General features: G+C 52.4%; 9 protein-coding genes across 14 annotated transcripts; 2 read left to right on the forward strand and 7 right to left on the reverse strand.

Moving 5' to 3' along the window:
* Positions 1-406: 406 nt before the first annotated feature.
* NUP214 (nucleoporin 214) lies at positions 407-43749 on the reverse strand. Of its 2 annotated transcripts, none has more exons than XM_084298962.1 (36): positions 43660-43749; positions 42335-42530; positions 41385-41536; positions 40770-40974; positions 39878-39948; positions 39487-39550; positions 38680-38783; positions 37557-37663; positions 37070-37136; positions 36372-36495; positions 34304-34465; positions 32766-33216; positions 31131-31306; positions 30373-30464; positions 29677-29766; positions 29158-29307; positions 28754-28912; positions 26478-26581; positions 25770-25952; positions 25211-25296; positions 25033-25116; positions 24464-24709; positions 23622-23783; positions 22559-22667; positions 19176-19251; positions 18383-18491; positions 17024-17126; positions 15797-15870; positions 12258-14027; positions 10711-10781; positions 10047-10200; positions 8179-8328; positions 5764-5935; positions 2133-2275; positions 1261-1285; positions 407-621 (listed from the first exon to the last, which is right to left on the reverse strand). In XM_084298962.1, the coding sequence occupies exons 1-36, from the start codon at positions 43699-43701 to the stop codon at positions 588-590; spliced, it is 6267 nt and encodes a 2088-aa protein (XP_084155088.1). In that variant the 5' UTR covers positions 43702-43749; the 3' UTR covers positions 407-587. The 2 variants fall into 2 exon arrangements, with proteins under 2 accessions (XP_084155088.1, XP_084155089.1); XM_084298963.1 differs by having other exon boundaries at positions 10047-10203.
* A 1727-nt stretch (positions 43750-45476) lies between these two features.
* On the reverse strand, positions 45477-57264 carry AIF1L (allograft inflammatory factor 1 like; the record flags this gene model as incomplete). Its single annotated transcript, XM_084298988.1, has 5 exons — positions 45477-47709; positions 49200-49362; positions 50503-50544; positions 53511-53577; positions 57187-57264. 5 exons carry the CDS (start codon positions 57262-57264, stop codon positions 47622-47624), a joined length of 438 nt encoding a protein of 145 aa, XP_084155114.1. The 3' UTR covers positions 45477-47621.
* Positions 57265-59386: 2122 nt separating this feature from the next.
* Positions 59387-75638, reverse strand: LAMC3 (laminin subunit gamma 3; the record flags this gene model as incomplete). The annotated part of the gene is made up of 28 exons (XM_084299006.1): positions 59387-59637; positions 60122-60221; positions 60397-60543; positions 60627-60826; positions 60935-61037; positions 61316-61477; positions 61599-61743; positions 61913-62047; positions 62194-62270; positions 62411-62616; positions 62800-62938; positions 63018-63196; positions 63279-63421; positions 63510-63663; positions 63993-64238; positions 64339-64527; positions 65784-65998; positions 66194-66304; positions 66511-66709; positions 66973-67086; positions 68318-68454; positions 68728-68826; positions 68908-69025; positions 69436-69624; positions 69972-70138; positions 70682-70812; positions 70982-71286; positions 75266-75638. 28 exons carry the CDS (start codon positions 75636-75638, stop codon positions 59387-59389), a joined length of 4734 nt encoding a protein of 1577 aa, XP_084155132.1.
* A 10452-nt stretch (positions 75639-86090) lies between these two features.
* On the forward strand, positions 86091-98175 carry FIBCD1 (fibrinogen C domain containing 1; the record flags this gene model as incomplete). The annotated part of the gene is made up of 7 exons (XM_084298951.1): positions 86091-86162; positions 90736-91212; positions 92022-92181; positions 92803-92939; positions 97153-97249; positions 97512-97691; positions 97916-98175. 7 exons carry the CDS (start codon positions 86091-86093, stop codon positions 98173-98175), a joined length of 1383 nt encoding a protein of 460 aa, XP_084155077.1.
* Positions 98176-102027: 3852 nt separating this feature from the next.
* On the forward strand, positions 102028-102423 carry QRFP (pyroglutamylated RFamide peptide; the record flags this gene model as incomplete). Its single annotated transcript, XM_084299331.1, has 1 exon — positions 102028-102423. One exon carries the CDS (start codon positions 102028-102030, stop codon positions 102421-102423), a length of 396 nt encoding a protein of 131 aa, XP_084155457.1.
* A 3864-nt stretch (positions 102424-106287) lies between these two features.
* On the reverse strand, positions 106288-176066 carry ABL1 (ABL proto-oncogene 1, non-receptor tyrosine kinase). Of its 2 annotated transcripts, none has more exons than XM_084299096.1 (11): positions 175046-176066; positions 128982-129155; positions 127948-128243; positions 122473-122745; positions 118551-118635; positions 118036-118213; positions 115533-115717; positions 113296-113448; positions 112608-112697; positions 112144-112308; positions 106288-109792 (listed from the first exon to the last, which is right to left on the reverse strand). In XM_084299096.1, exons 1-11 carry the CDS (start codon positions 175179-175181, stop codon positions 108093-108095), a joined length of 3435 nt encoding a protein of 1144 aa, XP_084155222.1. In that variant the 5' UTR covers positions 175182-176066; the 3' UTR covers positions 106288-108092. The 2 variants fall into 2 exon arrangements, with proteins under 2 accessions (XP_084155222.1, XP_084155223.1); XM_084299097.1 differs by lacking the exon at positions 175046-176066 and adding an exon at positions 136774-137110.
* A 5201-nt stretch (positions 176067-181267) lies between these two features.
* EXOSC2 (exosome component 2) lies at positions 181268-186081 on the reverse strand. Its single transcript, XM_084299296.1, has 9 exons — positions 185951-186081; positions 185770-185871; positions 185609-185654; positions 185118-185207; positions 184711-184776; positions 184476-184544; positions 183174-183350; positions 182843-182971; positions 181268-182042 (listed from the first exon to the last, which is right to left on the reverse strand). Exons 1-9 carry the CDS (start codon positions 186073-186075, stop codon positions 181962-181964), a joined length of 885 nt encoding a protein of 294 aa, XP_084155422.1. The 5' UTR covers positions 186076-186081; the 3' UTR covers positions 181268-181961.
* Positions 186082-188299: 2218 nt separating this feature from the next.
* PRDM12 (PR/SET domain 12) lies at positions 188300-195123 on the reverse strand (the record flags this gene model as incomplete). The annotated part of the gene is made up of 5 exons (XM_084299103.1): positions 188300-188682; positions 189700-189811; positions 192935-193090; positions 193895-194085; positions 194910-195123. 5 exons carry the CDS (start codon positions 195121-195123, stop codon positions 188300-188302), a joined length of 1056 nt encoding a protein of 351 aa, XP_084155229.1.
* Positions 195124-205627: 10504 nt separating this feature from the next.
* Positions 205628-244234, reverse strand: FUBP3 (far upstream element binding protein 3). 4 transcript variants are annotated; one of them, XM_084299183.1, is made up of 19 exons: positions 244128-244234; positions 237800-237905; positions 231682-231732; positions 231142-231172; positions 229196-229245; positions 227687-227758; positions 226812-226869; positions 224023-224185; positions 223060-223158; positions 221045-221149; positions 220563-220665; positions 219795-219895; positions 218572-218713; positions 213867-214027; positions 212956-213029; positions 212394-212470; positions 208393-208464; positions 207548-207675; positions 205628-206447 (listed from the first exon to the last, which is right to left on the reverse strand). In XM_084299183.1, the coding sequence occupies exons 1-19, from the start codon at positions 244212-244214 to the stop codon at positions 206439-206441; spliced, it is 1689 nt and encodes a 562-aa protein (XP_084155309.1). In that variant the 5' UTR covers positions 244215-244234; the 3' UTR covers positions 205628-206438. The 4 variants fall into 4 exon arrangements, with proteins under 4 accessions (XP_084155309.1, XP_084155308.1, XP_084155311.1 ...); XM_084299182.1 differs by having other exon boundaries at positions 231142-231175; XM_084299185.1 differs by lacking the exon at positions 231682-231732.
* Positions 244235-254787: the final 10553 nt, after the last annotated feature.

Raw genomic sequence — 254787 nt, forward strand, 5'->3', positions numbered from 1 at the left:
GCTTTTACTTCCCACCTCTTTGCTGAATGTTACTGCCATGGGAACGTGTTCTGCACGCTGCCAGTTTCTTCTCAGATAATTTCCTATTTCTCCACTAAGCCTCTGGCTCACACATGACTCAGTTTTAGCACTTCAGTGAGATAAGCATGTGCCCCATCCTATACTTAAAATTAGCAGGGCAAACTTTAGCTCCTTCTTAAGAGCTTAGGATAAGTGGTCATTTGCTTCAAAGAAACGTGTGCTGGTTTGTATCAGAAACCAACTTGAGATACTCCCTTGTCTGGGCATAAGGAAGAACAACAAAAAGCAAAGCTACCAGCAAGCTACCAGTACACAACTGGTTATCATATCGTACATGTATTTCTTCAAGATCCAGGGAGATAAACCCCTTTCAACACAAATAATATCAAGGCAGATAAAATAGTTTAATATAGAGAACAAGTTTTGCATAAAAAATAAGCATAATCTTTTTTTTTTTTTTTATGTCAGAATTTGTATTTAAAACAAAAGCTGTTTGGATATTGATCACAGGTGACTCATGAACGTAGGAGCTACAGCACAGTTCTATGGGAGAGTTCAGGATGTTCTTAGCTTCTCCAGCCACTAAATCCAGAGGAAGATCTGTGGAGCAGAAAAAAAAAAAGCAAAAACACAGCAATGAGTGTTAGAGTCTCCCTCAGGCTGTATTCTAGTGTCCTGAGTATCAGAAGCTTAGTCTGAGATGGTGTTGATTTTTCCAGCATCTTTTACCTGACACTGCATCAACACATGCTAGCTAGATATAATTATGCTTATTGTGGAGCCAACCATCTGGAGAGATGTATGTTCTCTACTTGACAGGGAAACAAACTTTAAGAATCTTGCTAAAATAATCCAGCAAGCCAGTGGTAGAGTGGATCACAAAGCTAACTTCATTCAGCCCTTAGTCCAGTGCTTAACTGCAAATCACCATCTCAACTCAGCCAGAAAGGTAGTGATTCATTTCACACCTTGTTTCAACCTGACAAATGGAGTAGATACTGGATTCACACAAACAGCTTGAACAAACACATCACGTCTCTCTTATATGAGAGATTAACCTCACTGGGAAGCACACATTCAGAGCATGAACTTTGGGCTCTATGCAGTGACACTAAGAAAGAAGTTAGAACTAGTGTTAGAACTGTTACTTTCAAAACTTTCTCTTGTACACCATTCAACTATTCTATTCTGGTTCTGTTTGTGTTTTTAATGAAGAATTAGACACAAAATGTTACTTACGTGTTAGTTGATCCAAAACCAAACCCTGAAAGAAATGCAAGATTAAAAAAAATCAATGTTAAAAGGTAAAATGAATGCTTAAGATGTGTAGTAAACGTCCCCTCCCACACACTGATTGAAAAACATTTCTTTCCTGCCTTAGGCCAGGGAAAGAGTGATGGGCAAACAATGGAAGTCAAATCTCCATCTAGAAGAAAACTGACTTGCCTCTGTTCTTGAGTGCTTTGCTTTCACTGGTAATCGGCTATGTTCATTTATTAGTAGCAACTGCATACAATGAGCCTGGTTTATTTGCCTCTCCATGAAAACAGAGGGCTGCTTTCTGAAGATGGAGTTTGTGCTTAATGCAAGCCAGTGGTGACAGACCACCAATGAATGCATCTTCTTTCAAAGGCCCTGTTCTCAGCCCTGCATAAATCAAAGCTGCTTCACTGAACTTGATCAGATTAAAAAAAAAAAAAAAAAAAGGCTATTGATGTTCTAGCTCAATCTTGCAGTGCATGTTCTTTTGACACTAAGTACTTGCATACAGCTACCCATGCATATGCTACTGAAGAGGTATTATTTCTCGACATTTTCCTTTGAGAAGAAAGAACAGCTCCACAAAAAGGGGTGAAAAGCAGTAATCAGATGCAGTATGCAGAAGAAGAGTGATTTATTCACATGCCACACAGCTTATTTTCTGCGAGGGAATCATGAGATTATGCCTGAGGAGACACTAGACTCCAACCTGAAGCTGACTTCTGCCGCAATGACTTCTCTATAGCAGGACCAGGCTCAAACAGATCAGAGAGCTAAGCAATCACACCCGAGTTCCAGGAAAACCTGGAGACCTACGACATGTTAGGTTCTTTTCCTGTATCTTTTCCTACCTCCTCCAACTGTCCCAAAAGCTGAGAATCCACTGTTTTGCGTGCCGAAACCGGTACCCTGTTGTGACAGCGATCCAAACGTCGGGGTATTTTGATTTGCTAGCGTGCCAAATGATGCTGTATTGGTACTGGTACCACCAAACCTGCAGTTTAAAGAGAAAAATTGTGTTTACAAGCACATTTCACATATAGTGGAAGTTTGTCCCCACACCCACAATGAAAACAGTGCATTCCTTAAACCAAGGATACATCAAAAGAGCAAGACCCCTTGATATGAAGAATTATAATTGTTCATTCTGGAAACGGATTTCCTGGTTTGGGAAGGACTGTTGGAATGTCTGTTCAGTTCCCTTTCTTAATGGACAGCTGGGAGATGGGCAGATGTGTTCATGCTTACACAGGGTACGTTTTCAAGCGCTTGGCGAAACCAACCCCAGCCATCAAACGCGTTATCTTAATTCACCCCGAGTTATTTTTCACCCTTCAAGCTCAGAAGTACAGCACCATTTCATTTCACAAACACGACAGCAAGCAGCCATTTGCTACGAGTTGCTCACGGTCAGAGCATAAAGCAGAGCCCAGCTGCAGAACTCAGAATTACAACTTTCGGATAGTGCCTTACTCACTGCCCATGGAGATTGTCTGCAGATTTCTCAATTCCTTTCTCTCCCCAGCCCCTTTGGAAGTACACAGAGCTCCACTGCTTTCCTGAAGATCTGCACCTACCTAGCACTTTTCCCCACCACTTCTGGATTATTTCCCTAATTGCTTTTGGGGACTGAAAAAAGAAATACATTTTTATATATGGAAATTGGTCTTTTCTCCACCCACTTATCCAACCAAGCATTATAGAGCTATCAGCATGACACGCTAATGAGGCCATGATATGCATTATAGTTCTCTGCCCCCCACATACACTTCCAATTCTGAATGTAAGAGGTGCACTCAAATAGAAGCTTCAAGTGTTTCTCTCTTAAACCAGGCGAAATGCAGACACAAACTATTCAAATGACAAGCTCCTCTAAGAGACCTGCAAGCGCACAACGCTACGAACACTAATCCAGTACGAGTCCTGCTCTGCACAGACTGGGGGCCAAGTTAAATGGTGTTCCAGCTTTGCAAGGCTGTGCTTCACACACGCCCTGTCATCCCTGAGAGAAAATATGAACCGACAGCACATTAACCCACCTCTCCATCCATCCAAATCTAGAAGAGAGATACAAAAAAATGCAACGAAAACATCAAAACATATCTCTCCAGATACAGGACAACCCTTGTAGCAGTGTGACAAGCAATTCACCTGGTAAAGGATGTCATCCCTCCTATCCTAGATGCAGCTGACTGTACACACTACTTCCATACACAGCATTAGCTATTCTGGGTGGTTTAGTGATTTTATACCTCCGGCCCTGTTAACCAACCCCTGGACCTCTGGTCTGGCTTCTGACCCATGCAGCATGCAGACAGCTTCATCTCCAAGCCTCAAACGTGATTTTCTCAGCAAGGACAGAACAGCTTTTGTTGTTTTTATTAAAAAAGGAGCCAGGTAGTGGAATGTATTTGAGAACAAGAGGCTTTTACAGTGCTCTGTCTCCTCAGGACTATGCCATGAAATACACAAATCATGTCTACTCGGTGAAAGGAAGCAGTGGTGAAAAGTGACAGGGAAGTGTGGTTCAAACTACTTCTTCCAGTTGCAACTATAAGAAGCTGTCTGTTGAAAAAAAGCTAAGCACAGCAGAGAAGCAGTTTAGGCTATGGACATTTTTTTTAACATATAAAAGACGTGAGATACAGTCATTGCCTAGTAACAATTCATACCTATCTCACCCAGATTTTCAGGTCTTTTGTAATGCTCCTACACAAAACTGAATTGAGATGCACTTGAGGTTAGTTTATGACAGCAAAACCTTTATCATCACAAACAGTCTGAATTTCAGACTTTACAGAAGTGCAGTGGTTTCTATTTTTGGTACCTAAGTTATTTATCAAGTGATGCAGATTCTTCAAAACTGAAGGAGCAATGAACCACATGTTTAAGTTAGCAAGGTGTTTTGAGGAGCTTGGAGCTAATACTGCACAACATACTTGCAAGTAACTTCACTAGATGTGGGATCTTAAAAGTCTTGCACAGATGCTAAATTATATTCCAGGGTTAAACAATTGCTTAAAACTTTACAACAAGATTTGCAAGGTTGTCTGGAGATTTTGCACACACTATTTTGATTTATTTATTTTATTTTTTAAGTGAAAATCAAATTCTTTAGGCAATTCTGAAAGTATCAGACCAAGGCTGCACTTTTTTAATAGAAAAGAAATTCCCCAAACTTCCCACAGTGTAAGCTACTGAGTTTTCTTTCTTGAGTCTGCAGACTCCTTATGCAAGGCCTCCATTTACATCTCAGTGCTCCTTGTTCTTTAAGCTTTAAGTTCCCATCTTTAAACTTCAAACATTTTCACTGAGTGCATCCAATTTCAGCACAAAATCACGCAGCACAGTGGCTGAAAGGGGGAACTGAACAAAAATACCAATTGAATTGAAGTAAAGTCATCTCTACAAGCGCATCCTTCTTTGTGGGGATCTAATAAAGCTGCCTCTGTTTTTACTTTTCCAAAGGGACCCACCAATTTGCTGCACCAGAGTTCAGGACGTTGCTAAAGAACCTAGCTGAAGCCTCCCACAGCTCAAGGATGGCAGATGGGTATCTGCCTGACCTTGCGGGGGATCAATGGGTACACTTCAGGATGTTTAACGTGCCTTACGTAAAAGGTAGTTCCTCCCAAAACCAAAGACAAACACTTGTGAAATATGGAAACACTAAGATTGGGAAGATAACCCATTTCCTTTTTTCACTCCAAGTTTCTCTGTTTTTGTTCAGTCTCAATATAATTATAGGACATGATGGAGAGTTGCTCGCTGGTGGCCGTGTGGAAGAGGTGAGTTTGCTGCCTATTACACAAGTTGCTTTGCAAGGTTTGAAATTCTCTGTTTCTTCTTTATCTCAGTAAATAAAGCGCTGTCTACTTTGGTGCCAAGCACAAGCTTAAGAGGTAAAGAATCAGGTAAAAAACAATCAATGCGAGATAAAAACAAATCACTCTGGGACCACAGGCTGTTACAAGTTCCTCCTCCCACCCTCCAAAGGTGAGAGAACAGGCTGAATTCTCATTAGTATCTCCAGCCCAAATCTCACAAGTGGATAAGGTGGCTAGACAGCATCACAGACGATTTGTTACTTTCCTTGCTTGGCATAATTTGTAGGTCTAGACTTGAACACATCAAGTGTGCACAGAAAATATTCCTGCCTTCACTTACACACACAAGATGACTCACATTCCCCCCCTTTTCCCAGTCAGTAAAGCTAAAGATTCAACATAGTAGTTTCAGCATTAAAATGAGATCATACACATTATTTCCTTTGGGGTTAAGGTTTTTGGTTTATGCCATTTTCTTTTTGGACTTTTTTTCTTTATTTGTGGGGCAGGGTGAAGGGACAGAAACAAGGACACTTAGAGCTTAGCATTCAAGCACAGAATACATTCCTTACCTTACCGGAGGGGAAACTAAGCATAAGAGTAGTTGTCATGCAAGGATGTTACGTTCCCAGACCCTGGACCCTGGTTGGCTTACCCAAATCCTCCAGCGCTGGCTGCTGCTGTACCCTCGCCGAACACTTTGCCTCCCGTCGAGCCCAGAGGGCTTGAAAAGGTTGGGGCTGAACCGAATGCTGGCACCCCTCCAAACCCAGGGGATCCCCCAAAAGTGGGAGGGCTGCCAAACACTGGAGCAGCACCGAAGCCACCTGAGCAAAACAGAGGCAAAAAGGGGACAAGAATATCAAGCAAACAATAGTGCAGAAAGAAAGAAGAAAAATTAGATTTCCAAGTAGACAACCTCTACAATAGGGCTGTTCATCTTGTCACATGGCACAGCATTATTTTTAAAAGTAACTGCCAGAAAGCTTCCAAACTGCAGGATAATTTGTTACATAAGTCAGGGATAAGAAAAGTACCCAATACATGTAAAGAACTGCAACCAAATTAAGAGACTATCCACAGAGCACCACATTCTGGGCCTGCTGAACACTTGAATATCAACTCATTCTCCAGAGCTGTACTACAGGGTGGAATTATATCATCCATGCCTGCACAGTGCAAAGGAATCTCTCTACTTGCTTTACATAAAAAGACCAGTACTTAGCTGTGAGACAGCAAGCGTGCACAATAATCAAGTTATAGTAAACATGTATAGCAGGTAATAATAGACTGATGGTTTTATTGCTATAAAAGACATCCATCCTTCAGCACAAAACTAGCACATACCAAGAAAAAAAATCTTAAGTACGCAGTTTTAAAGCCAAATTAGACAAGTTACTGTGCAAAGGGACTGCATATAAAAATGCAGGATGAAAAAGTTTCTGCAAAGGCCAGCTTCATGAGCATTTGCTGCCGTGTTTTGATGGCAGTGTTTTAGCCTGGCTTCAGGTCTCATCTAAAGCCTTTCAAGGACATACAAGTTGCCTGAGGACAGAAAGTGACGCATAGAAGTGCTTAAACTGGAAGAACTCTCCCGGTGTAATGGAGAAGGCTCCTCTCATCTCTTAAGATCAGAGAGTAAATAGTAAGTTGGTTTTGAGGTGCTCCAGTGATACAAGGAGATTCAGCAGACAGGTTATTATCTAATGCTGACTTAAGTGGTGGAAACTAAGAGGCAATGATTAAATGCCAGGAACTGCGAGATTCATGCAGGACACCAAGAACTGAACTCTGCCCTTGACAACTTTTGTTCAGGGTTTAGCTGCCTTCTGCGGCTCTGAACCAACCTCTACCCAGATGATTTTACTCCATGCTCATCTACTGATATTATTGGCCTGTTTCTAATTGACACCGTGGAATGCGAAGGACACCTGCTCTTTTGTTTGACTAGGGCCGAGGACTGGGATAGCACCGCACATTTTAATACCCTGGGTGAAATTCCAGTCCATGAGACAAGGTAATGGATACTGTTTGGCTGTAAACACAAAAGGTCTGGAAAGAAAAATAAATGCTAGGCCTGAATTATTTAAACATAGATCAGATATCTTGTTACCTCTAGCTCTAGGAAGTTAGAGTATTTATCACAGGGGCTGAAGCTTTGCTTGGGATACACTTTCATTTGCAATACATATTAACAATTAGTGAAGAAAGAAAAGTGAAATATCCAAGTAGTGAATTCAGGAGAAAAGGGGATCCAAATCAAGTAAATCCTTCCGCTGCAGTTGAGAGGGGAAGACGCACAATTTCTTCAAATATTTAGCAAATGTAACCAAAAGTTGGAAGGATATGATGGGCTCTTTTTAGTTGGATGTCTCTTCTACACAAACCTCTCAAAAAAATCCCACCTCAAAAAAAAAAAAACAAAAAAAAACCAAGAAACGAAAATAATCAAAAGCAAGATTACAGTCATTGGGTAAAAGAAAAATAAGAGCATCCTTCAGCAATGCCCTTCTCCTCCTCTGGCAACAGACACAGATGGGAGGTATGCCGGAGACAAAAAACTCAACCAGCTATCAAGTGGAATGCAATACTTAAGAGAAACCTTACAAATGGCTGCTGGATCTGATAGCACCATCATTATGCTCTCAGCCACTTCACTAACACAGAGCACAGCTCCTGTCAAAGAAGAGTGCTTCCTCTCCAAGCACCACTTCTCCAAAGGGAGTTCTTAAGCACCACTGTCTCAAGACAATTTCAGAGATGACCAAGCCTCCCCCTGCTTTCCCTAGGGATGAAGCTTCAAAAGACCCTCCTGGAGCAGAACACCACCTCCCATCATCAGTGTTCACTCTAAGAATGGTCTGAGGACAGAGGAGAGCTTTGCTGTAACTGAACCTCTGTCTCTCCATTTTGCCTGCTAATCAATAGAAATGAACATTTTGCCGTTCAGTTCCAATGAACAACATATTACCACTACCCCTGAGGCAATCTGGGGGGGCAGATGACAGTAAAAAGGAAGGAAGGTTTGTGAGATTTCCTACATTTCATAAAGGGTGGGATGACAAGATACCTGCTTTGGTTGGACTAGAGAACCCAAAGCCTTGAGATGCCACGCTTCCTCCACCAGAGCTGAAAGTGCCTGTAGGCTTCTGCTCCCCAAAAGATGAGCTGCCAAATCCAAAGGTCTTGGCTCCACTGTTTCCAAATAAGCTTGAAGAATCTGGGGAGACAAAAAAATACTTGTGAAGCTCAGAACGCACACCAATTTACCATTTAGCATCAAGACACAATCAACATTTTTCTCTGGTGAACCATGTGTTTTATTTCATTACAAAATCCAATACTACAATAAAGGAAGACTAAGTTAACGAGAATTGGTATTAATGGTTGAGGTCAGTGGATCATTAAAGATGTAATAAAATAAAGAGATTTGCTCTCCCAAGTCTTTAAGTGCTACTTTTAGCCACGTGCGGATGATTTTATAACTTTTCTTTGTTCCCCTACTTTTGCTTTTTAGTCACTGCTTCCCCTCCTTCATGCTTTCTAACCTTCTGCTTTCCCTTACTGCCAGATCTAATTCACAGGTGATGAAATAACAAAATCAGGCAGCCTCAATCAAACAAAAACCACAGCTAAGAAGTCGTTATGAATAGCTGTTATGGCACACAAAGATATGTAACAACGGTAGATCTGCAAAAGCTGCATATGGAAGGCACGAGTGGGTCTCCCAGCATTTCAAACTAATTGCTGCAGCTACAACATCATATACGCAGCTCAGCACAAATTTTAGATTATTACAAAGACCTGTTAATCCAAAAAACTCAAGACTAATGTATTTTTAATCTGAATATGACTATAAAAATTAACATTTACGCTAGTTGGCAGTGATTGATTCTCACATTAAGTTAATCGTTTATAGGTTCTAAGAAAGGATTTCTAACAGGCCCTTTAAAGTCCCTTGTGCAAAGGAACTTGATGGTAACCTTACTGTACACTTAACCACTTTCCATGCCTCCTTTTGCTAGCTTGGTTGGCTGGGCAATACGCAACACGTGGGAGAGCTGGTTTGGCACCTCACATGCAGATTGATTTAGCTAAAACACCCATATGGACTGCTGCCTTTTAGCTGGCAATTGGAGCAAAAGAAAGGGCAAGTGCTGAGCTTCTCCTCCCAAAGAGGACTAATACAATTTCTCTCCTCTACCCCGCTTTCACGATGCTCATACAGTTTGCCTGTGAGAAACCCACCCCATCTACCAAATCTGGATAAAAACTGGTAAAATGAACTCTACAGTTCTGCTTTCTAGTCAAAGCAGACACCCCCCAAAACAATTGCTGAATGTATTTATTTTTCTTTACTACAAACATGTGACTAAAAAAAATTCGCATCTCCTAAACAAGAAAAATTACTGAAGAGCTTTCCATGTATTAAAGCAAGTTTTGATAAAATGTTATACGCACTGCAAACAGACAAACATTTTAAGGACAAAGCTGAAGAAACTGCCCATCCACCATATACATTGACTTGGCTTCACTTGAGCATGGGATTCAACGATTTTTACACTGTTAAGGCAGCTGAGAAATAAAGAAAGCTTTCTAACTTGCAACAAAGTTGGAAACAGAAATTCAATTACAGGAATTTAGAGCATTTGATTTTAAAGAAGCACTTGGCCACAGAATTCCCTAAGGAACATAAATATTCTCCACACTCCTTGCATTTGCTTGTTTGTTGCAACTGCTGCCCTACTTGCTTTCCATGAACGTAGAAGGAGAACTACAGAAGAACACATCATGCATACTGTATGCCTCTGCTAGCCCTACAAGCCTTTCACGTTAACATAGAATTTAGTAAAAGACAAAGAACAGCAGAAAAACAGATGGGATCGCAAAGCAGATGGGAATCAGGGCACATTTTGTATTCTTGTTTTCTTCACTTACTCTGGGAAGCTGCAGATCCAAATCCTCCACTGGAGGAACTGAAAGGATTCTTATTGGCTGCATCCTGACTTGGCTTTCCTCCCAAACCACTGAAGAAACCCCCACTTCTCGCACCATTTCCAGCTCCAAACAGGCCTCCACTGGAAGAAGATGGCTGCTAGAACACAAGGACAGAAAGGGGATTTTAAGAGAAGTCAAAGCAGCACATGTCCCTGGGGTGATTCTCCTGTTTGGCCTATTCCCCTGAACATACGCAGGGGCTGATGAACCAGCATGCAGACTCTTCAAACACACAGTGCCTTCAAATCTGACTTAAGTTACTCTCAAATCTCATTTATATAGGAAAATATGCCTTTGAAAAAATCCTCCACACTGTCCAAGAGCACTCCACTTCCCATTTAGCAGAGAATAAAGGTTTATACTCTACCCCTACCTTAACTTCCCTGTAAGATGCTCTTCTCTCCATACCCCTTGGAAAACATTTATGCAGGTGCTGCTTTGGTGCCTCCTACATTAGCAAATATCTTCAATACAGATGGAGAGAATCTTTACTGACTATGCCATATTTGATTATTTATTTATTTATTATTAGAAACAGGTAGGGTACCCAGACAAGTGCACTCTGTAACAGTCCCTTGTTTCTGCAAACACAATAAATACTTGCCTGGCCAAAGACAGTGCCTCCAGTATTAGCTGCTTGCCCAAACACAGAACCTGTGTTGCTTGAACCAAAGCCTGCCAAGAAAAGAAAAGGAGAATAAGTTACCAGAACTATTACTAGGATATGAGACAATTCAGGAAGGTGACACTAGTCCAGAACAGGGCAACACCACTGGTATCCCATGCCAAAACACATGGAACCAAATGATGTTACCAAATGTACCTAGGCTGGCCAAATTTAAAGTATATGCCAACAAATAATGGATTCCGTTGAAAGTTTGTTTGAAAGTCATTGTCCTTTTCTCTCCAATTTAAAAACAAACAGAAAATAAAAGGCCTTTTCACTTGTGGGATTATTGTTACCAACATAAAAGAATTGTATTTCTGTTAACATTGCTGTAATAATGTTGCAAGTCATGAACAAGCACTGTAGCATTTTGATTTCCCCTGTGTAGAGAGGGATCTGAGCTTTGCTACCTAAAGATTTCTTTTATAGATAATGAAATGTTTTGATTAAAAAAAGAACTCCCCATTCCATTTCCCAGCTCACTTAAATGTGCATTTTGTAATAAAACTTGCAGTTGCTATAATTAGGAACACCTTTCTCAAGCAGAGTTCACTTCCCCCTATTTAACTATTCTCTGTTACTGTAGTTAAAATGAACAAGCAGTTTGCCTGCAGTGCTATCACTTTTAATTAAATGAGCCTAATTAGTTTTTCTTCCTTGAAAATACACGTTCCCTATTATTACTATGTACTTTTCACTTTTCCCTTGAAGGTCTCTAAAGATTTTAGAGACAAAGCTTTGGAAAAACACGACAATATATTGCAGCAATGGGGAGAACAAAAGGACTGACAAAGAAGGTTTGACCTCTGCCAGTATTCTATTTAACCGTGCAGACGGGTAGCGGATGGTTACGTTACTGCTATATTTGAGGTGCTTCCGAATGCAAAAGCAGATTTAACACTGTAGTTCCTCATTATCCCATCATTTTGAAGGCTTAACACATTTTTGCCATCCCAGATCCTGATGTAATAACATACCTGGCTATACATCCACTGTTGCGTGGACTCTGCAGCCCCCTGAAAGCAGCACTGCACCTCCATTCACTCCCTTGATTATGGCCTCGGAACTGCCTCGGGACTTCAGTGTAGCCATTTACAACACACTAGTTTGAGAACTCGTACGCTATGTTGAATAAAACCCAATTCTTATGCCAATATACAGCACAATATGTAATTCAAAATTAAGTCTAGACAGACTTGGAAGTATAAGAGAAAGACAAGATTGAAAAGGCTACATTCAGTGGCCTCCTGATGAATATCAAAGCAGAGCAAAAGCTTCTTTGGTCTCCAACATTAGCTTCCTCCTCACGTGCGCTGCAGCTCCTATTCTTACTAATTGAAAAAAATACATCAAGTGCTATAGGGGAAAAAGGCATTAAAAAAAAAAAAAAAGAGGAGTCCTACTTTTCCCAGTGATATACTGCTTTCTTACTTCAGTCAGACAGCACTGCTGGAATGCTGCATCTCCCTGCGGTTTGCTCTTACCTGAAGCTTGGCAGAAGCTGAACCCAGCAGATGATGTAGTAGTGGTAACGGCGGCGGTGTTACCAAAGACAGAGCCCCCTTGCCCAAAGGTGCTGCTCTGCCCAAACACCGGAGGGCTGGTTTGTCCAAACAACCCACCCCCGGTGCTGGGGGATGGCTGTCCGAAGGAAAAGGAGCTCGCACTGTTGGTGCTAGCCGGTGCTCCGAACACACTGCCACTGCTCGAGGCTGCAGTGGAAGCCGCCGGCTGACCAAAGGCAGGCATTGTCCCAAATCCAGACTGGCTAAAGGTGAAACCACTTGAAGAACTGCTTGCTGGTTGCCCGAAAGTTGGTGCTTGCCCAAAGGCCGGCTGCCCAAAGCCCCCAGTAGTGGTGGTGCCAAAAGCAGAAGTACCAAACCCCGTGCTGGCAGCCTGCGTGGTAGCAGTGGCAGTGGACAAGGTACTGGTGGTGAGCTGCCCGAAGGGAGATGATGCTGTGGTACCTGCTGGTAGCTGTCCAAAAACTGATGGCGTAGAAGGAGTGGCAGTTGTGTCACCGGTAGGCTGGCTAAACGCAGAGCCAGAGGAGCTGGAATTTGGAGGCTGAGCGAACACTGAGGAGCCTGCAGATGTAGGGACAAACACAGAGGCTCCAACAGCTGGACTCTGAACACACGTAGCGACATCAGCAGCAGCAGCCAATGTGCTCGTGGGTTCTGCAGGAGAGGCAACGTTTGTCGCAGCGGTTGTTGCTGGGATGTTCTGATCTGGTGGGATGGATGCAGAGGCAGCAGATGGCACCAGGGCCTTCAAATCACTTGTGGGAGCAGCTGGAGTAGCAACGGCATCAGGTGGAGGTGCTACTGATGCGGTACTGGAATCCACAGTGCTGGTGTCCCCGCCTGCTGCCTGGGGTAAAGTGGGTTCTTTGATGGACTCTGAAAGCTGTACCTGTGGCTGTGGCAACTGTGTACTTGGAGGTGAAGACCCAGCTGCTACAGCTTCGTTTTCAGATGGTTTTTCTGAAGCAGGCAGTAATTTGGCATCCCCTCCACCCTTACTAGAAGCTGCCGCAGGGGCAGCAGTTTGTGATGAACTCAGGAAGTTTCCAAACGAGAGGGACGTTGAAGCAGAGAGAGTGGAAGGGGTAGAGGTGGATGTGCTCATATTGTTTGCTTGCTGAAGACCAAACGAAAATGTGGGTTTGTTTCCACCGGAGCCTCCAAGATTAAATACCCCAGAAGACCCTGTGCTGGTTATCTGGATGTTGCCGAAGAGGCTGCCTGTAGCACTCGTGCTGACGGCCGTGGTTGCTGTGCCTGCTGACGTGACTGACAAAGAAGTGGCTTCTCCAGCCTTTCCTAACGACAGGGGGGCACTGAAGGTAAATCCAGAAGGTACTGTTGATGCTTTAGTTGACTGCGTTCCTGCAACACTGACGGATGGTGCTTTCGTGGTGGTCTTGAGGTTATCATCTGCCTGGCCAACACGTAGTCCTGAGAAGCTCCCAAGAGTCTCCCCAGATAGATTGCTCTGAAACAAGTGATCCCCTGACTTAGATGGGGAGAGATCCAACTTGCCAGAGGCTGTGGAGGGAGCAGAAGACATTGTTGCAGCAGGTTTGGTTGACTGAGTGCCATCTGCTGAAGGGCTACTTGCTGCCACGGCTCCTGAAGCACTTGCTGGCTTGAGGGACCCAAAAGCAAAGGAGCTTTCAGGGACTGCTCCAAATTTGGAACCCCCAGCAAGCGAAAATGAATCAGGCTGGTTGGACTCCTTAGCAGGGGCTGTCAGTGAAAGACAGAAGGTACAAATTGAGTTATGGTATGCAAAGCTGATTCATCATTTTTTCAATAGCAGCAAGGTTTAGTGCTTTACAGACTGCAAAACAACGCTCTTGCCTAAAATCCGTAATGCCTCCTGGCAAACAGCTAACTGTCATTTCCACGTGCATTCAGTATTACAACAGTGGCATTTTCTGAAGCCGTTATGGACAGGGTTACAGTGACAAACACTGTTACTTCTATGCCCCAGCTTCCCACTTAACCATCCTTTTCTCTTGAGTACAGACAATTTCCCTTTTTCAACAGCCAGATAAAGATCATTTACTTACAGACCATTCGTCAATAACACCATTTCTACCCTTTCTTACATGGTTCAGCAAAACAATTCCTGACACTCACCACAGAATTCTATGCGTAAGCCAATGGCTCAGAAGAGAATTTAGGTCATAAAAGTACTTTCAGTACTTGAAAAATCTTTGTCAGAATCAAATCTTTCTGTATGAATTCAACCATTTATAGAGCACTGAACACTGTTTCTATGCAGTCCATTTTCAGCTTTGAAATACTAGAGAAAAACTCACAAATGTAGTTGCCAAAGCACTTTTAAGATATACTGCTATCCAACAGTGTGAAACTGCTGAAGGCTTAAGGGAGACTAAACCAACTTTACTTGATGAATTGTCATTTCATTTCTGAGCACCACTGAAATTCTGGCTTGAAGACATTGCATTGGTGTTTGCACCATCGATCAATCTGGACAAGGTACAGGAAATCTGCATAGAGATCAACTCAGTGATCAAAAAGTTCTTAGCACTGGCACTACCCTTGTCTTTTACCCTATATTATTACAAACACTGAAAAAAAGCATCATTTATTTCCTTCTGGGGCACTGAAATTCCTTCTGTTCTTCTTCCATCAGCAGCTAACAAAAGCGAGGGCACTTCTGCCATGGAGTAGAGTAAGGTAACTGCCCTCACCCAATGCTGTGCTTTACAGGTCTGTTTCCTGCCCCTCCCAATCCTCCTTTAATCTGTGTTATTTACTTAAACTTTCAGGTTAACTCAATCTTCAGATTTTAAGCCATGTTAGTTCTCTCTGCTTAAGGTCAATGGAGTATCAGTAACATTGCTGTGGCCCACCATCTAGGGATATAAGCAAGCCAAGATTTGTTGCCAGAGGTGTTATCTTTTATTAGAGTAACCAACAGCACTGGAGGGGAGGGAGGGTGGGAGGAAGACTTTTGAGCACACAACCTCTTTTTCAAGGCTGAAACTAGAGGCAGTAAACTTCTAAACTATTACAAAAACAGATGTATCAGGCCCCTTTTTCCAGATCAGGTGAACATGATCAACCTATGAAATGGAAAGGCAGCCCACATATTGTTAACTCAATTTTATAAGTAACAAAAAGCTACCCCTAATATTTCCCTCCCATTACTAAATGCTCGCTCCACTTAATGACAGCTTTCTATGTCAGACCACTTTGGCAACTTTAAATCTACAGATTAAAGAGAAGAGGAAATGGCTACAGATATTACCCCTTTTCATAAATGAGTACCTCCTGGATGCTCTTAAGCACTCTTAATTGAAAGGCAGGTGGCCTGAATTCTTGTCCATTACAGGGCATAATCCAACATACGTACACAATGTTACTGCGGCTATTGCAAATTTAATAATAAAAGTGCAACATGAAACAAGAACCAAATGAATTAGGAAGAGTAAGCATTCTCATAGCAGAGAAGAAATTTTGTCTGCACACTCTTCCAAACTAACCTTGTGAGGAAGTGAGGCTGGGCAGTGTCGGTGATGAAGTAGCTGATGTGACAACACCAAAATTAAACCCAGACCTAGCAGGAAAGAGGAGAAAGGGAAAGAATGACTTTGAGATTGACGTGTTGAAACTTCCAACCTTATGATTAACACAATGCTGAGCCTCAGATTTCCTGTACAAGTTTGTACTAAGTCAGACACACAGGCACATGTGTGCAAGAACAGTTTTTCCAACTAGATGGAAAAGCAGGCATGCAGACGGGCTTCCATTTGCTTCCCCTCCAACAAACCTTCTAGAGGGCTGAAGACAGTCAGAATTCAGATTTTTTTTGACCACCTCTCATCCTCCCATATTCTTTAATTTCTGCTGACTCTTTAGTCACCTTCATGAATAGACTACTTTTCAAGACACAACATGGAATTTGTCTTGTTGTTTCAAAATAATAAAAAAAAAAAAGCAATTCAGCAAGTTTGAACATTAGAACATATTTCCAGTCCTAGTTGGGAGTTCCAGCACTTCTGTAGCTCGAAGCTTTTGCCAACACTGGAAACCTGTATAGGTATGCCCAGGTTAGAAAAAATACGGAAATTATTTGGAAACCATCTTCAGAGGTGATGAGTGTTAGCATGATCATATCCAATTTCTTCCCACTCTACTCTGGAAGTAGAAACCTCCAAGGTTCAACCTCTTGTCTTGTCACTGTGAAGCCAAAGTTCATTCTCACACGTCCCTGCACAACTTGCTTGGGATGATTTTCCTGCTACTGCTCTTTGTCACTAAATTAAGAATGGAGTTTTAAACCAGCTGAGGTCTTTTGCCTCTTCCTTAACGCCAAGATACAAGACACACAGTGTATGCTCTCTGACTCTATGAGATGTGGTGACTTGCAAAAACAGGCAGTGAACCCAGTGCATTCAACCATGAGCTAGTGCTTTCACCACAGTCATATTGCTCTAATCTCACATCATCACCTGACAACCTACCAGATAGCTGAGAAATACCACTACACACAGCGTGTGATTTGTTTAACAGCCCACTATAAATAAACCAGTTTCGCCTTATTTGCTCTTCATTTTCTTGATTAGTTACAGATTGAAATGTTCAATGTGACACAATATCATGTCAAATTCCCATAAACTTTCACTATTATGCAGCTTGTAGGTAACACTTGCTGGAACAGCTGACACCCTCATACTCAACTACAAAGAAATATCAAACTTCATACAGACCCCACAGAAGAAAATGAGAATGCCTTGTTGAGCTGTGCAGTTGTTGCTGGTACTGATGTCACTGTAGAAGTCACAGCTGTAACTGTTTTTACTGTCCCTTGTCCTGGAAGTTACAAGAGGAAACATTACAAAAAAGATGACAGCAGCGTATCATCCAACTATAATAAAGGAAGGAATAGTTTCCATACAGTCTGCAATTTTATCAATTTGAAACAAAGGGCTTTGCCACTTTAAGTCATATTTGTGCACAGAAACATTCCTGATGGTGTTACAGCACAGAACATGTGAATTATTTTGAAGATGTAAGGCAATAACATATCTGATTAAAACAAAAAGAGGTCTTACTATCTTGACAATAAAAATTAAGTAATAAAATCAAGAAATCCTTGGTAAAATCTCTCGTCAACATATCAAAACATATTTTGAATAAAAAGGAAATGGAGCAAATTCAAGAGCTGACGTTTTCAATAAACCAAAACTTAAGAAGTGTTTGCTACAGTCAAATACAACTCTTAGCTATTTTTGCTGCTTCTCACCCCTGGCTAAAAGGCAACCTACATCCACAGATTAAAGTCAGAAAAGCAATAGAGATGAATTTCAGACGTTTATGCAAGAGGCTTATAAAACCACGTCCAATGCAAGCGTTATCATCTAATACACATTAAAAATCAATTCCTTTCTTCCTCAAGTTTCCTCTTCCCTCATTTGCACTAGATGAACGTTTCTTTCTTTGTAAGCTTCTAAACAAAACGTGTAAGACTACGGTATCTGAACTGGTTTTAAAGTTAGTCCTACAGCCTAGTACTCAGCAGAACCAGCACCCAACTTAACTTTTTTCAGGCAAGTACATGCAAGCTTAGGTCAGGTATCCCTACAGTGCTGAAACCTATGGTACAGAAATACTCAAGTCAAGCACAGCATAGAGAAAAACTATTCCTATTACTTCAGGATGTAATCACCTTCCTGCAAGAATGCAGGATCTTCTCACATTTAAAAAATAAAATGTGAAAGACAAATGCTTTCCATTTGCTGTCAAAAAACAGTAGCCTTTGGTTTGATGCACTTTCACCATTACTTGTTAAAGGTTACAGATTCTGAGACCACTCTGAAAGAGGAATCTGAATTCTAGGATCACTGAATTCTACATGCAGGCACTCAGACAAAATACAGGGCTGTACACAACACCTCTTCCCTGCCATTCTGTACTTTGTTTTTTCAAGTTCTCCTCCTCAATATTAGCATAGCAGCCTCTCAATGGAGGCAGACCTTTTTTCCCATCTTCATTCTCTGGACTGTACACCCTGACAAGTGGCAAGAGACACTCAGGCCCTACTTGTATCTCCACCACGGAGAACTCACCCGAGATTTTGTTGCCAGATGACGTTGGACCAGGTGTAGATGCCATAGGACAAGGTGCAGACACAGAGGAAGGTATAGTTTGTCCCTTCAGTGAACTTGCTAGAGGTGTCTGAAAACAAAAACACTTCAGGTCAACACAGTCTGAGGATTAACAAAGGCCCTTCTGATCTTGGTCTGATATGATGAGAGTCAGGCAAAGACTTGAGAATGAACTAGAGCAAGTACTTGGCAGAACCTCCCATCTTGGGTCCAGATGTCTTTACAGTTAAATACAGGGTCAATGCTCAACTTTTTCAACAAGTCTCTTCCAGAGGCTGGTAAGCTTCCATGTGCAACAGCTCACTGATTCCAGGAGACAGAGACTGCTGGCATGGTTTTCCAATGTGTGGGAATAAAACCTAGCAGCTTGTCCACCATTAAGAAATGTTTTCAATAAAATATTAATAAAAATAAAACAGGGAAACTGTCTCCCCTGATTACCTGACACTTCTTTTTGGTCAAATTTGGGTATATTTAACACAGTTTCCTTTGTTAGCTGCAACCCTTACTGATGCAAGGCCATGGCCATTGGAAAACTGCAAGATTCTTCCAAAGAGAAAAGGCAAGACATAACAAAGATAAACCTGACCCTACCCTGTCAAGGTCACAGATAAATAAATGCTTTGCCAAGAATGTATGGCAAGCTGTGAAAAGAGGCTGTTAGATTACCTGTTCACCAACAATTACACCCCAAACTTTACCGAACATGCCCAGGTACAGTAATCCAAAGGAAAAGAGCTCTATACCAAGATACCTGTTTAGCTTGATTTGTAGCAACAGTTGCCAAAACCTGGTGGACTGCCTGGGCTGCAGAGTGAGGAACTGATGATCTTAAAAAGAAAAATTAAAACGTTAAATGAATGATTATTCTAAAAGTAATTTGCTTGCCTCTCAAAAAGCTCAGCTTCCAGAAGTCTCAAACAACCACCGTTATTACAGATTCCACACACAACTCCAAACGAACAAATCTGATTAGGGAATAAACCTCTTAAATGAATCAGACACATTTAACAAAGGAAGACTGCAAATGCATTTAAAGCTCTAGACTTAAGTGATCAAGTCTTCTCCACACACTCATCTCTGAAGAGAGTCAAGCCGTTCTATTTTACGAGCATCCGATGAAAAATCAGCAGGTAAGGGGATTACAATTTTATGCCTAGTGGATAACAAATGTAAGAAGCTTCCTTTATAGTGCAGAGCCTAGACAAGTGCACGCAAGTACATTCAACTCTCAGAAATGCTGAGCAAGGTGCGAAAGCTGTGGGAAGAAGAAAAAAAATAGTGCTTCATGTCTTTGAAGTGTAGTATAAGAATTAATGAAGTCATGACAAGAAGTGTGATAAGACTAACCTACCTTCTCCAACTTAAGTTTGGAATTTTGACCATGAAATAAACTGTACAGCAGAGCCCACAATTACTGCAGCATAACAGCTGCTTCTAAGGTGAAGCATCCTACATGCTGTGGGCCATAAATGCAGTTAATCACTATAACAGCCATCTAGTTTTAACATCTCCTCAAGTCTGTGGCTCACCAGCTTAGTGCCAGAAGCCTCCAGAAGCAGAACAAATTCAACACTTGATTGCATTCTCTTGGTCTCTTACCCAAGTAGAGTCCTTCCATCTTGACACAGGCCAGGTGTTCCCTAATGCAATAAGGGATCTCTATTCTATAGGAAGGGCCAATTGGCACAAACCCCAGACAGTAGGTGAATCCAGGCATTAAAAGTTCTATGTCTCAAAGCACGAGAACTCCCAGATTGCATCGACTATTTGGTCAGCTACGGGCTGGTTCACAGAAGATTCCTACTGTATTCCAAAGGAAGAGGACACATGCATGCAACAATGATTTATCTCAGACTGAGTTTCGTGTCTTTAAGATCTTCACATTTCTATTAAGTCCTTCCTTCCAGCAACTAGATCTCTTTGTGTTGCATGGCCTGGATTTGCCTTTTGCCCAGAGGGAACAGTGTAAGAGCACATATTTCAGAAATTTCAGGTTAGCACTGGAAAGAGCCCAGTTTGGGAAGATGCAGCTCTAAATTTCAAGTTCATACAAACCCTGGACACAGAATGACACACGAAGTCTGTGAAATTCATGATAGCGAGGCACCTTTTTTCCAGAAAGGTCTCAAGATCACTTGACCCACAGCTTCTCTGACGATACAAAGGCTGGTTTTGATTTCAGTTTGAAGACTTTATATGAATAATTGGACTGGGACCACCAACACACCTAGTCAAAAGTCACTGCAAAACTGGTAACAACTGAAAAATCATTACTACTCAACAACCTGAAGAGTGTGCTGTGATGGCGAAAGACAGCCAGTATGTCTGAAGTAACAAAAACTAGCGTATTAACTTTGCTAGGTGAATGCTCTTTATTTTAGTGCTCAATCTGACTGCCAGACACAGGTTCATTTGGGTAGAATTTTTAGTTAGTACTTTTTATGAGGTCAGCTGTAAAATAAGACTGTAAAAAGCCGTCAAGATATCTATCTGGTGCTCTGCACATTAGAGAGATCAATCGATACTGTGAGTCTAAAGCTTTTTCAAAGTAAGACAGGTCTTTATCTACAGTTCAAGTGAACACCAATCTCAGATACGTATCTCTCACTCATGTCTTTGTCTATGCACAGCCAGCACTCTTTACTTTTTTCATTGTATATTTGATGGAGACAGGAGACTCTTTAAAACAATTTTACAGATAACCCATTTAAAGCAGGTGGAGAACTCTTTCCTGCCATAACGCTGTTCTTAGCAAAATTTCTCAAGCAGAGCTGTTGGAAAGTTTAATTTTCAAAAGGTATTATTACATCCACACACACGCCCTCAACCAGTTTACTACTTTTAGGAGAAAACACAATAGTAAACATATCCCAAACTGTTTCCTAATTAAAATGCAGAAGAATCCCTGGCTTAACTTTCAAGGTCATCAGTTGAGATCCACCTGTGTAAGACTGCTCCATTTTTGAAAGGCTGCATCACAAGAATTTCACTTCCTTCTTTGACAGTGAAGAGTGTGTTTCTGTTTTTTAAACAAGTGTGTAATGTAATAACAGAAGTCATCCCGAGAGCTGCATGTATAGCCCCCAATTATGTGGACAAAGCATTTGCAGCTCCACATGGACTTTAATCAGATACACATGATGATTTACCCTGGTTTTAATGCCTTTGCACCATGACATAAGTGCAGTAATGCCAAGTTTGCTCAAGGCTTTTCAGTAATGCCCTTGCTGCTCCAGCCCAGAAAAAGTCACGTATTATCTTGGTCTTAAGCAATGGTAGGAACATGGAGCAAAGACAGTTTCAAGGTCAGTACCATGACAGGGAAAGAGACTAGTGCTGTGGCTGATGACAGAGCCTGTTGATAAGACAGACATCTCTGGAATGAGCTGAGCTGGCTGTTGTCTGTAGGAGGCAGAGAGCAGGAAAGCCAAGAGTTACAGCTAACTCATGAAAAATCTTAAATTCAAGGTTAAATTCCAGAAGCCAGCATTCATAATTTCCTCACAAGGATGACGGCTTTGCAGCTCTATATTTTTCCAAATTGATCAGCCTTTATTGACACCTAGCCCTTTGGTAAAGATTCTTATTTCAAGAAATTGAAGACAAGTTTCAAAAGAAGCAAGCGTGCAGTTCTCCTCTCTGTGTGAGAGTCAGGGAACAGAAAGGAGAGGCTTAACCCCAGAGGTTTTCTCTGTAACAGACAAGGAAGTAGAAAGAAATGGACTGCTTAAGCTCACAAACCAAGGACGGTGACAAAGAGGTGCACCTCCCTCACAGAAAGAGGCAGAACAGTATAGGTGACTGGAGAGACACCAGATCCCAAGTGCATGTTAGCAATCAAAGCACTAGATTCCACCAGGAGGGAATGCACTAAAATGTATTTCATAGACCAGTGGAGAAGGATGTTAATACCGGTCTTGTTGTTTGTTCATGCCAAACGTTAGCAAATCCTCGAACGACCTGGAAAGAAAATATTTCTTCCTTTCATTACACAAACTCAAGGCTTAATGTAAAGTGGATACATTTAGAGATAAGTCAGAACACATAAAATACTACTGCTGCTCCCCACTGGTGTGTGCGCTCTACTGCAAATATTAGCAAAGGCTACCAGAAAAAAGGGGAGAACCCACTTACCCTATTACTGCAGAGACGGCTGGAGTCAATGCACCAGTCTTCAGTTCTCGCACATTTACCACCTGAGGAACGTTTTTCAGAGTTGATTCAGTCAAGGAGGTGCTTACAGCTTTAAGGGAAAAAAAAAAGGGGGTAAATATCTTCTCCATATTAAGCATTGCTATCAATACAGTGTCTCAGAGTAATGCCAGAAGAAACCCAGGTAAGTTTCTAGAAGGTATATCTGGCCCAAACTGTTGGCCATCTCAGCCTTCACTAAGGACACTAAAGAAGTGGGCAGCTTCTCACAGAGCTCATACATTTTTCCTTGTTGGCTGTCCAAATCTAATTATACTTACTAACTGTCCCTTACCTACATCATAATATCATGGGTTAACAGAAATGACCTACCTAATTACACCCCGGCATCTGCCAGAATTCACATCATTAGTCCATTTTGTGCACTTATGCTCTCCTTGGGCAAGGAAAATAAACTAAATTAATTCTTCTACCAGTAACTGAATTTTGTTTCTTTTTCTGCACTGATGTTACAATATTGCAGAAGCATCCAGGAATGTCTAAAACCAAACAAAAAAAGCTTAAATTGGGGAACCTTTCTTGTATCAACTCAGAACCTTACAAACATACCCAAAGCTTAACTCAACAGTTTAACTTTTCAATATTAAAACTCTTTTACAGTACACATTGGTAACTGCATAGCTAACAAAAAGAGTTATTAGTATGGGCCAGCAACGTCATTTCTCTGCTTTCCAACAGTGTCTAGAGTTTCTTGCATGCAGATCAATTGGTTCTCCAGCTGTGCAAGAATCTCTTAAGTCATTGACTTCTCCGCCAGAGCACAGATCAGAAGGGGTACAATGAAACCTGAAGTGGGAGTTTTTCAGGTATTTTGTACTAGTAGCTTACAGGAAGAAGGAAGACAAAAAAGACTGGATAGCTCAGAGGCTGCAACATACAGAGATGTGTTGCACTGTGATGGTCTTCTCCTTTTCAAGCACTAAATTCCCATGAAATTCACGTTCAAATGCTCAGAGGTCACTTGGATAATTAGCCATCCTTTTACCTGGGGCCTGGCTAGCCATCTGCCTCCGCAGAGCTGCTGCAGCAGCTGCTTGTGGTGCTGGAACAGTGACGGTGGGAGCAGGGGCCCCATGCTTCACAGTCTTTGTTGCAAGCATTGTGCTGTCTGCCCCTTGTGGTATGATTCTGTTTGAAGACGTAGGCACTATAAATGCAAACAAAAATATTACAGCTCATTGTATCTCTTCAACTCAGAAAGATGTGAAAGCCTTTGATGAACTACAGTTCCTGTGAGTACACAGCTTCCTTTTGACAAGGCTGACCCACATGCTTTTTAAACAATCAACTCTATCTGGCACAGACAGTTTCAGTATTCCAATGAATTCAGCAAGTAAATCGAAGCAGCTGTCATTTCAATGCATTAGATGACTTTCAGTTTGTTGTTACAGTCAATTCTGCTGACAGCTTATTTTTCATTTAGGGAGGTTCATGTTCTCTGGCTACAGAGATAAAAAAAAAACCTCTCAGACAAGGAAGCATATGCGAACAGTTCTTACTGTTTCTGGGCTCACTTAGTCCACTCCCAACAAATGCAGAAGTGCTTCAGTCTCCTGTATTTTGAGGCATTATTTTAAGAAATATTTGCCCTTAAGGCAAATTACTAAAGGAAGACAGTGCCACCTACAGCCAGTACAATCTAAAAGTAACAGGCTGTCAAAAAAGTACAGCCAATGAAGCTCTGCTAACTACTTCTGGAAACTTGGGAACATAAACCTGCATGCTGCAATCTCATTAATCCAGGACTTGAAGCACTGTATCCATTACCAGTGCTTCAAGATACTGATAAGAACATGTACAGAACAAGAGACTGCAAAAACAACTCACACAAAGTACCCAGGGAGGAGTGCTGTTTCCCAAAGGGCAGAGACTGAGCCATCAAACCAGGCTGGACAGATGGAGTACGGACCACAGGGGCATGGCGAGGGACTTGGACTGGAGCAGCCTCTTCTTCCTGGTCTGCCACCTGTGGGTCCTCGTTTTCCAGAGACTGGGAAACTGAGGATGTTGAACTGACTTCATCCAACTCTTCGTAGTATCTTGTGGACAAAAAGGCGGATCGGGACAAATTTGCTGCAATACCAGAAAAAAAAGAACCATGCGTGTGTGTTAAAGTGAGGGAACCATCCAGCCTGACAGACATACATCCCATTTTAGGATGCTATTCTATTGGCCTGTTTTAACCCTACATTGCTAGGATTTGACTTCTTAACTGCCAGGAAAAGCAACTTTCGGTGAGACAGTAAATGAAGGAAGTTCTTATTGAGAGCAGATGAGGGAGCAGGAAGGGAGAAGAGGGCATTGAGGAGCCAGACCCTGCCAAAAACTGGTGCCCACAGCAGATAAGTCACCCTCCTAGAAAGCATTTCAGACTTTTATGGTAGCTAAAGGTTTACCTGGAGCTGTAGACCTAACTGGTGGAGTCTTCCTCTTGGCTAGAAAATTCCTCAACTGTGCCTGTTTCACAGGGGATAATTTAGCTGGAAAATAGAAAAGTTACTAGTCTATACCAAAGCGCAAGTAAATAATAATAAATAAAATCATTTATCCGTGAATATCAGGAAAAGACATTACCAGGTACTTTAGGCAGTGGTTTGGTGTGTGATTCCAAGGTAGTTTTCATCAAGGCATTCCGCAGGCTTTCAAGGTCACTGTCGAAACTGGGACATGGCAGAGCAGTGAAAAAACACAATCAGCAGAAAGAAACCAACCAAAGCAGGAACAAAAGAGAGCCAAAAGGAGTCACTAGAACCACTGGCTTAGAACAGTTGGCTCCTTTAGATACTGTGCTATTTAAACACACATTGCTTGAATTACTTTGAAGAGTCAAAGAGCCATTCATTTCTTCCCCCAAATTCAGACAAAAACAGCAGTGCCTCAACCCAGAGGTTTAGTTGTCCTGTTTACACTATTATAAAAACGTAACTTTCAGGGGAAATTTCTGATAAGCAAACACTGCATCACAGAACAATGAGCTTCTGTATTACCTGGCCATAGCTCAGTACCTGTTTAGGACATCCTGCTCTCCCCTACCACGTCCACAAAACATCATTCTTTGGAGGACACACCCTTGCATGCTGCTGGGGACAAGAGCAGAGTGGCAACACCACTCACAAACTAGTGTTTCACATACCTTTGAGCACTGCTAAGAGAAGACGTATCGCTGGGAACACTCCACTGAGATGTCTGGTTATACAATCGGAGCTGCTGTAGGCTGTTCACCAATTGATTTAGTCTCTTCCTCTGCTGATTGATTATTTCCCGGTTATTAGCCAGGGTGTTAAACAAGGTCTCTCGCTCAGGAACAATCAAACGCCTTCAGACAGCAAATCAAGAGACAGGGATAAAGACCATGCTACATATCTGGCCACAAGCAGACATGTCTATACAAAGCTGTTTGTTGGTTCTAGCTACTTAAACTCCATGAAGTCAAACACAGTTTGGTCTGAGCACCACTGCAGTTCTGTTCTTTTCAAATGCACATTTCTCCTTTGGACATGCTGAAAGTTTATTCATTTACTAGAATATGTTATCTATTAGGAAGGTTTAATTAGCTACCACCAGTGTGCTTGGTCCCTAAGGAGTTTATTTTACAGGTTTTTCCATAAGCACTGTTTACGTCATGCAGGGAGATGCAGCAAGCACGTAACAAACTCATGAAGCCAAGTTGTGTGAACCTACAGCTTGCCAGTTAGGTATCTTAGCTGAGCTTTAATCATAAATCCCTCAAAAAAAGACTGTACTATGAAATGGAAAAAGACTTTTGTCTGTTGATTAGGGACTAACATCTGAATCACTGACAAGTTCCTCACAGTTCTGTATTCCAATTTCAGTTACGTACTTCTGCTTTCTCTTCTGTTCCAGGTGCCGATCCCACTCCAAATCCAGAACATCATTCACATCCTGGACAGCAAACTTCACATACTGGTGCAGGCGTCTAATTTCCTGCCATGTAAAATAAAAACAGACTTTAATTGACTTCAGAAATCTGTTTCAGCTGAAGAAGTTGAAGACCCATTGGCTCATTCAGTCCACGCCATGTGACACTTTCCCATATTTCTGCCTGGAAAGTTTTATCCAGCACAACAGAACTCAACACAATGAAAACTTATTTATTAATTAGCAGAGGAGTATGTAACATCCTCGGCCCAGTCATTTTATCCCAACTCTACACTAGAAATAAGACTTTCCATAGTGTTTGCAAAATACTGCCAGGGCTTTTCAGAAAGGGTGGTACAAACATCAGGCATTGTACAAAACAAACCTTATTTCAAACCTTTCCAACAGATGAGTCACTCGTTCCCACTTTACACTGTTGAAGCATCTAACAATTATAGGTGATCAAAGCCTGGCACGCTATTCACATGGCTCTGGGATACCAGCATTTACAGATTATGATTCATTAAAACATTCAGGAATGCTCATAACTCCCACATTAAGGCAAGGAATTAACTTGATTTTTATAGGTAGAAAAAAAAAATAAGGCACAGAGAGCATAAAGTGACTTATCCATGACCACATGGTTGCACAACTGGCACAACTAAGCCAGAGATCTCTGGCTACAAGACCTGCTCCCTAAATGAAACCAGCCTTCTGTCTCATAATTGTCATCCCTCCAACCTGTCACAGCACGAACATCTCTTTAATTCCAATCTCGTAAAATGGAAACTGCACTTGGTTTCAGCCCATCTCAACAGAATGTTCCCTTAAATGCAATGAGGAACCAGCCAAGTAACATTGTTTGGGAAGGATTCCATGACAACCATTTTCAAGATACAGCATGAAATTTAAATATGGCATACCCAACCTGAAACCAAATCCAGTACTACTGTGGGCTTAGTTTACACATTACGAAGCACAGGTTTCCTCTCCAGCTATTAAACATCATACAGCGGCAGCTCTCTGAGCAGCAAGTCAATATGGCTGGATATCAGAAAAGCCCCAGGGTCTTTATTTTATTTTTTTTTTAAGAAGCTTCATTTAAAGCTAGCATAATAAATTGATCAAGAGAGCACTATTGAGCCAGGAGAAGAGGGGTGATGCAAACTGAATAAAGTTTATGTCAGATCAAGCTGTCTTTCTAACATACTCCCAGAAACTTGACCTGAAAACTCTCCTTACATTCCAGTTCATTTCCACTTCCCTCCTACTCTGTCGTTCTTTCCACGTGATCGTCTGTCTACACAAGTGAAACATGCCTTTCAAGTTTATCAGCCCTCTCAAGTCACAAGCATAAGCTCGAAAAGTCACAGGAAAATGAGACAAAGAAGGCAGAAAATTAAGACTGAATCAATCTGCAGAGTCCAGGTGAAAATTACATATCAGACCTAAAGGAAGTTGCTTCATGTCAGCTGATGCCTAGTAACTGTGTGCACGTTCTTAATTCCTACTGTAACAAAGATGACATTCAATTATGTCTTCAGCCTGCTAGTCAAACTCCTTAAGGAGAACTTATCAATGTACAAAAGACCAAGTATCATTTGGAGAGCACATTCAGCCTATTTTGCCTAGGGTTAAATAGCCCTCTCAGTGCTTCACCCCGGTTTCTTTCATGCCTTTGAAAGCCTCTTCAGGAACTGCTGGTTATCTTCTCCTTTGTGCCCAAGCTTTTAGAGTATCATTTAACTTTAGGCTCAGTCATCCACAAAATTAACCACACAATTTCGGTAAATCATAGTAAGTTATCAAGTTGTTCTAAAAGGCACTTTTAGATACAAGATACAAGTAATTCCAAGAACTCTTCCACAACGTGTTGAAAAGATATTCCTTTAGCTGAAATCCCTGAACAAACATTACAGACTTAGAAGGAACAGGGAGTCAAGAGTCAGGTACTAAGATTAGAACGGACTTGGATCTCAGGTGAGATACTTCCCTTCAGCAGGAATTTTGTCTCATTACAGACAATGTTGGCTAATGTCAACAACTCGGAGAAGCTTTAGCAGAAGATTTTCAGGATATGCTGCAAACTCGGAGAAACAAATTTAATCACATTTTTACCACACTGTGTCAGAACAGCAATTACCTAGGGCAGAACAAAACCACTGGGCACCTGCACACAGAAGTCTCACTTATCTCATTTAAACCTCTAGATTAGAAGCTGGTTAACATGCTTCATACCTGGAGCTGTGCTTCACTCTTGGGATCCAAGGGTTTCTTATAGAGCAAGCGTAAATAGCCCAAGCTACGATTCCGCTCATTCTGCTCTCTAGCCTCTTCTACCCCTGCAAATCCCTCCAGCAAAGTTGTCTTCAGAATACTAATATCTCCATGAAGAGACTGCAAACAGAACAGATGGGATAAGGTTCAAAGTAACATATTTTCATTGCCATCTCTAACACAGGAGCTCCTGCAAATGCTTGTCTGAAAGAACAAATACAAACGTTGCCCCCATGTTAAAGTAGCATATTCAGAGGTTCCATCTACCTTGGTTCAGCACTAGCAGGTTAAATGGAAACACCGGGTGACAAACAGTCATTGCTGAGCAGTTAAGTAGTTTGAAGATGCTCAGACACAATGCTCACCTCTGTTGTCTCTTTAATTTCCAAGAGGAAGGTATGAAGATCATCTGACTCAGTTCGCAACATTTTCATTTCCTCTGGAGTACCCACTTGGAAACAGGCTTTGGAAGTCTGGGCCTTCAGCTCCTCCATCTCCTTTTGGAAATGTGCAATCTGCAAAGTCGAGAAGAAAGTACAGCCACTAAAACACAGCAGGGTCTGGAACAAAAGTCACAGATTATGTTTCTACAACACCATCAAGACCTCTGACTTTACAGGAAAAGCAGGAAACTCTTCTTGCACAGCAACAGGAAGGAATACCCAATTTTTCCAGAGCAGCAATTGAAATTAAAGATGACTGACAGGACACACAAACAGCAAGTACAAAACAGGTTGACTATCTTGTGAAAAATTTCCATTCTGATTCCTAAACTATTGAAAGACCTCATCAAAATACATGTGAACCGAAAAGAAATGGCTGTGCCTCTATACAGTGGTCTTCCAGCTTCTAAAATGAAGAAAACTGCTTGAAAAAGTTCTCACCTCCTCTCTGATTCCTGCTATGACAGGGTCCGAATCCTTCCACTGGTGGACCTGCTTCTCTAAAGCAGCACTGGGGACTGCTGATTTGCCCTGGAGGAAAAAAAACAAACAACCTCACTCCAATATTAAGAATATAGCTCTAGCAACAGGGAGTCTAGAGTATCGAAAAAGGCCTGCTGTTAGAGCTCCATTCAGACACCAGTCACTAGGGAGGCAATTGTCATAAGCATAAATATTTGTTCCACTCTATACTAAAAAAAGTACGTGCACATTCCAGGTAGCACTACAGACTACCTGAAGATACGTGCCTAAAGCTTTGTGAGAGCAAAGGAAATCTTTGTGTGCTGCTCTGTGTTACTGTTTTGATTTTGTTATCCAAAGCCGGTGTCTCTCAAGAAACACCATCCAGACAAATCTTGCCTGCTTATTAGCTAGGAAAGTAGTTAAACCTCATTTCCAAAGCATTGGTAAGAATTAGTTTCTACAACTCTGATCATGGCAACATACATGAAAGTTGGTCAAAGTTATGTGGAGAACATAGTTTTAGTCCCACTCATTAGCTAATTTATGTATTTTACATCAAAAGCTATCTAGTTCTTGGACCTAGGAATATTCATTCAGTCCAAGGAATTCTAAGCAAGTCACGAGCAACAGAAAGCATTCCCACTCTAAAAAATCCACTCAAATTCTCATTACCGGAGTAGAGCTTGGCTTCGCTGCCGAAGAGTTAGTTTTGGCTGTCTTCTGTAGTAAAGAACCTGAAGGCATACTTTGAGCAGGACGTGCCACTAGAATTTAAAAAGAGAAACAGTAATTTATGAACCTACATTAAGCTTGAGAAAACTGGTTGTGATCAGACTGGTTAATTGCCAGCATCAAATCCAGCAGTGATAGAGGTAGAGGCCCTAGTGAAAGAAAACATCTTCCCCAGGTGCACATTTACTCCCATTCAATTTCTCTGCTAATGGCAACACCTGTTACTCCCAAATATCTGGCTGCACATTCCTGAAGGACCCCAAGGTCCCCAATCACACAATCAGGTGAGAGGTGGAATATTATTCTGCTACCAGATGGATGCGATACAATTTAAACTCGCTTCTGAACACTGAACTCTATATGTTCCAGATGCAAGTCAGGGCACCAATTTGCTTGACTGCCCAGAAACATTCTTAACCAGAGCTATATTGCAGGGCACTGAAAATGCCAGAACTTGTGGCAGAACTTAAGAAGTTGAGCATATTATTTCCCACATGGCTCTGTGGGGAACAAACTGCACAAATGGAGAAAATTCTCAGTTTCAGTACTAATCACAGCATTACGGTGTGCAGAACTGCTGCATCAGTAAATGCAGCAGAAAAAAAATAAGAGGATGTGGTGAGGTTGATTTAGTTTCTAAAACTTTCAGAACATTGTTTGTAATATATTGTTCCCAACAGGATGCATCAGGCTCCTACCTGTGGCAGGTGCAGGGGATGAAGCCTTCAGTGGTGTGGTAGGAGAGGCAGAGGGTGGCGTGGACTGACTCAGAGGACCTCCAGAAGCAGTTTTTAAATTGGTTGAAAATGAAAACATCGTGGAACTGGCATGACCACCACTGCTAGTGGGAGATGAGGAATCTACAGCAGAGAACCTGCAGAAGACACAGGGCATATTTCAGATCTGGACCAGTCCTGGCTGCTTCTCTCCATCCAAAATGAACCACTAAGCTCTAACAAATGAACCACCCCAGGGATCAGTAATAACTTACGCTCTAGATACAAAATCACAAGTGCAGCTGCTGGAAATGGTGGGAAGGCCCCTTCAGGGTTATTTCTGAATATCTGGAACCACAAAGTCTGCTACCATAGATCTCCTAGTGAGCAAAAACTAAATGCCATCAAAAACTGCTACCCTGCTTCAAAACGCACCTCATCATTTTGCACAAAAGCACCAAATATAGCAAATCTCAGTCACCCTTCAGTTCCAACCTTGCAGCAAAGTTCAAAGAGAAATTCTGCAAGAGAACATGAACTTCCATTCATCTTCAAACTCAGGCCCTCAAGGAAGCCAAGTTAAATTTTCAGCCAATTCACAAGCGTATTATTTGCTTTATATACAAAATATCAAATTTAAAAAGCCCTAAGAGCCACCATCAGATGCCGGTGTAGCAAAGACTGCCCTAATTAAAAAAAATAATCATTTGAACCATCAGAAATTTCTTAAGATACATTTACATGAAAATTGTTCTCCACAGACAGCAACTCCAATTAACATAGCCCTGCCTTTTGAACCATTCTTTCTGAGAAAGTGAGGTAAGTCTTGGGAGTTGGAGGGAAGAGAGGTGTATGAAACCTGAGAATGTTCATCACTCAAATCTGTTTTGCACAGTTTCTAATCAGTATCAGTTATCCTTCAGCTGGAATGAACTCTCAGCACAAACAAGCTTTGAAGACTTCAGGTCCTGTATTCACTGAGCAAGCATCTATTTAAGAACAACAACAACAAAAAAAAAGTCTGGCATCTCCTCTATTCAATACAGGAGTAGGAAAACAAAAAATTAACTATGGATACAGCTCCTGCCCAGCACTGCAAGCGACTCTTTAGGTTAGAGGTAAGGAACCTTCAACAAAGAGTGAAAGAAAATTGTGCTACCAGCAACATACTAAATCAGTCTCAAAAAAAAATCAAATCCCAGCATCCCTGAAGAGTTCTTCAACCAATTCACCTTGAACCACAGCACTGGATTAATGTCTCATGCCTATGAAGCAGACATGAAAAAAAAAAAGTCTCTGATAATTTGGTAAGTTACCAATATAACTTTTGGCAACTCCCTTGACTAATATTTTGTCCATGAACATCATCTCTAGCATGGGAATCACTGAGGGTTCCCCCCACTGCTTTTTTTTTTTTTTTTTAACAGCCGAAGACACCTATATCTTGGATAAAGAGGGGCTGCTTCAGTGCTTTTTTGGGTAGCAAAGAAAACAGCTGTCAGGGCAAAAAAACCAGAAACTACTGTGTGACCTTCAGAACTACCACACACCGTCCACATCTGGAGGGATTTAACAACTACCCAGCTACCACATTATCTAATTTATCTTTGTATTTACTTCTCATTGAGGTTCACTTTGACTGAAGAAGCTGAAGGGGCGAAAGACAACTTCTGCGCAATGGGTGTTGTGGAGGGTGGCGGCCCAGGTGAGCTGTCTGCAGCTGGTTTCAAGCTCATGGATCCAAAAGAGAAGGTGGTGGCAGTAGCTGCAGTGGTGGCAGACGGAGCAGCTGTTACGGATGACTTGGGAGAAGCAGAGGAGAAAGAGAACGTTCCTGCTCCGGGACTGGGAGCCACAGCTTGCTTGGAGGTGTCAGTGGAAAAGGGGTAAGGAGGAGGATCGCTGGTTGTAGTGCCAGGTGGCTTCACAGCTGAAGGCATAAAGGAAAAAGCAGCTGCTCCACCTCCTGCTGGAGGCAGACTTGAGGCAGGGGCAGTAGGAGCAACAGCTGGAACTGTGTCAGGCTTCAAAGAAGTCGGCGGAGTGGTCGGAGATGCGGCAGTACTTCCTGTGGGAAGATAAACAGGTAAAGAGACTCATTTGGTTGCACTGACTAATGGACGAAGGTACTGCAAGGCCAAACACTACGTGATGGGGCAGCTAGGTACTATCTCACTCGTTAGACACACCACAGAGTGAGAAAGAGAGAAGAGGGAGCAGGGCTTCCAGTCCCCATGTAACAAGTGTTACAGAAATCGCAAAAAAAAAAACAAGCCAGTATCAATACTGCAGTTTCCCCAAGTCTGTCCGGATTACTGTGGCCTGGAGTTTGCTGTGAAAAGCCTTCACCTTTCTCCACTGATTTTGATAAGGTTCGTGCCAGCTCAAATTAAACAGGCTGTCAGCACACTAGCCGGCCAGCACTGCAGAGAGGCAGGCTGCCAGGCAAAAGCATTCTGTTTGGAGGAGACGCAAGTTTGGGCTTATGTAAGAAAATGGTGGGTTTGCAATTGCTGCATGCAGGCAGAGAAGCAGAACGACCAACTGACCTGCACACGCCAGCATAAGAAACTGCTTACTTCATGTTGCATATCACAACCAATACACACTCAGAAAAAGCTACTGCTCTACCTGCTAACGCTGTTTTCACAGCACTGCAGAAAGCTATTGTTTAAATAACATCTTGCTGCAGTCAAACACTTCTGTTTACATCATCGCCTCCCATGGCAAAACACATGGAACAAAACCCTTCTCGTTTTGGGAGTGTGCAGACCCTGCTCTGGATCTTGATCCTTGTCACCAAGCAGAGCCTGCAGTCACTGCTGCAGTTTCACTCACACCACCTCAAAGCTGGGCAAAGGGCCTCCTACATGTAGAAGTGCTTTGGCCCCGTTCCCCAAAGGTTGCACATTAGAAACTAAGTGCAGTCTGCAGTGCTTGAGATCTCCTATGGTAAACAGGACTAAAAAATTTCACTCAGACGTGCAGAAGATGGAGAACTGTCCTGGGAGGAGCAGACACCCAAGAATTGCTTCCATTATTATTATAAAGAAAATTAAAAAACATTTTATGTGACTGCATACGTGTCTGAATATTGAACTTATAGAAAAAGATCCACAAATGCAAGAGTTTCCTTAGCCCACTGGAGCCCTTACCTGTTGATTTTGGCGCTCTCTCCCCTGCTGTCAGCAATGGCTCTGGTGTCACGATAAGCGATCTGACCCCTGGGTTTTGATTGATCATGTAAAACGGGCAGAGTACACCATCCGTGGAGAGCAAGATCAGAACGGGTGCTGGAGGAAGGGTCTTCTCATCACCTGCCACAGACCATACACATAAGCCTTGCAACCAAAGTTTCCTGTCTTGTTCCTGTTGGCATTGACACCATCACGTGTCTTGCTTACCACAACATTTCTTACATTTCTGCCTTCTTGCTTTAACTTATATCTTTGTTCCTGTACTTCCCCCTGAATGCCCTGTATTTTTTTTCCTTCTTTATTCTTCCCTATTCCTGACTTCATATAAATTCACAGATGAAAGACAAAAGGTTATTTTTGACAATTAAATATAATTTCCTGACTGTCAAAGCCTAACCTTCACCCATGAATTTCTGCGCCAAGCATTTTCATATTTTCAGGTAATCCTTTCTTTTCAGCTATATGCTGCTCCCTTCTTCAACCCTCAGTTCCTGTCACCAACTCTCCACATTCCACTGGGTCCTAATAGGTCACTAATACTCATATACATAAGGTAAGAAATAATTGCTTGATTGGAAGCTTTTCAAGTGTAAAGACAGCCAACATAAAAAAAAAAAAGTCCTGTAAACAACAGGCTGGTGGTTTGAACCTCTGATATAAAATACTTCCATTTTATGCAGCTTTGAGTTAGTCTGCTTCAGTTCAAGTGTTCTCAGGACAGTTGAAGGCCCTGACCTACTCTGTATATTTCTAAAACTTTTTGTGTAAATTTAAGCATTCTTAAAAAAAGAGTAAATCTAGGATGCAGGAAGAACTGCTATAATTTCCACTGGTGCTTTTCTTCTGTTGGCCCATGCAGGGTATGCCTACACTCCCTCTATTGGCTCTTGCTGGGGAAGGGCAGTTTCTACATGGAAACATGCTTCAGGACAAATATGGTTTCTTTTCAATCCAAGCTTGTTGTGAACTGCAAAGCCAAATAATGTGCAGCCAAAAAGCAGCTGATTACACTCTGTGAGAACACACAGAACGTGTCAGCAACAAGCTTCTCCAAAAACCTTTCTATAAACTGAGGTAGCACAACCTAGGCTTAAAAAAGCTGTTCTGACAGACTCCTTAATCCAGTAACTGTATAGATTAACAAAGAAAATACTTCAAATTCAATTTTGTGTTAAAGTACACAGTTTGACCTCAATTCCCTGCTGTAGTTTTCATTCAGGTAAAGGCTGCTGCAGTTCACAGTTAATCGGCACCCTCCTGTGCTCTTCAGGAATTCTTGACTGCAGTACCTTCCACTCTGCCTGAAGGCATCTTTATTTCAGCGCCTCTGGGTTTCAAGGGAGAGTTTTCAGAATTCACTAAGGTACAGCACAATAGCTCAGATGTATCTTCAGCTTCAGCCTCTGACAATGTGCTTTGAAGAGCCTTCAGGCAGCACAGAAGGTACAGCAATAATGCAGCTGGCTAGATGCAGAGCACAGCAGGGTTCAGTCAGTACAGGCTCTGTGCTTTAATGTGGAATTAAAACCTACACATTCACCTCAACGATCCTTGCTTTTACTGGTTTTGAAACTAACCCCTTTTTGTCCTTTAGATCACTGCAGATGTACTTAATACAAACAGTTATGCAAAATGACACAAGTTATGAGCATAATGGGGAAAGTCAGACAGGCAGTTTGAAATCCCTGATGTTAGAATATGACCCCTTTAAACTCACTGCTACCCCATTTCTGTAAAAAACAGACATAGCTCAGGTGCTTTCTCTTCCACATCTGTTACTGTAGCATCCCAGTCTGCTGCAGCCTTTCAGGAAGAACCGTATTTAACACCTTGCCATTTAAATCCCTACACAGAGGTAATCACACATGTGCTATGTGCTTGCTATAAAGATGAAGCACAGATTCTGTCAGAACCATCTCCCAGGACCCTAAGCACCGCCAAAAAAAAAAAAAAAAAAAGATTGCCCTGCAAAAATCTCTTATTTCTACCGTTGGACTATTCCACAAGAAAAATTAACAACGCTTACTGATTGGGATGGGCATGTTACTGGTGTAGTCCACAGCAACACCAACAGGCAAAGTATCATCGCTCTTCTCTGTCACAGGAAGTTCTGCTCTGCTGGAGTCCTCCAGAACCCATGACTCCCAGGTCTGCAAGAAGCAAAAATATTATTTCAACTACTGCTTTCCTGTGTTCAGTCTTATTCAGAACATAAGTCTACTACAGTTGAAAGATGCAATTGTAAAAAAGCTGGAGAGGATCTACCTGCCCTGCCAGGTAAACAAATGTCAGAATTATCAGGGCCCTCCACAGATTTGTCTGTGGTTTCTTCCCTAGCAATGTATGGCAGAGTTGAGGTCAGACTCAAGGACAAATAGTCAATGTTTTACCTCAATATGACCTCATATGAATCACTTTTTATTCCAGCAAACTTGACCACATTTTTAGATTACCAACCAAATCACAAAAAATAGACTTGGGGTACTTGGTTCACAGCATACTGTGTTTGTTTATCCCTTCTCCTTTGTGTCACTCATCTTCTGGTCACCTAAGGCTTACATTTACATTAATATTTTGTGCAACTCGGTTGTAAAAAGAAAGGCATTTGATTTTTTTAAGCATACCATTTTGTTATATTTCAGATACTAGAAAGGTTTTACTTGCTTAGATTTTCAAGAAACAGGAGGTACATACACACAAGTGCAACAGGAAGAAAAATATTACCTGATCTCCTTGCCTTGCTAGGATGCTGACTTCTGTGGAAGCTGCTGAAGCTGCCAGAACTAAATCCCTGTAAGCAAAAATACAAATATGACACTCCAGGGCAAGGTCCCCAGCTCCCCTAATCATCACCATATTCATATCTAATAATAAAGTTACAATAGCAACATGAAACTGACTGTTCCTCCCAAAACGTGTGACAGGGGAAACTGTTACAATACATGTAAATTTTAAACAATCTTATGTACCTGTATGAAGATAACACACGTTCTCATCAGACAAATGACTACGTCAGTATGGAGATATAGCATGCGAGAAAAATAGGCTGTACTTTATATATATAAAATAAAGCATTTTCAAAGTTGGAATTTCATTTGGCTCATATTCGGGTGTTACATAATTTACAGAAGGGAGAAACAACACAAGGAGAAGCCTGGATGACTCAGCCATGCACAACAAGGAAAAGACTGTCACAATTCATGCAACTCACCATTCCTCAACATAGTTGAGGAAGTAATGATGCTGTCTCTCTGTGCAGCTCCCATAGCAAGGCTCCATGAAATTCACAAACTTCTCCGGTCTCTTCTCTTCCTTTTTCTGTAAGACCAACATTGATAATTTACCTTCCAGTACAGAAACCAAATAATTTCACAAAAAACATGAGCGCATCATAGTCACAGGGTACAGCAATAATTGCCTATGTACTTCAGAAGAGAACAGGCATCAAAAACAAACCAAAAAACCTCCCCCCTAAAGATAAAGGGACAAGAAAAAGTTTACCAGGGCCTTACCAATATAATCAGGCCCCAAAACATCCTTAACCTAAGCAAATACATACAAAAATCCGTTACATATATTACAACTCTACATCAGGTAAGGTTTTTTCCGGAGTGTTGTTTCACACTGTAAGTCTTCACATCATAATTTGATGTCATCAGACAACAGGTTACTGGTAAGTTTCCACATAGATATTACTTCCTCCTCCTAGTCCCCGTCCAACACCAAAACCAAGATTTACAGTAGGATCTGTGACTGACCACAGCTGTTGCAAAGAAGCTGACTTAGCCCACATGAAACTGGAGAGTGGCCTTTGTTTTAGATACCCAACTGTCACCTTTTGAATGGATCACCTGGTGGTGTAAACCTGGTTTCTCTGGAGTTCATTAAAAGGATGCGAATGTCTCTCAGGTTTAGCCAGAGAAGGTGGAAGTCAACCTGGGGCTCAGCCCAACTTAATAGTATAAAAAGCTAAACAACTAGGATAAGAATTTTAAAGAGAGGAATAGACTTCAGTTGGTTTCAAACCACGTATTCCTCCCTAGCAACTGGGGACACCCAGCGTCATGACAGCGAGCACACAGAGACAGGTAACGGAATCATATTTGTACTGTGATCTAACCATAAACTGCAACTGCTGCGTTGTGCCTGTATCAGTATCTGTATCAGTTTTCTAAATTTGAAGTCCCATGTAACATCAAGTATCTTCCAATAAGAGAATCTGATATTAAACATTTTACCCTCTGTGCATGGAATACCTAAAAGAACCTGGTCAGAGACTCTGACAGTATCAAAAGCAACAAAGAGTTCTGTAGCTGAGACGTGTTTGCACTCACAGGCAATGTGGCTATGACCACGTCTGGAGGTGTTTCCAGTGTCCCATCCTCTGCTGCATACACAATAGTGAAGACGTACGTGCCAATCCACAGCACATCCAGAACTGGAAGAGAAGGAAACAAACACCTCTTGAAACACTTCAGAATACTTCGTCATACAGTGATTTTAACTATGCCCAGCACACAAAAGTAATGACTGCTAGCAAATAAGGAACACGCTATCCTCTAAATTACCAAGATTAAGAATTTCAATGATCTGTCTGCAAAGCATCAGTCATACTAGCAGGAAAACTATTTGATCCCAGGAATTCTAAATACAAACCAAAACCATGCATTTGATTTGCATCAAGAAATCACGGGCCAAACAGCACCACTGTTTCTAAAAACAGGTAATATTTTGACACACGCAGATGAAGTGCTTCTACTTTTCCAAACTTACTGTCTTGACACTTTATTGAAGAGTCAAAATGAAGAAATTAAACTTGCATGAAACAGGAGAATGGATTTATATCCAGAAATCTCCATGCTGAAGGGAGGTTACTTGTGATAGTACTGTTACAACAGTGAGCAAAAATTAATTTTTAAAAATGCGTGTTTAAAACATTTTAGCAATAGACAAGGAGTTTGGGCCACAGTTAGTTTTTCTATACAACCTAGAGATAAAGCTTTTTCCCCTCGAATAATTAAAAAGCATAATGTAATTATGTAACCAGGGTACTATACAGCAGCTATAACTAAAAATAACAAAGGAAGAATGAGTAGAAATATTTTAAAAGAGGAAGCATGTTTGAAAATAAATAGCTGTACCTTTAACAGGATTTTCTGGTTCATAAAAGTGAGGACAAGGGATTACTTTCTTCTCCTGTAGATTCTGTAAATAAAACAATCTTAAATACAAAGACCCCAAACAAATCCAACTGTAAGTTTTGGAGAAAGTCCAGAGAACTGCTTTAGAGCAACTAACACACTGCTTACCACTCGTCACATGCCACTCTGATGTCACTACATTTAAGCACTAGGTGCAAACGTCAAATTAAACCCAGCATTGGTGTAAGACATTTTAATAACAGTGAAATGGATGGGCATCATCACATGGCCCATGCCACCCAACCAAATTCTATAGCCAGAGATGCAAAGGAAATAAAGCCTGTTGCAAACCGGTGAGCAGACATCAGGTCTTACTGGCAACAATACTTACAGGCAGATACTGCACCACAGTGCCGTTTTGCCTCCCTACAGCCAGTTGTTTTCCCTTCGGGCTCCAACACACTAAGCAAAAAAGAGAATTTCATCAGCAGTAAGGAAATTACAGTTACAAGATTCCACAAAAGCAGGACCAGTAAGTCAGAACTGCGTATTTTTCCTCTGCAAAATCCCATAAAGCTGAACAATTAATTTGCCTTTTCAATTACAGACAGCAAGAAGAGCTGAATTTCTTAGCAAGCATACCAGTGAAGCTTCAGACAGGTTTAAACTTCCCTCACACCTGCAGCCATACAGCCTTACACTGCCCTGTGGGGGATGCTCACAGCCACTTAGGAATATAATAGCTTACATCCCAAACATATGCTTCAGTTGGCACAAGCACGTAGGGACAAATTAAACTGAAGAGAGAGGCCTAAAAGTTATATCAGAGCTGCAACAGAGATGCACAGATCGCACTAAATCTGGGAGAGGGGGGCACAGTGCTAATTATTGATGTGATTACATTAGTGCAGTTTAGGTTTACACCACATCTGCTCAGGATCAAAACAGGGCAGCGTGGCAATCATCCAGTCACAGAGAAAGCACGGATGCTCAGATCAAAACCCAATAGGTGATTACCACAGATTTATTTGCACGCTTCCCTGCAAACCACAGGCAGGCACACCTGTGGTTTCCAACTCACTGGCTGCAGCTCCTCCAATCAACTGGGAAAGAGCAGTTACATCACACCCCATTTTCAGAGCCTTAGGGATTTTAAATCCTTCCTGTTTGCAATTTCTTTTATTCTTTAAGAAACCACCTCCCTGAGACAAACTTTCTTAAGCCTACCCACCTCTATTCCTAAGTGTCCAACATTCTGCACCTTGCCCAAGGCTGCCACTCACCAGATGTAACAGCCACAGAGGACGGCAGCGTGGCGTACACTTTGACAGAGTCTGTGACCTGCAGGACGGAGATGCTGCCATCGGACAGGCAGATGGCCACCATGGTGGGGCTAGCAGGGTTCCACTTCAGGTCATTGACCATCGCTGCGCTTCCCGAGTCCTTGGCCAGTTTGTGATAAGCAAAGGGACGTTTCTGCTGTTTCGCCTTTTACAAAAGACAAATATTTGAGACAGTCAGACAGAGCATGAAAACAAGTTCTCACAAAGTCACAGTCCGAAGCAGTTCTGGCCTCCCAATAAATTAACAACTGATGGAAATAAGTTGGGCAACAGTTTTTAAGCTAAAAAGGGTACATTTACATTAGACAGTAGGAAGAAGTTGTTTACTCTGAGGGTGGTGAGGCATTGGACCAGATTGCCCAGAGAAGCTGTGGATGCCCCATCCCAGGAAGAGTTCAAAGCATGTTTTGAGTTTAATAAAAAAACTCTCCTTTACAAGACAGAGAGGCAGAAAATCCCACCCAAGGCATGACACTTCTTGTGTTCTAATCTGGGTCAAAGAAAAAAAACAAAACAAAACAAAAAAAAAAAACAAACTCTTTGCATGTACTTTACCTGATTAAAGAATGTGCGGACATCAAAAAAGCCGATGAAGGAACCGATGTCACTGGACATCATACAGACCGACAGCGTGAGGTTGTCACAGCTTAGAGCCAAGTGCTGCACAGGGAACTTCAAGGGAACTACGGTACTCTGGACATTCTCCACTTGAAACACAAAAGGCAAGTAAGACAGGATGAAGTGTACAAATTTAAAGAGCAAAAACTTTTAAAACAACGCAGAAAGGACAGGTTTATGCAAAAGTCACTTAACAGACAGTCCTACAAACAGCAGCTGTCAGAGCTAATGCAGAAAACGCACTGAGTGAAGGCAAGCCCCTTCTTCTCTATCTATACAGTCTCCAGAGTCATTCAAATTTCTCAGAAAAGAAAATGTCCCTTTCCTTCCTCAGTAATCTGCAAGAACTACTAAGCAGACGTATTTTAGGTTTTCCTTGCAATGCATATGGGAACTTTGGGTAGCACAGTTACTAAGGACAAGATGAGAATGAAAACCAAGTGGTTTTCATTGCCAGCAAATTTTTATGCCACCAAATGCACTTCGGTTTTGAGGTGGCAGAACAGTCACTGCTTCCTCTCTCGCAGGACAGTCCAAAAAGAGAAACTGGTGTGAGATCTGTGTCCCCCTCTCCACTTGCCTACATCCCTGACCCACACACAGGCCCATGGCTCAGAGACTGGCTACCACAAGAGCAGGTACCCAAATGTGACTGGAACCTGAAAAGGCACAGCCAGCGTCCTGGTGGCTTGTTCCTACTGATTCTACTTCATTTCAGTTAGAGGCACAGCAAATACTGGTCCTGCCTTCTTATACAAGAAGGCACAGTAATTTCAAACGCATAAAAGGCCACAACAGGGACTGTGTCAGAAGCCAAGAGCTCCATAGCACGAAAACCCCACACAAAGCTGTCTCCGCAGCGACCACGAGCCACAAACGCGCCTTACCGATTTTATTGGGATCTTCTCCCAGCTGATTTTGCATGAGAAGATTCTTGGTCTGGAAGATCTGCAGGCTGGTTCCTCCACCAGCAAAGACCAGCCCGTACTTGTTGGACACGGCGAGGAGGCTGGAGCGCTCTTTGGGGAGATCATCAGGAGCGTCAAAGATGCGGACCTTCTTCAGTGCTCTGAACTGAAAATCCTGTTGTGGGAGAGAGCAGACGTAGCTGTACGCGTGCAGACGAAGAGGAAGACTTCACTTGGGTTTCTCTAAGACAATAAGCTGAAAGTATCTCCACGAAAGCTGCAGAACACCCACATCCATGCTACCACTGGCCAACCTATCACCTTTTTTGTCTTCCCTAAGTAATACAGAGATCACATACCAGTTTTACCTGGTGTGTCTCTCTTCTACCCAACAGCCTGTTTTCATAAAACTTGTAGGAGCTGAACTTGAGGCATCTAACTCCTCTCAGAAATATGCCTGAAACTAGCCAATTGACACAGAAGAGGAAAAAAGGAAAGAAAAGGGAACATAGCAGAGATAAAATGTGATAGAATAAATCCTGTTGCCTTAAAGTTACAAAGCACACAAGGTGTAGTTAGAGCACTCTATCTAACACCACTAATTCAAATCAAGCCTCTGGTTTTTAGTTCATTTTGCCAAAGCACGGAGTAAATGTATTTCTACAACCTGGGAGGACTGCAGGAGCTCAGAACCCTCTGCAAGACGAGCAGCCCCACTGCTTTGCTGCAGGTGCCTGAGCAGGAAGCAGCTGCATAAATCCATACAGGCTCGAGCAGCCTGCACGAACATCCCCGTCCTGCTCACGCCGCCTGGGACACACACAGGCGGGCTGGGCTGGCAGCACTGCTCAGCTTCGCGCTGCCCAAAGGCAGACAACGACACACACAGCCAGCACTGTTCCCAAAAGCAGATTCCCCACAGAACGCCCACCCAGGAGACCTCAGAACCCCCCAGGAGACCTCAGAACCCCCTCCCTCCTCTCCCCAACAGCCTCCCCCTGCCTCTCCCAGCAACTCTGAAGAAACCCAGCAGAGCCCCCAGCCCCTCCTGCCCCCAGGCTCCCCCAAACCCCCTTTCCACCACGCCCCAAGCCAGCCTCTCCCCCCGGCCCTCCACAAACACCCCCAAACCCCTGAGGATCCCCCCACAAGCCCCTCCCCCACCCCCGGTGCCCCCCCCAGCCTAGGCCGAACCCCCCCCAAACCCCCCACAACCGCTCCCCCCCGGCAGCCTGCCACTCCCTGCGTGCCCAGGGCCGCCCCCCCGCCCTCCACAGGCTGCTGGCTGCCGGCCCTCGCCCTGCCTTCATCTCCCGCTCGGGGATCACGTTCACGTCGTCCCCCATGGCTCCAGCGCCCGGCCCCCGCCGCCTCAGCGCCGCCGCCGGGGAAGCTCCGCTCGCTTCCGCTTCCGGCGGGGCCGCTCTAGCCGCGCCGCTCTATGATCCGGGGGAGAAGTCCTCCAAAGGGGGGGGGGGCGGAGGGGAAAATAAAGGGCGGCTGCTGGGGGTGGGGGGGGGCTGCTGAGGCTGTGGTTAATAAAGGTTAATAAATTTGTGCTGTTTGGGTGTTCCTGAGTCGGGTCTGTGCTGATTATGGGCGGGGGGCTGCTGCAGGGCACACCCCAAAGCCATGAGGGGACCCCAGTGAGGGAACCCCAACGAGGGGACCTCATGGCGCTGAGGGGACCCCACAGCCCTCAGGGACCCACCGGGGCCAGGCGTTGGCACAGATCTGGCTGCCAACGAAGCCAGAGCCTTCCCTCCCAGCCCATCAACCTCTATGGGGTCGTGGTGCTGCTTCTATGGGTCTGACAGTGCTGCAGCCCCAAGGAAACCCCAGTCCCTTCATGGGGGTAAATGTGGTCTGGTGCTCGAGGCTGGTCCTTGTGCACTGCCAGGCACACACTGAGGTGGAAACGATGAAGCACTGTGAAGGGAAGGCACCCTTATGGTGCTTTGAGGCCCCAGAAAAGTAGCCCTTGTTGGTCAGAGCGAGGCCCAGCTGTCCTTCACAAAGTTATCTGGGTTGGAAGAGACCTCCAAGGTCACCCAGCCCAACCTCTGACCTAACGCTAACAGGTCCTTTGTTAAACCATATCACTGAGCTCTACATCTAAACATCTTGTAAAGACCTCCAGGGATGGTGACTCACCCGCTTCCCTAGGCAGCCCATTCCAATGCCTAACCCTAACCCTTTCAGTAAAGAAGTATTTCCTAATATCCACGTGTCTTTCCTCGCTTCCTCCTGGCTGAAGCTCACAGGGTCACCTCCCACCCAGGGAGCACATCACCCCAACACTTAGCCCTGTGGTGACACAGACACAGCAGGAAAGGCTGTTCCCAGCTCCAAGAGCTTGCACTGCATTTTATCTAAGATCAGAAAGACATGGACTTCCACAGAGGTAACAGTAGTGATACGTGCAGGTAGTGACCTGAAGTGTGGCAAACCACATCTAAATTCCCACATGATCCTTCCTTTTCTTCTTCCCCTCTAACACAACAGCAGCTTTCACACACAGCACAGAAATGCAGGTGCATTCCTAGAGGCTAACGGGCAGCAGAAGGCAGACAGGGCTGTGATCTAAGGGCAGTTCTGTCCTTTTGAGGAACACATGGATAAAGCATACCCACTCATTCCCCCAGGAAGCCCGGTTTCCATTTTGATAACTCACGTCTGATAAGAACCTCAGGCAATTGCTTCAAGAGCAGAGAGCATGAAAAAAGTAATCTTACATGAGAAGCATTGCAAGTGCCTGCTCCTGATAAACAAGTCATTCTTTAAAACAAGCACTACCACCTGTTTTCTTTAAAAAAAATCAGAGGCTGGCTTTCAGAAGGTGGCCTCTGCATTTTGTAACTCAAACCCAAAGGCATTCGGTCAGTTATTACACAGATAAAGATCAGATCAAAGCAGTGCAAACCAAGATCTATTTAAGGGTTTATATTAACCAACTTGGAAAACAGCTCAACTAATCTGCAGCCAATCATTTGGACCAAGCCTCAGAAAAGCTAAACTAAACACACTGACACACAGTATAGCTTCAAAAGATTTATTTTCAGTCTTCAAAGTAGACTGGTGCTGCTCTTACAATTTTTCTCTCTCCATTGCAGTTTTGGTTTTCATGCAAACAGTAGTGAGAATGTTTTTTTTAAATAAAAGTGCAGCCTTTGGCAGGAACAATAAGCCTAGTAGAGTTAATCATCTGTATTTTCCTTTAAAATTTATTAAACTGTGATTTTAAAAAGTTAAAAGCTGCCAAGAACATTTAAGAAAAAAATGGGGAAGGGCAAAGAGCAAACATCTGGATTCCAGAAGTTGTGTATAGAGCAAGAATCACTGCAATAACCAGAGCGTGGATAGCACAGTCCCAGCTACTCCTGGTCCCAGCTCTTACTCTGCATTTACAGCCACTCTTTGCAAGCTTGAGGGGTTATATAGCAGGAAAATGTGCCCAATAGTCCCACGGGACCAAGCTGAAACACATGCAGAGAAGTCTGCAAAATCAGAAAGAGCAGCTGCATGAAGAAAGATCCTCATCCTTAGCTGGTCTGGAAAAAACTTGCAGGGCTCAGAGTTTGGTCACCCAGCTTCCTTTCACTTGAAGCTTCTGTTTCCCCCTAAGCCTTCCTGAGGGGCTGCAAAGGCATAACAGCAGGCTTGTTTCTACGCCTGATGGACAAGACAACTACCTGTTCAGAGATTATGCTCCTGGTCAGAGACTTAAGCAGAGATTTATTAGGAAGACGACCCTAGATTAGCTCTAATCATCCTCACGTGCTGGTGTTGGGCTCCCCTCCCCAGGATAGGGTTGCAGTTTGCCCTTTTTCAGATCAGGGATGTGACTTACCTTGCTGTTTGCCTCTCTTGCTATGGCTGATCAACAAGCCTCAGAGGCCAAGGAAAAAGCAGAGCAAACCAGAAAGGGGCAGGCGGAAAGACCTAAGGCTAAACGGGTCAGTGGCTTTTCCTCAGCTGAAAGAGAGACTTGGCAGAACTTATTTCTTTAGCTTCCAAGTACCTCGGTTTTCACGTGGGTTTATCCACCAGGATTGCCAGACTCCTCCAGTCTGTCAGCCTTTGGTTTATAGCATCCTGTGGAGGGTTCTTGCCTTTGCCTTGCACCCAGCAGTCAGACAGCTCCTACCTGAAGACAACTCCTGCCCACTGCTAATCTAATTTCTGGTAGAAGCCAGCAGGATATTGGCTGCAGGGTTATCTGCAGAGCACGTTCCTGCTGACAGCTTAGGTTTGACCCTGTCCTAAGGCAAACTACAGTGGAAGGGCCTGATAAACGGGCCTCCAGAACAGAAGGGCACCTTGGCCCTAGTCTAAGCACCTGTGATATGCATTTGGTTCAAGGTGAAGCCCAAACAAAAGTCCTCACGGAATTTAGCAGCTAAAGAAATGTTCCCTTACAACATCCTAGCCTCAGCAGCAGACAAGGGTCTTCCAGAAGTAGAGGACCCAGGCACATCAAGGACATCACATGCTGGTTGTGCAGAACTTACTCCCAGGGCTGATGGGGACACTGAGATCTGGGACAAGGATCTGAGTATGGGGACACAGGAAAACGATTTTTTTGTTGTTGTTTTAAACAGCTCACTTGGCTCAGCCCCAAGATCTGACTGCAGGATGAACCCAGGGAGCACACAGAAGCCTTTCTGTGCAGTGAGCTGTGCCCACTTCCAAGCTTAAAGCCCCTGCCAGCAGACCTCTGGTGTCAGTGCACCTCCCCACCTTCACCCTGCACACACCTAGGCTACAGAGGAGCTTGACCTGGGCTTGATCAAGCCAGGAGGAAAGAACTAGACCAAAGTCGGGAAGCACACGACAGAGCAGAGAAGGCACTTATTTCTTTGCACCAACAAAGCTGCTGTAGGGGCTCCAGCAGGGAAGCACTCCGTGTCTGGCAGAAAGGCCCTTCAGGAACCTGTTGTGACAAGCACAGCTCTGAATCTGTAAGCTGGGAGGAAAGCAGCTCCTTTTCATGTGAGAAATGCAGGAAGGGCAGAGGAAAGAGTAAGATCAGATTATTTTTTTTTTTTTTTGTCTCACAGTACACTTGGTGCTACAGCTTCTAACAAATCGTTAGCTAAGGGATGCAGCAGAAAGATCCAAGCCGGGGACTCCAGCTTCCCTTGCTGTTCCTCTAAGGCAGGTTAGTTGAAAACTAGGACTGTCCACAGTAAAGAGTACCAAAGCACAGGTAACCTCTGTTACAGGCCAGCAAAGCAAACAGTGCCAATTTCCCAGCCTGCTCTCTTCAAGGGAGGCTGGCTATGTCTCTCTCGGGAGGCGGACCAGAAGGTTTTGGGTTGCTTTCATTGGCTTTTCCTTCAAACATCATAACCCTGCAAAACACAACAGATAATACAGATTAAAAAAAAAAAAAAAAAAAAAAAAAAAAACAGGTGCATCTTCACTCATGACAGGGGGGTGGGATTATCTTATTTGCTGAAAAATAGCATCTGCCTTCTGTACAATGGGCATTTGATAATTAACAGAGGACAGAAAGCCAACAGAGGGCAGTGCTGCCAGCTCAGCAGGCAGCTTTGCCTTTCCAGCAGCTTCCAGGAGTGCGTTCCCAGAGCCTCTGCCCGTTTCCCTCTCAGAGCCCAGAGGATTAGCACATTTTATTTAGACAGCCACTTCCGAAATCCCTTGGGCACACACTGCATGCCAAGTGCTCCTGATGCGTCAAAACAAACACCAGCCCTGGCCCACCTTGTGTATAACCATACAGCACAACACTCGGAAGCCAAACCAAGCAAGCAACGGCAGTTACAGCCAGGAGAGAGGGCAGAGACGAGGAGCAAGGCAGCAGCTAGAAGAATCCCAAGCATTTTGCAACCACCAGCGCCGTCTTCCTCCCTGAGGACTGCAGCTACGCTGGGAATGCCAGCTGCCACGCCGGATCAAAGGACTGCGCTGCTCTCGGGACGAGTTTTACATTTCTGCTCCTGCTCCAAACAGAGTCCAAGAGACAAAGGGGCATCTGTTTGTCAGCAAAAGAAGGGACCCATCTGTGAAAGCTGCCGCAGCTGGGAGGAAGGATGGATGATAAGGGACAGGCTGCAGGCTCAGCCTGCTTCAATGGAGAGAGCGGCAAGGGTGTCAGAAGCGCGTGTGCTTGGAAGTGGAGCATCCCAACACGCAGACAGAGCACTCAGTGGGGAAAAGGAGAGACCACCAGCAAGCACGTACCAGCTCGGAGGGAACAAGCTCCAGTATCCTTCCTCCCAACCTGGGAGAAAGCTGGCTGCCTTTCTAAAGCTGCCTTCAGAAAGGGGCAAGCGGGACGGAGAGGAGCAGCTCCTATTCACGGTGGTAACAAACAAAAGCAGGGCCAGCCCCTGTGGCTGTGAAAGGAAAAGCCAGGCTTCAATGGGGCAGAGATGGAGCCAAGAGAACCCACCCCGCTAGCAGCAGGAGCCAAGCAAGTGTTGGGAAGCCATTTGGTACGGCAGGACTCTCGGAGCCCTGTCAGGAGGGCAGAGGCAGCTGTGGGAGGCGAGTGCTGGCAGCCAGTAACACAAAACCCTTCCCAGCACACGCCAGCTGTTTGAGGCACGTCTCCTCTCCACGTACTGCCCAGCTCTCCAAAACGGGGCAGGAGGGAGCATCCTGTGGGCAGCAGGAACCACCACGGCTGGGGTTTGCAGGATCACCATTCCCTGCTCAAGTCCTGCCTCCCGTGGCGTGAAGGTCCTCCTGTCCCCTCCAGGCCCAGGGGACACGCACAGCTCCACCTCCACCGGGCAGGGCAGCTGCTGCCCTTCCAGCTCCCCCAGCACGCCGCTCACTTCCAGCCTCTCCCCCGTCCCCTCCCAAGGGCACTCACAGCTTCAGTACAGCTGAGCGCTTGCCAAGCATCACGTTGACGAAGTCCTGGTAGGAAATGGTCTCGCTAACCCCGCCGGTCACCTCAGAGATCATCTTCTTCAGCTCCAGGTGGGTCTTCGGAGCCCCCATCTTCTCCATCATCCTTTTGACAGACATCAGATCTGCAAGAGCAAGGCGTTGGTGCTGTGGCAAGGGGACCACACTGAGCCCAGACCAACCCTGGGGGCACAGGCTGGAGTTCCCAACTCAGACCCTCACTTGTGGACCCTCCCAAAACTGATGGCACAAAGCTGCCAGCTGAAAGCAGAGAGAAGCCCCCAGCAGAGCCCACTGCCGTACTGGCAGCAAGGAGCATCGCTTCCTATTTGTGCAGCTCGAGAATAAAAGCCCCACGCGCTGCAGAGAAGGGACAACTCCCAAAGTGATCCAAAGGCACGCAGGGACACTGCTGCCGAGCTCAGAACGGTGCCAAGAATCACAAGGACGAGGAGGGGGGAGGAAAACAACACCGGGGTTAAAGCTGGAGACAAACAGGCTCTGGGAGCAGGCGCCCCTGCCCATCGCCACAGGCCATTTCCTTCCATTGCTCGCACCGTGCCGCCAGGACCTGCGGCCCCTTCCCTCCCGGAAAGGCTTTGCAGCCCGGAGCCAGGCTCCTCCAGCTCCCCACAGGTTCAATTTCAGCTCAAGGACTGGTGGAGGAGGGGAACGAGGCAGGAGCCTCCTGCAAGGGCACAGCATGCAAGCGCCTGCGCTTAGGCGTCTGCTCCAGGCCTGGAGAAACCTGTATCTTTACCTAACTGGTGCTTTCCAGCCCCAAAGCAGGGCCATTCTGCTGGGCCCGACTCACACCCAGTTCCCATTTTTCCCTCTGCTCCCTTCCCACCACAGGGAAGAGCTTCCCTGCACTGGAATTGCTCGTGGCTTTACACAGCTTCTGCCTCAAGCCAGGCAGAACTCAGGGAACTCCAATCCTGCATTTCCTCTGGAAATGCTGAGGATTGGAACGAAGATGAAAGCATTTGGAACAGAAAGAAGCAGAGAGTCAGGAGGAAAACAGGACCGAGAAGAGCTCAGATCCTGAAGCAGGTGAGGAGAGACTGAGAAAGTCGAGGGGCAGGGGCTGGAGAGCCAGGAAGCCCCTGGCTGGGTTTCAGGAGCCCAGCAAGGCCAGACCCAGGAGCAGCCCATGTATTTTTCCTCCTCAGCAATGCAGAGGGGAGCAGCAGACACAGCAGCAGACACCATCCCAGCAGGCAGTCCCTCCTCTAGCCCAGTAACAGCGTCCCTGCGTCACTCACCGATCTCGCCTTGGTTGTTCAGGTCAAACTCCATGTACTTCTCTGGAACAGACACAGAAACAAGTTAGCAGGTCAGAGCTGCTCCAGCAGGGAGACAGAGCAGGGGGCACGCAGGGCTTTGGAGCTCTGCCTGAGCGGAGCAGGGAAACAGAAGGTTTGGGGATATGACTGATACACTGCAGAACGCAAACAGCTCAGGGGGAGACAGTCTCAAGACCTGGTTTTAACACCCCTGTCTCAAGTCCAGGGCTCCACAGTTAAGTGCTCTTTAATTGTGGCCGCTTTTCAATTGAGCTGAAAGAAAACACTGGCATGAGAACAAGTTATCAGCTAGCCATGAGAAGCGTTAAAAGGCTTCCAGCCAGAAAAACAAAGCTCGGGAACAGCCTCCCAGAAGGAGTAGCAAGAAAAGCAAAACCCTGAGCGCTCCCAAGACAAAGCTTGATCGGATTAGGAGGAGGATTAGGTGACGTGGTTGCCTGCAATAGCGAGGGACAAACCCCGCAGCCCTCCCAGGGCCGTGCTGTGCTCCCAGAGCAACACCTGCCAGCGGGGATGCTCGAGGAGCACGTCGAGAGGGTGAGGCCAAGAACACACCAGGGAGCAGTGACACTGGAGCAGGCTGTTTGCCCTTCCAAACCAGGCGGCTCCAGCATCCTCAGAGAAAGGCAGAAGCTGCTCAGACAGCCTGGATAGCATTGCAGGAAGGAAAGCTGGCGTGCCGTAACAGCCAGAGCACTGCTCTGAGCCAGGAAACCAGGATTTTAGTCCTGGGCAGCTTCTGATCTTTCAGAGGCACACCTGTGCTTCCTACCCCCCCGCTAGCTGTTCCCCATTTAGCACATAAGCTCTTCAGGCAAGGATTTGTCTTACCGACCATGCGGCTCCTTGTGCCACAGGGGGGCCCCCACCTTAACCTCAATTCTGCTAAATGCAGAGAGCAAGATGCCTGCTGCCACCAGCCATCCATACACAGCTGGAGAAATCTCCACTTGCCCTGCAGTTAGCACTCAATCCCCAGCAGAGCCTCCGAGGGCTCAAATTAAGTGAGAGCTCCCAGGCTGCAACTTCCCCCAAAGGGAAAGAGCCCTTGGCTCCGGGAACACCAGCAAGCAGACGAGCGTGCACTGAGAAGTGGCAGGCTAATTTAAGGAGCCGAAGGGAAGAAGGGATATTTCACACATCAGAGCGTGCCCCAGGACTCGTGCTTCTGAGCTGGGTAAGCTGAAGTGAAGGGCAGCCACGGACAGGAGGCAGAGGCATGAATTTACCTGGGTCTCAGCTGTGGATTGCTGTCAGGAGCTCAACACGACAGCTCTACGGGAGTACCAGGCACAAGCCAAAGCTGTGCTTGCTCCAGGCAGCAACAAGGATCCCCCTGGAGCATTAAGCGACCCTCCCTAGATGAAATTGGGGCTGTCACGCATCTGTTTAGGGGCTGAAGTGATGCTGGATGCCCACCAGGCTCTGCCCCACTGTAACAACCTTGTGCAAATGAACCGCCACCTCCCCATGCAGGGGTTGGGATCCCCAGCGTGCGCCCAGGGACACACACCCTGCTCCGCAGCGCCTGTGCCCTGCACGTGTTTTCCTTTCTCCTCAGCTGACGCTGAGCCAGGAGCGTGGAGAACAGAGGCAGCTTTACATCACCGTGCGCTCAGCCTCGGCTCACACGCCCGTGCTTCCCTCCCACCCCAGCTGCAGGGATCTGGGGGGGGGCAAAGCCATGCCTCGTCCCTCCCCTCACGGCTGCATTGACACAAGCACGGAGCGTGCAGGGGCTCCCAGGGCTCTCTGTGGGGAGGGCGGCGGAGAAGAAACACTCCCCCCATCACCACACAATGAGCCGATTGTCGGAGGAGCCGGAGGAGGCGTTGGGAGAGTGGGACAGGCCACGGAGGCAAGCTCCCGAGGCAGCAGGAGGAGATGCCAGGGGCTCCTGTTACAGGGAACTCTGCGCCTTGCGACCCTACGGCTGCAGCGTTTGAAGAGCCCCGGTTGGGATGGGAAAATAACTCAGGGTCGCAGCCAGAAGTCAAAGCCACACAAGAAGTCAACAGAAAGAAGGATGGGGGAGCACAGGAGGCTCCTCACAGGGTAAAGGAGCGCTAAGCCCCAGCCAGCTTCCTCCATGCTGCACTGCGAAGCCAAAATTCACAGGGCAATAGCAGGCAATGCCTGAAATGGAAGCGGGGTCAGGCTTTATTTGGCTAGAGCCAGGCTGAGGAGAAACCTTGAGGGCACGGTGACGCAGGAGGCATGCTCTCTGAGAGGCCGTGGGGGAAGCAGCTGACTTCAGCCACTGCTTGGAAAGAAACTGGCTGCACCCAGAGCAGCCCTGCTGAATCCTGACCTGTAACTACTCAGGGACGAGCTCTGAACACTGAAATCAAGCTTTCGAGCTGTTTCTGTCCCCCAGTCACCACGTGGCACAAATTTAAGCTCCCAATCTGCCTACACCTCGGAGCCAGACCTGCTTGGGGCAGGACTACACAGGTCAGTGCTGCTGGCTCTGGTACTGAGGGGCTTGGGAAGGACCAGGGCAGGCTGCAGAAAATTCTGGAGAGAAAAAAGGGCCTCAGCTCCTTCAGGAAGGATTTGAGACCTCTGCTCCGTGGGCAGAAGTCCTCCTACTCACTGGAAAAAAGTCCAGCTACTGCATTGTGCATTATACCAGCCAGCTTGTCTAGGTACTGAGACAGAAACTTCCCTCCTTGGCTGCTCCCGGGGGGCTCTGCCCACGCAGCAGGTTTTGCAGCAATAGCAGCCTCCAGGCAGGATGTCTGCATGCTGACGTCCCTGCCCTGCAAGAGGGGGAAGCACAAAGGCTCAGGTGGGAAAACCACCCCTGGGGAGTTTCATCAAGTTCCACAAGCAAGGGAAAGGTTTCTGTCTCGGCTCAGTCCCGTATGACTTACTCAGCAGAAAACTTCAGGCTGGTAAGAAGTTAAGTGCTGAGGGAAATAACGTGTCCAGAGCGACCAGGCTGCCTGACCACCAGCTCTCACCTTTGAACACCGCCAGCTTCTCCTCCAGGTCTTCTTCATCACTGAACTTGGGGTCACAGAGGAATTCCTAAAACAGTAAAAGTATTCCCAAGGTTAAAGAAAGGAAACGGCGTTACCCACACCACCTACCCAAATCCCAGAGGGCCATAACTGCTCCTCAGTGCCAGGAGACTTCCAATGGGTCAAACCCCACCGGGCCTCAATAACTGCATGACACCCCCTGACACCCCTCCTTGCTCACCCGAGGTTTCAGCCCCCCAGCCTCTGCTCAAGCACACACAGCACAAGGGCCAGGCACAGCAAGGACTCCTATTCCTTGCAAAAAGCACTCATTTCAGAGACTTGAAACTCTCAAGTGAGCTCTGAGGGCTGGCAAATAGAGCAGGCAAAGTTTGCAGGACGTCACGCACCCAGGAGAGGACAGGTATTTTGTATTTTGAGGGAAGGGGCAGGGCTTCCCCTTTCTCAGACTATCTGTCCATTCCTCCCATCGCTCTGCTCAGGCTGGGGAGGAAATCCCAGGTCAGTTTTGGTCACTTGTCCCTAACGTCACCCCAAAACCCATCAGGTACCCACGAGAACAGAGCTTGCAGGGTCAGCCTCGCCACTGTGCCCTGCCAGCAACACCCTTGCAGCCAGCAGCAGGTCTGGGTCCTGCCCCTGCCCTCCCACACCTCCCAGCCCCACGCAGCGCAACGCCTCGGTCTGTGCTCAGCAACAACACCGCATTCTTCAGCGCAGAAATCATTAACATCTGCACAGCTCAGGCACTGCTTGTCCGGCATAAAACCCCTCTGGGGGCTGCGGTGGAGAGGGCTGAGGCTGCTTCCTGCTCGGTGCCTTTGTTTCTCACCAGCTATTTGTGCTCACAAAGGCAGGATGGGGTCCCCACGAGATGAGGATCTGCGGCACTGGTAGTACCGGGGCAGCACCACTTGCTGGTAACGAGACCACCCGCAGCACACCCTTCGCCAAATCCTTTCTGTGCAGCAAAGCCAAGGTAGGAAGCCCACCTGGACAGAAGTGTCAGCCCCTCCTAGACTCCAAACGGGCCACCAGAGACCCCCCCGAGTAAAGTGGCATGACACAGGCTTCCCTCAGCACCTCGGGCACAAACTCAAGCTGAGAGCCATGGGGAAAAGCAACGTTCCCAGTTCCTTCTTTCACTCTCCTCGGTGAACTCACTTTCCTTTATCTCAGCTCTTTCTACCCAGGGGTATCAAGTGCCAGCCCCGCACAAAGGCACAATTGGGCTTTGAGGCCGGGGCTCAGCCAGCAGCAGAAGTCACCGGAGAGCAGAGTCGCGTTACCTACCGCCACTGCAAGGGGAACTTGCCAAATCTCACTGAGAACCAGAGCCAAGCCAGAACATCACCAGGTCATGGCCTCATTCCCACCCCACAGAAGCAGCAGAGAGCTGCAGGACAGGGGACGGGAGAGCAGAAGGGAAGGCTGCACCCATGCAGGATGGCTGGGGACATGTGCCCGGGGTCTGGCAGCACGGTGCAGAGCAGGAGGGGTGACACCGGGCGCGCACCCAGCACCCAGACCCCCTGCACCTCACCCACAGGAGCTGCAGCTGCTCCCAGCTGAAGGAAGCAGCAGGGGGATGTATTTCAAAGGCATTCCACCCTGGCATTGTACGCGAGCTGCCCTGCGATAAGGCCAGCGCTCACAATTAGCACGCAGGAATGCGGTCCCCAGGGCCTGTGACTCAGTCACTGCCCAAGCGGCCGAAGGTCCTCCCAGAGCCCTTTCTTTGCTAATGCTCCCATTTTAAGGGGCTTGTACTATAATAAGAACTGCTTAAAAATAAGCCCCGGCCTCTCCCCTGCTTCTGCTCTTTCTTGGAGAAAGAGACTTTTCCAGGCCAACAAATGCAGCTACACGAATCTCAGCTACCTGTAAAACAACCTGAGCAAAGGAGACCCTTCCTCACCCCCCTAAAGGGCTCTGACAGGGGGGCCAGGCTCTGGTCAGGCTGTTCAGGTGCCCGAGGGCAGCCGCCCAGCCTGCAGAGGCTGTGAAGTGGCTGAGGGATGTCCGTGCCTGCCCTGGGTGCAAGAAACAGGCACCTGCTCTCCCCCAGGCTGAGCTCCCTGCACCCCCATGTGTTAAGAGGGTAAAGCCAGGTTGAAACTAATCTGTGCTGGATTACGCTCACCACCTTGATGCACGAGGCACAGCAATGTGATCGCCGTTCCCCAGGAAGGGGGGAATGGCCAAGAGGGGTTCCCAGAGGAGAGCTTCAGGCTGGAAATGAAAATTCAATCCTGGGCTCAGCTGTCTTGGAGCGGCATGTGTGCACTCTGGACATTTCCTGCCAAACACCCGCATCCCACAGAGCTCAGGGGTAGAAAGCAGCCAGGAAAACAGGGCTGGGAAGGAGCTGGATGTTGGGATGAGACAACGAGATGACACCCGATAGGAATGCGGGCTGTGGGATTAGTTTGCACTCAGAGTATTTTATTAGTTTGCAGTCCTGGGGCTGGTCAGGGCTTAGGAAACCCCCTCCCAGGCTCCAGGCACGCTGTCAGTCTGGGTCCATGCACAGCTCGGTGTCGGAGGGAGGTGGGAGCTGTTTCACCCCATGGCTGCTCCCAGCAGCAGGTACAGCACACCCCTTTCCTCCCAACCCAAGGGGAAGCTGTGCCCTGTAGGGACACTTCGGGCCCACTCGCCCCCCTCTGTGGGGCACCATCCCACCTGCTCCGAGCAGCCTGTTTGAAAGGCCCCTTTTTAGCCAAGTGCTCCCATTCTACGGCAGCACCTCCTGGTTTCTAATCACCTAATTCCCTCCCCAGTGACCTACATAGCCTCCACCTCGGCTGTCTCACCCTGCCGGGCGTGCATACCAACACTTTTTGCTGCCCCGTTAACACAAGGACAAGGAGCCCACCACCTCCTCAGGGCTCCCGTCTTGTGTGGCTCTGATTTCTCCACCTGGAGCACCACGAGGCCACCAGCTGCACCACCAAGGGCTCACCAAACCCACCAAGAAACGACCCTAGAAGCCCCATAATTGATAGTTTTGAGGTTAAAGCCTTTTTTTCACCCCCTGAACAACTCTTAACCAGGAGGGTCGCCAACAGAGCCACCTCCACGAGCCGTGCCAAGCCCCCAGCTGCGGGCTGGACGTGCACTGGGGGCAGCCAGCCCGGAGCCCTTTGCTCTGTGCCAGGAGTCACCGATCCCCTGCCCAAGGCTGGGGGACACCCAAGAGCCCCGTGTTCACCTGCTCCTGCTGTGGCTGAAGAGCAGAGCGAGTCTGGAGAGCTCCTGGCTCCCGGGAAGGGAACTCGAGGCAGTGGACACGGCAAAGAGGAGGGCGAAACCCTTTGGGGGAACAAGGGCACCCATTCTTGCTGGGACGCCTTCCCCTGGGGAATTCCACAGCACCCAGCCCCACAGCACCCACAGGCACACAGAACTACCCAGGCAGTGCTGTGTGGAGCTGGAGGAGCAGGCAGAGGGGCCACAGACCCCCCAAAATCCCCTAAGCACAATGGATGCAGACCCCCCAAACCCCCCATACATCTCCCTCACCCCACACCCAACACCCCCCCGAGCGGGGGTGCGGGACACCTACCCCTTACAGAGCGGGCACCCCACTCACTCCCCCTCACCCCCCTTCACCTTCCTCACCCTCCTCTCCCTCTCCCCGACCCCTCCCCACCTTGTTGATCTCCTCCAGCCGCCCGTCCTGAGGCGCCCTCCTCAGCCCCCCGCCGCACGGCCGGCGCGGAGCCGCCATCTCACGGAGCCGCCCCGCGCCCGCCGCCGCCTTAAGTAGGGCCGGGCCGGGCCCCCGCCCCCGCCCTTAACCCCTTCTATCCCCCCCCCCAGGGTCACCTCAGGCTTTTTTCCCCTTGGGGAAGCCAGCCCTGTACCCGGGGGGGGGGTCTCTGTGGTGTCGGGGAGCCGACGGCTGCGGCCCCGACGGGCGGGACGTGGTCGGGGGGCTGCTCCTCAGCGGTCCTGGGGGGGCCCCTGAAGCCCCTCAGGGCTCCCTACGGGAGTCCTGCAGTGGGGTCGGGGGGTGTCAGTGCTCCCTGGGGGTGGTATTTTGTTTTAGGGGGCCTTATTCTGGCCCTGGGGGTCGTTACTCTGCCAAGGGGGGTCGTTATTCTGGCCCTGGGGGTGTTATTTCTGCCCCAGGGGTGTTATTCCAGCAGAATAATAAAATAAATAAATAAATAAAATAAATAAGAAGCTGTTGTCTGAGAAGCCCAACTGGGGGCAACCCAGTGCTTCACGAGCCCCAGCACCCCAACCAGCTGCATTGAAAGCCAGCACGGGCACAGCCTGCAATCCTCCTGCTGTCTCACACACAGGTGGATGGGCAGCTGCGTGTTATATTCAGGATTTTTAGCGGATACAGCTCTAGGCAGGCGTCACCAGCTAAAAAAAAAAAAAAAATAGAAAAAAAAATAAAAAAAAAATAATAAAAAAAATCAGTTCCAGGAAGAGCAGGAGGGAGGATGCTGCATTTTCAGCAGCAGGCGCGAGGCAGAGGCTTGACATTTCTGTTGTGTGTGATGGTCGGTGGCGTGTAATTGTCTTCCCAGGGAGATGGTGAGAGGCTGCGGCTCCCTGCCCCTCGGCCCAGCCGCCTCATGCTGCTCTCGCTGCCTCCTGGCTTTGCTTTTGCAGAGCTGGCAGCGGGCTGTAGGAGAGGAGCCCCCGCCACTGCCCTCCTGCAGCTCGGGCACCCCAACTCAGCTTTTGTGCAGGTAGGAGGGAGATAGGTTTGCTCGGGTAGGAAAATCCCTTCCGGAGCCCTGGACCCACAGGAGATGGCACAGAGAGAAGGTCTGTGGCAGCGGTTTTACAAATAGCGTTACACAAGACTTTAGCAAGCCTGGTTTCCAGCACCGTGAGTGGAAGAGCACGGGTAAAGCGAGTTAAAAAGTGAACTGCGCTCCAGCCAGGGGACTCGCTTCTGACCTTACAGGCGTGACTTTGCTGTGCCAGCACCACCAGTGCAGAGTGGGGAGCTGAACCCAGCTCCGCTGCCTGCCCAGTCCCATCGAGCAGCCCACGCATGGCAGGGTGAACCACCCAGATGCCTTTCCTTTACAGGCAACACAGCCACTGACCTCCGTGCCATGCAGTGGGAGGGACACCAGCAGGCACTGGCTGCGTCCAGCTGCTCCCCATCCGGCACCGATAACCACCACGGAGCAGAACAGCAGGATGCAACAGGCAGAGGATGCCCCCATCTGCCAGGTTAAGGGCCTGGCTTTGCTTCTGCTCAGCCTCACTTTTGCTCTCCCTGCTGCGAGCTCCCTGCTCTGGGGAAGCTGGCAAGCTGTGTGCCCTCCTGGGAGCTCCTCTCTCAGCCCAGGTTTGTCGTGATTCATCTCCACACCTCCGTGACCACAGCACGTGAGGATCGTGCTGTGGGGTGCTGTGCAGTAGGACCAGCTTCCAACATGTGTGTGAGAGCCTCTTGTCTCCTCTCGGGGGCAGGAGGGACAGCGGGTGTTACAGCTTTGGGACTTTACATACTTGATATGCTGTCCTAGGGGAAGAGAGGGGTGTCTAGCATGGAGGAGATCTGTGACAGTCCTTCACTCACTGCCTGGTCAGAAAATGTGAGCGCTCCATCCCCTCCACATCGGTCCCTGGTAGCTGCTTTGTCCCCCAGCCCAGGGATGGAGCTGGGGGCTAAGGTTGTGCCGCAGAGCAGTCGGGATGCTGAGTCGGAACCAGTGTGGGTGAGGACCCGGGGGTGATATTGTACCGAGGGCAACATGCAGAGCAGCAGGAGGGAGCGATGCTGGTGAGGGCAGGTGTCCTTTGCTCTGCCAGTCCCTATTGCAGGGGGGCACACAGGTGACCGGGGGGGTGTCGGGGCAGCAGCCAGCGCCCTGTCACTGCCACTCGGAGCAGCCCTCGGGGAGGCTCCGCAAAATGTCCTCCAGGTTCTTCTTGTCAGCCCGGATCTCGGCCAAGTCGCTCTCGAAGGCTTGGATCTTCTCCTGCTGCTGCGCCGCCTCCTGCTGCAGCCAGCTCAGCCGCTGGGCCAGGGCTCCTGGCGCGGCCAGGCGCAGCCGCAGCTTCTCCAGCTGCAGCCTCCCTGCTCCCAGCGCCGCCTCCACCTGCGTGCCCTGCTCCAGGTCGCCTGGATGAGGGGAAGGATGTGGGTGAGAGGCAGAGAGCCGGGCAGGAGAGGGGCTGGTCCTGCTCCAAGGGATCTGACCCGTGGCAGGAGGCAGGTGGAAGGGAGTGGGTGCAGCGGGGCATGGAGGCAGGGCGGTTTCCAGTGATCACAGGTTAAAAAAAAATTGGTCTGTGGCTCCAGGCAGGGCCCGAGCACATCTTTCCTTTACGTGTGTGTGATGCTTTCCACTCTTTAAGCCTGCCTGCTCCTCCTGGAGATGCCAAGGGAGATCAGCGTCCCCACACCAGGCATGAGCACTTTGCTCTGATCCCACTTTGCTCAGCAACCCCTGGTTTGTTCTTCACAAGGGCTTTCCCTGACACGACCCCCGAAGAAGCTTTGCCAAAACCCAGAGCTATCTCCAGCGTGGAGCATCCAGCTCAGCCTGGACAGTGCTGACCCCAAGCCCATCAGGGGGCTCAAATCTGCTTGTGCAGGGTCTCACCGAGGCTGCTCAGCAGGTCGTTCAGGGTCTTGATGTCCTTCATCAGCGAGCCCCGGGCTTCCTGGAGGCTTTTGGCCATCTCACTCACCTCTGTCCCCACCTTGCAACACAGACACCAGGATCAGGGGAACAGATAACCTTTAGCCGGATCCCAGAAACAGCCCCAAGGCGTTCCCCACGCTTTGTTGCTCCCGATGCTCTGGGCTGTGGACAAACCCCTCCTGGCTTTGGCTGGAGACAGGAGGACACAGCCAGCCCCAGGGGACCCGGCTCACCTTCTCTGCTTCCTCCAGGCCCCCCCTGAGCTCCTCAGCCATGCGCTCCTGCCGGGCGAGCTCCCGCTGGGTTTCATTGGCACGCATGGCGAGCTGCACGGCGTGCTTGTGAGCCTGCTTGCTGCCCCGCAGCGCAGCCTGTGCCCTCTGCAAAGGGACGGAGATGGGGACAGTCACCTGGGGACACCCAGGGGGTCCTGCTCCCCGCATCCACATCCCTCCGCTCAGACCTTAGCGCTCTCCCCAGCGACTTGCTTGGCCTCCCCAGCTGTCCTCTTGGCTGCGGTGGAGACAGACAAGGAGTTTCCCAGCATTTTCTCTGCCTGTTTGATCTTCTTCTGGGCCTCCCCCATCGTCCTGTCCCGCACATGCGCCATCCTCCTGCTCAGGGCAGCCTGGCCCTTCCGATGCCCCAGCACCTTCCTCATGCCTGCAGGGAACACCCCGACCATCACTGAGCCAGCCCTTTCTCTCCTCGGGCTCCCAGCACAGCAAGAGCCAGGCTGTGACCAGAGATGCTCTGGCAGGAGCCTTTTACCTTCCAAGCTGCCCAGGAGGGACTCCGTGCCGGAGAGCGCAGCTTTCCCTCGTGACACTGCCGAGGTGGCCAGGCTGCGGGCAGAGCCAGCTCGGTCCCGCAGCTGGAGACACAAATGAGGTTGGGGAAGGGACAAAGAGCTGCACCCAGCTCTTCACGGATCCCAGCTTGGTGGGCGAGCTCCTTGGTGATCTGGGTGCCCGAGCGATGCCTCCCAAAACACCCACTGCTGCAGCAGAGGGGCCGGGGCTCCCCAGCCCCGGTTCCCGAGGTGGGGGGCAGCAGAGGGATGCACCCTGCGTGCCCACAGCCTCCCCCTGGCACAGGGGGTCCCCATGGCTTATTTCAGGTGGATATCCCCCATGGGTGAGCAGCGATTACCTGCGTGAAGCCACGAGTCCCCTGCAGGTCCCGGCGCAGCCCAGCTGCCAGGGTGCGGGACGCCGCGATGGCTCGCTGCGCCGACAGCTCCTGCGTGCCCACCGCCTGCTCCAGCACCCCCAGGTCCTGCACCAGGGCTCCAACCTGTGCCAGCAGTGCCTGCTGCGAGGCGACAGGTCCCATCGGCTCCGTGAGGGCATCTCCCAGCCCAGGAGGGAGAATCAGGCAGGGATACAAGCAGGAGCCTTGAGCTGCTCCCCGGTGGGAGCTGGGTGCTGCTCACCTGCCCCGGAGCAGCCGCCTGCAGGAGCTTCTCGGCCATGTCCGCGTTTGCCTGCTGGATGGTGGCAAGAGCCCTCCTGGCCTCTGCTGCCACCTCCACCATGCCAGTGCCCAGCTCCTCCTGCGCCCGCTGGATTTCCTCGTACCTATGGGGACAGGATGGGGCCCTGCAGCATTTCAAAGGCACCGGTGGCAGCTTGGGATCTGGGCGTGGGGGAAAGGGCCTGAAACACCCCCAGCACGGAGTGCCGCCACGACCAAGTCCTCCTGCCTCTGACGGGCAAGGGGCTGCGGTGTCCTGCTGCCAGCCCTCACCCGGCCTCCAGCTCGCGCTGTGCCTCCCACACCGCTCTCCCTTCCAGCAGGCCCTGCAGGAGCTCGTGGCTGGCTTTGGACACATTCAGCGCTCTCCCAGCCATCGCCTCCACCTGTGCCATCGCGTCCCTATGCCTGCGGGGAGAAGGGCACCCAGAGAGGTGTCCTCTGGGGAAGAGAGGCCACCCCACACCCCCCAGCCAGGCAGGCAGCCCTCCTCTGCGTGCCAGCATCAGACAGGGCCCGCCTTGCAGTGCCCGTGGTGCAGGATGCCCCCGTACCTCTCAGCCAGCACCCGCGCCTCCAGCGCCAGGCGGCTCCAGTTGGTGGGCTGCGGGGGGATTTCCTGAGGAATCTCCTTCAAACGCAAGGAGCAGCAGTGAGACCCCGAGGCTACACCCACGGGGACCCCAGGCTTTCCCTCTCACTCCCCCCCCCGTGCTGCTGGCATCCCACCCCAGCCCAGCCACCAGCCCCCGGAGCCTCCCGAGCACGCACCGTGGCAGCCAGGGTGTCGGCAGCGTGCAGCACCTCGCGCTGCGCTGACTGCAGCACGGCCCCGATCTCCGACAGCAGCACGCACGTTTTGGGGTGTCCGTGGTCGGAGCAGCCGCTGGCCTGGCTGGCATTGCTGAGACGGCCCCGTGCGGTGCTCAGCACCCCCGCCAGCCGCCCTACCTGCACGGAGAGCACGGCCCGGGCACCTGTGGGCAGTGCAAGGAGCTTTTGGGTGCCTGCATGGGGCATCTCCACCCTGAGCCTGAGCACCCCCTGTGATAAAAGGGGAAAAGAGCCCCTCCTGGGCACCCCCAGGGGCACAGCGTCCTTGCAGGGGTGACAGGAGGCTTTCTGCTGCCCCCGTGCTGGTGGCAAGTGCTGCCCCGTACCTTGCAGGAGGTGCCTGCCGGGCAGCCCGTCTCCCCGGGGCGCATCACCCAGCACCAGGGACTGCCCCGGGGGGACGTCACAGCCTGGGGTCTGCAGCCGTTCCTCCATCTCCTGCAGCTTCACCTTCAGCCGCTCAGCCTGCGGGCGAGATGGGGGGCACGGTGACACGGCACGGGGACCGGGGCACCTCACCGGCTCGGCAGGGCGCGGGCCGTACCCCGTCCTTCACCAGCCCGTAGCAGGAGGGGCACGGCAGGCAGCGGGAGCTTGGCGGGTCGGGGAAGAAGTTGGCCTGGCACTGCTCGCACTTGTAGCCCACGAAGCCGGGGTGGCAGATGCAGGTGCTGTTCTCGTGGCACTGCGGCGTGACGGAGCCCAGCGGGGAGCAGTTGCAGGCTGCAACGGCAACAGGAAGGCATCAAACTGCAGCTGCCAGCCCCATTTTGGGGACCGAGGCGGTGTCCCCCATCCCGGTTACCTCGGCAGCCCTTGGCAGAGAATCCGAAGAAGCCGTGGTCGCATCTGTCGCAGCGCAGCCCCGCGACGCCCGGCTGGCAGGAGCACTGCCCCGTCAGCGCGTGGCACCCGCTGTCCCGTGACCCCGCCGGGTGGCACTCGCAGCTGGCACCGAGGAGCAGAGGGCGATGAGCAGGCAGCAAGGAGCAGGAGCAGAGCCCCTGCTGCCCCTTTTGTCGTGCCCCACACGCACCTCTTGCAGCCCACGGTGGGCTGAAGCCCGTAGTAGCCGGGCTGGCAGAGTCCGCAGGTCCTGCCCGTCACGTGCGGGAGGCAGCGGCACTGGCCCGTGCTGGGATCGCAGCCCTCCGGCCCCGGGGCTGAGCCATCGGGGTTGCAATCGCAAGCTACAGGAGATAAAACACTGCTTACATCCCAATAAGGGGCTGTCAGGTGAGACAGCAGGAATAGGGGCTGGGGGATGAGCCCCCCGTGCTGTATGGGGCCAAGTCCCTCTGTCAAACGGGGCTTTGGGGCTGAGCCCCTGCAGAGCAGGATATCTGCGGGGAATGAGGATGGCAGTGGAGAGAGGGGACAAAAAGCCATTCCTCAGCTTTTGGGGCCAACCTGGCCCATCCATCAGCCCCTAAGCCCAGCGGGCACCCCCTCTGCCTGCCCTGCTGGGAGGCTTTTGGCTGGGGGTGGGACGGGGGGAGCAGGACCAGGCCATACGTACGCGCACACTTCCCGGCGGGGCTGGGGGCCAGCGCGTCCCCGTAGAAGCCCGGCCGACACTCCTGGCAGTGCTCGCCCGTCGTGTTGTGCAGGCAGCGCAGGCACCGGCCGGACTCGGTGTCGCAGTTCCCCACGGCGTTGAGGTCCACGTTCCCGTGACACTGGCAGGGGGCGCAGGGACGCACGGGGCCCCTCTGCCCCAGGGGGTCCCCGAAAAACCCGTCGTCGCACAGCTCGCAGCGTTTCCCTAGGGAAGATGAAAAAAAATAATTAGTGGGAGGGTCCCGCTAGTAATATGGGGAGGGAGCAGGGCTGCCCGCAGCCCCCCTGGCCCACCCCGGGCTCACCTCTCTGCCCCGGGGGGCAGTGGGTGCACACCACCTCCCCGCTGCCGGGCACCTCGGTGCAGGGCGAGCGGTCAGGGCACGGGCAGGGCTTGCAGTCGTCGGAGCGCCCCACGAAGGGGTTGCCATAAAACCCAGGGCTGCAGCGCTCGCAGGAGGGCCCCTCTGTGTTGTGCAGGCACCGGCACTGCCCTGCGAGGAGGAAAAAGGGAGAGGTGGGTGCTGGAGGGACGCGCAGCAGCTCCAGGCAAAGGGCCACACGGGGATTGTGTGTTCCCAACCAAACTCAGAACGTTTTTCCCTCTCTGCCCAGTCCTTGCTCTGGGGGAGGATGGTTTGTAGGGGATGAGGGAGATGCAGAAAGCCCCGCCACTGTGCACAGAGTCTGCTGGCGCCTGCAATAATCGACACCACATTTCTCAGCGACGAGCAGCCCTGCTTCCAGCCCGCGCGGCCCCTCTCATGGAAAACAGCAGCAGGCGGCTGCGACCCAGCAGGGAGCGAGCGTCTCCTTGCGAGCCGAGCCGGTGAGTCACGGCCATCCCAAGTCAGCTGGGAGGAGGAGGAGGAGGAGGAGGAGGAAGAAGGATGCTCAAGGACTCTCCACCTCCAAGCAGCTGCTTTGCTTGACTGGAGAGGGAGAAGAGGAGCCGGAGGGGTCGGGTCGTACCAGGCGGGTGGTGCGGGAGGGAATGGGCATTTCTCCATTTTCCCCACATTCGGGAGGAGCCAGGCAATGGAAAAGAAAGGAAAAGTGGGTGGCGGAAAGGAGTGGAAAAAAACAGCAAAGGGAAGTGTGGAGGCTGGCTCGGGCTGGCAGCGCGAGGGCTGGGACATCAAAGGTCTGGCCCTGTCCCCAGGCACTGTGCAGCCGGCGGTGCCAGCCCCGGCCCGGCAAGACGAGGGGTGAATTTGCAGCCCCGCTGCTGTGTTTCCACTGGCAGGGCAGAGGCACTTGCTGAAGAAAACGCCTCTTGCAGCCCTTCCCATCCCAGCCATAAACTATTGTTGTTCCTTTCCGCAGCGAGCCTGCCAGCGAGGGCGCCTGGGCCAGGGGCCCTGTCCGGGTACCAAACGTCTCCTTTCCAAGCTCTTCCCAGCACCGATCTCAGTTTCTGCTTCCTGCAGGGATGGACAGGCAGCAGGGCAGCATTTCATGAGCCTCTGATCTGCATTTCCCCAGAGCTGATGGCCAGCAGGGCCACAAGGCCACGTGTGCCATGCAGCAAGGCTGGTGCCGGATTCGTGTGGCCACCACCAGCTCCAGGACGATCCTCCCCTCCCCTGACTAAAGCCATCCACATTGCTGGCAGAAGAACAAATCAGCATACAAGTTTCAGCCATTGTGACCTCCAGGATGGTCTCCGGCATCCCTCAGAATAAGCAGAGACAAGGATTTGTTACCCGTACATCTCACGATATGGGGCGGAGGGGCTGGGGGTGCGCACCTGAGCGGGGCTCGCAGTCCCCGTGCTGGTTGCAGGCGCAGGGCACGCAGGCGACGAAAGGGCCACCGAAGGGGACGTCCCGCTTGAAGCCGGGAGCACAGGACTGGCAGAACTGCCCGCTGTATCCCGGGGGACACGCACACTCCTCCACCCAGCCCGCCTGCACACCCGGCCCGGGGTGAGCCGACGTGAGCCGCACCTCGCTCAGCACCAGCCTGCCTGCGAGAGGGGACAGCAGAGTGAGGCCAGGATGGCACAGCCCCAGCCCCGTCTCTCCATCCTGCATAAAAATACTCCAGACTCCCATGGGAGACCCCAAAATATCCCTGTGGGTGCCTCTTGCCCCTGTTTCAGTGCTGTTCTGCTGTCCCCAGCCCAGCCCAGTCCCCACAGGACACCCGTGGAGCCACCCACCTGGCCCGGCGCTCACGCGGAGGCGGAGGGCGCTCAGGTTGGAGAGCAGGCGCTGGAAGCTGAAGGCCGACAGCGAAGGCTCCGTGCCCTCCTCAGCCTCATGTAGCCTGTTGGAGAGGAGTGTGGGAGGAAGGACAGCCAGAGGGACAGCTTCCCAGCGCAGGACAGCTCAGCTCCCCCACTGATGGGGCACACGGTGAAACCCCCAGGGGGTCTGGGAGCGGAGCTGAACCCCCAGCACAAGGTAGCCCTGGCAAGATCCCCAAGTGTCCCCTAAGTCACCCGAGAATCCCCAAAGCACCACGACAGGTACCTGAAGGTGACAGCCTGCTTTCCATCCCGTGGCTGGCTCTCGCTGCTGGACATGGTGACCTCCATCCCCTCGCCCTCCAGCACCAGCTGGACGCGGAGCTGGGGCACCCTGCTCTCTGTCCCAGTCCCATTCCCTTCTGCTCCCAGCAGCAGGGTCAGGGGCTGCCCGTAGCTGAGGTGCTGGTTCTGCAGAAACTTCTCTGCAAGGGGAAAGAGGAGAAAAGTCTGAAGGACGTGGATGTACCTGTGTGGATGTACCCGCGACGTGCCCACGATGCCAGGTGGGAACAGTTCAGGAGCCCCTGGCACGGTTCTGTTCCCACCAGAATCGACAGGAGGTGAAGCCTGGTCGCCCTCCTGCAGCAGGGCCAGCTCCAACCCACCCAGTTCAGCAGTAGGTTGTCTCCTGAGAGCACCGGGGGGAGCCAGCAGCAGAGCAGGACCCCAGGAGCCCAGCACGTACCTGGTGCAAGAAAATCCAGCGGCTCCTCTCCATCCCACTCGGTGCTCACCTCCCCATCAGCCCAGCGCAGAGGCACGGCCACGGCACCCGCTGCTGCTGCCCAGCCCTCCAGCCCTGCAGGAAGAGCACAGCGGTGGTGCAGGGGCAAAAGGGAGTGGTGAACCCCCCCGTGTGCCCAGCACCCCAGGGTGCTGCTTTTCGGGGCTCCATCCCTGCCCCTGAACCTCCCCAGGGTCTCGTAAGGAGCCAGCGCTTTGCAGCACCCTGCTCCGCTCGGGCTCTGTGCTCTCACGGTGGCCCTCGCTGTCTCCTCCCCATCTGTTTGTTTTCTTAGATTCGGAGGAAATCGTTATCTTTCAACTTTTGCCCCCCTGCCTGTGCTGCAGCCCAGAAGTTACCGTGGGCTGGAGAGCGCAGGAAGCGCAGCGAGGCGGCTGGCATTGCGTTACCTTGGTTCCCTTCAGAAATGGGTTCAACTCTCCCCCACTCCCGGCGGTTATTTATTTCTGGCACCCCCAGGGACAAACACTTGGATGTTTTCCCTCCCCCGGATATCAAGAGGGCTGCCCTGGATTATCAAACCATCCCTGTCTGGGCTGCTGGCCCCTCCACGCAGCACAGGAAACCTCCGGCTGATCCGGCCCAGCTGCAGATTTGGGAGCGTTTGGGGGAGCTACGGGAGCACCGATCGCTCCCACCCGGCAGCACCGAGCCCTGCAGCCTGGCCCCAAGGTTTGGAAAGTCTGTCCCTAAACGAGCAGCCTGGCGAGGCTGCTGCAGGAAGGAAGCGGGGAAGACACGGCACAACGCCTGGCTCCTCTTCAAGGCTGTGCAAGACAGCAGGACGGCAACTGCCAGCGGGGCTTAACTGCAAACGGGATAAAGGCTCGCCAGAGCCCTTCGCCCCCGCCTGCTCGCTGGCCCCACAGCACTGGGGTGCGGGTGAAGCACCCCAGGGCAGGTGCCCATAGGTGCTGGTGGTGGTGCCGAGGCGTGCCCGTGCTGCACGCGCCGTGCTGCGCGGCAGATGGCAGGGTTTCCCCGAGCATCCCGCACGCACGCAGCTCCGGCAGCCACGCACAGCCCTGGCTGGGAAAATCCCCCCCTGCTCCATCCCGGCTGCAGGCAGGGAGAGGAGAGGATACAGGGGAAAAGTTCCCACTGGGTTCTGTCATTTTAATTTTTATCTATCTGACCCATTTTTATTTTTTTTAAGGTGTTCCTGTAGTGTGCCAAAGCAGCTGTGCCCAGCCCCAGGAGCACAACGGGATGGAGAAATGCCCTGAGAAGCCAGGGAGAGCCTGCCCTTGTGGAGCTGGGGCCCCCCGTTTTTTTGCCCTGGTACCTCGGCTGAAGTCGGAGCGCACGTGGGTCACCTCGTAGCCGGTCGCTGCTGTGCAGACAGCCGAGTGGCCATAGCAGAAGCAGCTGGTGCAGCCGGCGGGGTTGTGGGGCTGGAGGTTAAACCAGCCGGGCTGGCACCTGGATATGGGGACAAAACATATGGCAGGGGCAGGGGACCACAGTGGTGGCAGCTCCAAGTCAACCCAGTCCCAGTGATCCAGAGGGATGCAGCCCCAGCCTCCATAAGGAGCGACCCCACAAGATTTCCACTGCAAATCCCCCCGCAAGGGGCTGTGTTTAGGGTCTGGGGAAGAAGCGATGCCCCACAGCAGCAAAGATGCCTACTCTGCACTGACCCCAGCCTGGAAAGGGGCCACGGTCCCATTCCCACCCCGGTGCCACGGTGCTGACCTGTTGCAGAGGTGCCCCTCCACCCTCTCCTTGCAGGCGCAGTGTCCCGTGTTGGGGTCGCAGGTGCCCACGCTGCCAGCGGGGTCGCAGGCGCAGGGTCTGGATGGGGTGAGACGAAGGCGTGAGACGAGCCCCGGTCCCATCCCGTGCCCCCCAAACCACGGCTGGGCTCCCCCTCACCTGCAGCCCCCTTGGCTGAGGCTGTGGTAGCCGTCCCTGCAGCGCTCGCACTTCCAGCCCGTCACATTGGCCTTGCAGGTGCAGGTCCCCGAGCTGTCACACTGGGGGTGCAGGGAGCCTGCGGGGACCCGGCCAGCCTGAGCGATCCCCAGATTGGGGGAGACCCAGGGGGGTGACAGGGGGACCTCGTTCCTGAGGCCAGGCTCGGTCACGCTTGCTGTGGTGAGGAGCCTGCCCTGGGTAGGGTGGATTAACCCTCTTGGGGTGATGAGGGTGTGGGGAATCAGCTTTGTATGATCTGGAAGCTGCACAGATCCCTGCAGGGCAGCGGGCAGATGGGGAACGACGGCCACATTGACTCCTCGGGGCGTAAACCCCTACCTGAGCCTTTCCAGAATCCCACCTCATCCCCGAGCTGAACCTGCCCAAACCCGGTGGTACAACACCGCTGGGACAAGCACAACGGGACATCCCCGACCAAACCCTTCCCTCCCACACCTTCCCCGTGCCCGGCAGGGCCCCACACACCTGCGGGGTGGCAGTGGCAGGGCTGGCAGGCGGCCCGAGGCTCCCAGCGGTAGTGGTTCTGCCGGCAGCGCTCGCAGCGGGGCCCGGCCGTGTTGTCGCGGCAGTGGCGGCAGTGCCCCCCGTGCCCGCTGCGCCGGAACAGCTCCGGGTCGTAGAAGCACTCCTCCGAGCGGCCGCTGCAGTTACAGGCTTGGGGGGGAGGAATGGAAGGGGGTGGTCAGCAAAGGCTGGGACCCCGGGGGCCACGGGGATGAGCCCTGGGGGTGGGTTGGGGCGGAGGGGATGCTCGGCGCAGCAGCACGAGGTATTGGTGGTGCTCAAAGTGTGGCACTGTGGTGTGGCACCGTGCTTGGGGCTGATGGCTGCAATCACGGGGTTAAGAAATGCTGCGGGGTCCTTGGGGTGATGCTGTGAATGGGGGCCCTGGGGTGCAAATCCACCCTCCCTGGTTGGAGCAGCCATGCAAAACGCTGCAGGCGCTTCCTTCCCAGCGCAACCACGCCGCCAGCCCGCGCGCAGCCCCCGGTGCCACTCACGGAGACACTCGTTGGCGGCCTCGGCGGTGCCGCGAGCCCAGGGCCGGTCCTGGTAGAAGGGCTGGCAGCGCTCGCAGTCGGTGCCGGCCGTGTTGTGCTGGCACACGCACGCCAGCCGCCCCGTCTCGTCCGGCGCGCACTCGCTGGCGTGGCCGTTGCATTTACACCTGTGAAAGACCCCAGCGTGGGGACGAGCTGCTCTGAGCACCAGTATGGGATGCAGTGGGGCACTGCCCACGCTGCTGTGGCCGTGGGGCAGTGACAGCTCGGGTTGTGCTCGCACCGAGGCCGCCCGCCTTGTCCCCGAGGCGCTGCCGGCCCGGCCAGCTGGGAGGTCACACGCTGAGGGTGGCCCATGCGGGTCGCTAACCAGCTCCAGATGCTGGAGCCCAGGAGGGGCAGCAAGCAAAGAGGGCTCCCGGCCAGCTGGGAGCATCCCTGGCCTCGCTGCCTGAGGGCAGGTGGCTCTCATGGGGTGGAGCGTGGGGTCTGATGGGCCGTTTCCTAATCCCCTGCCCAGGGAAAGGCACTCGCCAGCACTGCCAGCTCCAGTTTGCAGATGGAGAATCTGTATTCCCATCTAAATAATTTGCCCCAAAAATGCAATGAAACAAGGCTGAGCTGGGGAAAAGCTGCCACAAGCCCCAGGCGCGCACCCGGGACTGTCTCCACCCTACAGCCTTGTCCCGTCCCACCCATCTGCCCCTCACCTGCCGCCAACGGAGAAGTCGGAGATGGCGTAGTAGTACGACTGCAGCACCTTGGGGTCCTTGAAGATGTCGTCCCCAAAAGTATTGAGGCGGTTCAGGGAGATGAGCAGGTCGGTGACTGTCACCCACTCCTGCAGGGGACATGGGGAAGGCGTCTTGGAGACGGGTCAGGGCCACCAGCTCCCCATCCCAACCAGCTCTCACCCAGCACCCCTCCCATCCGGGGGGCGCAGAACAACACAGATTCTCCCCCCCCAAACCCCGGTGACCCTACACCCACCCCTCTCCCACCCCAAGCACCTGCAGCGCGGGGCTCCCGTCAAAATTGTAGGCGCTGGGCCGGCCCTCGAGGGTGGAGAAGGCCACGTTGCCCCCGCTCAGGGGGGAGATGTCGCTGAATTCGTCGGTGCAGAAGGCCACCTGCTCGTCCTCGCCCGGCCTCAGGTAGTGCCTGGGCTGCTTGCCGTAGGTCTTGTGGCAGGACGCGCTGTAGTACTGGAAGGGCACCCAGGGCCCGTCGGCGCGGCCGCGCTTGTAGATGGCGAAGCTCTCGGGGCGGCTGGTGTGGAACTTGAGCCGCACGTAGGTGATCTCGTAAGCCTTGCCTAGGGAAAGACCCCCCCCCGCCCCCCAAAGCACCGTCACTGTCACTGTCTCCTGCCCCGTTGGCACAAAGGTCTCCAGGAACAGGGGCAAAATCGTCCCAGTTCCCTGTCCCGCCTGGCTGTTGGCATCACCCTGCTCTGCTGCCCGTGCCCCTCTCCTCACCGCAGTGATAGGGGAGCACCCAGAGGGGTTGCACGGCCCCATGGTGCTGGTCCCAGCGAGCACATCCCCAGCCCACATCTCCTACAATCACCGTTTCCACCTGAAACCCACCCATTTCCTCCCCGTCTGCATCTCCAGAGGCACAAAGAGCTGCACCATGAAGCAGAAACTGGCTGCTCCGCTGGCAGTGACAGCTCTGTGCCAGGCAGAATTTGCTTTCCTCCTGTCCAGCTGCCCTTCGCCAGCTTCTGCTCGATGCAGCCCCGATCCTGCCCAGCCCCAAATCGCCTCTCGCCCCCTCTGCAGCCTCCTGGTCGCTGCATGGAGGCTTCGGGAGGGTTGCATGGGCCAGGAGATGGTGCAAAGCCGGGGTCTGCCCAGCAGCTGGGTGGGAAGAATCAGGCCCCCGGCACTCGTCAGCATCTCCAGAGCTGCACTGGGGACAGGATGGAGAGGCGGAGAGGGTCAAGGCCGGTCCCTCTCCAGGGAGCTGCACGCCAGGGTCTGGCACTGCTGCTGGCTTTGCTGGGCTGAAGACAAAGAGAGGATGCCAGTCCCTAGAGTGGCCAGCCCAGCTCTGAAATCACTTGAAAGCATTACCAAAAGGGGGGAAAAAATATACCAAAGCGAACATCAGAACCGTTTAATTGCCAGAGATGAAGGAGCGGCTCAAAGACTGGATTGCTCCATAACAGTGCCGCTCCTGACAGCGCAAAACAATTAGCTGCGAGGTTTTGGCTTTATTTGAAAAGATAATGAGTTGGGAATGTTAGAGGGGTTATTCCGGGACTAGGAAAACAAGCCTTTAATTGGGCCCATATGAATACTGTCACATATGTACCGCGATTCGGCTGTGGGGGAGTCAAGCCAGCCCCGGCTACCGGCGCTGGGGAAAGCAGCTGCCTCCCATCAGGGATGCGGGGGGACACGGGATTAAAGGGAGGTGACCACAGCTGGGAAGGGGATGGAACAGCACGACCAGGCTACCCCATTGCCTCTCTGCTCCCCTGCACCTCTCCCCAAACCTGCCAGGCCCTGGTCTCGCTGCTGTTTGTGGGGTGCCCCCTGCCCCAGACCCCGCGGGGAGCCCCAGCGGGCGCCGGTTCCCAGACAGCGCGGCCCCGAGGGACGCCTACCCAAACAGAGGGGTCGGGGCAGTCGCCTCGCCGAGCACTTTCCTCTGGGAGAGGGCCGGAGCTGGGAGCTGTGTCAATAAACAGCCCCTGCCCCAGGCGGCCCCGCTGCGGGGAGGGGGACGGGAGGGCCAGGGGGGCCAGCTCAGGGTCTGGAGCTGGGGCGGAGAAAGCTCGCTGCAGTTGTCCTGACTGAACGCGTGCTTTCTCCAGACAATCCCTTGAATCAGCCAAATTGTGATCGCTTCCTCCCAAGAAATCCCAAACACAGCCCGTGACCGCAGGCTGGATGTCACTTTCCAGCTCGGGAAGGTTGGGCACGGCCCGGAGCTGGGTGCGCCGTGGGATGGGGACACCACGGGATGGGGACACGGGTGGCCGAGGGAGGGGATGGGCACCAGGACTCCCGTGTTCCCCTCTCAGTTACGTTACCTCCAAGCAAAGTGGTTGCTTGCCTCCTCTAAGGATGAAATTATAGCTGGTGAAATGCTGGGGGTGGGAGAGCTTGGAGAGGAGCCCAGGGCACAGCCACGTCCCTGTGTGCGCCCAGCCACCCCCAGCCCCAGCTCCAGGAGCCCACTGCAGGCTCAGATCCCGTAAGAAAATCACCACCAGGGCCACAGACACACCTACATCCAACATCCACACTCGGGGAGCTGCCGAGGAGCCACCCGAGGCGCTCTGATGCCTTTTGCCTTCGCAAGCCTGCAGATATTTTGGGTTCCTCCCTGCTGCCTGCCAGGGGAAACGCAACAGCCACAGGCGCTTGAGGTTATTGATCTGCTCTGAGGCCTGAGCACCGTAACGGCACAGCTGAAGCCTTGCCGAGAAGCGAGATTTAAGGGAGGATAATCTAATTAATGCCAATCAACAGCCTACAGGTAAACACACGTCTCGTCCAATTCATTCCATACCCTGTTTAATAAGCTCCCCAGGTAACCGTGCTGGGGGCCCTACAAGGTGCCTGGCCACGTCGGAGTGGGACAAACGGGCTGCTGGGGACATGCCACGAGGGTCACAAACCCCTCACAGCAGCCATGGGTGCGAGGACGTGTCCAGGGCCATGTCCCAGGGGCTGTGGGGCCGGGCTTGGTACAGCTATTTGGGCTTTTCCTCCATAACCCAAATGAAAGCATTAAAACAACGAGAAAATCGTCTGCAGCTGGGACAAGAATGGGGCCCAGCGGCACTGGGAAAGGTCAGACAGCAATGTGCTGGGCACAAAAATGGCACTTTTTAGCACAGCAAGGTATACGAGGCATACAGGGAGAAGGGGCACCAGGTCTGTTTGCAGAGGGCGCACTGGGTCAGGGAGGGGTGCAGGGGTAGGAGCTGAAGACAAGCTCGGTGCAGCATTAGGGCCTCATATGGGACCACAAAAGGCTCCATGGGGAACACAAGTGGAGGGTGCACCAGGGCTCTGCCAGCCCACAGAGGGGCTGAGAAGAGGCAGAGGGAAGGCAGAGGCTGGAAAACGAGCCTTGAGCTTGGGGTCTGGGGTGCACAACGTGCCAGGAGCCCGCACGCTTTGGGGTGCTGAGCCAGGACCAGTGTCTGCAAGATCACCCAGCCATCCTGGGGATGGCTCCTGGGGGCACCAGGGACTTGCTCAGCCGTACCAGCTGCATTCAGACCACCTATACCCAATTTTGGGGTGACCCCATCCTGGCTGAGGGACTGGCAGGTCCCCTCCTGCGGGGTGCGCAGGAGCAGGGCCGGCTCCTCCAGCTTCACTTCTCACACACGGTGGGGATCCCTGCCCAGCCTGGGACACAGACCAGATGTCTGCCCACACACAGGGGGCTGGGAACGGGGTGACCTCCACCCAGCCAGGCAGCTCTGCGTCCCCGCAGGGCACAGACCGACCCGCCGCCACCACCCGGCCCCACGCAGCGCTCGGCCGGCCCCGTTCCTTGCTTGTGCCGCTCCTGCTGCAGCCCCTCGCTACCCCCCTTCAGCATGCAGATGGCAGGAGACAGCAGAGAATGAAGATTTTACAGCGCTGGCCGGTAGCCAAGATAGTTTAGATGGCAGCAAAATGTAGAGAGGGAAAAAAAAATAATAATAAAAAAAAAAAAAAGAGAAAAACTTTTTAAAATGCCAGGCATGATCCCATAGGCTTTACGCACCCTCTTGCCCAATATTTAAAACGGAGGGGTCAGATCTCAGCTGGGGAAACCTGCCGGGGCTGCGTGGTGTTTGCAGAGCTGTGACCTCCCCAGGATATATGGGGCACCCCCAGCAACGTGCTGGGATGATGGGGAACGGGCTTTGCACCCCCAGCGCTTACCCAAAACGCAGAAGGCTCCCAGGTGAGTGGTGAGGGCACGGGGACCTGCCTGCCCCCCGCTCCACAAAAATACACGGTCTTTACAAAGAGGAACAGGGGAGTGTGTGGCTGGGCACGGCTGGGTGGGCAGCAGCACCCAGGCACAGCCCCTTGTAAGAGACCAGGACTGGGCTGTGGGATGGGGCAAACCCACCCCACATCCCCCCAGCGACCCATCAGCAGCGCTTCAAGGGCATCTCCCTCCTCTCACCCCAAAAAGCGGGGGTGTGGAGCATCCCACCTCCCACCCCAAACCAGCACCGGGCTGTTGGAGCACCACCACCTCCCACCACCCCCTCCCAGCACCCGGGGGCTCAGCACCCCCCATCCCCAAACTCCTCTTCCCTCGCCTACCCAGCCGCAGCGTGATGTTGACGGAGTTGGGGTGCTGGATGCCGAAGGCCATGGACTGGCTCTGCCACCAGGTGCTCTCCTCCTGGCTGTGGAAGTCGGTGAGGAGGGAGGCGTTGTGGTGCAGCCGGGGGTCGGCGGCGTCGCAGCGCTGGCACAGCTGGCTGGCGTGGCGAGCCCCCATCTGCTGGCAGTAGTCCTCGGGGGGCGAGCCGCACGTGTTGGTGGCCCAAGCGGCACGGCCGAAGGCGGCGTTCTCAAAAACGGGCATGCAGCGACGAGGCAGGCCCCGGGGATCGTAGCAGGCTGGGGAGCCCCCCACCCCGAGCCCCAGCACCAGTAGGGCCAGCAGGCAGAGCCCCACAGGTTGTGCCATGCCCCAGGCTCGCCTCGCAGGACGCTGAGCCTCCTCCGGCTGGCACGGTGGGAGCAGGAGGGATGGGACAAAATGGGATGGGAAGGGATGGGACAAGGCTCCCCCCCATGCCCGGCACCTCCTCTCGCTCCGAGGTCCATCTTGTGGAAGCTGCTGGGAATGTCAAAAGCTTTGCATGCGATGCTGGGCTGCAGGGTGGGAGCATCCCACACACCACCCTGGTCCCCAGGCTGTGGGGCTGGGCACTTGAGGACCCCTCTGGCTGGTGCATCCCAGCCCCATTGCTTTGGGGACAGCTGAGTTTGGGTCTTTGGCCGCTAAGATGGAGCTGAGCATCTCCGTTTCTCAGCACCGGGGGTGAGCCCGTGGGGATTCCCTCCCAACATGGGGCTTTTTCCTTAGGTTTGGGGGGGTCACCAGCCTGAAACCCAAGAGGAGGTGTGGGAAAGGCTTTGAAGCAGACCCAGCACCGCCCCTGTGCTCCCCACCCACACCAATCTACCGGGGTCTGTGACCCACCCAGTGCCCCCACGCCAGCACCCAGAGGTGGGGGCCCACCCTGCCTGCTGCCACAGGACCAGGGCGAGGGCACATCCCCACGGGGTGGCCAAACCAGACCCCAGATGGCCACCAAACCCCTTCAGCAAGGAATACCAATTGCACACACACCCTGTGCCAGGAGGGATCCCACTCAGGCCCATGGCACCCTGCACCAGCCCCGTTCCACACTGGGTGCATTAGCAGAAAGGGGGTGCGCAGGGGAACCCCGCCGCTGCCCCCGCTCTGCCCACAGAAACACGGGCAACTTAGCCCTCATCTATAATTTAAGCTCCCTCCCTCTCCCTTCCACTCTTATTTATTTTATTCTCCTTCTCTGTGCGCGCTGCGGGGAGAAAGCACCGGAGGGGAGCTGTGAATCAGAGGTCTCGGGCAGCAGCGCCGCTTCCAAGCCCCATTAACATATATTGACCCGGCCCTGACAGCTCCGCTGGGGGGGGGAAGGCGAATTTCCCAGCGCCGAGCCTTGCCTTGATGCCTGGGAGCCGGTGGCAAAGCCACTGCCGGGCTCTGGGGAAGAAAATGAAGAGGGTTTGCAGCTTGGTGTTCGCCCTGAGCATCTCTGCCACCAGCCTGCATGGGTGAGGCTCGCCAGGTGCGCTCCGGCTGCCAGCTGGGTGCTGGAGAGGTGCTCTCACGGCGTGGGTTTGGCACCCCACAGCCACCACATCCAACTTCAGGCCACAGGAACAGGAGCAGATCTAAATAACCTTTTTTTAATTCTTCTTCTTTTTTTTTTTTTTTTTCCTGAGAGCAAGATGCTGGAGCCAACTTTCCTGCACTATGAAGCCTTCCATGTTTGGACAGTGACTTCTGGCAACAAAACCTGACCACACAGATGTGTCCCCTTCCCACAGGAGAGCTTCACCCCAGCTGGGATGAAGACCTAAAGCAGGCTGTGGGAAACCCCTTGTCATTTGGGACATGGACTACCTCAGACAGGGATGTCCAAAAGAGCAACCAGAGCTGGGAATTTCCCCATTTCCCCCAGTAGAGCAGGGCCTGACCTCAGCTGAAGCCCTCTGCACCCAGAAGGGTTTCTCTTTGGTCCAAGTGAGGTAGAGACGTGGTGACCAAGGCTCCTGTGTCCAGGCACTACCCGAGCTGGCCTCACAGCCCAGGAGCCTCCTGCCCTGGCACGGACCTGGCACCTCGTAAGGGTTAAGAGCTATGGAGGTGGTAGGGAGAAAATGTTCTTCTGATTTGCTTAATGAACGTTAATTAAGAAGACAGAAGATAGCAGATTCCTTCAGGGTAGAGATGAAAGGCCCGTTAATTAAATCTGGAGAGAGCGCGCGGGGCCGACTGATCCTCCTCCTGATCAGACCTGACAAGGCAGGCACCGGGGTGGGAGCGAGGTGTGCGAGACCCCGCAGCTCCATCCCTCCCACGGCCCCAAACAGAACCAGGACAGGGATGGTGTGAGCGTGGCAGGGCTTTGGGGGGCTCCTGGGCACGGGCACAAGCTTCACCTCGACCTGGTGCCACCACCTGGAGGGCAGAGGTGGCTCCTTAACATGGGCACCACAAGGTGGACACCACAGGCACGTGCTTGGCTTCCAGCAGATCCTTCCCCAGAAAGGATGAGCTGCCCTCCCTGTAGCTGAGTACGAGGCTCCCGTGGTGAGCTCCATCCCGAGGAAGAGGACAGAGGGTTTGGTCACCAGGATTTGGATTTGGGTACGGGATGCAAACAGGTGCTGTGAGCAGCTTGGGAAGCTCTGGCACCCCGAGATACCCCGAGGGGAAAGCCCACTCAGCCCGGCAGCCCCTCTCCTCCCCACCCAGCCCTGGGATTTCCACCCTCCTGCCACCAGCAAGTTCCCCAAATTGCCTTTTCTGCCCATAGCAGAGCCCCAGGGCGAGCAGCCCACAACCCACACCCACACCCCCTCACCAGCTTCTAGCCCACGTCTACTTCTAAAAGCAGAGCGGCTCAGCACCCCAAATGGCACCACTGGAGGGGCAGCAGCCCCACCTCCCCGTGCTGCATCCTCCAGGGTGGCATCGGGACCGTGCTCCATCCTCCTGCTCCAAGCACGTCCTTCCCCCTGTGATGGTTGTGGGATTAGAGGCAGGTTTTTCCAGCACAGCTGCAGAGCTCAGCTTCTCCCCGGGCACACCAAGGTGGGCACAGAGCGAGCATCTCCAGCACCAGGGGCTTTGCAGGGGCTGGCACCCAGTCCTTGTCTCCACAGGGAATTGGATGAAGACCCCAGCGAGCAGGAGGTGGTGCGTGGAGAGTAAATAACATCTGGAGCATCCCTTCATTGTGGCGGCTTATTTTGTAAACCTGAACTTTGTGAAATGTCATGAAACGGAGAAATGGGAGGCCTGGGATGAGTAAATCTCCGTTAGAAATTCCCCAGGACGGCGGCAGTCACATTCCTGCTCGGTGATGGCACGTCACACAGCCCAGCCTCGTCTCGGGAAGCAGGGCCGTGCGTGGCGCTGATTGCAGAGCGTATTTAATTAAGGCTGCCATAAATACAGCGCAGGCGATGCCAAGCAGACCGCGCCGTGGCAGGATGCTGCGGCGCTGCAGGAAGTTTTGCCAAGGCAGGAGAGGAGGGAGAAGGGAGGCAAACCCCGGCTGATTTCTTGCCAGGTCCCTGCCTTGCCGTAGCATTTGTGCATCTCAGGGGGCGAGAGGAGGATGGGATGGGGACACGCTCCCTTTCTGGGGCTGACCGTGCCCAGATTTTCTCCACGCCTGCCAGACAGAGAAGAGAAACCTCCCAGCTTCTCTCAGCCTGGCCAGGTCCCCATCTCACACACAAACCGAGGGACCCAGCCCAGGGTCCTGAGGTGACAGCAAGCTGTGGCTGTCCCCAGCACATCCATCACTCATCTCCTGATGGCCCAGGACATCAGGACCATGAGCAGGGGCAGTGCAGGACCAGCTGGTTTTAGGGCACAGCCAAAAATGCCCTCTCCCTGCTCGAGTCCATCCGTAGCTTAACGACCCCCGCAGAAGAGCTTGGGAGTCCCAAATCGCCCATCACATTACGGCTGCTCACCGAGGCCAACCAGCACAAACCTCCCCGCAGCCTCTCTAATTAACGAGCAGGAGCTGAAGCTCTCGCAGCCCAAAAGCAGCATCTGGGCTAAAAGGGGCGGCCTCCCTTGATAAACCCCCTTAATGGGATGTTGGCATCACCTGAGGCCACCTCATCTGCTAAGGAGGCTCAGCTGTCCATCCTGCCCTGCCTCCCCATGCTATCTCACCTGTCCATCCGTCCGTCTGTCTGTCCCCACTGCAGCAGGAGCCACGGACGTGCCTGGCACAGCAGCCCCCTACCCCCGTGCCATGGTCCCGAGCCCCGGGCGCATCCCCGTTGTACCCCAATACCACGGGGTACCCCGTGTGTCCCCGCTGCCAGGAGGGGGGTGACAGCTGAGTGGCACATATGCCACCAGATGGTCACCCCAGACAGATTCCCAGCTAAACCCATAACCCGGGGAAGGAACCGGAGCCCCCTCGTTCACCAAATGACCCCCCCAGCCTGGTGTCACCACCATGAGCTACGAGCGCTTGGCGACAGCCCCCAGCCCTCGCCGTCCACACGAGCTGCTGCAGGATGCTCCGTGACAAATCAGGAGCTGTTGTCGTACCTTAGACTTTAAAGCAGGAGAAATAACCCCCATAACGTGATCCACCGTGTCCTTATCCCACTGTGTGGTGCCCCTCATTCCCCTGGGAAGCGGTGCCCGATCCCATTTCCACAGGGATTTCAGCCGCCAGCAGCCGAGAGCGGGGACAAACCCTGGGGGAAAAGCTGGGGCCACCCTGATGTCACTGGGAGCCCTGCGTGGCTTTGTCTCCCCCCACCAGCAGCTGAACTGGGAGGCTCTGGTGAGGACTGGGAGCCCAGGGGAGGCAGCGCATCGCTCCGGGCTGGACACCCCTGGAGATTTCCACTTGGAGCGGGACTCAAATCCTTCCTTTTCGTACCCAAAACGCCTGCTGCTCCTGATCCCCCCTCCAGCCCCAGAGGCTGGATGCTCGCTGGTAATCCCGCACCATTTATTTTCATTGGCTGACACAAAAAAAGTGCCGTCAGAAAGCCAGTGTTAGCTAAGCTGGCTGGCGTATAAAACGTTGCTTTAATTGTATTTTATTTGGCAATAAGAAAACAGAAGCAGCAGCAAACCCTCCAGATATTCCCCCTTCTCCCCCCCCCCTCCCCCCCCATTTAAAATTTCAATTTGGTAATTTTATGACTGTATTTTAGATAAAGCACGACAAAGCACATTAAAGGAAGAGAAGTGATTTATCCTTTTCAGCGCTCCCTCATCTGTGGACGCGTTTCCCAGCCTGTAAATATTAAGGCATTAAGAAAAAAATCTATTTATTTTTTTTTTTTCCTTTTTCCCCACATCAAATATTAACTTCCAACCAACAAAATGCTATTTTTCCAGCCCTTGTTTCCAGCCTTCTGAACCCGAAATGAAAGGATTGGGAAGCACTGATGATCCCGACTGAAACGGGGACGGCAGGAGATTCACAGCCAGCCTGGCCCTGGGCGTCCCCCTGCGCCCTGCCGCGATTTTACACTTTCAAGGACGTTTTCATTTGCAGAGAGGTTAGGAGCAGAGCCACTTCGCCGCCGCTAATCCACTTCCCCACGAAGGGCTGGAATTCGCCTGGTGTTGAAGCCAGGGGGCTGCCTTCCCCTCCCGGGGCTGGGCAGGAGCTGCGAGGTCTGGCCACGATTTGGGGTCCCCTGATTTATTTATTTTTTTCTCAGCGTCTCCAACGTGCTGCCTGCTGGGAGGACGAAGCTTTCCGATACAGGTTTAGACACCGAATCTCTGCCATCAAAGCATAAACCCGAGGATTTGAGCCTTGTACAGGCAGCCCAGCCATGCAGCACGAGCACCTTTCCCGTATCGCTGAGGGTTTGTGCAGGGGGTGAGATCCCTGCTGGGCCCCACCGATGTCTCTGGAGCCACCGGGTGCTGCGTGCGCCAAGGGGGGGCCGGGGAAGCAGGGCCCGGTGGAGGGAGGCAAAGCAGGGGAGTTGCTAGGAGATTTCGGGCTTTAGGATGCTGGCTGCGATGCTCAGCCAATGGAGGAGTCCTCTGACGAGTAATCTGCTAATTGGGGTTTCATCGAGTGCCGCTTTGGAGCGGGAATGGGGTTGGGGATGGCCGCGGGCACGGCTGGGCCATCCCTTCTCCTGCCAGCCCTGGCCGACCCCTCCCTGCCCTGCTCCCGAAGTTTCAATTAAAACCCCGGAATTAATCTCCCGCAATAAACTCGGTTGCTATCGCAGCTTGCGTCTGGGACTCGTAATCACTTTTTCCTGCGCACGGAACAATTAAGCAGAGAGACCTCGCTGGCTGGGCTGGGAGCCCCCGGCCAGGACTGCGCGGGCACCCGGGGTTGTTCCTCGCCAGCTCCAAGCCCCTTCCCCGGGGAGCTGGGGGAGGCAGCGCCGCCTCCCCGGCACCTGCAGATGCTCCTCCAGATGGCCCGGGCTGCTGCTCTTCATGCAGGAGAAGGTTTTAAATTAAAACCTTGCCTGTGCTGTGCTTTCAGGAGGCTTTTTTGGCTGTTTGGGTGGTGGTGTTTTTTTTTTTTTTTATGTACATACATATTTTCCCTCCTCGCTTTCCGGAGCTGCGGCCCATTTGCTGGCAGTAATTATAGATGGGGAGGCAGCGAGGAGGGGATGAGCTGGGGGAGGACACCCTGGGGGACACAGGAGGGGCAGGAGGGTGCCCCAGAAACCCACCCCATAGGGTCCCCCAGGGCTCTGCCCCAAATCAGAGCCTTTTCACAGCCTGACCCTGCGTGCCAGCCCCACACCCGGCGTTTGGCCCCCAGCTTTGCTTGGAGGGGATGGGGGGGACCCGGGTGCCCCGCTGCACCCCGAGCCTGGCAGAGGAGCGAGACCTGCGTGGGGGCAGGATTGGGCCCCCCCCCCGGGGTCTCCAGGATGCCAACTCTTCACAGAAAGGGCGGATTACAGGGAATCAGCTCCAATCGATAACTCTGCCGCGGCAGAGAGCGGCGAGAGCAAGCAGTGGGAAAAAAAAAGGAACAAAAAGAGACTTCTCACTCGGGGAGGATTTGGGGGTTTTGTTGTGTTTGGAGAGGGAAAAAAAAAAGGAAAAAAACAAAAAAAAAAACCTGAGAAAGGGCTGTGCAGAAAGGCACAAAGGGCTGGCACTGGGTGCACAGCGGGCTCCTGCCGGTGCTGTGCTCCCTGGGGTGCAGGGGCACGGCCCTGCTGCTGCCCATCGGGACCCCCAAAATGTGTGGAGAGCACGTGGGAATGGGTGGGAATGGTTGTCACGGGTCTGCGCCCAGCACAAAGGGGTTGGCTCCTTCCTTCCCAGACCGGGGCAGCCACAGCGAAACCCTCCTGGGGAAACCCCACACAAAGAGCGGCCAAACTGGGGGCTAAAAGAGTTTTATTTTGCAGTCCAAATATCTTGCAGGCAGTGGAGCTGAAGAGATGCTCGGGGGTGCTGGGGCCACCTCAGTCTCCCTCCGAGAGACGCTTTGGTTCCCCCTTTTCCTCGTGGCCCCACCAAAACCTCTGGCACTGCCAGCAGGGGGGTGCCAGAGCATCCCTGCGCCCCAGAAAGACAGGAGATGACCCCCCTGTGGGCCGCTGTGCCTCCAGCCCCAGACACCTCCTTGCAGGTAGCCCGTCTCCTTGCCTGAGCCGTCGATTGCTGATGGCTCTGATGGAAAGAAATCCCCCTGGCACGGCGAGTGGCATCGCTGAATGCTGGGCAGGGCGCAGGACAGGCTCCGGCCACAACCACTGGCAAGGCTTGGCACCGGGGGACAGGAGCTGGGGACCCCCCGCAGCAAAATTCACAGTGGGGAGAGCAGCGGGGGGGGGGCTCCCGGTGGGTTTTGGTGAGCCCAGCTTCGAAGCACGGAGGCGGGCAGGGGGCATCCCGGCGCTCCCCCCGCGGCTGCTTGGGATGAGGCTCACGCAGCTCCTTTGCATTCTGCGCTCTCTCCAGCCGTGCGGCGCAGGGGCGAAGATCTTTGAAGGAGCTGCCCTTTCATTATTAATATTATGATGATGTCTGACGCCGTGTGTGTGCAGCGACGGCTCTCCGGCTCTGATGGCACGCGGCCAAGGAAAGCGCGCGGTTACCCGGGGAGGTGGCGGCCTCCAGGCAGCCCCCCCAACCCCAACCCCAGCACAATCGGTGGGGAAATGGCTGCGAGATGCAGGATTCTGTCCCCAAAACCCACAGGTTTCAAACCCTGCTGGGACCCACCAAAATCCAGCCCCGTCTCCGGCGCCATGTTGTGCCGGGCACGCAGAGAGAGTGCTGGCTGATTGTGGCGAGGGGCAGCACGGCACCGAGCCCTGTCCCATGTGTCCCCTGCTCCCTGGGGGTCTCTGTCCCCACAGGGGACACGGCCACCCTGCACGGAGCCAGCCCCTGCTGGCCACGATGCACAGCAGCTCTGCTCGCCGCCTTCAACAACTGCACGCAAGACAGCATCCAAAAATTTTCCTTAAACACCGTATTTTAGCGCACAGAGCTAATCCCAAGATCCTTTGGTAATTTTTTTTTGCCCCAGGCTGAGCCCAGGACCCTCGGGCAGCAGGGGCAGAGCCTGTTCGGGGCGGGGAAGCTCCAGCAGGAGCCACAGCTCCCAGCAGGACCGGCATCCTCACATCAAACACTTCTCCCGTTTTCACCCTCAGGCCACAGCCTGAGACATGAATCATCCCCTCCTTGCGCGGATCGATCCGGGCCGGGCTGCCGGCAGAAGCCCCCTCCCCACCTCACCAAGCTGCTGCCGTGCCACAGGCATCCCCCCGGAGCTCTCCCAGCCCCACGGTGCCCGGCCACAGCCCTCACCCCAGCCCTGGGGTCCTCCATGGCACCCCGCACAGCTCTGGGGGGCTGGGGCTGGGACCACTTTGTCTGGGCAAGCTTTTAAAAATTAAATGTTGGGGATAAATGCAGTGCCCCCGAGAGGAGCCGGGGTGAAGGAGCTGCAGGCCTGTGAGCCCAGGAGGGGATGGGGATGGAGCCGTGGGGTTCAGCCAGCCAGGGCGCCCCTTCTCACATCCCCAGTGCCACATCTCCAGGCAGAGCCCGTGACGGGTGACACGAGGTGACACGGCTCGGCGTGAGTCAGCGATGAGCATGGCCAGCATCCCCACCGGCCCCTCGCTCGTGCACGGGCAGGGCTCCCCAAAAAAACCACGCGCCTACAAGGACCGGGCAGCCACGCGCCCTGCGCCCGCACCCTCACGGGCACCCAACCCCTGAGCATCCTGCCCCCCGCCAGCACCCGTGCCCACGCTGGGGGTTGTGTCAAGGTGTGTTTGGGCTGCAAATTAAACGCCAGCTCCCTGCACAGCCCCGGCTCCCGCTGCAGAAAATGAGTTGCTGGACTTGGAGAGGGTCCAGTTGTGCAGCTCGCCGTGCCTAACACCGAGAGCTGACAAGCCACTGAATCACTCCTCCCCGCGCTGCCAGGCCACATGAAGCCAAGACACATTTCTTTTTAATGATAAGTTTTTATTGTTCGGAGTTCAGCTCTAACAGCCTCCGGGGACTTCCCTGCTTAATAGGGGGGGGGGGGGACACGAACCCGCCACTGGTGCAGCGAGCTGCCTGGTCTCAGCTGCAGCGAGGAGCCCTTGAGAAGCCACCAGCGGGGAAGGAGCTGGGCTGTGGCCACCGGCAGCACCCGGTAAATCCGCACAGCATCACCAGGACCATGGGCATTTTTTGCTCCTGGCCAGGGGACAGGGGGCACTCAGGCACCCCCGGCTCAAGGTGCCGGCCTGGGGGTGCTTCCCCTTGTGCCCCCCATGCTCAGAGGTCTCCGGGGGCTTCTCGGCAGCGAGGGAGGGAGCAGCCCCCCCTTTCCCCAGCAGGGCTGAGCCCTCTGTGCTCTCAGGATGCTCCTCTGAAGCTCTTAGCAGCGCTCCTGCCCGCAGGTCAGACAAGCGGCGGATGAAAGATTAAAAGGGAGGTGCCGCCAGGGTACGGGAAGGAAAAAAAAAAAAACAAAAACCCACAGCCCTGCTCCGAGAGGTGGTGGGAAGTCAGGCCGGCGCTGCCGCTTTGGGCTGAAAACGCCAGGGTTTGGGCAAAACGCCCTGCTTGCGGTGCTTTGGTGGGCAGCTCCAGGGGGTGGGGGCACTGCTGCTGCCCCCCCAGCCAGCACTGGGGGTTTGTAGCAGGTCCCCTTTGGCTCCCAAGGCTATTTGGGGGGGGATCCAGATGACCCCCACTCTGCCCAGACCCCCTAAGGGACACCCCCCCCCGTGGGGCAGGGTGGCACCGAGCCCCCCGAGCTGCTGCCCCCAGCACCACGGCCTTGGGAATGGGGTGGGGGGGCCACGCACCCAGCACCTGCCCCTCCCCATAGCCCCAAGGGGACAGGGGACACCCCAAAACCCCCCCTCGCCACCCTGCTCCGAGCCCCTGCCTTACCTGCTGCGCCTCCTCCGGCTGCGCCAGCAGCAGCCGGGCTGTCCCCGGGGGGGGGGGGGGCTTCAATCCGGAGTGACTCCGGAGCGGCTGGAGAGGGGTGGGGGGCACACAGAGGAGCCCCCATCATAGCAGTGCCTTGGGGGGGTGAGGGGGGGCAGCGGTGGGACCAGAGGGGGGCACCCCAGGGTGTGTGTGGGGGGGGCACCGCTCGCCCCTTTGCCCCCTACCCACGGCCGGAGAAAGGGGGGGGGGGGGGGAAAGAGGGGCGGGCGGGGCTGCCGGGAGGGAAGACCCACCCCCGCGTCCGTGCCCGTGGCCTCCTCCCTCCTCTTCCTCCCGTCCTCCTCCTCCTCCTCCTCCTCCTCCCGCTCCGGCTGCGCGGCGGCGGCGGCGGCTGCGGGGCTGCTGCGCCCGGGGAGGGGGCTCGGGGACTTGGCCCGAAGTTGCGGCGCGATGGGGAACGAGCGCTGGAAAACCATGGGAGGAGCCTCGCAACTTGAGGACGGGCAGCAGGAGAAAGCGCAGGTACGGGGCGAGCCGGGGGCGGCGGGACGGCACCCGGCAGGGGGAGGCGGAACGGGGTGGGGGGGGGGCCCCCTCCCCAACTTCTCGCCCTGGGCAGCCCCGCTTGTGAGAGGCTCCCCCCCCCGCCTTGAGGCGAGCATCCTCATCCCGAAAAGGACCCAAAGGGAGGCTCTGGGCTCGCTGCCTCCCGTGAAACCCCCCCCCCCGCGGTGCTTTATTTCCAGCCGGGGGCGCATCCCTCCGTGCGCCGTGGCCGCTCCGGGGCTGTCACACACAACGCCGCTGCTCCACCGCTTCGATCACCTCCGAAATCACCTCCTGGAGGGGATTTGGTGGCCGTGCTGCAGCCACAGCCGGCTGCATGCCTTTATTTCCTCGCCCCCCCTCCCTCCCCAACCTGCCCCTCTCCTGGGCAGCAGGCGGCCGGGTTTTGGGGGACAGGCCGGCGGGGTGCGGGGCGGTGGTGGCAGAGCGTGGGTGACACACGGGTGCCCGTGCGTGTGCCAAAGGCTGCTTGCTCCAGCAGCCAGGCGTGTGTCGGTTCCCCCAGCCGAGCCCGAAGCCGTGGGGCAGGCAGGGGGGCACGGCTGGGGCACGTGGCTGCCTCGCACCCTGTGCCAGGCAGGGCTGGGGGCGAAGGCGCACGGTGCGTGGGCAAACAGGGCTGCAAAGGGCTGGGGGAAACGAAGGAGATGGTCCCGACACAGCCCGAGAGGCAGGGATGGAGCTGGGAGCAGGGAGGCAGCAGCAGCAGCCTCTATCATTTGGCTTCTCTCTGCACCCCGCTGCCCGGAGAGGGTCTGCGGGGAGCAGGCACAGCGGTGGCACGCTCGTCCCCACGTCCATCGCTTGCTTTTCGCCCACCCCTTCAATGGCTCTGGCCCCACACGGGGCTGGATGGCACAGCCTGGAGCTGTTTGGGCTTTGCAGAGGAGGCAGAGTTTGCTCCCAGCTCCCCGAGGCTCCAGCAGAGAGCTGTCCCTGCGCGCTCACCCGCAGCCAGGCAGCTCCTCTCCCCGCGCCGTGCCGCGCTGTAGGAGCAGCAGCAGCAGGCTGGGAGCACGGAGGAGAGCAGGTAAAAGGATTCAGCTCCGTGCCGGGTCTGGGAGAAGCCTGGCAGGGTGCTGGGACGGGCAGGGAGCACAACAAGGTGCTGGGACACGTCTCCAGCACAGCCCCGAGCCCCACAGGGAGCAGCTCTGTGCAAAGAAGGGCTGGAGCGAGGCTGCTTCAGCCTGGAGGGGGGCAGGGGAAGAGCAGGACAAGCAGCTGGGATGCATGAGGAGCTGCCTGAGCAGCAAGCCCTGCCTTTGGGTGCAGATGGAACAGCCCTCACTGTCCTGGGGCTCCTCTGGGGCCAGATGGCCCCAGCAGCATGGGGTGGCTGATGGAAACCGAGCTGAGAAGAACCCCTGGGAGCCTGGATCGGACCCAGCTGGGGCACGGCTCACAGGGGAGCCCCCAGCAGTCTCTGCCCCCGTCCCAGAGCTCTCCCCACGGTCCTGCCTGGTGAGCCCCACAGCGAAGAGCATTGGCTGCTGGAGCAAAGGGCGCCTCCTCCTCCAAAAACTGCCCCACGGCAAAGCTCAGCCTCTCCCAGCACTGCTCTCCGTCCTCAGCTCCATCCCCATCCCGGCTGCCCGGGGACAACCAGCAGCTGCCCTTCCCTCCCTGTGGCTCTGCTCCGGCTGCGTGTGCTGGAGCCGGTGCATCCTGCGCCCAGTGTGGCCACTTTTTGGGCACTGGTGCTGCTGGGACCACCCCACGGGCACAGTGGCCACGAGTGGAGACACCAAACCAGGGCTCGGGGTGCAGGAGCTTTTGCTCCCCACCCATGCTGGCTCTCCAGGGTGCTTCAGCCCTTCAGAGGGCCAAAAAGGAGCAGGATCCTCAGTGCCAGCTCCGTGGGGCTGCCTCCTCCGTGCCCCACGTGCATCCAGCATGAGGGGAACCAGCCTTGGCCTTGGCCCAGGAGGGGAGCAGTGGGTTTGCTCCGACTGTTCCCAGCCCCGCTGCCATCAGACATCAGCTCGGAGGCCACCGGCTGCAGGGATCTGTACACGAGGCCACCCTGGGCACCGCCATCCATCTGCCAAACTTCGCTCTCCTCCGTGGCTCGGTGCCCGACTTCCCAGGGGGATTCTGCACCCACGGGGGGCAGAGCAGGGACTGGCACCACCACGGCCTCACAGCCCAGCACCCCGAGCAGGTTTGCAGGTGAAGCAGCTCCACTCGCTCCTTAGGAAGAAGTGATTTGGGGACATCAGGAGCTCCAGCCTGATGGCAAGGGGGACACCACCAAGCAGGGTGTCGTCCAGCAGAGGGATGTCCTACAGCTGCCCAAAAGCTCAGCAAGAAGCTCCACGAGCTCCAAGCCCCTCAGTGGACAGCAGAATCCCTCGGAGCCCTGAGGGACGAGGTGTTTGCAGGGCCCCGTGCTGGGATCTCTCTCTCCACCGTGGTGCTGCCGAGTTTGGGGTGGGGGCTCGGGGGACCCCCACCCAGCCGGGAGCGCTCCTGGTGCTGCTGGCTGAGTTTCCCTTCCTCTCCCCACCGCAGGTTGCCAGGTAACACAACCTGCCAGCGAGATGCTGGGGGCCCTGTAAAGCTGTCACCGCACGGCTGCGAGCAGAGGGGCCGTGTGTCCCCCCCCTGCTGCCCCCCGGTGCCGGGGCTTGAAGGCTGGAGAGGAGCTGGGTGGGTGCAGCTCCTGGGCAGAGCCGCAGGCTCGTGGTGTCGGAGCCCACGCGGGATTTGTGGCCGTGGGAAGCAGCACATCAGCCGGGTGGCTCCGTGGATGGAAGCCCTTCGCTGGCAGCCGGGTCCCTCGGGGGTCCCAGCAGGACATCAGCGAGGGGGGGGGGACACAGGGTTGGGAGCAGCCCCGTGCAGGACAGGAGGGCGCAGAGCTGGGGGTGGGACAGCCGTGGTGGCACTGTCACTGCTCGTCCTGCAGGCCCCCAAATATCCCACCGAGTGCCTGTGCTCAGCCTCCATCCCCATCCATCCCCATCCTTTTGGCTTCTGTGCTCGCAGGGGACGGGTCCCAATCGTCCCCACGGGGCTGCCAGCGATGTCCCCTGCCCCATCCCGTGGGCAGAAGCACTCCGAGGATGAGCCCCTCAGCCCCTGTCCCTGTCCCCACCCCGTGTAGAAGCACACAGCACCCCCCCAGCTTGCTGAAAGCTCCCCTTAATGCCGTGACATTTCCTCCTGATGCACACAGCAGGAGGCTTTGGGGCTGCCTCCTTACGGTGCTCCCTGCGGGGTGGCTCCCTCGCAGCCCAGCGCCGTTCCCATCACCAGGGAACAAACCCAGAGCATCCCCCAGGGCTGGGGGGCAGCCGTGGGCCCCCCCCGAGCCCTCCCCATCCACCGCAGCTGGGGTCACCTTAATGCAAATGGTTGCAGGAGCGTGAGTGAAGGGTGCTTGAAGGAAGGTGTCACTCCAGATAGATGCGCACGGGAGGGGGACAGGGCCTGGGAAATCTTTGCAGATGCAGCAATTTTCCTCTCATTCCCGGAGAAAGTAGTCTTTGTCTCTGCGAATCGGCGGCTTTTCTGGCAGCCCTGCAATTCCTTCTGACAGCTGCGGCCGGGGTCAGGGGAAAATCACAGCCTCTGTCCCGCAGGTGGGATGGGAACCGGGGGGGGGAGGCAGCGTCACGCTCCGTGGGGCTGTGCGAGGAGGAGAGGCTCTCCCCGTGAGCCGAGGGCTTTGGGAGCTGCCCTGCTCCTCTCCGGGGACGGGGATGGTGCAAAGGGGACAGGAACGTGGGGCTCCCTGGAGCAGGGAGCTCCCCGCTGGGAGCAGGTCCCCGCGGTGCTCAGCGTGGCTCCAGCTGGGGACGTCCCGTGCTTACCTCTCCCCTCCTTGCTTTCCCCAGGGCTCACAGGTGGTGTTTTTTCCCCCTATTTCTCCCCAAATTCGTGCACGCCCAGGGCAGCCGGGAGCCCGCACGCACCTCCCTGGAGCTGGGGCTGTTCTGGCTGAGCATCGCCTGTTCAATAAAACATGCGAGCGGCAGCACGCGGCCGCGGCACCATTCGCTCTCGTTATTATTTCATACCCCCCGTCTCCCAGGCGGTTTTAGCAGCTTTGCTCACTGATCTCACCCGTGCCCCTCCAGCCCTGGCAGAGCCTCAGGAGCTCCCCGGGGGGTCCTTGGGGTCCCCGTGTCCCCCCCTCTCCGGTGCACAGCGTCACCTCCCTCACTGCTGGACCCGTCGCGGAGGTGTGGGTCCAACCCATGGGCGCGGATGCGAGCCACATGGAGAATGCCACCCCGCAGGAAAAACCCACAGCCTGGCCTCCCCGCTGTCCCCTAGGTGCCAACCACCCCACTTCTCCCGTGGGGTCTTCTGGGGGGGCTGCCTGCCCAAAAACAGGGCACGAAGGCAGAGCTCCCCCTCCGGGCTTCGCACAGGGCCAAAAGCACCCTGCAGCGGGTGCAAACCCCGGAGCTGAGCCCAGCTCCTGCCCCCTGAGGGCCTGAACCCACCTTGCAGCGGGGTGGGGTGTCCTGAGGTCCACCCGGGTGGGTCCCGATGGCATCTGTCTGTGTCCCCCCAGAGGATGAGCTGCGGGTACGTCCTGTGCACCGTGCTGCTGTCGGTGGCCGTCCTCCTGGCGGTGACGGTGACGGGGGCCATCCTCTTCATCAACCACTACCACGCGCCGGGCACCGAGCCGCCCCCCGTCATCAGCACCAACCCCGAGGAGGCCAACGCCCTGGTCACCATCGAGAAAGCCGACAGCTCCCGCATCAACATCTTCATCGACCCCAACTGCCCCGACCAGGCGGGCGGCTTCGGGCGCCTGGAGGGGCTGCAGAGCTCCCTGCTGCGCGCCCTCTCCGACCACGACGCCGAGGCCAAGGCCGCCAAGGGGCAGCAGAAGGCCCTGCTGGTCACCGTGGCCGACGAGGTGGCCAAGCTGCTGGCGCACGCCGCCCAGCTGCGCGCCGACTGCGACGGCCTGAAGAAGGGGCACAGCGCCATGGGGCAGGAGCTCAGCGCCCTGCAGGGCGAGCAGGGCAGGCTCATCCAGGTGGGTACGGCTCCGCGGTGCTGCTTGGGGACCTGGAGGTCCCCAGGATTGTAGGGCACGGCCCCTGGTCTGTGTAGAGGGAGCAGCTCCAGCGGAGAGGAGCTGGGGGTGATGCAACACCGATGGCTGCAGCCTTTTAGGGTCCCCGTGCACAGCTCCCTGCTCCAGGTCTGGCTCAGCACCCCTGGGCGTACCCAAACGGGCAGCAGGACCGTGCTGGGGATTTCTCCCCTCCCTGCTCACCAACCACCCCCCTGCCCTCCCCAGTTCACCGCCCCAACCCCTCCTGGCACCAAAACCTTACCCGGGTAGGGCAGAGCTGCCGCGATGCTGCGGGTCCCGCTCACGGCTGGCTGCCCGTCCCTCTGTCACCTCCTCAGCTCCGCTGCCCTGCTCCCGCCTGCCCTCACCTCGCCTGCCTCTCCCCGCCGGGTCACCTCGGGGGAAGGCAGAGCCGGTGGCTGGCTCAGGACACGGCTCCTGCTGCCACCCCCAGGTCCCCCAAGGCTGCTCCCTGTGCCCACCCGCGGGGCGGCAGCACCGGCGCACCAAGGGCCGGGGGTTTCTCCAGCCTGGAGAAGACCCCACCAGGCTGCAAAGCACCCAAGGGGGCTGTTTTGGGGTCTGCTGTGGCTTTTGTGTCCCCACCTTGCGCCCTGCCTGGTGGCGTTTGGGGAACCGAGGGAGCGGGCAGAGCATCCGCGCTGCGTGGGGACGGAGGAGCCGCCCTGCTGCGGGTGGAAGGGGCCTAAAAAAAATCACACCTAACCACAACTTGTCACCTTCCCCTGTGTCCCCGTCTCCCGCAGCTGCTCTCGGAGAGCCAGGCCAACATGGCTCGGCTGGTGAGCTCCGTCAGCGACGTGCTGGACACGCTGCAGAAGGAGCGCGGCGGCGCACGGCCCCGGCTCAAGGCCGACCTGCAGCGAGCCCCGGCACGGGGAGCGCGGCCCCGCGGCTGCTCCAACGGTGAGATGGGGTCCTCGTCCCACCCAGGGAGAGGGTGCTGCCATGGGGTGGCCCTCAGCATGTCCCTGCCTGGGGAAAAGGGAGGGGGAAACAAACCCGAGATGGGGAAACCAGCCTGGAGGGCACTGGGTGCGGCGGGGGGACTGGGCAGGAGGGAGATGTGCCCAGGATGGGTTTTCACCACGCAGCCCCAGCTATCCAGTCTGTGAAACCAGCCCCAAAGCGCCTTTACCCCTGCCTGTTCCCCACAGATGTGCAGAAGTGACCTTTCTCCTCCCATGGCATTCAAACCGTGGGTTGGGATGAGGCTGAGATGGCCCCGGGGCCGGCAGCACGTGTCCCTGCCCTGCCTGCGGCTGCCTCTGGCTCCCTCCTCCCCAGCTGGGACCCACCGGCCCTGGGCATCACAGGGGTCCTGGGGACGGTCCCTGCCCCGTGGTGGCTGCGTCCCCCCCCAGCACTGCTTCCCCCGAGCCTCGGAGGAGAAGGGCTGGAAAGAGCGAGGCAACGAGAGCTGGCAGCACGGTCAAGAGCCTGGAAGAAATGGCAAGCCACGAAATTAGCTCATTAATTAACCAGCCTCCCTCTTCCTTCCCACCCCATCCCCGCGCCCCGCTCCAGGCTCCCGGCCCCGGGACTGCTTTGACATCTACGCGAGCGGACAGCAAGAGGATGGGATTTACTCCATCTTCCCCACGCACGACCCCTCGGGCTTCCAGGTCTACTGCGACATGACGACGGACGGGGGCGGCTGGACGGTGAGCGGGGCCATGTCCCCACGTGGGGACGAGGGGGCTGTGGGCTGGAGACGTCGCTCTCGGCACCGGGATGCGTCGTGGGGACGTGGGGATGGGGCTTGGCTGCGCACCGGGACCTGGCACCGGCTCAGGACGCAGTGCTGGGGTTTGGAGCTGGGTGATGGAGCTTGGTGCTGTGATGGAGCCCGTCCTTCCCAGCAGGGCTGGCTCCAGGATGGGATGAAATGGGGCAAAAGGCTCTGCTTGACCCCATCCCCGTGTCCTGCTGGGTGGTGTGAGCTCGTGCCGGGCTCCGTGCTGCCTTTTGTTGGGTGCTGTGCACGGAGCAGGGCAGTGAAGGCAAACCAGGCTGCATGGAGCCACCAGCCCTGAGTGGGGTGCTCGGGCAGCTCCCCAAAACCAGGCTGCCCAAAATGAAACTAGAGGGCAGCAGGAGAAATTAGCTTGTGAGCCACAAACGCCTGCTCTGCCCCCCGTCACAGCCCACATGCCCCTGTCCCTGTCCAAAGGGGGTGACCAGGGCTTTCCAGAGCATTTTTGGAAGCTCAGAGCACAGCCTCGTGCCCTCCCTGCCCCCTCCAGAGCCCGGGACGCCCCCAGCCCCAGCTCGTTTCGCCTCAGCTGACAAAGGGGCACCCCGGGGCGCCTGCAGCACTGATTAGCTTGCCTTGTCCACTTCGCTTTGCTGCAGCGCCGCGACAGCCCCGAAATCGCAGTAATGCGGCACGGAGCGGGCGGGGGGACGCAATCACAGCCCCCCGACCCAGGGACCCTCCTCAGCCAGGCCCCCTTGGGTGCCCCCACCCAGAGGGGCACTGCATGGGGTGTCGGGGTGCCACCCTGCAGGGACCCAAGGGTGCTGACCCTCAGGGGCAGGCAGCCTCCCCCCCAAGGACACGCTGGCTGAGCCGAGCCACCCCTCCAGCCCCTCCAGCTGGGCGCTCTAGGAAATAAATCCCCGCGATCTGCTTCCCCTAAGCAGCTTTGAGCGGTGCCAGGAGGGAGCTTAGCCCCCCTGCCCTCGGGGGGCTGATGAGCCTTCGGCCTCGCTCTGCCCGGAGCCCACCCCAGGCAGCAGCAACTTGTTGTGCACAGCCGGGTCGGTAGCAGCAGCTCCAGCTGGGAAAATCGAGGCACAGCACAGGCACCCTGAGTCCTGGGGGTGCACGGAAGGAAAAGGGGGACCCCCTCCTTTCCCAAGGAGCAGGGGGTCCCGGCCAACCCCACACGCAGCCTCCCCCAGCCACGCACTCAGGAGCTGCCTGAAGAGCAGCCCAAGGTGATTAGCCAGCCACTCAGAGGTTTATTTAAAGCTGCTGCAGCTGGGAGGGCTCCAGCTGGGCCGGGGAGGGTGCAAAGTGAATGATTTTACCCCAGGCAGCACCACGTGCCCTGGCCTCAGCTGGGGACAATGGAGCCGAAGTCCTGGCACTGCAGGGACAGGGACCGAGACGCTCGCCCCGGCTCCTTGCCTCGAGGCACGGCACCAGCCTTGTTTGCCTCCCTTTCTCTGGGTTTTTCTGCAGGGCAGGCTCCCAGGTGTACCCCCAGGGTCTGGGGGGGGGGACACATCCCACCCATCTCCCCTGGGGCTGGGGACATTTTGGGGTCCACAGGCACGCGCCCACGGGGGCTCCAGGTGAGCCCCGGCTGGGTGCTGTGGTGCAGAGCCTGGGAAATTTCCCTCCCCTCCTCCTCCTCCTCCTCCTCCTCCTCTGGAGCGATTACTCCTGACATTTGGGCTTATTTGCATGTGGGTGGGTGGGTGGAAGCAGCTGAATCAATTTTGACTTGGGAGCTGCTGAGCTAAGCCCGAGGCTGCAAGGGAGGCTCGGAGCCTGCGGAGACAGGGCAGGGGCAGGGCCGTGCCGATGCCCCGCTGGGAGAGGAACCCGAACGGGGTCACCCACCAGCATCTCCCCGTCCCCACGGGGTCACCACCACGTCCCCTCGCCCTGAGGGTCCCCGTTTGCTCCCCGTCCCCAGGACAGCTCTGTGCAGCTCCCCGTGCCACGGCTCTGCGCCCCGCGGCACAAGGTGACGGCCACATCCAGCCCGGGGCTGGGCACCCAGGGGACGTGGGATGCTTTTTCCACTCCCTACCTTCCCCAGCTCGCTGTGAGCGACGGCAGCAATTTGGGGCCGTTTCCCGTGTGTTTTGCACAGCTGAAAAGTAGATCCTGCCAGAAAAGGGAGCTGGCAGCACCGGGGGGCACTCGCTGTGGGCAGGGCAGCACGAAGGTGGAGACGTGGGTGGGGAAGGCATTATTTTGGGAGTGCCACCAGCCTTGGGGACACCTCTGCCACCAGCTGTGCTGCGTGGCCAGGTCTCTGTCCCCCGGCGAGCGGGAGCATCCATGCCCTGTGCTTAGAGCTGGGTTTAATTGCAGCGATGCCCACGGGCTGAGCGAACCTCGCAGCAGCAGCAGCGCCGGGGCTGCAGCACGGAGACTTCCCAGCCCGGCTGCAGGCAGAGGCTGGTGCTCCTTTTTTCTTTATTTCACTCACTTTTCTGGGCCCGTGCCTTCCCGGGGTCTGCCTCTCTCCGGTGAGCTCCCAACGACCGGAGGAGGCAGCGAGCCGGGGCGATGAATATTTCAGCCTGGGCTTTAAAGCGGGGAAGGAAATCCTTTTTGCTTAAGAGGGGGTGATGCATATTTCATGGGGAGGAAAGGAGCAGGGAGCCCGCGCTGTGAGCGCAGTGAGGCTGCTCCCCCAGCCCATTTCTCACCTGCAGCCCCCAGCCCAGAGCTGTCCCCACGTCCCCCCGGCAGCATCCCCCTGCGGGAGGCTCACGGCAGCATCCCCCCGAGCTGCTCACCCAAAACCATCGCATCCCTGCCTGGTGGGCGCACGCAGCAGGAGGGACAAGAGGTGAAGAGGAGGGCGCAGGAGACCCAGAAGGATCTGCAGGAGATCTTGCACCCCAGCACGGGCTGCGAGGTGGTTTGGAGCCTCTCAAAGACAATTTTGGGGACCTGTGGGGCACCGAGGGCTGCTCCGGTGCCGGGAGAGCCCCGTGCCAGCCCTTAAGCTGCAGGCGCCTCGGTAATCACCGCAGCGTGCCGAGCCTCAGCTAATGAAGCCGTGTCCCGCACGCCTTCCTGAGCACCCCTCGGGCAATTGGCCTAGTTACAACCTCGGGTCAAAGCCGATTAAACGGGAGCATCGCTGTCGCCTTCCCCACGCGGCAGCGCTCGGAGCCAGCCTTGGCCGGGGAAAATCAGCTCGGGGGGCCCCCAGCCAGCCGCGCCACCCCCTCGCCTGCCAAGCGCCCAGAAAGCCCCTTTAACGGGCTTAGCCGCGGCTTCTCAAGTGCTCAACGCGGGGATAAAAATTAAGGCTCTAATTCTAGAAGGTAAGTACAGCAGGATCAGCGCCGCGCCGCGCCGAGGATGGCGCTGCCCCTGCGCAGGGCGGCTCCGGCAGCGCCCAGCCCCAAAACTGCACGGGGGGCAGGAGCTGGGGGCCACGTCCCCGTGGAGAGCAGCTCCGGGATGTGCAGTGACCAATTTAAGGGGGTAAAAATCCCACATGTGCCACGGCAGCGTGCCACAGAAGGACGGGAGCATCCTGGAGAGGTGGCACTGCTTGTGGGGACAGCCCCGGTGCTTGGGGGCTCAGCCCCCCCCCGAGCCCCCCGGCACCCCGGGGAGCTCAGCGCTGCGGGGCCGTCCCTCCGGCTTCAATTCCCCTGCAGGCAGGCTGGGGCGGCCAAGTTTAATGCAATTAATCTGGAGCTGGAGGCTTAATTACGTTCAAACGGTCGGACACGGAGCAGCGTTTTCTGGCTTGCTGTCAATAAATCAAACTCAAAATAATGATAAAAGGGGAGGAAACGCACGGGGCGTGAAACGCCGATGAGCAGACAGGAGAGGAAAAGGGGTGGCTCCGGACAGAAAAAACAGGCTGAGCCCCGAGCTGGCCCGGGTCTGGGCAGCACGGGGAGCTGAGGTGTCCCCCAGGTGGGACATGGAGTTAAATCCCATTTGAAGCCACCCTCCTGTCCCCGGGGGGGGATAAAAACCCAGCATCGCCTGGACTCCGCTCGCTCCGGCATCCCCATGGAATAACCGAGCCCGAAGGGTTTAATTTGGGAATTTAATTAATTTGTATCTGGGCCTAATGAGGCAGCAGGACGAGGAGCAGCACGGCCGGGAGCAGCTCGGGCTCGGAGCACCCCGTGGCTGACCCCCCCCCGGTGTCTCCCCAGGTGTTCCAGCGGCGGGAGGACGGCTCGGTGAACTTCTTCCGTGGCTGGGAAGCGTACCGGGACGGCTTCGGCAAGCTGACGGGGGAGCACTGGTTAGGTGCGTGGGGTGGCAGCCCCTTTGGGGCCGGATTTCCTCCGCACAGGGCTGAACCCAAACCCCCAAACGCTGCCTGGCTTTGGGGGGGGGACACACGGCACGCAGGGAGGCTGCAAAGGGGCAGCAGCAGGCAGGGAAGCTGCGTGCGCGCCCTTGGCAAGCGGAGCAGGGGCTGGGGGGGAGCTGCTGCATCCCACCCTGTGCCCCTTTCCTGGGGGAACCCCCCCGGGTGCCCCCCGCTCACCCCGTCCCCCCGCCGCAGGGTTGAAGCGGATCCACGTGCTGACCATACAGGGCACCTACGAGCTCCGCATCGACCTGGAGGACTTCGACAACGGCACCGCCTTCGCGCACTACGGCAGCTTCGGCGTGGGGCTCTTCTCCGTCGACCCCGAGGAGGACGGGTACCCCGTGGCCATCGCCGACTACTCGGGGACGGCAGGTAGGGTGTCGGGAACGTGCGTGGCCCCACAGGGCACCAAAACCCTTTGTTGGGGCTGCATCTGCAGAGGGTTGGGAGCGGGAGAGCGGCTGCCGGTTGGGTATCGGCACAGCGGGTGAGCCCGAGCGCCCCGTACGGCACCGGGGAGCCCCACGGGGGGGTGTGTGGGACCCCCAGGGAGAGGGGTGGGAAGAGCCCTACACGGCCCCTTTCCCCTGCGGCAGGAGACTCCTTCCTGAAGCACAACGGGATGAAGTTCACCACCAAGGACCTGGACAACGACCACTCGGAGAACAACTGCGCGTCCTTCTACCACGGCGCCTGGTGGTACCGCAACTGCCACACCTCCAACCTCAACGGGCAGTACCTCAAGGGCCACCACAGCTCCTACGCCGACGGCATCGAGTGGTCCTCCTGGACGGGCTGGCAGTACTCCCTCAAGTTCACCGAGATGAAGATCCGGCCTGTCCGGGAGGAGAACTAGGGGATGGCACGAGCTCCCCCCCAGCCCCTGCCCTTCCCCAGCGCCCCGTGTCCCCGTGTCCCCGTCCTCCCAGCGCACCCCAGGCTGCCGTCCTCCCCCGGGGTCCTTCTGGAGCATCTTCCCCCAGGGCTGGCGGCTGTTTCCCCAGGTGTCTGTGTTGATCCCGTGCCCCCCACTCCCTGCCGAGTTGGGTGCCCCCTCTCCGAGCCGCTTGCGGTGCAGCGGGGATTTGGGGAGCGGTGCTGGGGGGGCTGAGCGGTGAGGTCGTGCCAGGCTGGTCCCCTCTGCTTGTCCCCACGGGGGGCACGGACATCTATGAGCAGCCTGGTGGCCACTTGGGGGGGACCCACAGAGCCCCCGCAGCGCTTCTGGGGATGGGGAGGGCGCTGCTGGGCTGGAGCCTCTGTGCCCACATCACCGCGCCTGCGGCTCCTTCTCTGCCCCGTGGACGCTCCCCTCTCCCCATCCCTGGTCCTGGCAGCAGGGGGGGACACGGCCAAACCTCGCTGTCCCCTCCGGGCTGGGGTGTGCAGCCGGGCTGGCCGCCTGTCCCTGCCCACGGACACCCCAAACCCACGGGCACGGCGCTGCGGGGACGGGCGCCTGCAGCCGAGCACGGCACGGAGCCGTTTTGGAGGCATGGGGGAAGCAGAGAGGAGGAGGAGGAGGAGGGAGCGAGGAAGGCTCGCCTCCCAGCACCTGCCCCACGCACCCCCTCCCTGCCGACAGGACCCGCTGGGTCTCACGTTGGATTTTCACCATCCAAAAGCTGCGACCCTGCCCGAATCCCCCCGCCTCGGCCAGCACACGCCTCCCCCTGCGAGCCCCCAGCCCGGGGCCCCACGTTCATCTCCATCCCGATGAGCCACGGCTCTGCACCTGCAGATATTCAAAGCCTTTCGTTTCTTCAAATCCCATTAAGGTTTTGCGGAAAGCAGCCCTGAGTGGGGCTTAGCGTCTGCAGGGCCCTGATAACGGGGCTGCCGCCGCAGCCAGGCTCAGCCCCGACCCGCCCAGGGGTGCAGCAACCCCGACCCCCCGGGTATGGGTGGTGCTGGGGAGAGGGACAGGCTCTGGCAAGGACTCCAGGGGGGCTTTTGCCCCAAAAAAGCCCCCAACAAAGCCTGTGTGGGAGCAGGGAGCGGAGAGGGAAGCCGGGACCCCTGCCCCCTGTGTGATATTTCCAGCAGCAACGAGTTGAGCAGCCCCTGCACCGGACCCTGCCCTGCAGAGCGCACCCGGAGCACCCCGAGGAGGGGAGGGCTGCCCCCGCTGCCCCCGCTGCCTGGGGACTGCGGGCACCGTGAGATCAAAGCCTCGTCCTCCCGGCAGCTTTGCACTTCCCTACGTGCTCCTTTTTTTAAATCTTCCTCCTCAACGAGCTGGACAAGCCCTCTCAGCCGCCAGGTGATTTTCCATCCCCCTGCCCCGCCAGGGGAGAGGGGACAAGCGATGTGCTCGGCCCCCCCCAGCTCTGCCCCTTGCCAGGGACATTTCCCCGCTCGATGGGGACAAGCTCCGAGCACAAACAGCCACCATCAGCCCAGCTCCATCCCTACCCGGGCAGCCAGCCGGGCTGGGTGCCTGAACCGAGGCGATTTGGGGAGCTCTGCGGTGCTTTTCCCAACCAACACGGGGGGCAGGAGCCCCCCAGCAGCACCCCGGGGGCTGCCAACATCCCTGGAAAGGGGCTGCAGGGAGGGCAGCAAGGCGGCCGTGCCCCACCTTTGCTTTCAGCTCGTTTATTTCCGTGGATTAGACGTAGCCAGTTTTATAGCGTTTGCCTCCGGGGAGAAGGATCCGGAGCCCACGCTCGGTGTCCCCATCGTGGGGAGCTCCTGGGGGCTGGGGAGGGGCCATGGTGTGCGCAGCGTGTCGGTAGCACTTCCCCGTGTAACCGCCCGTCTCAGCCAGGACTCCCGACGAGTTTGGTTTGGATGGCACCACCCGAGGTGCCGGATTCCCCAGGATTACCACGGGGTGGCCGGGGGGCGGCGGGGACGCAGTGGGGGGACGGCACGGCCACGGCCTCGTGCTGGGGACGGGAAGGGGCAGCGCGGGTGGCTCGCGGGGCCGGCGCCTCGCCACCTCCCTCCCCGTGGGGTCGTGTTGTTTTGCCGTGCCGTGAAGTCTCCATCGTGTGTGCGTGGTGTCCAGCGCCGTCCGTGTGGACTTTGGGAACTCCTTAATAAAAGGAACTCATCGTTACCCCGCGTCTCCGCCTCCGTGCCCACCTCGCGCTGCGGGGCCACCTCCCTGCGGTGCCATCGGGGTGGGTCCCAGCCCCACAGAGGGACTGGTGGCACCGTCCTGGCAGCCCTTTGAAACCCCACAGGGCCCCCGAGCCCGCTGCTGAGCCCGGGGGGAGATGGTGCTGAGCTGCTGTGGTTCATCGGGGGAGGAGGAACCCAGCCCTGCTGGGACCACGTCCTGGCACCGGGGCTGAGGAGGACGCTTGGTGCGTTTCCACCTGGGGGCTTTGGGGGCCTCCACCGGTGCCCACGCACCCCGTGGGGTCTGCGCACACCTCCAGGACCTCCAACAGCCCCAGGTGAGCACGCACAGCCCCAGGGGTGGGGGACACTCGTGTCCCCAACCAGCCCCTGCTGCCCACCAGCATCGCCGCTGCATCAAAGCCAAGGGAGAGCCCTGCTCCCGCTCAGCCTCCCCCCCAAACGAGGCAGCGCACAAAGGCGGCGCGTTCATCAGCGTCCCCCCCGTGCCCCCAATCACCTCTGCAGCCACCTCCCCGCCAGCCTCCCGGCCTCTGGTATGCGCTGCCAGCAATTAGCACCCGCGGGTATTTAATGGGGAGAGGAGCGGGGCCGGACGGCTCAGTCCGGGCAGGTGCTGGGGTGGCGCAGAGCGGGGCCAGGCGCTGGGCATCGCCCGAGGCAGAAGGTGAGTGGCAGGCAGCCCCCAGGAGGGTCTGGGGATGGGGATGGGGTTGGGGTTGGGGTTGGTGCACCTCATGGTGGCTTCCCGGAGTGGTTTGGCTTCATTCTAGGAGAGCCCAAAGCAATGGCAAGGTGTGGGTGAGGCCACGGAGCACCCCAAAGCAAAGCAGGGTGGGTCGGGGAGCCGGGTTTGGGTTCAGTGGGGCCCGCGGCAGGAGAGCCGAGCACCCACGGCCGCCCCGTGCTGCACAGAAGGGGCAGGGATCCCAGCCCCCATCGCCAGCGGTGACTTTTAAGGCAACATCTCCTGCGAGAAAAACAAAAAAAGGAAAGAAAACGTAGAAAACAAAAACGCCACTTCCCCTCTCTGAGCTTTTACAGCAGGAGGAAGGGGGCGGCGGAGGAGCCCTGCCGGTGCTGAAGGTCACCCCTGCGCTGCTCAGCCCACCCTGCTGCCTGCGGGGCGCCCCCGGCCCCATAAAGCAGGGGGTGGCGAGCACCTTCCCCTGCATTATCGGGGCGCCGCGGGTGGGAGCGGCGCATTTGGAGCCGAGCGGTGCTGAGGTGAAGGCACTTAAAGCCCTCCCCGCGGTGCCTCGAAGAGCAGCAGGAGGCTGCGGCTGCCACCGGCCCCGCTCACGGCCCGAGCCCGGGGCAGGAGCTGCGGGGCTGCGATTTGGGGGCACGGGGCCGCTGCCACCAAGGGGAGCGGGGTCGGGAGGAGACGGGGGTGCAGAGCGGCCCCCCCAGCAGGCTTGGAGGAGCCGGAGGGGTTTTCTGGCAGGTGCTGCGGCAGATTTTGGGGAGGGGTGCTCTGTATCAGGACGAGGGCAGGCGATACTCACCCGGAGCGGGGCGGGGAGCGTGTGCCACCCGTCCACAGCCCTTCTGCGGCCACGGGACCCGAGGATGCCGTGTTATTGACTGCATCCCTCCCTCGCTGTGCTTCCCCCAGATGAGAGCACCCTCCTCGCTGTCCTGCCTCTTCCTGCTGACCCTGGGGGCCTGCTTCCCCCCCGGCGAGCCGCGGCAGCCCCGGCACCCCGCCGAGGGACCCGCGCTCCAGCCCGGCTGCCGAGAAGAGTTGGTCGAGGCCCCCGGTCCCTGCTGGTGGCCAAATCCGAAGCGGAGGCGAAGCGAGGAGCTGAGCACCCTGCTCGGCATCGCCCGGGAGCTGCGGGGCTCCGGCACGTGGAGTGGGGGTCCCCGGGGGAGGCCGGGCAGGCAGGAGGGTCCCGCACCGCTGGCGGCCGGGGGAGAGAAGCGAGGGGGCACCCTGGGGAACCTGGCCGAGGAGCTCAGCGGCTACAGCAGGAAGAAAGGCGGCTTCACCTTCCGATTCGGGAGGTGAGGGTGAGGGTTTGACCCCCCCCGCGCACCTCCTGGAGGGAGCCCCGGGAGGTGTGCCGCGTCCCCTCCTCTCCTGCCACCTCGCCTGGGTTTGCTCGGACCGAAGGACGCCGCGGAGGAGCTGCTGTTGGGATTCCAGTGGGGAAATATGGGGGGGGCACCACGGCGGCTCCCCCAGCCCCAGGGGAGGAAGAGGAGGGTGCCCCACGTCCCCTCCCCGGGGACACGGCCCGTGCCAGGCTGGGGAGCAGCAGGGCTGGAGGATGGCAGGGGGGTGAGGGTGTGGGGACAGTCCCGGGGGGCTGCCAGGAGCGGGGGTGTCCCCAGCACTGGCCGGCCAGCAGTCCCTCCAGCAGCAAATTCTGCTTCGTGTCAAGATGCCACTTAGGAGAGCTCCTGCCTGCAAACCAGGACAAAGCAGCGGGGTTCAGGAAAATCTTTCTTAGCCTCAAAAACCCCCACGGGAGCAGGCAAATCCGCCCCTGCATCGCCAGCCCCGAGCCGACGCAGAGACCCGTCCCCAGCGGGTGCCATGGCGATGACCGAGCTCCAGCATCCCCATCCCGGCACCCCGAGGCCTCCCCCAAAATCGGGCTCCTTCCTTCCCCGGTCCCCACAGCCACCCCTGCCCAAAACTCCCCCCTGCCAAAGGTACGGCTGGGGACAGAGCTCCCCAAAAAGCTCGCACACCCACGGCCGTGAAGAACAAGCTCCTCAGCGCCTGCCTTCTCCTCCTTTTTTATTTTTTTTTTCCTTTTTGGCAGATTTAGCTCTGCCAACGCCAACAGCGCCGTTTGCTCTTGTGCCTGCCGCCGCAGGCAGAGACATTCGCAATCAGCAGCCCGGCTCCCTGGCTCGCAGGCACCGAGGGCAAGTTAGGCGCCTAACGACCGCGAGTATTTCAGCGCAGGCACGGAAAACGCAGCAGGGCGATTATTTGCGAGCGCTAAATTGCGCCCTCAAAAAATCAAAGACGGTGTCAGGGCTTGGTTGGAGGAGGAGAAAAAAAAAAAAAAAAAAAAAGGGGGGGAAAAAATAAAAAAATCAGTCTCCGAGAGGCGCATTGTGATATCCAGCAGGCAGACAGCATTAACACCGCGCCGCGGGGCCGGCACGAGCTGCCAGCGGCAGGAGGAGGCTGTCCGTGGGTCAGGCAGGCGCTGGAGGATGGATGGACGGACGGATGGATGGACAGACAGAGGGACAGGCTGCCCTGGGGGCTGCAGAGGACTCCAGGCTTGCGGGGACGCGGAGGACACCGCGGTTCGGTGCTGGTGTTTGGCACTGGGGGGTGCTGAGCCCGGCCTGGCCCCCAATCCCAAAATTTCCGGGCTCTCCTCGGCTCCTCCGGACCCCCTGCAGGAGGTGGGGAGCTGGACCAGGAGGGGGGGAGCTCCATCAGTGTTTCTATGGCAACGTTTCTTTTTTTCTTTTTTTTTTTTCCCTCCCCACCCCTTTCTTTGGAGTGTACAAATGGTCAATAAAGGCGCACTGATCAATTTTACCCGGTGCTGTTGAAGGGGGGGGGGGCCGGGGGAGGTTTTGGGAGCCCGGCTGGGGCCAGCAGAGCCCCGGCCGTGCAGTGCTGGGTGTCGCGGGGAAGGGGCTGGGAGCAGCAGGATGAAAGCTCTCCATGCACGGCCCGGCTCTGAGCGAGGTACAAACCCCTTCCTGCAACTTACCCAAAAGTCAAAGCCGGTGCTTTGACCGGGGAGGGGTAAAAAGGAATGGAAATGAATGGGAGAAGGGCTCAGCCCCCTGTGAAGCTCCCCGTTACCCTCCCCTGGGCCGGGTACAGCCCTGAGGACACCCCAGCCCCATTTCCACCCGTGGGCTCCACCCCGGAGGCTGCCCTGGGTCTCCCCTCGCCTCTCCCCCACCCGGAGCAGCCCTGCAGAGGGGCCAGAGAGCGCAACGCAAACCACAGGAACCCAACAGAGGCTGTGTAGAGACAGAACCCGATTTAATTGTGTGCAGGGGACCCATAACAGGCGCTGCTGCTTCGTAACTGGGTCACCCAGCACCGCGGCGGAGCACCCCGAGCCTCCTCTTGGGGCACCAGGGCTGTGCCGGGGGCGCCTCGCTCCCCCAGCCCACCAGCAGCCCGCTCACACCCGATCCTCTCTGCAGTTCTGACACAGCTCAGGCACATTTTCCTCTCCTTTCATCGTGGAGGGATTATTGCCCGGCAAGGAGAGGCTCTCAGCTGGCCCCAGAGCATCCCCGGGCGGGCAGAGCTCCGTGCACCTGAGTGCCACTTGTCCTGCAGCATCCCTGCCCTGCCAGCCTTCCTTCAGCTGTTGAGATAAAAGACCTGAGCGCAGAGCACTGACCATGTTTCCCATCTTATGACGAGCAGCTCGTCGGAAAAAAAAAAAAAAAAAAAAAGCAGGATGACATTAAAGGCAAACTTAAAAGAGCGAACATTGTAATTTCAAAGACACAAAAAGCAAAACAAAAACACAAACACAGCTATTTTTCCTCCGGAGCACTCTCACTTTCAAGCTCAATAGCCTTGAAAATTGGAGCAATCAAACTGTTAAATGCATCGATCTGTTAAATCAACTCCTACTGTACGTGGCTAAATTTAGCCCTGAATCCTGCTCCTCCATCCCCAACCCTGCGTGTCCCAGGGCTTTCCCCAGCCAGGACTCCCGACCTCTGCCATCCCACACCATTCCCCCGCGAGCAGGGTCGGGATCCCCAGGACGGTTGCGTTCAGGGACAGGTCTCCTCATCGTCTTCCCCCAGCCCCAAATTTGCCACCTACCAGTCTTTATGGCAGAGACGCAGACGAAGAGCAGCCTGGGCACTGCTTTTTGCCATGGGTCACGGCCACAAACCAGCCAGGAGCCCCTTGCAGCTTTGAGCACGCATTTATCAGCCACCACCACCTGGCTGAAGAAGTTTTGAGCCTTGCCAAGTGCAGGCCGTTGAGTAATTTACGCTTGCCAACTGCAGCCTCCTGCTTCTTGTCATCTTTTCCAGGCTGACCTGGGAGCAGCCCGACACAGATGAGCCTCCCGGGGAGCCCCCAAGTTCCTGTCTGTCAGATTTCACCTGGGAGGTTTTTTTTGGGGGTTAGAAATGGGGCAAGAGGGGTTGTAACCAACCCCAAAACATCACTCTGCATCTCCGCAGGACCTCAGGCACACCACTCACTGCCCTCGTTTCCTTCTCATCCCCTTTTGTTCGTGAGCATCTCCACGTAGCCAGCCGGAGGGCCCGGTTTGAAGCACAGCTCGGTACCCAGAGCCGATCCCTCCTTCGACGGGTGTTTGGAAACAAGACGGCCCCCAGATTTCAGACAGACACCTGCCCACCAACAGCAGCAGGATCACAGACCACAAGCAATTAACAGAATGTATAAAACCAAATCTGCGATTTACATCCAACCCAAGACAACAGCAGAGCGTTTGCCTCAAAGCAGGTGATGGCAGTGTTTATTCCCTGTGTCTTTTTTTTCCTCTCCTGACTTTTCAGAGCTGGATCAGAGCGTGGAAACCTGCTGCTGCCTGCTCTGAGGGGCCCCGGCGAGCCGCTTCCACCAGGATCGACTCTTTTGGGATGGGGGCTCCCAGCAGAGGTAGCTGGGTTTGAAAATATTTGTTAACAGACAGACACGGGTTTTCCTCAACATTGATTTATTTTTAAATATACTACGCGAGAGAGAACTGGAATAAAAAATAAATCAAAAAAAAAAAAAATGAAAAAGAGAGGAAAGAGAGGAGGCAGGACTGGAAGTCGCGTACAGAAACCATCTGCACCGGACCGAGTTAAGGGGGAAACGACCCCCCGAAGTGTCACAGAGATGAAGGACAGAGCTATTTACACACTGTAAAAAAGACAAGTCTACAAAAGTGTGTAATAACGAGATACAAATGTATAATATAGTGGCACAATATGTTATCAAAGTAAAAACAGTACCTCCAGGAAAGAGACAGTCCAAGTTGTTTTTTTTTTTTTTTTTTTTTCTCTTTTCCTTACATTTTAAAGGCAGCCTGTGGCAGAAGTGTGTAGTTTCTTTTAAACATTTGTCACGTGTTAAGTCATGGCTGGCTGTGAGGGCGAGAAGTGGCGTGAACACACAAGAGTGAACTACTGGAAATCATATACAAAACAAACAGTCCCAAAGAGAACAGAATAAAATACAATGGAAGGCAATTAGTGTTTCAGATACACAAGAGGGGCCACAAGAGTTACAGGGGGGCAGGACATAGAAAATGCCTTTTTTTTTTTTTTTTTCTTTTTCTTTCTCTTGTTTGGAACTGTTAAAGAGTTAAATTGCACTGTTAATAGCCCTAAACCTTGTTCTTTCACTATTGTCACGAGTCACAGTTAGTTCCCAGTCGTGCTGCGTTAGTCGGGAAGGTTTCAGGACCTTGGGAAGGAAGCCCAGGAGCCCTGCCGGCAGCTTCCTCGGGAGACCTACCCAAAGAGAGGTGCCTGCAGTCTTCACAGCTCCTTGTACGACGCTGGGTGGAACGAAGCACGAAGGCAGCGATGGTTTCAACCCCTAAGCACTGGCAGCTGAGCTCTTGGAGGGGACCCGGCGCTGGGCTGGCAAGGGCAGCACCGCGGCCCCGCAAAGCACCGGGCTGTACAGGAGCACAGAAACCAGGTCCCATCTCTGCTCACAGCATACAAAAAAGGCTGGAAATTCACCTAGAGGAACAGCAGTTCTTGCCCATCCGCGATGCGCAAGCTCAACTGAAGCAACTGCTGGAGGCACAGTGGTATCTTTGAACTCACCCTAAGCTATCCCCTCCCGTCACTGACGGAGCGATGCCTTGCTCAGCACCAGCCCACTGCTCCCAGGCCTGCTCTGCAGCCCTCCACCCCAATTAACGCTGGGTGTAACGAGAGGGCAGCAGCAACGTCCTTCTTTGGACCTTTCCAGTCCGATATCGCTGCCGGGGAGACCTGCAGGCAGGCTCCCGTGCCACTAGGTGAGCGGGTGCTGGCTGCAACGCTTGGAGCCCCAGCAACTCACCCGGGCTCCACAACGTTCAGAAAATGCTGAAAACACAGATACAGAGGGCAGCAGGTGGAATCGGAGGAAGGATTTGGGTAAACATCACTTGTAGCATTCTAGCCTTTTTAAAAGTTACATTAAGGACTCCCCCCCCTCCTCTCCCCAAGCTCCAGGTGTGTTGCATTGCTGCCAGGTAAATGTTGGATTCGGGGACACGCTGCAACTCTCCCGAGACACGCCATGGTTATATTGCTAGTCAAACACCAGTCCTGGGAGCGGGGCAGAGGGAGGGCATGGAAATGCAGTAGGAAGTCCTCCTGAGGAGGCTGGCATCTCAGTGTCCATCAGTCTGGCGTCAGTCTTAGCAGTCCGTCCAGAGCAATAAAATATTAATAAAAAGGCATGATGTGACATCAGCATTCAGACTTGTAGTCCACAAGGCAGGAACTCCACAGATAAGACGATTACGAGTAAATGAAACGCAGGGAATCTGGGCCAAGAGGGTGGAAAGTGCCTCTTGAGCACAGCCCTGCTCTTTGGAGCTGGGGCACCCGCAAACAGCCTGTGGCTTTTGCACAGCCCTGTCCTGAACGCCCCAGTCCTTTGTCAGTCCACACACGCTGTTACTCTCTCAACAGTTGACTTTGGCCCACTGTGATTTGTTTGTTTGTTTTTTTTTTTAAACCTGGCTTCTGCTACCTCTGAACAATGTCGCTGATTTCTTTCACCGAACTGAGAAGTTTGCTAAAGTCCTGGGTGGCTGCAGGACCACTGCCAGCCGTGGCTGGGCAGATCTGAAGCTCCCGTAGGTTGTTCTCCAGCTTATTGATGGCCTCCCGAAAGGCAAATTTGTTCCGCATCTGCTGAATGGAGTCCACGTAGCTCACGCAGAAGGTGTAGAGGTTCTTGCCGGCCTCCAAGACAGTGCTGTGGCTCGCCATTTGTTCCGAGTTCTTGCTGATGGCGAGCCGGAGAGCCTCCGTGCTTTCCAGCACCACCCCTTTGGTGATGGTGCCGCTGGCGATCCTCTCCGGGGGCTGCCGGGTCTTCCGCAGGGACACCCTGGTGGATATGAGAGGGATGAAGGCTGTAGACGACGGCTGCTCCCCGCCTGGGGCGGAGGGCACAGAGGAGGAGGAGGCAGCTGGGGTGGCCGTGCTCAGCAGCAGCTTGGTGGAGGACTGTGGCTTTGGTACGGAGGGGATCCCCAGCTTCTTCACGCCTTCCCCGGGCTGGTTTGGCTTGAGGGCGTCGCCGCTGGCAGCATCTGCAACCTGAGTCAACTGTTTGGATTTCGGACCCGACACCGCATCTGCTGCTGCTGCTTCGTGGCTGGGGCTGTGAGCCACTTTTCCAGCCTTGCCGACGGAGGACGAAGAGAGGGGAAGCGGAGGGGCTGGCTTCAGCTTCGCTAACTTCCCTTTGTCCTTCCCTGCCGACTCCGAGGTCTGCTTGAGCCTCCTCAGCCGGGGCTCCTCAGAAGCCTTGTTGGCACCTGCAAACCCAGCGGAGTTGGGTTTGGCAGCAGAACCTTGGTCCGTTGTCACAGTGGTACCTAAGGCACTGGATTTGACCCCATCGTCCTTGTGCAGCACGCTGGAGGAGGGAGGGGCGGCAGGCTGCCTACGGCCGAGTTTCGGCGTCAGAGTCGGAGGGCTGGAGCCAGGACTCGACTCCGCGTCTTTGAAGACGTCGTCGCCGGTCTCTTCGTTTTTCTTAAGCAGCCGTGGAGGAGGGGTCACCGTCCCCCTGACAGCAACGTCAGTCTTGGCCTCGTTTGCCCGCTTCCGAGGCAGCGCTGGCTTTTCGCTCTTGTGTCCCCCGAAAGTGGAGGAATCAAACTGGCGTCCCGTGGACTGCAGATCCCGAGGCAGAGTCACGGATTTCCACTCGGTGTCCTTGGCTCCGTGGGGCACGCAGGAGGCTGAGCAGGACCTTAGGAAACGCTTGCTGGAGTTGGAACTGCTCTCCTCCTCGCCAGCCACCCCCCGACTGATGCTCATCGTGCTGGACTTCTTCCGTAAGTGGGGAGATAAAAATCCGGAGTTCCCGGCCACGACCCCGTTGGTGACACCGGCCCCGTTGCTCGGGCCCTGAAATTTGGAGGGGTCACCTGCATCTGCGGGAGGCGCGGTGAAAGCCCCGTTGCCAGCATCCCTGCCCTCCTCCTCCCCGCCCGCCCTGCGGTCCGAGTGGCCGTCCATCTCTCTGAAGGAGCTGCTCCGCTTCGGAGGGGTAGGGGCAGTCTTCTTCTTCTTCTTGATAAGGGCACTGAAGAGGTTGGGCTTCTTGTCTTTCGGAAGCAGCCTCTCGTCTTCGTTCAAGCTGCTCTCCAGAGCCACCCTCTCCTTCCGCGGGAGCAAGGGGGAAATGGCAGGCTCGTGGTCCAGAGGGTCTGCAAGGGAAAGAAGAGAGGCTGCTGAGCTGCGCCTCAACAGGCAGGACGAGCTGGTTGCTTCCAGGATCAAACCACCGCAGCACCTCCAAAAAGGTGCAGGTTCCACAAGGAAAGCCAGCTTCAGATCAGGAATAAAGCAAGCACAGCTACGCTGAAGCCCAGGCTGAATGAATGCGGTGCCTAATCCTACATACACTCCTTCCTGAGGTGGCCAATGTAGGGCTTGGCTGCCAAACAACTTTCCCTGTAGGCTTCTGATTTAAACAGCAACATCCAAACACCAACTGCTTATGTTCAGATTCCCACCCTAGCATCCGGAGAGTTGTCTAAGCTTCATCCTGAGGAGAAGATAAATATAAAGAGGCCTTTTCTTTGGTCCCCGAGCTGTTGCTGCCTTCGGAACAGCTGACCCTCTGAATTAATAGGACATCTCCACAAACCCACCTCAATCCCCAGGCTCCTCGTTCATTTAGATTCTGATACTCCTAACCTCCTTCCCCGATACCAGCCTTCACGGGGAATGGAAATAACTTTTTCACAAGCAGAAATCAAGACATCCCTTGACAGCTGAATGCTTCAGGTCACCGCGCCGCAAAGACGGTCAGTTCTGTACAATAAGGGAGGATAACAGCCTCCTTCAGCAGGACCGCGCCAGGAGGAAATGCTGGGGTGACCCTTTCTCCAGTTACAAGAGGTATTTAAAAATGAATTGTGGTTCATAATAAATTTTTACAGAGTCCTGAAGGGCTCTGCATTTGACTGACTGGGGGTCTCATTCTAGGTCAGGCACTCCGACGGCGTGCTAATTCGAGAGAGGAATGCCTTTAGGGCGGCAGGTACGTGTACAGCCCGAGCAGGTAGCAGAGGGAGATGAAGCAGAGACAGGGAGGAAGAGGATGCTTCTTAGCAGAGCAAAGCAGCAGCTTTCACTAAGTTTTGGCTTCCAGACTCTGGCGTGCTATGAAAACACTGACAGCTGAAGAGGAATCAGCAATAAAGCTTCAGTGTGAAATACATATTTTTTTCACAAGAAAGAATGAAATAATTCCCAGCATAGTGTTAAATTCATATTATTCCTGCTGCACTCGAAGCTTTCAAAGCCCTTAAGTATTTAAATGAAGTTATTTTACTTCAGAGCTCGTAATAGCAGGCAATTATATTTCCTATATATGGCAGGCTGGATTTACCACTGGTCTTCAACACTGTGTTGTATTAATTGAGTTACAACAAAAAATATGGGCATACTGTGCTCATTATTCTTACCTTTTTACAAAAGAAGCAGAAGAGTCCTTTCATTTTCATTAGAAAACTAAGTTGCTTTATAAATCTGTGTTTCCAAGCCCTCCTGTAAATAACCTTCCTTTCTGTTTAAGTCACTGACACTTTCTTTTTCCCAGATTTTACATTCCTTCTTGTATTTTTTTTTATTTTTTTCCTTTGTCTAGACGTACATTTGCTACTGATACACGAGCTACTAGGTGAGTTTGTCATTACAGAAAAAAGGCCAGTTACATAAATGGTCATGTAAGGCGTGCTTACCAGAAGCTGGAAAAAAGAATGTATTTTGTTTTATCTTGTTATTTTTCAAACGATCTGGATACAAACCTTCTGTATAAATTCAGTGTTTTACCACTGCTTTTATTACCCCAAAATGGAAGGTAAGTGCTTAAAGACACTGATTGAATAGAGTTTAATTTCATAGAAGATTCTGTAAATATCTCCTTGTCCCTTGCTGAAATTCTGTTTGGTAGATGCCAAGAGTAATACTCTTCAGCACTACGAGCACAAACCTGCTACGATGAAACACTGAAGAAACCTCTCTTACGGGGCTTGCTAAACCTGAGCAATAGTCCTGCTTTAAATTATGCAGAGCCGTAGTGTAAAGAGCCTTGAACACAGCACATTTCCAGCACTCGGATGCAGTGGGAGATCCCACTGATAGCTCCTACCAGGGAATGGGAAGAGAATATGATCAGAGAGCTCTGTGCTCAGGCTCTGGTCTATGGGGAGCTGTAGGAGACAGCCATTAAGTTAAAACGACTCCTAGGGCTTCTCTAAGCAACGGCAGGTATAGCGCCAGTCCCTCAGCCAGCTAAGCATTCACACTCCCAGATGCTGTGTGTTTGTATCTGGTCCCAGGATTAACAGCCCTCCTTTCTGTGAAAAAAAATGAGAAAAGGAGCTCTGAACCTGAAGCGATCTCGGCAGCGTGTCACCCAGAAGCACAATACTGATCCACAAAGGTGGCGCCTGCTTTTAGACACTGCTTTTCCTAGGTGAAGACCTGGACGTGCATTTTGTTTTCCCCTGTATTTCCTGCAGGAATAATGACTTTAATTAAAACCTACCACATTCCCCCTGGCCTCGAGCATGTGCAGTCTCCAAACCCTCGTTGGCATCTTTGCTTTCAGCAGCTCTCCTTGACGTTCGTGTTTTGGTTGGTAACTCTGGGGCCTGGAGGAAATTGCTCACGACGCTCCTCATGCCCTTCTTTCCCAATTCCTTCTCCACCTCTGCAATACACAGACGACAAAAAAATCACTATAATAGACAGAATATCATACTGCTCAGAGTTAATTACACAAAAGAAAAGCCAACACCACCAAGCAGAAGTTCCCTAAGGTTGTTCAGCCATTTGGCCCTTTAAAATCAGACCCAGAAGAAGCCCCACAGTGTGTGGCTGCTTTCTACACTGTTTACACCAGGCACTGGAACCCATGGCTGAATGTCACCGCAAAGCAGCCTGTAAGCTACATGTAAAGGACACGAGTGTCCCCGTCCCATCCCTGGAGCTGCCTGCCCCAAGACCTACCGTCCGATATGCTGGATTCCTGAAACATCGTCTCAAATGCCTGATGGATCTCAGCAAAGGAAGGCCTGTCGGAGGGGCTCCACTGCCAGCCTGCAAAAACACCACGGCTCAGAAGTGCCCACCAGCGCTGGACATTCGTCACACTACGCCAGGAGGTGCCAGCTACCACCGATCCCTTTTTATAAAATGGCCAAGAGAAAATACCAACGTGGAAATCTGATTTGAAGGGTGCTGGGTGTCGACAAGCACCACTGAGCCAGAGTAACAGTAGGTGCTGAGCACCCCTGGAAGAAAAAAAACTATCGCACTACAGAAGTCCTGTACCAAAAGGCCACAGTGGAAGAGCAACGCCAGTCCCTTAAGAAGCCTAACAAACTCCTGCTTCACCCTTGGAGCACAAGCCTTTTGTTAAGCTGTCAGGAAAAAGGAGACAGAAAACACTGAGCTGCACAACAACCCCCTCCCGAAGGCCCACGTACTCCCAGCAGAGGATGGCTGGCTTCGCACTGCTTTCATCCTCTGGGGAAAGCGGTCTGAAGCAAGCATTTCTGCACAGCTCTGCATCTCCACTACAACTGGCAGAGGGCTTCTTGTGTCTGGCTGCGTGTGGCCAGATCCTGGCTCTCCTACTGCGTCTCTGCAGAGCTAAACAGCAGCATTTCCATCTGCAGGGCTGGAGGAAACTTACACGCTCTCATGAGCTCATAGACTTTCTCAGGACAGCCTTCAGGGCGCTCCATGCGGTAGTCTTTCTCCAACAGCTCATAGACTTGAGACAGGTCAATCCCGGGGTACGGGGACATGCCGTAGGTCGCGATTTCCCACAGCAGAACACCAAAAGCTGCAGTGGGGGAAAGAAAAAAAAAAAATCGATAGGCTTTGTTTTCATTTTCAATTCGAGAGGATGTTTAGTGGGAGTAGTCACTAAACAGTGCTGCACTTAAACCAGCTCTGGGTGGCTCAGATCCCATGCTCGGCAGCAGCTTAAATGTTAAAGCAGCGTAACGAGCCTCGTCACCAGCACAGACGAGTTTCCTGAGATATGACAGGGTAGAATTAGACTAATTTTCAATGTATCAGTTGTCTCAAACCTGAACGCCTTGAGATCCTTCAAGCCCTATTAAAGGCACAATTAAGAGACTTCACAGTGGATTAGCTGAAACTGTTTCGCTGCTGCACTGCAGTCTCTCTCTCAATTTGACAGCTCCTCTCATCTGCAGCCTCTCCCTAGAGGACTCGCACGTTTTAATAGCTCAGTGGTTTTTGGGGCACCCCTGTTTAGCTGCAGACTGGAGGGGAAACCAGGGACCCAGCAGTGAGAGGAGATTTTCAGCAGTTGCTACGAAGGAGACAATGGAGGGGGTGAGATATTTTGGTCACGGGGAAAGCTGAAGAGTCAAAAGGGAGAGCACAAAAAGGTTTGAAGCCAGGCGAGGCGTTCAAGTCCCAGAACCCGGTGCAGGTCAGCGCCAGGGTCAGGCAGCTAACCCAGGAGTCAGGCATGCAGAATAGACTCAACACCAGTTCAGCAACCTGCATGTAATTAGTTCAGTCACCCTATTCTGGCCTCAAACTGAAGAGAAAGCGATTACAATTCTGCATAAGTAAGGAAATCACATCACATTACATGGTAACACCACCAAGGGCAATTTACATTAGACATTTCTATGCACAATTTTCTTTGATTTCTGTCTCGAGGCAGCGAGGTGAAAAGCATCCAAACCCTGGCATGGCCAGCAGCAGCCGTGGCCTCTGGGGATGGCTGGCGTGCTCCAGTCAGATCCCCTAATCCACCGCTCTGCAAGGTTACACTAACCTTAATTAAAGACACCCAATATCCTTTCGGAAATTCCCCGAGTACTCCGCTGTTTAAATATGACAGGGATCCCTACAGCCCCACCAGCAATTCAGCAGCATCCTGAGGACTGTGGCAGCTACCCAGCAACGGCCAGCGCCATCCCATGCCAGCCCAGAGCAGGAGAAACACCTTGCTCAGCACACAGACCTCAGCAGGGTTGTCCTCTGCCATCTCTGGAACGTTTTCTATCAGTCGTCCCCTAAAAGTTCCTTCAAAATGAAGCCTTTCTCCGCACCGTTTCCTCCAATCTGCAGAAAACTTCACTGCTGCTTTCCTACTGCCTGCTCTTTTTATATATATATATATAAAAGATGCTCAGGATAACAGTTCTCAAGTGCCCTTGGGACCAAGTCCCACCAACTTCTATCTTATGTCACTGGGCACTTTTGAGAATTTGACCAACAGCTATGGCAGAGATATAAAATCCAAAGAAAGGCTGATAAAAAGTACAATGAAATTTTCTACAGTCAGATTTGATAGAATTTAGCTCCATTTAGCTAAGCCTAGTCTTATCACCAGCACCTCAGGGCTCTTCAATAACCATTTGTCATCAAATTTTCTCTCTGTTTCTGCTCATCTCATTCCAAAGATTATTCTTTTAAAATGCAGAAAGACGAGCTCGGAGCTATCACCAGACAGATATACACATAATTTTTTAACATAAAAATGAACCAGATTCTCCCTTTCCTCCATAAAGTAGTTTGAAACTTCCTGGCTATATCACAATATATTGCTTCATAGCTCTGTGCCAGAACTCTATCAAGTCAGCAGCACTGGTGCCCTCCAGCCCCATTCCAGACATTTCTCTAAACACTACAGCATCCTTTATTTTCATACTTGCCAACGACTCAAACACACAAAGCCAGGTCTGCATCCTCAGTTTTCCACTCAAGGACTGAATTTGCACAGATTCATCCCTGAACTCTGACAAGCTCACAGAACAGCACGGCTCACGCCAGGGAACGCGCTCTCTCCTGCAACGTTTCACGGTGTACTCATTGCACAGCCCTGCAACAGAAGGCTACACAAGGCTATAATCCCAATTTGTTTGTACATAAAATTCTTACCCCAGACATCAGATTTAATGGAGAACTTGTTGTAGGCCAGGCTTTCTGGTGCAGTCCACTTGATTGGGAATTTTGCTCCAGCGTGGGCAGTGTACGTGTCGCCTGTCATCAGCCTGCTCAGGCCAAAGTCTGCCACCTTCACCAAGTGGTTCTCCCCTACAAGGCAGTTTCTGGCAGCGAGGTCCCTAAAAACGAGAACAAAACCAGGCAATGAGTGGTCTGTCATCTCCCTTTTGGCAATAGCAAGGAAACTTGCTGTTCCCGAAGAAGCCTGGGCCTGCATGTGATTATTTAGATCAGAGTATTACACAGAAATTATGGAGTTCTGCATACATGCAAGAGGTAAAGTGATTTTCCATTCCGGCTTTGTAAGACTGTCATCCAAACTTTTTTTTTTTTCTTAATGTGAAGTGAAAGCTTCAAGAAGCCCCCTCACTTTCAATAAAAGCTGCCACCCTCAGGATAAAAATAATTTTAAGAAATGTCAGTGCTCAAGTTATCAATAGCCGAGGATGAGCGCTGAATTAAAGTAGTTGCGATGCCTCGCTTCTTGCCCACCTCTCCAACACTTCCATCACCCCAGACAACACCAGTCCCTCTCTGGAATTCTTCTTCCAGTCCCTGTTCGACTACCAGGTTTAATCCCCAGCTATGCTCTCCTTCCTCCTAAGAACACCACATCTTACAACGCAATGTTTTCACAGCCAACACAAAAATGTCATCGGTGACCATATGGACAGCTCGGTGAAAAAGCAGCAACCCCAGCTGCCTTGCCAAGGAGGCAGAAGAAAGCCTGCGTGGGCAGCTGCAAGACAACAGTTTCTTCTCACCCTTTCAGTTCAAAGCCCTAATCTTCTAACAGGAGAGATTTTGGCCTTTTCAAACCTATTGTGGTCTCTGCTATCAGCACTTACATTTTTAAAAGACTGAGCAATAAGCAAATCGAGCTTTTCCTCCACATTTTTTCACCTGCCTTCACCCTGGCAGGTGAGAGATGCACACGCCGCGTTTGCCACCTCCCTGCCACAGACGTGCTGTTAGCACCCTCAGAAATGCTTGATGAGGATAAAAATGTAAAGAGCAGAATTACATTTCTCCTAATACTGGGTTTTACTAAAAACGCTTCTTCAGATTATGTTACATTGAACTAAAAATTGATTCTACCAGAAAGCGTGAGATGTTCTTCAAATATGAGGCAGCCTCTGCTGTTTCTTTTGTTTGTTTCTTCTGCTCAGCCAGAGTAGATTTTAAAAAGTACATCTTAGTAGATGTCCATTAAATTTCCACTATGTTTTTGAATGTATCTTCTTATCAATGCTGATTACTACAATGTGTGTCTAAATAAAAGCTCCTCTTCATAATCAAATTCCTCCTCCTTCCTGATTCATTAAATGAGGTCACAGCCCAGCGTTTGAATTCATGGATGCGAATTGTGGCAACACTCTTAAAATAATTGGGTAGGTGGGTGTGGGGGTGGCTGATAAGGAAAAAATGCTACTATTTATTTTAGATAAATGGGTCATCAGAAATAAGGGGAAATGAAATGAACAGGAGAGCAGACAAATGGGATTCACACAAAGCAGTTTTTAAAGTTCACTTCCTACAGGCTGAAGGGATGAAATACTTTCAACAGAGCAAATCAAAGGGTGGAAAAAATTTAATTTGCAGCATCACCGTTCACTTTATTGACTGACAGAAGCATTTAAACAAGCCTTTCAGGCAGCAAAGGCAACGCATGTCTTAGAGGAAGACCTAGAACTTTACACACGATCTTCATATTTGTCTCTATAAAAAAACACGTGCTAATTTCATATTCCAGCTAATTGGGTAGGAAAGGTCACGCTGTGGCACAGAGAACATCTTGTATTAAACTCGGTGACTCTCAAACCTTCGCACAGGATGTGTCATTATATTGCTAGGAGGCCATTTCTACAGACGAAGAATGCGAAGCTCTAGCCATAATTGCAGCACGCTTAAAGGTCAGAGTCTTTGGGACTTTAAGACTGCAAAGATGCTTATTAAAGTCAAATATGCAATCTGGTCAATAATGGAAAACAGTCCCCATAGGGGATGAAAAAAGCAAGATAAAGGAGAACGGACACACGGTGAGGTGGCAGTAAGAGGGAGGCTTTGCTCTGAACACCTGTCCACATGCAGCAGCACCAACTGCCTGCAGCAGTTCTTAAGGGCCGTTGGAATCAAGGGAGAGCAGAGGCTTATCTGGTCCATTAAGAGCCTGCTACCTGAGGAAGCATTTAGAGCTAAGGCATTTGTCCACACTATAAAAGTACTGATATGTCTTTAACCTGGTTCAAAAAAAGAAAAAAAAAAAAAAGCACAGAGAAAACCAATTAGAAGGTCATCCTACAGACAGGTCAATGCAGAGGATGAGAACGCAGCACAGCAGCGTGTTAAATGTGGGACATGGACTGCGTCTGAAGGCAGCACTGGGATAATCTGAAAATAAACCTTGAGATTCAGGGGTGCTCAGTGCCCTTCCTACCTGTGAATGAAGTTTTTCTTCTCCAGGTACTCCATGGCTGAGGAGATCTGAGTGGCCATGTACAGCAGCACCACCGCGTTCACCTCCTGCCGGTTGCACTCGCGCAGATAATCCAGCAGGTTCCCGTACGTCATGAACTCCGTGATGATGTAGAAAGGAGGTTCCCGTGTGCACACCCCTAAGGGCCACGACAAAGTTTGGCTTGAATATTTTGTCTTCTAAGGCAATTTACACCTCTAACGGGGAAATACAGGGCTCGCACAGGGAATGGGCTGTGCGTGGAACTGGTTAACAGAGGGGTTTAATTTCCTGCTTCAGGCTCTGGCAAATTAAAACGTTAGGGAGACGAGATCATTAAAAACCATGTATTACTGGTACAAATTGTGAATTTTGCCAGACAATAAGTGTCTGTATTTAAAGCCTTGGTATGGTAAGCAGCTTATCTGCTCCTTAACATCCATATCACTGCACAAGGGTTTAAGTTCAAATCCCCCTGCTTGGTATTTATCACTTACCTAATAATTGCACCAAGTTCGGATGCTTGATCTCCTTCATTACTGCGGCTTCTTTCAAGAACTCTTCCACCTCCATGGTATCCTCCTGCAGAACAATAGCAAAGCTTTGGCAAGGACAGCGCGCACAAAGGAGGAACAGTTTTTTTGTATGGGGGCACAAAACGAACAGCAAAGTGACAACAGAAGCCACAGCTTTTTTCAAGGTAATTTTTCCCCATAGCCACATCACAATGCCAGGGAGTTGGGAACTTTTTAAACAATCCTAACAAGCAAACAAAAAATGTATTTTTATCATTCATATTGTAGTTTTGGAAGAGAGCTTTTTAGAACAAGAAAATCCATATCTCTTTTGTGAAGGGGCTCTCGCAGGACCGTTCAGGAGCTGAAAAGGAAAAAGCTAAAAACATTTGTTCCTAACAGAAAATAAAATCACATGAAACAAACAGTCCAGAAAGAAAAAGAAACAAAACACGAATGAAAAGAAAAGGAAGGCTACGCCACAATTGAAGGCTCGAGCAACTGCTGAAATGCAAGGCCCCGAATTCACGGGGTCTGAGCAAGAGATGCCCACCCTCAGACAGGGCAGCGTGGCCCATGGCAGCGACTCCTTAACCGAAAGCCCGAGGTTTCACAGATTTCATTCGTGGTATTTAGAATCTGAGCCGTGACGTAACTGTTCCGGGCAGATGTGTCACTACCTATTTGTTGAGCGCCGTGAAGTTGCTTGGCACAACAGAAAGCCAGGGAAGATCCAATCTTGCTCAAAAGACCCATCTTCTGCAGCAAACGGGCCCCAAACGGCCGGAAGGTCATTTCAAAGTGGTGCAAAAACACAGATCTATTCCTAAAGCAATGTTTCTTTCTATATCCATATTTTTTTTTCCCGTTGGCGGATTAATGTTGACAGCCTACATGGACGAAGTGTTTTAAGGAAGGATTGGAGAGGATTTACTGCTGCTGGTGAGAATGATAACAGTGGGCTGCTGCTCTAAGACCCAGGCAGCGCTCTGCTCTGCAGTTAGCCACGAGAACCTTTTTCGAGCGGTTTCATTCCATCATTCGCTATTCGTCGCCAATTAACTTGATTGGCAGCTGTGTTTTTGTGAGCACGCTCCGTCAAAACGAACAGCCCAAAGGGCCTTGTGAACAGAACTTTAAACCGTTTTCTTTGGCGAAGGAAACGGGGTTAACAATCCAGGTTGCCAAACAAACCTCGACGCGCACTTATCTTTTGTGTGCTGCTGGAAAGGTGGCTCCTCTGCACGGCTGCTCTGTGGTTTGCGGTCCTTTACCTCTCAGTGACCAAACTAATCAGGAGGATGCACAGAGGGAATTACCCTAACAGCGATCTCTCTGTAAATCTGAGGGAATTACCCATCTCTCTGTAAATCTGATCTCATGCAAAGAGCAGAATTGTGCCAGTTTCAGTCCTCCTCTGCACAAAACCACGGAATAAATACAAGGGTTTCAGCAACACGGTGTGTTCTTAGCAAAATACAGGACTGTGCCTCAGCCCTGACTTACACAAACCTCATTAAGGGACACCTGGCCTGCACGTTGCTTGATTTAAATCACAGGCTTCTCTGCTGGGGAAAACAAAGGAAAAAAAAAGGCAGTCTTTGAAGGCAACCTTAATTGATGCAGGGTAGATGTGTGCAGGAAGAAATGTGCTGAGGTGGCCGGCTCACAACAGTTCAGGCATTTAATGGCCCTCACGGGGCAGTAAGTTTGGGTCACGGCCCCAGCAGGCTGCATCCAGCCCCGAGATGCTGCTGGAGCGGGTCACGAAGCTCCATCCCCAGTCACCGCGGCCCATTTCTGCCGAGTCCCTGCTGAAATGTTTAAATGGGAAACATCCGAGCACCGCCTCGCTGCATCGCACCTCCCGCTTACACACAACCAAAACCCAGGGTGCTGCTTTTGTCAGCTCTGCTCAGACCTGACAGAAAAACGAACAACAAATCGGGCTTCCTGAGCCCTGCTAGTCAAAAGGAAGCTGGGAGGGATTTTTCTTCCTTTTAGCTTTCCCTCCCCTTTATCTTTCTTACGCAGATACGCAGGGTAGATGGGGAAGGAACAAGAGCCACGTCAAGTTTTGAAAAATATTCTCTCACATGAAGGTAAAGCGAGTTGTTTGAGTGTTTGTGAAGAAGCTGCTGAAGGCTTGTTTCCCCGTGCTGAACCGGAATATAAATGCGATTTAAAAATATTTCCCCAAACTTTGAAGAGAGCTATAATCCCACCTGTCAGGTAGCAGACTGATGGATTTAAGGACAGTGGATTATAAATTTGCTTTTAAGGATGGTTTTAGTGTGCGTAATTGCAGACTGAAGTGTTTCTCAACTCTCTTTTTGGTTATTCTTACATTCCCCAGTGGAACACGCTGCTCCATATTACATTATGAACCACTTTCAGTCGTGTTTCATTAAATATTTATTTGATCTATTTGAAACAGCCATGGTCTGTATTAAGGTCTCTCGTTAGGCACAGAGATTCGATGGCATCGCACAAAATGTGCCTCTCTTGATGGGTTTTAGCGAGAAGATGAAGGAACGCAACAATCAGGATTGGGCACAAACGAGAGACCCGAAGGCATCCGGCACCCTCGCACCACGGCAGGAGATGTTGCAGCAAACTTAGCATTTCGGGACATGATTTCCCTCTCCTTTTCACGATATGGATGTTTTGTTCAAGCTGGTCACATCGCAGCTCCAGCTGCACCATGGTGCTCCCGAGCAAGCCCTGCGGTCGGTCCCAATGTGCTGGCCCGAGCACGGGTAACACTAGGTGTCACTCGCTGCCTGTGCAAGCAGGCACTGAACTCTTCTCCACTGGGGAGCAGCAAAAGGAATCTCCAGAGTACAAAAAAGGCCAAAACGAAAATCCTTTCTGCAGCCATAGCAACCCAGAAATACCGAGGTAGCCCCCGTTCAGACAGTCAGGGAGAAATGTTTTCCCCGAATCAAGGAAACTTCCTTCCCCTGACACTGCCGCATCAATGCGGGGCTCTCCACTTCAAAAATGTCCGTTGCAAAAACAAAAAACAAGAAGAAACAAACAAAAAGCCTTCTTCTGTTTGTTTCTGCAAGCCCAAGCCACATCCCAATGCGAGGAGAGAGAACATGGTGTCAAGTTAACATAAACTCTTATTAAGCAATCGAATGCAATGTGTGTAGATGGTGCCAGGAGATCTCAAGACACATTTATAAACATAAATGAATTAAGCAATGACCTTATGAACCCGGAGCATTATTTGCATTTCAAGAGGCAAGGAAACCAAGACTCAGAAATCAGGGAGCAGAGCCAGAAACAGAACTGATTACCCAGTTCCCCGCTAAAGCCTCTTACGAATTTTAATATACTTGAGCTTGGATACACTTCCCCCCCCCCCCCCCTCGTCTCTTTTGATAATAAACAGCTGTGAACAATTGCTTAAGACTGCTAGGTACACAGGGAGCTTGTCTTTGGGAAAGACGCCACATGAGACAAACAATCAAAACATTAAGATCCTCCTTGAAATGCAGCCCTTGAATTTTCTGTTGCCTGAGTCACGATCCGCAATTTTCCTTAATGCCCCAGCTTGTCTCCGTGCGTTCACCTGCGAGCAGCACACCTTTGCCACCCCCTGAATGCAAGAGGTATCACAGCAGCTATTTACTTTTCTGAGGTTTCATCTGCTCTGAAGCAAAAATTGCGCTGTTAACAGCCTGTTTAGTTATGTGTGTTTCAAGTGTCACATAAAACCATCATCGGTTCAAGTTCTCTGTTATTCCAGGCCTACGCACAGAAATTAAGGGCTAGCACCAACCCAAACTGTCAAGCGGGGCTGAGGGAAGGCAGCCAGCCTGCACTCAGCTCAGCTGAAAGGACAGGAATGTAGGAAAAGAAGAGAAGTAGGAATGTTGAGAGATGCAAATCCTACCTTTAGGGTCTTCACGGCCACTGTGAGGCTGTACTTCTTCCAGACTCCTTCGTACACCTCTCCGTACTGCCCGCCCCCAAGCTTGTGCTTCATGGTGATGTCAGTTCTCTCGATCTCCCACTTGTCGTAGTTCGGGGACACCCCGTAAATAGTGGGCTTATTGCGTTTGGGCGCCGGGTAGTGTAAAGTGGTGATGAGCCCATCTGCTACCGTCGAATGATGATGGACCAGCTCCGCCAACGTGTTGAAGCGGCTCTCAGAAGAGACATACAGCTAGGGACCGAAGAAAAAGAGAAAGCTCATTAACTTCATGCATATTTTAGCATTCGTATGTAGAAACTACATTTAAAATGGTGAAAGCCAAGTGTTGCATGGCTTGGCTTCAGGTCACACTGCCGTGCCACGAGCTCCATGTGCTCTTTAGCTCGCAGAAGCTGAGAGCTGAGAAAGATCAACACTTGCAGAAGTGCATGGATTCACCAGCAAATACATGCACTTTGCTCAAACAATATGGAAGGAATGACCGCAAAGAGCATTCAGTTGGCATGCTGCTGCTTGAAACGTCAGCACAGATTGTGGGATAGTTTCTGAACCATCGGGTTCTCTACCTCAGCGTCTGGATCACACTGCTACTGTCTGAGTGATGACGTTTCACCTTCCTGGATTCTCCCTGAAGTTTCGTTAACAAACTGGGAGCTTCGGGCTAAGGTCTGCATAGTGCTCTGCATTGAGCTGGACAGCTGGCCTGTTCATCCTTGTGATGGGCACAGATCAATAATGCAGAAGTAAAATCATTACCACTGAGCACAGACCTACTGCGAGGCATGGCAGCCTGCATTTGTTACCACTTCAACGTTTATAGAGAAGAGCCATTTGAGCCTAAAAGCCTGCTAAAGGTAGAGAAGTGACACCTACAAACACAGCTCTGTATTTCTTATTTCACATCCAAGTCCAAACTTCTGGTGACAAAAGCTACAAGAATAGTAATAACCATAATAATAAAGTGATGCTGTAACGCCTGAAGGACAGGGAGAAACCTTCTGCCTCACTGGATGTGCACCGAAAAGCTCAGGCTGTGCACGTGTGGTGGCCATCTGCCTGGGATTTTGGGAAGCTGACAGGGCTGTCAGTCAGCCCCAAATCCCAGACTTGGGGCCAAACTCTGCTTCTTCCACCTAGACAGAATTCTTGGACGGAAAAAAAAGAAATTTTTGGAGCTTCACAGATGTGTTAAGTGAACGTGTCCAACAGAAAAAGATGATGTATTTACAGAGAAAAAAAATGTTTGCAGAGAGGAGGAAAAGAGCCTTTGATCTGGAGACCGGCAATTTCTGTACGGATGTTCCTCCTTCACAGGCATCTGTTTACTATGGAAAACCCAAAATGAGAACGAGAGGCACTGGAGAAGACCAAATATTCCGAAAGAAACAAGAGCACTGGCCCTATGAATACGAAAAGGTGAGTGAAAAGAGCAGCTGTATCATCCAAGGACATCGGAGTGCCACGGAAGAGGCCCTCTGCCCCTCAGCATCCTGCTGGCCCAAATTCCTGCTTCAGTTTCTGAGAACGAGGCAAAGGCTCCGGTGCAGATGGTGACCATCCTGTGAGAGCTGGCAGGAACGCTCAGCTGTGTGTGTCATGGACTTTCACGATCAGAGGTGAAATCACCTTAAAAATGGATGCTCTGGGAACAGAAGAATGGCACTTTGAGAGAAGCTTTCACAGTTGCAAGGCAAGAAGCAAACGGTTCTTCAGGCCACCACGGAACAGCCAGTGTAACCACAGCTGGGAACAAACCACGGCTGTTTGGGAACAACTTGCAGTACTAGCAGTGGTACCAGCAGTTCATGTTACACCGAGGACTAAAATATAAAAGTATGGATGTGTGAAACTATGCTGAACTCTCGGACTGCTTGGAAGCCCAGGGAAGTGGGGAGAAGGAAGCTGTCCCTGGTTTTATGATGACTTGCATCCCACGATCACAAAATCTCCTGGAATTTACAAATATCCCTATTTTGTGTGACAGGTATGAACTTGCTACAGATTGAGAAGGGTGGTAAATGAACGGCCAAAGGTTTGACAAGAAACCCACAGCAGGCTGGGGAACAGAACTCAGGATGCCATGACAAGGCTCCATGCTGTGACACACACCAAGGTTTCTACCTGCATGAAAAAACACACCCAGCCACCCACCGAGCGTGTTCATTCTGCAGGCACAGCTTTTCTACCCTCTCAGCGATTAAACCTTAGCTCTGACACCTCAAGTCCTCTCTTCCTGCCAGCACTACTGGAGATCAGAGTTAGGCAGTGTTCAAATCTTCATCTGGAACGTGAGGCACCTATCCCAAGACGAGGCAACAAGGAGCAGCTCTGGAGGGCGTGCTGCCGGTGCCGCGCAGCGAGTTTTGCTGTGCCCTCCCTCCTCCAGTGACCCTGCTCACCAAACCTGAGCTCATGATGCCTGCTGGATCATTTCCCCCATGTAAATGGTCTGGTGCTGCTCACTGTACTCACACAGCGTGGCCAGACTCAGCAGTTCTGCAGTGCAGGAGGTTACACCGGGGCTCGTGCAATTTGCATCCTGGCTACGCTGCCCACTTATTTGGGCAGTTTTCGTGCATCTTCAGTCAAACTAACAGCTGTGCTGTTCCAAAGTGCTCCAGGCTGCTCAGATTTGTAGAAATTAGTTGTTTATGCACAGCCTGTACCATCAGACCGTGTCTCCTGACTGGTGGTAAGGGGTGTTGTTAAACTGACCCGTGCAACGCATCCTTAACCTGAAGGGATTTCTCACCCTGCCATCAGCAGGCAATACTAAAAGCCCCCACAAAAAAAATCCACGAAGAAGGGAACGAATCTGCATCCTGCTGAGCCACTGGAAGCTCCAAGAGACTCCATCAAGACACGTCCTGTGTCCCTAATGCTGACCACAGCAGGATTTGAAGAAGTGGCTGGACAGTGCTGTTTATTCACTCTGGTTACTCAATAGGAGGCTTTGCCTCAAGTACCATCAAGGCAGGAAAACCCAAGGCCTCAGTTCCACGGAAGTGGTTTACCAGATTACTGGCTGCGCTGTGCCAGCCAAATCCAGAAAGGTCATTTTGAATGTCTTCCTAAAAAAACATTAAAAGGTGGTCCGGAAGAATATGACCCATTAAAATGGGAAACGACAAAAATCCCCTGATGAGTTACTTATTTCAAGCTACTGAACCCCAGAGCATTAACATGAACGGTGCTAAAATTAAGACAGATGCATCTCCCATCTCTTCCTGCTTCTTTCACTTCTCCTGCAGGCTGGGGGAGGCTGTGTGATGCACGGTCCCCCTCCAGGCCAAGCAGCAGCTGCTCCACTCGGTTCTGTAAAACCTCTTGCGCCGTTCTCACAGGCACAGGATATGACCCACCGAAGCCATTCATCCTCGAGGTCTCCAAGTGCTGCAGTGAATTCCTCAGAAGGCTGAGTAAGGAACTGGCAGGCCGTGGAAGCCCCAGGTGCCCGGGGAGCTGGAGGTAAGAGCTTCCCTTCGGCAGAAGGATGTGAAATGGGTAACGGAGCAAGGCCCCAGCAGCTCAGAGCAGGGATGCTGTGCAGCAGTCTCCGTTTCCCAAGGGGAAAGCAGGGATGTTAGCTGCCTCTCTTACTTGCTTTTAAGCTTCAGCAGCTTGGGACAGGGCACTGGAAGCGTGGCGTGCCCTGGTCCAGCTCCAGGCGGAGGTGGGTGGCAGAGGCAGGCATCTGGCAGCACGCTCCTGATGAGCTGTCGCACTTCGCTTCGTTAACACAAATGGAAATCGATGCGATTTAACAAGATGAATTGCAGTGCTGAGGCTTGGGGATGGTGAACGGCCCCTTCTGTGGGGATGGCAAGCAGCCCTCTTCCTTGGCAGGGCCAGAGGGAGCACTGTGGCCTCCTCTTCGCTCAGCCCCACAGGCACAGCTCTCGTGCTGACCTGCACCTTTTGTCAAAAACACCAATTCAAGCAACTCTCTGGAAAATGAACAGTTAACCCGGCTACTACAGACCTGAGCAGATTACTGTAGCTCTGCGGAACTGTTTTGGGGGATAAAAACAGCTCTGCGGGGATGAAAGCCTTCATATGCCAAACCCTTTTACAGCGAAAAAGGAGAACGTGCTACAGCACCAGGGACACGTGGTTATTTACACCAAAAGGAGGAGGCCTCGGTTCAAAGTGTTTGCTTGCGAACACTGCTCAGCTGCCAGCATCGATGGGAATCAAAGGGATATCAAGCACAGAGACAGGAGGAGGAAAAATATTCCAGTCTGCCGTGTATTCCTCGGAGTACGCAGCCTGTCAGCATTTCTCAGGGCTGATGTGACCACAGAGTGTGTCTGCACAGAGCGAAAAAAGAGCTGAAGCACTGTAACGAAGAAATCTATCACCTGAAATAATCATGAATATCATTGTCTCCATCACAGTCTGTTTGCTAAAGCAGACCAAAAGTGTTCCATTAATTAATAAAGTCTGTTTATCTAATTAAAGGTTTTAGAGTGATGAGTCTGATAAATAGCAGACACGATATACTTGTTCCCTGTGTTTTTATATTACCAATTCTGCTGTTTGAAGAACAGAGCTCTCACAGGACACAGGAAAATTGGCTATGGCAAGACAATATTATACTTGATTATTTTTTTCATTTAAAAGTACTTTAATGGCACAGAATCTGTCATCTACTAGATGCTGGCAAGAAGAGCATCAGCAGCCATGCTCCAGACCCACACTGCAACTTCTGCAGAGGATCTAAAGAGATGCTGCTTAGAATAGATTCATTAAAAACAAAATTTACCGAAATCCAATGCCAGCAGAAACGTTTCCATGAAATTCAAATGAAAATCTGTGGAAAACTAAGCTTATGTTAACATTTCTCTGCAGCATCCATCAAGCAAGGCATTGCAACACTGCTGTAGTACACAAAGATAGAGGGAAAAAAAGAAGACGACACTGGAAAGGGGGCCCAAACAACAATGAAAGTGCCTACCCGTTTTCAATAATCACCTTGAAAAGCTGTGCAGAAATCAAAATAGTAGTTTAAAATAACACAGAATAGTCCAAAAGGTACTCTGTCCCTAATATTTGCAGGAGTATCAGCAACGCTTTTCTGATTTGGCAGTCCAAGAGGTTATCTTTTGAACATATGCAACGAAAATCCTCTGTTAGAATACCTTACTGACAAGATTTGTTGCATCCAGCTCTGATGTAAGCTCTACTGTCTCCTACCTTAGTGTTTCGCTACTGAGCTGCAGCCCACCTCACCAGTCTGCTAAAGGAATGAGCTTGTTCTGTCACAGCCCTGTAGGAATGTCACAGTTTATTGTAACGACGGATGCTGAACATTGCGATCGGGGCTCGGAGCTGCACAGCTCAATCGCTGCTACTTGACCTTGTGCATTCAGCAGGACAGAGAACACCACCAGCACGGTTTTCTTTTACAGCGTGGACAGCCTGCAGCCTTACCTTTCCGTCGGATGCGGTGTTTATTCTGTAGTGGTACACCCTTCCTTCGTACCGCAGGGAGATAGACCTCTGTCCTGGGCTGCTCTCGCTCTCCCGCACGAGGAAGCTGCCGTTGATGCCGCTGCTCAGAAGGTACTCGGCAGCGTTACGGGACACGGGTCCGTGATACCAGGAGTGTTTCTCCAAACTATTCACTGGGGTGATGTAGTTGCTGGGCACCCAGCCTTGTCCGTTCTTCGTTTGAGCCTCACACCATTCGCCATTGTGATTGTAGCCCAGGACGCGGAGCTTTTCACCTGAGCACAAGAGAATATGTTTAGACACAGCAAACCTGGGAGAGGAGCACAGGGATGGGTTCTTTCTGCCCTATGGTCATTAAATAACCTCCCATAAGAACAGGAATCTCACTGAGCAGGGACCACACGCACTGCTTTAAGCCTGAGTGGAGCATAGAAGCCAAATAAAGTGACATGCACGCTTCAGGAGTTTGTTCAATTCCCCTGCAGTTCTGCAGCACTTCTGGCACTGCTTGAGCTGAGAGAAGACTCCAACAAATTTTATTTGAACTGAGTTGACTACAACAGGAGCAGATAAACAGTAAAAAATTGTTTTGATTAGCAAAGAAAATAGATGCAACTTGGAGTTGCATAAGGAACAGAAGGACCGAGTAAGAAAACACTACCTGTATGAGGTCATTTTTCTCAGAAAGCCTGCATTTTGGAGAAAGAACCATGAAAACAACAGAGGCCAGCCCCTAGGGTCAGCTTAGTTTGATTTCTCGGCTCAGAATCTTGCTCCTGCTGGAGACCTTAGCTTTGACAAACAGTCTTGGCCAACGCAAAAACCTCAGCCAGTTTTTAACCTTTTAAAAGGTTATGACTTCAAGAAGTATTTGTATTTGTTTAAAAAGAATTCCCACAGTAATAAAATAATAAATTCCATAGTGTTTAGCGTGTAACTCAATTGTCTCCCAGTGGTTTTTCATCCCGTGTCTTCTCACACGCTCCCGATACCGCTCTGCCCGGTTGCCTTACCTTTGGTGATGCTGAGAGTGTTGTCCCCGCTCGCCACAAAATCGTAGAGTGCAACAAAGAGGTGGGGGTCATTCTCACTGGGGCAGGACAGGAGGTTCTCCTTGGAGTTCCAGCGGGCGGCTTCACTCAGGCCCTGGGGCTCAAAATCTGACACTACCGGCCTCTGAAGGGCTTCTGGAGAGGGGAAGAGAGAGAGAGAGGAACAAGGAGGGTCATTGCTGCTGAGAAAAGCCAGCTGGTTAAGCCCCACACCGTGATTTTTCTCATTTTTTGACATGTGTGCTCCTCATGTGGCAGAGGACGACGGCGGACAGGACAGTGCCACATACACAGAGCACCCTCGCCAGCCAGCTCCAGCTCCCTGCTGGTCGGGGAAAGCCCCTCTCCTCCCTCCAGGAAATGCTGCTCACGTAGGCTGCCTGCTGCTCTGTAAATCCCTTGGCTCCTGCCCAGCTGCTGCAACGGGGAGATTTGAAAACAAAAGCAAAGACCTTTAGAAGGTAAATCCCTTAATTATCCTGTAAATGAAATCACCAGAACTCGAAGCACCAAGCGCCAGGCAGGATGAGATTGTGAAGACGTGGGATGTACCGAGTTGGGTACATACTTCTGTTGTTTATAGTGTTTTAAATCATTTCTCATCTTACTCCAGTAAAGGCTGGGCCTTTTTTAAGCCTCCCTCCTGCACGTTGCTCCCCGAAGCAGCGCACGGTGAGAGCGCACGCTGCGCTTTGTACATTTTTAGGAGGCTCGAGATGTCTCAAGAAAAGCACAGTCCCTCAAAACTGAGTTTCAAAGGTGAGCAAAAGCCAAATCAATGAAGCTTTTTGCACTCTGTGTGGATTACTCAATAAATCTTAACCAAATTCAAGCACACCAGGGAATTACCAGGATGCCACCAGGAGTTTGGGGCAGTGATGGCCCCACGTGCTGCCCCACCAACGCGGTACCTGTGCCGAAACAAGGGTAACAGTATGAAAACCTCATTTATTTTTTTTTAAAGGGGTTGCCCTCCATCTGGAGGATAGCTCTGTCCTCATGCTTTTAATGCTAACTAGCAAGGAGCATCCCAGCAAATCATCCCTGTACCAGCTTGGTTGACCTGCAAACCCGGCACTCACCAGCGAGGATCTGCCCCAAGCAGCACCAGAAAACCCTTGGCAGTCAAGCGTGGGCCGGGACAGGCCCAAATAACAATGGGGAAATGCTGTATAGGAATGCTGTACGTAAAATAATAATAATAAAAAACCCTAACAATAACAAATCTGGTTATTTTCTGAGCTTTGGTGGTAAAAGTGCCAGCGCTCCCCCCCAGACAGCCTGGCGTCCCCACCGTGGTGGTCAGGTCGCTGCTGGTAAAAGGCCCCCGGGTGCTTCCCGACGAGCACGAGGGCCGTGTGTTCTTTGGAAAAGGTGAGACCACATTAAGTGGGCAGTCAGGAAAAACCCAAGCTCGCACACTGCTGGGCCTGTTTTCCCGGCCAAACCATATCAGCAGGGAGATATATTTTTATGGTGAATCAGAGAAGCCAAGTCATACCGCTTCCTAAACGATTCCGGTGGCCATACCACAGTCAGAAAAGGTGGTGGCATGGTCGGGATTTTATTTTTAAAGCACCTCTACGCTCTTCCTCCTCCCGTTTCCTGCAGGAGAGGACACTTCGGCACGCCGGGTTTGCTTCGAGAGGGACAGTGAGAAAAGAAACAGCAAATCTGCTTTGGGAAAAAACGGAGCTATCATCATTTTACCGTGAAAACGCTTCGATCCTGCCAAGCCCATTAAGCCCCCCTACAGAGCACAGGGCTCTACGTGACCGGAGATACTCGGGGGAGAGTCCCACCGGCAGCAGACGGGCAGCAGAGGGGCTGCAAGCGGAGCGGCGACGCTGCCGTGCTCCGGCCCCGCGTCTGTGCAGCGCGGCGGGGCGGCCGTAAACCTCTGGGAGGAAGGAAAACGCCTCCCCCACTGGGGCCTGATTCAACAGGAAGGCAGGAAATCCAAGGCGGGCGCCCCTCCAGCTGCAGCACGATGATCGCAGCCCGGCGAGGCACGGCTCATGCGCGGGAGGGGAGCGGTGCCGGGGTTGGCGCTCCGCGGATCCACGGTGCGCGCGCTGCGGGGCACAGCCTGCAACGAGGCTGAAAACACCCCCAAGAAGCCACACGGAAGTCCAGAAAGGCTGGTTTGGCTCTACGGCGTTCCTAAAAACCACCGATTGCGGTGATAACTGCCTGCAGACCCAACGACTGGCAAGAGCAGGGCTGTGAAATAATAGGGAGGAGAATTTGCTACGCTGGGAAACCAAGCGAGGGGCCCAGCGAGCACGCAGGGCGCTACGCAGCCGGGCTCCGGGACCTGATTGCACGCTCAGGGCTGGCACCCCAAAGGGCAGGAGCCCAAAGCCACAGGAGGAGGCAGGGAAGGTGGTGATGGCATTAAAGGACATGGAGAAAGGAAGGATGGGGCCCTGAGGCAACAGGGAGAAGAGTGTAGGTGAAGGGAGTGGAGCTGTGGGGACACGAGCACAGCAGCAGCTCCATGGACTGTGACAAACACTCCCCAAACACTCTCCAAAACCTCTAGGCCCCAAGAGGAGGCTGTTAACAGGTCCAGGACACAAAGCCATGAGGCAGGAGAAGCAGACAGGACACGTCCATCCGGGTGCTGCGTACAGCCGGCTGTCAGCAGCATTCGTCCCTCTTCGAGAGCTTCCCAAGGAAATCTGCCCAGCCCTTCAGAGCAGGACTCAGCTGTCCCTGTCCAAACACACCGGGGTCATTTCCAACACGCTCCAGCTTCCTCACCTCCTCTCACTGGACTTAATTGTAATTTCACAGCGCTGCCAAGCCCTTCGAAGGGCCGGATTCCTCCCAGTGAGTCAGCCCGGCCGCTGTGCCTGCGGGACGGTGTCCTGGCTCAGGGCCGGGGTGGGGAGCGAGCCTTAACTCCATTGCTTATCACCACGACTCCTTCCCCGCACCCACCTGCCCTTCTGCTGCTCCCTGCGCAGCTCTCGCTTCTTGCTTTGATCACCCCGTGCTCGAGGTGGCACCGGGACGAGCCCCAGAGGCCGCGCTGTAACTCAGCTCCCCGCTAGCACCGCCTGAACGACGCAGATATCAGAGCAGACTGAAATGAGATAACCAGAGCCCTTCCTTTGAGGCACCGGCTGTGTGAATGCCTTCATTTCCCCCTGAATTAAGCCTGCAGCGGGAGGTATTTGAGTTTGCAGGCTGAAAGGTTTCCTAAGCGTAACCATCTCCTGCTCATTGCTGTTTGTGCACAGTTGTGTATCACTGCTAGGGCCCGCGTGACAAGTCCTCGGATGCAAAAAGTTCTGGTGGGCACCGCCGCAAGCAGATTTCCTGAAAATTTTAAGCAAAAGGTTGGAAGAGAGGCAAAAGCCCTGAACTACAAGCAGCTCCCCCACAGCTGACCACGGGGAGGTCCCGAGGGAGGGAAGAGCCCTCCCGTCTCCCTACAGAGCAAACATCCTGTGCGCCTACAAACTGCGCCGGCATTTTTTCCACAAGGTTTCCAGCACGAGGGAGCACAGAGCACGCTCGGCGATCTCTCCGGAGGTACAGCACGTGCTGCCTCGAGCTTCCCCTCTCCCTGTGCTCCCCCTGCCCTCCTCGTGCCCTGGAAGGAAGGAAAAAACCAGAGCTGTGCAGGTTTCATGCACCCGGCGTTCCCGGCCCTGCGCACACGTGGTGGAGGAGCAGCCTCTGTGCCTGCTGGGACAGGGATTGACAAAAAGCTCTGCAAAGCTGATCCCTCCAAAAAAAGAAGGTTTCGTGTTGGATTTCAGATCTGTCCCCTCCAGGGAGGTCAGGACCTGCTCCCTACCCCAGGCTCATGCTGGAGCTTGGTATTGCAGAGGGCTCCTGCTGTGCTGCCCAGGCACAAAGAGCCCCTCGCAGTCCATTTATACCTTGGCTAATATTATTCTGTCATCTTGTTGGTTTTTTTTTTGGAAAGTTCACTCTTACATCATCCTGCAGGTTCCACTGGAGTTTATTTGCAGAGCATCTTCCGCTTACAACCCCTCAGTGACAAGGTAAATACCATCTTTCCCCAGCTAATCACGGCTGGGGATGCATAAAGAGGAACAGTGGATAGGGCAGAAATCTAGATTTTATTCCCTAATCTGCTACTAAGCTGCTGCCTGACCTGAGGTTGTAACGCCTGGGAGAGGAAGAGCAAAGAGCAGCTAGATCCACCTGAATTTCAAACAACACTTTGGTATTTCTGAACTCTTCTCAATTTTTTTGCTTGTTTTCCTTGCTCACAGGGCAGAAGCAGTGAGGTTTGCCCATCTTGGAGCCCTGGGGAGGGGAAACACCAAGGAAGCATCTGGGAGATTTATTTCCCCATTTCACTAAGCAGCTCCAGAGCATTAGGGGAAGACGAACGCGTCCGTGGATGATCACTTGTAGGTCTGAAGACAGCTCTGGTTCCTTGTTGAAATGCCACTTTCCTCACCAGGCCCCATGGGAAATGATAACAAGCACCGCCAGCCACGTTTTTAATAAGGATGGGACAGGCAAGAACCGCTGGAGCAAGCCATTACAGAGCCAGAAACGTATTTAAAAGCAAGAACTCTACTGAGAGATGGCAGATGAGAGGCCCAGAGGGGAAAACAGCCGAGGAGGAGAGGGAACAAGCAGACTGAGAGCGGGGCTGAGGGCTGCTCCGGGAGCAGGATGAGTCCCTGGTGCTGCCGAGCCCAGGACCTGGCTGATCCCAAGAGCATCAAAAGAAATCTTCTGGGTACGGGCAATAGCCACGGGCTGCTGCTCCTCCCCGGGCTCTGAGTGTAACAAGAGACACTGAAGGCAGGAGATATATAGGCAGGGTGACAGCTGGCAGGGCAGAAATGTTTTAGTTTGAAAACAAAGGGCTCGCCCAGCGTCCCCAGCACAGTTCTCAGCTTCGCAGAGAAGGCTGACAGGTTTTAAACAAGGTTTCTGCTTCCGAGCGGTGGAGCGAGCCCAAAAAGGCAGCGAGACTATTTCAGCCCCTATTTGGGACATGGACACGCTGTGTTTGCAGATCAGATTGGCAGCAGGACTCGCTGTGCCTCTTCCCTTCCACTCTTTACCCTTTCTTGGTGTGAAGTGAGGGAGGAATTATTCAGTCTGGCAAAGGCGAAGAGGAGGAAGCAGATGACAGAAGTTCAGCTCTCTCACGTTTAAAAATAATATTTACTAGTGCCGATGGAAGCGAGAGCAGAAAATGGCCAGCCCCAACAGCAACGTGGAATCTCAGCAATCGCTTAACTGCCTCAAAAAGGGTTTCTGCTGGAGTCCAGGCGATCCTCAAGGCCTGGGTCAGCCCGGGAGTGATGCACGGCGAGCCCGGCTGTGCACGGCATGGCCCTGGCCTCCAGGAGGGGGCTTCCCAGCCCATCAGTCCTCCTTCCCGCAGAGAGGGCATAAAAAAAGCCTTTCAGGAGAGGACCACCATGAAAAGAAACAGTTCTGATTGCTTGGTCAAAAGACGTGTGTCTATACCTACACGAATTGACTCTGAATCAGCTCTGCGGGGAGATTTGTAACCTCTTTTATGGAGCCCGACCTCAAGACAATACCGTCCAGAAGCGTGTTTGGAAATACCATAAACAGATCTGATTGTTGGACTCATGCTATTCATCAAGCGCTGTCATGTTTTTGTTAGCAGATGAAAACCAAAAGAAATCGAATTAGGTAAAATTGAGTCTATCCTCCTGGCTCCTGCTGGATTTCCACGCGACTCACGGTCCTTCCACCCCCTCAGCAGCTCTCTGTACGGTTTCACAGTCTACCACGGGGAAATAACTCTAGGTTCTCCTCTCACGTCCTCAGCAGCTCCCCACGCTGCTAAGACAACACGAGGGCCTTAAATCCTCGGCGATATCACCATGATCTCTTTAATCTTTTCAGAAGCACCAGCACGGCGACAGGACGCACACAGAACAGCCCGGGCATCCCACACAGCTCGGGGACGTGGCCAGGGGCCCCGACACGCGGCCGTCCCCTCTTGGGGGCTGCCACTCGGCCTTTGTGGGCCTGAAAGGCTTCCACCAAACTTGCTCGTGGTGGGTCCTGGACTAGTGCTGTCCTAGGCAGCTGTCACAGCATGCAGGGAAAAGCATCCGGGTGGCAGTGATGGTGTTTGGTCACCTTCCACACCTACGTGGGTGCTGGCTGCAGCTTTGCCCCGTTCTGAGCTTTGGGAAAAGTTTGTTTCAAAGTTCCTTCAGCACCCGCTTCCCGCTCTGTTGTGAAAAATCAGCACACAGCCCCGGTCCCAGCGAAGCTGCAGCTTACATCGGGCAGTATTTGCTGCCTGATCAGGCCGTTCACCCTGCCGGGACGGAGCTGTGCTCTGATCCCATTGTGCAACCACGCTCAGCAGGGAGGGGGCAGCGCCTGCCCCGTGTACAAAAGCAAAAACTTGCAAAAAAAAAAAAAAACAGCCAGGGCAACACCCCCATAAGGCCCTGAAGTGCTCTGCCTACTCTCTGAGGGCCTTGCTGAGAGATGCAGCTGCTTGGGAAGGAGGCCCAGCACAGCCCAGTACGGCCCAGTACCGCCCAGCCCTGCTGTGCACACACACAGCCGGCCCCAGCACGGCACCCACGGCCCCAAAAGCTCACCGAGGAAGCCGGTCACGTAGGGAAGGGCATGAGTCCGCCCACCATTAAGTGTCTGAAGCTTTAAGTAAGCGGGATTAGGGGCGTAAAGGAACCAGAATTGGAAGGAAAAAACTCCTCTGGCAAGCGTCCCTTGGGTTTTAGACAGCAGGAAAGTATTCGGAGCCACCAAAAGGGGCTGGTGAACGCGGCCTCCGCGCGGCATTCCTCCGGCTCGGTCTGTCCCGAGGAGCCATTTGTAGTTTTTGGGATTCCTGACCTATGAATTTCCGAGGAACGTTTCTCCGCTGAATATTCGAGAGTTGAGCAAGAGCTGCTCGCCATAGGCCGCGCGGCATCAGGTGGTGGCGTTTCTCCCCTCTGATTTGATGAGTTAGCAAAGTACTCCTGGCACGCCGATTATTTTTGCTGAAGTAACATCCAGCGACACAAAGAAGCCCAAGAATGCATCGGCTGCCCGGGCACGGCCCAGGGCTGCGCTCCCCTGGGGCTGGGCCCCTCGCTCACGGGGACAAAGCGCTGCTGGCTGCTTCGGGAGAGGGTCCCGAGCCCCCCCCCTTGGGATTAGGGGGACTTTTTTAGGGTTCCTCAGCCCAGCAGGGGCACAGGATGGGGGCCCCACACTGAGCTCGCCTCTATCAGCAAGGCCTCCAGCGAGCTGCCTGCGTCAACTCCGATGTCAATCCCTACACAGGGGGTGACTCAACCCCGCGATTTTGAACGCCTGGCTGTAGGACCGTCCCTGAAAAGCGAGCGGAAAGGGGTGGCCAGGAGCTCCCAGAAGCGAGCAGAAGGACGCCAAGGGGTTTTCTGCCTTCGCCCAGAGCCTTTTTCCCCACTCTCCCACCCTCGTCTGGCTCCCGAGAGGAGCTGGAGCCTTTCGGGGGGCTAACATCGCGCCCTGTCCCGCTGTGCTGGCGGTGTTTGTGGGGCCGGCTCGCCGACCGCTTGACATTTCCCCACCATACATGGCAGAGCCGCGCTCCCTTTGTACGCCTAATGAAAATCACCTGGCCGCCAACACGCTCACCAGTGGGCTCCCGGCTCCCCAAAAAACCCCCCTCAACTCCCTCAAAAACCTTCAATCCCCCCACTAAAGCCTCCAAATCTCCCCAAACTCCCCCCTTTCGGGCCCCGCGCCGCGCCCCGCTCACCTTCCAAGTAGCAGCTGGAGGAGGAGGAGAGCCCCTTCTTCGACTTGCAGCCCACCAGTTTCAAGCAGATCTCCAACATTTTCATTTGTTAGAGCGAAACCCTTCGAGGTTCCCTCTCCCTCCCCCCCAAAAAAAAAAGCCTGGCACAAGGAGGCTCACAAGGACGAGCCCTGGCGGAGCGAAGCCCTGGGGGCCGTGCTCTCCCCCCCCCTCGGGCAGCCTCCTCCGGGCATCTTCCCTGCTGCTGGTTGCCTCCAGCCGACAGGGGAACGCCGGGGCCGCCCGAGCTTTCCCCGAAACTGCCCCAAATTGCCCCAAAAAGTCGCCCGAGGCCGCCAACAAAGGGCCCCCTTCGCAGCCTCCCCCCCCCCTCCCCTTTCGCTGCCTCCTGCCGGCAGCTGCCGAGCCCCGCCCCGGCCCTTAACCCTCCTCCTGCCGGGCCCCGGCCCAAACACGCCCCGAGCCCGGCCCATGTCGCGATAATCGCGATGGGAAGGCGCCGATATCCTGCAGGGGAGGCAGCGAGACCCCCCCCTCAAACCTCCGGGGCTGTGCCTGCGGCCAGTACCTCCCTGCAGCCTTCCCAGGACTTACCCCTGCCTGCTCCTGGGAAGGGTTTCCCAACCCAGCGTGTCCTCAGCTTGTTGTGCCTCCTGCCTCAATCAAACAGGGCTTTTCTGAGAAATAAATAGGTGGGAGGCACCTGCAGGGATCCTCCGGGGGGTCCCGGAGCGATGCAGGAGGCACAGCACGAGCCCGAGTGCTGCCAAAATGCCTCCGAGCCCAGCCAGGCCCGGGCACCGAGCACCAAGGAGCCTTGTCCTGCATCTGACCGCCTTCAGAGTAAAGAAATCCTTCCTCATGTCCAGCCTCGACCTCCCCTGGATATGTTTTATATATCGCTGTCTATACAACAGCCAGCTGGGTGTGCTGAAACATCCCCGTTCGCTTCCCTGAGTTTGGGGTGCCCGGGGAGCACAGCTCCGAGAGCCCCGGTGCCGCCTGCGGAGCTGCCCAGGGGACTGACAAACTGACACCTCCTTCATTTTGTCCCTGAAGGCTTCCCTACACCCCCGGCAGTTTGTGTTGGCAGTGTTACTGGGGCTCTTCTGCCCTCTGAAGTTTTCAAACATTTCACGCTTTAGGGGGAAGTCCACACACTGCAGCATTGGGGGCCCTGCCTCAGAGCAGGCCCTGCTCAGAGCACGGGCAGCGCTCTGCAGCACTGCTTTGGCTTCACTCTCCTCATCCTGGGAAGGAATCGGCAGCCCTCAGCTAATGCCATGCTGAACAGCAATAATAACTTCTGCCCTTTTTGTATTTAAAAGCACCACAAGCCACATCACCGCTAGCAGAGGAGTGGTTGCAGCGAGGACAACGCAATGTTCCGAGTGGTTTCAGCCTTTATCCTAAAGCAGCCGAGCATGGATACCCCCCTTTGAGAAGCCAGAAAGGAGAAGTTGAGTTTGCTGCAATTCAGACAGCTCACACAGAGGTGAGGCTACGTGCCTGGCCCCCCCGGCAGCCAGCAGTGCGTTACAGAGGCAGGGTTGCAGCCCTCCCCGTGCCCTGCCTTCCCCCCTCCCCTTCTACAGGATTTCTTTCTATTTCATGGCAGCCTGAGCGTTTCAAAAGAAACCAACACTTTCTGCTCGTTCCCTGCCCACCCGACTTCAGAAGACTGCAACCAAGAGCTCGGGCAGGACAAACCCAAACCTAAACAAAAAAAACAAAGCAGATTTGGAGGAGAAAGGTTACGTCAATGGCAGGAGGCGCTGAGCCATCACGTGCTCGGGCCCAGCGTCGTGTTTAGGGAACTGGGATGAAGTCAGGTTTGCAGAGCAGAGCAGGCATCTTGCACGCAAATCCTCTCCACATGATGAGCATCCCTGCCCTGCCTTGCTCGCCTGCAGCTGTAGGAACTGCAGGGACGCAAAATTCCCGTTCTGTTCCCCTGGAAGCACAAAGGCCGCCCCCCGACTGCTCTGAGTAAGGTTACTCCGAGTACCAGCAGCATTACAACGGATTACATTCATGATCAACGCCTGGGGTTCTTCCTCCAGATGAAAAACGCCTCGTTTCGAGGTAAATTAACCCGCCTGCAGAAGAACCTCGCTGCAGGAGAGCCGCAGCCACCCAGGGACCCAAACACAAAGAGCTTTCCCGGGATAGCTTCCTCTGTAGATAAACCCTTAAATTAATTCCCTTTATTTTTCCACGCAGGCAAGCCTGTGTGGTCCCTCTGCTACAAACTTCGTCCTCTGGCAGCTCTTCATGTGTGTCATGGCAAGCTGCACTGGGAATGCTTTGGAGCAAACACTCCTCAGTTAGCACATGCTAGGAAATTACCCGGCGATACGGAAATAAAAGCCACATTGGTGGTGTCACACAAGTGCTGCTGCTCTTACGGCTGACATCTATTAATCCCTTTCATGTCTGTCGTATAGGCATCTTCGAGTAAAATCAGTCATGAAAAGCGTGCAGACTTCTGGACTGCAGAGACTGCTGCAACCTCTCACTCAGCCTCGCTGTTGGCAACAGCAAAATGGTTTTGGTTGGGACTGGCCTCAAAAGGTCTCCGGGTCAGGCTCCTGCTCAGAGCACGGCTAGATTTAGGGCAAAACCAGGCTGTTCCTGGCCCTTGCCAGGTGAAGTTTAACCATGCCTGCAGCACGCCACACCTTGATGTTTGTACCTACCCAACGCTGCAAGGCCATAACCTCCTCAACCAGCTGCCTCCGTGTCCGAGCTTCTTCTCGCAGCCGGCTATTTTGTTCCTCGCTTCCTTAAAGCTACCCAAAATTTCAGGGAAGCTCTTTCCAAGAGAGCAATCACACGCACATGCGCGACAGCCGCGGTGAAAGGACTGGGCTCCGTGAGCAGAAAGTGAGTTTTGGCATGATCCCCCCCCGTTCAGACAACTGGAGTGAATTTCGTTGCGATACCATTAAAAACAGCTTGACTGCTCGCCACCCGTTTAAAAGCAGAGCTTAATTTTAAAATCCCCTTCTGAACCCAGAAAGGTAACAGACTGGAGCCCCAAACACCAGGGATTTTTTCACAGGTACCTTCAAGTGTTTTTTTTTTTGTCCTGAAGCAGAGGCAGCACAAAATAGGGGTTAAAGCAAAGCAGTGGAGGAGTGCCCCAGCCAAAGAGCAGGTTCTTGCTTACCGTTCCAGGTCACCCGTGCCTCATCCTGCTCCTCTGTAAACACAGCTGAGGATTTCCCCATGGTGTTAGGGAACTCGGTACACGTTGTACAACACTTTGCTGCCTCCCTACTTTTTGTTTGTTGCTCCACACATCCAATCACATCATTTATAAGACGCATTTTCCTCCTTAAGCACTAAGGTTACTCGTGATTTTGGGCACTCCCAGCTCGCTGTCTCTGGTTAGAGGCAGGTCCGTACTACAGCGCTCCCTGATGAAATCAGTCAGGCGGTGGCACGGCACATCTCACACCATTACCTGAGCGCAAACATATGCGGACATGAAAGCGATCAAAGAAACCTACGCTGAAATCTGTGAATGACACAGCATGTGCTGCAGCCCCAGCTGTAGCAAAGCTGGGCTTTGATCTGACAGCAGACGCAATATTGCCTCTTCTCCCGGGGGCTGGGCCAGCTCTGCCTGACAGATCCTGATTTTCCTCCGGGTTCTCAGATCTTCCACCGTTCAAATTCTCCGTCTACTCTCAGACGGGCTGTGCCAAGCCTTCTGGAAGACACCGATCGAGGGGACTAGCAGCTTGAAAATCCTGGCGACTAAAGCCTGCCTCCTCGGCCGCGGTTGTGACTTCGGAGATCAGCAGGCACCAGTCGGACCAGCAGCACCAGTAACAGGCAGACCCAGACAGGAGGCCCAAGTGGTTTCTGCTCTGCCCACACGGAACTCTGTGCCTTCAGTGGTGTGAATTTCTCCAGCACTGCCCTATGTCAGGTCTACTCTGCTGATGCTGCCATCACCTGCTTGTTTGCTGCCTTTGTGCAGCATCTCTGCCTTTTGTGGTTCGTGTTTGAGCCCCTGATTTTACCTTTCCATCTAAAAATCTTCTCAAGATCCAGCTGCCTTGCTCACAACAGCACGGACAGCTGCCAGTTAGAACAGCACGTTAAAAACAAAAGCCACTTAACTACAATTCCGGTACTTTTCAGCTCGCTCTCCAGTAGGCATTTTGCCTCCAGCCCCCCAAAAAGCCATCACAAGCACATGTGGATTTAAGTAAAGGGCAGCCAGCACCTGAGGGCAGAGTGTTTTCCTTCCTGCAGAGCACCTCGCATGCTGTGAGTGGCCCAGCAAGAGCCCAGATGCTACCTGCACACACCATGAAATATTAACACTCTTGGACTGCCAGGCAAGAAACAACAACAAAGGCAGGTTACCAGAAGGCCACTGGAGACCCCGAGAGAAAAACAAACGGTTTTGCAATAGGGCATGTGCGTTTGTTGGGGTTTGTTTCTCCTCGATTTAACAGATGTTTGCGATTTGCAATCCTCCCGGCCGAAGGACTCAGCTGAGGAGCAATGGGATTAGAGATGGGATGTTCGACTGGTTGAGATTCCTCTCCAGCAACGGGGCAGAATCCTTCTTTTAAGGTAGTAACGAGGCAAAAGGTCCTACTGAGCTCCTGCAGCGCTGGCGCGTCCTCCTGGTACCCATGTAAAAAAGGAAGATGTGCTGTGAGCTCCACTGAGCTGCCTGCGTTACCAGCCCTCGCCTGCAAGGCTCATCCAAGTCCGAAGGGGCTCTTTAGAAACCACTGAACAAGCTTTTGGCCTCTCCCATCAAGAGCCTTTTGAAACATCTGCAGGCAAAGGAAAAGAAAGAGGCACCTTGCAACTTCCAGATCTGGAAAAAAAGATGGAGGTTTTACCTTAAAGACACCAAATAACACTGACTCCACCTTCTCCTGAGTGCCGAGCTCTTCTCGCCCGATCGATTTATTAAAATTGGGAGATGTGGAGCGGGGAAGGGCAGTTTGTGTGCAAGGTAGAGTCACATCAGCTTAGGGATCCTGCTGAAGTTCAGCGTTTGCTGCCAGACCGGAGGAGCCAGCACACAATCAGAGGAGATGCATACTTGCAAAGTGTCAGAAACCAGATTTTTAGAAGCGTTTCTTTGCCCAACACTGACTCAGAGCTTGAGTGGGAGCATTTCCGTGTTGTTTTACCGAAAAGGCAAGGAGATGCGAATGAAAAGCAAAAACCAGGGTGCGCCAGGGGGTTCAGAGGTGCTGACCTCGTGGGTTATCCTGTGCACGGCCCAGCACGGCCACCCGAAAAGCCAGGAGGAGCAGTGAGAGCCGCCTCGCTCCCCAACAGAAAGCAAGCAGTTAATTCCTTCCACTCCAGAGGCGAAAAATCTGCCAAAGCAGAAGACCAGGCCTGGGAGATCAGATTACACGTGAGGAGGGGGTGGAAGGGGAGAAGAGGAAAAGAAAACAAGAATTGCGAACCGGGCGCTGCCTCAGCCCCAGCAGGGATTAGGGGGAACGCGGAGGCGGCGCCGCTTCGCCAGCAGCAGCAGCTCCGTGGCAGGCGGACGGGGCCGTGAACACGCACGCCTTCCTGCGATCCGGATCTCGACCAGGAACGTCGACCTGTGCCGAGCGGGGCAGCTCCGGCCGGTGTTCAAAACCTTCTGTATGTTGATGCTTTGAGTGGAGCACAGCGGGGTTTTCAAATGGGAGATGTCGAGTGATGCCCGGGGGAGCAGCGCACCTTACTGGGAGCCCAGCGGCGGTCCGATGATGGGCAGGCTGGTGTTTCTCCAGGGGTCTAATCCTGCACAGAGTCGTGTGTCTGAAGAGGGGGACACATCTCCCTCCTGGTCTCAGCCAGCTGCCCTTGGAGAGCAGCAGAGGTGGAGGTGGACACATCCATCCCCCTCGTCTCCGTCCCGGTCTGGGAGCAGGCAGGGCACTCAAGGAGGCTCCCATTCTGCTGAGCGTAACGGGACGCAGCCCAAGCACCGAACCTTCCTGGGGTTTGAACTGGTTTGGAAGAGCCAGGTGGTGGAGGTCCCTCCAGGTTGCACCATTAACACAACGCCGAAACCTGATGCAGAATTAAGCAGGGAAAAAGTTCTTAAATCGAATCCTTTCAGCAGGGGTTTTCTTGGTCCATGTAGAACACAGTACCTGTCACATTTACATTTTCACTTAAAACATGGTTTTAGGCTGTGGAATGCCTCCACGTTTTCTGCCTTTTCAGGGAAAAAAATTATACAAGAAAATAATAAAAGATGGTGTAAAAGAAGAAACGTGGGCTACCGATCCCGGTAACCTCACCCTCTGCCTCTCCGTGTATTTTGAGAAACCCAAAGCTCCTTTCCCTTCGCCCTACCTGTCTGTCATTAATCTGAGCCATTCGCAGGGCAGATACATTACATGTGGTCTGAGGTTTACTGCTGTTGGCATGAAGAAAGACTGTAGATCCTGTCTGCCCGCATACCAGACAGAAAATAAAGAAAAGTGCGCGAGCGTGGATGAATAGCCACAGTCAGCATCCTAGGAGCTTCCGACCCTGCTTCACACCGGCCCTACAGCTGCCGCAGCTGGTGCTTGAGGCTCAATTTCGTTGCTTCATCATTTACAAAGTTTTTGAAGACCTACACAAATGATTACAACCAACCTGCACCACCGGTAGGTCCCCCACTCAAGAATTTGAGTGCTCCTCACTGCATAGCCGTGGAAATGATGGTGCTGGGTCCCAAAGGGGCCAGGAGAGCTGTTGGTTCAAAACACCGAGGAAGTTACCTGTAGTGACAAGTACTGAGCTGTACGGATGGTTTAATTTCATTGACGTTTCCCAATGGGAACAAACATCTACAAACACGCTTCTTGTGCAGGCCGTGAGCACCTCCCTTACATGTCCTTATAGATATTACCTTCTTCTTGTTTTCTCCGTGAAGGAAAAGCTATGAAATCCCCCAGTAAGAATAAACAATGTCCAGCACCTTCTCCAGTCGCATCTCTCTCCCGACATCTCACAAGAGGAATGGAAAATAGCAGATGTTGCCCAGGAAGGATGTAACAGACACACCTCCATTTGGCTTCACCAGATGGAGGCTGATCTCTAAATTTGGGGTTCCCTGGATGAGACCTGAAATTTAGCATGGAAATCCCAGGCTTAACTTCACTGGCCACAGCACATTCAGACTGCCCACAGAAGTTCCTCTGCCTGCACAGCCAACTTAAGAGATACTGGATCACATCATCACAATAATGACTAAACCCTCCAAAATAAGGGAACGACCAGGAGCAGCCTGCAACACCCACCGTTAAAGGACACAAAGCCATGGATTGAGCCGACAAGAGGTGGGAAAATCCAGGGAGAAAGTTTTTGGTGGTCTTCTGTGTGTCACTGCGTCCCCATTTCCTCCCTTCTCTTGGTTCAGCTCAGTCTGTGCAAGGCTCCCTCCTGGAACGCAGCCAGAGGATTTTTGGAGAATGAAAGAGCTGCTGTGTTCCCTAATCCCTCCCTCCACCCCGCACCTTAGTTAGGGTGCCAGCAGAACCCGTTTGAAAATTAATCTCAAAGCAGAAGGAGGGTCGGAGAAAGAAACAGCCCAGAAACCTCCAGCAGCCCTGGAGTCAAGGGGAATACGAAGCCAGTGCTGCACTCGAGAGAGGTAACGCAGAAGGATGTCAAGCCGTGTAGCGTACCGGTTATCAGATCGAGCGAAAGAGCAGAGGAAAAGCTCCACAGATTATGTGAGCTCTCATCTTGTAATTACACCTGGAGTGTTAGAGAAAAGGATGTCACAAAGGCACCGGGAGGATTAGCAGGTTGTCGTTTCGGAAAGAGCTGATAATAGCCTGGGTCCCGTTCGCTCGGTGTCAAGCTCTCAGACTTGATCTGGCTTTTAAGATGGAAAATATTTTAGGAAAATAAACGGAGGGCAAATTAAGTGCTCAGCTTAAACACACACTTATGGAGAAGAGACACCGCAGCTTTACTCCCAGCTCTTCTTCAGGCTGCTCCCGTAGCAGTCGACCGACCTGGTGCCGTGCTTGTGCCCCACTTGTACAAGATTTCCTCCCCCCGTGGGAGGCTCAGCGACCACGTGAAACCTCGGCCCTACACCCGCTGCACCACCTCCAGCTTATAAACCCCCTCTGCCTTACTCCTCTTGCGCAGAGCTCCCGTGATCTGGTTTGAAAGCCGCCTGGTGGCAGCTGGCCGGGGCGGAGGACAGGGTAAAAACTGCTGAGCTGAACTCGAGGCAGGCTTCTTGGCTTTTCACGGCTCGTGCCGGGTGTGCTCAACGTCGACGAGGCATCCTGAGCTACCTGCGAGGAGTCTGCGCACGCTGAAATCACAACGGACGTGAAAAGGTCCCAGAGTAATGGATGTTTTACCTCCCTCCCACAGAAACGCTTCATTTGGACCCAAGAAAAAGGGAAGGTTTTCACGTCAGGACACCACGAAGCCTGTCCCAAGAGGAACCAGGAGCTCTCTCGGATGAGGAGCTGTTCCCCGTAACTGCACTGGGACTCCCAGAAATGAAGTGAGCACGATGACAGAAGCACCCCACTGCGCTTCAGTCCTGAAAGCTGTGAGGAGTCAACACAATTACAGCCTATTAATTGGGATCCACAACCGCTTGTTAGCGCTGAATGCCGCCCTCCTCTGAATTTGCTCTTTTCGAGCTTCTTGTAATATCACGAGAAACAGCAAACACGAGCAGCAAGGAGGAACAGCCTCTTCTGAAACCACTTCCAGGAACAGGGATTGTTTAAACAAAATACATTAAGTGAAACCATCTGCGTGAAGGGTCAAACGCCATCTGAGGCTCGACCTACAAAAATAGCCATTTTACAAAATTCGGGCTATCATCCCTTTTCCTTTTCTTCTTTAATCTGGATATTTGGGTGCACGGAGCGGGGGTACGGAGAGGGTATGGTGGAGCAAGGAATTTAACTCAGCAGCTCCGGGGCCGAGAAGACGCTGCTGACAGCCTCTGCATCACCTTCTCTGGCATCCTGGGAGGAAGGCTTTTTCGGCCCCGTTGGGAGGAAGGCTCTATGATGGGACGAAGGCTCTCTGATGGGAGGAAGGCTCTCTGAGCCCATCGCTGAGCATCCCGCTCGCAGTGGGGTTAGGCAATCGTCCCTGGCGCGGGGCGCGTGGGAGGGGTCCTCCCCAGCACTGCGTCAGCCCCGGTGCCAGACAGCCCGCGGAGCTGAGTCACAGGGGATGTTGTTTTCGCAGGATTTGCTGGCGAGAGGTAGGTGACAGAAGAGGTTTGGGGAAGAGAAAATAAAAAAAATTTAAAAAAAAGGTGATTTAGAGTTATAAAGCAATAAAAGATGTGTTTTAGCCCGCTGCCGCAGGGGATGTCAGTGCTGGAGCGCAGGAGGGCGCAGGGATGGTTGGTTATTGCTAACGATAACAAACATTAGGTGAAAATATTCAGCATTTTGCTTCCAAATGGGCACTTTGTACCATTTCAGCACCGAGCGATCCCCTCCTGCCCCAGAGGGGCCACACGCCTCTCACCCAGCCTATCTGAAGCCCAACTTGCACGGGAGCAACACGGAAAGCACGGCGCCTCGAAGCAAGAGGAATGGCAGGAGGTCTCAGACACGGAGCTCCTCGGGCATTTCTTTGGCCACTGCAAATTGTGACCTGCTCTCACTGCACGAAGGGGACCCTGCAAAGATCCCACAGCCGAGGGAGAGCGCCCGCATCTGAGCACGGCCTTAGTCACCTGCTGCAGGCTTGATAAACGCCGGTTAACTGCAGAAATATTTCCGTCTGTATCACTAGTGAAGTCAGGCTTTAATAAAATATTGCAGCTGCAAAGGCAAAAAATCATTAATCATTTTTTTCTGGAAACCAAGCAGATGGCGATGATGGAAGTGAAAACTACAATTCATGTGTTTTCAGCAAAACTGCCAGCAAGAAGGCCAAAAGAATACCAGTTGTGGGTGGTTTTTTTTAATATATATATTTTTTGAGCATTTATGAGCCAACGTGTTTCATGCCTGGCAGCTTTTTAAGCAGACAAATATTTAATGGATCCAACATAAATGCAAATATCAGCTATCAAAAGTCAAATTGCACAGCTATGATGTAATGAAATAGCTCTGCTTTATGGGAGTGAGGTCACAGGTTTGAAATATGGCCTCGGATGCAACAAAATCTTTCACAGGGGTTGCAAGAGCGCAATGCAATTACTTGCCTACATCTAAAAATTTATAGATATTTAAATTCAATTGTGAGGATGTGAGTCATTAATTTGCATAAGTATTGCCGAGGAACAGAGCGCTCCTCAATCAAAATGAACTAATGAAGCTCTCACGGGCTGACTAAATAGCTACAGCGAGAGAGCTGAACTGGTACATTGGAAGTTGTACGTTACAGTCCCCAAACGTTTTTATATTCCTGATGATAAAGAAACGGAATGGTCTGTATATGCAGAACACATAGATCAAGAAACAACCCGGTGGAAGCAGCCTCGGGGAAGGGATATATATTCAGAGCCACCCCGGTGGCATTCCCAAGGATGCCCAGCCGGCGAGCTGCCCCGCTCGGCAAACCCCAGCAGGCAGGTCCAGGCTTTCTCATTTTTCTCCATTCTTGGCTCTCCAGAAACCGGTTCTTTTATTTTTGGTGATGTGCCTCTAGAGGCCAACATTACCTGCAAGGGGCGGCTGCCTCGGATGCACCTTGCTTGGTCTGGCTCAGCTGGAAGCGCAGCAGCAGCTGTGTTACTGGTGGTCTGCCCTGGGCAGAGGGGAAATCCTTCAGCACTGGCTGTTCGTTCTGCTATTTTCTGAGCTCTTTACTGGGAGGAACAGCTTCAGTCTGTTTTGTTAAACAGGAGGCCTTGTAAACAGGCAAGATGGGCTCTCCATTTCAAAGCACGCGTTTTAGGGATCCATCAGGGAATTTATGGAGCCCAACATGTTATCTTCGACTTCGCTGTGACACCTCCAGATGGATACTTTCTCCCTCCAGAAATACATCATAAACTCATCTATGGTTTTGAGGACCCCGAATACGACATTGGGTAGCACCACAGGAAGCTGTCAAATACATGCAAACCCAGCAACAGCACTGGAACAGGCTTGGATGGTTCCACGCGGAACAGGAAGCAAAACCATTTTAAGAATAGCAAAGCTAACACCTGAAATGAACTCGTCTGAGTCAACATTAGGCCTGAAGGAAGGAGGTATCCCACGTCCCCTCTGTTTATCAGTGGGATGGATGCAAAGAGAACGGGGTGCGTTAACAGCCAGCCCCCTTGTGATGGGCACCAGGGCAGCGAGCGCTTCCACCACTGCCCCAACCCCGCTGAGATCCACACACGTGTTGGCAGGCCCCAGTGGGGTTCCCTAATCAAATCTGGTCTGCTCAGGACACACAAAATGGCCCAGGAGCAACCCCAGCACGGGACAAATCCCTGCACGAAGCAGCCCTGAGCACAGACAGCTGAAAACGCCGAGGAGAAAGGAGGAGCGGGGGCCAAACCCAGAGGCTGCCCCCCGCCTGCCTTCCTGTCCCTCCCAATAAGTTATTCATTAACATACCAAAACACACATATCAACGAGGAATTCATGGAGATTCCCTGAATACCAAAATCCTGAGTACAACGCTGAGCAGAGCCAGCTTACCACCCCCTTCCAGCTCCACACCCTGCCCCGGGTGGATGGCTGCTATAAAGCCCCGCTCGGGGCTCCAGCAGCAAAGCCCTCGCCAAACCCCTTCCCCACCAGCGCCTTCCCCGAAGGCAGCACAGCCCCAAACGAGGCCACGACCACGAATGCTGCGTCTTTAAATCCGTCCCCGTTTCCTTTTCCAAGTTGCTGTTTGAGCCGTTACAGCTCCCTCAGGACTCCACTGACTCACTGCACTTTCGGGCTGACGCAAGCACGCTCCTTCTGCACAGCTTCAAAACAGGCCCCAAACGTTTCCAGGCACAAACCGGCCACCGAAAAGCGGTGTAATTCAGGTGCTCTTAGCGAGAGGGCATCGCCCCATGAAACAGGGAACAAACTTCAGTCCTTTTCCTTCTAGGAAATCATTAACCACTGGCACAGCACAGCCATCCCTAGGGAGCGCTGCTAGGGATGCTCCCGTTCCCACTCTGAGATCCAGAGGGAAATAGCTCACTTTTGGGAAATGGTTCACTCTCGGCTAAGCCCCAGGAGTGCTGCTCCATCACCTGGGCACCTTTCGGCTTGCTGTTCCCAGCATTTGGGGCCGCAGGGATGCACAACTCTGCCCCCAGGCTGCACCTTTCGGAGCACCCCGCACACAACGTCCGTCCCAGCTTCTCTGCACCAGTGCCCGGTTCCTCAACTCTTCCTGCCCAGCAAATCTGGGCAGGAAAAGAGAAAAAAAAATGTATTGGGAGGGAGAATTTAGGGTAACACTCAAACAGATTTAGCACCTGTACCAATGGTGGCTTCTACAGAGCCCAGAACCTACTAGCTAGGAAGATGCATACAGAAACGTGGCACCAGGGAAGGCAACTTCCATGTGTGAAGACTAAATACATTTTCTCTTCTGAAGCCCTTCACTCAGCTTCCTGGGCTCCTCTGGTCACTGAACATCAGAAGATGGACCCTTTATGTACATTTTTTTTCCTTACAGGAATGGCAATAAAAGTAAAGCAAATACCGGGCTTCTGACTTACGTTTGCTGCCTTATGGTTCAGCTCCAAAGGCAGCTGATTTTTTTATTTTCTGCTTGTAGCTTTCAGCTTTTATCCACTCTGAAAGATGTCACTGTGACAGGAGAACTGGAAGTGACATAAAAATGTAAAATCGAACAATGAAGTGGAAAAAAAAAATCAGAGAAAGACGAGTGTCTTGTTTTTGTCACCTACATTAACACCGATAATAAAAAATTCAGGAAAAAGGCTTGCTAGGGAGCCTTGTTATTCCCTTCAAGCCAAGTTAAATAAGATAAATGTCTAAACCAAACCTGTTTGTACTTCAATCTTCACAGCATGTGACAGAGAGGCGATGTCTTTGCTAGCAGAAGGGTCATGACTGTGGCTTGCCAGCCCAAGGGCTGGCAGCATCACCGCGCCTGGGCTCAGGCAAACACTGCAAGCAGAGGCAACACCTAAAATCCCTTTTGTTACATTGCAGTGGGAATGTCACATTTCCTACAAGCAGAGCTGTCACAGACGTGGCTGTGACCACGTGTATGGGGCAGGCTGGAGCCACCAAGAGCACAAAGGAGGCCTGGAGCACGCGCGTGCTGCGAGGCGCAGGAGGGCTTCACGCGAGTCCTGAGCCAAGAGCTCAGCGACCAGTGCCTTGGCTCCCCTCCTCCTGGAAAACGATGAATTAGAGGCTATTTGCACAACTAACTTCAATCCTTTATACCAGGAATATAAAAAAGCAAAAAAACACAGCACGTGCCCAGTAATTCTCTGTTTAGACACTGGGAGTCTTATACCGAACCTCAAATTTAAGGATGCAACTAGAGGGTAAATGTACTCGACTTTATTTGGATTTTTTTTTTATTGGTATTCACAATATCTTGGAATGACAGAATTGGGAAGCTAATTCATGAGGAAAAGGAGCCACACAGATGCATCTCTGAGGCAGGCTAGCTGCACCGGCCTAGGAAACCAGCCAGCTGTTAAACCGCTTGAGAGCTTGCGCCTCCCAGTCAGCCTGGACCTGCAGCCCGGGAAGCGAGGATGCACTGAGGGCAGCGATCAGAAAAGCTTCAGGAATTATGATTCATCGAGGTGAATCACCAGCAGGTCCCCCGCGGGTGGGACTGGGGGCCAGCACACCGCCTGCAGCCCCACGTGGGATCGCAGGAGCCCTGTGGCACGCACGGGCATCGGGACGGCTCCAGGGGCTGCAGGTCCTCGTTGCCAGCCCCGTCCCCGCCGCACCGCGCCAGGCGGCTCTCGCTGGGTTGTTTCCACTCGCAGCTCGAGGGCTCGGCTGCCCAGAAGCCCACACAGCAGCACGGCCCCGCTGCCAAGCCGTGCTCCATCTCCTCAGGATCATCTCCACGGCCACACACCGGCCAACTCCTCCCCGGCTTCACATGGGAAGCGTGGCGGCGGCGCTCAGTTCTTTCCATTTCAGACATTACCTTCCCACAACACAGCCTTCACGCCTGCCCAATAACTTTATCTCCAGCAGAAGCTCGCCCCGTGCTCAGACACCCCACCGAGCCAACAATCCCTCTGATGCTTGCAGGATCCACACGGAGCTCGAGGAAGATGGGTTTTTATCAGGGTCCTTTGCATCACGGCGGTGAAGACGTGGAGAGCAGCTCTGCAGCCCGTATTTGAGGACGGCCGAGGGCTTTTTTGCTGGAGCAGAAACTGTGGAATTTGGCCTGGGGTGCTTTGCCCAAGGAGCCATCCGATCTCATGACTAAGTGCACGCGAAGCGATGGGGGCGGCGGGGAGGGAGAGACACGCAGGAGGACGGAGCTCTTCTAGTAAACATCTGAGCCGCCTGCAAGAAAGGCCGCGCTATTAAAACGGAGCCGCTGCTGCTTTTCCAGTATCTTTTCCTCTGTTTATCTCAGTTGCCATGGCTCTGGCTTGAATCATCCGCCCAAATTGCATGCACATGTCTCGGGCCACATTATTTCCACTCGCTCCGGATCAACTTTCACTCACCTGGCAGCCAGCGGAGCCAACCAACGTCATCACGCCCCGCCACGCACAACTGCTCCGCCGCTGATTAGAAACCGATGTCGAGTCCTTCCCAGCAGCCTACGGACACGGCAGGAAAGGCAACGAAGAGGAAAGGGCACCGAAAACGGCACCCTGCTGCCCTCCGACGGGGCCTCCGAGGGGGCTGAGCGTGGGAGGCTCGGTGCCGGCGGGGCTGGAGCGGGCTGGCTGCGAGCTGCGGTCAGCTCCTCGGCCTGCGCTGCGCTGGCGTCAGGGGGATTAGAAGGAACAGAGGCAAAACACAGCTCGCTGGCACTCGAAATAACCCCAGGCTGACAGATCACCCCCTGGCCACGGTCACGTATCACGCAGCCCAAAGCGATTCACTGCTCGGCCCCAGGGCAGGCAGGGGTACAGCAGAAGGGGTCAGGCAGTGCCCTTGGTGCTCAGCTGCAGCGCTCGGTGATGCTTCCTTGTGCTGGAAACCCAGCTGGGCACGGGAAATCGAAAGCACCCGACAGCCCTCAGCACCCACAACAGGCACGGGGCAGGATGGAAACGCACGGGGGTGGCTCTGTGCCCTGCAGGAGCCCAGGTTTCTCCTGCTCATGTGTGCAGCAGGCCCAAATTACCCAGCTGAAGAAACACGGAGGTCTCACCAGGCTGAGAAAGGAAAACTTCTTTCTGTAACACCAATATTTGCTGCACGGGGATTTAAAAGTGAAATCCAACAGGGAACTGCTCCTGTAGTTTCTATATTTTAATGTCTTACATTAGGTAAACAGCAGGCCCTCAATCAGAATCCCTGTTGTCTTCAACAAACCCATCAAATTGGTTTATCCCAGAGGAAACCTCTGGCCTTTACTAGGTATTCCTCCCGTCTCTTATAATCCTGGGATATAGCTGTAAATTACAGAACCAGAAAAGGCACCAGGGATTTCACTTCAGTTTTGTGCTGAACTGAGCACAAAACAAACGATCACGCTGGTGGGAGCACACGAGACTTCAGAAACCTGGTGGATTGATCCCGAATTCCTGAGATTGCCGATTTGCTCCAGGACTGTACCTATTAGAGAGGTTCTCCTGGCACCGGCAGCACGAAATCCACTAAAATAACTCAATGGCAGACGGGTTCATAAATATTTCAACAGCCAGCGCGCTGCCATACGAAAGAGCAAACGGCTCCTTTTTGCTTTCTGCTGCTCCAAGAGCCTGGGAGAACGTTCCTGGAGTTGAGTGAAAAGAGAAGATAAAAGTACAGCGGGATGAAAGAGTTAAACACGTGATTGAACAGAAGCAAAGTGGAAAAGAAATCTGTGCAGTTTCGGTGGCCGGAACAAATGCCAGCACTACCACGACGCCAGCCCTTCTCCTCTCACAGTGTTGGTTCCCCAAAGTGACAGCCGCATCGCAGAGCGCAGCTCTGGGGAGCTCGCAGCAAATCACTCCAAGGTTTGCATCAGCTTTCCTTGATCACAGCAGATAAGTGGAGAAAAAGGAATACAAAGTGGGACTGCAGCACTTGCAATCAGTCTTTGTCAGAGCAGTTGTACCTGCCGCCCTGATCAGGGGCCGCATCTGAAACCCAACAGCAGCCAACACAGGCTTCTGCAAATAACTCTCATCATTTTTAGTCTTTAACCTCAGGCACAGAATACTGAGGGCCAGGATGGGGAAATTGGGCTGTGAAGAGATGATTTGAGGTTATGAAGGACCGGTGAGACTGGCCAGCTAGAGGAGGGCAACAGGAGACGCGGTGGTGGGAACGGGGGGATGGGAGAAGGGCAAGCGCTGCATATATTCGCCCGCACACACCCCAAAACAAACAGCCCGGCTCCATCTGCCTGCCGCAGGGTGACACCAGCTGCCTGTGGCTGTGCAGTACAGAAATTGGGGTGCTGCTTTCTGCCTCCTTGCCTGTACCCTCTCAGTTCCCCTCCTTCCTCCAGCACCCGTGCATTTGGGACAGAACCGCGCCGAACAGACTGAGGAGCTGTGAGCGGGCAGGGGGCCGGCAGCTGGAGCTTCCCCTGCTGCTGCCTCTTCCTGGCCTAAATTCGGCTGCAGGTCACCAGGTCCAGACCCACTGCCTGATGGACAGCCAGGCAGCGCTCAGGGAGCCTGATAAAATCCTGTCTCCATTTGGGAAAAGGGGAGCTGAGGGGCTCACGGCCTGAATCAGCCCGGTAAGGATGCGCAGGCACCGGGATCGTGTCCGGGTGTGCGCCCCGGGAGAGAGCAGAGCAAGGTGCTGGGGCTGCGGAGGTGTGGGTGTGTGTCACCATGGGGGACAACCCCCCAGGGAGCAATGCTCCAGCACAGGAACCTGTCCTTTAGCTCATTTCACTGCCCCCCCAAAGGTCTCAGCAGCACGTCATGTACCAGGCGGGGATTTCAGGATTGCCGCTAATGTGCTGCTTCGAGCACGCTGCCAGCAGATATTTACCTCCACACTTAATGTGCGAATGAAATCCCAGGGAACAACTCCTTCTTTACAGCGAGCTGGGCGGTGGGGCAGGTCCAGCCCTCCTTCCAGCGGCGAGGGTTTGGCTTTGAAAGGCTGTCACCAAGTGGCAGCGCTCCGAACGGCCGCTGGTGCCCGAGACACTGCCCTCGTCTAAGCAGGATGGAAAACGTGGGGAGAGATCACGCAACAAAACCAAATCGAGCCAGGGAAAAATTACTTGAGGAGGAAACAAATGCTGCACGGTTTGTTCTTTCAGTATAAAAACGGATAAATTCAATTCCTGATCCGCTCCTTTGAAGCAGGGAAATCATCGACAGCACAGCCTGCAGACGCTGCTCTGTATAAAACAGCAGCCAGGGAGGCGTGCGGGGGGGAAAGGAGGATGAGGGGAAAAGGAGGATGGAGGACAGAAAGAAGGCAAGTGCCAGCCTCCCACTGCTGTGTGCAGCGAGTCAAAACGCGACGCTCTGCACCTGATGGAAGCGATAAGGGTGCTCGGGTTTTGTAGCTGTTATTTTCCTAAAGCACTATGAAAAAGGCAAGTGGTCAGCATGCATCTGCACCAAACAAACGTTTGGGGTTTCCTCTGTTGATCAGGCTCTGATCCATCAAGCCTGGCTGGCTGAGCGGATGGGAAGAGGCACCAGCCCCGGGGCCGGGGGTTCCCCAGCTGCAAGCACGTTGCCCCCATCCCATTTGGGGAGCTCGGGACCCGCTCGCTTGTTTCCTCCCATACCTGGGAACTGCCACCTGCCATGCAACAGCAGCCGGGCTGCGCTTCGTGATTCCTGCCAAGCAAAAAGCCAGTTTCTCTTCAATTAATCCCAGCCTTAATTAACAGCAGCAAGCCAGGTCAGGGCTGGCACGGAGCAGCAGAGCACGCTGGTGGAGCACGATGAGCCCCACGCAGCCCCTGCCCAGGCTCCAGCAGAGCTCCTCAGGGCACAGCTAAAGCCAGATCAGCTCCCCAAGCTCCAACCCTCAGCAAAGGGAGCTGGTGGAGATATCTGGCTCCCTGTGCTTGCTTTCCCACACATACCATTAGATATCTGCCTTCTAATTTGTCCGGGGAGTACATCAGGTTGGTTTACGTGGGATTTCCCTTGCACTCTCTGCTAGCTACCCAGAAACCCCAACAGCGTTCGAGATCTGGGAACACTTTAAGCATAAATTGGGAACAGTGACCTCCTTGCAAACCTCCCAGTACAGAGCCGGTTTACCTGGGCCTGCTATAGGGTTTTCTCCTCCTTCAGGGAAGCTTCCAGGCTTTGGGAAGCTGCAGACATTTGGCAGATGCAGTTTGTGCTGCAGGCTCGGAGGCCCAGCTGAGGATGGGTGCTCGTCGGGTGCCCACCAGAGAGGGGAGCTGGGTGGCCCCAAGGGAATTTCAACTCAGAGAGACAAAATGAAGATGGTGCCAAGCTCCTTCTGCAGCTCACAGCCCAGGTAGCAACTAAAGAGAGAGGAAAACATCAAATACATGAACTGGAGGCTCCACACTTCTGCTGGGGTTGTGCAGGACGAAGCACGTCACCGACAGTGGGGTCACCGTGGCACGGCAGGGGACCTGGCACCCACACCGACCCCATACACGGGACGTGGGCTCATCGGGTGCACAAGAAACAATCAGCCAGCAATCATTTCACTTACTAATTGCTCTGCTCTGGCTTGCAATAGCGATGCAGAAGAAACAGCTGCCGGCCACTCCCCGAAATACCCAATCATTTCCACCATCCTCCTCGTCTCTCTCTCAAAAAAACCCCTCCTTTGCCACAGCGAACCGAGCTGGAAGCTTTACAGCTCCTGGAGGAAATCTTGCATCGCGCCCAGAGACCTTTAGAAAAGCTCTGGCAGCAAAATAAATTATTTACGGTGCTGTTTCTGACAATACAATCTCCATAAATGACACGAGATTGAAGGGTTTAAAAATGAGTGCCTGTGGCAAGGGGCCCGAGCGCGTGTCTGATGGAAATATTGATTAACTATTCCTACAGCCTCGGAAACAGGCTGACAAAAAGGAAAAGTGCAATTTTTTTTTATGTCTTCGCTGTGAAGCGGGATGGCACCGAGTCGCTTCACCCATTCCAGCTAAGCCCAAACACGGTAGGTTGGGGCGTTTGCAGACTTTTTTCTTCTTTAAGCCAACCCAACCCGGGTGTTCTCTCCCCGAGTCTAATTCATGACTTAATTAATTTCCCCATTTCCCCGGAATAACTCAGTCAGTCGAGGCTTCTGGCTTCCAGCAAGGCTCCTGCTGTTTATTTGGGCTTTCCAGCTGGGCTGAATGAGATGCAAAGAGGTCTGAGGGCTCGCCGGAGGTCACGCAGAGAGGAAAGTCACTCGGCTCCTCCAGCGTAACGGCCCTGCGCTTTTACAGCTCCCAGGACTTCGCTCTCAGCACCGGGCTAACCTTGTCACAAGCTACTAAATCTGTTCCCAGCATTTCAAGCGTGCCCGACTTCTTAGGAAACGGCGCTTCCCTCCGCTAGGAGCTTGGAGCAACTCCTCTGAAGAGCCTGATGGAAGTCCGCAGGCACTCTAGGCGCATGCTCTCCAGGAGAAAATTCGATGGAAATGGCTCACGTGCGGTTTTCCACTTCCAGCAGCAGGATTCTCAAACATATTTCAGCTCGAGACTCAAAAGAAAGGCAACTCCGGGGGATGTTTAAACATAGTCTGCCTAAATATTTTGTTTAAGGGCAGTATTTTCCTATTGGCTTGAAGCTGTAGGGTAAAACATCGTAGGCAAGCCTCGGAGACTGTCGGGCTTCAGTTAGCCCCACCGCGGGCTTCCAGCAGGGCCGAGGACAAGCCCTGCACTCCTCCATGCCTCAGCTCCGTATGAAGGGCTGGGAAATGCCCAGCCAAGGACCCTTTTAATTCCACCAGGAAAAACAGGCCTCCCCAGCAGAGCTCCAGAGTACGTTTTTGGTTTGGTTGTGAGGGTCCTGACCTGTAGGGTTTTGCTGTTTCCTTTGAACTCACGTCCTGATGTTCCTCAGCTCCTCCTCTTCCATCCCAGAAGGATTCGGACAACTTCTGTGACCCGATCCCCAGCTCTCCCACCGTCCTTTGCCTCCCCAGCCCTTTTTTTGCCCTGCACCACCCTTGTGCCAGCCTCCGTTCCTCAGCTTCATTTTCTCCAAGCTCTCTTCTTTAAACCTTCAAATTTCTTTCCACCTTTCTTTCCTCCCCGCGTCACTCTCCCTGACCTCCTAATGGCCAGCTCCAATTAAACCTTAATTACGCCTCGTGCAGGCAGCTGTTCTCACACCCATCCTCGCCCCCGAAGAACAGCCGAGGCAGGAGCCCTGCCTGCTCGACGTCTCTCCGTAACCCCGCGGCTCACAGACACACACAGCCCATTATCTGACGCCTGCTCCAGCGTTATTGATTTCTTTTTTTTTCCTTTCTCTTTCGTTTCAATTACTTCGGAAGAGGTCACCGTACCCTTGCAAGGATAAACATCTTCACCGAGCGAATCTACGCCGATATAAACCTCAGCAAGCCGACGAGGGTACAGCCGGCTCTTCTCTTCCACGTAAATGAACCCTGCCACTTGCCAAGCAGTTTCCAGATGCCCCCATGAGTGCTGTGATGCTGCCTGCAGGGCTGCCACCCCTCCGTGCCCAGCCCCGAGCCACCAGGCACCCATCCTGCGTGCCACCCCTCGTGTCTCAGCACCCCAATGGGCTCCCAGCCGCGGCAGACCTCTTGCCCCGTGGCTACCAGCCCGGGCTGGGCTCTCCAAAGAAACCACTGGGGTCTGCCAGGCAGGACAAGGGCGGGGAAGGGGGAAGGAAAGGCCGAGTTATGCCAGGAATGAGGCCGGGGAATGCAGCTCCAGCTGCCGGGCAGAGGGCTTCTCCCCGAGCCTGGGAACCGCGCAGTGGGCGATGACCTGCGCCCACTGCTGCTTCGCCCTGCTTAGCATACGCTGGACACAATCAGGTGCATTAAGCTGAGCCTTCGCCGTGCCCGGCGCATGACGTGACTGGCAGAGGAACGTCTTCTCCTCCGATTCTGCTGATAGCATGTAATTCTCTTCAGCCCTTCAGCCCTAGCCAAATATTTGTGTCAAGCTGGGGAAAAAATGCCAGGCGCAGCGCGGTGGGCGGAGGGAAGGGCAGCACGAGAAGGCTTCGCGACCGATTTCAGCACACAAAGCACTTCTTCCTTCTGCCCAGTCATCCTCGGATTAACGAGAAGGCCACGAGGTCATCCATCCCCTTTTTTAATTAACCTTCAGCAGGTTAAACAGCAGACGACCAAGCTATGAGATAATCAATAAACCTGGGCCCTAATTCCACACCCACAGCACCAGCGGTGCCGGGTCCTGTGAAAGCCCCGCTGGGCTGTGACCAGCAGCAGCTCCCTGCTCGTGGGGGCAGAGGGACCCTATGGTGTGCCCATGCCAGCTGCCTTCCAGCTTTCACTCGTAACGCCGCAGGGATCTGGCACCTCCATCCCTTGTGCCACTCACCTGGCTCTGGCTGACCGGGAAAATCCTTTATTTGCTTCGTTTTAAGAGCCAAAGGGCCCCAGCAGCAGCAGTGCCCCCGTGCTGAGGAGGTGAGGAGCGGCTTCTGCCCCACGCAGAGGTCTCGGTGCCACAGCTCTCGGGTTAAGGATATGCAATCGTTTCCCTGAAGGATTTGGGAGCAGAAACAAATTATTTTCTAATTGCTCAGCGGGGAACAAAGGCACGGAGTGACCTGCTGCGCCTCGGCTCCTCCAAAGGCACACGTGAACAAGCGGGGCTGCTGGACGCCTAGCAGGCTGACAGCCCGGCCCAGGAAACACAAAGAGGAATGTTTGCCTCAACGCCGCCTTTCACGAGGCTGTAATCGAGGGAAAAAAAAACCCACGTGTGATAAGGAGGGTTCCTGGGGGTGCTGGCGCAGAGGTTGTTTTCTTTGTGACACGCAGTGGGGAGAATTTGGCAACATTTGGGTACGCTGCTCTGCTGGCAGCCTCTCGTGTAAAGGAAGAAAGCAAGTGGCTGTAACTCAAACAGCAAGCGAGGCCCAAAACTAGTGGCTTATCCAAGTGTTACGGCTCCACGGGAAAAAAGATCACGTTTCTGTACATCTCTTGCACTGTAAATGAAGAGAAAATGGATGGCTGGAGAGACACGCAGCGCTAGGCTGCCCTCAGGACAGGGGTGTAGCTGCTACAAGCTGAAACCATCACCTGGCTGTTATCGAGGAGTCAAACAAAGGGGCACAGGAGGGCTAAAGGTGAGACCCAGATCTCACCTCAAAGCTTCCTGCCACCAAGGGAGGACGCCTTCAAATCCCACCAGAAAGCAGCAGACGCCGAGCAAATGCTGATGTTATTCTCAGGAGGAGATGAGTCCCCGCCGCTGACCATCTGCATCGTGCTGCTGACCCTGTGCTATGTGTTGGCTCTCCCTAGGGGCAGCCGCCTGCATGGGAACGACTTCACCTTCACATTCAGCTGTGGGACACAACGACAGCACGGGTTGGGCACGCAGGGTTTGAGGTTTAACACGAGTTAATGCTGTTTATCAGAGCGAGGCCAACAGGGGTAGCTGGGGAACACAACGAGGTGGGGATGGGAGGAAATGCGCGCTGAATTTTTTCAGCTACAGAACGGCACCGACCAAGCCAACGGCTCCTTATCTTCTATATAACTGGGAGGGAATAAGAGGAAGGGAACCAGTGAAATAGGAGCTGAAGTAGGTGCTCAGATGCTCCTGGTTCGAGCCCTGCTCCAGCAGGGGGCCAGGACCACGTCCAGGCAGCTCCCAAACCTCTCCGAGGAGGGAGGGAGGCCCCACGACCCGGCTCCATCCTCTTTGTGCCTTCCTTTTACACCTCCTTGAGTAGGTAAAATGAGTTTCACAACTGTAAAATGAGGTTTACAACTCATTTCAGCTTCAGACAGGGAGGCTGCTTCTTTACATAACTCCTTCTAATTAAGCAGGAGAGGCAGCCATCAGGACAGCAGAGGAGATCTGCTCTTTTACCCTCCGAGAGAAACACGATGGCACGAGGGCAAAGTGTTTTTATCAGCTCCCCAGCCTGCGAGAGCCGACCCCGCACCGTTCACCGGGATGCAGAGGGAGCAGGAGAGCAATCAGCAACCCATTAACGAGCTGCTGCCGGCCTCCACCGCTGCCTCTGCTCCGCATCAGATGTCAGTGAGCTCACGTCAGCGGGCAGGAGGAGGGCACCAGGGAATTGTGCCCATTGATAACGATATTATTGCAATTTTTAGCTTTGATTGGAGCGAGGGCAAGCATTTGGGATTTACATTGCCTCTTCAACCAAGTTTAACCGGAGCACACATCAGCTCCTCGGGCACTGCCTTCAGCAACGCTTGGTCCCTGTGTACCAGAGATCCCAAACCCATCGGCTCAAGCAGCCTCTGCCCCTCTCCCACCGACTCCTTCCAGTAAATGAGAACTGATTAGGCCATTTAAAAAGCAGTGCAAAGATCCACGTTGATATATAGGTTTGTGTATCCCTCCGATGTTGTTTGCAATGCATCTGAAAGCTATTAGAGGCACTATTACCTGGCACGGAGACTTGGAGATGTTCAGAGCGTTTTAGCAGCACAGATATTGAAGTTATTTGTACAGATCAGCTCCCTTCGTATACTGTCGAATCTTTAAATATAATAAGAAATTAAAATAGGAAAGCTACGTGCGTACTAGAAAGTAGGGGAAAAAAAAAATCAGTAATCCCAGTGCAAACCAATCCTCATTATCTTTCATCTGCCAAAACCAAATTAAAATATCAATCAAATGTAGTGATCCAGGTAAAAACCTTAAACTGCATCTTTGGTTCAATAACAGCAATTATTGTGTCATTATTCTCAACTCGTTGATTCCTCAAATGAGATCAGAAATGACTGCAGCAAAACTAAAATAAAAACAACCACAAAACCTCAGCAAAAAAAAAAAAACATCATCCGCAATAGCTGAATTACTTCTGAATTGAGACATTTCCACCTCTAAAACAGGGAACGGCGGAATGAAATTAAGGTCGTCACCGTTCCCTTGATGAAATACAGGCTGTTAAGAACCACTGCTGTAAAGTTTTCGTGTTAGTTATTTACTCGGTGTTTTGTCCCAAGTAAAAGCCAGTCTGAGGCTTTGCATTAAGCGGCGACGTGGCCGCGTTAGCTCCTCGAGCACTGCAGCCCGCTGAGCAAGGCACTGACACTGGAAATCCGACGTGCAGGCAGCGTTTGCCCTTCCACGCTCACGTGCCCAGCTGCCCCAGTTCACCACGAGTGGGGTGGTGAAGCAGCAGCTGGGATCACCTTCACCCTCTGTCATTCCCCATCACGATGAGGAAATGCGTATCCTGCTCCGCAGCCTCCCCAGCCACTACAGGAGGGCTTTAATCCACACGAGTCCCCAGAACATAACGCAGAGCGGCAGGGATGAGCCCCCAGCACACCAGCAGCCCGCTGCGGGGCTGATAAGAGATGTGAGGAGCTGTTAGCTACGGCCTGGTTCCTCCCAGACAGATCTGTGTCCTCACCGCCACCCGTGAGCACTGCCACCAGCATCTAGGGAAGCCATCAGGACACGCTAAAAAGCCCTTTCTCACCCTAAAAAAATCCCCTTCCACGAGGCAGCCCAGCCAAGCGCACACCGTCGCTGCCTGCGGAGTTTGGCAACTGGGGATTGTCTCAACCAGGCCCTTTAAAAAATGCTACGTTCATGTAAATAAGCAATTTTATCATTTTTTTAAGAACAAATTAGTTGAGCGTATTCTACGTAGTTATTTCATTTGTTTTTACTCCTGTTCATTTATTCCAATCTGCTGCACCTTCCCTTGGAGAGGTTATTAAATGCTCTGCTAATGGCCGCCAGCACTCATTTAATTCTTCCTAATGAACGTATGAGTGAGTAGCGGAAGCTATTATGTAGGGCTTAATAAAGGGCGGGAAGGAATTTCCTAAAATTTATTGCCACAGGCTGCTGCTTGAAGATAAAATAAATGGTAATTGCTCGGAACAGGAAAGAGGAGGATGATAAAATGTCCCTAGACAGGAGGTAAAAAAAATAAAAAATAAAAAAAAATACCAAGTGCTGTGAACCCAAATCTCAAAGCCCCGAGGATCGCACCAGCAAGATGGTCTCCCCGTGGCTCTTCGCTTTTTTGTAATCCTGGAGCCGTTTCCTTTGAACACAGATGCTGAACGATGAACTCAATCTCAGCTGGAAGGATTATTTTGTGACAGCAGAAAGATAACCGCTCATACACCGGAGAAAAGAGTGGCATTAAATCAGATGGCATCTTATGAAAATATTATTTGTGGGAAAGAGACAACAGAGAAAAATTGAAGGAGGCTATTTCTGGACTATTTAGTGCAGGAATGCAATCTTTCCTAAAGTACAGGGTTTATGTTATGGAAGAGACATGTAACACTTTGCTGCAATCATGCCCCTTCTCTCCCATCGCTGTTCTGGTCAGAGCAATGGAAGAAAGGAAATTGCCGAGAGGTGGATCTGTGCATTATCGTTTCTTCAATTTCTGCTGCTGTTTGTTAAAACAAATAAAAATCAGCGGGCTAAACGAGGAAGAAAACATCCGAACTGGGGCGCCTGTCCTGCAGCGACGCGCTGCAATCACGCCGTCACCCTCCCTGCAAAGTCCAGGTCAGACCTCAACAACTGGCGAGAAGAAAGTGGAAAGCGAGGACCCATCCCACGGACCCACAATCTGCAGGAAAAGGCAGGTTTTCAGAACAAAGCTTTTAATGCAAAACCGTCGGCGTGATCCCTCAGACAACAGGACCCAGCCGTTGCGGTGAGTTTGGGTAAAAACCTTGACCAACCTCATCCAAAGAGAATAATTCTGCCAACAGTTGTGGGTTTTTGTTTGCGGTTAGCGCTCCGAGGTGGTACTGTACACACCAGAGAGCCAAAATATTGACTGAAAATCTGACAGACTCCTCACGAGTGACCCGAACGAGGAGGTTTAATTGAAGCAGCAGCACCCTTACCTGGTCAGAGCAGCAGGGAGCAGGCTGCCTGCCTGATGGAGCTTCCCATACAGCTGCCCCCAAAAAGGCACCACCACCATGTGAGCACCCTCCTCACACCGTGCACCAGGAAGGAACGACTACGGAGAAGTGTAGAAAGATGTCAAAATAGCCAATTGAGCGGGTAAGACATCTATTTCCCTTCACACAAAGGGGCAGAAGGAAGAAGAACTATTTTCAATAGCAAGCTAATAGAGCCAAAAGCTTAAAAGGTGACCTAAGAAGAGAAACAAGATCAGGGTTGCTCTTTTTTTTGCTGCTTAGGGCAGACAAAGCCCCTCGTAGAAAGCTCCCGTTTTTCATGCCAGCTCTGGCCATCTTAAAACCAGGGGGGAAAAAAAAAAAGAGGATAAAATCCAATTTCTCTTTTTTAAATCTCTGGCTGGTCACCTGCAAGTGCAGGCCAGCGGCTTTCTAGCAGGCAGTAAGAAATTACAATTTTCTTTTTTAAGCAAGGATTTCAGCTTCTTCAGCTCAGCAGCAGGGTTCTCAGCCTGTCAGAACACAAAGCAAGCAGCCAAGCTGCAAAGAGCATCCAATTTGAAGACAGACACTTGCTCCTCCAAGAGGAAAAGCAACAATTTGGTCGAGGAGAAAAAAAAAAAAAAAAAATCAGCTCGAGCACAGCGGAAGACAAACACAGGAGGAGTGCAAAATGTCAGGGCATGAGCTACACAGATTTGCAAACAGCAGAAGGACATCGGGTAGGCACCTACCTGAGAGCATTCTGTAAGTTATGTCAGAAGAATTTAAGCTTTATTTCCCACCCCAGCTGAAAAATCAAGGCAAAATGAACACAAGGCGTTCTGTGTGTTGGCACTAGCACCTGTACAAAAGGCTGTGCTTTCATCTAAACCAACCAACACAAATTAGCCCGTCCCCAAGTACCCTCGGGCATTTCCACCCCTTTTCTTATCCCTTTTCTACCCCTGAGGAGGAGGAAGCAGCCTTCTTTCCTCCTCACATGGGCTAACACAACAAGAAGTTGCAGCTTCTGATGGCGAACGGCACAAAGAGAAAGGTTTTTTGGTTTTGACTTCCACACAAAGCAAGAGGTATCTGCTTCCCCAAGGAGTGCTCTGCTGCTCCCTGGGACGAGGAAGAGCACAGCACTTCATTTGCCTTGGCACCGGGACATCACAGCCACTACCTGCACAAACCTGGTACCCAGCACGACAACACACAGCTCAATTATGCGGGGAAAACCCTCAGATTGAGGGGAAATGCTGGAAAAAATCTCGGTTATTCGTTCAGATGCTGAACCAGCTGGCGCTGGGCAATAAGGAAAGGCCCCGTGTGACGGGCTTTTCTGTCAGGTTTTATTTGGGTAGGTTCTGGTGGCAGCAGCTTTCCTTCCTGCTGTCTGCAAGAACCCCTTCCACCGGGAAGTGCGGGGCACTTCAGGTACGATCCCGGGCTAGGAGGAAATCCCACAGCAAGGTGCGAACCCCGCGGGCGCCAGCCTCAGCAATCGAGAGCCAAGCACGTTGCTTCACGTCCTCAGAGGGTTTTTCTTCTTTAAACACTTTATGCTGAGAAAGGAAGGAGGAAGGGAAGTGCCCTACCTCGTCTCTACCATCTCTTCTGTAGCCTAAAGGAATCCGTTTGCTCAGCTTTGTGTCCCGCACTGCCATAACAACATGCTCTCGTGCTGTGCGCTTGGATCCATTGTAAATAAATGACAGTTTTCTTACACACCAGGAACACAACAACTACGTTTTTGATGTCCTTTGCCTCAGGCAGGGCCTTTCTCCTCTGCAGGAGGTGCAAAGCTCACGTCAAGCTGCCCACCAGACCCCACTGCACAGGGGTGGTGACGGCAAAGAACCCAAACCCCAAGGAGATCACCTGTGATGACTGCACTAAAAGGTCTTGGAGGTAGGAGAGAGCACCTCGGCTCGCACGAGGTCGGTTTTCCTTCTGAAATTTTTAGCAGTAGTGCATTTTTAAAATTCAGCTGCGAGCGATTCCAATCTGAGAACGGCAAAACGTCCCGTATTAATAATGCAAACAGAACCCGCCCGTCTGATTCGCTCCAGTCCTCAGTCCCCCTCCCCAAAGGGCCTGAGTTGCCTTGGGGGAGCGTTTCACAAGCAGCACATCAGCTTCCAGCAACGCGGCTTCGGCAGATGAAAGCCTCAGCCACGGACCAGCCGCCGCGCTCCCGATTCTGGAATTTAAAAGCAGCCACATCCACGGAGCTGCTCCAGCTGACTTAAAGGCAGAACCACCAAAATCTCTGCAGAAGCCGGCCCTTCAGACACTGCTCGGTGCCGCTCCTGCCCAGCACCTACCCTTTGGCAGGCCACGACTCACCCGCGGTGGGTGACGAGGCGCCCTCGGCTCCGGGTGATTCAAGCCTCGCTGGTGGCCATGTCATAGCAAGGGCTTCACATCATCAGGTTGGGAAGTCCAGCTGAAGCTTCCTAATTTGGGAAAACCGCGGGTGACGGCGATGTCTGAGCTGGAAAGCATCTGCTCCGGGGCATCTGCGCCCTTCACCTTGACCTGGGGGTTGTTAACGTCCCGCAGGGCTAAATGACGTGAGCGCGGCTGAGTCGCTGTAACACCGACTTTGTGGGGGGAGAAAAGGTAACAGAAGTCCCCAAATATGACATTTAACGTGTTTTATTACAACAGACACCTCACGCATCCCCGTGGATTCGTGCTGCTGATTTCAGTAAACCTCACATTGGCATTGCACCATTCTGTGACTCCCGATGGGACAACAAACACAGCACTGATCGCTATTTTCACTTCACGTCCCTGAAATCCCGTGTTCTTACCCACAAAAACAAAGCCACCTTACTGTGCAGGGAAGTCCACGACTACTGGCGGAGAGCTCTGCTGGGCAGCACGGCAGGACCTGACAGATCGCCTCGCAGAGGACAACACAGCGGTAACGTCAGCACTTAAAACTAATGATTACCTCTGGAACTCCAACCACGATTGTCTGATTCATCCTTTTGCTTGGCTCAAAAATCCTATCCGCTTATTTGAGGGGTTTATCAGCACTGTAGGTTCTGGTAAGCAGGGTCCCTGCAGGATCTGGCCCCTACAGAAACAAGTTCCTACACTAAATCCGCAGGCGGTGCAAGCAACACCAAAGCAATGCCTCTGGCATCGTACCCATCGTCACCCTCACTGCACGCCCCATCTCCAGCTAGAACAAGGAAAAGGCATCAGAAAGTCCTGCACCGAGGTTTAACTGCACTTGAGTTTCCCCAGCAGCTTGTTCTCCTGATGATACCGAACAAAAAGAGTCAAGCACCACGTGCAGCCCTACGTGATCACCTCGCAGCGCTGATTGTGCCGTGGCACCTGAAGCAGCACCGCCCCGAGAGCCAAACGGGTGTGGGAGATGTAACCGAGAACCCACAACACTCACAGCTTCTGTACAAACATCAACAGTACCGAGTGATGGGAACAGCTTTGTCTCCCCTCCGGCTCATTTCCAGGAAAGGATATCTATTTTTTATTAAATAGCTACGCATTCAGAGAATATATATATATAGCAAACATTTAACGGAACCCATCAACGGCCTTAAAAGAAGTAAAGGTTCAATTGCAAGTAATTTTAAATGCATTTCTTATCCATCAAATTAAATGTATTTAAGGAGAAACAGCTTGGCATTAATTCAATACTTTTCATTTGGGCTTTCCAAAGTTATTTGCAAACATGAGGTGTAACCAGACAACAACAGCTCTAATCGCTGTTCCCGTAATGCTGGCTCCACTGGCACGTACCTTTTAAACCAACATTATCCGTTGTCAGATTTACAGAGGATATGAAGACAGCTTGGAATTAATAAAAATAAAAAAACCATTCAAGCATACATATTTACAGCCCAAACTATTTTGCTTGATGCACTAAATCTCCTGCATTATAATAAACTTCTCCCGTCCAAAAGAGATTTGAGTAAAATAGAGAATTACTAGATTACAGCTTCTCTGTTGTGGGCATTGTTATGACTTCGTAAAAGTTTACCTCCTCAATTAGTTTTGTGATAGCAATTCTGACACCCACTGTGTAAATAGCTCCAACAGGCTGCATACTGTTTTCTGCATCCTCCCCGAGTATCCTCGCCAGGAAAACTTCACGTTTAGAAATGCTGGGCACAATGCTGAAAGAGGATTTACAAAATCAATGTTTATTCTGAGAGGACCACGCGATTAAATATGAAGAAATAAAGATACGCATACACAATTTTAAAAAGTCTGTGTGGCAGAGCAAAAGAGGAGGGGAAAATGCGATCAAATGCAGAAGTCAACAACAGTTAAAAGGGCATACAGCACTGCAACCTATTTTCTGTTGTTTTCAAACTGAAGAACAGGCTGAAACGGAGCTCAAGGTAGCAATGGAGCGAGGTTTTCCCATTAAGAGCAAAAGCAAACATCATCTCACAACTGTGTTTTTTTTTCCAATCAGCGTGTTGGGTCTGAGCGAGCTCGAAATAGTGATAGGTCTAAAGGAACTGGGAAGCTCTGACAGCCGCTCCTTCCGAAATGCAAGGTTGTCACTTCTGACCCCGGTTCCTGCCACGAGCTTCTGCTCATTTCCCAGCCACCTCCCATGCAGGGGCTGATTTAACCAGTTAGCTATTAAAACGATTCCAAAAAAGACACCTAGTGGCCAGTGCCCCAAACGGCAGTTGATTTTTCTCAAGGTTTACTCTAAAGGTATCACAGGTGCAGAGGCTTGGGCTGACCATGCCAGAGCCCTGTTGGTAACCCTCAGTGGTCACACCAGGAACCAAGAACCCCACACGTACCTGCAGGGCACAGCCCCTCGCCAGCTGCCTCGCACGAGAGGGCACAGAGGATGCACTGAAATTAAGCAGCCTTAACATGAATGAATTAATGAGCATTTCCCCAAAACCTGACAGCTTCCTCTTTAAAGTTTCTGTGCCCTTACCCCACTCGATGCCTGCCAGCAGCAACAGACTTCGGGCAGGGAGCAATGTGGAGGTGAGCACGGGAGGGAAGAACCCGCTACGTCGGCAGGCTTCCCTTCCTCAAAGCCCAGACTTGATGCAAACACAAAGCAGAATCAGGTTCTGCATAGTACTATTTCTTGAGCTTTTAGGAGAGTCTGAAGCAAACAGGGTTTGCAATGAGCTGTGCTTCAGCAGGTGAGTTTAGGACACAGCTGGGCACGGCTCGGGGCCTGGAAATGATTCGGTGAAGTTCTACTCCTTAGGTAAAAGCAGGGCACGGGGACAATGCAACGTGAAGCAGCAGCCCTGTCCTCTCAAGGAGTGATGGTCTCACATCTGTGTAAATCAGCAGCAAACGCTCTGTGGAAAAGCAAGCTCCGTGCTTTCTGCAACCTAGCTGGAAACAGCAAGGAAGAAGTGCTGGGATGGAATGATAAAAATTAACTAAAAGCCAGAATTCAGAGAGTACTCCAGGCAAAACTAGAGAAAGCTGGTATTCAGGACATGCTCACCCTGTCATTAACAGGAGACACATGGAGAGGAACTCTTTCCAAAGCCTACAACACACTTTCAGCGGCTTTGTGTTAAGTTTTGCCATCAGGTCAGTGCGACCTCCAGCTGCTTCAGGAGAAGTTATGCTTAATACCTATGTGCAGAATTGGGATTAAACGTGCCAGTTTAAAGAAAAATGCTAAGAACTAAGGAAAAACATTGCCTTAGCTCTGCTTCCTAAAACTGACTAGACGTTCATTGCCCTTTTTTGTCCAGGATTCCTCCATAAACTGATTACATGGGCAGTTTGGTATGCAGATTAACAACCCCACCAGGTTGTTTAGATTGATCTTTGATCAGCGTAGAGCAAGATGCAGTTAAAACAAAAATAAAAATAAAAACCAAACCAACACTGCGGCCTAACTTCTGCTGGAAGTGCTTTACACGCTCCTACAGCCCCAGACCTCTGTGGCTCACAACAAACCTTTTTACAAGGAGACTTACTACCTCTTGCAGGAAAGAAAGCAAAGTCCACCTGAAACAATAACTCCAGAAGGCCGGAGGCGTTTTAAAAGTTTCCTTCAGTCTGCACGAACACAAATGAAATAATTTTGCAGTGCAGGAAGATGCCACCGAACCCCCCTGGGCACACAACACCCCGGCAATACAGGTTTCAAACCTTGCGGTGTGCAGCCGTGTTCTGTGAGATCTGGGGGTGCTGAAGGCTTTGAGCTGTGGTGCTGGGCGCCCTGCCTCCAATCCTGAGCACATCCCCACACCAGGAGGATATTTGTAAGAGCAGAAGCTACTCCAGGCACTCCTCACCTGCCACCTCGCCAGGGCGCTGCTCGCAGTCCCACCCACGGGAGTCAACGCAGCACGATCCCCTAGAACCGACACCACTTTTAATTTTTCCATTTATTTCTTGCCTGCTTTATCAGGTTCCCAAAGCACAGCGTCCCTGCCCCACAGCCACAAAGCGATGTGTTTCTCCAGGGCCACTTGCACCTCCTCGTGCCCACGCCGCAGCACCGGTGGCACGGAGCATCGAGGACAGGCCCCTGCACCCCCAGCTCTCTGCTGCGGGACGCTGCCAACTCCTCACTTCCCAGTTCAAGACTTAAACGCTGCCGTTTAAAATGCTGCAAGTCTGTTGGCAAATTCTGAGGCGTGCTGAAGGAGATGATCGCTCGCAAGCCATGAGCTCCGTTTCTAATCCCCCGCAGCTTTCTCTTGCCTCCCCGTCCTGATCTCCTCGGAGAGCCTTTCTATTAAAATGTGTAAATAACGAGAATGCAGAACCAGCACAATCTATTAAGGAAGCTCTGGCATACGAGCAAGTGCTACCTATTCATCACAAAGGAGCTGAACTGCTTAAACATGGCAAGCTATCAAAGATTAGTCGGTGCACAAAACAGAACCGCTTTTGCCCAGGAAAAGGATTAGCCTTTCCCCATCCTCATCTTCCACCTCACCGCGCGGAAAAACAGTTTAGCAAGTCTTAGGCCTCGTTCCTAGCATATTCCTGTCCTGCATCAAGTTCTGCACGGGGGCTTCTTAGTGAAACTTAGTGGTATTTGATAACTGGAGCAGGAAAAATGATAGCGAGGGCTTTGTATGATGGAAAGGGATATAGTGAGAGGCAGCACGCAGATCTGCATTTGGTGTGCAGCAGATGTCAGCATTACCCAGATTAATACTGAAGCACATCGGGGCTGGGTACATAAGCAGTGATCTCAAAAGCCATAGATAATTCTCTCCTAATAGAGATGAAAATTAAAGTTTGGGACTTGCCAAATCTCTAAGCTAATAATAAAAAAAAATCTGTCGGTTTAGAACAGAGGCTCAGATATCAAAGGGGGGTTTTAAATGGGGGACTTCCACGAGGCCAACGTTAGCAATACGGTTTCAGGTGAAAGGTCTAGGTGGAACCCGAGCAGTCAAGCTGCCTCCTTCGAGTCTCAGCTTTCGCAGGTGGTGAGGCAGACACTGAGTGTAAAAATGTCCCGAGGAACAAGGAAAAGAGAGATACGCAAGGTCTGCAGCCACACGGGTTTTAAAGAAGCAGTTCTTGAACGGAAGGAATCTCACTTAAATTACTTCCCTATATGGGCAATTCGCAATCTAATAAATTTATATTGCATATAAAGTACCTGCAAGATAAAGGGTAACGAGTACAAAGTCGCCTATTATTGCTTGGCCTGGAGCGTCCAGCTGAGAGAAATATATTCCAAAGTCTTCAGGCTACTAACAACGTTTTACTCACAACAGAACAATAACTGGAGCCTCTCGGAACTAGGTGTTTTCCTACATGGTATAAAAAGAGAGCAACATTTCATTAAAATAATAAATACTGATCTAATTACAGCAGTATATATTACATTATATGCTTGCATACGCTGCTCGGTCACTAAGTCATTAGGAAGGAACCAAAGCAATTTACTCGTTTTCATAATTTTCACAGTGGAAACAAAATTTAATGATGTAAACCAAATTAGATCATTAAACCTAAAGACTCTTAAAAAAAGTAAATTTTAAAATCAGCAGTACGGGCAAAGATACTTCCAACTGTTTTTTTTTCTAACAGTGAATGTCACAGGGCTGGTCTCCAACCGGCAGCTTTGGCAAGCTTACGCCACAGATCGGTTTGGGGCAATTACTTCCTCATTAAAGCACCAAAACTTTCAGCACCCTTACAAGAAAACGTTCGAAGCAATGTGAAAAAGTTTATAGTAGCCAACTTCGGAAGTATTCAGTACCAGAAATACGGGAAAAGTGGATCCAGTTCCTGCAGTTCTCCTATTTTCAGTAAGGTAAGAAACTTGTTGAAGCTTCCCTATCGCTTTCTCATACAGAAAATAAAGCTGAAAGCTGAGCAGCTATCGCTCCCTGGTAGCACGGAGGTGTAATACAGATTATAAAGCAAGCTCCTTTTCTCTCTACCAATTCCACAGTCAGATATATAAACTTTGACACATGCTGCAAAGCAATAAAAAATGTGGCTATGATTTATAGCAGAAAACAATGAAAGTGATGAGCCTGGGTTTGCATCCGTCACTGATTCTCTGTACATAAGGAGAGGTGGCACATGAAAGCTGCACGCCCAAAACCTCTCCAGGCAGTTTCTGCTCCCCTCAGCCAGCTAGTGCTGACTGCTGCAGCAAAAGTGGTGCTAACGACAGCAGAGATGGGTACCACAGCTTTGGCATCATGTGAACGACCCACGTTTCAGGCCGCTACTTACCAAACTTCCCATTATTAAAGCCAAAAAGCTCGCTCAAGGTCTGACACCACAAGCATGGACAGATGGCCCCCGTTCTCAGCTGCTATCTCCATCTAGGTACAAAACCCAGCTTTTGGGGCACACACAAGCAGGGAAACCCCTCGAGATCTCACCCCTCGCAGCGCTGCCCCGCTGCTGACCAGGCAGCAACCCCACAGCCAGCAGAGTTCAGTAACCTCGGCTCTTCTTCACCTCGGCAGCACAAGTTAACCATTAAAATTCATTTTTCAAAGCCTTCGGGTGCTGCTTTTGCTCAGAGCTCCTGCCGCACCGCGATGCTGCAGGGCAGCTGCTCATCCCCCCTGCAGCAGCACCCCAAGAGAGGCAGAGGTGTGATGTTCATGGAGAGCTGCAAGTCTCGAGGCAAAACACATTTTTTCTTTTCAAAAGCATGAGTTCTGCTGAGAACGACGTCCTGGTACTACCGGGCAAACTGACCTGCAGTGACAAAATCCATCCCACTAATCAGATACTGGCCAAGGTTTTGCTCTCAGTTGGATACTTACCAACAGCAGTGACTACAGACTCATTTCTCAGCTGAGAAAAGCATAGGGGAAGAGGCAAACATTGCCATTATACTTTCTCAGCTGCACCAAAATGCACAAAATCCCGTCAAGGGCTACCCCGCTGCCCAGGGTAACTGCACCAGAGCCAACTCAGCACGTAAAATATTCTTAGCGGATAAAGGAACAAGACAAAGAACAACTCCAACTCCAAAACTTGCCCACAGATTTTTCCCACAATTGTCAACTCACAACAAAGTTTAGAGCTTCTCTGCATTATTCCAGCCCAGCGTCTGACCACCAGCAGAGCTGATTGCTGGCCACTTGCCTTCTTGCTTTTCAGAAGCCACTTGATGCATTGCTTCGAGTGCTACAGCCTGCGAAATGGAATTACGGCCCTGAAGGTCAGTTTGCCATACACGGTTAGCATCTGATAATATTTACCGACTTAATTTGCCTATTTACCCACCAAATTCAGTACTAGGGAAGCATTTAAGCTCTCCAGTGCTCTGAAGATCACCACTAAACATCTCCTGAGGCAGCGGGGAGCGGTCCCACTGAAACACCAAAGTTACAGACAGCTTTACCAAAAGACAACCAGAGCAGGTCGCTACTACCAACCCAACTTTTTGTGTATTAAAACAAGAACTTCAACCAAGTACCTTTAAGAGTTCAACTCTCACTAAGGGTTAGCTTTAAGCAGCCCTTAAAGCAGGCCCAGTCAGAGAATCCACACACAGCGGTTAGCATTCAGAAGAACCCACGTAACGAAAATGCTCAAAGACAAACATGGAAACAATTCAAGTCCTAAGAAATCCCAATCTACTTTTATAAGATGCACCCTACAGCACCACTTCTGAATAGCACTGAAACCATGAAACACTATTCTGTCCATCAGTTATAAAGTCAAGAGGTCATAAGGTCTGTATGTCAGATTATATACATATATATTTCAAAGACAAAGTTATCGATTAAAAATAAATAAATTGAGGGAGATGAATAACTTTCTACAATGAACTTAGCTTTCTCTGTATTTTTCTAGGTATTTTAAGACATCATTTTTCAGGCTAGAAGGAGCCCAAACTCAAAATAGAGCTGAACAACACAGAACCAGTGGTACAGCCTTCTCCTGCCAGCACCACGAAGAACCATTTCATTTACTCAAAGGCAGAAACTTTTCCTCATGCAGCTAAGTGAGGCTGATCTGTTGCAGTTCTCCGAACAGATGTACTGGCCTTGATGTCCCCTTTCAAGTTTATTCTTTTCTAAATCAAGCCACCGAGGTCTCTCGTGGACATATGGTACACGGACATTATAGCTGCTGTTTTTCTTTGCAAATGTGCTGGGATCTTCTGACCTGGGGTCACACCAGCATAAAGTTACCATCTGCCTGCTCCTGTTACATGATCAAAAAGGAGCGTTTCTGGCTCTTCTGCTACATCAAAACACCAAAGGTGGGTAGAATATTGCACTGCTTGCGGTGAGGGCTTGCTGTATCTCATCTGACCTTGAAACTCTGTCCAAAGTAGCAAAAGCAGCGACCAAACCAGGGTTGGAGGAGTGGGTGTAGCACGGTGCGGACAGCACAGCTCGGAAAAGTCCTGCAGCAGGTTTATCATCGGGGGGCTAAGTTAGCCCTTGTTCCCCAACCTTCCAGTAATTACCTCCAATATCCAAATAACCTCAGCGCACAAACACTGGGCAAAACTCAGAAGAAAGAGCTGGGACTCAAAGTAGTATTTCAGTACATCTCTGCTGGTGTCTCTGCTAAACGCCGCGCAGGATTTCTTGGTCCCTTCTAGAAACACAGGGTAAGAGAAAGTTTGAAGGCAAAGCCCGGCTAAAGTGAAACCAAATCAAAGCTGTTCCACTTACTGGTGGGTTATGTTCTCAGAGATCAAACATTTTCATTTTTAATTAGATGAAGACTATAGATGCAGTTTCGTTTTGTTCACAGATAAACTTTCCTGTGAGGTCAGAACCGTCGAAGAAGCTTTATGAAAATCCTACCCGCCAGCCTGGGATAGAGGCCTGCTGCACGTTTTCTCAAAGACTATTAGAACTGAAAAACCGCTGTGCAAAAGGATTACTCCAAAAAGTACCAGAGAAACAATTCATTTCTGTGTCTAACTTTTGAAAGAGATGCCTTTAGCTGAAATCTCTTCTGACATTTAAAAAACAAATAAATCATTTGCAACATTTACGAAGCCAACCAAGTTCTACTGCACTTTTAATCTGCCGTGATTTCCTGAGATTCTTGACCCCTTCTTAATTGGTGGGATGCCAACAGGTGAAAGGGCTGCTATACCCCTAACTCGGCCACTTTTAGCCTCTTGCACTTAAATCCATCACAGCACAGGATCAGCACTTAACTGGCTATGAGAAACCACTAACCAAAAGTGCTGTAAACACACCGAACAAATTAACAAGGAACTGTTTTATTCCCACCAGTTGTCACAACAACACTATCCATAAAGTTTCCAAAGCAGGCTATTTTTTTTCCAAGTAGCAGAACCCCTTTTGTAAAGATAATTGAAAACACTTGTCAGTGGCAACAGCATCACCATCAGCTGTGGTTCATCAATACCTACGAAATAAACTACTCAAAAAGGATGAAACACTTACATAGACCTTAAAAAAAAAAAAAAAAAAAAAAAAAACATATCCAGGGCAAGAATGAGAAGCTTGTAGGACGTTAAAAAGCTACTTCCTTGTATTCCATGTTTAGCAGAATCACTGCCCAGGTTTTGAGTAATCTGATGCACGTGGAGTATTTTCATAGGAAACAATCACGGAATATTCACCTTAAGCACGAAGGGAGAGCAAACAAAACACTTCCATGAAGAACAGCATTTTTGTACCTGCACTATGCACTTCAGCAAACACATACCACATCCATGTGGGTAAATCAAAATTAGACCAAGAGAAAAACCAGCTGAAACACCTTACCATGTTCGACGAAGACGTTACAGTGCGGGCCCCCATGCCTCGATGACTCCTTCTTCCCTGCTCCTTTGATAAAGTGCAGGGCGGGCAGACTTGGCCTCCTTTGGTCCCCAAGAACTTTTCCAGGCTGCTGCCCCATAAAGCAGCTATGGGCAGCCTTTCCCAGGACGAGAAGCTTCAGCAAAGTCCGTGACCCCCGATCTTCCAGGCTGGGAAGGAGCTCTGAAGGAGAATTTGCTTCAGGTGGGCGTGCTGGCTGCACTCACCGCGTAATAAAGTCACTTGAGGCAAAGACCCAAGGCAAGCACGGCTTCTCCCAACGCTTTCGGTGACAGCAGCAAGGCTTCTTAGGCGGCTTGACGAAAACAAAAAAAAGGCAAGTTAAGAGTTCCGATCCTAACAAGTGTCACCAAACAAGTGTCACCGAAGTTTCACGTCGCCGTCCGCGGCGTGTCTTCCACCGAGGGCAGCAGGGTCAGGTCACCTCACGCACGCCAGACCCCGCGTGTAGGCTCACCCCGGGCAGGAAACGCTCCTTCCCCCCCCCCAGCGACCAGCGTCGAGGCTCCTTTTTTTCCTTCTTCTTCTTCTTCTTCTTCGTTCTCCTTTTTTTCTTTTTCCTTTTCTTTCGCATAGCATTGAGCCGGCCAAGGCCAACCAGCCGGCACCACCCCCCCCCTCCTAAGGCTTCAGGCGGCCCGGCGGGGGCACCTCAGAGCCCGGCGGCCTCCGGCCTCGCCCGGCCTCGCCTCGCCTCCTGCCGTGCCTCTCCCTCGGGGAGAGCTGAGGGGGTACCGGGGGGCCATGGAGGCCGTCGAAGCAGCTCTGGGCCCGCTCTCGGCTGCCTGCCCCCGGCCTTCCTCACGGGGAGGAGGAGGAGGAGGAGCGGGGCTGCAGCCGGGCTCCTGCAGGGAGGCTCCCGCACAGCACCCCCGGGAGGCCGAGCGGGGCCGGCTGCAGGAGGAAAGGAGGAAGAGGAGGAGGAGGAGGAGGAAGGGAGGCTGACAGGAGGAAGGGGGACAAAGCTGAGGAGGGTGTGTGGGGGGGGGGAGAGACCCCCGGGAGAGGGGAGGGAGATGGCGGAACCCGCGGCCGCCGGGCGGTCACAGCCCCTTCCGGCCCCTCCTCCGCCATCGCCGCCGCCTCCCGCCCGCTGCCGGGCCTGTGAGGAGAAATAGGGCTTGGATTGGGGAGAAAATGAGGGAAATGGGGGCTGTGAGGGAATAACGGGGCGCTGAGGGGATGGGGAGCGAAGCCAGTGAGGGGAATGGGGGTGCCACGGTGGGGTTTGAGGGGGGTGCCCCCGCGTCCCTCAGGATGAGGGGTAGCTGAGGGGAACGGGGTGAAGGTGGAAAGGGCGGGTGGGAGAGGTGTTTGTTCATATTACAGCACGCAATGGTGCGAATTGAGGATTAAAGTTGGGCTCTTCCCCTACGTGGAGCACAGCCAAGGGCCCGGAGAGCTCACGGCACAGCCCTTGTCCCTGTGCGAGGCCACCCAAGTGGCTTCCTCCGCCTGTCAGGGAGAGCTGGCTGGCCCTCGGACCACCTACAGCCCCCCTGCCATGAGGGATTTCAGACCCCAGGACAGCTCAGGACCCTACGTTCCCCACAGGGATGCGGAAGGATGAGGAGACCTCGACCTGGGCAGCTGCACGCCCCGCCAGCAGCTCCTCCGCAGGCAGGGAGCAGTCGTCCTGCCTGCACAAAGGACTTGGCTTCAGTGGATATGCAAAACTTGACACCGAAAACATCCACAGAGGCCACGGGAAGAGGCAATAAAACAAACACGATTTTATTCGTGCACCGTTCTGTACCACGCCGGAGTTAAACCCCGCTTTGTTCAGCCCGCTAGCTGTGCAGCACACGCGGTCCCCACGCTGCGGGGCACAGCCCGTGACGCCGGAGATGTTTTAGTTCCTCGTACATTCTCCGCTTCACCTTGGGAATAGAGGAGGGCCGAGGCAGCAGGATGAGGTCAGGGTGTCTTGGTCAAAGGTCTGCGTCTGCTCCCACTTGACAATGGGAGAACACACAAATGCAATTTCTGCAGTAGCCTCCTGCTCGGGGTAACCATCTGGCCACAGAGTGGCTTGTTTATACGGGCTCCTCCCTTGTGACAAATCCAAACACACTCCACATCTACGCCACACTCAAGGTCCCTGGCTGACATGTATTTTTCATCTTCCTGCAATAGCATTTGAAACATGGCCCTTCTTTCAGGACTAAGGGATCCTCCACACCTCTGCTGCGCCCGCCTGCTCCTACATTGCTAATTCTCAGCCAGGAGACTGATCCCAAACCATTTTTATTGCATTTTCCCCTTAGTGACTCAAGTACGGATGGTGTTTGTGCTACACATGCAGCAGAGAGAAATTCTGCAACGTTGCCCTGAGACAAATCCAGGGGCACAGCCTCTCAGCAGAATTTCTCCAGGTTTATCTCAGTAATGGAGATCAGCTTTTCATGACGATGATCTATCTACTCAGCTCCAATGCCTACCCGGGCTGATCCCATGGATTGAAGGAAAATGAGGAAACAGCTGCCTGTCAACACAGGCTGAGCAACTTGAGGGAGATTTCTTACTAGATTAGTCAGTACCAACCACCCCTTAATGAAAAAGTTGCTCCCTTCTGAGCGCAACTGGAGCATTCTGGATAATCTGTATCAGGTACCGTGGTAGGACTGAAGCAGAGTGAAATCCAGAAGAAATTTCAGTACCTTTTCCATTTACCTTCCCTTACACGGGGGGTTGTTACATCCAACAGCTGCAGTGATATTTTCTCCATTTCCCCTGTAACAATATCTTAAACCACTTGACCGAATACCAAGCCTCAGCACGTTAATTGCCAGTCCTCAGAAACCTGAGACAACCATTTCGAGACTGCCTTTCATCTCAGTGGGATTTCAGTATCTTCCAGGGTCTGCTCGAGGCTTTGTATTTATACCATTCACCTCACTTGAACAGCAAAACTGCACACAGATGATACAGAAGTAACATAATAGCAGCAGTAATTGGATTAATAATCCATTAGCACAGATTTGAAGTCCCAGTGGTTATTACTGGAAGCGAAGGGAGGGGTTGCCGTTCTTCATATTAGTTCATGAATCAACACTAGCACCAAGAAACAGGAAATTTATTTCTACAGATGAGTGATTTGTGCTCTCGTTTCTGCAGGCAACACTCACCAGCGAGGGAACTATTTACTAGCTCCACTTGCAAGCACATCTGTGCTATGTATCAGCCCTGGAATAGGCAGCACAGGCAGGGGCTGTGGCTGGTTTATAAACAGGCTCGATGCTGGCAGACAGCAGTGACCAAAAATCGAATTGGTCTAAGCTGATTTAGTGCGTATGTGAGCATTCTGTGTATGTTAATTTTTCCCACCCGTTTCAGCTATGGTTTTGTTCCTAAACCACAGAAACCATAGCTTCTTCTTTTTCATCCCTCCTTCTTAGCTGCCTAGCAAAATCCCGCAGGCTATTTAAAGAACGCAAGAGGATGCTGCTTTTGCTGGAGTCCTCCTTTACATCTTGAGCACTTCCCATTTCAGAGGCATCTATACAGCTCGACCTGCCTATGCAGAGGGGCCCTGGCTTCCCCAGTCCTGTTTGCCAAACCTCCCCCAGTCCCCTCAACTCCCCACTCATCTCCGGTGGGCAACGTAGAAGAGGCATCTGCCATACTGTGGGTCATGATTAGTACCTGAAGTCTCTGCATGGAAACTGTGAGCTCTGGCAGCACATCCCATCGCTAGAGAGGTGGATGAGCACTGGTCAATAGCTCTCAATATTTATCGAAGAGAAAAGCCACAAGGATTCAGTCAAATCATCAGCAAATGGCTGCTGGGCACGTCCTTCTATCAGACACCTTTGAAACTGCTTAGGAAGCTTATCCCTCCCCAGCCAGTTTGTCACTCCCATCTCTAATCACTTGCTGGCTTGTGAAGCTACACTAGATGGGGTTGCAGGATCTGCCAACAAGCCCCTCGTTGAACCTTTCTCACAGAATTTAGGTCTGGGCTTGGCACTGGCTGAATGTGCAGAGAGCAGCAATGACCTCTTGTGGCCATGGAGAAAAACGCCAGGACCCCCATTTCCCCGCACAGATCAGAAGTGATCAATAAGCAAACCTTTCCTGCTTGTGCTCCTGTTCATAGGTTGAAAAACAAAACTGTCAGGAATCTGGGAGCACGTAACTGGATGAGTCCCACATCCTTCCCTGTTTAACACATTCCCGAGGCCAAGATATCAGGAATGCTGCAGCGTGCAGATGAAGCAGTCTAGATCTAGCTCATTGTTTCTCAGGTTAAATATTCATTTATTGAGAATAAGCAGCCAAAGTTCATGCTGGGAAGACAGGATTAGCATGAGAAGCCTGGACATGGAGCATAGTTTTAAAAAGATGCTGCTGTGTAGAAAAAAATAAGGAAAAACATACAAAGAAGGGAACTCATCTGTGCAGGCACATCTTGCTGCAGAGACACCAGCTCCCTTTTCCTGAGATTCACGCTATCAGAACCTGGCACTGTCTCACCTTGCAGGTCTGACAGCCCACAATTGAGAGCACTTCTACCACATTACTGACGGTGCTTTCAAGAGCCTCCTAACCCACCCCCAGATCCTTCCTGACCTGTTAGATGCCTGCAGAGAGGTTGCTGAAGGACAGAGGAACATTTTGCGTTCATCTAAGAGATCAGCAGAACCATTTCCAGGTATCAGATCTCTCTGGGAGGTGGTGCAGTACAGTCTCTTCATCTTTTTTTGCCCTTTACCTGACACAGTTAAGTAGCAGAGACAAAAAGAGTGCTACTGGATGAAATACAGATAACTCAATAGCCTTCAAAAATAGTTTCTGATGTTCCCTTTTCTGAGAGCATCTCATTGCCTGTACATCCCCATAGATGCCTCACAGCAGAAACCCCCGTCTCCCCAAACAGTAGTAAGATAAACAGCTGCTACACTACAGCAGAGGGATAGAAAAAAAAAAAAGAAAAAAAAAAAGGTATTTTTCTAATTGGAAGATGCAGAGACTGCTGAAACTTTCATTCTCTGTGCTGTTCGCATCCATGCTGATGCAGATAATGCTGGTAGCAGCTTTATATACAGACCCGAAAATGCCACCATCAGGCTTTAGTCTTCAACCTTCCCAAGTCATCTTGAGGATGCAATTGTTCTCACATTTCCTAAGGAATCCTTGCAGAACTCAGAAATAACCAATTGCTGGATTTTGCATGGAATGTTCCACTGACACAGCCCTAGGAATTTAAGTACGATTTCACAGAGGCAGCAAGGGCTAACGTTTGAGTTTTGCAGCAGCAGAATGGATTACCCATGTCCTTGCTTGTCCTTAGCCACTGAGCTCCATAATGCTCTACTAAGTGTTTAGGTAGCAGCGCTGGTGGCAGAGATCCAGCCCTTGTTATTTGGAAAGAAATGAAGCAAAGCTGCTGAAGATTACTACAAACATGATCTGAAGCTGCCACCTAGTGCTTACTCTGGACCACAGGCAGAGCAGTCTGCACCAGATGAAAAGCGAGGAAGGATATTTCTTGTTCCCAGGAAAAGAGCGAGCAATTTTTTTTTCTCCTTTTGCCTGAGGCAAGCATGAGAACTTGAAACATTAGGATTAGATTCAGGGGGAATTGGGGTAGACTTTTTGATTTTTCATCCTTTTTAACAACTGTAACATAGTAGTGCAAGCAGCTCTAATACGAAACAAATATGTTTATACACACACACAATACACATATAAAACAAACAGTTCTAATACAGCATCAGAGATCTGACAGGACATCAAAATAAAAGCATCACGTCCATTCTATACAGGGAAGGCGAGTGACAACATCTGGCTCAGCATGCCCACCTCTAACCAAGGCCCTCAGGCCAGTGTCTTGCTGGGCTCCCTGCCTCCCCCAGCCCTGACACAGCTGCACAACTCACCTTTCCACGGCATCTTGCAGTGAAGCAATGTTGAGAGAAAGCCACTGTGAACAGTGCCAGGCAATCTACTCACACACTTACCCTGCCTGGAAGACGTGCTGATGATGAAGGTCAAGTTCTGGTTTTAGGGATGAAGAGCAACGGTGGAAGGGGAGGCACCAGGACACTGCAACCATTCCAAGTGTCCTGGCACAAGGAAACTTAAGCCAACTGTAGTTCTCTAGTTAGACCAAATTCATTCTGGAGGAGGATAAACCAATGCACACGCTCCTGAACAACTACCTCTGTTTCAAAAAAATTTATTGAAATACAAAATATTTAATAGAAAACAGTAACAGAGCCTCTTCAGAGGACGAGCTTGCCACATCAGGCATATAAAAGGGACTGGCAGGATGCACACAGACTGAGAAGACACTGCTTGCCTATGGCTACCTGGGTCATGCGGACAGCCACGTCCAGTCTCAAACCCTTGAGACATACAAACCATGAAAATCTAAACCCACAATGTGGTTAGCCGCTCCTTTCCTCTAAGGACTTGTACTTTTTATTTTCTTTCTTTGAGACTGCAAAACTCTAAGTCAAAAGGACAAACTGGCAGATCTGCATTACAATAAAGAAAAATTAAAAATAATTTAAAAGCCTTTGGGAAGGAAGAAACCAATCACAAAACACATCCCTTCCTCTCTATTGTTCAACACCAAATTCAGGGGCACTAGACACAGCAACAAGGTATGTCCCCGTTGTATCTGTGTCTTCATAAAGGTCAGATATGTACTGCTGTACTAAAAGGCTATTGTACTCCAGTACTGTTTAGTACTATGGTACTAAAAGGGCTCAGGAGGTATCCAAGGAGTTAAAATGAGCAATTTTGGTAATTTCTGAAGTATGGAATGAATGCCTGGGACTAAAACACTGAAAAAAAAAATACTGAGGATCAAAAGCTGCCATGGTGGGGCTTCAAATAACCGCTTCTGACACTATCCCTCCAGATCCAACAGCCTCTGCCGGGTTTCCAGAACAATCTCCTCCATCACCTCTGGTTTGAGAATATCCTTGATCTGGAGTGGAAAGAAGAGTAACATTGGCACCAAAGAACAACAACTACCATCGCACTCCAAGTTAACTTTGCCAGCCTACTATTTCATATAAAGACCATAAGAAATCAAAGGAGAATCTACTAACAACTCCCAACCTTTACTGGGAGCCATAAACCAGTATTTGGGAAGGGAAAAAACATCTTAACCAGAAGTAGAGTTCAAAAGAACACCCCATCTAGCTGCGTGTACTGCCACTGTGGATGAAAGAAAAAGCCACTTCAGATCTTAGCCATTTATGACAGAAGAACTGCTACTGACTGTCCTGGCAGAACCTACAAACTCACGGAGTAAAGGTGTGCAACAGCAAGAGCTCAAACTGAGGGAGCAGTCAGCATGTGCAGAATTGCTATAAACAGAAGGCCAGGCTCTGTATGATACACGATGCTTGCTTTTTCCACTTGTTCTCAAACTGCACCTTAGCCTCATGCAAACTCTAATGCAATGCTGTTTTCACAGGGATCACAGATGGTCCATAATCCTACCCAGCAAGAGATAAACAACACGTATCTAAAAATTAACTATTTCTCTATAGGAATAGGTGGGCTTTGCCAGAGCCAGAACCCTTCAAACTATTCCTGAAAATGTCCCAAGGCAATTTATGTCGTGTGTAAGGGAGAAGTTCGTATTATCACTCACTACAAAATCCTTTGGAAAGATAAAAAGCCCTAGCACATAACTTACTAACTTCAGCAACAACTGATGCAGCCTTTCCAATCCCTCCCCAGAGTGTAGAATAAAGTATACGACACTGGCTTCTGTACCTGATGAGAAAGGGATGCCTCATAGCAATACAGGATGCTAGTGTCAAAGAGCATCATCTTCTGAGTAGCCAGAGCCACAATGCAGTTTCGGAGCCGTGAGATCACCTCCCGGTCAGACAAGGGAACTGGCTGAGGAAGGACAGACAAAAAAAAAAAAAAAAAAAAAAGAATACACAGGAAAATAATGCAAACCTACTGTAAAAAACGTTTTGCCACAGATCTAAAACCTGTTTCTTGAAAGCCTCAAGTTATTGATGTGCCTCTTGGACCACGTTGAACTAGCAAAGCACCATTGGTAGAACAAGGTTCGTCATCCTCCGTGTCCTCTCACCTCTAGGTTGGTGGTGAAGCCCCCTGCCTCTTCATCTTTCTGCTCTGTGGTTGGGTAGATCCAGATGAAACCGTTGTTGCCGAGGATCACGGATGCACCACAGGGCAAGTCGTGGAAGTGAGTCTTCTGGCGTTTCACAAGGGAGGGCGAGACCTGAACGAGCACACCCTGGCCAAGCTGCAGAAGAGACCACGATACTCAGCCTGAGACACGAGCCACCACGAGTAACATCAAGTCACTGGCATGCACTCCATTTTTGGGCTAAGAACTGACCAGTTTTAACATCCTTTCCTGTGAAACAGTGAATATAAAACCTGCCTGCCTCTGGGAGTGCTGGGAGGATTAGCTAATGCCTGTGCAGTCCTTTGAAGATGAAGAATACTCTAAGTGCTTAGCACAAACGTTAATAATATCTCGATCGTAACTAGACATCAACCATTCCTGCAGAAAAATGAGGACTGAGAGGCCCAATTTAGAAGAACACTTTCCCTCTTAATCCAGTCGCTGTCCTTCACCCTTTGTGCAATAAGCACACTTTGCTTTCATCTTTTAAGTGCTAATACCCTCGGTCTAGTAATCCTGACTGCAGCCTGCGCTCCAATGGCCCCTTGGCTTATTTCAATGTGCCAAACCAGAGATAAATGCCGACTGCGTAAAGCCTAAAATAGAGCCCTGGAGTGAGAAACAAGTCACAGGGGCAATGACCTGCAGAAGAGGAACGATGAAGTTTGAGCCAGAAGATTTTTCTCCCTGGGTTTCAGCTCCCAAGCAGCTAGTGGGGGAAACAGGACTCACAAGCCGTAACAGTGACAGCAGCAGCTCAAAGCGCGCGCTCTCTGCATTGGGGAACTCTGCCTTGTGCTCCAGCGTGGGAGCTAAGCCTCTTCCTAACCTGCACAAATGGGTTATAACACCTTGTTCTTCTCCAGCTTTTCTTAAATATCTCCCCAAAAGTCCAAATTGTGCTTTGGCCTATATCGTTACCTTGATATAAATCAAATAAATTCTACTGACGTGGATAGAGTTGTGTTACATTTAAGAAAGGCCTGGCCTTCTAACACAGGACCACTAGCCTAGCTATAACTCTCTGATATGCTAAATGGTGCCCTTCACCAGAGCTCTCCCCAAAGGGAGATCTCTTTTTTCCGCCCTTCTCATACCCCTCTTTTTGTAGCAAGCAGATGCCATCAGATAAAAAGCTCTGAACTGCTGCCAATTCCAGCCAGTTATGCCGTTTGGTAAACTCTTCAAAGCCAAATTGAACAAAATTAGGCCAAGACCAAGTGCTTTTGAGCAACTTACCTTCCCGTATTTCAGACTCCGGGTGTGCAGCGATACAGCCCCATCAGAGAACACAGACTGGACCTCTGCCTGTCAGGATCAGTCAAGGAAACAAGCTCCCTACTGCTGCTCAGTGCCAAGAGCAACTGGCTGCCCACAGCAGAGAGCTCTCCGTGTCAGCCAGGCTGGCCGAGGTCTAGCTGTTCCCCCTGTGCCCCCTGACTCTTCTGTTTGAGTGCAAGCAGTGCAAGGATACACTGATGAGGTCCCCTTCCTGCAGATAGTCCCTCATTGCAAGCTCGTCTTCTGCCGATCTCCTTCTCTGAAAAGAACAATGACAGAAAAGTTACACAGCACTCAGAATTAGCAAACGTTAATTAATACCTATGCTAGGGGGGACCATCTCTTTAGGATGCTGTGAAAAACGCAATCTGGTCACCAAGGGAACTCAGGTAAACTGGTCAGCACACCTTTAAATCATGGAAGTGTTTACGTCCAAATAACCCTAAAAGTTGAAGTTTATTAGAGCACTGCAGACTCTCCTGCAGGCACAAAAAAAACAACACTACTCATGTGCTAACTGTGGGAAGGGCTCCAGAGCTTTCTGCTGTGAAAACAGAAGAAGACAGGGCTCTGGCACATCTCTGCACAAACTGCACTCACCAGTTCCCCACCAGGTAAATTCATAGACGACAGCAACAAGACTGAATCTAGCCTGGAATTGGTTTCCACTTTCCATCGTTTCTGCTGAACCTGGAAAAGAAAAGTTCTATTGCTGTACACTCAGAAAATTAGAAAGGTCTTCAGTGCCTGACAGCTTCACACTGAAAGGCTACGAGCAGCGACGTGACCACGACATCCCACCCCAGGGCCTGCACAAGTGCTTCCACCAGCACTGAGACAAGCAGGAATTGAGACAGCACCGCAGCCTACTTTTAGCTTCACCTTTTTGAAAAAACACATGCTAACAGTGCTTCTGTAACCAAATATATTCTTCTCTGTTCTCAGTATGGGTTTTATTCAGTTCTTTTTAGACTGTAGGAGCATCACATCCAACCCTGCAGCACTCAGCTGTCCCGCAGCACCAGGCACCACAACGCCCAGACAGCAGCACGCTTTTAGGAGCCCCCTAAAACCGTGCCTGCAGGTTTTACCTCCGTGATCCTCCCAACCACGATGTCGCCGACTTCGCCGTTGTACCTGGCGGGGGCACAGACAGCAGTTTATTCATTATTAATCCCATCTTTCCCCACAGCAACCACCCACACCTTGCCTCCCGCACCACCCACGCCGTAGCCGAGACTGAGGCGCTCACCTGGTCTTCAGCGCCTTGACGCACACCAGCTTGTTCACCCTCTCCACAGCACCGGCCACCGAGGCGATCAGCTTCTCCTCATCCACGTAGGTGCCATGGCCCCTGTGGAGGGAACAGGCACCTGAAGACAGCCCCGCACCGGCTACCGGTCACCTCCCCGCCGCTTCCCCCGCCTCCACACCTCATGTAGCCCGTGTCTGTGGTGATGGTGTCCCCCGGCGCCACCAGGTGCTTCTCTTCGCCCCGCGACCCGCTCGGCGCCACCGCCTTGCGGGCCACCGGCAGCCTCATGGCGACCGCCGCCATCTTGGGGACGGGCAGCGGGACTCCGGCTCCCCCTTCCACACGCGCCTTCCGGCCGCCATCTTGGCTGCTGGCAGAAAGCGGCGCGCCTGAGGCGTGGGCGCCGCCATCTTGAGTGAGGGCCGCCGTGAAGGGGGGGTGGGTGGGTAGCGTCAGGTGTGGCGCCGCCTTCGTGCCGGGCGGCCATTTTGGTTGCTGGCACGACCGGGAGGCGGGGGCTTCACTGCGTTGGGATCGAAGGGGAGAAGGCGGCCATGTTTAGTGCGGGCAGGGCGCCTTCACCGCTGTGCCAGGCCTCTGAGGTGCTGAAGCGGGGGGGGGGCAGCCCCGGCATGGAGCCCCCCGACCCCAGCCCCTCAGCGCTGTAACAAAACGTTCAACCTGAGGGAGAGCAGGGCCCCCAGGCTCTTAATTTCTGCTTATGTGTGTGTGTACATGCAAATTATTTCCCATTTTTTTCAGAGATGATGCTGTTATCGTCTCCCAAGGTGAAATAAAGGCGCCAGGAACAGCTCCTCACACCAGGGTGTGGAGGTGCTGAGCACTGACCCCGTTACACGGCACTGCTGGCCCCCAAGAGAAAGCCTTGGCTTAAACGAGGGCTGAAGGATTCACCCTTAGCAGAGCTGCTCTAGCATTAAATAACACAATTGTGTGGAAGTTTTACGCATTTCCTTCAAACGCCAGTTAGAGTCTCAGAGCTGCTGAGAAAATACAGAGGAGCCAGGGCTGACCTTCCCTGAATGCTTCGCTTCCTCAGGACCAAAATCAAATATTTCAAGCAAGGCTTGCAACTGTAGCCTCTATCAGCTGAAATATGACTATCATTTCAGAGAAGATACTAAAAGATATCAACAGTTTTTCTTCCAAACAGACTGTAAAGTGGAGGCAGGCAGGTACCAGCCCAACTAGTGCCACCCCATCTGGTACTAGCGTGAACGCATCCCTTCTCTTTCAACCTGCAGAAGGGTTTTTGTTTCCCTGAGCCGATGTTTCCTCTTCTCAGAGCCTGGTCTAACACCCAGTGCTACATCTTTTTTGCCACTTACTTGCCTGACGTTATTTGAAACTAACTCTTCCTGCCCACTACATTCTTCCACCCAGCATGGAGCAAAAATAAAGCCCTCAAAACTATCCATCTTCTAAATGATAAATGTTCCAAGTAATTTTTATTTAGAATACAAGAGAGAGGTACAAATGTATTTACACTGTGTACATATACAATCAAATAATATATAATATCAAAGTTTTGTAAATAATGTTTTACATAAATATTTACAAAGTTAAAGTGACAGATTTTTTCTTTTTCTGTTTTCTTTTTTTTTTTTTTTCGGAAGTAAAACACGGTTTGTGAGAACTTTATACACCTTAGACTTATAATTAATATTAGAATACCTTCTTTCAAGCCTTATGATACACGGCTCCTCTCGCATGTGGCAGGACTCCAGAGGGCGCTTAGAGCTGTCCTTGGGGACGGAGCTGGCCCAGGGACGGGATTTCTGTCCCCAGAGGGCAGCAGAAGGAAACCCGAAATGTTCCCTCGGGGCTGCAGGGAGCGAGGGGCAGCGATGCTGGAGCAGCACCCCACAAAACCTGCCCGTGGCTGGGCATTGCCGGTGGGCACATCGCGCTGGGGGTGTCCCTTGGCTTGTCCCCTTCACCACGGCACCCCAACCCCATCACCGTGGGCTGGAGGAAGGCAGACAGCGGGGCTGAACGCAGCTCGGGGGGAAACACGGCTGTTTGCTGAATCAGGAGGGAAATCTGTCCCTTGGGAAGGGCCAGCAGAGAGAAAGCTGATGGCTCCAGCAGGGCCGTGCCACGTCTCTCTGCTGGCCGCTTGCTGGGACAGTAACAAGGGGGCACGAAGGTTTTTTTCTTTCTGTCAAATTATCTGTAAAACCCAGGCGCGATTCATCCAGGCATGGCCTTGAGGCTGCCCTCCTGTTGTGCACCAGCAAATCCACCAGACACCGTGCCCTGTGTGTTGAGGCACCATCCCCTCTCCCCTGTCCCCCTGCCAGCCCCGGGGACAAGCAGCTCACCCTCGGGGAGCACCCCACACACCCAGCGATGCTCCTAAATTCAAGCAGCTCACCACGCAAAGCAGCCCTGCCTCTGCCCCCCCCAGCTCTGCCGAGGGCTCCCGACTTCTTGCATGTCTCACCGCCAGTCTTTTGCCCGTTGGCAGCGGCTTTCCGAAAACCCCCGCCGCCGTGCCGGGGGCTCACAGCACCATGGTGGGGATGTGATGGGCCAGGGAGGCGGGATGGGGCACGGGCAGGGCAGGGGAGTGAGCCTGCAGGGAGGCGTTGGGGGGCCGGTGGCGGGCGCTTTTCTGGTGCGCCCGCAGCCCGGCGAGCTGGGAGTAGGCACTTTGGCAAACCTGGCACTTGTAGGGCCGCTCGCCGGTGTGCAAGCGGACGTGGTTGCGGAGGGTGGAGGACTGGCTGAAGCGGCGGTTGCAGAAGCGGCACACGAAGGGCTTGTCCAGGGTGTGGATGCGCATGTGGGAGCGCAGGTTGCTGCGGGAGTTGAAGCCGCGGTGGCAGATGACGCAGCGCATGCGCCCCGTGGTGCTGGCCCCCGTCTCCACCGCGTGGAAATCCTCTGGGGACGACAGATGCAGTGGTCAGGCGCTGCCCTCTCGGGCTCACCCCCATTCCCGAGTTGCCCACGGCGCTGGCTGCCCTAAATCACCTCCCCGTGCGCCCTCGCTGGCTCTCCCCTGCCTGCTGTGGGTGCCCGCAGGCTGGTGTTTGTGGATTTGGGATGGGGACAGAGCTGGGAGCAGGCTGACCCCAATTAAGGGGAGGGGGATGCTCAGGCTGACCCGTCTCCCCTGCAGAAAGGATTTCACACGGGATGCGCTTTCCCCTTCCTTTGGCTACCTCTCATTTCTCCTGCACCTACGTGGCCAAAGCAGCCAGGAGCAGAGAGCAGGGGTGACGGGAGGGTGACGGGGAGCTGCCAGCAGCGACCTGCTTCAGTCCCAGTTTCACCCCGTGCCCTGCTGGGCTCTGACCCTGCTCACACAGAGCAGGGAGCACGGAGGGGCTCGGCTCCGAGCCCAGCACCCCAAAAGGATCCACTGCCTACCCATAAATGAGCACCCTGGGGAACCACTGAAACAGGCAGAGTGAAAGCCCAGGGAAGGAAAAGCCTGTGCTGGCGATTTGGGTAAAAAAACAGTTTGTGCTGCTAAAAGCAGAGCAGAAAAATAAATGACTGCATCCCAGCCTCTCGCAGTGCGTCAGAGCTCCTTCCTCCCTGCCCAGCAGTCGCTGGTCGCAGCACCAGCACCAGCCAGGGACAAGTCGGCACGGAGAGGGTCCCCAAATCCCAGGGACCTGCCCCAGTTGCATGGCTCTGTCCTGGGGGGGACGGGCGCTGCATTACAGCCGAGGCAGATCAGCCTCTCCCAGGAAGATCGTGGGGCTAGGGAGAGCTGTGTGGGGTTGTGTGCCCAGCACGGGGCGTGCTGTGCTCCTCCATGGTCCCCGTGTTTGTCCCCTGAGAGCTGAGGGGGTCCTTGCCCCACGCCCACCCCTGCCCTCAGAGCTGGGGATGGGGTGAGCAGAGAACGAGACGGATGCCGTGCCCGTGTGTGTGCGCGATGTTACTCACCATGCTTGTTCTTCTTCTGCTCCTCTTCCAGCCCCGGCACGCCCGGGATGCCCAGGAAGGTGTTGTGGGAGTTCCCGTACCAGACCAGCAGCTCCTGATCTGGAGGAATCATCTGAAGACAGACAAACAGACGGGGCTGTCGGGATGGGGCAGCTCGACCTGCATCCTCTGCCGGTCGCTGCGGACCCCGCTGGCCGTCTCCCACCCCTAAAACATCCCGCTGCCATCAGGTCCTGGGAGGAAGGTGACAATTGGTGACCTGGCAGGGACAGAGCACAGCCCCTGTGGGTCCCTGCAGCTCAGGGAGGTGAGGGTGCAGCAGCACGGAGAAATGGCTCTGTTCCCTGGAGCGAGCAGCCAGCAAACGGCACCCAACCTCACCACGCAAAGCAGCCGTGGCTGGGAGCACGGATGCGCTCACACCAGAGCAAATCCACAAGGCAGCACCAATAACAAATAACCCTAAAAAAATTGTATTTTTTTCCCTTGCAGGTTCCTAGTGCTGAGAAACTGATTTAGAAACAGCCCGCTGTTGCAGAGGTCGGCTTTCGATACGCAGAGTGATTCAAGAAAAGCATCATTTCCACGAAACGCAGATCTAAGATCACCAGAGCACTGAAAATGTGCCTCATTTGAAGCACCGGGAAGCAGTGGCAATCGGGTTCCATATCCTTAAGCCTCCCTCTGCGTAAGAACCTCACTGGGGCTGCAGGGTGAGAGGCTGAGGAGGAGAAGCCGATACTGCTTCCCCTCCCAAATTCGTGCTGTTTCTCTGCATCATTTTCTCTTAACAGAAAGTTAATTATTTTTAATATAAATGAATAAAATATTGCTGGAAGGATAAAGTATATGTGCATGGTCTGCTGCTGCACACGCCAGCAGCTCATCCGCATGCACACAACCCAAAACAATTTAAATTACCCCCGAAGAACCTCGTGGCCTTCAGATAGAAGGGCAAAGCTCAAGGCCCTCACCCTATTTTCCTGTATTTTCCTGTATTGTACTTTCCATCTTGGAATTGCTGAGGAAGAGGATGGGAAAAGCAAACCAGCGAGTAAGGGCAGGAACAAGCAAAACCGCATGAAAATACAAATGCTGGATGGTGAGGAAGGCACCCAGTAAGCCCAATATTTTGGCAGGCAGGTGGAAAAGGAATCCTAAGAGTCACCGTGCTGGGGTCCCGGCACAGCGGGGCCGGAAGGCTTGCTGGTGCTGGGTTGGGAAGTGGGGGAACCACCGGGGCTGGTGGGGTGACGGTGCCCTTGCAGGTGCCTGCTGCTGGCCGAGGGCACCACCAGGAGCAGGCGACGCTCACCAGCCCTGCCCCGATGAGGTCTCGGTGCTGGGTTTGCAGCGGGGTGAGGTGGGTGCCAGGGGGGACACGAGGCTGCGAGGGCAGGGGCCTTGATCCCATCTGAGCCGCTGCGTTTGTGCGACGCCGAGCTAGGGGATTAGCAAGCAGGGAGAGCCACAACAGGACAAACTTCTCCCACTTTTTCTTTTCTTCTCGGTGCACAAACCCCGAGGAGTTGGAGCAGGCAGCGGGGTTTGGGGCCGCAGGGGTGTGCTGTCCAGGCACCAGTGGGAACGGGGAGCCCGCGAAGGAAGCAGCCCCTCGAACTGCCACCCAGCTCCTCGGCCCCTCGGTGCTCCCCTTCCCCACTCCCTCACCAAGAAAGCCCCAGCCCCTTCCCCTCCCTGTGGCCCCACAGCCAGGCACGAGCACCTCTCATGCCCACGTCCCCATCACGCAGGGTTCAGCTCTCCACATCTCAACTTCACCGCCTGCGCTGAGGGAATTCAACACCTCTGCTCCAGTGCCCAATGATCCAGCCACGGGCAGCGAGCCCGTGGATTTGATATCGCTGTGCAATAACCCTCTGCTCGCACCACCCATACTCATCTCACCTGCCCCACTGCCCTGTACAGGGAAGTCGGCAAGGGCTGACACACAGCCGCACCCCGAGCTACACCCCTCAGCATGATCTAATGAAAAAAAAAAAGCAGTTAAGCTAACACCATGCCAGGCACAGCTGCCCACAAGAATATCAGCTCTTAAAGCCTGCAAAGGGAACCCCAGGATGAGGAGAGCAGCACGGAGGTGCTCAGGGCTCCTGCTCGCAGACCCCGGTGAGACACGCACCCTCCCGCAGCAGCAGCGGAGCTGTTCTTCCCTCACCCCACTACTCACCTTCCCCATCCCACTGCACCGATCCCAAACCCTGGTGCTGGCTCAGTGCAGGACTGGCCGTGGTCCTGCCCCACAGCCCTCCTGCTCCTCTGGCAGCCACCGCAGGAGCCCAAAGGATCGGGGGAGCTGCCCTTGCCTACGGTGCCCGCGGGCGCTCGCGCTCTCCCCAGCCACGCTCCCTCTCCCCGCAGCAGCAGGAGCTGTCCCCTCGCGCCGCTCTAAACCCGGGTAGCTGCCCGCTGACATCTCCCCGAGCTCCTCCTGCAATAGGGTCATTTTATGGGGATGTTGCGCACAAGCAGGGCTGGTGCCCACCATGGTGCTGCTGGCATGTATGGGCGCGGGGACGATGCTGCTGTGGTAGCCAGGCGCTCGCCTCCATCCCAGCACCCGCAGCTTTCACCCTGCACCCTGGGGTGTCCCCGGGACCCAGCACCTGCCCGCACATTGTACAGGAGCGTGAGGATGAGCTGGGCAGGATGAGGCCGGTGCCCACCGCAGGATGCCCGAGGCATGGCTGCAGCAGTAGCGGTGCCACTCCCTGCCCGGATCCCACAGCCCCGTCCTCCTCCTGCTCCATTTGCACCCGGAGCTGCTGTGACCCCCGGGTGAAAGCTGCGGAGCCAAGCGCAGCCAGCACCCGGCTCCGGGCACTCACAGAACCCCCAGACTTTTCCCTGCTGCACTGAAGCAGGTTCTGCATGCACAAAAATCCCATTTTTCAAGACAGCATCAAAACCCTGCTCCTGCCCAAAGCCCCGGCTGAGCCAGAATCGCAGCTCTTTTCACATTTTATGCCCCAAAACGAGCTTGGGCAGCGTTTGCTCTCCCCGTGCTCAGCACACCTCACCCCATGAGCCCACCAGAAGGGAACAGAGAAGAGAAGGGTGCTTCCCTGCCTCCCTGAAGCCCGCACAATGACATTTCCCCACAGGTCTGGGTGCCCTGCGCTCCCACGGGTGCTCCAGCAGCAGCCCCACAGACAAGGAAAGGGACCCGCAAAGGTGGCTTCCCAGCTCCCCGTTGCCTCCCGACCCCGTGTACCTCGATGGCCTTGTAGAAGATGCTGTTCCCGATCTGCACCACCTCCAGGTTCTGCTCCTGCTCGTTCCGGGCACATTTGATGTAGGTCATCCAGCTGCGGTGGTCCTCCTGGCTGGCATCGATGAAGTACCGCACGGTGCCGTCCTCGTTGAAGACCTGGGGGGGGGACACACAGCGCTCGGTGGTCCAAGCCCCTCCACACGGGGATCGCGGCGCTGGGGGATGCTCTGGGATCGCGTCCCCGGCTGGGGACAAGCCCCAGAGCAGCACGGCCTCGGGGCTGAGACCCTGCAGGCAGCCAGGAGCTGCTGCCTCCGGACAGGAGGTGCCCGGACCCTTCCTGATCGTGGTGCTGGGTGGGCACGGCTGATTCTCTGCCCGGCTCCCTGCCTCAGTGCCCCCTTCTCAGTGGAGCCCAGCACCAATGGGGCTGCTCAGCACCCTGCCACCACCTCGGGGGGAACGGGGTCCCTGCCGGAGCTGGCCCTGCGGGAGGATGCCTTGTGGGGTGGCAAAAAATGCGAGGCGAGCTTCTACTCTGCATGAAATAATAATAATCATCGGTGCAAACCTGGTACTCGGTGAAACCAAAACACTGAGCAAAACCCTTTCTGCTAACAGTGATGTCCTGGCAGCTCGGATCACCCCAAAACCCTTGGAGTAAAAACACCGGGGCTGGGACAAAGCAGGGGATGGGCAGAGCCGGTTTCACCCACGGTGCACACTGCGGGGAGCCTCCAGCCGGGCGTTTCACCCCAAACGGGGCAGGGCAGGGCAGGATGTGACCCCGCAGCGTGCGACAGGAGCAACGGGGGCTTGGGGATGCTCCGAGGGCGGGCTGCGGGAGCCTCGCACCCACCTGCAGCCCCACGGGTCTCCTAAAGCAGCCTGCCCTGGGGAGAGCCGGGGGAAACTGAGGCACGCCGAGCTGAGGACAAAGCCCCCCCGGGGGGCCGTTACCTCCCACATGAGGTTGTTGTTCTTGCACAGGTCCACGTGCTCGGGCGAGATGACCCTGCCCGTGAAGGGCCCCATCTCCGTGCCCGCCTTGATCCACGTCTTGGAGAAGATGCCGAGCCCTTCGCCGGGGATGGAGCTCTGCGCGATGATCACCTCCGACGGCAGCACCAGGCTGGACAGCTTCTGCACCTCTGAGGACGGCGGCGAGAGGGGTCGATGAGGGACCGGCCGCTGCCTCCCCCCGCACCCCAAAGCGCCCCGGGGTCCCCCCATCCCCGCCGCGCTCCCCCCACCCCGAGCCCGGCTGCGCTGTCCCCGAGCCGGGGCCGGGGAAGGGGGCGCGGAGACCCCGGGCTGGCACCCCCAAAGCGCTGCTTTGTGCCGGGGCCGTGGGGCTTTTAAAGGGCCGGGAGGGTTCCTACAAAGCGCTACAAGGTTCCCCTCCAGGGCATTGAGCCGGTACCTGGGAATAGCGGCCCGGGCCGGGCGAGGGAGCGGGGCTGAGAAAGGGGGTTAAATGGTGTCTATTTCGGCCCATCCAGCAATTTGTCATGCCGTTAAAGTGATCTGCATTCATTAAACTCAAGTAGAAAGAAATTGCTAATTCTAAATTCATTAGTCCTTTAGGAATGCTGTAGCGGTACATTGTGCCTGAATGGCGCGGGGGCTTGTTTAAAAGGGCCCAGGAATTCCTCTTACAAAATGGGGAGATGAGATGGTTGACATATCGTGAATGGAAATGGAATTAGCCTTCACGGTAAATTAAGAGAGGAACAGAAATCCGAGAGGGAGGTGGGGGGGGAGAAAAGGGAGCCGGGACGAGAGAAAAGACATTGTGCGGGGCCCTGAATGCGGCCGGGGGCGGCTCGGGGGAAAGCAGCGGCCCCGACCCCCTCCCCTGCCCCTTCTCAGCCCCACGGCCGAGGTGGGAACTTTCTCGGGTCAAACCCGAGTCAAAAAGCGGCCGGCGGCGAAGCCCCGACGGCGGCGGCGGCGGCGGCGGCCAGGCACTCACCTCCGGAGAAGGACTGAGCCAGGACCTCGGCCGTGAAAGCGGTTTTGGGGCCGCTCTTCTCCTCGAAGAGCTGCTCGCCCAGCACGTTCCTCCAGCGGCCGTAGAGGAAGCTGTGCAGGATGTCCGACGTGATCACCTCGGCCAGGGCCAGCCCCTGCGGCTTCAGCCCGGGTTTGAGCACCAGGGCTTCGGCGGGCAGCACCGAGCCCATCATGGGGGCGAGGCGGCGGCCGGGCTCCGTGCGGCTCGGCGGCTCCCGCCCGGCTATATATGAGCTTCATTGACCCTCCTAATTGGTTATTAATGACCTCCCTGACGTTTGCCGGAGAGACTGGGGCTGCCGGAGCGAGGCGAGCCGTCGGAGCCCCCCTCCCCTCCAGCCCTCCCCTCCCCGGGGGTGGGGTGGCTGGAGGGAGGGACACGGCGCTCACACACTCACACACACACACAGATACACACGGACACGCTCACACACACACACGGACACGCTCACACACCCCCACATACAATGCACACACGTATCAATTCATACACGCACACGCAGACACACGGACACACACGTGTGCGCACAGATGCACCCCCCTATGCGCCCATACACAGCCCTATACCCCCCCACACACACGTACGCACCCATACACACGTACACACACACACACACACACTCCGGATTGCCCCCCAAAAGCCGGGAGCAGGACCGGACCTCGCCGTCGGGCACGGCTCGATTCGGTTCTGCTCACTCCGGTTCGGCCCCGGCTGCTCCCAGCCGCTGCCGGCGCTCGTTTTACGCGCAAAACTCGGTGTTTTGGGGCCGCGGCTCCACACAACGAAATCCTCGCCCCCGATGCCCCCAGACCCGGTTTCTCGGTGCTGTTTGGTCCCTCTCGGCCCCGGCCAACGGGCAGAGCCCCGAGGACCGGTCCCGGTTCCCCCCCGAGTGGGTCCCGGGGAGCTGCGGCCACCCGCACCCCCGGCTCGGCACCGGCGGCCCCGCTGCGCCTTTGGGGAGCGACCCTCGGGGAGGTCCGCGGTGCCCGGTGCCAGCCCTAATACTGCGGGCCGGGACCCCTCTGTGCCCCCCCCTAAAAAAAATCGGGGATTAGTCCCCAAAGCCGAAGAGGGGACAGCCCAGCCGGCCCCCAAATGCGTGTCCTGGGGGGGATTTGGGGAACCTTGTGCCGCGGAACAGGGGCTGCAGACCCCGGCCCTGTCCCCTCCCCGGCCCGGGTGCGGCTGCAGCATCACTGGGGCTCGGCCCCCCGCAGCACCCCCATCTCTGTACCCCAAAATATTTCCCGGCCCAGCCGCGGGGCTCACACTGCCACCCCCTCTCTGCCAGCCCTTGGGCACCTCGCAGCCCCCGGGGGGGTCCCCACAACCGCGACCCTCCCTTCCCCGAGGGCCCGCGGCTTTGCTGGCTCAGCAAAGGGTTAATCTTCGCTGGATTTAAACCCAATCCTGCTGTGTCGGAGCTTAGAGCCCTCTCCTCAGCCTTGTTCTTTTGATTTTCATGGGGACAAGGGGCTGCAAAGGGCTGGGCCGGGCGGTGGGGGGAGAAGAGGACGGGCCCCCAAATTCCTCAAGCACTCAGAGCCCGGCTCCCGCACCCCAAACCCAGGGAGAGGGCGAGGCACGGCCGCCCCCAGCCCCTCCGGGACCCAACAGCCTCCGCACCCCAGGGTCCCTAGCAGCACCCCCGGCGGGCGTTTTATAGGGTGAGCCCCTCGGGCGGCTTCTCCCCTTGCTGGGCGTTGCGAAAGCGATTTTACAACCCAGGTGCAGCCGCTTATTCCTATCAACCCACCCAAGAAAAGGTGCAAACGGCAGGAATCAACCCAAATTTTTGGTTACCGAGGGCGTTTGCTCGGAGAGGGACAGCGCTTTTCCTAGACAGGGAGGGTTAATAACCCGCCCGGGACTGGTTCGGGTTTTCATGGACGTAAAAATAAGTTTATTTCGGTTTTCTGCATTTTTGAGCGTAGCGAGCCGCCAGCCCGCATCCCAGGCTCGCTCCGCAACGCATCAGGTGGAAGCTCCCAGCACACGGAGCGCTCCGGCTGCCGGCCCCGCGGACCGCCTTTATTTTTTTTTCCAGGAACCACATCAACCCTCAAATTGTCCCGTGATAAAAAAAAAATAAAAATAAAATAATAAAATAATAATAATAGCAACAAAAAAAAAATAGATGTCCGTAAAAACCCGCGGCTCCCGTGCGCGCTGCGCTGCCGCCCCGTTCCCGGCCGCGCTGGGGGGTGCGGGGGGGCTCGGGGAGGGTGGCGATGGAAAAAGGTGGGAAAAAAAAAATCCTCCCGTTTTGTGAGGGGCTTTAAATATCCCCAGCTGTTTCCCAAACCTCCTTCCCAGTCGTAGGAAGGTGCTTTGCCCCCCCCCCCTCCCTCCCCTTCTCGTTTCTCTTTTTTAATATCGCAGCTATCCCTCCTTTTTAACATTTAAGAGGAAACAAGTTTAATATTCATGGCTGTTAATAGAGAAGGGCCATTATCGCCGCCCCATTGTTCTGAGCCCCGCACAATGCTGCTTGTATTTTCATGTGTATATTCCCAAAGTTCCTTCTGAGCGTTTAGTGAGCACTTTAATATTCATGGGTGTTAATAGAGAAGCCCTCAGTATATTGGCATATTGTTGGGAGGTGTACATATTGGTCTGACTTTGAATAGCCACAGTCCTCTTTTCTTTTGCTCTGTTTTGCAGGGTTGATGGGCCAGGAGTAAATGGGCATTTTTCCCCCCCGTCTCCCCCTTACAGAGAGAACATCTTTATTCCAGTCCCAGACTTTCTGGTTTCCCATTCAGGACCCTCAGAAATAATGTCAGGCAGAAGAAAAGTGGAGCAAATCAATCTTTCATGGTCTTTTTGAGACCAATTTGACATCCATGGACTCTTCTTTTCTTTCACAGCCTACAAGGGGATGGTCAGGATCTGGACAAGGTTGGGGTCTGATGAGGGGAGACATGGGATCATAATGCAGCAAAGAGAGAAAAGAAAAGCAAAACAAGAAAAGATTGCAGGGATGGGGTGATGGAGGAAAAATGAGGGTGAATGACAGTGCAAGAAAGGAGATTAGAGCCCAGCAGCTGCTTTTTGGGGGGTGGGGGGAAGGGGGGAGCTCTCTCCCCTCTTCCAGCCCTCCGCATGAATAGGATTTGAACAGAGCTGAGATTGATTTATAGTTATTGCAGTTGAACATTTATTGCTCTTAAAGAGTGGCGGGGAGAAAAGAGAGAAAAGGGGTTTGAAAAGCTCCTTTCTGTATTAAAGAGGTATCAAATGAAGACTGCTGAGATAATATACAGTGGCCAATGGGAATTTGATTTGCTTTAAAATTTAACTCTTGTGGGGCCGCAGCTGACGGCCGCGCTGGGGAAGGCTCCGGGGGCTCCGCGGGCGCGCAGGGAGCGCGGGGCCGGCGCTGCCGGGGCCCGGAGCACGGGGGGGGGACAGGTCCCGGCCCGGGGGGGGACAGGTCCCGGCCCGGGGGGAGCCCCCTTTCGTTTGCCCAGCGCTGCCGAGAGCCCGGCTTCATGGCAAAAATCTCCGGGCGGCTCCGCGCACGGCTCGGGGACGGCAGCAGCGGCGGAGTTGTTATCATTTCTTAGTGATTGTAACAGATACGTGTGTGTGTATATATAAATATATCTATTTTATTTTATTATTATTTTTTTTTTCCGCAAGGAGGGTAAAGGGAGAAGGCATGTAGAGCTACGAGATAACCGGCGCGGGGAAGAGCCCTTTTCGGAGCTCTTTTCCTGCCCTGAAGCCGGAGGTTTCTCCTCTCCGGCACCAGAAACGCGATCGCAGCCGAGTCCCCCCGGGCGCAGAAAGGAGCCCATTGTTCAGAAGGGAGAAATACATTTTTAGCGGTGATTGAAAGCTCCCCTCTCGTTTGAACTCTAGAAGAAAGTCCCTGGCAGGGAAGAGCATCCCCCTCCCTCTGCCCCAACATCTGTTTGGAGCAATCCAGGCTCTAGGGCAGAGCCGGGCTCTGCCCCCTCCCAAAGTCATTAAAAAGATATTAGTGGAGCTGAGAAAAGTCCAGCGCAGCCCCCGATCCGGAGCGGGGGGGGGGGGGAGAATCATTAAAGACGATTTGGGATTTGCCAGCGCTAATACCAGCCGAGGGGACACTGGGGGGGGTGGGAACCGGGTAGAAAAGCCCCCCCCGAGCAGCAGCCCCGCCGTGCCCCTCCTGCTGCCCGGGGTCCCGGTACCCGGGGCCGGCGTGGCGAGGAGCCGCCGACCCCATCGCCTGCTCCGTGCGCCCCTCCGAGGGGGCAAAAAGAGGGGGCGGCTGGAGGCAGCGAGAGCTGGGCTGGGAGCCCAGGAGGCTCAGGTGCTTCGTCTGCATCCCCTGCACCTCCGCCGGCTGCAAAATGCCCCGGTAGCCGGAGGGAAGGGGGGCAGGGGGGGGATCATTGCACCCCTGCGGGTGCCGGGGGAGCCGGGGCAGGAGGGATCATTGCACCCCTGCGGCTGCCGCAGGAGCCAGGCGCCTCCGAAGTTGCTAAATGTGTCATTTATTAAAGCATTCAGGGGGCTTTTCTTTGGCGTTTGCTTGCAAACTCACAAAGGCCGAGCTGCTGTTTGGGGGTCTTTTCTGATGGAAAAAGGGCTCGGAGACCCCCGGCACAAAAGAAATCCTGGCAGTGCTTTCAATGGCCGGGACTCAATGAGGGGGACCCTGTGCGCAGCGGGCGGGGGCGAGGGGCCGCCCGGTGCTGCCTGAAAGGCAGGCCTGAATGTAATGGGGAGATCTGCGTTTATTTGTTGGGATCACATTTAATTAGCTTAGTACAACCCTTGAAAGACAAAGGGACCTCAATCTGGATCCAATCTGAAGCTCGTTTGGAGAGCGAGGGCTCCTGGAAAAGTCAAAAGAGAGAAAGGAGAAAGAAAGGGGAGGCTGGGAGAGAAAGGGGCTGGGGGCCCAGCCAGGTGACTGGCACGCGTGAAACAAGGGGGCCTTTTGGGCACAAGGCAGGGCTCAAAAGGGAGGGAGGAAAATAGCCTCTTCCTCAGGTTTTACCTACTTAAACCCCCTGAAGGGGCTGGAGCTGAAAAGCCTCAATAGGGGCTAAGGAGGCTGCAAAGCAAACAGCAGCGCTGGAGAGGCGGCTCCGGCCCTGCCGCGGCAGCAGTTGGCAGCACTCGGTTATGGGAATGTGCCCAAATGTTACCTGCGCCCGGCACGGCTCCCGGGGATTGTCCCGGGGGGGGGACACAACGATGGGGACAGGCGAGGGCTGGGGAGCCACAGCCCCCGGAGCTGTCCCCGCAGAGCTGGGTGGCAATGAGGGGAGCACGGCGGGCAGTGGGGGACCCAGGGGGGTCTCCCCAGGGTGCGCCCCTCGCTCCGGGCAGCTCCTTGTGTCTCCTGGCCTCTCCTGCTGGGACATGGTGGCACGGGGCACATGCAGGTGGGTGGCACGGAGGAGGCACCGCCACCTCCCCAGGGGGAAACAGGAGAGTGGCCATCCCTGGGGGGGCACATCCGTGGGATGGAGCCGATAGGACCCCTGTGCCCCCTTTGAACCGTGCTCTGACTTTGGCTCCCTTTCTCCTCCTGGAGAGTGTGAGCAAGGAGAGGGCTGGGGGGTCCCCGAGCAGAGCCAGCACCTCGGAGGGTCCGGGCACGGTGGGTTCGGTACGGTGAAGCTGTGGCCCCCCGAGCGAGCTCTCCAGCACACAGCGCTGCCGCCCCTCCGAGCCAGGCGGGCTGATTGCGCTGCTCGAAAAAGGAGCTTTAGGGCATTATTTGCCTCCATTTCACTCTGCGGGAGGCCGCGGAGCCGAGGAGGGATGCTGAGTGCTCTCCCCTCCGCTCTCACTTTCTTTCTTGTCTTTTTTTTTTTTCCCTTTTGATTTTTTTTTTTGAGTAGTATTTCCAAGATTATTTTGGCGAGGGGGTCACGGCACACAAAAGCAAACAGGGAAAGGGAGAAAAAAAAAAACAAACCAACAAACATCCTCGCGTTCCCGGCTGCATCTGACAGCTTCGCGCGGCTCAGGCGGCCTGCAAATGAAACATGATTGTGGCAAATTGCGGCGGTAACTCCTCGCAGCCCCGCGGTGCTGCGGCACGGCCAGCGGGACCGACGGTGTGGGCGGATGGCTGCCGGCCCCCCCAAAGCAGCCCCGGTACGGGAAGAGTGAAAACAGCCCCATAAAGCAGCTCTGAGCCAGGGCTGCCCCTCACCGAATGTGTTGGGGTGAGGCAGGCACAGGGGGGTCCCCCATGGGTGCTCCCCAGGGTTTCCAGCGAGGCTGTGGGGCTGGGCACAGACCCCGCTCGCTCATCCTCATCCTTGTGGTCTCCGCACCAGGGGTGGATGCTGAAGGGGCTCCCCGTGGATAGAGGTTAGATGGAATGGTGCAGGAAGGAGAGAAGGGGATTTGGTGTGGAGAAGCAGGAAAATTGGCCCCCGTGACAGGGCATTCACATCCCACTGCTCGGTCTCCTGCATCCCACCATCACCACCTCTCCCAAACCCCACTATCACCTCTCCCACATCCCAGCACCTCTCCTATATCCCACCACCACCACCTGCATCTCCCTCAGCAGCAGCTCCGGCACCAAAGACCCGTGCTGGCCCCCACACCACCACACCGGCCCGGCTCGGGCAGGGCAGGGCGAGCAGCCCCAGGGGAGCGGGCACGACTTTGGGGACCCCACGGCTCCCTCCTGCCCCTCCACCAGGAGGAACCAGGCCGGCCGTGAAGCTCCAGGGCTGCTGTACCCATGCTGGCCGGTCCCAAATGGGATTCAGGAGCAGTGACGGGACCAGGGGACAGGAGGGGCAGGAGCCGTGTGTGGGTGCCCAGCACAAGGCCCACAGCGGGCGCCATCGCAGGCCTTGAGGCCTCCCATGGCTCCCGGCCTTTGGCAGCCCGCTTCTCCACAACACAAACAGCATCAAAACCCCGGCCCCGGCCTGCTCGGGGGCGGCCAAGTTTAATATTCCCCGGCCAATGGCCCCGACAAGGAGCCCCGCCGCTCAGTGCGGCTCCCTGGGCACGGCCGCGGCTGAGTGACGGCTCGCACAAAGGGAAGGCACCGTCTAATCCCCCCGGGCCCGCGGCACCTGCACCCTGGCCCGGCCGGGATTAGAGGGGAGCGAGCCGGCCTCTGCAGAGATCAGAGGCTCCTTTAGAGCGGCCTTGAAATAGGATTTCCTCAAGTGATAAGGGGAAGGGTGGGAAGATGAGCTGGGGCTGCCGGTACCTGCCCCCCTCCGCCCCGTGATGCTCTTTTGGGGTTGCCTCCCTTGAACCCCATGTCCCAGGCCTGGAGGGAGGTGGGGGCACCCGTCCCCAATGCCCTGGGGGTGAATTATTGCTCCCCAGCTACCTGCCCCATCCCCAGACCCCACCGAGGTGCTGTGGGATGGGATGGGGGCTCGGCCCCTGCCCCGCTCGCTGCCTGCGGTCCCTTTCTGTATTTTCCAGCCCTGGCAGAGCAGAGAAATGCCCCATATGTGACAGGGGGAGCACAGGGGGCTGCTCACCCCCACCAAGACGAGCTGCCTGCCTGTCTGAGCGGCCTCTGCCACGTCTGGGCAAAAAATATCCACGGCAGCCACGGTGGCAAGGCCAAAGAGCTTGTTACAGCAAATAAAACCCATGCGGTGCTCCATGGGATGCACCGACACCATTTCTGCACGAGGACTCCAACAGTTCTGAGCCCCCCGCACGTGCCGCAGCCCCAAAAATCCCCTGGAAAACGACCCCAGATTCAGGAAACCCGTGTTCTCGCAGGGCAGGTGAGGCTGTGAACATCCACGTCGTGCCAAAAAGCCACGAGCTCTCCCCACCCACCTTACTGTAAATACAGCGGTACTCAAAACACGCCATGAAATATTTAGTAGCCAGGAAAAAAAAAATAAAAAATAAAGTCCCCGTGCCCGCTCGTCTCTTTCAATGATCACTCGGGTTTAACTTGCAACGTCCATAATGCAGTTTGTTCTGAAATCATGCAAAATTAAAGAAAGTATTTTAGACTGCCTTGAAGCCTCCCCTCTGCTCCCGAAATAGCCTGTGCCCGTTCAGGCACCGAATATAGAGCCCGGGAGGGCGGTGGGGTGATCGTTAGCCTGATGAGATGCTACATACTGTGCTTTTTCAGGCTGCTGCTCGGAGATGCTTTGCAGGATTGCAATAAATGTCCGCGTAGAAGGAGTCTCTGCAGCTGGTGAGCACGGCAGGGGACGCACCGAGAGAAACAAGGCCCCGAGTGCGGCTCCCGGAGGGGCTGAAGCCTCGGAGAGGGTGTGCGGTGAGGGAAGGAGGGCTGCCCGTAAACGACAGGGAAAATTGGGAGGCAGTGAGCCAGGGTGGGTTCAGACGGGGCTGGGGACTGCTGCTGGGCACTCACCTGGGGTCTCCTCCAGCTCTGGCTCCTGGCCCCAAATACCACAGCGGGGTGCAGAGCGCTCCCTGGGCCTCCTCGCCGCAGCCTCCTCAACCCCAGGACTGACCTCCACCAGGAGGCAACGCCACGCTGATCCCCACCCAAAAAAAAAAGAAGAATTAAGTCAGTCCGTGCTTAAACCCGCTTTATTTTGAGGATTCAACCTGCCCAAAGCCGAGCAGAGACTCGGTTCCTCTCCTGGAGGCACCGCAGCAGCTTCTGGGCAGCAAACCACACCTGAACCAGAGGACCTGAGCAGGTACCTACAGACCCCAGAGCAGCACCAGGGGGGGATTTACCACAGCCCCAGCCCCCAGGACACCCCACAGGGCTGGAGGAACCCAGCACGGGGCCCCTGGCTCTGCGGGAGGTGCCAGGGCACCCGCCAGCCCCTGCCCTACAAGCAGGAGCCGTGTTCATAGCAGCGGGGCAGTGTAATGGCTGCGGCCCCTCTGCCCCGAGCGGGCAGCAATAATGGAAAACAAATTGCTGAACTTGGGAACATTTCAAGCACTTCAGCCTGCCAGGACACCAGACTGCTGATGAAAACCCAGCTTTGCAGGCACCATCTTAATGACAGGCCAAATTTCAAAGGCTTGCAAACTATTTCTTTTGCTGCCCCACCCCCTCAATAAAAGGTTGCATCAGAAAGAGATATTTCCATAATTTATAGTATGGGTATTTCACTGGGGAGACTCACTAATCTGTACTTACAGATACATTTAAGAAAATGCATCCTCCCACAATCCTGTGCCATTTACGACTATTGGCACAATCTGTAATACTCAGTCTTCAATTAAGGGACACCTTAGGGTTCATTATCACACAATTGCTCCCTGTGAACCATGCCAAATGCTGTTTTGGCACAGAGCTTGGAAGATGAATTAGAAGGAAGTCTTCTCGGTAATGCCCGCTCCCAATTCCCATCAGCAGCCTTTATGCCCTCCTCTAGCCATTTTTTCCCCCCTCTCCCCTCTTTCCAAGTGGCTTTTACTATCCCATCTTTCACTGTCTCTCTTTGATTCTCTGGAGGTATATTTAGAGATGCTACATCTCCTTTTCTTCCGGCTCTCAACATGCCTCCCACTCCCTGCTTTGCAGATGGGATCTTCTTTCCTCCCTCCCTTCCCCCGGCTGTAAACTCTCCGCTACAGCTGTCTGGGTAACAGCGGCAGAGCTCTTTTGGGTGGTGGAGCACAAACCTCGCGTTTTACAAGGCAGGGCAGAGCCGCCAGCAGCTTTGGCCTGGTTACAGCCCGAAGTCCCCGCGCTCTCTGCCTCTCCCCATCGGCCCTGCGCTGCTCCGCTGATCCCATCCAAAGGGTGCCCGGCGAGCTCCAGGCACAAGGAACCAAAGCTGTGGAAGAGCAACAAGTTCAGGGTGTTGAAACCAGGGGCTGAGCCTCCTTGACAAGCGATAAAACACTTATACAGCTGCAGATTGAGTCTCCGTGCCCGCTTATAGAAAACTTCCCTTTATTAAAATTGATCTTTCGGGCCCGGACAGCTCCAGTTACAGCACCTGACTGGGGAAACACAATGTGGTGGTGCCAAACGGCACTTTGATGTTACAGGAATGGGGTCGCACTGGAATTAAGGCTCGAAGTTGAGGTATTGGAGTCATCCCCAAGTCCTCACGCGAGCCCCGGGCGGCAGCGGGGAGCTCGGCGCGCAGAGAGGGAGCAAACGGAGAGAAAGAGACGGGAGATACTTCACCCACAAGACACCTTGTGGGAATTTTATTATATAGAGTGTAAAATGCAACTGTCAGTCAAATAAAAAGAACACTTCTTTTTCTTTTTAAACACCATGCTCAACATTATCCAATTGCGTTTTCTTTATAGTTAGACATTTCAAGCATAAGGAAAAATAAGGAAAGAACCCAAGAACAGTAACTTCAGTACATTTCAAAACGGAATGTCCCGCAGGGCAATTAAAAAGGCAAGAAAAAATAGCTTCAATTCCGTTTTTTCCTTTAAAAATACACTGTTATCTGTACAAGAAACACTACAGTAAACATTGGAAATCATATTATCCCTTTTATTAAATCAAAATTATTTAGCGCATACTGTGGTTAATACTAGATTCATTTATTTCTCTAGGTAATTTGACAAATATTAGATAAGAAAATATTTAAAAGAAATGAAAAAGCAAAAAACACCTTGGAATTAAAAAATAGTTACTACCTTTTATATGGTTTTATGTTCCACAGTGTTTGTTAAAAGGTACTAATAGCAGGTTCATTTTAATATTAAAAATAACAGTATTTATATTTCTGAGAGCATAGAGGAAGGTCTTTTTCTTTTTTTTTTTTCTTTTTTTTTTTTTAAACAAGCTTGGAGGTCTTAGATACATAAATGCAACTAGCAATGGAGACATGAAAAAATGTATTGCTAAAAAATTAACACGTTTTTATATTACCCCTTTAGACTCTAGAAATTATACAAACCCTACAAAATGCCCCCCCGCCCATAACTTGTCTGACAGTAAGACAGTAACTGTCTCAATACAGAATTCACATAATTAATTACAATACATATCATAGTTCAGTTTTTTAAAAAATGCAATAAAATCAAAGACAGCCAAGATACAAGAAATTAGAAGTAAAACATTTAATGAATTTACATATTTAAGAATATTTAAATACTGTTTAAAATTTTTTTTCTTTTTAGGATTTGTTACATACCACCTAAGACTTCCAAGCCACTCTTTCTGTTGCAACAGAAAAGATCGAAAATTAAAAGGAAAAAAAAAAAACACACAAAAAAACACATGTTGAAATGTCACAGCTCTGGGGTGCGTTTTGGTGCCTGCAAATTCTCTGGCTTCTCTCCAAAAAGAATCCCGGAGGTTGTTTTTTTTTTTTTTTTTGCTGTTTTCTTTTTTACAAATTTAGAAACAGAATTACCAGCATGTCCATAAGTTTAGTACATTACTAATTGTTCCTGATTCTTAGAAAAGTTCAGTATAGATTATCCTACAGCTAGTGTTTCACAAACAAACAGAAAAGTCTTCATCAAAATGTTGCAAATCTAGAAACCTCTGTTACAAAAAGGTTTTCTTCCACAATGATTCCAAGAAAAAAAAATTGCCACGAGGACCTTGTTCTACTGCTCCTAGAGAGAGAGAGGGGGGAAATAAAGGAAAAGTTACTCGGCGGCGGCAAATTCTTACAGCTGCCTAACCCTCCTCCCCCGACACACACACACAGGTCTCTCCGTCCCCGTTGCAGCAGGGCAGGCTATAACCTCAACCGATGCTCCCAACCGCGATCGCGGAGATCTCTGCCCTACCGCCTGCCTTCCCTGAGCTCTCTCCTTCCAGGAGCTCGTGCCTTTTATTGAACAACATCTCCCTTCTCTAGAGGCTCGGTCTTTGCGGGAGCGATGAAGAGAACTCCCCTTTTATCACCACTTCTGGGTCACACTTCACCGGCGCCCGCGGCAAGCGCCGATGCCGCACCCGTCTTGCGCTGCTCGACCCCAGCGGCGCGGGGCTGGGGATGACAGCGGGGCAGGCTCCCCCGTGCCTCCCGTATCCAGAGCTGCTGGCTCTGAGGAGCCAGAGGGAAGGCACGACTCAGTGGGGAGAAGCGTCTGACCCCGCTAAGGTGCCTGTGGTTTGCTCGTGCTTTTTGCCAAAGCATAGATGCTCGCTCTGCAAACCCGGCACGCAAGAAAGCCCTGAATTTATCAGGATAAATCCCACAAAAAAACTCTCCAGTGCTCTGAAGGACAGGTGAGGCAACGTTTTTCTTGGCAGCTGGTTAATCCAAATTGTTTTTCCCCAATAGTTTTCCCCTCCTTTTCAGGGCAGGTAACTCCCCAGGCAAGCACGCTGCTCCTACCCTAGCACAAAGCTTGCAAGAGAAAAGGCGAAGTCTGCACGACGGAGCAGTGTCACGCTGCCTCACCAGCCTGGATCCATCGTTCACTCTACCTAAATTCCCCAAAGCCACAAAACAGCTTGGGGATTATGAGGAAAGCCCCCAGGAAAACAAACAAGCAACCCCTTGGTTATCCCCCGAAAAAAAACCACCCTGTCCAGGCAAATTAGACTCTGGTGTTGAGGTAACACGACGGTAGCAACTGATAGCAACGAGCAATTTTTCAGTTCCTCGGCCACAAAACACCTCCTTGGGTTCCTGTGGCAAAGCAACACCCCCCCAATTCCCCAAGGGAAGCAGCAGCGGGGTTCAGGGAACACGAATACAGACCTGGCTGTGGGCCTGAGCCTGCCCTAGTGTCTGCCCGTAGTAGGCAGCCTGCTGTCTGTAATACTCTGCCCAAGCCATCGTGTAGTCCGGCTGGGAACTTGCCTGAGAAGCAGCGCTGGCAGCATGACCTGGAGGGGAAAAAAAAAGAGGGGAAAAAAGGGAGAGATGAGCAATTCGGCAAGCTCAGGGTTAGGGGTCTCCTCCTGCAAAGCTCAAAGAACAGCCAGCCCCCTTCCGACAGCTGCAGAGCCCTGAAAGAGCGACGCCGGTAGCTGCTGTTTGGATGCGACAGGACAGGCTTTACGCTGGCTGGCGAGTGACAAGCCAAGAGCAGGCAGAAAGCGTTAAAAAAAACCCTTCCCACAGCTGCTGGGACAGCCTGACGGCCTGCACAGCTCATCCGTGGCCCGGAGGCTTCAGCAGCAAGGTGGCAAATGCAGATCCAGAAGCCGGAGCCACGCGCCTCGTAACGGAGCAGAGAAAGGCAGGCTCAGGTTTTTCCCCCCACACCTCTGCGTGGAGTTTTCCTGCTTCCTGACAAGCCACCTTCACCTCTCTGGGTTTTGTGAGCATCAGTGCTCAGCGTGTGCTAGTTTTCCCGGAGGCAAGCCAAGTGCCAGCGTGGACACAGGGGCTACTGAGGGCTGCAGCTCAGCGGGAGCACCCAGCAGCAGGCAACACGACAGAGAGCTTCCAGCCAAAGAACTACATGCACCATCACCAGCAGGAGGGACCAGAGGGGGTTTGCAGGGGACTAGAAGCTGGCAACGCCAGGGGACGGAGATGCAAGTCATCGAATTAGTTAACTCTGTTTCGCTCATCTCCAGCAACCCTGTTTCACTCACTCTGTTTTTTGTAATACTCCTCCCATGCTTTGCTGTAATCGGGATGGCTGTTCTGCTGCTGGCTCTGTTGGCCTGTGCAAAGATGACAACAAGGGGCACGTCAATATGGAACAGGTGACAGTTTCCAGCCAGTGACATCTGCTTCTCCATTAGACAGGCCCTGGCTCTACCTGAATTGCCCAGACTCCACGCTTCAGCTTCCACATTTCCGCAGTGTTGGGCGCCCTCAGTTCAGGGAAAGCCAAGAAAAAGCTCGAGCTCCTGATTTCGTCTCACCTGTGTGTCGCTGAAGTGCCTTAAGCCTAATTCCACCCCTCTCCTCCGCCCCGCTGGGACGTGCTCAAGCCATAACACACCGACTGGGAGCTGCTGGGTTTGCACGTGGACCACCCGAGGCTCTAAGCCCACTCCCAGCTAGCACAAGGACAGCACAGCTCAAACACCTGAGATCCCGGCCCCTCAGCCTCCAGCCACTGCGGAAACGTCCGCATTTTGAGCCATCTCACTTGGTTTTTTGGGGTCTGCATCCTTGCCCATCCATCTGCACCACAAGGCTGTGTGAGCCTGCAGCTCGCTGCCGGCCCCAGCACAGAGCTCTGCGGTAGCCACACGGCTCCTGGCTCAGTCCTGCAGGAGCAGAGGGGCCACGAACTCTGCACAAAGCCCCGGCAGTGCCGAGGGCTGGGGGGGAGCTGCCACAAACACACCAGCAGCCGTGAAACCCAGCACGGGCTGGGGCACTGAGCTGAGACCTGCGTGGGCAGACCACGCAGACCCCAAAACCTCAGAGAAAGGGGGGAAGGGTCCCCTCTTTCCCACACCAAGACGCCTTCAATCCAGCACGTCCTGGTGTTGAAGGGGAGCATCCAACCTGCTGGCTGCAGGGGCAGGGAGCCTGTGCTCCCTTGGAGCAAAGGGCCCTCAGCAAGCCAAAATAAACCTGAACGGAAAACACAGCGGTTAAAAAACTGCAAAGAAAGGCAAGTGCAAACCACTAGGCGCAGGGATGGCAGCGAGGAAGGGGAGAGAGGTGGAGGGAGCTCTTCCAGCCCGGCTGAGCGCCCCTGCTGCATCCCCAGCGCGGCCGAAAGGAGGGCTTTGAAGTGGGGGGCAGGGGGAACACAACACTGCGAGCGTGGTGGGTGGAGGGAACAGGGCAGCAGTGTCCTGTCTGGGGGCATAAAAGCGGGTTAAAAGACTTGACCAACGCTACAAGTCAGGACCTTTGCTGGCAGAGGTCAAGGCTGCCTCAACTGTCCACCTGCTAATGCCGACAAAGGGCCTCCTTCAATGCCTTTTCTTCTGGGAGAATTACAGTCCGCAGCAGGCTGAAAGGACACGCAGCTAAATGCGCTTCACGGCCAAACGTTTCCCCGGCCAGTTAATTTATTTAAGATGGGGGAAGTAATTAAAATCTAAATACATGTGTAGGGGGTGGGGGCCTGCCCCTCCTCCCACAAGGAGGGCACTCTGGGATCTGGCCCTCGGAGCCGGGGACGGCTCAGCCCGTGCTTTGAAGGGCTAGAGGAGCCACGAACACGGGCTGCAGTGCTTGGTTTCCTACAGGCAGGGAGGGGAACCCTTCCTGAGGCTGTTTTCAAATTAAAACTTGAAGGGTAAAACCAGGAATTCACCCAGTTTCTGATAATTATCCTCCTGTGCTGTTGTGGGCTCCACCTGGCCTGACTGGGTCGCGCTGGGAGCTGCAGCAGGAGCGAGCGGTGAGGTTTGCATGGGGCACTGCCTTACCCCGTCTGTCCTCTCCTTACCGGGACTGCCTGGCTACAAACAGGAGCGTGGAGGATCCTGATGGACACAGAACTAGAGAACTGATCTTCTTCCGTCAGGTTCAACAGCAGAAATAAGACATCTGCCCCCAAATCACATCCTCGTGATGCGAAACCCAGCACAGGGGCAGGATCACTGAAGGCAGACCCCTGGGAACCACAGGAACCTGATAAACTCCCTGCAAAGTGCTTGCTGTCGGGATGCAAACTGCACTACCTGGGGGAATCAAAAGGTCTGGGCTTCTTCTATTAACTACCAAACTCTAAAGCCAGAGGATGTGAGCGTGAGGACAACGCTGTGTGTTAGAGAAGGGGAGATTTTTCTCCCAGTAGCAGGTGGGCAGGGTAAGAGAACGTCTGGGGGAGACAAGGAAGAGGGGAAGTTACTCAGGTGAGTTTCTAGACACCTCTCAAAGCAATTAGCAAAGCACGTTTCATAGGCATTTATTCAAAGGTTTTAAATAAAGACAAAAACTGTATCTTTTTTGTAGGGCTTTCCCTGCCCTACTGACTGCTCTGCTTGTGCAGGAGCAGGCTGATTCCTCGAGCTCAGGAAAGCTCAGTGCTCTGGGGATTGCACAGGAATGGATTTGAAAAACATTTCTTCCTGTAAAACAAGCTAGTGGGAAAATTCTGCTCTTCAGTACTGTACTATTCCACTCCTGTACAAAAAAAAAAATCCTTTCAAGCCTGCCACTGCATTTTGCTGTCCTGAAAACCAAGCTACTGACTTTTTACATATCCCTACAGCTCTATGGAAAAATTATGATTTTTTTTAGACTAGGATTTCCGAGGAGCAGAAGCCCTCTCCCAAAGCATTTTTCAGAGCTTAATGCCAAGTCCCTGGTCCCATGCAGGGTTTCTATGTCCAGCTGTAGCACACTAGAAATGCACAAACATGAAGAATGCACCATTGAGGACTTCCATATTTCAGATAAGCACAATTTCATCAACAATAAATGTGATCAGTGCCACAGGGAATCACAAAGGCAATCGCTGGTGGCGTTCCCCCAATACTCCCTCCATCCCAGGTACCTCAAACAGGGGGAATTCAGACTGAAGATAATAATCTGCTCCAATGCTAAACCAGCCACAGCACCAAAAGGCACCTGTCTTTAAAACCCTTCACAATTAAGCTTACCCCCCCCAACCCTTGTCCCCAGCTTTTTTGGTGCTAGCTTTTGTTTTCACAGGAAAGATTCTTATTTCCTGAAAAACTGTGATTAAAAAAACCACTCTGTTGGGCATTACTGCCCATCACACGACCTTTCAGATTAACAAACAGACTACAAACCTGCTCTGCTTAGGACAAACCATTGCTGAGGTAGTTGAAGACAGGACGATGCAGTTACCAACATCACTACCAGCGTTACTTCAGTTATTCTGAAATGGGGAACTTCCATTCCAACCTGCTGAATTTTGACTGAACGGTTTGGGGAAAAAACGGACACCTTGAACCCTGAAGAATAACAGCCAGCCAGGAGCAGAAAGCCCAACAGCAGAGATGATCTGGGCTCAGATCCTGAACTCACGACTACCAACCAACATTCGTGCACTGTTATTTTCGTTTGAAAGCTGGTTATCTGGCTGGGTACGTTCTGGGGATTTAGCACTGTGGAGGCTGAGCAGTTCCCATCAGCTCCCAAAAGGAGATAGAGAGGACACTGATACAGTCAGTGTGGACGAAGCAGGACAACAGCCACACTTAACCTCTTCTCCATTTTCTGCACCTACTTCCCAGTCTTTCCATCAGACTGGGAGTTGGAGAAGAGTTCATAAGGAGCAGGTTCAAAAAAATAATCAAGAATCCATACGGTTAAGAGCACAGAGATGGGAGGGCTCACCGTCATATGTGGTGTGCCTGCTAGGGGAAAGTGGGGCTGGCAAGTGCTTGCTCAGAGAATCCTGGCAGGAGAAAACCTAAAACAGATTTTATTTTTTGCTAGAGAGGAACAGACAGCAAGGACTAAGTTTCTACACAAAAAGGGAAGCAATAAGCAGTTAAGCACACAAAAAACATTACTGTTTTTGATGGACTTTGGCTTATTCTGAGCTCTAACACCACAGCACACCTCTGCATACCTCCTTTACTCAGGAATTCATTTTGCTGTTATCACAGAAGTGATCTTACGGATGAACCTACATTTAGTGGACATGAAGTGGCAATTGCAAATGGGCACCAACCCTTCTCAAACCCAGGTCCTAAAAACTTACTTGGGACTTGCTGTCCAGGCTGCTGCCACGTCTGGTAGGTACTGCCCCAACCCTGTGTCATAAACGCCTGAGGACCACTGCAGAGGACAAAAAGGCATGCTGAAGTAGACAGTAAACACACTTCACAGGTCATATGCATGAAATTGGCTGGAGAAACAAAATTATTTGTAGTCAGCAACTGCTGAGCGAACAGGCAAACAAGGGAACAAAAGGAAATATGTAGATGTTAACAGCTAACCACGTGGATGTTGGTCTGTTCGTGAAGCCAAGGTGAGGACACTTTGTACCGAGCAACACCCCAGTGTGTGCAGCTCGAGCTTCTTTCTGCGCTCACTGCACTAGAAACCAGAATTTTGGAGACACCAATACCTACCTCGCTTATGATTTAGTAGTTGAAATCCTTCCTGTAGTCAAGCTGAAAGGTTTCATCTCTTCTGGATGCTCCCTTTTAAGAGGCTCCACTTACATACCACCCGTTCAGGGCCCACCACGCTTCTCCCCGTGCTTTTACAGCTCCCAGCCATTCCCCACAACACACCCGTGACGAGATGGAGAAGCTTACTTTTGATGAGGTGTAGCGGGTGCTTGGCTGAACGGGCTTTGACCAAATCCTCCAGGTCCACCCATGCTGGTACCCTGTCATGGAATCCACAAATACTTAATGCCAGCTCTAAGCAGAGGGTGAAGGTAGCTAGTATGAGCAGTAAGAAAGGGGAGAAAACAGCCTGGAACGTGTTCCATTAAACCCAAGCACCTGAAAGAAGTGACTGATCCTCCAAGGACGCAGTTCTCAGGACTGTCAGCACACTCCAGGAGCTCAGCTTCAAAAGCAGCTCTGGCCAGCCACAAAGGGGCTAACAGGACTATGGAACAGATAGAAGTTTTCCTCTGAATAGCTTGGATCCTGAGGTTGGTATCAAGCTGCCTCAAGTAATTCAGCACAGAGGTTGTTTTTCAGTTCTGTTCCCCAGTTCAGTATTCTCCTTACTTTCTTTTAACAAGCCTCCCCCTCCAGCAGTACTCCAGCCTGACATTATTAAGCTTCAATACCACAGCGCTGTGTTAAGTGGAAGATAAAAGTCATCCTGGATTTACTGGAGCAAGGGGTTCCGTGTGGTGATGCCAGGACTGTGCCATTTTCACACAGTAACACTATTGTCTTCCCTTCAAAATCCCATTTGCCAGCCTTCTTATCCCTTATTAGAGTTGCTTTTCCCTCTCATACAGCTGCCCACTACACTCAGTGTCAGCAAACAGTTCGATCTTCCTCTGGGACCACAGCAAAAAATTAGTCCAATGGATGCTTGAGGACCAAAGATCCACATAGCTGTTAATGAGCAAATAAATGGTTTTGAAGCTAAATAATGGAAGCGTGTGCATTCTGTGCCATCCTGCAAGTCCAGGCCTACGTGTACCTAACAGTGAAGAAACCACTTCTGAAAGAGACAGACCAAGATCAGAGATGCAACTTACACCAACTTTCTCGTCTATGAGATGTCTAGCGAGTTCAATTTGCTGGGGAACTCCTCTGATTGTGAATATTCGTACACCGGGGTCTGTGTTGGGAGGTGGGTTTCTCTGGAGCTCCACGTGGGCTCCTGACTGTTGATTTATGCTCTTGATGTTCTCGCCACCTGAAGAAAGGGAAATCAAGACAAAGGGTTTCAGCAACTCCTTCCATAAAAGCAGAAAATGAGACTCTGGGAAAGAGGATATGGTTTCAGCTACCTTCTGTGTGCCTCCAGCAAGGCGGGCTGGGGGTGGCAGTAGTGTAAGCAGCCACAACACCTGAGCTCATGTCACTTCTTCCTGCTACCTCATAAGCATGACCTAAAACCATGAGCTATTGAAATGCTTTCTAGGGCACTGATGGTGCTGTTTTAAGAACACACCACCTTCCTGCATGCACACTGCCAGGCTCCCAACACGACAAAAAGCAACCAGCCACACACCTCGTAGCTTAAAACCAAAGAAAAGCTATCTCAGTGTGCTGTTCAATAGCTTATTCCCTGAGAAACCTCTGCTCAGTGCACTTCCTAGGCACAACACAGCACACACAGCCCTCCACGGAGCAGGATTCCAAGCTGTCTTCCATGATCTCAGAGTCAGTTGTGCATGCAGTGACCACGTCTGGCTACTTTGCCATCTGGATACACCAGAGCACCGGAGTGCTTCGAGCAGGATGCTCCGGGGCCAGCCAAAGAGATCTGATTTCCTGAAGACCTGCTAGGTCCCGGTCTCTTAATGAAATTTGCTTAACAAAAGCTTCAGCCAACATTACAATGGTTCAATTCTTCTTTTGGAAGCTCACACAACTTACAGACCAGCTCCACTCGACTGGAGAAATTAAAGGGTACGGGGAAGGAAGGGAGTTTACAAATCCTAAATCACAAACCAAAATTAGCAGCCAAAAGGACACGCAGCAAGCGGGAAGGAGAGCAAAGTAAAGCAACCAGAGATTTTTGTTCACTTTTAATTAAAAAGCCTCCAAAACCCTCCTCAATTTTGCTCGCATTTCCATCTCTATACATCCAGCACAACTTCAAAACAAACTGTGGATGTCGCAGACACTTGTTCGGTTCATTGTAATGGACTCGTGACCTTTTTAACATTTTAAAGCCTTTCTGGGGAAGGGAGGAGGAAAGCTTGCCAAAGGGCAATTAACTCTTTCCAAATGAATTTTAGAAGATGCATTTAACAAAAGATAGTCGTGTCACACCCCTGGGCAGACAACAGGGATTGTACTGTATAGCCGAAATCGAAGCCACTCATTTTCAGCCACACAAGGGAAAGCCGTAAGATGGAGCTGAAAGTCCAAGAAGTTTTATTTTATTCAATGCTTTTATCAGATGCAGATTTGTATCAAGCCCTTGTTTTTTTATTAGGGTGAGATCTGAGTCAACAGCCACTTCCCGTGCTTAATGAATGCACAGGAGCCAACACGCTATGGGTCACGAAGGAGAGGGAGAACTTTTTGTGGGGACAGAAGCATAAACACAGGCTGCTGCGTGCACAGCTGACTACCCTGCTCCTTCCAAAAGCAGACTGAAATTTGAAGCATTCTCACCAGACTGGAAGCGAGAATATAGATTTCATTTCCCCACTTAGCATTCAGCACCAAGCTGGGAGTTGCTGGGGCTGTTTCCATATCAGCTCCCTCCTGGGCAGCACTGAAGGATCATGTCCCTTTATTTTCGGGGTTTGCTGAGAGGCCCCAAGCTCCTACCTGCAGCACCAGGACTCGGTCTCCTTTTTCTCCTTGCCCTTTGGAGCCTGCCACTTGCCAAAGCGCCCCCTCCCATCCGAGCTTTCCTAACTCGGCCTTGAGCATGCAGATGAAGTGACACGGCCAAGAGGATGCCGTGTGGTGCCGGAAGGAGTTCACCTTCCCTCTTGACGGGGTGACCCGCTGGGCACATGGTGGCTGTCTATAGCTGCATTCAGCAGCCCTCTCCATTCTTCTACCTGATGGGGGGCAGAAGCGATCCAAGAGTGGCCCCCCAGCTGGACGTGAAATCGTAAAGCAATTAATCAAACCTGCTAAAAGGCAGAGCTGACAAGAGCCAGGCCAGCCACGTTATCTGTCAATATTGCTGTATTTATCATGGAAATCCAGCGGGGGCCCAGAGAGGCTGCGGTTTGTTTCCAAGCACCACCAAACAGAGAAAGCTCTTGACATGTGTATGGTGCTCGTCTCCACCCTTCCTCGAGTCTTTCAGAGAAGAAAAGCTGCACCTACCCACCCTCTAGAGGAAAAAGCTACACACAGGATTTCCAGGGAGCCGAGAACTTGGTATCGGCTCAAAAGGGCTCCAACTCTGAAGCTGAGAAGCAGTACTCGTAAGAAGAGGGCCCTGGATCTTCTGTTGTACGTGCTGCAGAGACCGAGCTGAGGCCAACTTCCTCGTCTCCCTCTCCTCCCTGTTTCTGGAGCGAGGACACGGAGCTGGAAGTACAAAAGCAGTTACCTGGCCACACCTGATACCCTATCCCCAGGGGCCCAAGAAATGCACTGCTCAGGTGCGAGCCTTGGATACCAAGCTACACGTGCCCGGAGGGCTTGGCCAGATTTCACACGGAGGGCTAGCAGCCAAGCTCTGTATCACAGGGGCAAAAAGAAAACAAACAAACAAACCAAACAAAAAAACACACAGCAAACATTAACAGCCAGAAACTGCTCAGAAACTAAAGGGGAAGCTGGGGCGTGAGCAAAGGCTTTGAAATTGGTGACTGGTTAAAAACATTAACCCCCAAATTAATATCCCCTCTCCCCTGTAATGCCCCACAGGCAGTGGGAGAGGAAACAAGAAGCAGACAAGGGTGTGTTGCATTAAAAGATGGAGAGTGTGGTACATCCACCCCGTCCAGACCCCAGAAGGTAATGCTGCAGCCATCACTCACTTGACAAAAAAATGAATGCTGCAACAGTCTAAGAGCACAGGCACCGTAAGAGCACCGATTGCAAGGTGGTATTACAAAGCTACGAGCATTCAAATCACCATACAACTAGTAATTAGTCACTCCAGAAAGCTTCTGATCTGGCTGGGTAAGAATCCCTGTTTTGTTGTTGTGGAAACAAAGGTAAAAAGCTACCCTTCACCCCCACAGCGAGCCTGTGCCAGGCCTCGCACTTGACTGCTAGGACATCTAACTCCACTACCTGCATTTATCTTTTCAGCACAGTGCTCTCTGTAGTCGCAAATGCTCCACTTCAGTGCACTGCTGAACAACAAGTGACCTTTTCTGATCCTTTATTAAGGATGACTAATGGATCCGGCAATAAAGTTTCATTATAATTTGATTTTTCCATCCACACAGCTCTCACTTGTGGGCTTAAAATTTGCTTTGCTCGATCTATGCCCAACCGGACCGTTCGCTGAGCTCAGGCACAATCGCTCTGCAGCATCTGCATAATGGGGAGCGCAGGTGTTTTGCCATACTGAGAAAGTTCCCAGGTTTGTGAACAGGTTTATAGCAAAGACCATCTGAAACCGACTGCAGATGCACTCCTTGCACGCCCGTGTCCCGTAACCTGTGTCCCTTGTCATCCAGTTCAGGGTACCACAGGACCCAGACGTGTGAAAGGGATCAAGCAGGGTTGCCCGGCCGTGGAACAAGGGCACAACATGTTTCATCACGAGCTCAGCCCTGCCCAACAGGACAGCAGGAAACTAAATGCCACTGGAACGTGGCACAATGTCCTCCCGTCTCTGCCTCCTTTACCGTCACGGCTAATCTGTTCCTATTCTACTCACCTCACCTCTGCTGACACTAAAAGCCAACTGTGATTACTTAAATGCTACTTTAGGCATATGCCATTCTTTCTAAAATAAGCAGATGGAAAACTTAAATACAGCCCCTTTGATATATCAGTGTATTAACTCCGAAGCATCGCAACAATTAAAAGCCACAGGGCTATTCCTGGTTCTAATTCAAGCACTGCCGTTACCTGGTGCTCTACAACAATTTGAGACTGCTGCTGCTGCTCTGTTTTTATTAGTGTCTTGGAGGTGGGCTGGTTCTTGAGAGAAAGGCCAGGTGCCTTGTCCACGTCCTTAGCATGGAGAGATTCAACGGTTTAGGCAACAAAGGGGCCTCCGTGGCAGCAAACGTGCTCGCCTGAGCAAGATGAGGTGCACGTGGGGCACCAGTCTGTTCTGTGACAGGCTCAGGCATGAGCTGTGATACAGACAAGCCCCACCACTTCACTTTGTTCATCAGATGCTTCGGGTCTGTGGCTGGAAGCAGCTACAGTTACTGCCACATTCAGAGCCCTGCCATTTTATCACACGGCACTCACAGAAATTCATCACGACAAAATGACTGTTCTGCTCGTCCCCGATAAACTGTCCTTTAAATGAGTTCTCTCTAAAAAGAATCCACAAACGAAACTGCCTTTTCTCAGCCAGCTGCTTGTTATAACAGGCTTACTTGACAGCTCTGCATGAAGAGCTCCTCTTACATATTGTGAACAAGGGCCTGGAGAGTACAATTATGAGCGAGAACACCACAAAGTAAACAACCACAAGTGCTTCTCGCTTATTCCTGCGCTGCATTCACAGGCCACTAAATACCTACAATTACAAAAAACTCCCAAACCCCACTGCCAGGCAGCAAGAAGGTGACCATCCAGAGACAGAAAGACTGCAAGCTCTAATATTTATGTTTGCAGACCTACCTTTGCCTATAACAAGACCACACTTATCAGCTGGCACCGTGTAGGTTATTTCTTGCATGCCCCCAGGTGTTCCAACGCTCCAGTCTCCACGGCCACGACCTCTTCCTCGGGCGACAGCCAAACTTCCAAAGCCATCTCGTTCCTTGGAAGGCAAAAAATTGGTATTAGTGGTTTTTTTTGCTGGCCCCAATGCACATTAAAAACAAAATAAAGCAAGGTAAGTTAAATAGCATTATAATCAATGGCTCTGAACTAAGATATTCTTGGACTTCAGTTCCACATTCCAGATTTTGAAGTAATTTAAAGAAATGCCAGTGATGTAGGTTTGCAGCTGCCTTCCTGACTCAGGAAGATAAAAATATTTTTTAAATGCATTCCTATGTATCTGCCGAAATAAACCTTTAAACGCGCATCAGCTACTAAGGGACTTTTAGGTTGTGGTGGGGGCTTTCATCATAACAACGAATAGAACTTGGCACTGACTCACGCAGAAGTTACCTTCGAAACCCTTTCAAGTGTCATTCTTCAAAGAACTGCTGGAATTACTCAGCTGAAATGCACATTTTCCAGAACTTCCAAAGGCAGCTTTAAAGTTCAAAGACATTTAAAGGACATAGCTATTTTGGATAACTGATTTCTCCAAAAGCAAAGGCTGTGAGCCCTCAGAGGCTACCACAGCAGGCCTCAAAACATAAGTGGACAATTACCAGAGTTCTTCGAGCACAGTAACTGCGTACACCAACATTTGTTGCCTTCTCCTGCCTCCCACAGCCACCAGACCTGATGATTGGAGTCTGAAGAGGCAGCAGAGGAGGCACTGTCCGAGCATTGTTAATACTGTGCTACCCCAAGTGTTACTCAGCCCTTCTGAGCAGAGCCTCCAGCCTCTGCCTCGTGCTAACGCTGGGCTCCATTCCATGGGGTCATCATTTTCAAATAACTGGAAAACAACTCACCATGAGGGTAAAAATGGAACTACAATGAAGCCTCATGATGCTGCCTGAAAAAAAAGGGAACCTTCCTATAGCTCAATGAGCCCAGATCCAATTTAAAAACCAAACCAAAGCTGGCAGCTCTCTCCTGGGCAGCAGCATGTGTGGTCTACCAGAGGAAAAAATGTAACACTGCTATTCTTCAGACAGCAGGGTCCATCCACACAGCTGCATGCACAAATACTACATTCTCATATAAGCTCTTTCCACCCAAGAGCCTCCAGAACCCACCTGTGCTGTGAGAATAAGCTCATTGATGATGTGTGCTGCATGTTGACACCTATCGGAAAGCCCCATGACCTGTGCGACTCTTTCAGGACTAATCCCATCATCTGTGAAGAGAAGTGACAAAGACTAAATTAAAAGGAGGGAACATCCACCCACCAACAAAGGCTTCCTTCCAGCACCACCACTGCTAGCAGCACGTTCACAAAACACATCTAGCCCAAGAGCTCTCCTGTCCCACAACTTTCAGCCACTCTTCCAGGTACTGAAAGGAGACAAAACCCCAACCCCACTGCAGAGGGGACAGCGTTTAAAAGGCAACACTTTCAATGTCAAAAAGCCACGAGAGAGGTTGATATAATTTTAAGAGGACAAAGGCAGCTTTGATAGGTGATCAGACAGCCAAGGACCCAGAGAAAGTTACTTAGAATTAATCAACTCCTGATCCCCAAAGGCTTTAATGTCCTGAAGGAGAATTCTTGAATAGGAAATAAAAGTGGGTTTGGTTACTGGTATTTTGTTTTCCCATACAATTACCAGTCAAGACATTACTGTTGTGACATCTACTGTTTGCAAGTAAGATGTATAAAATCTTACTCTCTGAAAAACAAAGTGCATGAGAAAGCAGAGAGTCATTCAAACAGGTTTCAGAAAGAGACAATGCACCTTTAAAGGAGGAAAGCCTAGCTGCTGGAACCTCAGAGCAGAATCACCGTAGCGATCCCAGAGTGGAACACTGGTAAGGAAGTAACAGCTCTCCATCCTCACACAAACCTGGTTTAAATTGAATCCTAACTCCAGCATCATTCTGAATCTTTTTGATCATTTCTCCATTTCTTCCTATCACAATTCCAACAGCAAACCTGGGCACAGAGACCTGATGGGAAAGGCAAAGCAGTGTGAAAGCTCAGAACTAGACCGAGTGACTCTGATTTTACAAGGAGATGCACTTAACTACGAGGATGGGCCACGTTAAGCTGCTCCAGGCTACACAACCATATCCCTTAAGAAAAACAAACACATGGCCGCAAATTCCTTCCCCGCTAAATGAACTCTGCACTGCAAGAATGTGGCTTCAAAAGATAATTAGAGAAGCACCATCTGGGAGTCCATGAGAACTCCCCTTTGCAGCCAGACTCACTCTTCTGGCAACAGAGCACATTGCTTTTCAGAAGCAGCTTACAAGTTACATGCAAAATTCGAGGACTTCCACCCACTGCCCATCCCACAGGGAGGTTAGCATGAAGAAAACATACCTCTATGCTGCCTCCTCCCATTCTAGAACTGAAATCATTGCGTACGCCTCGGAAGTCTGCCTGATCTTTCTCTCGGATGATCTCCAGTACCATTTCCCTCGCTTGCTACATGGGGAAAGAAGTTACAGTTAGCTTAAATTTACTCTGCTTGCCATCTCAGCATTGGGGCCTCAACAGGGGCTAATTTACCAGTCAGGGAAGATCTGTTTTGGTCAGACGTGGAAGATGTCAAAGTGTGCCAGGTGTGCGAGGCTGCAGTTCCTTGTGTGCAATTGCTTACTTCCAAAGGGAGGAGCTTTAGCTTTTAAAAATATAATCACTAATTTTTCCCACCAATTTTTCAAAATTAAATGAAGGGAAGGCCCTTTCCTACTGGATAGGGCTGAAATAACAGTATGGTACAAGCTGTGGCAACACAGCACACAGTATATCCACTAAGAGGTAGAGAACATGTACCAAGAAGGCAGGTGGCCAGTACTGAGCTTACTGGCACTCAGAGAAGTTATGCACAAGTCTGCAGCAAGGCATTTTCTGAGACAAACAGATATTCTTCCTACCTACTTGCAGCTCTCCAGGCCTTTTAGAGACTTGCACATAAGCCCAGCTAGTTAAAACATGCCTTAGAAATAAGCAAGCAGTGCCACCATTTAAAAAAAAAAAAAAAAAAAAAGCCCACATGTGAAAACCTTTGAGCCTTTATCTCAATATATTAACTGTCAATCTTTTGATGCTTTGCTTCTATTTGCAAGTTTGAGGGACACTGGCAAATCTGACTCCTTTCACATATATATATATATTTTAAAAATCTTCCATGTCCCCTTCCTAATTATTACATAAGGGGAAAACTCAAGACATTTCAGAGACATCAAGATAGAAATAAGGCATCCGAGATATTTGCTAGTGATTTGAGATGGTTAAGAACTTTGTACATTGAAGCACAGAGTCCCCCAAAACCCAAGGCTCATCGAGCTTCTTAAGTGCTTTCTAAGCATGCTGAACTTTAAGTGCCTCCAAGATCTTCCAGCCTATGAAGCCTCTGTGATTGCTTGCCATAACTTATGGCATGGAAGATGTGACAACAGCAAATCTTGCAAGGTAGAAGAAACCATCTGGAAAGCATCAGCACTAACAGTATGATTTGGTTAAAAGTAGCAAGACTCCCATTCATGTTTTTGCATATCTATACCTTTGTAATAAGCATAAGAATTTTGAAAATTATCATTTAAATCTAAAAGTCCAGTTACATTAAGTGGCTTGAAAAACGCCACCCAAACATACCTGAGCAGCATCAACTGTTACAGCAGTTTATGCTTAGGGAGAGCCTATGAAACAAAGCTATTTTTATTAGCGACAGGAATGCTAAGCTAGATTTAAGTACTTAGCAAGGTATAAAAGGCACTTGCTGAGAAGTGGAACGTGCCACAGCTCAACTTTAATTCCAGAACTCCTATCATGCTGCAATCTTCCAGCCTCTGGCTGATCACAGGTAGAACCCTGACACAAGGAGACCGAAATACCAATATTAAGCAAACCCCTTGGTTTCAGGAGTTGTGGTTATTTTCCTTTTTTTTTTCTCTACTTTTAATTACCTGCGTCAATTGGCTGTCTGAAATACTTCTGTGGAAGGTTCACTTTATCAAATGTCTGTGTAGGTTAGTCACTACGAACCCATTTGCTTAAGTACCACGTATCTACGACTTCTGCTTCAGACTGGAAACCTTTTCACAAACTTTCTCCAAACCATCCTCCTCAACTCTTCTCCTACCCACGTCTACCATCTACATGGAATAAGAGCTCCTAGGTTATACAGTAAACAAGCCAACACTTGATAGTCCTTTTTTAACTGATAGTCCAGTTTTAACTGATTCTACTCATACTTTAACCTTATAGAAGAAACAAAACCAGCAAGGATGATATCATTTACAATTTGATTTAACTGTTAGACATTCACAAATACACTTATGTTTAAGCTTCTCATCAGTACTCTGGGACAACTGCTTACTTATATTACGTACCTGTACTTTAAATGCATCTCCAGTAATACGGAGAGGTTTATCTGCTCCAGTAGGCAACGGACCATCTTGGATCATAATCATTTTCACACCTGTTCGCTCCTGAAGAAAAAGCACAGAGCACTTTGCTAAGCAGAGTCCCTAAAACTAGGGACTATATTTTGGTTACTAAACGTTACGTAGGTCACGTTAGCAGCTTTGCAGAACACTACCTTAGCTCTTCGTATGTATTTATAGCATAAATTCAGTAATAGTCCTGGAGTGTAAAAGATTGCCAGAAAGTGTGCTACTCCTGAAGATCTCAAATACCTGAATCTCTCGTAAAAGCAAAACCCCTCTATTTCACCTGATTATTTTTTTTAGCCATTTCCAAAATCTGCAGCTGTCTGCACATAAGTTATTATGTGATCAGCCTTAAAACTCCTGGATGACAGAGGCCTAACCAGGGCATCCAAAAAACCTGCATTTTTGACCTAGGTGCTTTTCTTGTGCAGGATGCTAGAATATCTAGGAACATCGATTTATACATAACAAAACATTGAATTAGAAAGGGGTAGGATGAGGAAAAAAAAAAGACGACAAATGCCAGCTTCATCACAGATCAACAACAAAAGAGAAGCACAGCACTCTACAACAGCATGGCTGGCATTAAAAACTATTGCAGCAGCAGACTAGAGAGAGCTTTTTCTTAGCTACAGGGATCCCCTCCTGACCAGCGCACACCAAATGTTATCTAAAGCACACGAGTTTCTTTCACAGTTCTGGCAAAACTCCACTACATGCGTAGCTGGGGCCAAACCGATTTCGTTTGTAACACAAGATTGGAGTCCAGCTTTCCGAAGGCAGAAGAGTAGTCCCTGCTGTAGAAGGTTAGAGCATTTAAGGCTCTCCGGTTCAGCACGCTCTTGTTGATCTAGAGAAGCTGCAGTAGGGAAGAGAGCCCTAAAGTAAATGCATCTTGCGCACCTGCAACTGTTTTATTGTTTCACCTCCTTTGCCGATGACTAGACCCACTTTGGATGCCGGGATCAAAATCTCCTGAATCGTACTGTTGCCATCAACATCGTTGTGAAAACCAGGTCCGTTCCGACAGCGATCTACAATCTGCCCCAGTAGCCGTTTTGCTTGTCTTGGAAAAGAATCGAGGGAAACAACCATTAGACAACATTGTTCCACGTCAGCAAGAGACTAGGAACCATTGGAACGTGAAGTGATCGGGGAGAGGAGAAGAAGTGAAAAGATGAAGGAAACCACAGTTAGCACTTTGTTTTTTTTTTTTTTTATCCCTTGGACGTACAACTTCCCCTATCGTGATTACTTATAAGCAGTTTGATTTTTTGAAAGGGGAAGAGAGAAGGAAGAGCAGCAGCATGCTCTGACACTGTTGGAAGTTAAGGATAATAGCTGAGCTATTACATTTGGGGTGCACATTCTGAGTGAAGATGCTCTACGTCCTGAACTCTTTAAAGCTCTATTATACACGTTATATAAATTATATATAATACTTAATAAAACTCAATCTCTGTTCTCCTTGGTCAAGCCAAAACAGACACTGCTCCAATAGTACCGCAGCATGTTGGTTAACCTCTCTCTGATCACAGGCAACTGCCTTGCCCTTCTCTGCCTGCTCTTACCAGCAGCACCACGCACACTGTTCTAACAGCCTCTGCCCCAAACAGCAGGTGCTGAAGCTACACCAGGAAGCAAGGCAAGGATACTGCAGCAGCCACCAGTGAAAGAGACTGGGTTCTTCTACTCCTGGTGAGAAGAGACAGACACAAAGAAGCATTTTGGAGGTTAAAGATACCTCCTCTAAAAATCTTTAGCACGTCAGAAGTAGCTTGCAGGTCCTTCCCTTCGTCTCGAGGACTGTTATCAACACATCCCTTTTCTGCACTTTTCCTACAGCACTTCTCAAATAGGTAGCAGGAAGTCTCCAGTTCCCTATTCAGTCTAAAGCAACATTTCCCCTCTCTCCACTTCATATCAGGCACCCTACGAGGACTGTCTTCTACCTGGGAACTTGAAGAAACAGCACAAAATCATCCCTCGCAAGCAGACGTTCACCTGAATCAGCTCAAGGGGTGGTGATCTGAGGCTGCACAAAGATCAGAGCACTGCCCTCTCTCAACCTGCTCACAAAACAAGGCAAAAGATGGAATTTGTGGAAGCCCACTTCAAATATTCGGAAAGAGTCTGAAGAGGTTTTATTTAATCTACCTCTACATTTTGCATAAAGTTATGACAATAGAGACTGCAACATTCAATACAGCACGAATATCAGATGAGAAGGGGTCACTGGGAAATTAGCTCTGGTAGTTTGCCACTGGATATAACTAACGAAAACTCTCCTCACACAAGATATCTGACGACTTTGAAGGGTTTCCTTACTTTAATATTTCTCTGAGTAGCCTGAAAATATAGTTCAAACAACCAACTTAATAATTTCAGCACAGAAGCAAAGTAAATTTCACCAAATTCCACATACTCAACACTTCGTTCTGCTTCAAAAACTGAGTATTCTCACTTTGTATTTATTTATTTATTTATTATTATTTTTATTTTGCTTTTCTTTTTTTTTTTATTTTATTTGCATTTAAAGACAGCCTTGGACATCACTACATTTAACTACATATTTCAGAACAATGAGGTCTTAACTATACCTGTCCCCCATTTTGCCCCAACTGCATTTCGTCAGGCATTCCAGGGATTTAATATTTTACTCTTGTTCTGAAATATCGTTTTGCAAAGGGGGAAAAAGCACTTCAATATCACCAAGAGTACATCGCCTGCCCTGCAACACGAGCTTGCCAATTATATTTATTCTGGCTCACTGCTTGCAGCATTATGGTAAAGTAAGGAGATTTAAGTACCCTTAGATCTCTTAGGAATGGAAGAATGATGATTGCCTTCTCTTTAGAGAGACAGTCTTTGCGCCCATGTATTTTCACTATCAAATGCAACTCAAAGATTTCCAGATGGATTTTAAAAAACCCACCTACCCAAAGGCTGGGGAGAGAAAGAGCAGCTCCATATGTTAAGTGTGTTCCTGTAAGCCTGAGGATCCTGGATCCAGTTCCAGCAGGAGGTCCTCAACTGGTTTGTGAGAGTCTCAAACTCAGCTCCTGGGAAGGGGGAGGGAGGAAACACTGTCCCTAAAGTTTCTATAGGCCTAAAGAGTAGAAACCCCTGCTGGCTGGCCACGTGTCTCTACCATGCAGGGATCAGAATTCAAGACTTGGGTTCAGTCCTTTGCTTCTTGTTGGCAGCAGTGCAGAGGCAAGCACGCCCAAGGGCCTCGTGCTCTGTGCAACACCACCAACACCTCCAGGGTATTCTGGAGTGGCACTGACAGGCTTTGGAGGCCTCATGCAGACCTTCTTCAGCTGGAAGGACGTCAGCTCAACAGGAGGGAAGCGAAGGGGAGAAGAGAAGGGGCCCTTCAACAGCTTAGCTCAGTATCCTGGAGAGCTGCAGTTAGAAAACTGCATCCTAGGTGCCCTAGGAGCAACCTTGCCCTGCGGAGGGGAATTCCATGGAAATTTCTGCAGAGGGTTCAAACTACAACGGGGGAAAAAAAAGCCTTTGAGGTGCAGTTTAAAGCATCAGACCAAGAGGCTCTATGCTCCAGAGACCCTCAAGTTTCTCTAGGCCAACAGCTGTTGGTGTGGCTAACCGAGTAGCACCACTGACAGAGCACAGCATTAGGGAGAAGAGAGAGAAGGAGGAAGGAGAAAAATGAAATCAGAACTCACTCAATGCTCTCTGGCGGGCCGGTGAGTACGCAGGGCCTCTCGGGCATCCCACCGCTGTCTGCAAAGGAAACAAGAGAACAACAGGGGTTAGATGCTTCCTGACTCAGCACCCAAACTGCCTTCACTAGGCAGGCAGAAGAGTGATTACTCCTTACATAAGCTAGAGAAAAAAAAACCCACACCACATTAATACATGGAATTCAAAAATGGCAGCGGTTTTGGTTAACGATCAAGTACTAATGAAAACACCCCCCTCTGCACACCAAACATGCCCATGAATTCAAAGACATCCAGGGTCAACATATTTAAAATATTTGCTGGGTGTCTGCATTCTTTAAAAGCCTTCCCTGCCAACTTAAGGGAGGTTTAAATCCTAGACTACGTTCATCGACAGCTTCCTGCACAGCACTTGTAGTACAGCCTTCGAAGCAAACAGGCTGCAGCACTAGCAGACTGAGTAGCATGGTCCTGTTCTTATAATGGAAGGTGGATCGTACAAAGATTTGCTGCCATGCTCCCGAAATGTTTTCTGCCAGGAGCTGGAGCAGATCAAACCATCAGAGACAAATGAGCGAAGTGGTACCACCAGGAGAAAACTAAACAGCTGCAATTTCTGCTTTAAAAACAACACAGATTGTCCATTTGCACTGTACCCATCTGTTGGTCAAAAAGACGGTTCCTTAATTTGCTACCTTCATCCCCAAACCACCCGACAAGCCTGCTTGCTCTGCTCGTAGGGAGCCATGCACGTGAGCTTAGCGTATCGCCTGTTAACAGTGATAACACATTAGGACCAAGGCAAGGCACCTGATACGGTGGACACAACATCCTTCAACATCAAAACCCCTTCACCTGGCACACAAAGAGGCTCTTACCTGGAGCAATTTGAATTTTGCAGCCAGACTCTGCCTGAATCCGTGAGATCTGCTCACCTCCCCTGCCGATTACTGAAATGAGTTCAAGAAGCGTCAGAACATACCGGCTTCCCTGAATAACTGCAGATCACCTTCCCCCTTTTACTCCACTGCAGCTATCTATAAAGGAACAGTTTGACTCCAGGATTGCAGAAGAGGCATCCACAGCGTGAACAAATTTAAAAAAAAAAACAACAAACAAACCAAACAAAAAACCCATCATGCACTGGAACAAATAAACCAGTTATTTGGGGTCCTAAAAAAAGCCAACAACTTCTGCTTTTATTTCTTTAAAATTCATATTTTACTACCTCTTTTCAAGAGACATGCTATTTCTCTGGTCTGCACTTAAAACTGCTACGTACTGAAATGCTCATTCAAACCGTGAGTGAAAACAAGTACTCATCTCCCTTCACGTTTAGAGGCAGCAAATAATGGCCTTCCCTCTGTGCATCTTTTTGCAAAGCAATGTGCCTATCCGTGTTCATCTCCTGCCCAGACTGCAAGAGAGCAAATCTGTCGAGTCTAACAGGTATACCTGGCTGGAGGACACCCTCCCAGCTGTGGATCCACCGCCTGCCCGATGTGTCTGAAGCAGGATTGTGCTCAACACACAGCTGAGACACCAGCCGAGTCCTGCTCAGGAGCTGCAGAATCCCTCCACCATCCCTTCCTCCCCACGTGTGGCCCTGGGACTGATAAATAACGAAGGCTGGTGGGAGGACAGACTGCCTCCTCGGGAACTCCACAGCTACAGCTTTACGGTGGAGAGTCAGGAGAAAACCTGAGGCACTGAGGGGTAATCATCCTCTGTTATTTGCCTTTTCGCTCTCTGTATATCAAATGGGAAAAGATGCACAGAGATCTAGCAGGGAAGAGCCAACGCAAGCACTGCAGTCACAAAAGCAGGAGGCTGCCATGGAAAGGAAGAGTAATGACCATCAAGAGGAAGAGAAATTAGGAAGAAAGCAGCACCAGCAACACACGTCTAGGAAAAAAACCTCATCTGAGCAATGCACGCTGGCTGCACTTCCCTGCAGCAGCAAGTGTAGGAAAGACTTTAAATTCTGCTTAACTTGCCTTGAGCCAAGCCTTGCTTTAACATTTAAATCTTCTCTTCCTCCCTCAACTCCCACACTTTTGCATGCTCAAAGTAAAATATTTCAATGAGGGGAAATAAATTAACTTCTGACATATTTATGTGCTGCATCAGTTGGGATTTCAGGAACAGAACCACTACAACTCTCAGTAACCTGTACCGGTCTTGTTCTTATTACTGGACCACCAAGCTTCTCCATGCAGCATGCACCTGGATTTTAAATACAGATCATCTGGTCCCCATGAAGAGAACACCAGACAAAGCTTATCCAAAGCCAGCAAGCACAAAAACTCATGAACACGTTTTATTTGGACAGAACAAATAGCATTCTTGCACAGAACCACTATACCAAAAGCATCCAAGGTACTTACTAAATCCAACCATTTTATCAGGCACTTTGAACTCTTCTGTTATTACAGCCCTGAAAAAATAAAAAGGAAGAGAAAAATCAAAGAGTCATTACAAAAAACAATTTGGAAGATGACCGTGCTCAGCTGTGGAAAACAGGCAGAGCATCAGGCTTTTGAGCACACACGCAAGTAAATACCATATCATAGGGAAAATCTTTTGATTTGGAAGGGACCTCTTGGTCCTGCTCCACGCCCTGGCTGCAGAATGGACATAATTCCTCCTACATTGGATAGGTTTCTAGTCTACCATCCATCGTTGTCGGTGGAAGAATGTTTTTTTGGATTTAACAGAGTAACAAAGTTCCTTCAATATTTAGCCAAGACCTTCCAAGCCGCAGCCTCTGCCCACTCCTTTTTGATATGCTCTTGCCAAGAGAGGTTAACCAATGCCAATCCTGATATGAATGCCCCTTCTGATATTCAGATTGATATTTTAATCTGTCTGTCCCTATAATTCTTTTCCTTAGAATTTATAAAACCTGGTTTTGATTATCCTTTGAAGTCTTCCTATCTCAAGACTTGCATATCTGTTGCTCTTTGGACTTTCTCAGTATGTCTGTGCCTCAAACCCAAAGCAACTACCTAAGACCTGGCCACAATGAAGCGGAGAAGAATTACCTTGTGGGTTTTTCGTTTGCCATTTATTTCTATCTTGTATAAAACACAAGACTGAGCGCAGAATTTGCCAACTCTCTATGCTGGCATATACATTATATACAATTTGTTCAGCAATCTCAGGAGCAGTCACACACCTGCATAATGAGCTCAACGCAGGTTTTGTGGTGAGGCGTATCAAAGCCTTCCCATGATTTACTTTAGATCAGTTAGGGAAGGTAAAAAAATACCCACCAGACCTCGCCAACAGATAAAGCACCCTCCAGTGTCCCAAGGCTCATGAGCAAAACCAAACCCTGTCACCCCTATCTGCAGGGGAACAGACCCCACCTGCTCCAGGAAGGCTCCGAATTCCAGCAGTTTTAATCTGGAACAAACACGGCCTGTTGCCAAAACATCCCATCCTGTCTGATTTACAAACCACCCTGCGCTGGAGCAGCTGCACGGAGAGCCTAACCAACCACCAAAACCAGAAAGAAACCATTTCAGGCTTTTAACCTAAGCAGTTCCCTGCATAAACACCACTCCTGGCAGAAGACAGGTAGCGGCAGAGCAGACAACACTGCCCACCCTTTTTTGTGCATCCCTAGCTGTACATGAGCTCTAGGCTAACAGCAGCACCACGAAAAACTGATTTTTCTCCAGCTTTTGACTAAATATTCCTTCTCCTTTCTGCCGAGGGCCCCAGCAAAAGCTGGTGATGATGGAAACACACTATTCCCAACCTGAAGGTGAATCCAGCTCTAGAAATGCTCTCCCCTTCCTGCTCAAAACGAGACAGGCAACTCCTTGAGAGCAGGATTAGAGAAAACCTGAGAATTTTACTTGTGTATTAGATGCTAAGGTGTGCTTCACACTTGCTTTAGTCTCCCCAAACCATCTTTGACAATCACAGGAGTCATCCCAGGTCATACTACATTAACAGAACTGGAAAAAAAAAAAAAAAAAAAAAAAAAAAAAGATCCACCTGCCTGTTTAATACTTTCAACTTCTGTAAAAATGCCAGAGTTTAACTCCCCCCCGCCTTGGGCAGGGGAAAGGAGAGGAGAGAGAATTTATTATTCTTGGTCCCGCAGGTTTACAGGAATCAAATTCAAGTTTCACTTCAACTCTTCTTTCTTCGTAACAACAAATAGCCTTTAAAGGGTTAGCAGAAAACCCTTGCTGGAGAAAACCCAAGCCGACAGTTTCTCCACATTCTCAACCTCTGACTTCCTAACACTACTACAGATGGTGGATCAATAAACAATTAGAATTGATCAATAAATAATAAAACATAACCCACTGCTTACCTTTGATGTACCAGGGCCCCTAACTGGTTACCTACTGTGGCAGAGAGAGAAAAAAGGAAAAGAAAAAATCAAAGCATTAGCACGGATAAACTAACTTCATCCCTATAGAAAAAAAGAGTTCTTACCATTTCATCAAAAAGAAAGAAAAGCAAAACAGTAATTTAGGTTCAGTGGCTGAAATGAATGCGTTATGTGGTACAAAACAGGAGGGGATTTCTTGATCAACACACACCATAGCCCAGTGTCCAGCTGAACACAGGATAGGGAATTGATCTGTGTCTCCCCATGCTGAGAGTCATGGGAGAAAATCCTGCCTGCCCAAATCCAAATCCCTCCAACTAAACCTCCCTCCTTCCCATTTAAACCCAATGTAGTTAAAAAAAAAAAAAAAAAAAAAATAAGAGAGGGGATGACACCGGCTGAAGGGAGAGAAAAGAATTTTCAGGCAGCTTGGTATGTATTAAAAAAAGCTAAAATAAAAGCAGGGCAGATTCAGAGCTTTAGTCTAGGCAAAAAGCATTACGGATTGCTTGCACATACTTCTCTCTGTATCTCTTATCTGTGCTCCATGGAGCCCACTTACACGGAGACCTGTTAAAGGAATACATCTGTTAAGTAACCTCATGGCACCAAAACTGTATTTTATTTTTTTTTTAAACACATTTTCCTGAACGCACACATTCCAGGCATATCTGCGATGTTAGCCAGTGGTCCACGTCTGATGAGCGCTCATCTCCCCAGCTGACAGCCCCCAAACAGACTTTTTTTTTTCCCCCTACCCCCACAGATTAGATCTTTCTTCCCAACGTTAATGGGGGAAAAATATCATTAGACAGCCTCATGCCAAGTGGGAACACATGCCCTGCTGGGCTTCCTGCAGGACCGCGCCTGCAGCAACCCCGCTAAAAACCCACCATTTGGTCCTAACAACCAGTTGCAGATTATATTGCATGCCTGGAGGGCACAAAGAGAGAAACAAATGGGACTGGCCGGCAACGTGTGAGCTGTGATAATAAAGATGCTGTTCCCAACCACCTTGCAGCAACCTGCACATTCTTTGACCTGAAACAAATCCGCAATCAGCTGTCAGGGTTCGGAAGCGGACGTCTACCACGGTACGTAAAGTTTGGGGCCAAACACTTTGCCTCGAATAAAACAGACCCGAGAGAGTCAATAGTGTATTTCTGTGGGGTGTCGATATCTCGATAATAGGTCGGGACCAAAATATTGGCAGCCCGTGTATTTTATTACTCTCTCCAGTTCAGCGATAAGGCAACCGCTGCGTTATTGACTCCGTCGGATTGGTCTTTGCATATTCTCACCCTGAATATAAAAAGTCCTAATGTGATAACTGTCGATGCCGCAGCCAAAAAAGGCGGGTGATGTAATGAGGAATATTTGCCCTGGCTGATAAGCTACTACTGCAGAGCTGAGCAAATATGGTAAAACTAATTCAGTATCTCACCATCTTGCCCCAAATAGCACTCAGAGTAATTTCTCCTCTAGGCGGTAAGCCTTGTAGCTGTAGTACAGGATTGCCCTTGCCAGGATGAGGCCATTCATTACCCCAAGATGCCCGAAAGAGGGGTCTTAACACTACGAGGCCGTATTTAAACATCCACCTCGCATGGCCATTCACCTCACCAGCTCTCCTGCCTGCCTCTCACGCTGCAGCCGCTGCCCACAAATTATGAGACGGATACACATCCTATAATCAAACCCCGAAGTTCATGCAAGGAACGGAGGAGCCATCACTTTGTAACACGATCCTGCGCTTGGGAAAGACAACTTGTAAGGGGAAAGCTGCAGGGGCACCAGAAGTGGCACCAGCCGGGCAGGCAGCGCTGTCGGTGTAGGTAACGTGCAGCCCCCAGCTCGCTTCGAGCAGTTAGCTGCTCACCACCCCAGCCATATCCCCCTGACTTTATTCACTTCTTCTACAAACCAGTTAAAAACCAGCTAAGCCACAGTAACTCGTGCACAAGAGCATCCCCTCCACGTGCCACAGACCTCTCCAAGAGCCGGGAAGCAAAGCAGGCGGAGACAACCGGGAGGGATCTGCCTGAAGTCAGATACAATTTCTCTCCCTTTGGGAGGAAAACGGATGGCCGGAGCTCCTGGTCCCAACAATCTGCAGTTTGATTCCTTCTCTACCGTGCCCATTTTGCTCTGGAACACAGAGACTGATAGAGAGGCGAGGCTGGGGCAGAAGACGCCTGCGGCAGCGCTGAGCTCCACCACCTCCCTCCCTCGCGCCAGGGAGGGGACTGAACTCTGACAAGCCACGTAGATATTTCCCCCTTTTACATCTATTGAGTCCAATTTAACCGTAACTGCAGTCATTTTACTGCAAATAAGGAAAAACGCTGAATAAAATAAGCACAATTTCCTGTTAATGGCACCTGCTGGTTGATAACTCTTCGCTCGTCTTTAGGCTTCACCTTTAACTGAATTGTACCTAACAGATACTCAAAACAAATGCAGATTTTCTTCCACCCCATAAAGCAGAGCAGTGCCTCCCACTAAATTTACGTGCATGATGGGAATTTACAATCTCATGGAGAATATTGCCGTGCCTAGAACAAAACCAGAGCAGCTCATCCCCCAGAAAGCAGTGGAAAAGGGCTTTATTTCATGCTTTCAGACTGGAATTGGATCATCGTCAATTTTAGAAAGCTACAATGAAGATACTAATTACGCTGTTGTTCATCATTAAATACTGGTGTGTTGTTTTTTTTTTTTAAATAAGTGGCCAAAACTTATTTTCCTACCTGCCCTTGCTGTGAATCTTTAGAGATTTTTCCCATTAGATTTCCTTATTAATAATGGTGATGTGCAGAGTTGCAGTTTTGAAGGAAGCTGCCATTTTGCAACACTAAACCTTTTGCCAAGAGTCCTGAATTTCTGTCCTGGTCCCACCACTGCTACTGATGGGTCAAGGAGCATCGCTGCTAACTTCTGTCTGCAGGACAAGGAGACAAGATTTCCTCGTGCCCACAGGTATTTCCATCAAACCAAAGTCAGAGCAAACGAATGCTGTGTTTGTACAGCAGGACCGTGTGATGCTCGAGCCCTGAGGCTCTCCTACAATCACGTCCTGTTGCACTAACACAGACCAACGTCGTGTTGGATGCACCACAAAAGCCTGGAGAAGGCAGGGGTGGAGAGAAGTGGTGGGGAGGGAAGGGAGGCTGCTTCTTCAATGATGGGTTTCACGTTAAATAAACTTATTAATTTGTGCTGGTAATTTGATGGACTGTTCACGTGAAGGGAGGCCAGGAGCTGCTGTTGGCCATGAACAGGAGGATCTATCCTGTAGGATATCCATGTAGGGTCCCATGAACTGGGATCTATCCTCAGCAGCAGCCCCCGAGCGAGGTGCCACTGGGGTCTCCCCGCAGCACGGAGCCAACCCCATCTCCTGTCACCTCCAACCTCATTAGCAGGACTCCAACTCCTCCCTGCTAATTGCACGATGACTGTTTCCACTCTCTGGAAACAACCCTGAAGCAGCAAGGATAAAACAATCAGTCTCAAACCTCATCTAGACCAGCTCACCAGCACCAGTCCCGGCAGCTCACAGATTTGGGTGAACGTCTGCTAAGGGAAATGCGAAAGGGACTCACATGTTCTGGTCCCCAGCACTATGACAAGACTATTTTTTCCTGGAAATACTCTAAAAGCAGCTGAATTTGTTTCGCCCAGCACGCTGTCATCCTGTCTTAAGGCCACTTCCTAAGCTGACATCAATCAGCCGTGCCAGCAGCTGTTTACGAAAACAGACAGGCAGAATTAGATTTTCCTGGAAGACAGACGGTTCTCTTGTCACCTTAAATACTTCCATGTTCTCTGAATCCATTTCTCCAGCAGCGTTTGGAACGGAAGTAATTTTTCTATCAGCTACACGGGGGTAAGGAAGCAGCGAGGACCGTGCACAGCCACACAGTGCACAGAGGTAAGCAATCCTGAGACTCGCCACCAGACCTGCTTTCGAGCTACCCAGGGTAGCAGAACGTATCCCAGTCCCTGCACTATAAAATTTCTAGAGCATGATAAAGACAAATAATCGCTTCTCAATGACAGCATCCCCAAAGCATAGCTCACAGCAGGAAAAGTAGGGAAGTGTGGGCACGCACTCCTGACTCCCCTTGTTCGCAGGACTGAAGATCACCCCGATAGGAAATGTTTTCCTAATTTAAGTGTCCCGTTAAAAGGAATTGCCATCTTTCAGATGCCTACAGCCCAAGTGCTGCATTATAGGACTTCGCAGCAAGAGCAGGTAGCCCATGAGTAAGGCACGGATCGTACCACGAACACATGCTGAGAGAAGCACCCACTGCTCAGGGCTTCCTCTGCCAGGCTGCACCCTCCCAGGCTTCTTCAGAAATAAAACCCAAGGTGACCAAAGCAAAAAGAACAAACACTTCCCTCGCTCCTGCCCTGACAAGTCCGATTTCTCTGTGAGATTCCAATCCCTTAAAATACCACTTCCATTATTTCAGCTCTCCCCTAAGATCTCACGGATCAGATTTCGGGGCAGGCAGCGGGAAAAGTTACTCCGCTTACAGATGCACGCGAAGGACCCAAGGGCAAACACACACCTTGGAGCTACTTTGAACCGCGTTACAAACAGGGCCCAGTGCTGAACTACAGGGTGAGCGGGCACTTGTAGGTCTTTGCATCCCCTGAACCCCAAATCCAACACTCGAGAGCCCAGCCCCTCTGGATGGGGCTCCAAGAGCACCACCTGCTACGTGGGATCGCCTATCCCAGCGCAAGAAACCAGCTGGAAGGTGCATTTATGGCCCAAACTGCAACTGTATTGACATGGTTTGTGTCAACACAAACAGGGTTCAGCAAGTAAGAGTGCTCACGCGTGGAAGTACAAAGTCCAACCCGCCCGCCACTGGGCATTGCAGCTACTTCATTTATTAAAAAATTCTCCAAGACACCTCGCTAAGAGGTCAGGTTTCTCAAGCTCAGTCTGCTGACACAATGAAACAACAGGGAGGGCTAATGCTTTGGGTAACTAGTTCCTAGAAGACAACGTGGATTCTTCTTTTTCAGGTGCAGCCACTCAGCTGAGCCACCCAGACAGCCCCGTGTGGTGCAGCCTTCTCCAAATTGATGCTAAAATCAAATATTATTGAAGGCAGTGACAAAATAGGCCCTATTCACGCCTCCTGCTGCAACAGTGTTTCTGGAATGGAAGGAGCACCGTAAGATGACATCATTTGAAGTGATGTCCACAATCAGACATTCTCCGAGCACTGCTCTAAGGAGAGCTGGAAAGGAAGAAGAGGCCAGGACATGTTTGCAAGCCATTTCTTTGCAGTCGCTCTAGCCTAGCAATTCAAACCACACTAAACACATCTGCCTGATCACAAAAAAAAACCAGCGAGTTTCACGGTTCATCGCCTGACAGCCAAGCACCTTCCCACACCGAAACCAGCACGAAACAACAACACGAGGCCTCCGGCTTCTCGCAAACACGGCGATGCTCCAGCTCGAGAGACGAGGGGCAGGGGCTCACACAAACCAACCCACTCCTTCCTACGACACCAAACCGAGCAAGCAGCAGCCTCCTGCTCAAACAGAGCCAACGCCAGAGAACAAAGTGGGTCGTGGCATAGGTTCAGACAGCAGTGATGCCAGCCAGCCAGAGGCTCCACATGAAAGGAAGGTCTGCCCGTGCTCCAGCACGCTTTTCGGCACGAGCAGCAGACGTGCAGTGTTTTCAGCCCCTGCCTCGTGCAGCTTTGTGTCAGACAGAAAACAAAAAAAAAACAACCAACTTTCAAAATGAAGTGCTGGGAAAAAGCTTTACACTTCTCCTAAATGTCTCTGCAGGAAGGAATCAACCTGCAGAACTGGACAGCTGAGTTAAAACACCAGACAAGGACGACATGGACACATTTTGGGGGATAACCAGCCACAGGAAAAGGTGAATTCTATATATACAGCAGCACAGATACAAACACTTTCCTTGTAACAGCACACATTAGATTTGTAAAGAAAAAAAAAAAAGTTCTTGTTCCCAACATCAAGAAACTATTTATTTTAGAAGTGTAACAATTCATACAACTCAATACATTTGCCAGATTTACCCAGTAAATTATTCTTTGGTTGTAACCAGTGTTAATGCTTCAGAGATTTAAGAATTCTCAAAGAATAACCACGAGAAAAGTCACACCTCCTATAGGAAGTTTCCTTCCAGCCCAAATCCACTTACACCCGTACCATTTCTCCTTAAAATTCACATAACAAGGCAAAACAATCAGAACTCAACAGCCATTCATCTGCTGTGCTATGCCCACTGCTACCCATGGGATGAAACATGTGTAACTGCCCCTAGGCACTGCCAGCTCTCAGAAAACAAGGCTTGCCAGGGAAGGCCAGCTTGCTTGCACACACCTGGTACTGTGCACGCGGGTTCCAAGCAGCCCCCTCCCCTCCTCAGGCCACCACGGAACAAGATTTAAACTGCAGAGTTAGATGGCTAAACCCCAAATTCAGGAGCTAAGAAAAGAACGGCCTCAAATCAGGAATACCAATGCCCAGGAGCCCCGCGCTACGCAAGACCAAACAGCACGGGGAGTCGTGCGTAACATTTCTGAGCACAAGCAGCATTGATTTTTTCTCAGCAGAGCCCGCTTACCTCCATCATCCAGGGGCCGCTTCTGCACTCCATAACCATAGACCGAAGGGTCCACGAGTGTTGTAGAATTATTCAAGTGAGGAATATCTCCGATTTTAGCAGCAATCTGTAAAAAAAACAGAGGAGAAAAATACAGTTAGTGCATCTGCAGTTTCAGCCACCAGAGCTACCCGTTCTTTCTCCCAACAAAGCCTTTACCCCAGAGCAATCTTCTCCCAGCTCTTTTCTGTATAGGTGGCTTTATAACAAGCCCTAAGCAAGCAGCACTTTATTTGTACAGTAACCAGCCTTCCTTTTGCTTTGGCTATTTGTTTAATTAAGATCACGTTCGCCCGGCTCCTCTTCCTGGTCACGAGTACGTATTTACTGCCTGCGATATTATATTCAGATTTGTTTGTCTGTTCAGCTGAGGAGCTGAATCCAGCAAAGAGCTGAGCGAGCTCCCCGGCTCTGTCCCGGGGAAGCCACCGCCGTGTAGGAGGACACAGGCTCCTGCTGTATCTGCGCACATCCAGAGCCCCAGAAACGCAGACGTGGGCATCAGTGGGGGTGAGGGGAGGGGAAGGGGAGGAATGTGAAGATACACAGCACAAGGACGGGGCTGGGAACTCCTCACTGAGGGCCTGGCTCAGCCTGAGCTCACTGCACGAAGAATAAGCCACTGGGCAAGCCGTTAGCCCAGAATTAGCTGCAGTTTCCTGCAGCAGTTAATGCTTGAGTGGCTGTGTCTGCCTGCGCCTCTGCTCCCAGCCCTCAGAGGAGCACCAGCCATTCCCGGGGGAGCTGGGACACCAGGAGGACACAGAGGAAAGAAGAGATGCTCTGGCATCACAGTGAGGGCACTGGGGTGAGCAAATAAAACAGGTGAGAGGCTCGCACTCAGTAAGAGTGAAAGCTGAGCTCGTCTCTGACACGTGGGACACACCAGGATCAAGCTGTCACCTGCTCCCCCAGCCAGGTCTAGAAGCCATATAGGTGCAGGACTTCAGGGCTGCTCTGAGCTTCTGCAGCCTTCGAGGCACCCTGGCACACGTAAAGGGCTTTGCTAGAGCAAGCAAGTGCAGAACAAACTATCTGCAGGAAAAAAATATACATATTCTGTGTATTCTACTGCTTTTGCTGCCTTTCCCAGCAAAAAAGAAAATCACCAGATATAATGTGTGCCTGGAGTCTGATCACACTCTATTACAGCTGAGATTTCACCGGAGAAGCAGCAGAAGGAATAGATGGAAAAAGAGCATTTTACACAGATGTGCTTTAAACGAAGGCAAGGGCAAACGAGAAATATAACTAAAGGTGGCTCTAAAATTTAAGTTTTATTGCAACAGAAAGACATCCGCAGTAACTCTGGTTGTTGACACCATCAACTGCTGCAGAGGAATAAACAACTGCCCGGGATGCAGAACCACAGGGTAGGGAAAAAACGCTGTTTGAAATAACCTCGGAAGATTGAGGGCACTGCTTTTAGAAAGAGAATAGAAAACATTCCCTTCAATGCCTCGCAGGAAAAGGGCTCCAAGTTTTGACCATTTTCTCATTCTGACCATTCCTTCCTGTCCTCTTTTAGAAAGGCAGCAACTTCGTTGGATCAGAAGTGCCAGCAGCCCGAGGATAAAATCCTGCCACTTTTCCCCACAGGATTTTGACTGGTTTTTGGACGAACAACTGAAAACACAACACCAGACCATGAAACCCCCAGTTGGACTGAGCTAGCCCCCAAAAAGGACGAACTGTTCGGTCATAACCTCATTTTAGAGTGGCAGCCCCTTACCCACAGGCTTCCCCATCATGTTTGGGATGCAGAGGATTTTAGTGAAGGTACAAAGAGCACAGGTGTCTCCTGACTACTTCAGTGCTGAAAAAGACTTAAAAACGCATTTTGTAGCCGTCCATTGACAGCTTTAACACCACAACATCCAATCCAAACACACACCAAGAGGAATTGTGGTCAGCTGTAACACACCCGGGCTTATTTTGGAACATTTGATTGTAGAGTGCCCTTTGTGAGATCTTTCTGCTAGTGGTTATTTACTCAAAAAAAAAAAATAAAAATTATAAGATGTGGAAGTGGCGAGCCGAGAGTTTGGAACTGAAATCACTCACCGCACACACACGGGGTAGGAAAAAACTTTGTGGATAGCAGGAATTGGCCTAGAGAAGGAAGCTGGCATTATGAAGGTGTGAGCAAACATCACCAGCACCACAGAAGGCTTTTGGCTCCGAGCTTTATAAATCCCTGCTCGTGCTTAGCGCACAATTATCTCCCCAGCACAGAAGCCTCAAAGTTAGAGGACAGAATAAGAGAGGCGATGCAATTTTCACACTATCAGCTTTTGGGATGTTTTGTTTTTTTTCTTCCTTTATTGAAACTTGCACCCTTATCTCCAAAGCCTCCCAGCTGCCATGGGATTACACGCAGACGACACGCCGCCTCCCTCCAGCAGGAAAAACACCCCGCAAAACCAAGAGTTAAGCTTCCACAGCAGACACAGCCGTTAAAATCTTTATTTTTTAAACTTCTTAGGTCTGACCTACAATGGGAACCTCCGTTTCCACTACAGGTTCAGCGGGGAGATAAGCACAGAAGTTAGAACAGAGCAAAAGTAAGCAGACCTAGCCCTTATCTGAGCAGATGACCTTGAGTGCCGTACTGCTAGCCACAGCTTTTGTCCCTCTGCATGTCAGGCTTTTTTTTTTTTTTTTTTTTTAACCCAGCTCATCCATTTCACTGAGCTCTGAAATACGCTGGAAAAAGCATCTCTACCCCAGACCCGTTTCTGCACTGAATCCCCTCACATTAAAGCTCTCCAACGAGCACTTTAAAGGACACAACATAAGGCTCGACTACAAAACTGCAATTGTAAAGCCAAGAATAACTAAATAAACAAGATTTGCCTGAGGCATACATATTTTCCTAATACCTTACTTCTCTGTCCTCCTATACCTTCACCACCCTTTAGAAGTGGTGCAATACCCAAACACTTTTAGATATGGAACTTCTCGGCTAGGCACAACGGGACTCGAGCACCAGTGTCTGCAGAAGTCAGCTCTCAAAAGGGCCTCGCTTCTGGGAAAGACCTCTCCCTGCTGTCCTGCAAAAGAACAGCAAGCAGGAAAGACACCAATTTGAGATGTTAGCAGGATAGAAAACAACAAGGCGCTGGCATCAGACCCGTCAGTGCCTCTGCCACCCTTCCCATGCAGACAGAACACTCACTTGCATGGTAGCAGTTCCCCCAAAGCTCTGGAGGAAGCAGCAAAACCACCCCCAGCCATTTAAGGTGCATCCCACAGTTGGTTTTCCTAATTGCAAAGATCTAAAGCTTCGAGGATGACCTGAAAAAGTACTTTTCTCTCTGCCCTTTTGGAGTAAGTCTCAAGGTCCCTCTCTCCCTGTGGAAATCAGAAGTTGGAGCCTGCCACCAGGAAGGCCTTTTAAACACACGGCCCGTTGGCTCTCGGGAGGCCTGAGGACGTTCACTCCCTTTCGAGGTACCTAAGCCACCTCGCTACGTACGGGCTGCCAAGCTGCAGACTCTCCTCTTCACATCATTCTTGGAAATTCGGGTGCAGAGAACGTACGGGAGGTTACAGGAATGCCACAGGTAGGAAGAGGGAATCACCAGGTGCTGGAAGGGCACACACTGTACAGGGAACGAGTCTGCCACGAGGGAGAGGAGAAGGTAAGAGCCAAGCTCTGCCACTGAGAACAAGGCCCGAGGACGGTCCAAGAGAAATCCATTTTTATCCGGAGTCCTGGCAGCTCTGCTTATTGTTTTTTACTCAGAAGGAGAGCAGACATCCTTTCTCCTGCCCCAAATGCCACCGAGGCAGCCTGTGCCTCTGCGTGCAGATCGCTCACACCTACAACCCAAACATCATCCGCTCACCAGAGCCGTGCTGCAGAAGCTGCAGCAGAGCCCGGCTCAGACCTTCAGCATTCACCTGGAGAAGCCCTTTTAGATACGCCTCATATATTGAGGAGTACACACACACACCCCCCAAGAAAAAAAACCTCCAACCAAGTCCTTCGAAAGCAACGTGAGTCATTTCCTCCGGCGGTGCTACAGATTTCTTACTCTCGTGTTAGCTCAGGTCCCGGTGTGCTTGAGAGCAGTCACCGTGATTGATCAGGGAAGTCTTCCTTGCCTTGAATTATTTAGCTATTAATAACTAAGCAGAGGAAACCACAGCTCAAGGTTTGGGTAATGGCTCTCACGAGAGCTGAATTGAGCCAGTTTCATTACCAGCCTTCAGTGCAAAATTAAACTTTGGGAGAGTTCAAATGTCAAGGCAGGGATGCCGGGCCAACACAGGAAGCAAGAACTGAGACTGCCGTGTTTTTCTCCTGCCCTCTCCCTGCTTACAGCAGAAACAATATTCAGAAAAGGCTACAGCACAGGCCAGGCGTAAAAGCTGACCTCTGTGTAGCAAATCAGGATGGGTCCAGCACGCTACAGCATTAAATGTGGTCAGTGAAAGCTCTGCCACCAAATTCAGAGAAAGGCTAGGTGTACCTGCCTCTACAGCCCACCTGATTTTCAGCGAGTCTCATCGCAGCCTGCCAGGGTAGCCAGGTGAACCTCTCTCTGCTGAGCACTCCCCAAATCCCACTCTCATCCCCCAAATACTAACAAAAAACGAACATTCAAGAGGCAGCAGACAACTCGCTGCACAAAAACATAGGCACTGGGCTCCCAGAATGAGTGCAGAGAGCACATTTCTCACCACACTTGTCTCTAGCGTGGAAGATGGGCTGCTATGCCCACAATTGGCAGCTCTGGACATTTTGACAGATTTCAGCTCAGACCGATGTCACACGCTCAGGGAAACCCAATGTATTCTTTCAAATATAAAGAATTTTGGAATAGCAAAATCGGAGTAAACGAGCAGGGCTAAGTTACAGAATTCTTTGATATTCCACCTCCTTCGTGCATCAACGTGAGGCTCCCCAGCCCACCCTACAAACGCAACAGGTATTGCCACCGATTTTTGGATAGCCCTGAGTTAGTTGAGCAGAGGCGTCCCACTCAACCTGGTACCCATCAGACAAATGCTGCGTGCTGTGACGCTTCCAACACACTCACGGAAAGCTTTCAACACATCACAACTGACCAGCGAGGAACTGATGATCTCCTCGCACATCGGTCATCGCCAGATTATTCAACGGCGAGCCCGCAGTAATATCATCAGATACCCTGGGATGTTTTTGCGAGGGGAGGCCTTCGGTTACAGGCGACCAGGTCAAGGCAAACACAGCTGCAACCCCTCTCGATTGAACTACATGGAGCAGATAACCCCGGGCAGACAGCGCAGCTCTCAGACATCGCACGCCGTCAAGGCCACGGGGCTTTGTGAGCCACCGAGGAGCGACACCTGGCCTCACCTGGGGGGCAGCTAGCACAAAGCTCGCCTCCTGTGGTACTTCTAAGGCAGAAACAAGCAGATGAAGGGCGAACTGGCTCGTGAGCTCTTCTGGGAAGGCGCAGGGTGCTCCTCTAGAGCAGCCAGCGCCTCTGTACGCTTGCTGCAGATGGTGCAGAACAGGCTTTGCTGCCACACTGATTCACCAGCGAGCCGCGAGCGACGGTACGCCGCTCAGATCCCTTCAGGAGCTCCTAGGGTCCGCCTTAGCTCCTTCAAAGTTTCTCAGCTCAATGAGAAAAGCGAGCCTGGGAAACAGAAGGCGAGTTTCCCTGCCTGGCCTGTAACACTGGAAGGAATAAAGCCGGTGTGCTGGTACTGCTGGCAGCATGGAGCCGTGTCCCACCTTGCTCCCACCCTGGAAACACGAGCAGCAGGGACAGCAGCAGCCGCTTGCTTCTGAAGCCTCTTTCCCCAGAGCACAGCGCAGGCGGGACGCCAGACCTGGGGTGTGAGGCTGGGACACCCCAAGCCCTGCAGAAGGCTGCCAGTTAAATCCCATCTCACCTCTCATACTTTGAGCTGCCATCTCACCCCTGTGCCTGCTTGGGACACCCCTCACCTCTCCCTCCACGTAGAGAGGAACCAGACCCTGCAGCGGGCCTTGGGGGCTAACCCAAAGCCCCCTTATGACCAAAAACCCTCGTGAGGGCCCCTTAAGGCACCCTGGGGGGGGCAGCGGCGGGGCTGGGACACGAGGAGGGGAGGACCCGGGGCCACGGTGAGGGGCCTGGTGTCACCCAGGGGGGACTCGGTGTCACGGTGAGGGGCCTGCTGTCACGATAGAGGGCTCGGTGTCACGATAAGAGGCCTAGTACCACACTGAGGGGCCCGGTGCCACCCCCGGGTGTCCCGGAGCGGGCCCTGCCCCGACCCCGGGGCCGCCCCCAAGCCCGTCGGTTACCTGCCGGACCCGGTGCAGGGCATCGGCGAACCCCTCGGCCTTGATCCCCACGGGGGCCGGGCTCTGCCCCTGCGCCAGCTCCGCCATGGCCCGAGCCCCGCTGCCGCCTCCTTCCTCCTCTCCTCCTCCTCCTCCTCCTCCACCGCCGCCGCCGCCGCGCCGTCCCGCCCGGGGACCCGCACCCGGAAAGGGAAAGAGCCCCCCGCTTCCGGCGGAAGTGGGGCGGGAACCGGGGCGGGAGAGGGGCGGGGAAGCGGGGATGGGGATGGGATGGGGGGGGGGGAGCAGGGATGGGACCGGGAACGGGGCCGGTGCTGGTCCCGCTCACGGTCCCGGTTGTAGGCACCGCGTGCCGAGGAGCGGGGCCGTGTCCCCGTGTGTGCAGCGGGACGGGGGTGGTGCAAGGAGCAGCCTGCGGGCCCCTCGGGGACACCGAGCCACAGAGCCCGCACTGAGACCCCACAGTGTAACAGAGACACCACAAACACACAGAGACCCCAAAGAGCTCCCACAGAGACCCAACAGTCCCACAGAGCCACCACAAACCCACAGAGACCCCCAAAGAGCCCCCACAGGGCCACCCACCTACCCACAGAGACCCCACAGATGCCCCACAAAGCCCTGACAGTCCCGCAGAGACCCCACAGAGACCCCACAGAGACCCAACAGAGACCCAACAGTGCAACAGAGCTACCACAAACCCACAGAGTCCCCCAGAGAGCCCCTACAGAGCCACCCACCCACCCACAGAGACCCCACTGAGCCCCAACAGTGCAACAGAGACACCACAAACACACAGAGACCCCAACGAGACCCCACAGAGCCCCAACAGTCCCACAGAGACCCCACAGGGACCACACAGAGCCCCCACAGAGTCCCAACAGTCCCACGGAGCCCCCACAGAGCCACCACAGAGCCTCCACAAACCCACAGAGCCCCCGTGGAGTCCCCCAAAGAGCCCCCACAGAGCTCCCCACCCACCCACAGAGCCCCACAGTGCAACAGAGCCACCACAAACCCACAGAGACCCCACAGAGCCCCCACAGAGCCACCCATGGCATGGGCTGGGCTGGGGGCAGCTCACGGATCACCCACCAGCCACCCCCCAGGGCACAACGCCTCCCCCCATGCCATCTGCCCAGAGCCTTGTCTTTGGGGGCTTCCAGAAATGGGGCACCCACAGCCACCCTGGCACCCCATGCCACCCACACCACATGATTCCTTCCTTGTGCCACCTAAACCAGCCCTTGGGTTGTTTAAAGCCATCCCCCTTGTCCTGTCACTGACCAGGAGACCCTCCCCAGCTTTCCTGCAGCCCCCTGTAGGCACTGGAAGGCCACCACGAGGTCCCCCCGGCACCTTCTCCAGGCTGAACGCCCCCAGCCCCCTCAGCTGTCTCCTCACGAGAGGTGCCCCAAGCCCTCAGCATCCCCATGGCCTCTGCACCCACCCCAACATCTCCACTGCTGCAGGCCGTGAGCTGAGCACAGTGCTCCAGGTACATCCAACTCATCCCAGGGCTGGTTTCCCAAAGCTGCCAGGCCAGAGCATTAAATTCAAGACTCAAACCATGACCCAAATGATGCAAGTGCCGTGTTTCTCCTCCCCGGCTGCCCGCACCAGTAGGGAGAAATCACTGGGGCTGACGAAACCACCTGGTGTCCCTCCAAGGTGGTTCTCACCTGAGTACCAACATTTTCTCTTCTCGGATCACTGCAGTTCTTATTCTTATGCAAGATGAGCATTTATTTTGGGAACAGGAGCATGACTTGATGGGGTTGGATTTAAAACAACCAGATGTGTGTGTCTGCATCACCCCAGCGTCACCAACACCTTCCAGCCACGATGAAAGCAATTTCTCCAGCCACTCCAGAGAGCACCCAGGGCTTTGCTTCTCCCTTTCTTGCATGCAGGCAGGCCTGGCCCGGGAGCAGAGTTGGGGAGCGTGGGGCAAGCAAAGAGGCCAAGGCCAGGTAGAAGATGCAGCGTGGTTTTCCCAGGGAGCAGAGCATCAGCTCCAAGGAGCATCTGAGACACAAGCCCAGCTCCCCCAACTTCAGGCACCATTTGGGGCCGGGTTCCAGCCCATCACTGTCCCACTTGGAGCAGGCACTGGTCTGCTCCTCTGGGCCACTACTCTGCATCACGGGGGGCTGTTTCATAGGAAAACTACTCCAAAGCTGGCTGCCCTGCTCAGGACTGGCTCTGGGAGACAGGTTTTGGCAATACCAGCACCCAGCAAGGGGGGTGGGTGCCTCGGGGGCTGCCTCAGCTCACCCCAGCTGTGAGGGTGCCAGGAGGGTGCAGCTGAGCCCCTACAGCAGATGGGGCCACAGAAGGGAGTAAGATGGAGCCAGGCGAGGCGGTAAGAAGACATCAGACAGCCATTGAAAAGGAGGAAATTACAGGCCTTAAACACTCCCAGAAACAAATTTTTGATGTAAATCTTCCTTTTGAGAAAAAAAAAAAAAAAAAAAAGGAAAAAGAAAGGAGTGATTCTACGCCTCCATCATCCTTCTCCCCCCGCTGTCCCCACTCCGAAGACACACACACCTTCACACACGCACACACACTGAAATTAGTTGTGACAGCTGAAATTCTCTTCTCATCGGACGACGTTTGACAGGGTACTTAAAAAAGGAGAGGAGAAAAAAAAAAAACACACACAAGAAGAAGAAAAGGGAAAGTGGTTTGGTGTCGCGTGTGGGAGGCGGAGGGGGGTGATGGGGTGGGGGATTTCAAGTGATACAAGGCGCATAATTCAGGCTTCTTGGATTGCAAAAGCTCCTCTTACCTAAAGGGCCTGCTGCCTTTATTTTTATCCAAATGGCTCAATTACTGCAAAGCCCCACAGAGAAAATTATGGATGTTTGCCTCTATTTTTCTCCCCTTGTCTCGACAACTGTAGATATTTTGTTTTCCTTCTTTCCATCTCTCTCTTTTTTTTTCTTTTTCTTTTTTTTTTCTTTTTGGTGCTGGTGGGTGCGGGGGTGGGAGGTGGCCAGGGACCGGGATGGGGGCTGGATGCAGGGGACGTGGGGTGAGGGACGGGGTGCTGAGCATGGTGGCCCTGCCACCATCACCCAACTTGTTCCTCTCCCCATCTCCCACCCGTCACCTCACACCTTTTGCTCCTCGTGTCCCCCTCATTCTCTCCCTCGCTCTCGCCCCGTTTCCCACCCTGCTCCTTTCCTCCAGCCCTCTCCCCCTTCGATCTCCCCCCACCTCTCCCTCCTCTCCTTCCCCCGACACCCCCTCCCTGTGCCTCTCAAAGCCACCATAATAGCAGCTTGTTTGGCACTTCACTTGGTCTCAATGAGAAAATTCCTCCCTCTCCCTCTTTTTGCCTTCGTTATTTCCAAACCCTGCAATAGCTCCTTTGCTCAGGGCTGCGGGAAGTGCCCATTTTTCAACATTTTTCTTTGGCTTATGTTTGTCATCCTCTGAATTACCGCACCGGGGAGTCCAGTCAGCCCGACACCGGGCCCTGCTATTCACGCCTCTCCTGCTCCTTGAGATCATGTAGGGAGAAATTAGTTATTTATTTCGAGCACCACTGCAGCGCACTTCCCAGCAGAAGTGTTTGCTTGGATCCCCGCAGGAACAGGAGGCTCCGCAGGGACCGATGGCTCCGGCCAGAACCGTGGCCAGGGCAGGGCAGGGGACATGCCCCCCCAGCCAGGAGGGGATGGAGAGGGTCCCCCCCATGCTGAGCTCCTTCCCTGAGGCTCCTCCTGGAGCAGATGCTCCCTGTGGGAGCTTCCAGGCCCCCTTGTCCCACAAGGACATTTTATTATCGTGGTGGTGTTCCCCAGGGTGCGACGCGTCACAGGAGCACATGCGGCTGGGGAAACTTAGCACACCAAGTGGGAATGACCACAGCAACCCACGGGACTCTGCTGGGTGCTGGAAGGCCGGGCAGGTTTGGTTGGTGGAGGAAAAACCTTGCTCCAGCACAGCCCGTGGTCGCTGGACCCGGTGCCCAGCTCAGCTTGCTGGGTGCAGACCAGCTCTGGGTGCGCAGGAAAGGACGCACCAAGGGCACTGCCTCGTGCCACCAGCACATTTTGCTAACCCACCGCAAGAAATCCACCAAAGCAAGGATTTGGTGAGGCCTGGAGGCAGTGAGTCCCAGCCCAGCACGTGTGTGGGTCTGCAGACAGCTGGGCTGCAGGGGTGGCACCGCCACCGGCCGCGGTGCCATCAGGACGAGGGCCTGGCCAAGCTGCAGCTTTAAAGACCGAGGAGAAGCAGCAGGAGGATGAAAACGCCAAATTGGCCCAGTAGGTAGACCTGCTATTTAAGTGCAGCGGAGAAGTGAGCGCGAGGAATTACAGGAGAGATGATAGCGCCCTGACAGCTGCCATTTCCCACCGCCAGCCTCCCCTAATGGAGTCCTAATGTAGTGGTGGGCTCCTCACTGACAGCCCAGCCCCAGCCGGGGCTTGTCTTTGTGCTGGTGACAGATGGGACAGTCCGGCAACAAACCTGTAATCCTCTGATTTCTGCCGCCTCTGCTTAACCCCTTCTTCCCCCGCCACCCGCTCGCTGCCCAGGTGTGCAACCGATGGGGCCCCCACCACCACCCCGCTGCAGGGCGCCAGGTCCCTGCATCCCGGAGGACACAAACGAAGGATTTGGGGAGCGGGTGGCAGCCTGCGGGTCCCTCCCCATCGTTTGGTGGCTGCTGGCAGGTGGCAGGGCTCAGCTCGGGTACCAAAGCAAGGCAGAGCTGACTGTGATGTGGCTCCCCGTGGGGAAAGGAAAAAGGCAGAGCACATCCTGGCCAGGTTCCCCATCCTGGCTGGGTTCTCTGTCCTGGCTGGGTTCCCCGTCCTGGCCAGGTTCCCCGTGCTGCTGTGCCCGGGTGACATTTAAGCGTGCAGGTGAGCCGGGGCAGGTGTGCTCCGCAGCTCTGTGCCCCCCCGGGGGGCTCCGGGCTGCCTGCCCAAAACGGTGGCCAGGGGCTGTGCCACCAGCCGCAGGGGATGCCGAGGGGGTGGCAGCAGGAAACGCTGCCAAAGTTTCCTGGCAGGAAAAGAAATGCTAGTCCCTGAGCTTGTCTTGCAGCTCCGAGGGAAAAGCAGGCTTGCTGGAGGATGCTGTGACGCAGAGGACAGGGGCAGAGGCACGCTCTCTCCCCCGGGGATACAAGGGACAGATTAAACACCTGGCAATCCGCTCTCCCCCCCATCCCACCACCAGGATGGGCCCAAAAGGATCCCTGGGGAGAGATTTTTGGATGCTTCATTAGGCAAAGGGTCAAGCCCCTCCACCTCCATCCCGGCACTGAGCATCTCTCTAACATCCAGCTCCGTCACCCCAGGATCTCACGCACCGGGCAGGAACTCCGCAGCCCTGCAAGGTCCCAGCTCTCCCCTCACCTCTTCACCGATCCCCCTGCAGCGTCCCTGCCCTATTTGCTGCTGGGGGAAGGAGCTGGGACAAGGCAGAGCTCTGCTTGCCCATCCTGCTGGCACACGCAGGGGGACTCCAAGCTGAGCCCTGCTCCGCTGCGCTCCCATCCCTTGGGCAGCCCCCTGGGACCTGGCCACGGACACAGCAGATAGAAAACCCCCATCCCAAACCCCTTCCCCTATGGGAAAGGAGCTGAGCCCACGGGGCTGATCCCGGGGATGCTGGGGGCTTCGGACACCCCCTGCCCTGCAGGGAGCCCGGTGCTCCGGCAGCATCCGAGCCTCCCCGGCAGGAGAGCGAGCTGCAGCGCACGCAGTTACTCGGTACAATTAGCCAACAAGTGGCTGTTTTGTGAGGGATTGTTGCTGATGTGTTTTAAGTGGCTTTCTGAGTGGAAAATGTTAGGCGCTGGAGAGGCCGGCAGACAAAGGGGGGGATGCATTAGGTTTTATTGGTCTGGTTTGCACACATCTGACATCACTCTATTAAGCAAGTTCTGCCCGGCTTTGGGGAAAATGAAAAATAAAACGAGGAAAAAAAAAAAAAAAAACAAAAACGGGGGGGAGGAGGAGGGGGACGAGCGCGCGGGGAGCGCGAGCGATTCAAACAGGCAAGCGGGGGCTTAATAGCAGGAGACACTGGAGCAAACTGTGTCAACCAGATGGGACCCGGGTGCTGCGGGAGGAGAGGGGAATTAGCCAACCCGCGCTTTGTTCCAGCAGAAAGCGCGGCCCTCTCCCCCCCAGGAGCTGCCTACGTGTGATATAATACAGCCCCTTTCAGCCGCTAAGCTGGCCAAGGACAAAAGTCACCGATAAATAGCGAGAGGGAGAGGCTGAAAGCAAAAGGCAGAGCTGCCCACAGCCCCGCTCTCTCCTCGGGCCGCCCGGCGCGTGCGCGGCCCGCGGGCAGCCCCGGGGACTTGTGCCAAGGATGGAGGTGACAGCGGGGGACGAGGCTGGGCAGGGACACCGGGCATTTAGTGGGGCCACTGTGGCCGTCACCGTTTTCTCTGCCTCGGTTCCCAGCCGGGGATGTGAGAACGGGGACCTCGTCCCAGAACTGGTGGCCCTGCCCAAGGCCACCGCCTGGGGACACCGAGCCAACGCGTGCGTCCTGTCCGAGCACCCAACCCCTGGCCCCAATAAAATGGTTGAAACACCAAATTTCTCACCCAGCCCCAGCTTTCCCTGCAGCCTCATGCTTGGAACCACGGCCCCATCACCACATTTCTCCCTGCTCCACGGCACGAGGAGCCTTTTCCCCTCCCGTCCCCCTTCTGGCACCCGGACACGTCTCACTGGGAACCACAGGCTGGAGTAAGGAGACCCCAAAAATCCCCGTCTGAGCTGAAAGCCGTGGCCAGAGGGGGGTGGGGGGCAAGCACTAAACCAGCCACAGCATCATGCAAACAAGCAGGGGCCCAGCCCCTGCACCCGGAGGGGGCTGACGGAAATATCGATCTCAAAAGGACCCCGGGCGAGGCGCTGGGTGCGAGGGGGGGGTCAGGGAGCAGCGGCTCAGCTGGCGGCCCCTACGGGTGGTGTGGGGGGACCAGGGTGGGCAAGGGGAGTGCTGGGGGCCTGGGGATGCCCCACGCGATGCCGAGGGGCTGAGGCCAAAGTGCTTTCGCCAAGGGGAGGTAAAACAAATCGATGAGGGGCCGCCGTGACACGCTGACCCTGGCGCTGAGCCGCGGCTTTAACGCCTGCCCGTAAATGTGAGCGGGGCTGGGGGCACGGAGGCAGATGGCCGGGTAGGGGGGGTTCGAGGGGACACTTGCCGGTGGGATGAGGAAGGGGAGAGTGCTCCCAAATTGAGTGGAGACCCCCGGGGAGGGGAGGCTGGGGAGCCCAGATGCTGGCACGGGGACGGGTGCAAGGAGCAAGGTGCCCCCCGCAGCCGAGCATCGCTCCCCAGCTGGTCCCTGCTCCTGGGCACGTGCCCTGCTCCATTTGGGGGCGCTTCAGGGGACACCCCAAGGTTTCTCCAAGCCCATTGCTGAGGGGAAACGTCCCCCAAAAAGAGCCGTGCGCAGGGCTGGGACAGGTCTCGGTTTCCAGCCCTCACCTCCCCACTCCCACCTGCTGAAGCGAGGGCAGGAAGGCACCAACGGCCGCGGATCCTATTACCGGCAGCCAACAAAACCTACAAAACCTACCTGTCCCTTCCCAGCCCCTCTCCCACCGCCCTTCCCCGGGGGAGGGGGGACACAGATCCGAGGGTCCCCCCCTGCCCGCCACGATCGAGTGACCAGATGGACACCGGCCTCGCGCGGCAGCTCCTCTGTGGGTCCCTTGTCTCCCCGCAGCCAGCTGAGCTTTGACGCCCTGTCCCCCCGGGGCAGCCTTTTGTCACGGGGGCGCAGAAGGGGCCCCCCGCGTCCCTCTGATCCCCGCCACCCCCCACCCCCGGCAGCATAAAGCTGGCTTTCAGGGACCCCCGCGCCGGCGTTGGGAAACTCCCGGGGAAGGAGCAAGGGCGCTTCTTGTTAAACGGGGAGACAAAGCCACCTTGTTAAGGGGTTTACAAAGGCGGCCATCTCCCCCCCTCGCCTGGGAAGCCAGTGGCCGGCGGCTCCCAACCACACCAGGGGGATGCCTTTCCCTCGGATAGATATAAATACTTCAGAGCCGTGCTGGGCTGCGGCTTGGGGCACCTTTGGCACCCCCCCGTAGCCATTTGGAGCTGAATCTCCGAAGGAAAAGGGGGTCCAAATACCCATCCTGTGGCCCCGCTGGGTTTTCCCACAAACACGCTGCTGCTGCTGGTGGCTGTGCCGCAGGGGAGCAGCGTCCTCGGTGCCGCGAGGCTGCCCCCTGCCCCAAATTACAGGGCGGGCAGTAGCACAAGGGGATTTTCTCCCCTCCTTTAGGAAAGGTGGGACGAGGACCCCCCCCCCCCCGAGGTCACTTCGCAGATGGGGAGATGGAGCCCAGCAGGTGACAGGGACAGGGTCCCATCGGGACAGCCCAGCAGCCCCCAGCCCATCACCGCTGACCTCCCCGCTTCCCTCCGGCAAAACGCCGCCCCTTTAGCTCTCGGGGACCTGAGGATCACATTTTCCACCTAAAAACACACGTTTTAAGTAAAATCCCAGCAGCCTCAGCACAGGCACGCTGTCCACCCCCAGAGTTTCCTCCGAACCCCCGTTTATTCTCACTGCCTTCTGTAAGAAGAGCCCCTGCTCTGAAAAGTCAGCGGGACCTTTGGCACAGCCTGCGTGGGACCTTCCCCTGCTCCTGCAGCACGGGGAGCAGCGAGGGGCAGCTCAACCCCCCCAGGACGCTCTCCCTTCGCAGTTTTGGGGGTTCAGCACGTCACAGCCACGTCCAGCCCCCCCAGGCCATGCTGCCCCAACCCGCACGTTGTTCGGGGTTGTTCTTAGCAACGCCTGCTCTAAAACCCACGTGCACGTTAAACCTTAAACCCGGTAATTACCTCTACCTCCGGAGAAAGGGGAAAATTGATTTTGCCATAGTGATGCAGCAGGCTGCAACAGCCGGCATTGGCTGGCCAGCTTTTAAAATCCAGGTCTGCACGGGGCCGGGCAAAGATTGCCCTGGAGAAAAGACCTGCCCCGGGCTGGCTCCAGCCTCTCCATCCCTGCCTTCCCCCTCCTGCATCCCCCCGGCCCCATGGGGCCCCGCTGGAGCGAGCTGCCCACGCACGCACCTGCCAGCAGTCCCCAGGGATGAGCAAATCCCCGTGGGGTGAGCCCTGTCAGGGAGCAAGAGCGTTGCCAAAAAAGCCAAATTAACACCAAGGAGCTCTCTCGCCCCTGCTTCTCCCTGCGGCACACGCTCGCCTCCCGCCTCCGCTTGCAGGTGGCACTTAGAGGGGACCACATCCCTCCTGGCATCGTCCCCACAGCCTCCTCCCTGGGGAAATGACATCCCTGGGCAGGGGGACCAGAGGAGATGGCACCTTGTGCGCCTTGAAGAAGCAAACCTGGTCACCCGTGCCATGCTCCCGAGGGCGGTGCTGCCACCCTGGGTGCGGGTCCCTCTCCGAGGAGCCCTGGGCCACCTCTCGTGGGGCTCTGCCAGGCTCAGGGCAGCTGCCCCTGGCCGTGACCAGCCATAAATTGGACCGCTGTGGCTTTAAAGAGCTGTGCCTGCTCCTCGGCTTGCTGCAGGGCTGGTGGCAGCCGGGAGAGCCGAGGACACCTGCGGAGATCCCGTACAGCTGGGGAAGATTAGCCTTTTCCACTAGACAAGACCCATTACCATGTTCCAATATACCATCACTTCCGCTAGGAGAGCCCGCAGATGAGATATCGATTGCGGTGACCCCAGACGAGCCCTTCCCTGGAGCCTGGCAGGGTTGTGGAGCAGCCCCACGGCACGGCACCCATGCAGGAGGGAAGGAGCAGAGGGCAAAGATGGGGTGTCCAGAATATCACCCCCTTAATGCTTCTGCTGGGGAGCTCCCAGGTGGTTTGGGTGCATCCTGCTGCTCCCCCCGGTGTTTTTTCCTGCTGCTGGCCACTGCCGGGTGGCCCTGCAGGAGCCCGACACTGCTCAGCCCCACTGGGGAGGGGAGGTGGTGGGAAGCTCCACAGAGAAACCATAAAAACGTGGGGATTGGGAGGGCTAACGGTGATTTAAGCGGCGCAGTAATTAAACACGGTGTTGGGCTTGGAGCAACCTGGTGGCAGCACCCAGCGGAAAGGGCAGGCGCTTGCTGGCTCTCTTCTATCCCCCTGCTTTCACCCCAAAAAGACTTGTACCCTCCTTAACCTGGCTTTCCAGCAGCACCGAGCTCTGCTTTCCCTGCATGCTGCCTTTCCCTCCCTCCCCTGCCACCGGGGACCTGCTGCCCAAGGAGCACCCAGGGGAGGTCCCAGCCCCGGGGTCTCAGCTCCGCCAGCAGAAAGCAGTGGGGATGCAGCATCCCCCCCCCCCCCCCCCCTCCGCACCCCACAGGGGTCGGACAGGCTCCAGCAGCCCAGAAAACCATTTCTCCCCCTCTCCTGACAGCCCTCCGCTGCTTTCTCCTCCCAAGATGGTAGCTGCCAGTAATAGCAGGGAAAGTAACATCCAAGCTGGGAAAATAACATGTTATTTTCCCAGCGGTGATGTCAGAGCTTGTCACGCTCGCCGGCTCGGCAGCGGGGCGGGCAGGGCACGCCTGGATGTCCCCACGCGGCCACCACCGGGCCTGGCTGTCCCCCTGGGGCTGCAAAAAGCCCTGTCCCCTTTGGGGGGGCTGTCCTGGCTGGAGACACCGACCCGTGGGC

This window comes from Netta rufina, assembly GCF_964035555.1.
Source record: "Netta rufina genome assembly, chromosome: 20".
NCBI lineage: Eukaryota > Metazoa > Chordata > Aves > Anseriformes > Anatidae > Netta > Netta rufina.

Coding starts and splice junctions, on each gene's coding strand:
- EXOSC2 (XM_084299296.1), bottom strand. CDS start 186,075: ATGGCGGCGGTCGCCATGAGGCTGCCGGTGGCCCGCAAGGCGGTGGCG. Junction 184,777..185,117: donor ATTTACCTGGTGGGGAACTG/GTGAGTGCAGTT, acceptor TGTTCTTTTCAG/AGAAGGAGATCGGCAGAAGA. Junction 183,351..184,475: donor GGAGTCTGAAATACGGGAAG/GTAAGTTGCTCA, acceptor TCTCTTCTGCAG/CTTGGCCAGGGTGTGCTCGT.
- NUP214 (XM_084298963.1), bottom strand. CDS start 43,701: ATGGGGGACGACGTGAACGTGATCCCCGAGCGGGAGATGAAG. Junction 39,551..39,877: donor CTGTGGTGCAGTATCTGCCT/GTAAGTATTGTT, acceptor TTTTATTTACAG/AATCTACAGGAGAAGAAAGT. Junction 19,252..22,558: donor GCCGTCTCTGCAGTAATAGG/GTAAGTGGGTTC, acceptor TTTCTTTTTAAG/ATCATCAGTTCCTCACTCTG.
- FUBP3 (XM_084299182.1), bottom strand. CDS start 244,214: ATGGCGGAGCTGGCGCAGGGGCAGAGCCCGGCCCCCGTGGGGATCAAG. Junction 231,733..237,799: donor GCGGCCCCTGGATGATGGAG/GTAAGCGGGCTC, acceptor TTCCTTTAACAG/GTCTCCGTGTAAGTGGGCTC. Junction 231,176..231,681: donor GATAAGAGATACAGAGAGAA/GTATGTGCAAGC, acceptor TCTCTGCCACAG/TAGGTAACCAGTTAGGGGCC.
- ABL1 (XM_084299096.1), bottom strand. CDS start 175,181: ATGGGGCAGCAGCCTGGAAAAGTTCTTGGGGACCAAAGGAGGCCAAGT. Junction 122,746..127,947: donor ACACCGCATCCGACGGAAAG/GTAAGGCTGCAG, acceptor TTCGGTCCCTAG/CTGTATGTCTCTTCTGAGAG. Junction 112,698..113,295: donor CTATGAGCTCATGAGAGCGT/GTAAGTTTCCTC, acceptor GTGTTTTTGCAG/GCTGGCAGTGGAGCCCCTCC.